At 45.4% G+C, this 288,358-nt stretch overlaps 1 protein-coding gene across 4 annotated transcripts; it reads right to left on the reverse strand.

Moving 5' to 3' along the window:
* Nucleotides 1–5,165: 5,165 nt before the first annotated feature.
* CFLAR (CASP8 and FADD like apoptosis regulator) lies at nt 5,166–229,836 on the reverse strand. Of its 4 annotated transcripts, XM_069226076.1 has the most exons (13): nt 229,736–229,836; nt 207,121–207,266; nt 158,075–158,216; nt 102,208–102,645; nt 99,141–99,246; nt 96,723–96,858; nt 94,468–94,545; nt 93,039–93,133; nt 89,620–89,671; nt 66,312–66,364; nt 42,006–42,084; nt 27,447–27,960; nt 5,166–9,151 (listed from the first exon to the last, which is right to left on the reverse strand). In XM_069226076.1, exons 4-13 carry the CDS (start codon nt 102,501–102,503, stop codon nt 9,013–9,015), a joined length of 1,548 nt encoding a protein of 515 aa, XP_069082177.1. In that variant the 5' UTR covers nt 102,504–102,645; nt 158,075–158,216; nt 207,121–207,266; nt 229,736–229,836; the 3' UTR covers nt 5,166–9,012. The 4 variants fall into 4 exon arrangements, with proteins under 4 accessions (XP_069082177.1, XP_069082180.1, XP_069082181.1 ...); XM_069226079.1 differs by lacking the exons at nt 207,121–207,266; nt 229,736–229,836 and adding an exon at nt 105,151–105,427; XM_069226080.1 differs by lacking the exons at nt 102,208–102,645; nt 229,736–229,836 and having other exon boundaries at nt 207,121–207,256.
* Nucleotides 229,837–288,358: the final 58,522 nt, after the last annotated feature.

Raw genomic sequence — 288,358 nt, forward strand, 5'->3', positions numbered from 1 at the left:
TCATCTCCCACAGTCTCGGTTTGCCCACTCACATCAGGGGCCTCAGCGCAAAGAGTGCAGCGAATGAAAGGAGGGTATCTCCCGTATCATCTAGGCCCCGCCTCATCCCGCCATCCTTGTCAAGGGGGGGCACGGCACAAGCAGGCCAGGGAGAAACAGGGTGCTCCAGTAAACTCTTAGAGTGTGGCTGGGAAAATTACAGGCCCTGCACAGGGAGACTGGGGGGAAGCTACCAGCAGCCAGTCACACTTCCGGAGGTACTGGGACGTAGTTTCAGAAGGGTCGCCTAGCAGTGTCCGAGCCCTAGGTGGGAAGTCAGTGGGCCATGGCACCTCATGATGGCAGAGGGGCCACTGAGCGTCCAATGCCCCGGGGATCAGGTAACTGGGGCCGCGCTTCTCAAATTTGGTACTAGCCTGTCCCCGGGGAGTTAGACACCGCGGGGCAAGCACAGCAGCCGCCAGCAGTCCACTTGGGCTGTCCAGGGGCAGGGGTCCTGTCAGCTTCACAAAGCTCCTGAGGGTTTCTCCGCTCACTCTGCTGCGACAAAGTCCCCGGGGAGCCCTGCCACACCTGGCCCCAGTACTGGGTCGCTCCAAGCCACAACAGTACACTGTGGCACACCACGCGAGCCAACTCGACTTGAGGGCGGCCACGCCCACGGCAGCGAAGCTCCCAGGACCGGCTCCCAGCTCAGGAGAACTTACCCTGCAGCTCCCGGCTCAGTCTCCAGGGTCTCAAAATGCATCGGCAAGGGGCGAAGCTCGCTACCACATGCCTCCTCTGCTGCCTCACTCCTGCGATGCCAGAGAGGCCACCGCTTAGGTTGTAAGTCGTCTGCAGCCAAGAGCTCGCCTCCGCAAAAAACAGGGTCCTCCATTAACTGCACCCATTAGGTGCAGCAGGAACTCCTTCATACCTGCACCATCCAGGCAGTAGCCAATGCGTCCAATTAAACAGTATAACTAGGGGATTATCTGCTCCGGTCGGCAGAGCCTCACAGAATGACGATCATCTTGAGACTAGACACTCTAGCACCGCCAGCTGCAGGCAAATATTAATGACACAAAAAGCTTAGCCTGATTATGGTTCGCAGGAGCCATAGGGCCCTTTGGCAGCTGTGCAGAGAATGTTCTAAAGAGCTGTCCTGGGGTGACTGCTATCTAGTGAGTCTGGAAGAAGGTGAAAATAACAGTGAAACATATCATTTAAAAAAACTTTAAACTACTTTCAGACACAATGAAAAATGTGTGCACATGAGAAAGCACTAAAAATACAGTATATAGAGAGATCATGAAATGATAAGTCAATAATAAAATGATACAGTGACAGTTCACATATAATCTTTAATCTAACACTAGCCTGTTTAGTACGTTATCACTTAACCCCAATTCTTTTAAAGCCAAACAAACTTTTATTAATTTCAAAGCAGTGACGTGCAAAAGAAATGTTATTATGAACTTCTGTATTAAATGCAAAATACAGCCATTAGCGCAAAGGATCGGTGGAAATAAAATATATAATATACATACATAATTTCATAATGCCATTTATTGTGTTTTATTGCGCAATGTGTGAATCAATAGCATTTCAAAAAGGTCAGTGGTTTGCTTCAGAGGATCATGCTGGCAGGCGAAGGAAGTCTGCCGGGTGCACATTTTAAGATCAACAGAATTAATTAAACAAGTGGTTAATAATACCACTATAATTTTACTTAGGATTCTCTAAACGTAATCCTGCCTTAATGCCTACATATTGTATTGAGCTTGTTTGATGTACTCTAACCATAGTGTTTTCAAATAGAAATAACTGGGAGTGGTGAAGAGCACAGATGCAACCGCAGATGCATGCAAGAGCTTGTGGACAGAGGAGAGGGACCAGAGTGTATTATGAGTTTGGAGACATGGCTACAGTGAGTCTAATTTATCAGGAACCGATTAAATTGGACCTGGAACGGTGATGTGGAAAGCCATAACAAGATCATGGAGAATTGAGCACATCTTCAGCAATATATTTTAGTAGTAAGAAAAGTAAAAGCATTAGCCTTTTTATTTCACCTGTATTTGATTATGTATAAACAGTATTAACACAATCTTAGACATATCCAATTATTATCTGAAAGTGTTACCAAGGATTTGTCTCTTTATTTGTGAGGTTGACAGAGCTAGCGCTGCAAGAGCCATTATTGCCTTGAAGTATATAAAATACATTGTGGGTGCAAGACACAAATGTGGAGTATACAGACCCTTCAAACTATATAAAAGATCTTTGCAAACACTGGAAAAAGTAGCACACAAGAGTGCCGCTAGACCAGCAGTCAAGGTGTCACACCGCAGTTAGTTCAAAATACAGCAGCAAGAGTGGGATCCATAATTCTTAAACACAAATAAATATCCAGGTGTAGACCGTGATGATTGCCACTTCATATTAGGTGTGAGCTCTTGAAAACATTCCAGGATGCTCTCTATAGTACTAGCACTGTCAAGGTATAAAATTCTTCTAGAAACTTACCCTTGAAGGACTCGCTTCTAACAGAGTCTGAGATGAAGGCAACTTTTCTTCCCAACTCATGCAGGCAAGGTGTGGATTTTGCTTCCAAACAACTTCCTCCCATTTAAGAAAAACAGCACTGGCATTTCTATTATAGTCTTATCACTTTTAAAATACCTCAAATGCATAATTATGCCAAAAGAAAAAAACGACAAAGATACAGACTTCTGAGAAGTCATTTTCCTAGACTTTTAGGGCATACCATTAAACTGTTAAGAGGAGGAGGAAGTGGAATATTTAATTATTTAGTATTACCGTACCACCAAAGGTGTGCAGCAGCTCAGCCTCTTCTTCACAATACAAATAATTCAGGAAAAAATAAATGATTCAGCCGGTGGGAAAGGAGTGCCCAAGAAACAATTTATAGATAGAAGTAAATATAAAATCAACATATTTAAAAAGAGACCTAGTAGGAAGCTGGCTATTTATGTGGTATATTAATAACCAGAAACACCATGTAAAGGGTCCAGGGGTTCCCGAATGAATGGACATGGCTTGTTATGCAATCACAAAGTGCTCTATTTGGAGGTAGTGTTGTCGAGCAGCCTTAGACTTAAGGCAGAGGTGTGCAAGACATCCACAAATAAATGAGACACGACTCAAAAAGGAGATCTCACACCAATTTACAGGAATAAAGTATCTTTATATATGTTTGGGTATTAGAGAAAAATCATTCGGGTAAGTACATTTTTGAATATAAAATATTTTCACTTTCAAAAGTGGACAATGTCTGAGTTCTGCAATGTTATCCTACAGGAGGAAGAACAAGTTCTGCAAACAGGTAGAGTGACATACAAGGCCAATCTCCAGGAGTTAAGATGAGTGGTGGGCAAGGTCCAAGGCAGCAGTAACAGTACACCACCAGCAGCATGAGGGCGGCCAGGTCCGCGGTGTAAAACAGCACTGGGTGCCCAGTGCGTTTCAATGGAGATCAGTCACTGTGAAAAGAGGCTGCAGGCTCTGGCCAGGAAGCAAGCAGGGCTGAACCAACAGCGGGGCTCACACCTCACGATGCTTGGGAACTGGTAGGCACCTTTGGTCCTTTGTCTTCAGGCATTGTTTTTTTTTTACTGGAGCGTTCACGGTAGAGGGGGGCTGAGTGCAGAGGCTCCAGGCGTTCGTCGGTGAGTCCAGGAGGAGTGAAACTACGATGGACTCAGACTCCCTTGTGAGGGAAGCCAGATCTGAATAATGAGGGCGATAGGCTTCTTTGAAGCTTCCCACCTTGGAATGTATATTTGCAGGTCATCCTGTTGGGTTGGGGTATGTAACACCCCTCTCAGAGCAGGCTTTGTGTTTGACCGCCTGAGAGCAGAGACTCTCCCCTTAGGGGGTCAGACTTGTGTCTTCTGGTGGCCAGCTGGCTCAAACTAGTCAGTGGGCACACCAGAGGCTGGTAGGTTTTCAGGGGGCACCTCTAAGGTGCCTTCTGGGTGCATGTATTGATAAATCCATCACTGGAATCAGTGTGGGCCTATCAATACGAGATGATTGAACTCAAAATCCCTATCTTCAATGAAGACATCATGTAGTTGGGAACATGTATCTACCAGTGTCCAATACATGTATTTAAAATGGCTTCCCTGTCCACGTACTATGTCTAAGAATCGACAAAGACATAGAATTACACGTAATATAATGCACTCTGCCTTATGGCTGTCATGTCTGCTGTAGGGGTGATTTACATATAGTGTATGCAGTTTGAGGGGACATGGCACACGAGGATGTGTGATGTGTTTTCACTTTTGTATGCACCAAGACACGCAGCCTGCATGTGTTTGGTGAGGGGTCCCTTTGGATGGCACAATTTGTGCTGCATCCTTTAGGGACTCTCTTTAGTATCTTAGGCCCCAGGTATGAGGGGTACCATTTACTAGGGACTTATAGAGGGTGCTAAAGGATTAGCCAATTTAGGGAAACAACTGTAAAGTTTTGGGAAAGATATCTGGCACTGGGGACCTGGTTAGCAGGAACCCAGTGCACTTTCAGTTCAAATCATATCAGTTACCAGGAAAAAGTGGGGGTAACCAGGTAAAAAGGAGGCACTTTCCTACAGGCCCTATCCCATCAATTTCACCAACATACAATGTAAATATACATGTTATGAGACAAGATTTCATAACAAACTGGGACCAAAGGAGAAAACAAAAGGAGGAGGGGAACAAAGAAGAATAACAAAATGAGATGAAAAAAGGACCACTGAATTAATTAGCAGCACCAAGTCCAGGTTTCATTTAATAGAGCTGAGTTATCCTTCGCAGTTTTACAAGGGGACTTAAAATAGTGGAAAACCTAAACATAATAGTGCTCAAAGATTTGTTATTTAATAAGGTAATCTTGGAGAGAATACCTATCCTGGAAAGGCTTACCCTTTCGTCAGATTTCAAAGAGGATGAAGAGTGCGATATTGCCAACGTTACTTTTTTATCTTGCATAGCAATCGTTTATAAAATACTACTGGTATTAACAAAGTACAGGTATATAAATACGGTATTAACTTCATGACCTTTAATAGTTTTACGATTAAATGAGAAGCTGTACAAACTCTAAAATGTGGCAGTTGCCCGCCTCCCACCCATTAATGAAAAGAATGAACTGTAAACAACATAAAGATAGCCAAATAATAAGTGCACAAATATCTTTTAATAGCTCATGCTTTGTTTGAATGGGTGCAAATGCATTCATTCTCCTTTGGGCAAGTGGCTTGATACCCAAGCCAAAATTATTAGTGAAAGGGAAAGCACTGCATAGTTGAAAAAGTAATGTAAAGGCATTTTGGTAGCTTCATATTGATCACCAAAGCTGCTTTAATCTCAGCTTTAGAATACACTTGAGATCCAATGCTTTTAAGCTTGGCGGAAAAGACTAAACTAAATGCTAGAAGCAGAAAGTAACTGAAAGGACACAGAAGGATTCCTGATTGCATCTAAATTCCAAGCCATCCTCTAAAAGATCTCCTCTCCCATTACCACTCCCCGCTGCGCATCAGGATCGGCTACCTCCATGTTCTTTGTTACTGGAACATCGAAATCTCGCTGGCCAACCCCATTACTCTGTCCAGGAGAAGACAATTCAAAAGCCTACCCTCCACCGATAACCTCATTCTCCATTCCAAACACCTCCCTTCACCAATATCACAGTAAAGGCTCAAAATCAATCTATTACATGTTTACAGACTGCAAAGTCTCAATCATGTCTGACAAGTCTGATAACATCATCAAGGTAGCAGATGCACTCACTCCACTATCGAACTGAATGAACCCAATCTACAAAATCACCTGCTAGGACAATTGGAAGGCACAAAAACTATTCAAGAAACCGTATACAAGTGCCCAAATCAACACAGAGTCACCTTATACATAAGCAAAGTCCAAACAAACAATGAAACAGTGTTCTCTTTGGCCACCAAAATCATTTTGTGGTGTACAAAATTTCAAGGTTTCATCAACTGGTTTCAATATACTTTCCGTATAACCATGAAATTTTTACACCTCCCTGGAAGCTTCCACCCCACAAACTAATCACTATATTTCAATACAAACAACTTCACTGAAAAAAATCAATCAGTCCAGAACATCAATCCTACTAACTAAAACTCTTTACCAGTAGTCTCTCGTATGCTTGTGGGCTATGCTATTTCAGCCATATACTCAACCATAACCTTCAAAATAGGCGTTGATATTAATGCTAACGCCCTTCTCCAAAGACTACAATCCCAATTCTATTTAAGAATTCCAGTCGCTGTCACCAGGATCCTTTTCTCACAATTTGCAGCTAGTAACCAGCTAGCATCCATGAAGCAGTTCCACCTTGGCCAATCACTACAAATCCCATCGGAGAGGAAGGTAAAAACAACCTCAAAGTCAGCAGTTAAAAAAAAAAAGATGTTTGCGCCTGAGGCCCAGGTCCACTCCTCTCACCCCCTCTCCTCATCCTCCAATCCCTTACTCCCTGACCTTCAATCACAGCAAAAGTTATGCAAACAGAATATAAAACAGGTTTGTTCTAGAGCACACATTCACTATGATCACCTAAATCAAGACATCAAATTAAGGTATGCTCCAGCTAAGACCACTTAGTATATAGCTCAGCACAACATGGTTACAGGAACCCTCAGGTAGTACAAAAAGAACCGCATCAATGCACTATATGCCAATGTGCAGGAGGGTCAAGTGGGCCCAAAAGCATGTGACATTTAATCTCTGGCCTCAAAGGAAAGAAGCAAACTAACACTTTCCAGAATACATTGATTAGCTCCTAGGAAAGGCAAGAGTCAGGTTTCATCATCTTCGACCAACCTCCATGTTCCAGCAACCTTGCCAAGGTAACAGTCTACCATCAGATCCACAGATAAAGGTTATGGTTATTTCTACACTAGGCTACCTATCTGAGAAAACAAAAAAATCAACACCCAAGCACTTAATACCACCCTAATGTTAATTTGTAGGGCCCTCCTTATATAATTCCTATTCAGACCTTCTCTTTCCTGTTAAACGTACCTTGCATAGGTACTATTAGTGTGGCACACACAGCTATAAATATGCTATAGGAGCAATGGGAGCCAATAATATGGTCCTAATGAATATTTCTGTTGATAAGCTCATTCCTTCAAAAGAACCTGATAAAATACACAAGTAGCTTTTAATTATTTCACAAAAGCATCACACTTGGCTGGTTGGGTATATATGTCCAACCCTCCTAAACATCTCAGCAATGGGCGGGCATTAAGTTTATATAGAGTGCTGCATACATGTAGTTACTGACATTACAAAACCACCTTTAAATAGCAAACATTGATGTAAGAAATAAAGATTTGATGCAACACACAGGATTATTCCATTATATAGCTTCCCACTTGCAATAGCTAACTAACATGAAACTACTACAAACACGTTAGTAAACAATATGTTGATAAAAATAAAATAAATAAATATTGATAACATATGCTAAATATTTCACAAAATAACTGTGGTGAGAAAATGGATTCTTCACTACACTGCCCATGCAATAATTAAAAATGTTCTTAATTACTTTTAATTACCTCGTTTAGTATACCTTCTTTGCCTCGTTTTGTAAGCTTTATGGCGCTAACTGACTCAGACAAGGGATGCCACTTCCTAGCTTCATTGCAGATGGCCAGGTCTGTAATGGTTACAGAAGGACACCATGACCTTGCAAAGGTTTGACAAGAAAATTCAGAAAGCTTGCAGTTTCTACTGAAAAGCCACGCCCTCAAACCTCCACACGATGGGCCAAGTGGCGACTTTCTGCAGACATTCTCTTGTTTTACAAGTCTTCCAATCGCTCATAAGATAGCTAGTACCCTCCTCCGTACTTACAATTTGTGGTTTGACTGACCACTTTTGTAACGTACCCCAATCTGCTAGTGTGTGCCATGAATGTGCGCAAGTGAGGTGATTAGAGCACCAAAGAAACAAATATTCTCAGGAAGTGCTAGCATGGACGCCATTAGGAGAAAAAAAAAAAACAGAACAGAAAAAGTAGGTAGTTGGTACTATGGATTGAACGCAAGACTACAGCATGGACTCAAAGGCAGAATGGCGTGTCATGGTCCAAATGGAGACATAAAGGTGTGACAAGCGTGGCCGCTGTAGATCTTTTGTCAGCCCCAACCAGAGGAGCATAAGAATAATAAATGGTCTTCCTGAGGCACTTACTTCGGTCTTTGTGGCCATTAAATCCCCGTATTTCTTTCAAATTCCTCCTCAGCTTCATTCTGCACCACAAAGTAACCGCTCATAGCCCATGAGCGTCCAGACCTTTGAGCCTAGCCTGCGACTGACCAGATGCGTCTTACTGGCCAGTTAGAGCCACGGACCCGCCCGGAATTTCCATGGTTTCCCTAAAGTCCATTCGGTCACCAACTGATGGATTCCATATAGCCACTGCTAGGTCGAGTGCTACCAGGGCTGGTGCAGCTCTTATTCCATACACAGGTTAAGGACTAAAACAAAAGAGATAATCTCTCGTGTTGTTACATAGTTCAGCTTCAAATGTGGGTGAATACAGGGTGAATAACCAAACTACAATCAAAATAGCCCTCATGTACAGAGCTGGTCCAGGGTAAGCATTAAGGTGTGTACCTTTGTATGGTGCTAGCCTCGAACTAGCTACCGCTGGTAGAAAGAGGAGCATGCCTAAAAATAAATTTGGTCAGTCTGTCTAACTGCTTTCCCAACCCTCCACCCCGGCCAGATGTGATGCTTGTATATTTCTCCACAAACAAGTACAAGTTAGGTGCTCTGCACAAACGAACGCAGATTGACTGTTTCTCCATTAGCTGAGAGTCAAAGAACTTCAGAGAGATATTGCTCCGAGACAAGCATCAATTGTGCCATTATGGCAAAATGGACCTGTGCATCCAAGGAATAAATTGTTGACCTCAACTTGTGGTGTAACTGGAATTCTCAGCCCTCTCTATACTGCATTTCTGCAGGTTCTTTAGTTGCAGGTAAGAAAAAGTTTCTTGCGTAGCGTGTGTTGCAACAGCAATGAGTAATGCTCCCTTGGGTCTGAATTGGTGTTTCTCTCATACACTCTGCGATTGAGCTCAGTGTGGATATCCAGCAGGTGCAGCCGCCTGTAGGAAAGGAAAGAAAAAGTAATGAATGCACAGCATAAATTCACTAATACTCGTTTAAAATGCAGACAACCTCTAAAAAAAAAAAAAAAAAAAAATGAAGCGTCGTCACTACACAATTATCATATGTGCACCCAATGTTAAATGAGTCACTAAATTCATTTCACCAAGACACAAAAAACAGCAATATAAAAACAACAGTGAGTCAATGATTAGCCCAGCTAGAACCTCAGCTTGAGACCTTTCGCACATGATCAGTCTCCCGGAGAAGGAGGCTCACCATTTGAACACCACAACAACCTTCTAACCAACATTCTACAGGGAACGAGCCCTTATTTCCATTGAACAAGCAGTGATGATGCCACAACATTAAATACTATGTAGAGTCTATTAAAAGAGGTGAGGTATTTATTAGCAGTAATGGCTGCCCGTGGATTTTTACCATTAACCGGTTTCGGGAAGAGCTAAGAACGTTGTCAATAGTGTAGAGATTTAAAGGGCCTCTGGAATCAAAAACAAAACTGTAGACTAGGGTGGGGGAGGGGTTTGGGGACAAAATCTGGTAGAACAGAAAAGATTTGTTGAGAGCCTTCTTCTTGAGGCACATGAAAATCCATCATTCACCTTACAGCACAGGACCTTGGAGGACACCAAAACTGTACAACTGCAAACTATGTGCATCTCTCACACAGCCTCTACAGCTTTGAGGCGGCTTTACAGAGAGCACCCATGACAGTTCAGTCATAGCCTCACACAGCCTACACTGCAGCTAAACCTATAGCTTTACAGATGACCTCTTCCACAGCTAAGTGGCCATGGATCCTACAGCCTATATGACTGCTTAAAAGTAGCTTCCACGACAGGCATTTCTTTTTAACAAAGGCTATGATTGAAAGCTAGGTGGTAAAAGAAAATCCCACAATTTGAGGAAAAAGTTTCAATCCGGAGGAGAACCGCTGGTCGAAATCACAAGCAGAATTATCCCTTTATAGGAGGAAATCCTGCAAACAGATTTTTCTTCCAGTTTTCCCACTGCACAAACCAGATCAGATAATTTTTTGTTACTGCTCAGCTCTGAATCGTAGTCTCTAAGGTTTCATTAAAAAAAGTAGGTCTTAAAATATATTTGTAAGTTTGCACAACAGGCTTCCCAACCTTTTCTACACCACTACTGGTTTATTTTCAATGAGAAAAGAGTACAAAGACAATTTATGCACAAAGCCTTAATAAGGGTGAATTCGCACTACATATAAAACCAGCAGTGGCAAAGTCAATAGGTCTGGTTTCTCAAGGTTGACGATTCATTTTTTTAAATGTATTTTTCAATAGAAGCATATGGCACTAAAAGGAAGAAAACAGAAAGACTTCTGCCGTGCAAATGTGGCGGCCATATGCTTGCCATAAATGTTTCAACTAAAAAACATAAATTGAATTAAATTATGGGCTCTTCCTATGAGGCAGGTGTACCTAGTATAGATAGAAAACCCTTTAAATGCGCATCATAGGAAAACAGGATTACCAATGCCATAAAGAATGGTGCTATTTGCTTTGTAATATGGTAACTTCGAGAGATAGTTTAAACTCAGACGGATGACTAACAAATAAAAAAGGACAAAAAACGAAAAGTAAAAGCACTGGCAAAGTGAAGTATTGCACCTATCCTCCCCAACCCAATAATTGGTACCGAAATGCACTTTTTGTAAGTGGATATGCACGTGGTCAAGCAAAATGCCACGGCTCACAGTGTACGGTACTGTTTCTTGTGTATAAGCACTTCTACAACTCCCTGGCATGCCGTTTAATTAGATGCAGGTTTCAATCTTCTACTTATTTGCCTACTTGTTGCATGCCCACCCAGCCATCCACTCTTGGTCATGGACAAGGCCTATTCTACTTTGCCACAGCGCAAGACAGTCAAGGGCTAAAATTAACTAAACCAATTCCCCATTATATATGTTGTGGAGACCAGAAACAAAATGTGAATAAAAGTTAAACAGGCCAATTGATAAAGACGTTTTTTTCTCGACATATTACTGTCGTAGCTAACGCTGTTGGCAGCCCACACCTGTAAATGACTCTGACCCTGTTTTAATGTTCTTTTCATAGATCAGAAAATACTTTCTGCTTGGAAAAAAGAGCCTGAAGCCTCCCTTTTAAGAGATCAATAAGAAACAGTTAACTGACAGCTGTAGAGAAGTCCGAGTTTCAAAGTGTGTTGCAAAAATTATGTAAGGGAAACATAAAATCAACTTTAAGATATTACTACTGAATAGGGAATCACTTGGTTGCTGTCACCCCCAAAAGTGTTTTATCGGTTAAAAAAAAAAGTTAACAGTATTTGTTTTCTTTGCTAAACAGTTGTAAGGTCAGGACATCTTCATGTTTGAGTGGCTGAAAAGGTCACACAAAGGGAGACATCTTTTTACAGACTTAAATTCTTTATCCTAGCGTTAGCAACAGCTTTGAGTCCATCATTACACCACAGTGACCAGCCTGTGTACCTGAACTTACTGAGGCTAGGGGAACTTTGATCCTTCCAGGGAATTTTTCTGGGTTCTGAAGAGTGGAAGAGGACTCTCTAACCTGGGTTTCCTGGTAAGATGCGAATGCGTCTTGGCTTCTCCCTGTATTGGCCAGACGCGACCATAGTATGCTTCATAAAAATGACTTATGTAAGCAAGATTAACAGATGTTGTACTAGGCTTATGGGCAACATTAGTTAAACAATGTGAATAAGAGGAAAACCTGGTGAGTTCTACGTGAAAGGACATATGTAAAAGAAATCAGTAAAGACATCCCTCTCACTTTTTGGGGGTTGGAGTAATCTTTCCATACACTACCAGGTGGAATAAAGTAGTCCAGCCTCACCTTCCGAGTTCCTCCATATCCAAAAATGAGATCATCACATACTATGCTGCCACACTAATCGAGATTTTGCACAACGATGAATTTACGCAAATAATGCAGCACTGTAGATTTGCGGGGTTTTTCGTTCAAAGTCAAGAGGAAGCCGGTCCGAATGCAATCAATCTCCCTTGTAGAGCCCTGACTAGAATTTATACAAAATGGAATACAGCTGTACAGACATAACTCCCATCTTCCACACATTGGTTAACAACAAGTGATTAGGACATGCTTGATTACACTGATAGTGGCAAATTATACATTAAAATTCCCAAACGTATGTGAAGCTGAGCCTGCCAACTGCAGTTACTGAATACAACAAGCAGTGGCAAATGCAATCGGTCTCGGTAACGTGAAAGCTATTGGCTTTGTCAATGTCTTTCAGCCATGTTGTATAACAATGTCATAGTGTGTCTTTACCTGACTTTCAGTCATGGTGAACAGCAACCAATGGCTATACAATATGGCTAAAGTCCATTGACAAAGCCAATTTCCCTCGTATTGCAGTTTTTTAAATCAGTTTTAGCCATACTGTAAAGCGTCTGAGCTGCTGTACAGCATGGCTACCAAAGACTGCCAAAGCCAATATCTCTCATAAGAACCAATGCTTGTTGAGGACAGCGGCTAAGTTATTTTTCATCATCAGACATTGACCCAGACTAGAGCAAGACAGACTAAAAAGGAAAAAAAGGATAAAGAGAAAGACAGAACAACAATAACAAAAAAGTGTGTATTTTCATAATTATTACTTCCTTTGTGCAGCAGTTTTCACAGCACTGTAAAGCCACTGTTATGGCAAAAATAGACGTGTCAAGATAACTCTGGTGACTAATGTACCTGCTGGAGATGGGAGTTTTATCTAGTGGCAGTTTTGGCTCATCTAAGTTTGGGCAAATGGTTAATATGCCTGCTGCAAAGAACGTGTATCATGCAAAGAACAGTATTTTATATGCATAGCAGAGTGGGTTACTGCTTTTGGTTTAGATATTTTTTTGTAACTGAGCAGTTCATAAGTTAGAATCTTAATCTAGCACAGTGAGCTATAAACTGCCATCAATGAGCTGCATGCGAATTGCATGGCGCAAATTATAAAGTTACATTTTTCCCCATCCTCATTATGCTGCTAAAAAGGGTTTGCTTGCATAGAAATACATTCTTATTATTAAAATCAGCTCTAACCACTATGTTATATTCTGAATCCTGAGTTTGTGCTTTTACAGACCAAGCACTCTTAGAAAATGCCTACCAGTGTGAATGACATGTGAATCCTACACCTTGTAGTCCCTGTGGTGTGCTGAGACACCCTACACTGGTAAGAGAGGTGCTATAAAGCAAATAAATTACATATGAGAAAGAAGTTATGGAGAGTAGAGAGGCCCTTATGGTTTTACTTGCTTGCCCCACCACTTGTTAATATAGAATCTGACCTGAGGATTAAGCTTTCCTAAATAAAACGAAACACTGAAAAGTTAGTCGCTGAGATGCAGCGCCAACCTTCCCATTATACATTTCTGATTTTTGCATATTTTTTCAATATAAAATACGTATATCTTTAGTAATTCAAGTATTTGTTTGGTGTGTATTTTTGTGAATTACTGTTTTAATGTTTGAAATTTAAATCATACAAAATTGCTTGGGGGTCCCCGGCTTCCAGTAATGATTCAGTGGTGGTCCTCAGGCATCAAAAGGTTGAGAACCACTGGTATCGACAACATGTCTCGAAGAGCCAGCCAAGCGCTGTGCAGCCGAGACCTAAAAGGTAGTTGTTCCAGTACGATTGGGATAATTACTTTGTTTAAAGTGTTAATACTGTGTAATTATTCTATGGACCACTTGATGGCACGCATGCACCACCGTCTACCCAGGAAACACACACAAATGTTTTTTCCTTGTTTGTCACAATAGTGTTTTAGCGTGATATAAGTAACAGTCATATGCCATCTGGTGCCTGGATCCACAAATATGTGCTTCAGGAAAAAATTGTTTAACACTGCAAAGGTGACAAAGTGAATTTTTAGTGCACTAGTGCTATATACATTATTATATACACATGACTGAAAGAGATAGTATAATGTTCATTGAGACACTCATATCCTGAATGTCAAGAACTCCACATTTCATTTAAAAACAGTCTGCATCCGAAAACTGTCAAAAGTTTCAACTCACAATGTCAAATTAATCAGAAACAGGTCATCATCAGGACAGAAGATTAGAACCATAAAATAAACAGAAACATCCTATGTCAGAATCTGGGGATTAATTGTCATGAATGGTAAACATCTGACTCCAGAGGATATGGCAGGAGTCTCATATCCTATGGGGTATTTTCCTTCAGAGCTTACGTCAATCCTTCAATCAATATTGAAAGGGGTATAAAAGAAGAACACTCACTTAAACGGTCCCAGGACGGATTAAAATAATCTGAGGTATCTGTTTCCGGTTGCAAGTACCCAAGTGAAAGTGTCCAAGAGAACTACATTAAGAAACCATTGCAACTTATTTAATGTTGGGAGTGGCGTCTGTAGATTTCCTAGACAGCCTAGAGATAGAGAAGATAAATGGTACTCTACAATCTGCCCAATAATAAAATGAATATGAATACATTTGTTAAGAAATAGTGGTTGCTATTTCAATTTTGAGACTGTTTTTGCTCTAATAAATATGCATTAAATGTATGAATTATCCCTAATTGTATGAAGGGTTCTTTTAAGAAAACTACTGTTTTGGAAGTCAAGGGCTACACTTCCCCCGTAGGAATCACCTGCGCCTTTAATCCCTAGCAATCAAGCTGGAGGCATTGTACAAGTGCACGGCTAGGCTGACTCGGGGCATCCTAAGAAGAGTGCTGGTCCAAGGATTCTAGTGTCATGGAAGTGCTGGGTGAGGGTGGAGTAGGAAACCGTAATGAAAGCAGCTAATAGGTCGAGTAGGATGAGTTCTACTGTGTCCCCCTTGTCCATTATTATAAGATGGATGTCCTCAGTGGCAGCAATAAGGGTGATCTCAGTGCTGAAGTTATGTCTGAATCCAGATTGGGAGGAGTCAAGAAGGTGGTTGGGCATGATGTGGTTGTCCAATCAGTTGTTGGTAAGCTTTTCTCATACTGTGGCTGGGAAGGGGAGGGTGAGGATGGAGATGGGTCTGTAGCTATCCAGGGTACTCTGGTTTACTGAGGGTATCTTCAAGAGTGGTAAGATGGCGGTGTGTTTCCAGGTGTCTGAGAAGATGGGGTGGTGAAGAGTTGTTGAGGACTGGTGAAAGGATTGTGCATATGTGGTTGGGTCCTTTGGTGAACACGTAGTGAAGGTAGGGTTCTGAAGAGGCTCCCGAGTAGCTGTTGGCATGGTGTTGGTGGTTTCCATAGGGGTGATGGCTGGCCAGCAGGTTAGGGCAGTTTCCAGAGTGTTCTAGCCACTGGACTGGAAAATAGCAAGAACGCTCTGGTTGGGGTCCAAAGTTGTTGTAGATGGTGACAATTTATTTTGCTGGTCAAGTAGTGGGAGATCTGTGTACAGAGTTCCTGTGAGAGGGTGGTGGTTGTGGATCTGGCAGCAGGGGATGTGAATACCTTCACTATGGCAAAGATTTATTTTCAGGAGTTGAATCTCTTCTAAATCTGTTCAGTGAGTGCTGAGCACTTGGTGGCTCTGACTCCCTGGTGGCAGATCCGGAGGAGTGATCTGTAGGTGTATTGCGTGAAACTCTTTAAAGCCTTGTCTTCCAAATTCCTGTCATAGCGAAGATAATTGTATTAACTGGTTCCAATCTGTGACCAGTGAATAATTTTATGAACCAATCTATGTCCTATGCACTAATTGGTCTGTTTGTAAAATTACAATTCGGAATGGGTACCTATTAATGAGGTAGGTCGCAAATTGTGACTCACAGGATTGGTGACCATCACAAGAAATGGTGGCCTTCAAGGGTCAGCAGACCACATATCTGTGATTGTTATTTAATAAAAGTAAAGTAAAGTTTGTTTGTTTAAATGCAGTCTATTTTCCTTAAAGGAAACAGTCCAGCAAAATATGTGTACTTTTTTAATGGTTTGCTTTAGATTTGATAGTGGTCCCTTTGACCACTGACTACTCCCAACAATTTTTTTTTCCACTTATCACCGCAACTCTGGAACACTGCCACATCTCATACAAGGTCATATTTAGATGGGGCACCTACAACATTGGCACCTAAATTACTGCAAGTACATGCCCAAATCATTTTTGTTGTCACAAAACGTGATGTGGTCTGTATGCAAGACTAAAAAGTTTAGTACATCTGGCCCTTGATTCTTAAGGCAGTGTACAAGTGCACGGTTAGGCTGACTGGGGGCATCCCAAGAGGAGTGCTGGTTCAAGAATTTTTACAGACTCACACTCTGTGCTTTGGATACCAATTAAACATAGGAACATTGAGAACTCGAGTGAAAACAACAGTGACAGAGAGCATTAATGTGCTGGTCCAAAGCCTCTGATTATTCCTCCATCTATCCTCTGAATATGTGGAATTTTGCAGGGGAGTCTGAATAGCTGAGGGTGTAGTCGAGAGGGAAGGCTTGACCCTCAAGTGCTAATTTTTGTTGACTGTTTCAAGGGGTGGCCATTGCACTTATTTTGGGGGACAAGGACTTATGATTGATTATAGTTCATATATACCTGCATACTAGATAGAAATGTGACCTCTCTTTTGCCTTAGCACATAGTTCTTTCACCAGTCTGTGCTTCGGAGGCAGGTTTCTTGATGTTTTGGTGAATTGACTGCTCTGCATATTGGATGTGGTCACTAGCACCCAATTGTAATGCTTGTTACAATTCAGTGTGACGGAAGGCAACATTGTAATGTCTCGTTATCTGAGTTAGTGAACCAGACACAAGGTTCAATGGTGCTGCATCCATTTTTTACCCAATGCTTCTGACATTATGCATTGCTTTTCTGGTGTTTGACCACTGGAAGTCCCTGCTTTCAAGGAGTATCTAGAAGAAGTTACAGTGACTGAAGCAGGTCTGAGTGACCATTTTAAAAGATAAAATCATGCAATGCTATTTTTTTCAGCCTTGGTGGAGCAGGCTGGATTGAGGATGGTTACAAAAATAAATATTTGAGCATATGTACAACATTAATAAGAACTGATTTGCAGTCTGCTCCTAGTGCCTGGAAGAGATATGAAGGTTTACCTGGCAGCAAAGTGGGTTGGCGGAAAGTTACAACTGAGTTTTTATGAAAACTGAATAGAAACATACTATGCACAAGAAGACAAAACTGGATTCATTGGCGAAAAGGAGACAGTAACAGAACTAATTTCAGGGGGTGAAAAAAGGCAACTTTCTTGGAATTTAAAAGCTGGCTTTGGAAGAGTGCCCCAAAAAGACGAGTTTGTTACAAAGAACAGTAACTGATTTACAGAGGTGTGCGGTGTCCTGAATATTCCATCTTCTAAATAAAGTGGTTGCGTTTAGAAACAGAGCTTCAGAGGGAATATATATGTTACAAGTGATTAGGAAATTGGAACTACCAGCCAGCATCCAAGATACCTCAGTAACAGGCTCATGTTTGAGGAGACCGACATTCAGGTTAAAATACTTACATCACATTGAGGTTCTTCTAATCAGAGGTCTGAAGCTTCCACAAAAGGAGGGAGAATGGCGAGGCACTCCGACTTGACAAGTGACTACTAGGAAAAACAACCCAAGCATAGCGGTCAAAGTATCCTGACCATTTATCGGTGGCCCAAAGGTCTGCATTCACAAGGGGTGACCTAAGTCCAATGCAGTAGCAATTTAACAGTCAATGTCTTTGGTGCATCTAAGGCATACCTGAGAGGTGAGGGAGTACACAGTGTTCACAGTTTAAAACTACACACTACTGTAATAAGCCACTGAAAGTGAACTAGCTTTTATCAGCATAAACAGAAGTTCACTCTTATGTGGTTAAACATTCGTCCTCTAATTCAGGGAGACAGGGCTGGTTTTGAAACATACCAAACTACTATCCGAAAAATAAGAGAGAAAATGTGTTATCACTGACTTCTCATTGAGTTGTTCCATGAAGGTGACTTGGTTACTGGGAGCAGCAGCAAAGAAGAACTGTTTGTGAGTAATCTGCTTGCAAAAGGAATAACACTAAGGGGGTCATTCTGACCCCGGCCGGCGGCGGAAGCCGCCGGCCTGGCTGGGACCGCCAGAATACCGCTGCGCGGTCAAAAGACCGCCGCAGGTATTCTGGGTTTCCCGCTGGGCTGGCGGGCGACCGCCAGAAGGCCGCCCGCCAGCCCAGCGGGAAAAACCCTTCCATGAGGATGCCGGCTCTGAATGGAGCCGGTGGAGTGGAAGGGGTGCGACGGGTGCAGTTGCACCCGTCGCGATTTTCAGTGTCTGCATGGCAGACACTGAAAATCTTGGTGGGGCCCTGTTACGGGGGCCCCTGCAGTGCACATGCCATTGGCATGGGCACTGCAGGGGCCCCCAGGGGCCCCACCACACCCCATACCGCCATCCTGTGCCTGGCGGCCAGAATGCCCAAGGGAGCACTGCCAGCCTGTTGGCGGTGCTCCCGCGGTCGTTGGCCCTGGAGGATTTTACCGCCAGGGTCAGAATGACCCCCTAAATGTTTTGTTTCTTTTTTTTTTGTTTCTCCTAACCTTCAAAGAGCTGAGGCATTTACAAGCACGAAATCACATTTGTTCAAACTGATGTCTTTATAGTTTAAGATCTGTTTTGTTAGTTTTAACAGGGTAACAGAAGTACAATAATAGACCACATACAACCACCGGCCGAAGGGAACTTATACTGTGAACAACCATGGGCTAAAAGAAGAGCCAGTTAAATTCACAACCAGAGACAGGGATTGGGCAAGGCAGGAAGAGTGAAGGGGTAGGGGAAAGAAGGTAAAAAGGAAGGGAGAGAGAATAAGGGGGATGTTAGACACCAGTCTCACTGTCGTGATGGCTGGAAAGTGTAGAGGTAGAGGAGGCCTTCAGTTGAAAGGCATAGGGGGCTCTTGGTCTGTGCAGGTCAGGCGGATGATCTGCGAGTATAGCAGGCACGACAATTCACGGAACCCATCCGAGAGACAGCGAATACAGGGACCCCAGGTCTTACACAAATGGGTAGGGTGTGAGTTACCACTGCAGTCATTTTTTTCATTCCCAGCAACCTCCAAAGCTTGGGCAGCCAGTCCAGAAGCGAGGGGATTTCGTCCAAACTCCACTTAGACAGAACAACCTGTTTAGTAGTGCCTAATGCTAAAGTGATCGCCCGGCCCCTAGGAGACTTTGGTGGGTATGTCAAGAGATTACGGAGTCCTAGTAACACATAGCTAGGGAATCTGGGAATGTCCGTGTCAAACATGTCATTCACCACAGCCAGCATCTCATTCCAAAACAAATAGAGTTTAGGGCGTCACCATAGTAGGTGAGTGAGGGTGCCATTTGTCCACAGTGGCACTAACATGCGCTGTCTTTGCTTGGATCCCATTGCGCAATTGTGGCTGGCATGAAATGCCAACAATGAATGATATTTAAAAACATCTCTTTCCTTGTGGTATTGTGAGCCGAGGTACCGGCGCGGTGAAGGATGTCATTACATTCTCTAACTGTAAAGGTGTGTTCACATTCCCCCTCCCAGCAGCGCCGCACGGGCGACTTCACAGGCTTTCGCAGGGCAGTAAGAAAAACGTATATATCGGACAGGAGTCGCTTGTCAGAGGAGTGAGTAAGAAGCCATGTTTAAAAGGTGATTAGGGGTCGGGCCAGCATGAGGGAGAAGCCAGGGTTGCGTCAGCCAGTGGTGAACAGGCAGATATTACCAGCGGGCTGTTGAGGGGATCCCAAAAGCTGACTGAAGCTGTAGGAAGTCCATGAGACCAGTCTTGTCAAACAGGTCACCTGCCTGCTTACAGTTGGCCTCCTACCAAGCCAGGAACGCAGAGTCAGGGGGTGCTGGGGGGAAGTTTGGGTTCCCTATTATCGGAGTCTGCAGGGATATAGGAGTGGAGAGCCCCTGTCGAAGCTGTACCTTATCCTACACTCCCACAGTGGCTCACACCACTGGAGAGATGTAGACACCCAGGGGGCGATGGGTTTCGGCAGCCAGGGCACCTTCCAAATCAGAATGCCCGCAACTGCCTGATCAATAAACCACCAGTACTTTTCAGTGGTAGGCCAGGACCATGCCACCATATAGTGCAACTGCGCGGCCTGGTAGTGGCAATGCAGATGAGGGACGCCCAGGCCTCCCTTGGCCTGTGAGATATGTGCTTGTGACTTAGACATCGGTGCCTTACCCTCCCAAACAAAATCCCAAATAAGGGACTGTAAGGTATCTAGCATGCGCAGTGGGCTTGAAGAGACACTGTCTCCATAAAGTATAAGATTTTTGGCAGAAGTGTCATTTCAACCGCCGGCAGGCGACCCAGCCAGGAGAGGGCATGACCTTTCCTTCGGGAGAGGTCCGTCAGTGAAATTTTCAGGAGGCTATCGTGATTACTGGTCACTATGAGGTCCGGAGTGGGGCATATTTGAAGGCCTAGATATGTGATCCCCTACGCAGCTCACTGAAAGGGTAAGTCAGATACTAGCTGTGTTTTTGTGTCCTCAAAGAGGGTCAGATTCAGGATGGAGGATTTCTGAAGATTAGTCTTAAAGCCAGAGGCTCTTCCAAAGGCCTCCAGCTCCCCTAGCACCTCAGTCAGAGACATACGGGGGTCAGAGTCAAGAAAACGTAATCTGCGTAGAACATGATTTTATGGTCTCTGCCTCCTATACTGAAATATGCCTGAAATATATGGGTGCTGATGTGTTCATTCTGCGAACGGCTCTATATAAAGGGCAAATAATAAAGGCAACAGGGGGCATCCCTATCGAGTTCCTCGGGCAATAGGATAGGGTTGGGACATGGTCCCACTGACCTGGACTCTAGCCTGCGGTGAAGTGTAACAAAACTGAATCCACGGACAATATCATGGACCCACCTGCTTCAAAACAGCACGAAGAAAGGGTCAATGGACCTGGTCAATGGCCTTCTCCGCGTCTATGAATAGGAGAAAAGCTGGCTCGCGGGAGCGTTGTGTTTTGTCCAAGAGATGGCACACTTGCTTTGTGCTCTCACTACATCCTCTTTCTCAGATGAATGCAGTTTGGTCGGGATCCGCCAGGCTCTGCATATACGGGGCCAGTCTGTGCACCAAGATGTCTGTACAAATTTGACATCACCGTTTAGTAAAGAAATGGGTCGGTATGAGGCACACCGTTTAGGATCCTTCCAGGCTTTGGGGGTGACTGTAACAGTGGTGAACTCCAAGGAGTCTGTCAGCAGATCACCAGCGCTAAAAGCGTTGTATGATCGCGCTATTAGAGGGGCTAACACTGTGGCAAAGGTTTTGTAAAACTCTGTACTTTAGCCATCATGCCCAGGGGCTTTGCCTGACTGTAGGCATTGTAAGGTCATTTGGAGTGACATACTTCTCCAGGGAAGGAGCAGCTGTCTTCGGGATGGTAGGCAAAAGGGCCGCAGACAGATATGCGGTTATAGATTCGGCCCCAAGATCTGCATAGAAATGTTCAAACTCGAGGGCGATCCCCTCGTCTTGACATAGCGGGGTGCCATTAGAACCCGCTAATGTGTGTACTCTGTGGTCCACCACCTCAGCAAGCAGGCAGTGAGCCAGCTGACGACATGCCTTGTTCCCTCCCGCATAATATCTTTGTTTAGTCCGTAGGAGCGCATTTTCTGCCTAATTCATATCCAATGCTTTCAGTTGTTTCCTGACTGCAGCTAGTTGGCGACGAGTCGCAAATGAGCCGGACTGATTGTGATAGTCCTACAGCACCTGCACTCTGGCCTCCAGTCGCCCATGTAGATCACGTCTGTCTTTATTAAAACAGCGGCAATGCGATGAACTGGCCCCACAATACTACCTTCAGTCTCCCACTGAAGGTAAATAGAGGTATCTGGCATGTCAGTTTCTAAAAAGGAGAAGATAGTGGTAGCGATTTCGGACCATAAGGAGTCGTATGTGAGACGTCGCATGCTGAGGCACGTTAAGTGGGGTGAAGCAAGTATAACATGGAGTGATCAGACAGGGCTGGGATGCCAATCTCCACCCCGTGGCTGACTTGGATTAAACGGGGTGAGGTGAGAAAAAAGTCAATGCGGGCATACGTCTGGTGTGCCACTGAGAAGAAAGTGTAACCCCAGTATGTCGGGTGGAAGTGCCTCCATACATCCGCCAGGCCCACGTCAGTCAGCCATTGCCGCGAAATGGATGTAAGTGCATCAGTGTATCCCAATCAATAGAGCAATCTGTCACTCTGGGAGTCCATGACTATACTGAAGTCCCTACGTAGGATGGTATCTATGTCAGGTGTGGACAGCACCTGCTGCAAGGCCTCACGGAGAAAGACACCCTGATGATCATTGGGAGTGTATATGTTCCAAACAGATGCTCCAGGAACGCCCTTGTAACTGGTGCCTCTTCCGAGTGGGTGTTCCTCTGCAGGTGGGCCATCAGCGGAAGATGAAGGCAAGGGAGTCTCCCTCACCTTTTCTGATTTTTTTCCCCAGCATCTTGTGGAATAGATCTTTCACTGTAGCATCTTTTTGATATTATGTTGGGAGGACATAGCGAAGCGCATGGCACCAGGCTGCACAGCACACTAAACTAGGTATCGTAGGACGTGGGCCAGTCCCGGTTGCAGTAGGGCAGTTATATCCTCCAAGCACCCATAGACTGCGAAAGGTCTAGGGCATCACTGGAGGCCTCAGTGGTCTGGCACAGGGGCAGGGCAGGGAACACTCAGTGGCTATGCGTGAGGGAATCAGAAGAGAAAATGTGAGGGGTCCAGTAGGTCCCCCAACCAAACTGCGGCCAGAAGACCAAGTTCTGCAGTAGCTGCCCGCTGTCTGCCCACAGCGCAGGCCAGGCCAGGCAAGCAAGGAAGCAGAACCAGAGATGCTGACGTTGCAGCAGGGAAAGCCACCTCTTGGCAGGCGTGGAAAGCAAACACAACGGGGGTAAACGCCATTTCAGCCCCAGTACATCTATCGGAGGCACTTGGTCGGTAGGTATAAAGATGACACTAGCCCGATCTCGGTGCTGGGTGAGCATGACAATGGCACTGAATAGGTGAGAAAGCACGTCAGGCATAGCAGCAAGTAATAGGACGGGTTGGTCCGACAGCAAGCCGGCTGCAGAAGGACACTTAGAGTGTGTCCCCTCGTCCCACCTCCCTCTCCAACTGTAGGGCAGCATGTGTGGTGGGGTGGTGTAGAAGAAACAGACACTACAATACTGGCACCAAGACTGAGGTGGGGTGGGCTAAAGTCGCCAGGTTGCAGGACAGACCAGCCAAGCCTCGCAAGAGCCGCAGAAGGTCTGCAGGAGCATAAACCCTCATCCTCCACCACCACCCACACACTACCCCAGATCTCCACCAAGTGAGATGACTAGGGGCTTGCCACTAGGCAGACCAAAGTGCAGCTGGATTAACAGGGGGTCCGCAATAGCGAGGCCCCACCGGCCGGTCACCAGTCCTCTCCCCACACGCGAGGCCACCCAAGGCGGCCTGCAGGACGAAGGAGAGGCCCAAGAGGCATGACGGCCCAGCACCCACCCAAAAAGGAAGAGAGGTGGGTGCAGCAGAAGGCCAGCGACAGGCGGGCCCTCATCCAACCCTCTGCCGGCCCCAGCTCAGGCTGCAAAAGAAAGGCAGAGTCTTCAAGCCACCGCGGCTTAGAGTGCCAAGGGGAGGACAGCCTGGGACCCCCAGATGTGGAGCACCGGCGGCCGCGAAATCTCCCCCCCCCCCAAACCTACCTACCTGGTATCCACCCATGCACAGCAGCACACCACAGGCCTACCGTGTCATGGTCCAGAGCACCTGCAATATGCTCCCCAGGCCTTCCTCTCTCCCCACCCCGAAGTCATCACCAGTCCGAGGGCCCGAAGGCAGCAAAGAGAGGCCTGGAGATGGTCTGCGACCCTCCCTAAAGATATGCGGATGGCGGAGCTCTGGCAAAGTAGACCTATTTGGTCACCATCTTGGACGCACACCCGATTTTTTTTTAAATTGACATGATAGAGGATTGGAGAGAAATAAAATGTATTAGATCTTTAGGGAGTGTTTTCATTTTAACACACATTTGCAAAATGAATTGTATGCAAGCATTTCATCTCAGATTCTATACCCATAGCAGGATACCTGCCAAACATCCATGCTTTTATCAAAGAGTGCATGAAGGAGTGACTGATACCTAATGGCAATGAGCAGGAAGTGTTCCAACTTGGCACAATGCTTTCCGCATAGATTCCAATGTAATGCTCATAATCATAGCTGCCAAGGGACCCAATGTAATGTGTGACACCTTCAGTCAATCCTGGCTGTTTCCCAAAAGCAAAACTACAAGGCTCAGAATACAATATGATATTGGTTAAACTGGCATGACTGGCTAAAAGTATCACAAGCCAAAACGTGTCCTCTCAGCAGCTCTGAACATCCATACAGTATTATCTCAATTTCCATGCAGGCAAGCCAAGGAAGAGCACAGAGAATCAGCAAGAATTAGGTTTGCGGTGCTGAAGAAAATATTGCCCAAGAAAGAGAACTCTTGGCAAGCTTGGCCACATCTATACATTTTCTAATATTTAATAAGGAAGCTCTGCATGTGCATACTCTTCTTAAACACTTTAAGGTAATCCAAGAATTACTCCCAGTATGCCAAGGTCAGCGGTAGACTCGCAACCGTGACATACACTCAATCATACTCCATGACATGCAATAACACCCACTTCCATACACCATGCCATACATTCGCACTCATTTATTCTCACTCTCAGTCACTCACATTCACTTCACTCTCATTTGATCACACGTGCACTCACGCTCACACATACAATATTTGAGTTGTTTTTTAACTTATCTTCGGTTTTCACCTCCCCTTCTTCAAAACTCGTCACATTGGGGGTGGGGTTGGTGAAGCTCTTGGCCTTACCCCACCCGGGGAGAGTAATCCGGCGAGGTGACAATCTGGATGACATGTATAGACTAAAGCCCCGGGGCTACCCTTACCTGTGACTCTGCAGAGTCAAAAATGGGGAGGCACTGAGGCGTATCAGGCCCGAGGCCCTGACTTTGTCTTTGTCGAGGACAATCTGTCTGATGGCTTGTGCCTCTAGGCGCTTACAACAGTCAACAGAAAGATTCAGTGCCTCACGCTGCTACTTGACCGTCACTCACAGATCGGATTTTATAGTGAATAACAGGTTAATACTGACTATTAGTAAAGTATACAAATGGCACAAAACAAGGAGCGAAGAACCCCAATGCCCATAAGGGCAAGACACCACTGCCAGGTTCCCAACGAAGAGCAGTGCCTACCACCTGCAGCCACCGGCACAAATTAAGCACTGGTGATCAGAGAAGGAGTTTCTCACCTGGAGTCTCACGCTTGTTTATAGGAGCTCATTATTCTTTTGGAATGAAAGGCCTCTATTTAGTGGGCTTATAAAACACTTTTAGGAGGAGGGAGGTCAAATGCTCTCTTCAAACTTCAATGTCAATGGAACTCGAGCAGCTAAGGAACTGCCTTTCCTTAAGCAATTTTGTGTAAATGTCTCGCAGACCGGAAGGGGTGTGGGAGGGTTCGGGGTTATGTGGATTTAGACATTTTTTCCTCTAAACTTTTCTCTATAATACACTGAAATAATTTGAGTGGAATGCTGATTATGAAATCAACCGCTCCGCAAATGACAACTGAGGTTATTTACTTCGTAGCTCAGTAATGCCCTCTTCTGGCCATCCATTGTAAAACAGTTCCAAGTGGGCTTTACACAGAAAGATGGTCTGACAGTTCTCAGTGATGAGCCTGGAGACATATTTTGTTGTGCCAATGGGGAAGGAGCCCTTGGGTCAACAGGCACGCCCTATGTAAACTGCCCCCTTTGTAATTGAGGATATGAAGGCCAGCAGGGTACATGAATTAAAATAATCTTTAGAATCGCTGAAACTCTTTAGTGAAGAGATCACACCAGTCAGTTCTCTGGAAGAATCTCACAGAGGTGGTGAATATACTGGATTTTACTCTGCAATGAACCTCTGGACTTTCGCATTAATTTTGAATTTTACTTGCAGGACACTGAGAACTTACACTAAGAGGCCCATGAATTACAAATTCAGTCCTCCTGGGAGGAAATTACTTTATGAAACCACATCTACTGACGTCTTTCTTTTAAAGAAAAGCCAAATAAATGCATGAGATACACCTTATTGTGGGGCTTTTAGGTCATAACAGGTATTACTGTAACTCCTGAGCTCATGAAAATGCCTCTTGTATACAAATATCCCTTAAGTGTTTACCGCGAGGAAGCTGTCAATCTTCAAAGAATAACAGGTTTTCGGTGAGCTTTTAAAAGGAGACTATGTGAGACACCTCTCCCACATCATGTCAGCTTCACTTTAATTTTAACCCATGTAACAAACTAATATTTCTTAATCTGACCTTTGTGATCCCATGTATAGGTGTCAATCCTGAAAGCATAATTTGTGTGGGAACACAACACACGATATTGCTTATTTATGCAAACTCTCTCGGATTTTGCCATGACTCATCCTTAATTGCATTTAGTCTAATTTAAAACTAGATTAAGACCTGTACGATTTAGCTAGAGTGATTAAAACATATGAATCCTCTTTTTTCAACAGCGTACTGAAAAGGTTGGATTTTAACTCTTGGGGAGGAAACCCAGAACCTGGGGTGGTGTGGACACTGACTGTGACCAATCCCTCCACCCCCTTTATTTTGGGTTCTTCACTTACTCGGCAGGGAATTTGTTTGGTGGATACAATTTTCCAAAGGTGGCGCCAACACCAGACGGGTGGGCAGCACATGCACTGATTTTTGGTGCATGTCCCATTATGGCTCACCTTTAAAAGAGACTGCTTGTCCGTTTTCAACACACATGTTTTGATGACTGAACTACAACAAGGATCATTTTGTACAAGCTGATAATAATTGTATGAATATGCTATAAGATCTGCTGAATTCCGCCTGATGGTTTATAACTTTTAACAGAACTACTTATTTTTGCTCATTATGGTATCTTGGTGAGTTAATTAATCTGCTATGCCGAGCTGTATGTAACCTGAACATTTTATGTTGAACCTAACTCAGCTCCTAACAAGAGTGGCATGGAGGGTGTCTGATTGGGGCTCCGCTACCTATTGTGAAGCGGTAAGACGCAGAAAAATGTTGTATGTCAAGTCAGTGCTGCTGTTATCGCTTTGATCAGGGCATTTTAGGTGCTTTTAGAGACTAAACCCCACTGCCCAGTTATCACCTGCCTTCCTACCTGAGAACTGTTCTCATTTAGTGCAACACTGCGAGGAGTTAGCATTGCTTACCGTGCCCGATGCTCCCGCAGAAGTTGAGATAAACACAGCAGGTAGAAGGAGGGTGCGCTGTGGGACGTCTCAAGCACTGACGAGTCCACCTTGCAGTGGCTCCAGAAGATGTCTGCCTCGTTAGGAATCCCAGAGCTGTGCCATCGCCCATCCTCGGCCAAGACTCCGTGCTCATTCCCGTCGACCTCCACCAGACTGTCCGAATACTCGGACCCCCCTACAACTAAATAGTTCTGAATGAAGAAAAGCTTTGGTTTCCCCAGGAGCCCGGGGCACAGTGCTCCTGTGAACATATTCCGTATGTTATTCAGCAGAAATCCGTGACTACTCTTGTCAGTGCCGAACACCTCCTGTGCGCTACCGCGGCTCACGATAACACACACAAAGCAGTCATAGTCTCTGTGACGGGGCGTGACTGCCATGTCCCGAACAGTCCGGATCAGATCATCCAAAGTTACGTACACGCAGAACTGAACTTCAAAGTGAAGGGCGGTGAAAGTCTGTCTCAGCACTTCTGCGGAAATAAAGCACACAGACAAATCTATGAGATAACAGCGGCTGTAGTCAGGGCAATAGCAGTCTTCAGTGAAGAGAGGTGGGCATGCAACCAGAACCACCCCCCCTTCCTATACCAGATAGAAAGGTTTAGTTTACTACAGATTGCAGTGGGCGCCTATTTTCCCACTTCTTTACTCGTTGTGAATGTGTTTGGACCCAACCAATATTAAATATCCTTACTCTCAAGTTAAACCTGCACCAAAAAAACAGCCCCAACCAAGACATAACACACCAATGATTCGTTTTTATTTGTTATGAAAAGATAGGAATTCATGAAGTATCATTGCCCAGCAACTGGGAATCCAACATGAAGATGACCCAGAAATCACTGAACCTGGGCGCTCTAGTGTCCGCAGCATTCATCACAGAAGGCCAGTGTTCAAGAAAAAAGGGGGAGCCTTACACGTGTCTGTCTTCGGGGCAACAGCTAGCATGTGATGCTCTTGAGTCCTGAAATTTTCAAGCGATCTCAGTTTTTCGCTGTCAATACTATATTTACAGTAGATCTACCTTACTATCTTCACACTATTGGGAACAAAGAAGCAGGTGTTGTGTGAAAACACAATTGTTCACAATTTATGCCTATGCTTTGGGAGGAGAGGAGAAATATGAACTACTGATGAGATGCAGCAACAGATCTGTGCTGTAAGCGAAAAGCTAAGATGAAGGAGTGTTTTCTATGACACTACAAAGGATTTATTTTTCAAGCTCATTTTCTATTGTAGTCAACCGTAGGCTGTCCAAACATAACGGGATGGCTTCAAGGCATTTCACTGGCCTGAACGGATATAACACATACTGTGTTGTGGGAACAGAAGTATCTTCAGCTGTTTCTTGAAGAGCCTATGTTTTTTCATTACCTCAGAGCACAAGGAGGATGGAATCCCAAAGGCGAGTCCCAAGCACAAAAAATGACTTACGGCCAAAAAAAAAATAAAAAAAAAAATATATATATATATATTTATATATATGGAAAATGTCACTTACCCAGTGTATATCTGTTCGTGGCATGAGACGCTGCAGATTCACATGCTGTGCATATCCCGCCATCTAGTGTTGGGCTCGGAGTATTACAAGGTGTTTTTCTTCGAAGAAGTCTTTTCGAGTCACAAGATCGAGGGACTCCTCCCCTTTCGGCTCCATTGCGCATGGGCGTCGACTCCATGTTAGATTGTTTTCCCCACAGAGGGTGAGGTAGGAGTTGTGTATATAGTAATAGTGCCCATGCAATGGAGTAAGTATGTATGTACATAATGTGTCTAAAAGTGATATTGAAAATGTCACTTACCCAGTGTACATCTGTTCGTGGCATCAGTCGCAGTAGATTCGCATTTTTTGCAATAGCTCGCCATCTGGTGTTGGGCCGGAGTGTTACAAGTTGTTTTTCTTCGAAGAAGTCTTTCGAGTCACGGGACCGAGTGACTCCTCCTTTTGTGTCCATTGCGCATGGGCGTCGACTCCATCTTCGATTGTTTTTCCCCGCAGAGGGTGAGGTAGGAGTTGAATTGTAGTAATAGTGCCCATGCAATGGAGTGACTAAGTATGCACCTATTTAAGGTTGAGATGATACATATATAAATAGTTGAAGGTAACTTCCAAACTGCTACAGGCTCCCGGGGAGGCGGGTGGGCACATGCGAATCTACTGCGACTGATGCCACGAACAGATGTACACTGGGTAAGTGACATTTTCAGTTCAATGGCATCTGTCGCTGTAGATACGCATGTTTTGCATAGACTAGTAAGCAGTTATGTCCCCAAAAGCGGTGGATCAGCCTGTAGGAGTGGAAGTAGTCTGAAATAATGTTCTTAATACGGCTTGACCTACTGTGGCTTGTTGTGCGGATAACACGTCTACACAGTAGTGCTTGGTGAATGTGTGAGGCGTAGACCATGTGGCTGCCTTACATATTTCTTGCATTGGGATGTTTCCTAGAAAGGCCATGGTAGCACCTTTCTTTCTGGTTGAGTGTGCCCTTGGTGTAATGGGCAGCTGTCGTTTAGCTTTAAGGTAGCAGATTTGGATGCATTTAACTATCCATCTGGCTATACCTTGTTTTGATATTGGGTTTCCTGCATGAGGTTTTTGAAATGCAATAAATAGTTGTTTAGTCTTTCTGATGTTTTTTGTTCTGTCAATGTAATACATTAATGCTCTTTTGACATCTAATGTATGTAGTGCCCTTTCAGCTACGGTATCTGGCTGTGGAAAGAACACTGGAAGTTCCACTGTTTGATTTAGATGGAACGGTGAAATAACCTTTGGCAAAAATTTTGGATTGGTCCTTAGGACGACCTTATTCTTGTGTAGTTGTATAAAAGGTTCCTGTATTGTAAACGCCTGAATCTCGCTTACTCTTCTTAGGGAAGTAATGGCGATGAGAAATGCCACCTTCCAGGTTAGGAACTGTATTTCGCAGGAGTGCATGGGTTCAAAAGGTGGACCCATAAGTCTAGTTAGGACAACATTTAGGTTCCATGAAGGAACAGGTGGTGTTCTTGGTGGTATAATTCTCCTAAGGCCCTCCATGAATGCTTTAATGACTGGTATCTTATATAGGGAAGTTGAATAGGTAGTCTGCAGGTATGCAGATATTGCTGCAAGGTGTATTTTAATGGAAGAGAAAGCCAGGTTAGATTTTTGTAAGTGAAGCAAGTAACCCACTACATGTTCTGGAGTTGTGTGTAATGGTTGTATTTGATTAATATGGCAGTAGCAAACAAACCTCTTCCATTTACTTGCATAGCAGTGCCTGGTGGATGGCCTTCTGGCTTGTTTTATGACTTCCATACATTCTTGGGTAAGTTGTAAGTGCCCGAATTCTAGGATTTCAGGAGCCAGATTGCTAGATTCAGCGATGCTGGATCTGGGTGTCTGATCTTTTGGTTGTGCTGTGTCAACAGATCTGGCCTGTTGGGCAATTTGATGCAGGGTACTACTGATAGGTCTAGCAGCGTTGTGTACCAGGGTTGCCTTGCCCAAGTTGGTGCTATTTATATGAGTTTGAGTTTGTTTTGACTGAGTTTGTTTACCAGGTAAGGAAGGAGAGGGAGAGGAGGAAAAGCGTAAGCAAATATCCCTGACCAGTTCATCCATAGGGCATTGCCTTGGGACTGTTTGTGTGGGTATCTGGATGCGAAGTTTTGGCATTTTGCGTTCTCCTTTGTCGCAAACAAGTCTATTTGAGGTGTTCCCCAGAGTTTGAAATAAGTGTTCAGAATTTGGGGGTGAATTTCCCATTCGTGGACCTGTTGGTGATCTCGAGAGAGATTGTCTGCGAGTTGATTTTGGATCCCTGGTATAAATTGTGCTATTAGGCGAATTTGGTTGTGAATTGCCCAACGCCAAATCTTTTGTGCTAGCAGGCTTAACTGCGTGGAGTGCGTCCCCCCTTGCTTGTTTAGATAATACATTGTTGTCATGTTGTCTGTTTTGACGAGAATGTATTTGTGAACTATTATTGGTTGGAAAGCTTTTAGTGCTTGAAAAACTGCTAGAAGTTCTAGGTGATTTATATGCAGTTTTGTTTGATGTACGTTCCATTGTCCTTGTATGCTGTGTTGATCGAGGTGTGCTCCCCACCCTGTCATGGAAGCATCTGTTGTTATTACGTATTGTGGCACTGGATCTTGGAAAGGCCGCCCTTTGGTTAAATTTATGTTGTTCCACCACAGAAGCGAGAGGTAAGTTTGACGGTCTATTAACACCAGATCTAGAAGGTGACCCTGTGCTTGTGACCATTGTGATGCTAGGCACTGTTGTAAGGGCCTCATGTGCAGTCTTGCGTTTGGGACAATGGCTATGCATGAAGACATCATGCCTAGGAGTTGTAATATCATCTTTGCTTGTATCTTTTGTGTTGGATACATGCGTTGTATGATGGTGTTGAAATTTTGAATTCTTTGTGGACTTGGAGTGGCTACTCCTTTTGATGTGTCTATTATGGCTCCCAGGTATTGTTGTACCTTGCGCGGCAGAATTTTGGATTTTGTGAAATTGACGGTGAACCCTAGTTTGAAGAGGGTTTGTATGATATGATTTGTGTGATTTGAGCACTCTATTAACGAATGGGCCTTGATTAGCCAGTCGTCTAGATATGGGAACACATGTATTTGCTGCCTTCTTATGTGTGCAGCGACTACCGCTAGACATTTGGTAAAGACTCTTGGTGCGGTTGTTAATCCGAAAGGCAGTACCTTGAATTGGTAATGTATTCCCTTGAATACAAACCTTAGGTATTTCCTGTGCGATGGGTGTATTGGTATATGGAAATAAGCATCCTTGAGGTCTAAAGTTGCCATGTAGTCGTGTAGTTTTAGCAATGGCAATACTTCTTGTAGTGTGACCATGTGAAAGTGGTCTGATTTGATGAAAGTGTTCACTACTCTGAGGTCTAGGATTGGTCTCAGCGCTTTGTCCTTCTTTGGTATCAGAAAGTACAGAGAGTAAACTCCGGTGTTTATTTGTGTGTTTGGCACTAATTCGATTGCATTCTTTTGCAATAGTGCCTGCACTTCTATCTCCAGGAGATTGGAATGGTGTGTTGTCAAATTTTGTGCTTTTGGTGGTATGTTTGGAGGGAATTGTAGAAATTCTATGCAATAACCATGTTGGATAATTGCTAGAACCCAAGTGTCTGTAGTGATTTCCTCCCATGCTTTGTAATAATGACTTATTCTTCCCCCCACTGGTGTTGTGTGGAGGGGGTGAGTGACATGTGAGTCACTGTTTAGTAGTAGGGGGTTTGGGGCTCTGAAATCTTCCTCTATTCCTAGGGAATTGCCCTCCTCTATATTGTCCCCGAAAACCTCCTCTATACTGTCCCTGGTAACTGGACGGTGTTGCTTGTGAGGTGCCGGCTTGTGTGCTCTGACCCCGAAACCCCCCTCGAAAGGGTGTTTTACGGAATGTGCTGTAATTGCCTCTGCTCTGCGGGGAGTAGAGTGCGCCCATGGCTTTGGCAGTGTCCGTATCTTTTTTGAGTTTCTCAATCGCTGTGTCCACTTCTGGACCGAACAGTTCTTTTTCGTTAAAAGGCATATTGAGAACTGCTCGTTGAATCTCTGGTTTAAATCCAGACGTTCGGAGCCATGCATGCCTTCTGATAGTTACAGATGTATTAATTGTCCGTGCAGCTGTATCTGCAGCGTCCATGGAGGAGCGGATCTGGTTGTTGGAAATGGTCTGTCCCTCCTCAACCACTTGTTTTGCCCTATTTTGTAAGTCCTTGGGCAGATGTTCAATGAGATGTTGCATCTCGTCCCAGTGGGCTCTGTCATAGCGCGCAAGTAGTGCCTGGGAGTTCGCGATGCGCCACTGGTTTGCAGCTTGTGCTGCGACTCTCTTACCAGCTGCATCGAACTTGCGGCTTTCTTTATCTGGGGGTGGTGCATCTCCAGATGTGTGGGAGTTGGCCCTTTTCCTAGCTGCTCCTACAACGACAGAGTCTGGTGGCAGCTGTGTAGTGATGAAAACCGGGTCTGTAGGAGGCGCCTTATACTTTTTTTCCACCCTTGGTGTGATTGCCCTACTTTTGACCGGCTCCTTAAAGATTTCTTTTGCGTGCCGGAGCATACCAGGGAGCATAGGCAGGCTTTGGTATGAGCTGTGGGTGGAGGAGAGTGTGTTGAATAAAAAATCATCCTCGACCTGTTCTGAGTGGAGGCTTACGTTGTGAAATTGTGCTGCTCTAGCCACCACTTGAGAATACGCGGTGCTGTCCTCTGGTGGAGATGGCTTTGTAGGGTATGCCTCCGGACTATTATCTGACACTGGGGCGTCGTATAGGTCCCATGCGTCTTGATCTTGGTCACCCTGGCTTATGGTGGTGTGAGCTGGGGAGTGTGATGGAGTTTGTGCTGGTGAGACGTTAATCACGGGCGGAGGAGAGGGTGGTGGGGTAACTCTTTTCACCACTTTAGGTTGTGGTGTCTGTTCAGTTTGGAACTCCAACCTTCTCTTTCTTCTAATGGGGGGAAGGGTGCTTATTTTTCCTGTCCCCTGCTGTATGAAAATACGCTTTTGCGTATGGTCTACATCAGTTGATTGTAGCTCTTCCCTCAAACCTATGCTTTTGCATTTGGGAGGTTAGCGAGTGCTCTTCTGTATAAGAGCCTGAAGCTGGGTCGCTTGCAGTTTGTTTCGGCACCGAAACCCTGTCTGCGTGTTTTTTCGGCTCCGAGATGACTTTTTTCTTTTTCGGGGCCGAAACCTCTCGGCGTCGATCTTCTTCGGTGCCGCTGTCTCGGCGTCGAGCCGTGTCCACACCGGCATCTCGGTGTCGAGGCTTGTCTCCAGCACTTTCTCGGTCCCGAGAAGGCTGCGTGCCGGTGTCTCGACCGGAGTCGGACGATCTCGGCACTGTTTGGGCCTTTTTCGGTGCCGACGGTCGGTCACCGAATTTATGGGTGGAGCCATGGCCTGAAGGCAGTGGCGTCCCCTGGGCCTTGTAAATCTTCCTCTGTGTGGTTTTCGACGTCTTACTCACGGTTTGTGTATCGTCGAATCCTTCGGAGTCCGATTCTTGGATCGAGAAGGTACCTTCCTCTTCTTGTTCCTCGAACTCTCGGTGGGCTGTCGGCGCGGACGCCATCTGAAGTCTTCTGGCTCGACGGTCTCGGAGTGTTTTTCGGGACCGGAACGCACGACAGGCCTCGCAGGTGTCTTCACTGTGCTCAGGTGACAGGCACAGGTTACAGACCAAGTGTTGGTCTGTATAGGGGTATTTATTGTGGCATTTGGGGCAGAAACGGAACGGGGTCCGTTCCATCGGCGTTCTTCAGCACGCGGTCGGGCCGACCAGGCCCCGACGGGGGATCGAAAAACTACCCCGAAGGGCACCGGAGCTCTTCGATCTTCGATGCGGTGTTGAATCTAACTACGCCGATCCCGAACGCAACAATACCGACGAAAATCTTCCGAAATTAGCTATCTTTCCGTTCCGAAACTCGGATCGACAGGAACACGTCCGAACCCGATGGCGGAAAAAAAACAATCGAAGATGGAGTCGACGCCCATGCGCAATGGACACAAAAGGAGGAGTCACTCGGTCCCGTGACTCGAAAGACTTCTTCGAAGAAAAACAACTTGTAACACTCCGGCCCAACACCAGATGGCGAGCTATTGCAAAACATGCGTATCTACAGCGACAGATGCCATCGAACATATATTTACAAATTTACAAGTTTATTTTTATCAACTTATAACGGCTACAGGCTCCCGGGGAGGTGGGAGGGCGCATGTGAATCTGCAGTGTCTCATGCCACGAACAGATGTACACTGGGTAAGTGACATTTTCCGTTCGATGGCATGTGTAGCTGCAGATACACATGCTGTGCATAGACTAGTAAGCAGTTGTCTCCCCAAAAGCGGTGGTTTAGCCTGTAGGAGTTGAAGTTGTTTGAAATAATGTTCGTAATACTGCCTGTCCTACTGTGGCTTGTTGTGTTGTTAACACATCCACACAGTAATGTTTAGTGAATGTATGAGGCGTAGACCATGTGGCTGCCTTACAGATTTCTGTCATTGGTATATTTCCTAGAAAGGCCATGGTGGCGCCTTTCTTTCTAGTGGAGTGTGCCTTTGGTGTAATAAGCAGTTCTCTCTTTGCTTTAACATAACAGGTTTGAATACACTTAACTATCCATCTGGCAATGCCTTGTTTGGATATTGGATTTCCTGCATGAGGTTTTTGAAAAGCTACAAACAATTGTTTAGTTTTGCGAAATTGTTTGGTTCTATCAATGTAATATATTAGTGCTCTTTTTATGTCTAATGTATGTAATCCTCTTTCAGCTACAGAGTCTGGTTGTGGAAAAATACTGGGAGTTCCACTGTTTGATTTAAGTGGAACAGTGATATAACTTTTGGTAAAAATTTGGGATTTGTGCGTAGAACCACTTTATGTTTGTGTATTTGTATAAAGGGTTCCTGTATGGTAAATGCTTGTATTTCACTTACTCTTCTTAGAGATGTGATAGCTATTAGGAAGGCTACTTTCCATGTTAAGTATTGCATCTCACAAGAGGGCATGGGTTCAAATGGTGGACCCATGAGTCGTGTTAATACAATATTGAGGTTCCACGATGGAACTGGTGGTGTTCTTGGGGGAATGATTCTTTTTAGACCCTCTTTAAATGCTTTTATGACTGGGATTCTAAATAGTGATGTTGCATGTGTTATTTGCAGATAGGCAGAAATTGCTGTGAGATGTATTTTAATGGATGAAAAAGCTAACTTAGACTTTTGTAAGTGTAGTAAGAAGCTTACAATGTTTTTTGTGGACGCGTGTAATGGTTGAATTTGATTATTATGACAGTAATAAACAAATCGTTTCCATTTATTTGCGTAGCAATGTCTTGTAGTAGGTTTCCTAGCCTGTTTGATGACCTCCATACATTCTTGTGTAAGGTCTAGATGTCCAAATTCTAAGACTTCAGGAGCCAGATTGCTAGATTGAGCGATGCTGGATTCGGGTGTCTGATCTGTTGTTTGTATTGAGTTAACAGATCTGGTCTGTTTGGTAGCTTGATATGAGGCACTACTGACAGGTTTAGTAGTGTTGTGTACTATGGTTGGCGTGCCCAAGTTGGTGCTACTAGTATTAATTTGAGTTTGTTTTGACTCAGTTTGTTTACTAGATACGGAAGGAGTGGGAGAGGGGGAAAAGCGTAAGCAAATATCCCTGACCAACTCATCCATAACTCATTGCCCTTGGAGTGAGGGTGTGGGTACCTGGATGCGAAATTTTGGCATTTTGTGCTAAGAGACACAGCTGTGAGGAGTGTGTCCCTCCCTGTTTGTTTAGATAATACATTGTTGTCATGTTGTTTGTTTTGACAAGAATGTGTTTGTGGGCTATTAGTGGTTGAAATGCTTTCAATGCTAGAAACACTGCTAGTAGTTCCAGTTGATTTATATGAAGTTGTTTTTGATGAGTGTCCCATTGTCCCTGGCTGCTGTGTTGGTTGAGGTGTGCTCCCCACCCTACCATGGAAGCATCTGTTGTGATCACGTATTGAGGCACTGGGTCTTGGAAAGGCCGCCCTTGGTTTAAATTTATAGGATTCCACCATTGAAGCGAGGTGTGTGTTTGGCGGTCTATCAACACTAGATCTTGAAGTTGACCCTGTGCTTGTGTCCAATGTGTCGCTAGGCACTGCTGTAAGGGCCGCATGTGTAATCTTGCGTTTGGGACAATGGCTATGCATGAAGACATCATGCCTAGAAGTTTCATCACTAATTTTACTTGATATTGTTGGTTTGGGTGCATGCTTTGTATTACGTTTTGGAATGCTTGTACCCTTTGTGGACTTGGAGTGGCAATCCCTATTTTTGTGTTGATTGTTGCTCCTAAGTATTGTATTTGACACGGTTGTAAGTGTGATTTTAGGTAGTTTATTGAGAACCCTAGTTTGTGAAGGGTTTCTATGATGTATTTTGTGTGTTGAAGACACTCTTTCTGAGTGCTGGTTTTTATTAACCAATCGTCTAGATACGGGAATACGTGTATGTGCTGTCTTCTGATATGTGCCGCTACTACTGCAAGGCATTTTGTAAATACCCTTGGTGCTGTTGTTATCCCGAATGGTAACACTTTGAATTGGTAATGTACTCCTTGGATTACAAACCTTAAGTATTTCCCGTGTGAAGGATGTATGGGTATATGGAAGTAAGCATCCTTGAGGTCTAATGTTGACATGTAGTCTTGTTGTTTGAGCAAGAGAATCACGTCTTGAAGTGTTACCATGTGAAAGTGATCTGATTTGATGTAAAGATTTAGTGTTCTGAGATCTAAGATGGGTCTCAGAGTTTTGTTCTTTTTTGGTATTAGAAAATACAGGGAATAAACACCTGTTCCTTTCTGATGGTTGGGTACCAGTTCTATTGCCTCTTTCTGTAACAACGCTTGGACTTCTAGTTGTAATAGATCCAAGTGCAGTTTGGACATGTTGTGTGTTTTTGGAGGCACATTTGGTGGTAATTGTAGGAATTCTATACAATAACCATGTTGGATAATGGCTAGGACCCACGAGTCTGTAGTTATTTCTTCCCAATTTTTGTAATAATCTGTGAGTCTACCCCCCACTGGTGTTAAGTGTTGGGGATTTGTGACATTGAAGTCACTGTTTAGTTTGTGGGGTTTTTGGGCTTTGGAATTTCCCTCTTGTTTTAGGGAACTGTCCTCCTCTTTATTGTCCCCGAAAGCCTCCTCTTTGATACTGGCCCGGGTATGTGGGTCTGGCCTGTGAGGTCAAAGGTTCTGTGCTTTAGGCTCGAAACCCCCCTCTAAAATGTGGCTTCGTAAAGGTGCCTCTGTTCTGTGGGGAGTAGAGCACGCCCATGGCTTTGGCCGTGTCAGTGTCCTTCTTTAGCTTCTCTATAGCTGTATCCACCTCCGGCCCAAACAACTGTTGTCCATTAAAAGGCATATTAAGCACATCCTGCTGGATCTCTGGCTTAAATCCGGAGGTGCGTAGCCATGCGTATCTCTGAATAGTGACCGCTGTGTTTACAGTTCTGGCGGCTGTGTCCACTGCGTCCATAGCCAATCGTATCTGGTTGTTGGAGATACTTTGGCCCTCCTCCACCACTTGCTGTGCACGCTTTTGAAACTCCTTGGGAAGATGTTGAATAAAATGCTGCATTTCATCCCAATGAGCCCTGTCATATCTTGCCAATAAAGCCTGTGAATTGGCAATGCGCCATTGATTGGCTGCCTGTGCTGCAACCCTTTTCCCCGCTGCATCAAACTTTCGACTTTCTTTGTTGGGTGGTGGTGCATCCCCAGAAATCTGTGAGTTTGCCCTTTTGCGGGCTGCGCCTACTACCACTGAGTCAGGTGTTAGTTGTTGCGTGATGTACACAGGGTCCGTAGGGGAGGCTTGTACTTCTTTTCCACCTAGGTGTAATGGCTCTGCATTTGACGGGGTCTTGAAACAGTTGTTTTGCGTGTTTTAACATCCCTGGTAACATCGGCAGACTCTGGTATTGGCTGTGTGTTGATGACAAAGTATTGAATAAAAAGTCATCCTCTATATGTTGAGCATGCAGTGCTACATTGTGAAAAGTAGCTGCTCTGGACACCACCTGCTTGTAAGCAGTACTGTCTTCTGGTGGTGACGGTCTTGCCGGGTAGCAATCCAGACTATTGTCAGATACTGGTGCATCGTATAGATCCCATGCATCTGGGTCATCCTGGCTCATCCCTGTGTGCGTTGGAGATTGCATCATTGGAGGTGTTGCAATTGGTGACAGTTGCGGTGAGTGCTGTGGCGATGGTTGTGGCGAAAAACGTGGTGGAGTTTTTTCTTTAGCCACTTTTGCTTTTGGCTGTTTTTCTGTTTCTTGGAAAGCAAGTTTCCTTTTCATTTTAATAGCGGGGAGAGTTCTTATTTTCCCTGTGTCTTTCTGAATATGGAGCCTTCTTTGTGTATAGTCTGGCTCTCCCAGCTCTAATTCTTGTCCAAATTTATGGCCTTGTAGTTGTGATGAAAGGCCTTGTTCTTCGGAATAGGAGCTCTGTTTCGGCTCCGATGCTGGGTGTTTCGGCACCGAAACTTTTTCCGCAGTCTTTTTCAGCTCCAAAGCCACCTTTTTCGGTTTCGGGGTGCCGATCTCTCGGTGCCGACTTTGCTCGGAGCCGGTATCTCGGCGTCGAGTATGGTCGGAGCCAGTATCTCGGTGGCGAGTATATTCTGTGCTGGTATCTCGAACGGAGTCGGATGTCTTCAACACGTGTGTGCCCTTTTTCGGTGCCGATGCTTGGTCACCGTGTTTACGGGTTAAGCCATGGCCTGCCGGCGGTGGCGTCCCCTGGGCTTTCATTATTTTGGTGTGAGTTTTAGCCGGGGCAGTTTTACTCACGGTTTTCGCCGGCTGCTCACTTTCGGCTTCGTCCGAGTCCGAATCAGGAATGGAGAAAGTCTCCTCTTCTTCGACGTCGTGGTGTCCTGACGGCGTCGATGCCATTTGAAGCCTTCGAGCTCTCCGGTCTCGTAGCGTCTTCTTCGACCGAAATGCCTGACAGGCCTCGCAGGTATCCTCTTTGTGTTCGGGGGACAAACACAAATTAGAGACCAAATGCTGGTCTGTATAAGGATACTTATTGTGGCATTCAGGGCAGAAGCGGAATGGGGTACGTTCCATGAGCCTTGAAGACGCACGCGGTCGGGCCGACCAGGCCCCGCCGGGGAATGGAAGCCCCGAAGGGCTACCGGAGCTCTTCTTTTATTCGGTGTCTATCTGCTATAACTAACCCGATACCGAACGCAAACAATACAGACGATTTTTCCGAGATTTAACTAACTTTCCGAACCGAAACACGGAGCGAAGAGGAACACGTCCGAACCCGATGGCGGAAAGAAAACAATCTAACATGGAGTCGACGCCCATGCGCAATGGAGTCGAAATGGGAGGAGTCCCTCGATCTCGTGACTCGAAAAGACTTCTTCGAAGAAAAACAACTTGTAACACTCCGAGCCCAACACTAGATGGCGGGATAAGCACAGCATGTGTATCTGCAGCTACACATGCCATCGAATGAATATATATATATATATATATATATATATATATACACACACACACACACACACACACACACACACACACCCCCCCCCCCCGCAGGCCTTTTTCACTGCATTTGCAGTCTGTATGCAGGACCTCAGGACTTGAAAAGACTTCTACAACTTGCACATGTCGAAGCCAAATGCTAAATGGAAGAAGTATGCACAGCATGTGTATCTTACAACTACATATGAACCAAATATAATTTAACTGTGTTCTGTGTAGTTATAATCTGAAATCATTGTTTGAACGTGTAAAAAAAAAGTAGAAATTCAGCCTATGCGTCAGTTAGGCACAACATTTTTTGGGAGGGACAATCTTAAAATTGAGTAAGTGTAAATATAAAAAAGGGGACAGTCTCACAAAAATGTAATATTTTATAGACTAAAATGATTATGTGGGAAAGCAGGAACTAAGAGTTGCACGCACTACTCTAGAATAGGGGTCTTCAAACTGGGGGGCCGGCCACCCTAAGGGGGCCTCAAGTGATCCTGGGGGTTGGGGGGGGGGGGTCCCAGACTCTGGCCAAAATAAGGACTTTGCAGATAATAGTGCTTTGTTTAAAGCCAAAAAATGTTTATTGCATTTGTGAAAAGGTAACTGAACTTAACTGGAATGTTTAAATAAGCTTAGACTTATTTAAACATTGCCAACTTAATAGAATAGTTATGAAAAAGTCTAAGGGGGGGCCCGGTGATTTATTTTTTTCCCACTTGGGGGTGGGGGGCGGCATTAACAAGTTTGAAAACCACTGCTCTAGAATCTCACAACAGAGTCAAAGGCATATGGCCATTTCAATGAAGGAGACTGACTTCTTAGCGTCCACGAGTCCACGTCCAAACTCGGATTAGCACGGCAACCTAATGCAGTTCCACTTTATTCTGGATTTACACAAAGAGAGACGAGTTTCAAAGGAGTTCAAGAAATATGTAAATCTTTCACTCTGTTAGGACACCTCAGAGTATTGCAATTGGCCTTTCTCTCTGACTAGAGCCTGGACACTTTCTGGGTGCAAACTCACAAGTACACATCCACGTTGTAATGTAGCCTTAAGGACATTTTAGCCCACTGTCTGATCTGCACAAGCTGTACCTATCTCCTGCAGTGTGATGTTCCATGGTAATTAGTCAATACATTTTAATAACATAAGATGCCCAGGTACAAGAGAAGGGAAAGGTTACTCACCCAAGACTATTCCCATTACATCCTCTTCTTACAAGCACCTCATACGATCCGTGTAACTGTGGCCATTAAGAAACACCTACACCTGCTTATTAATGCATAACCTATTCATTAAGGGGAGTTTTGTACCATATGAATTACAGCATGAACTTATTACCTAGGGCCCTTTTCTGTGTGACATGGGTGTCTCTGCAAAACATACAAGTAATATTCCCAGAGCAGTCAACCAGAGCACGCCCTGGCAAGACTTACCTGTATCATTGCCAATGCAGTCAATAATCAGACACATCCCCAAAGGGTGGCTCTGCATCGTGTAACAATCATCGAGACCCTAGAAAACACAAGCACCTCACATTAGTTTTTCTTCTCTGGCAGTCTTCCTTAACATCACCAGTGATCTGGTTTTCCACCTCTCTTGACTGCAACTGCCTTCTAATCTTGTTGGGGGCACCAACGGGGCCAATACTGGGAGAAAGAGCGAAAGCCAAAAGAGAAAAAAAAAATAAGAAATGTATGCAGAAATATCAGAGAGAAAAAGAGTGCAATATACAACTCTCCGGTGATGAGGAAAGTATGATATTTATTACACCTAACACAATTGTAGAGCTCTGAATTTATTGCACCATTTATGAATCTAGGCCTGAAAAATGGTGCGTAACATGCAAATTTTGGAGATTTCTACACCAAAATTTGTAGTACTCGTTATTTACCACCCCTCCACACACACACATTGTTTCCCCCCAATCCAAACCCCCAACAACCCAACTTGCTTTTCCTTTGCACACTCATCCTTGAGGTCCTTTAAATATCTTTTTCCATTTTATATTTTTTTTAATGCTTAGCAGCTTCCATTTCCTGTCAGGCCATGAGACATTTCAAAAAGGACTTTCCTGCTGAAAAGGTGCATTTTTCTATTTACTCATCTAACTGGTGTCAGCAATCTTGGATCCATAAATAAAAATAAATTAAAATGAGGGTCATGTCGTTCCGCTGGCACGCACATGCTTCCCCAGCAGAGTGATGCAAGAGCGGCTGCATCATTGCGCCTTTTTTTAGGGTCGAGCACACAAGCGCTCCGTCCCTGTTGTAATCTCTCTTTGGGCTTGTAACCACGCCCGTGTCAAGCCCACCACTTTCACTGGGTCGTGGGCTTGCCTTTTAAAATCCGCTTGCTTTTATTAGTGAAAGACATGCATACCTCATGCCTTTTCCGGTGTTTAGCCCTCCTTGAGCGCACCGGCCAACTACTGAAAACTTACGAGACTCGATGTTTTCAGCCTGGTTTCTGCACTACTTTACCTTTTTATTTTCCATGCAGTGCGACTGTGCTGAGTTTTACATAGCGCGATCGCGCTCGCTTTTTTTGTTTTCATTTTCAGCACAATCACGCTTGTTTTTTTCTTTTTTCTTTCAATTTGTGTGGCAAGAAAAGTCCGGTTAAAAGTTTACAACGCTAATAGCTTTAACTCGAGCAAATGTGAGACCTGCTGCATTGCAAATGTTTGTTCTTTTCTTGAAACTGCTGTATAGCATTGCCGAAAATTATTGGCAGGCAATAGAACAACAATGTGAGAACTATTGTCTTTGTCAATGTTTGCTACTGTGGTTTACTTGCTTCTGCACCATTGACTTCAAGATCAAAAGGCATGTTTACTACACGTGTATTGATAAAACCAAGGATATCCAAGGAACACTGGAGATCTGTGGTACTGCAAGTCGAATTTGAGAGTTAAGTAGGCAGTTATTAGAGACTAACGTGACCTCATTTGTAGCTGCCACTTCCTTTGGTCTGTGGTAGGAATGCAACATGTTTCTCCATTCATCAGTCTCTATCAGAGCATCTATCCTTTTACCATCCCTATCCGCAGATGCACATACTGTAGATCAGGGCCGGCATTAGGGCGGCGCGACCAGTGTAGCCGCACTGGGTACTGACTTGGGGGGGAGGGGCCGGGAGGAAGGGTGGGATTACTGATCTCAGAATGAGGGCGCGCTGTGTTTAGCATAACTTACGATTTTAAAAGCACCCGCTGGAGAGTTCTTTGTGCATCCAGCTTCCAGGCAGCAATGAAAATGTGAAGATAACTCTAGTGATTAATGTTCCTGCTAGAGCGAGAGATCAGAGCTTTGTCCAGTGGCAGTTTTGACTCGTTATGAAGTAGCACAGAGGGTTAATATGCCTGGTGCAAAGAACAGAGCTTTATTTTATGTGGAAAGCTGAGTGGATTAGTAAAGTCAGCCTTTACCGGAGCTTTGAAACAAATTATGTTTATATGAGAGAGCGACTTTGGAAAGATGAGGAGCACTTTTTTCGCGTGATAGTGATCAAATCTGAGCAGGAGGTCATGGGGGAAGGTGCCAAAAAGGACTGTTGCATAGGGAGCTACCAGCGCTAAAGTCGGTCCTGCTGTAGACAGAGGTTTCCTGGCTCTTTTCCTAGATGCAAGGACACTCACATAACAGACACTGAGCTGCTCAAGCACATATAGGATCTTGGGAGGGATGTCTCTATTTGTTTCACAAGTCTGGGGGTTATTGATCTCAGCAAGGCCCCAGTCAAAGCATTAACTCTTTGCTGGTTCTGAGAAACATGGAAGCCTTTGCAAAAACACACTAAATGTTGCAGATTAAAAAATTTCTACTACACAATAACTATTTCTCTGTAGGATGTGCAGTATCATAATCCTGGGCTGTGCTCTCAATGGAAGCATGAAAAGCCACCACATGTTGACCTGTACACCTCACCGAATCAATACCAAAATCAACCTTACATTTGCACGTTACATGGTGTGAAATAAACTGTTGTAAATAAAATCCTTTTAAGGGGTGGTCTCTTTATCAATCTTCTGTAAATGTCTGGAGTGTACATCCCACAGTGATCTTGAATTTGCAATTAAATATCATGTTCGCACTCAAAATCCATTTTGTGTTTCCAGGTTGTCTGCAGGTCAAAACCAAGTTTTGACTTAAAGGAAAGGAAAATGTTACTTACCCAGAGACATCTGTTTGTGGCATGTACTGCTGTAGATTCACATACTTAGCATAATCCTGCCATCTAGTGCTGGGCTCGGATGGGTGCAAGTTGTTTTTCTTCAAAGAAAGTCTTACGACTCACAAGGTTGAGGGACTCCTGCTTTTGCTGGCAATGCCCATGACCATCGATTCCACTGTTAGATTGTTTTCCAGCAAGGTGGGTGAGGATGGGACATGAAGTATAGTGTAGGATAATGCGATGTTCATGCTGAAACAATGGGATGCTGGGACTTTCAGGGAGGACTGCATGTCCCACCCTGCATCAGCCTCCTTTGGTAAGTGAAGGAGGGGCCGCTCTTGCACTTGTGTGAGCGGCTCCAAAAGCACCTTGCCCGACCCGTGGAGCAGGACACTTAGGGCCTGATTCTAACTTCGGCGGCGTCTAAAGACCGCTGAGGGTATTTTGGGATTTGCCCTGGGCTGGCGGGCGGCCGCCAAAAGGCCGCCCGCCAGCCCAGGGCAAATCAACCTTCCCACGAGGACGCCGGCTCAGAATTGAGCCGGCGTAGTGGGAAGGTGCGACGGGTGCAGTGGCACCCGTCGTGTATTTCAGTGTCTGCATAGCAGACACTGAAATACTTTGTGGGGCCCTCTTACGGGGGCCCCTGCAGTGCCCATGCCATGGGCATGGGCACTGCAGGGGCCCCCAGGGGCCCCGCCGCACCCCCTACCGCCATCCTGTTCCGCCAGGATCAGGATGGCAGTAGGGGGTGTCAGAATCCCCATGGCTGCGGAGCGCGCTCCGCAGCCATGGAGGATTCTGTAGGGCAGCGGAAAACCGGCGGGAGACCGCCGGTTTTCCTTGTCTGACCGCGGCCGAACCGCCGCGGTCAGAATGCCCTGCGGGGCACCGCCGGTCTGTCGGCGGTGCTCCCGCCGACCCTGGCCCCGGCGGTCTGAGACCGCCGGGGTCAGAATGACCCCCTTAGACTTTAAAGGGAATGCATGTCCCACACTGCCTCAGAATGCTTTGATCAGTGGCGGAGGGGCCGCCCGCACCTGTGTGAGCCGTGAGAGGCTCCAAAAGCAACTTGCCCAGTACACGCTCAGTCACGTGCCCGGGTGAATACTGAGCCAAGAGCGGGCCATCTGCAGCCGATTGAGGGCAGGTTGGGCCATCCGTCTGAGGTATTCAATTTAGCCACTGATGATCTGGGAGTCTCACCCCTAGTGCATATTCTGATTGAAAATCGGCAAACATAAATTAACGGGTTGTACTGGATCACTACGAAAAACTTTGCAAAAACCTACTAGAATTGATACCATGTTGGAGCGGCACTTGGGGTGGTCTCAAACGAAATTGCATTGACAGAGTGCAGATTATCACTTGGGCAGGGGAGCAGTCCAGAGGAGTGACTCAGTGGTTAAGAAGGCTTTAAGTGCACTACCAATAGCCAGTGTTAATACTGAGGAGATATGCAGCAGGTTGTCAGCTATTCTGGAAGCCAAATTAAAACCAATAATGGATGCCACAGAAAAATTATCAGCTTCAGTTAATTCTCCAGCATCAGTAGGTCTCGACCACCCGCCGAGTAGTGTACCCCAGGGTACTGGCGCACCTGGATGGGGGAGACCTCAGTTAGCGTAGTGGCTTCTTGCCCAGCTACTGCACCCCCTCTGTACACCTCAGTTATACAGCATGAGGATAAGAATGGTAGTACGAATGTGCTATTGGCCACGGCAGGCTGAGTAGAGAACACTGGTAACAACAATAGCAATATTATTGACAATGATCATTTTGTGCCTACAGCAAGCAATCAAGTCCATAGGGTTAATAATGTTGAAGGGAGTAGCTGTACGAGGGTAGAGTCTAGTCCAATGATCTTAAATTTGACTCCGGAAGCAAGCCCTTATGTTCTGAACCTGGTGGGTGTGCCGCCTTTGGAAAGCAGCTAAGAAGAGTCGTTGGTGGCGCTACGAAAAAAAGTGATTCATTGGTTAAGTATACACAGGAGTTTAAATCCCGAAAGAAGTAAAAAAACTTTAATAGTACGAAGGGTTGGCTGAATTGCCTATTCCAGGAAAAACATAGCTGGAGACTGTGTTGTCGTCAATTTTAGGCACCCATATATATAATGATAGATTTGTGGGGGCCGTGTGTATTGTAACCTACAGCCAGGTCTAAGATTGAGACTCTGCCACTGGTCCACTTTTATAAGCCATCTCGGTACCTGCGGCAATCATCTAATCACGATCCAGGGCTTAGATTCCTCTGGGGAGTACCTAGCAGTAACAGGTTTCCCAATGCTTGCAGATGTAAATGACATTGACTGAGTTCCAGCACCTAGGAGGCTTGTGGGGACTCCACTGTCAGTAGTTGCTCCTTCTGTTTGTGAAGTGGCCCCTAGTAAAATAACAGAGTTGGATTGCTATCGTACCATCCCTGTGCCTTGCAATTCAGTAACTGGTGTGTTTAACAACATTGTATCTGCTTCAAATTGCTCCAGTGTAACACCTGTTGCTCTGCTACCACCATCTAAAATGTCAACGTTAGAAATCCTGAAATGGAACACTGCTGGCCTTCGCTCCAAGCTCCTCATACCGGATTGGGTTTCGTTCATAAAATAATATGACACTGTGTTATTGCAAGGGACCTGGGAAATTAATCCAGTAACATTCGAGGGTTTTGCGTGTTAACAGCTCATCAGCATTACCTACACGTTTTGGCTGTGCATCGGAAGGGCTATCTATATGGGTTAATTTATTGCTCCGGGGACGTGATATTGCTCCGGGGACGTGTTGAACCTGTGAAAACCCATGCAAAAGATTTCCAGTCTGTTTGGTATAAGGGTGGGCTGCCTTTACTGTTAGTAAATTTTTATAATAATGATTTAATTAACGTACTCAATCGGAAGTTTCATGACATATTTGATTTTATAACAGGCTTGGTGGTGCAAAAATCTCAACAAGGTCAGCATTTGCATCTCTGCTTAGCAGGGGATTTTAATGCAAGCTTGTCCCTCATCAAAAGTAAGGAGGAAAGAACTGGAGGCACTAGTTGCTTGCTCAGATTTGCACAATGTGATGGAAAAAAGGGCACAGTATCCTGACCTATAGGGTCTGCCTCTACAACAATTTTTTTTTTTTTTATTGTTTTTATTAACATTTTGTTGGTGTACATAATCAATTCTGTTCATTGTATACACATACATTTATTTACGTCATCATACAAGCTGCAACAGTTTCCAGTGTTATTCTCAAACATATTGTTCGCTGGGTTCCCACTCAGCTCTGACGTTCAGTCCCTGTATGGTCTTGGTTCTGTGCGCGATTTGCATATTGGTTGTGTATGTTCCTGTGTCGTGCATTTCACTATCTTTTTCGTGATCCCGTGCCAGTTCTACGCCGAAAACCAAGGCAACTATGTACATGGTGGTGCGTCGCAGAGGGGGCGAGTGCTGTCTACTGGTTGTAAGAGGGCGGGCCCGGGCAGCGCACTGGGTCCAGTCGCTACCTCTGTGGTTTCCCTGATGGGGGGAGGAGTCATCAGGGGGAAACTGGGGTACTCCCTTTGCCTATTGCCTCTTACGGTACCTATATCCGCTGATGTTCTCTAGGTCTGTCCGCCTTCTCTTCTGTCTCTTTATTTCATAGCCCGTTTAGGGCGAGGTATTCCAGGGCATCCCCCTTGGTATTAAGATTCAGTGTGTCTATCCTATTCTGGATTCTCTCTCCTCCTGTTCCGTGTTTGCCCTGGACCCCCCGCCGGTGTTCCTGTTTCCCAGTCCCTGCTCTCCCACTTGGTCAGTGCCTCTTCCCAGGGGCGTTGGCGCACTCCCCGAGCCTCATCACATCATAGTACCTGCAATTCGGCCCTTGCCCACTTTGATAGGTCCAGTCTCCAGTCCCCTATGGGGTGGGGGGGGTGGGGGTGGGGACCGTGGCAATTTCCAGCCGAATGTGATCCGTCTCCCAAACAACACTAAGGCCAGGTCCAGGAATCGATTGCCTACCCTCCCAAGGGACGGTCCCGGGTACAAGCCCAGCAGGCACACAGAAGGGGTCAGACCCAGAGTGGCGCCCAAAAGGCTCTCCAGATCAGTCAATGCTGTCCTCCAGTTCCGCAGGAGTTCGGGGCAGTGCCACATCATGTGGTCCAGATCCGCATCCACTTCGCCGCATCTGGGGCACCCACTGAGTTCACCCTCGTATATGAGGTTCAGCCGGTGCGGGGTGAGGTATGTTCTGTGGGTGTAGTTATACTGTATGTATGGAAGTCGTGTATTTTGTGAGACTACCCGCGGGTATGCTAGGACCCTCCTCCATTCTGCCTCCGACATGTCCCTGCCTAGTGTCTTTTCCCATCTCTCCCTCAGCGTCTACAGTGGGTCAAGTGTGTCGTCAATTTGGGCCTTATACAGCCCAGACACCTGGTGACGGTAGACTCCGGAGGTTAGCAGGAGTTGCAAGACCCGGTGTGTAGTAGGTTCCGCATTAACCGTACCCCAATGTCCCTTTATGTGATGTAACAGGTGTTGGTGTAGTAGAAATTGCCCCGCTGGTATTCCCTTTTGATCAGTCATTTCTGTGAAGGACCTAAGTACCCCATCTCGGAAGAGTTCCCCTATATTTTCTACCCCTGCTTTGGCCAAACCCCCAGCCCCGAACCCAGCAATGTGCCCTCCTTAGTGCCCTGTGTTATCACCGATAGAGGTAGTGCTGGGGAGTAAGGGTGTCCCGCTCCCACGCGTCGCAAGCATCTCTTCCAGCACGATAGGGCTACCTTCGTCATGACACTCCCTTCCTGAGCTTCCGCTCATCGACCTATCAAAAACCATTTTTTGTGTACTTGTCTAGGCGGCCCTCCACAGAGAACTATCTGGAAATCCACTGTAGTTGACATGCCAGATAATAAAGTTCAAAATCCGGGACCCCCTATCCCCCTGCACTAGTCGGTTTGTCTGCGACCACCATCCCAAATAAGGTCCCTGAGAAGGCTGTTCAGCTCCCTAAACCACGGAAGGGGGAGTAACACCGGTAGGTTGGTAAAGTAATAAAGGAGGCGTGGCAGCATAATCATCTTGGATAGTGATATTCTGGCCATTATGGACAGTTTAAGAGATTGCCAGAATCCCACAGATGCCCGGAGCGATCGGAGTGCCCTCCCTATGTTACCTTCATGTAGGTCCCTGAGGTCATGGAACACCTGTATGCCCAAATATTTGAAAGTATGTGGTGCCTATACCATGTCCTCTGGACAGGATGGGGGGCGCGGACTTCCTGCTGTCAAGGGAAATACAAAGGTCTTGCCCCTATTAAGGCACAGGCCAGACTGGCCTCCAAAGTGGTCCAGATTATCAAGTGCCCACGGTAGCCCCGAGTCTCCCTCCCTTAGGTAGATCAGGATGTCATCAGCGTAGAGTGAGATAATAGGTTCATCCTGTCCCTATTCCACTCCCCTGCCCCTACCCTCCATCCGTAATCGGATCGCCAGAGGCTCAATGGCTAGAGCAAATAACAATGGGGATAATGGGCACCCCTGTCTGGTGCCCCTCTATATAGGGTAAGTTTCCGACACCGTCCTGCCCGTCCTTACTTTTGCCAGTGGAGCTTCGTATAGCAGGTCCACCCATCTCACCCATCCTTCCCCCAGTCCCATCCGGCGCATCACACTCCTCAGATAGTGAAGGCATTCGACTCGGTCAGGTGGGACTAAGTCGATCACAATGAGCGTCCCTGCGGGGGGCCTCTCCGCTTGCTGCATGTGCAAGATGGCAAAAAGGCATCTAAGATTTAATGATGTATTGCATGCAGGTACAAACCCGTTTTGGTCCTCGTGGATCAAATTGGATATATGTAGGAGCAGTCGGTTGGCCATAAGCTTACTAAGGATTTTGAAGTTACTGTTCAACATTGATAATGGGCGGAAGTTGGCCACAGACACATCACCCAAGTCCGACTTGGGGAGAGGGACCACCAAGGCCTCGCTCATTGTATCCGGCAGGCGGCCTCGCTGGAACGCCTCAGAGTACATTTCCACCAACTGGGGTGCCAGCAAGGCTGAGTACCTCTTATAGAAGTCCATCGGGAGCCCGTCTGTACCCGGGGTCTTCCCCCACGCTAACTGCGCAATGGCCTCCTGTACCTCCCCCAAAGTCACTGGTCCCCCCAGCCTGTCATTCTCCTCATGCTCCAGTCCATTCAGGGGTAATGAGTGCAGATAAGCGTCCAATGACTCTGTCTCGGGTGCTTCTGGGCTCCTGTAGAGGAAAGTGTAATACTCTCTAAAAGCATCATTTATGGCCCCCGGTGTGTTTCTGCTCTCGCCCCTCATATCCCGCACTCTTACGATGGGACTTCCCCCTCCCCCTCGGTCTCACCAGCCAGGCTAACATCTTGCCCGATCTGCCCTCCTCCTCCTGCACCGAGGCCAAGTGTTTCTGCATATTGTGGCATCTCAACTGCTCCTCGACCTGTGAGTGGGTCTTCTTTGCTTCCTTGTACCTGTCGAATTCAATCGCGTCTCTGCTCCCCCCTCCTTCTCCTTCATGTATGATCTTCTCTAACTTATTCAATTCCAGCTCCGATGTGCGTCTAATCCCGACTGTCTGCCCCAGGCAGTAACCCCTGGTCGGCACCTTAAGTGCCTCCCACGTCACGTCTAGTTGACGCGGATCCCTTATTGATAGCAATATGGCTAGCCAGGTAAAAGCGGAGCACTTCTCTGTACGCCTGGTCTTGCAGCGATGCCGGGGACAGTCTCCACATTGGTATGGGGGGGTCTATCAGTGACCGCCCTCCATGTGAGCATGAGGGGGTTATGATCAGAGAGGGTGCGCCCTAAGTATTCCGAGTGTGTCATTTCCTGTGCTATTGAGGACGAGCATACTATCCTATCTATCCTGGTGTGGACTCGGTGTAGACTGGAGTAGTAGAAGTGGTCCCTTTCCTCCGGGTGTTGATTGCGCCAGACATCTACCAGCTCCCAGGCCCTCATCCAGTCCATCAGGTTTTTAGCTATTTTGCGTGTTACTGCGCCTGCCAACGGGGGAGTGGGTCGATCAAGGTCAATGTCCATTATGCTGTTAAAGTCCCCCCCAATCAATAACTCCTCACTTTGTTGGCGGGTGATGTGACTCGAGAGGCGCTGCATGAGGGGAATCTGGTCTTGGTTAGGGGCATATACACCAGTCAAGGCGATCAGGGCTCCACGTAGCCTCCCCTGCACTATTACAAACCTGCCCTCTTGGTCTATGTCCGTCGAGGTAGCTTCAAAGGGGACTCCCGCTCTAACCAACACCAGGGCTCCCATGGCATACGCTGAGTATTTGGTGGCAAATACCTGCCCTCTCAATCTACGTCTTAATTTTTCAGTCTTGATCGCGGTGAGGTGTGTTTCCTGTAGCAAGGCCACATGGATACCCCGCCTTTTTAAGTAGGCTAACACTCTATGTCTTTTGGCAGGTGACCCCATCCCCCTTATATTCCATGTTAGTATATTATATTCTGTCATAGTAATATGTCTGTAGCGGACCACGCACCCCCCACCCTACCAGACCACGGGCCCGGCCCCCCACCTGCGTTTCGTGTTTATATATGACGCTCGTCTGCGACATCATCACCAAAACATGAAACTAACTCCCAGTCCCCAGGGCGCCTCTCCAACTGTAGGTGGCCCATAAAAGAGTGCAACTTAGTCATCAAGTTAGGTGTGGGTCTCGCCATCTTGAGTTGAGTGGCCGAGACACCTGTGGGGGGTGGCAGTTCCATGCCCGACAGAGCTTGCTGTTTGTACTATGCTCCTCACCTCTGGTCCAGGTTGTGGGCTCGTTCAGCCGAGTTCATCTGCCGATTGGGGGGGGGGGGGGGGGGGGGGGGTTACAACAATTGATTATATTTTTATTTCTAGGAATTTAGTGAGTCTGTTGAAACATAGCTCTATTATTAATTCTAATTTTGGGGACCACAACCCGATTTAAATAATACTTCTAACACCCTTCCGGGAGAGTCCCCGCAGCAGCCCTGGTCTTAGTGCCATCTGCAGATAATCTTAGAAAGCGCTGGAAAATGCCTGGCCCTTTGCTATTTTTGCCCAAAGTGGTGGCTGAGAATAGAGCTCTATTCATGGAGCGCTTAGCAGAGGATAACGGCATAGAATGTGGGATGCTCTGTGGGAAAAAATCGGCAGTCATTACTTGCACCTAATAAACAGGTTTGTCAGCCCTGCCGCTGGCTTGATCAGGAATGCTCCCGGGCAAATCGGCTGCTCCAGAGAGCATTAAATATGAGACCCGATGATCCAGCTTTGATGCTGTCCAACGCAAGTATTATAAAGTTGTTATGAAAAAGCATAGGGTAGTTGTAGTTAGACATCAATGGGAGGTACTAACTGATACAGCCCGTACCAAAGATAGTGTTTTTGGAGGGCAATGTCCTTCATACATTCTATAGATCGGGGGCCTCTTCTATTGTTTGCCAAATAAGCGGGTGGACTGGGTGTTGCATTTTGAAAGGATTTATGCTGCAGTGGTGTGTGAAGGTGAGGTATTTATACCAGAGCACACTCAACCTTTCCCCAAGTTTCATTGCAGGAAGTTACAGTGGCAATTCAGGGAAGTGCGGGGACAAGGCACCAGGACCGGATGGTGTCCCAATAGATCTAATCAAATTTGACATGAGCACTGGGGCACCTCTGTTGACAAACGTCTACAACAGCCTGTCTACCTCACTGATTCCTGATTCGTGGGTGACTTTCACTATCGTCCCAATTTTCAAAGAAGGGAACTGATTGGAGCCAAAGTGCTACCGTCCTCTTTGATTGATATTCCTGCTAAACTTCTTGGAAGAGTGTTATATAATAGAATAGTGGAATGGATTAATAATGATAATGTCTTAAATGCCTTAAATGCTTGCTAGTTTGGGTATCGCAAGGGAGTAGGCGCGGTAGAGCAGTGCCTAAACATCCATATGTTATTGGAAAATATATTGTGGTGAAGCAATCCTCACTCCAGTTAGCCTTCATGGATCTGTCCATGGCTTTTGACTGCGTAAATCGTTCAAATCTGTGGCAGTTTCCTATTAGACTGGGTTTGGATAATGCATTGGTACATCTATTGTTTTGTCTGCACACTGGCACAAAGGCACGGGACATGTTTGGGGACAGGGGAGAAATGTCTGATATTATTAACATTGAGCGTGGGGTATGCCAAGGTTGTGTGTTGGCTGAAAAGCTATTTATTTTATATATAAATGATTTAAGTTTGGATCTAACTAGGTGCACATACAATGTCCCAATGGTAAGCGGTGCTCCTATGCCCGTCTTGCTTTATGCAGACAATGCAGTGTTATTAGCATGTACTCCAAAAGCACTATGCACTTTAGTTCATTCATTTGATCAATTTATGGGAAAACTTGACCTGAAGACTAATTTTTTTGAGTCTTTTATTATGTCTTGTGGGGTGAAATGTGTAAGGGTGTCCTCAATTAAGCTGAATTTGAATACTTTATCCAGCACAAGCACTTTCCCCTACTTAGGGGTTACTTTTTATTCTAACGGTTCGTGGTCCCCTCATACAGCTCAGAATAGGGTCAAGTTTGCCAGGGCTGTAGGTTCTCTGCTTAGTCTGCCGTCTATAAAGGAAGGGAGGCTACTTGCACCGCAATTGCAGATATCCTCAGCCGAGTGCGTTCCTATTGTGATGTACGGGGCAGGAATTTGGGGTATAGGTGATCCAGTAACTCTACAGAAAGAAGAGAACCATTTTTGAGACGTGCACTATCTGTGCCGGTATCAACATCCCATTTTATATATCATAAAGAATTGGGCTTAACATATCTGAGTAACTATATTCGTATCTGCCCTCCTCTCTTGTGACTGTCTATTTTACGCACAGAAGAAGCATCCTTAACAAGGAGTATAGTGGCTGATTGTCTGGCGTGTGACAGAGGCCTCCCTATACCTTGGTTGGCCTTTGTGAAAAAGCCCTTATAAGAAACTGGTTTTACAAATGTCTTTTCTGTTATGGCATCTGGCCCTCTTCCTGGGAAAAAGCAAGTACAGGATCTATTGCTTGAGCATGCACATTTAGAAAGAATGAAGGAAAAGGAAAAGATAGTGACTGGTGCAAGCTATTTGCAACTTATTTCTGAGGATTCTATTACAAGTTGTCTTTGGCATACTACCAGGAGTTGGGACCGAGCACTGCTATTCCGTTTTTGGGCGGGCATCATCCAGTATTATTTATGCTTCCAGATGGGTTACCAGACCAAGTTTGATTCCAAAATAACTCCTAGTAACAATTCCGCCAAAAAGTCTGATTCACTTCCTTTTCTTTTGTGGAGATTATAAGTTGTACATAAAAAAAAGTTACAGGATGAGTAGACTTGCCATAGTGTAAGTTTCTGCATGTGGCAGTCCGCTCAAGAAAAACTATGTGCTTTGAGTAAATTAAAGTGTCCGTATGAGCTGCTTACCTGTCTGTGCTGAGTTGCATTAATGTTTTAATGTCTGTACGTTCCCTTTTTGAGTTATTTGGTTTTAGCAAAGTATTTCAATTTTAATGATGTGATGTTAATGTGTGATACTTTTAAGCTTTTTAATTTATTTCATTACATTTTATGATGGATTACATATGTGTTTGCTGATAGTTTTGTATTTATTGTTTTCTTTTATGGCTGTATGGCAGACGAATAAAGATGTTTTGTCTGTGTGTCTGAGTAATAACCTATAAAGGTAACTGTAACAACCACAGGAGTCTGGGGAGGAGAGTGGGCGCATGTGAATCTACAGCACTAAATGGCACAAACATGCTTACTGGGTAAGTAACATTTTCCAGTTCGAGACATGTGTGGCTGCAGACACACATGCTTAGCATAGACTGATAAGCGGCAACTAGCCTGTGGGGGTTGCAGTTGTTTGGAATAGGGTATGTAGAACTGCCTGGCTTGTTGACATGCTAGTACATCTATGCAATAATATTTTGTAAATATAAGTGGTGTAGACTAAGTAGCTGCATTACATATGTCAGCTATAGGTATATTTCCTAGGAAGGCCATAGAAGCTCCTTTTTGCAAGGTGGAGTGATCTTCAAGAGGGATAAAGATCTTTTAGCTTTGGAATAGCATGTTTGGATACATTTGACAATCCAACGTGCAATCCCCGATTTAGAACTGGCTCTTTCTTTGCGTGGGTTAGAGAAAGCGATAGATAGTTGCTGTGTGTTTCTAAATAATTTAGTCCTGCCAATATAATATATAAGACCTCGTTTTACGTCTAAGGTATGGAGAGCCCTTTCTGTAACTGAATCAAGGTGGGAAAAAAGACAGGTAGTTCAAAAGGCTGATTAAGATGGAATTGTGAAACCACCTTTGGAAGAAATTTAAGGTTGGTGTGAAGTACCACTCTATCGCTATGTATTTGGAAGAAGGGTTCTTCTAAAGTTAGTGCCTGAAGTTCACTGAGATGTCCAAGTGAAGTGAAAGCGACCAAGAATGCTACCCTCCATGATAAAAACTGGAGGGGAGAGGACTGGGGGGGCTTAAAAGGAGAGTCCATTAACCTTGTTAATACAATGTTGAGATTCCATGTGGCAGCTGGTGGCACTCTAGGAGGGATACCTCTTTTAAGACCTTCCAAGAAGGCTCTGAAGACTTGCATTCTAAATAAGGAAGTATGTTGCATATTTTGTATCTGGGATCTGGGGTACGGGTGTCTGATGTCTACATGATTCTGTGTGAGAAGGTCCTGCCTGTTCGGCAATACTTTGCGAGGAACTAGTGAGAGCTCAAGGTGTGTTTTGAACCATGGCTAGCATGCCCATGTGGGAGTCACTAGGATGAGGGTGAGAGATGTCTCCTGAAGTTTGGAAACCAGAATCTGAAGCAGTGGGGGAGGTGGAAAAGCGTAGTCAAATATTCCTGACCAAAACGTCTATAGTGCACTGCCCTTGGACTGTGGGTATGGAAGTCTGGAGGTGAAGTTTGGGCATTTGGCATTTTCTGCTGTGGCTAAAAGGTCTATCTGCAGTTGTCCCCGATGCTGGACATTTTAGAGAAAGACTTGCAGTGGAGCTCCCATTCGTGGATTTGTTGGTGCCTCCTGCTGAGGAGATCTACAAAGTCATTGTCTACTCCCAGTATGTACCCCACTAACAGGTGAATGTGATATTGTACATCCCACTTCCAAATGGTCTGGCTAAATGAGAAAGCTGTGGGGAATTGGTGCCCCTTTGCTTTTGGAGATACAATATGGATGTCATGTCGTCTGCCTTGATGAAGACTACCTTGCTAACTGGGTGAGAAAGGAAGGCTTTTAATGCTAGATAAACATCTAGTAACTCCAGGTGATTTATGTGGAGATGTTGCTGACTGGGTGTTCTGTGGCCCTGGACAGTTGGATCTTGTGAATGCGCTCCCAATCCCGTAAGAAAGGCATCCGTTGTTTCGGTCCTCTGTGAAACTGGGTCTTGGAAAGGCCGTTCCATTAACAGGTTGTTGGTGTTCCACCACTATAGAGAGAAGTAAGCATGACGGCCAACCGACACTAGATCTTTCAAATGATCCTCCACTTGAGTCCATTGATGCGCTAAGCACTCCTACAACTGACACATGTTTAGTCTCGCATGAGGTATTACGACTATACATAAAGCCATCCTGCCGAGGAGACGCATGACTGTCCTCACTGTTATTTGTTGATCTGTTTGAAATTGGGGAATGAGTGCCTGGAGTAATTGTATCCTGGCAGTATTCGGGTAAGCTATTCCTAATTCTGAGCTGAGAATTGCCCCCTAGGTAAGGTTGGATCTGTAGGGGTCTGAGGTGGGATTTCAAAGCGCTGATTGTATAGCCTTGTTTGTGGAGTGGGCTGGTGGTGACCTGAGTGTGTTGAAAGCACTTCTAACGAGTTGCACTTCTGATGAGCCTAGCCATCTAGGTATGGAAAGACATGTATACCTTCTTGTCTGCAGAGGTAAGCAGTTATTACCGAATGGCATTTGTTAAAGACCCCACATGCGGTGGTAGTGACCCAAAAGGGTAGCACTTTGAACTGGAAATGCTGATTGTTTATTACAAACCTTAGATACCGGCAATGTGCAAGGTGATTAGGAATATGGAAGTAAGCATCCTTGAGATCGAGTGTGGCCATGAAGTCACCTTGTTGTAAAAAAGGGATGACGCCTTGAAGAGTGCCCATGTGAAAGTGTTCTGAGAGAGTCTACCCATTTAGGGGTCTGATATCCAAAACTGGTCTGAGGGACCCGTCCTTTCTGAAATTAGGAAGTACAGTTAATAGACCCCTGTGACCTGTTGGTGGAGTGGAGAAGTGCTTGTACTTCTTCCCTGAGCAACTTTTGATGTTGTGGGGAATGTTTGTGTTTGCAAGGTGGAATGTTGGGGGGTGTGGAGGTGATCTCCAGACAACAACAATGTTGGATAATGTCCAACACCCACTGGTCGGAGGGGATGTTCCGCTAGGCGGGAAAGAACCCTTGTAGTCGACCCCTGACAGGTGTTGCGTGATCCATGGAATGAGTGAAAATTTGGGGTTTTGTGGTTGTGAATGATTGTTGGGTAAATCTGCCCTTACCTTTCCCTGTGGTCGCTGGTATGAGGTGGAGGTCTCAGGGGAGGTTGTCTTAGAGCCTCCACAATAAGATGAATGGCTAAAGGAACCATGGTGAGGGGGGCGTGGCCAAGTCAGCCAACAGGACAGACGCGCAACAGTAATGCTCAGTCACAGGCCTGCATGAGATCCTACAAATATCTATAGATGTGGCATCATCGACCCTCACAGTCAAATTACTCCGCCCTGAGGGTGACCGAGCATAATCTGGCTGGAGGAGCAGCGACTTAACTTATCCAACGCTCCCCTATCACTCGTGCTCAGCTCTTCTGGGACGGTGCGGCTGCCTGTGGTCTACGTGGAGGCAAGTCGTTTTGTGAGGAGATCTACCTCTACCCCCACTGTGAATAGAGGGGTGAGTGGGGGAGGGGTGGCTGCTGGGGCCTGAGTGAGGGGGCGCAGCAGCGGTTGGGGAGCCCACCCCCAGTTGGGATGACTAAGCAAAACCTTAAGAAGTCTCCAGCCAGAGGACTGCAGCAGCTGCAGCACCTTTGACCACCAGCAACGGAGGGGCTCCCATCTGGAGGCACCCACAGGCCCCTCCTATCGCCCAGACATTGAACAGTGAGTACATTTGCCTCCCCTGGGCCTCTCCTTAACGTACAGAGGCTGGGACCCCTCTCCATACCCTGGAGGCCCATGGGTAAGATGGGCGTCCCCCACCTTACGACCACTGCTGGTGTCAACATACGGCTGATGCCATTTTGAGACCTGAGGAATCCCACCCTGTGGTTGAGCGGGCGGTAAAGCCTTCTGCTGCCCACCCGGAGGCAGCAGGGTGCCCCGAGGGAGAGGGGGCCCTTTGCCCTGATGCCCAAAGAAGCACATAATAGACCAAGAGCACGTACTGACCAGTGACTATTCTGCGGCACACGCAGTCCCGGGCGCTATCCTGGGCGTCCTTTGATCCCTGAATTCACCAACGTGTAGTCTCATCTGGCTCCCCCCACCCATACCATGACTGGCCTGAACGGACAGCGGGAGACTTGTGTTACCCAGAGACAGCACTTCCGGGTTGTTGCGAGTGGTCAGTGCACAGGGGACTACTTCCTTGCCACCACTTCCATACTGCCACTCCACCCAGAGGACATGCTCATCACTCCCCGCCCCCTCCCCCCAGTATGCACCGCCAGGACAATGACCAGGAGGACCCCCTGAGATCCCAGTGAGAATCACTATGGGCAGACTGCAAACTCATCCACCAGCACTTCTCGACTGATCACGGGCATGACGATCCCGGCACAGGGCGGTGTTGACACATCCTCGATGTATGCCAAACTTGACCAGGTACTCGCCACAACTGAACAATCCAGACTGTCCATGGTGACACAACTGGGAACAATAACTACAGAGCTCAGTCTTCTGCGTGACAATCATCGCTAACTGGTGGGCAAGGTGTCCGAGGGGGAAAACACGTGGCCTCCCTATATGCGACAAACATGTTTGTTTATCTTAAAAATACATGACTTCCCCTCATCCCACTACACAACACGCTAGCAGGATTTGCAGTGGTCTCTGAATCAACTGGGCCAAATCCACAGCCCTCCCTTTACACCTGGAACTCCACGCCATGACATTGCGTTGAGCCACACGCATCTGCAATGGAGCCGGGAGGTGGTCCCTTACCTGGAAATCCGGCTTTACCACTTGACAACGGACCTATACGAGGGTAATCTTCGTAAAGTGCTTGCTGGCATCAGGGCACAGATGACATCTTTGCAGTCGCTCCCCCTTGCCCCTATTGGTAGGATAGCACTCATTAAGATGCTGATCCTCCCCAGGTTGTTATATTTCTTTGTGAATCTCCCACATGTCGTCTCCCCTCCAAACTCCCCCCAGCTCCTTCTTCAGAGGGCTAGACACACTGTTGCGCTCTCTGATCTGAGGCACAAGACAACACCAAGTAGCCCTTTTGAAACTGCAACTCCCAACGGACTGGGGTGGATTAGGAGCCCCCTCTTTTGAGGCCTACTTTTTAGCGGCACGCTTACAATGGCTGTCACGCTGGACAGCTGGTCGATATATGGATGAGGCCACAGGCCCAGGTGGCACCCTTGACGTGAACATATTGCGCAGTCTACTCTTTCTCAGGCTAACATCCGCCTCCCCCTGCCCCCTACAGGTGGAAACAGCACAGACCTGCATGCTAAGTATCTACCAATTCCCCTGAGACAGCCCATGTTATGCGCCTAACATTCCACTGGTGGGTCTTCCCTGCTTCCCTGGTTATTACACAACACATACACTAATGACATGGGGAGCAAATGTCCTTTGCACCGCAGGGGACCTTTATACTGACGGCCAATTTCTCACATTTGACCAGCTCACCACGGACAACACCCTGCCACCCGGACATTTTCTCACCTACCAACACCTGCGTAATTCCATGCGGACACTATGAGGACCTACTGACACTGAACCGCCACAACATCTTGCTGTATAGGCTTCATACACCATGAGCGCATGGTGACATCTTATAACCTGGCTCTATAGAGCAATAAGAGATATTTTGGACACTCTGACGCCGATGGGAGGTAGACCTTGGGAATTAAGAGACAGGGAATGGGTAATAGAGCTGTCCTACCCCAATAGACTCTCCAATAACCCCCGCTTTAAGCACATTCAATTCCACCTTCTCCACAGGGCATACCTCACTCCGGCCCAACTGATTAGGTACTATCCCACAGTGCAACTCACATTCCCACGTTGTCCCCACTTGGCGCGGATCTCCATCACATGCTGTGAGCCTGTCCACCCTGCATCAGTTCTGGACCACGATCCACAACACATTAAGGGAAGTGACAGAATTACCAGACCTCCAAATATGGAGCCCTAGGTATCTTCAAGCGAAAAAAAAACACATGGTTCGTTCCCGCCTTGCAGCGCTAGCACTCGTGGTAGCAGTCCACACTATTACCTGGCATTGGCGAGCAGCCTCCCTGCAGAGGCCTGGAGAGGAGCCCTGAACAAATGGGGGTCAGAAGAGTAGGAGGCGCTCCGCGTGAAGAAAAGTCCCATCTCCAAACACTGGGCAGTGATCATCACCCATTTTCAGCAGCACACCTGTGACAACACCTTGCCACCCTTAGACATGGCACTCAGAGCATCTAAATAGCTGCGACGCCATCCTGCGCTCACTGGCGCAGCTCCCTCCTGCCGCAATTAGGGACACACGAAATCCACCCATATGTGTGACCCATTTACCCCCCTGGATCCACTGTTCTGACAGCGAGATACTCCTCGACTGGGTGTCTCTCTCTCTCTCATACTCATTACTCAACATACGATACATCACACCATTCATTGTAGTGCGATAAGCCAAGGACACATTCCGTAGCCACCGAATCTTACCCTCACCCAGTTCTACCCAGTTTAAATTGTTGAAAGGCATATAGCGCAGCACTTCCTTGCTCTTGGCTTTCATTATCATTGGATGCTTTTTGATTTTGTCTAGGAGGGTATCTACTGGAGTACCACAAAGATGAGATGTCTCCATCAAATTGATGGGCTGGGAGATTCCTTTGGAACTCAAGTTTAAACCCTGAAACCTGGAGTCAGGCATGCCTTTGTAATAATATGCTAGAATTTATCCCTTTAGCTGCAATATCAACAGTGTTCAGAGCACAACACAACAAATAGTGTTGTTAGATATTAACTTGCCCTCTGAGGTAATCTGATATGCTCATTTTTTTAAGTTCATCTGGAAGGTATTAAAATATTTCCTCCATCTCATCCCAGTGAGCTCTATCATAACTGGGGAGGAGGACGAAAGAGTTTGTGATATGCCAGAGACTGGCTGATTGAGCAGCCACCCTCTTTCCTGCTGCGTCAATCTTTTTACTCTCCTTGTCTGGTGGAGGTTCTTCGGCATATGTTTGCGAATTTACTCTTTCACGTGCTATTTCCACTACCAAAGAGTCTGGTAGAAGTTGACCTCTAATGTATGCGGGGTCATTGATGCTTTATACTTCTTTTCATCGACTTTTAGGCGTTATGATCCTAGATTGTACCAGGTCATTAAAAATGTCAGTGGTGTGGCATAGCATGCCTTTGAACATAGGCAAGTAATGTGCGAAGTGCTTTGTGGTGGAGAGCGTTTCAAATAAGAAATTCTCTACAGACTCTGTATGTAATTGCACCTTATAGAAGGTGGAAGCTCTACCAATTAGGTCATGGTAAGTGGTAATGTCATCTGGGGGTGAGGGTTTCTCAGGGTATGGATCAGCTGGGGGGTCAGTATTGTACATGTCCCATAGGTCATCTTGTGGTGGAATATCTAAAGTGTCCCCATCATCCCCACCCCCTATGCAAGAGTGTAATGACCCCCTCTGGGGGATATGGTGCATTGGAAGCCATTGGTGAAAGTGTATGGTGTGTAGCTGGCTTAGGTGGTGGGCTGATGTGCACAGGACTTGTGGCCATGTTTTTTTCCTTCCTGTGCCTGGATGGAGTTGGCACATCTAAAGCTTCTTCAAAAGAAAGCGGTCTCTTAGAGGATTGAGCACCAGCGTGGGGGTGAGGTAACTGGTAATTTGATGTCCTTCTATCTAGAGTCTTTTTCCTCTTATAATGTCTGATGCAAGGGTTTGACAGACCCAGATCCATGGGTTGCTTTGCTTGGTGTAAAAATACTTTTAACTATGACGCCTATGGCTTGGGTCCCAAAGGATTTGGCTCGAAAGCAACTGGATTCAGTGCCGACAACGCCCGATGTTCGAGGCTGAAGATTTCACTCCCAAAACTCGACTTGGCTTCGAGGCAGGAGTGGTCGGCTCCGAAGCATGCAACTTCGATGATTTTTAGACGCTGAGCTGGGGATGGATAGGTCCGAAGAAGATGGGTAGAGTCGACCACAGCCCGAAGTCTGTGGTGGCCCGGCAATAGTTTTAGGCCTCTCAGGGATGGAGTGTCCAACCTTTGTGGTGGTCTGCTGGGGTAGATTTAGAGGTGGTTGGGGCACAGTACTCACGGCTGGTTTTGCATCTCAATGTCAGAGCTGGAGCTATCGGGAAAGAAGGTCCCGTCACCTGCAGCTGACATCTGAGCCTTTTGTTCTTCCTGGATGTCCTCAGGTCCAAACAGGTCTGGTGTTTCATCCACGCTTCTTCGAGACAGCTCCATACATTGATCCTGACTGTGGCGTATGGTCTTTTAGGGCCTGAAGAAGTAGCGGCAGGCATCGCTGCCAGCTTTGTCGCGCTCGGGAGAGAGGCACAGATTACATACCTGGTGGAGGTCGGTGCAGGGATATTTAGCTTGACACCGAGGACAAAATCTAGAAGGCGTCCATTTCATCACCAAGTGGACATGATGCGGGGGCGCTTAAGGATGGAAGCAGCACCCCAAAGGGCAAAGGCCCATATTCCTGCGGTCGATGCAAGTCACCTTGATGAAGTTAATGTCATAGAACAGGATAGAGAGAGTGATCGCGTTTGAGAACAATACTGACGGAAAGCAGGTATATACTGAAAAAACTGTATCACAATGGGGTCTAACCGGAGGAGAAGAGCACACGTCCAAACCTGACAGCAGAAGAAAACAATCTAACAATGGAGTTGATAACCATGTGCACTACCAGCAAGAAGAGGAGTCACACTACCTCGTTACTCGAAGGACTTTCTTTGAAGAAAAACAAATCTCACACATCCGAGCCCATCACTAGATGGCAGGATTATGCTAAGCATGTGTATCTAGAATCACAAATGCCTCAAACATATTTCCAATTTGCTCTCTGCGTGTTCATTTTAAGCTCTTATGGCTGAATGGCTGAAGCGGGGTTGACAGCTTTGCTTTTGCCTAGACCAAAGATGTCAAGTGTAACTTTGTTTTTTAATCCTATAACTGTTAATCAGGGGGGGTCTTTAGGTTATTTTGAATTCCAGTGTCAAATCTGATGTTCTTCATGGCAGGCTGGTCTTACCCATTTGAGTGTTGGAAACCCTGATTATCCTTTAATGGAAATTACATAATTTCACTCAAAATCCTCCTGCAGGTCCTCAAAGAATTCAGCGATAATGATTACCGTATTTCTGGCTGAATTGCCTTTGCTTGTCACTGGCATGTTTTTGGTTTTATCATTTGACAGAATGTAGACTTTCTCTCTGGGTTGAACAGGAAGACAACTGGTGCGTACTACATGCCTCCCGCCCCAGCAGAATTTTTGGAGCATAATGTTAAACCCATTCTTTGAAGGGGAAAAACACACTCTAATTTGGATTCTTGACATTCGTCCTCCTACCCACTTTCAAGAGTAGCCCGAGCAGCCCCCCAAAACGTCTGTTGACAAATGCACTGCTGACACCTTTATAAGAGTACAGGAAACAAGTATTCTCCAGGTACTGTACAGAAGATGCACTTTTTTTTTTTATTACTGTGGATGCACAATAATCTTAAAACGATGCACAATCAAGGGCTGTATGTGGTTATGACAAGATCATGCAAGCAGGCAGAGGAACATGCCATGGATTCAATACACTCAAAGTTAACTTTATTTAGGATAAAACTCTCTTGTAAATCGCTCATCCAATCACTACATAGTAGCTATATACAAAGCATTATCGTATATCATGAATTCATAATGCAAACCAAAATGTTAACTGTTCAAAGTAAAAGTAGAAGCCAAACTTAAGCTCTCCTAAGAAATAGGTAGCAGAATGCAGTGGCAATCAGCTGATGTTACATGAAACCAACAGTCCTTATGAAGGCTCAGATAATGTAAATAAGTGTCAGAAACATGAGGAGACACGCCTGTGCCCCCCTTCACAACACTTATCAACTTTATTTGCTCCACCAAAATCAAACACTGTTACTGGCGCGTAAATCTGCTAGGAAATTGCAGAAACAAAATTTTTTTTTTCAGAGGTAACACACAATGGGCTTCAAATCCCCTCCCAAAATACCTCACTTTCCTAGGGTATACCTACTTTGGGCCTCATTACAACCCTGGTGGTCAAGGACCGCCAGGGCTGTTTTGGCGATTGTACCGCCAACAGGCTGGTGGTACAATCTTGCAAATTACGACCGCAGCGGAAGCGCCGCGGTCGCACCACCGGGTCCGGCGGTTTACTGCCATGGTTGTCCCGGCGGTTTTAATCCTCCTGGGCAGCGCTGCAGGGATTACAAATCCCCTTCCCTCCAGCCTGTCCATGGCGGTAGGGACCGCTATGGAAAGGCTGGCGGGAAGGGGAGTCGCAGGGTCCCTGGGGACTTGCATGGGCAGTGCAGGGGCCCCCAGACACAGCCCCACCCTGCTTTAAGTGCGACGGGTGCGGCTGAACCCGTCGCACGGCCGCAACACCGCCGGCTCCATTAGGAGCTGGCTCCCATGTTGCAGCCCAGCGCCACTACTTATACTTTATGTATTGTTTTGTTTGTGAAGAATGCCAAACAGGGAAACTAACTTATGTTGGTTCCGTATAAATTGTGCTGATTCAGTTAGTTCATTCTCGGTGCGCTACATACCGCAACAATGTTCTGAGACTCATTCTCCTAAGAAAAGACTACAAGCAATAAAAGTTGCTGTCTTTGAAAATATAGCTTTGGTCAAAAAGAAATTCACTTTTAGTAACAGTGTTTTCTATGAAATTACTACCACAGTTCCTGTTCGGAGAAAGAGATACACTGTATTGAATATAGCCCTGTTTCTAAGACTGCAGGCAGTCTTTCACCCTTCTATTCAGTTGCTACTTTCTTAGGTTCAAAACCTGTCACTATTACTCCACTGAAATTTCAAAGCTCAACAAAGAGCAATTCGAAGGCATTAGTCACAAATACTCATACTTTAAAGTCCCACAAGCGTCTGTAAATTAACTTTGTCTGGCTGAATTCTCTGGTTAGTCTCCTTAGTATGGTACTGCACACCCTACATGTCTTTACCTCACGTCTGCATGGTTCACTATAAATACAAAGCATTACTTGTTTGCAAAAATGGAAAATGTTCCTTGGAGAGAGCTTTATTATTTTACCTGGTGCACAGAGGTTCCACTTTCCTGAACTGAGAGGTGGATTTTTTCAGCCCCTGTGGGAAAAATACACATCATCAGAGGTAGGTACAGAGTATGGGTCTGCATCTGAACCACCCGGCCTGTGGTGGCTACCGCAACACTTACATTTATCTAATTCAATCAAAGCATATACCTTTCCTAGTCTGACATCATATTAGATGTAAGCAATGCACAGATATGGTCCTGTGCCATCTTGAAAGCTCTTATTTATACCAAGAATGTAATGCTGATGTAGACATTAGTTAGGATGAGAATAGAAGAACACGTTACTTCATCGTCAACTTAATTCTATTTAACTGCAGATTCCTCCCCTTTAGAATATTCCCCAGGTACCGGACTAGATCTGGTCCCTTTTTTAGCAATACTTCAGAGTGCCACTAGGTAGCACCATGTGGCTCTGTACTGCCCCAGAAATACTGAATGGAGCAGGAGGTGAGAGGGCAATGAGAAAACTGCAGTTAACAATACCCACCAGAAAGAGCATTACCAAATGTAAGTAACTTGCTTTCTGATGGATACCTTTATAATAGATACTTACGCAGTACCTGTGGAGCGGACATAGTCAGAAGCAGCCTTTGCCACCGTAGATTGTGCTCTTAGTATTTCCAGAGCCTGCTTTTTGGCCAGTGCATAGCAGATCTTAATGCAGAGGACTATCCGCCTTGATAGAAACTTCTTCTACATAGCCTTCACTTTTGAGGTCTAACCGATGGAGTCTCTCCCCCTCTTCCGAGGTATGAGGAGGAGCAAAAAACACTGAGAGAAATGATAGATTGGCCAATGTGGAAAGCAGTCATGGAATTTGGCAAGAAGTCTGCCAGAGTTATCAGCACCAGTATAGTAGAGCAGTTGCACTGAGGCTCACTCATAAAGCAAGCTGAAGTGATCACAATGAGGAAAACAGTCTAAGGTCAGAGGATACAACAAGCAGCTGTGCATCTGCTCAAAGGGCATACACATGAGAAATGTCAATCCCACATTAAGGTCTCACTGACACATTAGAAACAGTCCAGGAGTGAGCGTGTCAAACCTTTAATAAAACACATCCCAACAAGTGATTGAAACAAAGACGGCTGGTCCAATAAATGCAAAAAAGACAAAAAGAGTAGACAATCTTTAATATTGCCCACTGCAAGGCCTTGCTGAGCCAAAGATGCAACAAGCGATTAAACATCAAGTGCAGTTAACCACTGCGATCAGTCTCTACGCATGTAGGTGTTGATTGCGCAGGTTGATGTGAAAGACTCTGCCCTTGTACGGCAACAGATCCATCTGAAGTCCATCGTGACCATCCTGAGTGGTCTGAGCCAGTGATGCTCTAAGGTTTTCTGAGACCATGATGGGGATCTCTCAGGCCATGTCCCAGAGGGCATGTATATATCAGACCAATAAACAAACCGCAATGACTAACCTTAATGCCAGGGTAGCTGGAGAGAACATGTGTTTTCCAAATATCTAAATTATCTTAGATGAAGGGAATAAATAGGGGTTATATTTGTTGGTTGAAGCCTGAACAATCAAACTGTCTGGAATAGGATGTTTAGTAAGGAAGGAAAATGTTACTTACCCTGTTTGTTGTTGTTTTTTTTTTTTATAACCACAAAAAGGAAAGGCTTTATCAAAACCAGGCACAGCCAAATGGATAGTGAAATGCATCCAAACCTGTTATGCAAATGCTAAAAGAGTTTTGCCTGTTCCTCCTAGGGCCCATTCCACCCGAAAGAAAGGCCGGGAGGTATTCCGCCATTAGGTGGAGCATGAGGTCGAGAGCCCAGTGCCAGATGGACTGAGCTAACAGAGAAAGCTGAAGGGAGCAGGTGCCCTCCTGCTTCTGAATGTAATACATGGTTGTCATGTCTGTCCAGACTAGGACTATCTTGCACACTATGTGGGGAACGAAGGACGTGGGGACTAGGTGGACAGCTAGTAGCTCCAGACAGTTGATGTAGAGATCCCTGTGAGTGTGACCCCACAGGTCTTGGACAGTCAGATTTTGTAAGTGCATCCCCACCCACTGAGAGATGCGTCCGTTATGATAGTGAGCTACAGAACTAGGCCGAGAAAAGGTCACCCGCCACTGCAGAGGGAGATGAGTGTGAGGGCTGATCCACACTGGATCTTCCTGATGACCATCCTTTTGAGGCCACTGACGCGTTAGGCATTCCTGCAGCAAACACATATGCAATTTTGCATGGGGTATTATGGTGATGCAGGAGGCCATCTTGCTTAGCAGAAGCATGACTGTCCTTACTGCAGCCTGTAGATTTGGCTGAAAAAAGAGGCACCAATGCTTAGGAAGACTGGAATCTTGCCAGACTAGGGAATGCTTTGCCTATCTCTACACTGAGGATGGCTTCCAGAGAGGGTTGTATTGGAAGGGGAGGGAAATCGGACTTTATAGTGTTGATGGTGAAGCCCAGTTTGTGCAGTAGGTCTATTGTGGCTTGAGGGTGTGCACAGCACTGCAGCTGCATTGCACTCTTTATCAGTCAATCATCCAAGCAGAGGAATACATAGATGCCCTCTCCTTGATGATGCACTGCTACTACTGCAAGGCATTTTTATAAGAACTCGGGGAGCAGTGGTAACCCCAAAGGGCAACACTTTGAATTGGTAATGCTGACCACTTACCACAAACTAGAGGTAGCGCTGATGTGCTCAATGAATTGGAATGTGAAACTAGGTGTCTGACATCGAGTGCCGCCATGAAGTCACCTTGCTGTAACAGAGGTTTGACCATGTGGAAGTATTCTGATGGGATGTACTTGTTTAGGAGTCTGAGGTCCAGAATAGGCCTGAGGGACCTGTCCTTTTTGGGCATAAGGAAGTAGATGAAATACACCCCTGAGGCCTTTAGATGTTGTGGCACAGTCTCTAATGCCCCCTTGAGAAGGAGCGCTTGGACCTCTTCCTGAAGCAGATGCTGATGTCCTGGGGGACAGGATCTGTCTACGGGGTGGTATGTTAGGCAGTGTGGAGGTGAGCTCTAGGAAGTAATCGCGTTGGATGAAGCCTAAAACCCACTGGTCTCAGATGGCATGTTGCCTAGCGGGGAACAACATCTGCAGCCATCTCCCGACAGATGATGTGTGATCGGGGGAAAGGCACGTCAAGTTGTTGCTTGGCTGGGATGGCTCCCTTGGGAGAGATACGTTTGCCTCTATCTTTGGCGCTATTTCCCTGATAGGCACCCCTGAAGCAGCCCCTGGTTGAAGTTGGTTGGGCTGGCTTGCATTGGAAAGATGTGGAGGCTTTAGGGGAGATGGTCTTGGAGCCTCCATGCTATGCGGAGCAACAAAAGTACCCCCCTGAAGAAGGCATCTGTAAGACACACATGGATTTTGTTCTTTCTGTATCTTTTTAGATTTTCTCCAGCATCTCATCAAGCTGAGGCTCATAAAGATGTTCCCCATCAAAGTACAGGTTGAAGTGATGCTGATAAATGTTTGACTTGCTGCCGGGCATATGGAGCCAGGCATGCCTGAGGAGGAACAGACTAGAATTAATCTCCCGAGCAGCAGTGTCAACAGCATCTAGGGCGCACTTGACGGTTGTGTTAGAAATCAGTTTGCCATCTGTGACCATTTCAAACCCCCTTTTTCAGTGCTCCTCTGGGAGGTGTTGGAGGAGCTCCTTCATTTCAACCCAATGGGCCCAGTCATATTTAGAGAGTAAACCAATGGAATTGGCAATGCTCCAGTGGTTGGCAGACTGTGCTGTGACTTGTTTACCCTCAGCATCTATCCTTTTACTCTCTTTCTCCAGCAGAGGAGCATCACCGGTGGCCTGAGCACTCGCCCTCTTATGAGTGGTATGAACCACTAAGGAAAAGGTGGCTTCTAATATAGATAAGGTCTGCATGGGAGAATTTGTATTTTTTAGCAACCCATGTGGTAATAACTTAGGCTTTGACTGGCTCCATGAAAATATCAGGGGCTGGCTTAAGCATCCCCTTCAGCAAAGGCAGGTTTTGCATGGAGTAACGTGCAGAGAAAGAGACACAAAACTTAAGTCCTCCTCAATGGGCTCTTTATACATCTCCACATTGTGATAAGTAGCAGCCCTACATAAAACCTCACCGTAAGAGAAGGTATTATTTTGTGGAGAAGGTCAGTCAGAGTAAAGGTTAGGATCAGTATGTTCAGGCAGATCTACATCATATGAGTCCCAACGGTCTCCCTGTAGGGGTACATCATGAGTGGAGTCTACAATAGTAGGTCAGGTGAAGAAGGGGAAGGTGATGGTGGGGGTCTGGGTAGAGTGTAAGAGGGTGGTGGCAGTACGGTGTCTAGAAGAGGACTGGTGACTTTATCCTGCTATTTTTCCACTGATTTGGAAGAGGAGGGAGTGCCAGAGCTTTTTCAAAACTAATCTGTCTCTTAAAAGGCCAAGGATCCGGCATCGGAGGTTGTGTTATTATGCGGCCTGCTTGGGGGTGGATAACAATTTGTTTCTGTTGGGCATCAAGCTGCTCTTGGAACTTCTGGAGGACTGGCTCAACTGGTTTGTGGGCTTGTCTTTAGGTTGGAGCTGAGTATTTTGGCACCAGCTCCGGATTGTGTTTCAACGCCAATGGTTCTAGATCAGGTGGGTGGGTTGGTGCTGAGCAAGGAGCAGGCTGCGCTGAAGGTATCGGTTGTAAGATTTTCTTCAGCGCCGAGCCAAAGCTAGACGCGGTGTCCGAAGTTGACTGTCAATGCCTGCCATGCCCCACAGGCGCTGGCGGCTAGAAGCCTGCTTCTGTGAGCCCAGAGTGGCTGAGTGCCCCTTATGGGGTAGAAGCTTGGAGTGGCATCAAGGGGGAGCTGTACCCGCAACCTGTTGAGTTGGCAGGAGGTCTCTAATCTCAAGGTTTGAACCAGATCTCTCTTCAGCGAGAAATCCTCCTTGTCAGCAGCCGAAGGCTCGGGATGATCTTCCCGTCGAAGTCCAGGGTGCCAAAGAGGTCTGGAGTATCTTCCACACTCCTCCGAGACTACTGACCTGTCGACGCGAGATGTCACGAAGAGGTCTTCTTCAACATATAGGAGTACAGAGATTGTAAACTTGGTGGAGATCAGCCCAACCATACTTCACACGACACGGAGGGCAGTATCGATAGGGCACCTGTTAAGATTTCCATGAGGACATTTGCCTTAAACTCAGTAGAGGGCAGTTGTAGGTCTCTGACCTCCCCTGCTCATCGAACTACCACTGCAAATGAAGCACTCTACTCTGTTTGCAATCTAAATAGCAGATTCAAACCAGGATCAGGGGAAGTATTAAGCCCAGTGGCCTCTTGTAAGTCCATGTAAAAATAGTCATAATCAGAATGAGGGAGTAAATCATCTCCATCCTCACCATCCTCATCTCAGGGTGGTAGCAAGCTTTGGTCACAATCTGAGCCAAAAAAGCCTCTGACTGCGCATCCACTCTAGTAGGGGCATGGGATTAGAATCAGGCTGAATGGTCACCAGTTGTTCGTTAGTAATTTTGCAGCAGAACATCGGTGGGCACTATGTTGAAGACAGTTTAAGGCCAGATATCGAAACCAGTACTATATCCTCCTCCTGTGCCGGCGGCATCAGTACCGTTATCAATGAGGGAAGGACTGACACAGGTCATTGAGCCTGAGTAGAAGTGATTCAGAGCTAGTATGGAACCCATGATCGGTGAATGGGGATCAGACAGTGCCAAGAACAGATCCGCCAGTGGTAATCAAACTGATGGCCCCTACAGATCATTGGGACCCAAATGTGCACCACAGGAAAGACATTAAGAGTGCCAAATATCTACAACATTTCCTCCCTAAAAGCTTCAATCTCCTGCAGTGTCACCAATGGCCCTGTAACTGGAAATGTGGAAGAAGACTGCCTTATACCGTGACACCTTCAAACCTTCTCTTTAAATAGAGAGTGGCGGAAAGAGGCTGAGTCAAGTTTCACTTCCTTGTTCTTACATTTAGACTTCAACGTAGCAGAGGACTTCAAGTGTCAAGTATAACTCTTGTGGGAGCACACCCAAGCCCTTGATCTGGAGTAGGACATACACAAGGTCAATGACCTCTTTTTGTGTTTGGCTTTGTATAGCTTTGTTTCTCGGTCCCAGATCACTTTCGGGGTGCATGAGTGTGACTAGTCGCACAACTTCGAGTTCGGCCCAAGCCCAAACACCAGAGACATACCTTGTGCTAGTCAATGACCAACATTTGTTTTCTACAGTCATGGCAAGGTTGAAGTGTGTAGTCTTAGGAAGGATTTTGCTGTCTTGCACGCTAGATTTTTCTTTGTTTTACGAGTCATCGTGAGGCCAACAAAATTGGAAACAGAGCTCCCGATCCATGTCAGAAGGCACAAACCTGATGTTGGTAGGCAGGGTTAGAACTTACTTATATGTGTCTCTGCTCTTTCATTTCTGGGGTGGTAAGGAGCCGGCATGGAGCTGTGCAGAGCCACAGAGTAGCAACTGAAAATACTGCTGAAAAAGCTTTCAAATCCAGTCTGGCGCATGTGAAATATTCTACATGTGAGGAATCTGCAGTTAGAAGTATCCATCAGAAGGGATACCATAAAAGACTGACATAATATGCTGTCAACTGATCACTCATGTGGTACCTTAATATTAAAAACCATATATTTATATCTGTAGTTATGCTTTTCCACGTATTCTGCTAAAACCCTGGGGTTTAATACTTCAATAAAGCTTTAAAAAATAATAGAGTGGATTTCCTATGTTTCTACACCTTTTGTTGAAAAGAGTGCCAACTCTTTTTTTTCTCTGATTGTTTACCCAAAACGCATTATCTCTATGTAAGTTATGGCAGATACATGGAGGACAGCTTGCCTGCTCCTTCCCTTCAAGCTGGTAAATTGGCACATACCTGTGCTTGCCTGAGGTTCTTCTCTCCAGTGTTTGACACAGTATCCCACCACACGCTGATCACCAAACTACACAACATCGGTATCCAAGGGACTGCTATCAATCAGTCGATCTGTATTTCCCTTCTAATCACCCGCGAGGGTATCCAGGGGCTGGCAGGTTGTGATAGGCTCAGTCGACAGGTCTTGAGTGTTTTTCAGAATTTAGGTAGGGATGGGGAGGTATGGAGCTGCAGAGGGAGGTCGTTCCAAACTTCTGCTGTGAGATAGGAGAAGAGCCCTCCGGTGGTGCTTCTGTAGAGGCAGAGTCTAGGCAAATGATAAGAAAATACCAGGGCCAGCTCTCCACATGCTGCTGCATCGGTCTTCTGCCTGTCTTTTTATTTTTTTTTGCTTTTCCCTCATTTTCACTGCTTTCTCCTTGCTTCCCCCCCCTTTTTTGTGCAACCACTCCACACAACTCCAGACCATCACCTCAGTTCTGGAATTCCAAAGGGCTCTCAAAACCTGTCTGTTCGAATGAGCCTCTGGGACCTGCAAGTGCCTGGATACCCACTCGGGTGATTAGCCATGCTTTACAAACCTTGACTGATTAATTGATAGATAGGAAGGCAGATCAGTGTAGTCCGGCTGGTTGGTTGAAGTTCAGGCGGTGGTTGATGTAAGCAGATCTCAGGCTGTGCAGGGCTCTGCACGCATGGGTCAGTAGTCTCAATCAGCATCTCTTCTTTACAGGGAGCCAATGGAGTTCCTTGGGGTGGGAGGAGATGGGGGTCCGGTGGGGGAGGTTGAGGATGATTCTGGCTGCAGCGTTCTGGATGGCCTAGAGTCTCTTGAGGAGGTGTAAAACGCCTGAGGTAAAGGGCGTAGATGTAGTCGAGTCTGCTCGTGATGAGGGTCTGTGGGACAGTATGTCTGATGTTGGTGGGGAGCCACTTGTAGCACACACAGAGTGAAGAAGCAGGCTGATTAGACTGCCTTAACCTGGGATTTCATGGTCAGTTTGTTGTTGAGGATTATACTGAGGTTCCTGGCATGGTCAGATGGAGAGGGTGTTGGTCCTAGTTCCGCAGGGCACCAGGAATAAGATCAGAGCTTCTGTTTTGTTGGTGTTGTTTCAGGCAGTTCTCTCTCATCCAGTTGGCATCACTCATCATGCAACTATGGAATCTGGTTCTGGTGGTGCTGGGATCCCTGCAGAGGAGGAGGATAAGTTGAGTGTTGTCTGCATATGAGATGTTGTTGAACCGTGGGATCAGACGATGTTGGTCCGGGGTGTTATGTAGATGTCGAAGAGTGTGGTGCTAAGGAATGAGTCCTGGGTGACCCCACAGATGATGTTCCGGGGTTTTGAAGTGAATGGGGGTAGGTGGGCTTTCTGAGTTCTTTCTGTGAGGACAGAGGCAATCTAATTGAGGGTGTTCCCTTGAATACGATGTTGTGTAGTCTGATGATCAGCGTATGGTGGGATACCATATCGAACACTGCAGAGGAGTCGAGGAGGATCAAAGCCGCAGTCTCACCTTGATCGAGAAGGGGTGGGATGTTGTCTGTAGCTGCAAAAAGAGCGGTCTCGGTGCTGTGGTTGCTGCGGAATTCGCACTGGGGGGAGTCGAGTAAGTGCTTGAGATGGGTGGTGAGTTGCTTGCTGATGTCTTTTTCCAGTACTTTGGCCGGGTAGGGAAGAAAGGAGATGCACCAGTAGTTCTTCAGTTCGTTGAGGATGTGATGTTTTTTTTTTTATTAACCCTCGATCACCTCGTCCTGCACACGGGAACTGGGGGGAGCGCTCCCCCCATGTGCTCCCCACCCAGCCCCCCAAGGCAGGGATGGAAGGGGAAGCCCTTCCCCTTCCACCCCCCGCCACCCACCCTGTGACGTCAGCACGCATCGTGCGCTGACAATCACAGAGGGCCTCCTCCCATCGCATTTCTATTTCGATCACGTGGGGGAGGCCCAGAGAGGCTTCAAAGGTAAGGAAAGGAATTTCTTTCCCTTTGAAGTCTCTCTGAGCGTTTCTAAAGCCGGATTGCTTGCAATCCGGCTTTTGAAACGCCCACTAGACACCAGGGATTTTTTTTAATTTTTTTTTATGGAACTAACATAAGGGAGTGACTGACCCCTTGGGCAATGTTCGCTCCCAGGCAGGGGTGGTGTGGGGGGATTAGGGGGTAACAGTCGTTGACATCGATCTGCTGGCCAGGGGCACTTTGGTCATTTAGGTCTTCTGGCCTACCAAACATATAGTCAAGGCACAACTGCAGCCGGCTGCGGGTCTTTGTTCTGGGAAGCGACACGGGTGGTGCGCAAAGGCACCCGGCGCAAGGCTGGGGGGGGGGGGGTGCAGAAACCTCTAGGCACCAGGGCTAATTTTTTTTTTTTTTTTTAAGGTGGGGAGCGACCCTTTAGGCAAGGGTCGCCCCCCTAGGGGGCGTAATTATTTTAGGCCATTTCTGCCCCCCTTGGGAGCAGATTGGCCTATTTTTATGAGGCCAATCTGCCCCCAAGGGGGACAGAAACCACTAGACACCAGGGAGTTTTGGTTTTTTTTACGTGAATTTCACGCAAGGGGAGCAACCCCTTAGGCAAGGGTCGCTCCCCTGGGGGAAAATTGTATTTTAGGCCATTTCTGCCCCCCCCTGCCCCTCCCTATTATCTGAAACCTCTAGGTGCCAGGGCAAATTTTATTTTTTGTGGGGTTGTTTTTTTTTTTAGAGATGGGGAGCGACCCATTAGGCAAGGGTTGCTCCCCTGGGGGGCAAATTATATTAGGCCGATCTGCCCACTAGGCACCGGGGATTTTTTTTATTGTTTTACAGATGGGGAGCGACCCCTTGGACAAGGGTCGCTCCCCTGGAGGGGAAAATTGTATTTTAGGCCATTTCTGCCCCCCCTGCCCCTCCCTATTATCAGAAACCTCTAGGCGCCAGGGCAAATTTTATTTTTGTGGGTTTTTTTTTTTTGGTTTTTTTAGAGATGGGGAGCGACCCATTAGACAAGGGTTGCTCTCCTGGGGGGCAAATTATATTTAGACCATTTCTGCCCCCCTTGGGGGCAGATCGGCCGATTTTAGGTCAATCTGCCCCCAAATGCGCAGAAACCACTAGGCAGCGGGGATTTTTTTTTTGGCGCCAATGTCACGCAGGGGGAGTGACCCCGTAGGCAAGGAAACCTCTAGGCGCCATGGCAAATGTTATTTTTGTGTTTTTGTTTGGTTTGTTTGTTTTTTTAGAGATGGGGAGCGACCCATTAGGCAAGGGTCGCTCCCGGGGAGGGGTTGCGGGGGCACATTTATTTTAGACCGTTGTGTGATCTATTCCTGTCGCGGGCACCAGGCCTACCCACACAAGTGAGGTACCATTCTTATCGGGAGACTTGGGGGAAGGCTAGGTGGAAGGAAATTTGTGGCTCCTCTCAGATTCCAGAACTTTCTGTTACCGAAATGAGAGGAAAAAGTGTTTTTTGGGCCACATTTTGATGTTTGCAAAGAATTCTGGGTAACAGAACCTGGTCAGAGCCCCACAAGTCACCCCATCTTGGATTCCCCTGGGTTTCTAGTTTTAAAAAATGCGCTGGTTTGCTAGGTTTCCCCAGGTGCCGGCTGAGCTAGAGGCCAAAATCCACAGGTAGGCACTGTTTTCTATGAAAAAATGTGATGTGTCCACGTTGTGTTTTGGGCCATTTCCTGTTGCGGGCGCTAGTTCTCCCCACACAAGTGAGGTATCATTTTTATAGGGAGACTTGGGGGAACATAGAATAGCAAAACAAGTGTTATTGCCCCTTGTCTTTCCCTACATTTTTTCCTTCCAAATATAAGAGAGTGTATAAAAAATACGTCTATTTGAGAAATGCCTTGTAATTCACATGCTAGTATGGTCACCCCGGAAATCAGAGATGTCCAAATAACCACTGCTCCTCAACACCTTATCTTGTGCCCATTTTGGAAATAGAAAGGTTTTCTTGATAGCTATTTTTCACTCTTTATATTTCAGCAAAGAATTGCTGTATACCCGGTATAGAATGAAAACGCACTGCAGGGTGCAGCTCATTTATTGGCTCTGGGTACCTAGGGTTCTTGATGAACCTACAAGCCCTATATATCCCCGCAACCAGAAGAGTCCAGCAGACGTAACAGTATATTGCTTTCAAAAGTCTGACATTGCAGTAAAAAGTTACAGAGTAAAACGTAGAGAAAAATTGCTGTTTTATTTTTAATCAATTTCAATATTTTTCTTTTTCAGTTATTATTTTCTGTAGGAAACCCTTGTAGGATCAACACAAATGACCCCTTGCTGAATTCAGAATTTTGTCTCCTTTTCAGAAATGTTTAGGTCTCTGGGATCCAGCATTGGTTTCACGCCCATTTCTGTCACTGACTGGAAGGAGGCTGAAAGCACAAAAAATCGTAAAAATGGGGTATGTCCTAGTAAAAAGCCAAATTTGTGTTGAAAAATGAAAATGTCACTTACCCAGTGTACATCTGTTCGTGGCATCAGTCGCAGTAGATTCGCATGTTCTGCAATAGCTCGCCATCTGGTGTTGGGCCGGAGTGTTACAAGTTGTTTTTCTTCGAAGAAGTCTTTCGAGTCACGGGACCGAGTGACTCCTCCTTTTGTCTCCATTGCGCATGGGCGTCGACTCCATCTTCGATTGTTTTTCCCCGCAGAGGGTGAGGTAGGAGTTGAATTGTAGTAATAGTGCCCATGCAATGGAGTGACTAAGTATGCACGTATTTAAGGTTGAGATGATACATATATAAATAATTGAAAGTAACTTCCAAACTGCTACAGGCTCCCGGGGAGGCGGGTGGGCACATGCGAATCTACTGCGACTGATGCCACGAACAGATGTACACTGGGTAAGTGACATTTTCAGTTCGATGGCATCTGTCGCTGTAGATACGCATGTTCTGCATAGACTAGTAAGCAGTTATTTCCCCAAAAGCGGTGGATCAGCCTGTAGGAGTGGAAGTAGTTTGAAATAATGTCCTTAATACGGCTTGACCTACTGTGGCTTGTTGTGCGGAAAACACGTCTACACAGTAGTGCTTGGTGAATGTGTGAGGCGTAGACCATGTGGCTGCCTTACATATTTCTTGCATTGGGATGTTTCCTAGAAAGGCCATGGTAGCACCTTTCTTTCTGGTTGAGTGTGCCCTTGGTGTAATGGGCAGCTGTCGTTTAGCTTTAAGGTAGCAGATTTGGATGCATTTAACTATCCATCTGGCTATACCTTGTTTTGAAATTGGGTTTCCTGCATGAGGTTTTTGAAATGCAATAAAGAGTTGTTTAGTCTTTCTGATGTTCTTTGTTCTGTCAATGTAATACATCAATGCTCTTTTGACATCTAATGTATGTAGTGCCCTTTCAGCTACGGTATCTGGCTGTGGAAAGAACACTGGAAGTTCCACTGTTTGATTTAGATGGAACGGTGAAATAACCTTTGGCAAAAATTTAGGATTGGTCCTTAGGACGACTTTATTTTTGTGTAGTTGTATAAAAGGTTCCTGTATAGTAAACGCCTGAATCTCGCTTACTCTTCTTAGGGAAGTAATGGCGATGAGAAATGCCACCTTCCAGGTTAAGAACTGTATGTCGCAGGAGTGCATGGGTTCAAAAGGTGGACCCATAAGTCTAGTTAGGACAACATTTAGGTTCCATGAAGGAACAGGTAGTGTTCTTGGTGGTATAATTCTTCTAAGGCCCTCCATGAATGCTTTAATGACTGGTATTTTATATAGGGAAGTTGAATAGGTAGTCTGCAGGTATGCAGATATTGCTGCAAGGTGAATCTTAATGGAAGAGAAAGCTAGGTTAGATTTTTGTAAGTGAAGCAAGTAACCCACTACATGTTCTGGAGTTGTGTGTAATGGTTGTATTTGATTAATATGGCAGTAGCAAACAAACCTCTTCCATTTACTTGCATAGCAGTGCCTGGTGGATGGCCTTCTTGCTTGTTTTATGACTTCCATACATTCTTGGGTAAGTTGTAAGTGCCCGAATTCTAGGATTTCAGGAGCCAGATTGCTAGATTCAGCGATGCTGGATCTGGGTGTCTGATCTTTTGGTTGTGCTGTGTCAACAGATCTGGCCTGTTGGGCAATTTGATGCAGGGTACCACTGATAGGTCTAGCAGCGTTGTGTACCAGGGTTGCCTTGCCCAAGTTGGTGCTATCAATATGAGTTTGAGTTTGCTTTGACTGAGTTTGTTTACCAGGTAAGGAAGGAGAGGGAGAGGAGGAAAAGCGTAAGCAAATATCCCTGACCAGTTCATCCATAGGGCATTGCCTCGGGATTGTTTGTGTGGGTACCTGGATGCGAAGTTTTGGCATTTTGCGTTCTCCCTTGTCGCAAACAAGTCTATCTGAGGTGTTCCCCAGAGTTTGAAATAAGTGTTCAGAATTTGGGGGTGAATTTCCCATTCGTGGACCTGTTGGTGATCTCGAGAGAGATTGTCTGCGAGTTGATTTTGTATCCCTGGTATAAACTGTGCAATTAGGCGAATTTGGTTGTGAATTGCCCAATGCCAAATTTTTTGTGCTAGCAGGCTTAACTGCGTGGAGTGCGTCCCTCCCTGCTTGTTTAGATAATACATTGTTGTCATGTTGTCTGTTTTGACGAGAATGTATTTGTGAACTATTATTGGTTGGAAAGCTTTTAGTGCTTGAAAAACTGCTAGAAGTTCTAGGTGATTGATATGCAGTTTTGTTTGATGTACGTTCCATTGTCCTTGTATGCTGTGTTGATCGAGGTGTGCTCCCCACCCTGTCATGGAAGCATCTGTTGTTATTACGTATTGTGGCACTGGGTCTTGGAAAGGCCGCCCCTTGTTTAAATTTATGTTGTTCCACCACAGAAGCGAGAGGTAAGTTTGGCGGTCTATTAACACCAGATCTAGAAGGTGACCCTGTGCTTGAGACCACTGTGATGCTAGGCATTGTTGTAAGGGCCTCATGTGCAGTCTTGCGTTTGGGACAATGGCTATGCATGATGACATCATGCCTAGGAGTTGTAATACCATCTTTGCCTGTATCTTTTGTGTTGGATACATGCGTTGTATGATGGTGTTGAAATTTTGAATTCTTTGTGGACTTGGAGTGGCTACTCCCTTTGATGTGTCTATTATGGCTCCTAGGTATTGTTGTACCTTGCGTGGCAGAATTTTGGATTTTGTGAAATTGACGGTGAACCCGAGTTTGAAGAGGGTTTGTATGATTTGATTTGTGTGATTTGAGCACTGTATGAACGAATGGGCCTTGATTAGCCAGTCGTCCAAATATGGGAACACATGTATTTGCTGCCTTCTTATGTGTGCAGCGACTACCGCTAGACATTTGGTAAAGACTCTTGGTGCGGTTGTTAATCCGAAAGGCAGTACCTTGAATTGGTAATGTATTCCTTTGAATACAAACCTTAGGTATTTCCTGTGCGATGGGTGTATTGGTATATGGAAATAAGCATCCTTGAGGTCTAAAGTTGCCATGTAGTCGTGTAGTTTTAGCAATGGCAATACTTCTTGTAGTGTGACCATGTGGAAGTGGTCTGATTTGATGAAAGTGTTCACTACTCTGAGGCCTAAGATTGGTCTCAGCGTTTTGTCCTTCTTTGGTATCAGAAAGTACAGTGAGTAAACTCCTGTGTTTATTTGTGTGTTTGGCACTAATTCGATTGCATTCTTTTGCAATAGTGCCTGCACTTCTATCTCCAGGAGATTGGAATGGTGTGTTGTTAAATTTTGTGCTTTTGGTGGTATGTTTGGAGGGAATTGTAGAAATTCTATGCAATAACCATGTCGGATAATTGCTAGAACCCAAGTGTCTGTAGTGATTTCCTCCCATGCTTTGTAATAATGACCTATTCTTCCCCCCACTGGTGTTGTGTGGAGGGGGTGAGTGACATGTGAGTCATTGTTTAGTAGTAGGGGTTTTGGGGCTTTGAAATCTCCCTCTATTTCTAGGGAATTGCCCTCCTCTATATTGTCCCCGAAAACCTCCTCTATACTGTCCTTGGTAAGTGGACGGTGTTGCTTGTGAGGTGCTGGCTTGTGTGCTTTGACCCCGAAACCCCCCTCGAAAGGGCGTTTTACGGAATGTGCTGTAATTCCCTCTGCTCTGCGGGGAGTAGAGTACGCCCATGGCTTTGGCAGTGTCCGTATCTTTTTTGAGCTTCTCAATCGCTGTGTCCACTTCTGGACCGAACAGTTCTTTTTCATTAAAAGGCATATTGAGAACTGCTTGTTGAATCTCTGGTTTAAATCCAGACGTTCGGAGCCATGCATGCCTTCTGATAGTTACAGATGTATTAATTGTCCGTGCAGCTGTATCTGCAGCGTCCATGGAGGAACGTATCTGGTTGTTGGAGATGGTCTGTCCCTCCTCAACCACTTGTTTTGCCCTATTTTGGAAGTCCTTGGGCAGATGTTCAATGAGATGTTGCATCTCGTCCCAGTGGGCTCTGTCATAGCGCGCAAGTAGTGCCTGGGAGTTCGCGATGCGCCACTGGTTTGCAGCTTGTGCTGCGACTCTCTTACCAGCTGCATCGAACTTGCGGCTTTCTTTATCTGGGGGTGGTGCATCTCCAGATGTGTGAGAGTTGGCCCTTTTCCTAGCTGCTCCTACAACAACAGAGTCTGGTGGCAGCTGTGTAGTGATGAAAACCGGGTCCGTAGGAGGCGGCTTATACTTTTTTTCCACCCTTGGTGTGATTGCCCTACTTTTGACCGGCTCCTTAAATATGTCTTTTGCGTGCCGGAGCATACCAGGGAGCATAGGCAGGCTTTGGTAGGAGCTGTGGGTGGAGGAGAGTGTGTTGAACAAGAAATCATCCTCGACCTGTTCTGAGTGGAGGCTTACGTTATGAAATTGTGCTGCTCTAGCCACCACCTGAGAGTACGCGGTGCTGTCTTCTGGTGGAGATGGCTTTGTAGGGTATGCCTCCGGGCTGTTATCTGACACTGGGGCGTCGTATAGGTCCCATGCGTCCTGATTTTGGTCACCCTGGCTCATGTGGTGTGAGCTGGGGAGTGAGATGGAGTTTGTGCTGGTGAAACGTTAATCACGGGCGGAGGAGAGGGTGGTGGCGTAACTCTTTTCACCACTTTTGGTTGTGGTGCTTGTTCCGTCTGGAACTCCAACCTTCTCTTTCTCCTAATGGGGGGAAGGGTGCTTATTTTTCCTGTCCCCTGCTGAATGAAGATACGCTTTTGCGTATGGTCCACATCAGTTGCTTGCAGCTCTTCCTCAAACCTATGCTTTTGCATTTGGGAGGTTAGCGAGTGCTCTTCTGTATAAGAGCCTGAAGCTGGGTCGCTTGCAGTTTGTTTCGGCGTCGAAACTTTGTCTGCGTGTTTTTTCGGCTCGAGCTGACTTTTTTCCTTTTCGGGGCCGAAACCTCTCGGCGTCGATCTGTTTCGGTGCCGCTGTCTCGGCGTCGAGCCGTGTCCACACCGGCATCTCGGTGTCGAGGCTTGTCTCCAGCACTTTCTCGGTCCCGAGAAGGCTGCGTGCCGGTGTCTCGACCGGAGTCGGACGATCTCGGCACTGTTTGGGCCTTTTTCGGTGCCGACGGTCGGTCACCGAATTTATGGGTCGAGCCATGGCCTGGTGGCAGTGGCGTCCCCTGAGCCTTGTAAATGTTTCTTTGTGTGGTTTTCGACGTCTTACTCACGGTTTGTGTGTCGTCGAATCCTTCGGAGTCTGAGTCTTGGATCGAGAAGGTACCTTCTTCTTCCTGTTCCTCGAACTCCCGTTGGGCTGTCGGTGCGGACGCCATTTGAAGTCTTCTGGCTCGACGGTCTCGGAGTGTTTTTCGGGACCGGAACGCACGACAGGCCTCGCAGGTGTCTTCGCTGTGCTCAGGTGACAGGCACAGGTTGCAGACCAAGTGTTGGTCTGTGTAAGGGTACTTATTGTGGCATTTGGGGCAGAAACGGAACGGGGTCCGTTCCATCGGCGTTCTTCAGCACGCGGTCGGGCCGACCAGGCCCCGACGGAGGATCGAAAAACTACCCCGAAGGGCACCGGAGCTCTTCGATCTTCGATGCGGTGTGGAATGTAAGTACGCCGATCCCGAACGCAACAATACCGACGAAAATCTTCCGAAATTAGCTAATTTTCCGTTCCGAAACTCGGAGCGACAGGAACACGTCCGAACCCGATGGCGGAAAAAAAACAATCGAAGATGGAGTCGACGCCCATGCGCAATGGAGACAAAAGGAGGAGTCACTCGGTCCCGTGACTCGAAAGACTTCTTCGAAGAAAAACAACTTGTAACACTCCGGCCCAACACCAGATGGCGAGCTATTGCAGAACATGCGTATCTACAGCGACAGATGCCATCGAACTTGGGTTTTCGGATTCAAGTCTGCCTGTTCCTGAAAGCTGGGAAGCTGGTGATTGTAGCGGGAGAAAAAAAAACACAAGCCTTCTTCTGCAGCCACTTTTTCCCATTTGTTTGAAAAAAAAGAGATTTTCACTGTATTTTGGCTAATGTCTTGGCCTCCTTCAGGGGAACCCACAAAGTCTGGGTACCTCTAGAATCCCTAGGATGTTGGAAAAAAAGGACGTAAATTTGGCTTGGCTAGCTTATGTGGACAAAAAGTTATGAGGGCCTAAGTGCGAACTGCCCCAAATAGCCAAAAAAAGGCCTGGCACAGGAGGGGGAAAGGCCTGGCAGCGAAGGGGTTAAAGGCTTAATCTCTATGTGCTTCACTCTATGTGCTTCAGAAATGTTTCACTGTAGAGCCAGCCATTAAGACCACTTCCCGACAATGCATCTGCAGACAAGAGAGGGGTTAAGAGGTCCATCCTTAAGGCCTTAAATAATTAGGGGGATAGTTTTATGGAAAATATGTACACCTTAATGGCCACATACCATATTTCTGAAGCCCAGGCAGACTACCAATATAGTTTCGACATACTGTTTTCTATATCAAACTACAATAAAACATACTGCCTTTACATCATCTAGACGTGGATATTCAGCGCCTACCTAAAGCTCAACCCAACTGTAACGATGTACAAAACGGCTTGCGCGGAGTCTCCATTTCAGATTTCACATTTAGGTTGACATCTTTTCTAATGGTGACTTTTTTACATTTTACATTCACACAACAATGTACTGAGAAGATATTGTACATGCAGCTCATTCCTAGTAAGTGCTGCTGCCATGTAGTCTGTACACTCTGTCCAAGACTGGGCACATAGAATGCTATGCCCTTGTGTTATGTTGTCTGTTGGAAACAGCTCTGAGGCTCCTGACAAACCACTGCATCAGCCCTGCACCTTTGACAGAGCGATATGAGCAGGTTTTTATTTTATAAACAGCCTCTGTGCTACATTCGGCAGTGGAGCACTTCTGCTGGTATTATCCTGGAACGAGGTGTGCTGTGACTGAGATGCAGCCCTGCTGACTCTGACCTCTATCCTGCAAAGGTCGATAGCCTGATCTACACCAGACCGGCTTCCTGGCACATCATACCCAGGTATGTGTTAGACTATCCCAATGGATCTGGCAGGGGGTACTCCTGCTATGCTCTCGATAGTGTAGGTAGTAGCAAATAGGAGTGCATCAACATAGTAACTTTACCAATGTTGAACTGTTTATCTTTTTCACTATTCTCATAATACTGGTTACAATGCTTTGTTTCATCTGCCTAATAATCGCAACTCACTCTTGCTGAACAAGAATACGATTGTTTCAATAAATCTTTGAAAAGCCATTTTCATGTCTACCTGTGCTTACCTTGCGCATGCAGGGAAACAACAAAAGGGTACACTTGTTTCCACAATTTCCTTGGGAATAAGAGTGGTTATGTTTGAGGCTGCTGATACCATCTGGTACCCTGGTAAGGTCAGAGGTTCAGATGGAGCACAATGAGCTAGCTAGGAAACAGGGTCGACATTTCCTGGTGGTATAGGTGACTACGTTCCTGTAGCCTGAAGGTAATGTTGGCATAATACACAGTCCTATTTAATTTCTAGGAAGCGAATAACATGGCACCACCGTCGTAGATCAGGCACTTACTTAATGGGCATCCTGAATAGTTCTTGCATGTGCCCAAGGTCCCTTTTTCAACTTTATATGAGATGTTCGTTGTGTTAGTGATGAATCCTCCTCAGCTTAATATGATACTCCTATTTTTGCCTGAAGAGTGTTCAACCTTGCACCTTTAAAAGGGTTACCCTACTATCGTATTTTCTTCATTGAATTCCATTAATTAAACTTGCAAACACAGTTAACATCCGTGTTAATTGTAGATATGCTATTACAGCACATTTAATGGCACAAGGGATCCCTATTGAGGGTGGAGATGTTACCTTTGTGGTTGAGGCACACGAAAAGTATAAGTACACAGTTTTTTATTCTTGGGTTAATTTTCCTGCAGCAGATGCCACGACACAGACATATCATACATACACCGAGGCCCGCAGTACCTAATCAATACAGGCCTTAACAACAACTAGAAATAGCACTGACTTTTTCAGGAACATCAAACTGTTTCCAAGGTGTTCCTCTCCCACATCCAATTCAACATGTAAGACTGGGTCCCCTCAGCAATGATAGAGCAACTGGGCCAGACTTAGGCGGCTATACACCATGCCCAAATTTAGGAGCATGAAATGCTTGAGAACTAACCACACTATATAATCACATTGTCAAACTAAACCGTCACCTAATGCAATACATTATGCACACACTGACCGTCGTCCCAGGACGGGCTGTTTAAGCTGGGCAGCCACAGATAACTGTGCCTGCAATTCGTCCTGTTACTATTAACGCAGTTACGGATAAGGTTCCCATCAAACAAGAGGAAATTACATTTTGGATTGCACAAAAAACAAAACTGCTTGAAGCAGTGTTTCCACACACGGGACCCCAAGAAAAACACAGAATTCTCACAATGTATCTACCACTTGGTACTGTTGTGTAGCCATTTTAGTTATAGCTTCATACGCGTTATTTTAGCGACCTAGGCCTGCAGCTGTGCACTTTAACCTAGATATATTTTATTCAGCTTCGTTTATTATTTTAACAAAAGCCACATTTGTGGAATTGTTTTATTTCTATCTATCTAGCTGTCCTTTGCCTAGGGCAGCACTGGGTTATAAAACAAGAAATTTATTTCACTCTGTGCTTTTCTCAAGGCTGCAGTAAGATAGGTTGCTGGTAACGCTTTGTCTCAAGCGTTCATAGAAACATACAGATCCTTCCATAGAGACAGTTTCTCAGAACTTCAACTGTTTTATTATAAAAACACTTCTCGGTCCCATACACGTTAGAGGGAGATTCCAGCTAGATGACCATGACTGTATGCGGATTGCTGAACGCTCTGCTACAACTGCTTATGTAGACTACAGGCTTCTTGCTCAGGTATGGGGGGTGATGTCTTCCCAATGGAACCTGAAGGGCAGAACTAGAGCTCAACATGCTGTGCTCTAATATAGCCTAGGTAGCAATTATTTTAATGATTCTAGTGACAATATGATAGTGTTATTTTTATGCTTTACTCTCCTTGTCACAATTTTAATCCCCTCAAGCTTTATTGTCCTGATTATTGCAGTACATGCTTTATTATCTAAGATGCAGTTGCTTCATTAAAACCTTATTGAAATGTATACTGCCTCTGATTGTTCTCCCTCTAGAAGACTGTGCCACCTAGGGCACAGTCCTTTGCTGCCATATAAACCATAACACATGGCACACCATCCATTGCTGTTTTGCCTGAAATGCTAAAGCAATTTCAAAATGAATACAGGGCTGTCCCTGCCCTGGATTTGGGGATGAAATTAACTGCCAACTTCCACAGTTTCCGCAATTATTTTAAGTAATATCAAAAAGATGGCAGCAGTACTGGCTGTTCGTCAATGGGTCATGCAGGTTACCGTTATGGACTAGGAGTGCAAATTACCAAAACAAAAATTTAAGAGCTAGGCCTAATAAACTACAGCTTAAAGGTAGATCTAGCTCAGATAATACCAAACACACATTCGAGTTTTAGAAAAAATGCTGGGACAAAAAAAAAAAGAAACAAAAAAACACAGGGTGGATCTCTGCAACCGGAGTCCACTGAAAAATGTTATTATTTGGTAACCGTGATACACTTAGACAGCCTGAGAGGTATCAGTATACTGATAAACATCTTCTCGTTCCTTTCAGGACTCATCCGAAAAACACTCAGAGAGAGGGGGACGAAGCAAATGAAGGCATGAAGAGTATGCGAAACCGAAAACGGACTTACAACGCTCATCTGACATCATCATAAAAAAGGAAGAGAAACTTCCCCAAAAAAAAAAAAATTTTTTAAAAAGTGGCAGGTATTTCCACCAAATATGTCAAACACATTGAGAACGCTCCTTAGACAGCGCAGCAGAGGCCACAATAGTTTGCCGGAATCTTCAATAGTTTCTGGTTTCAAAAGCAACTAATCAATATATTCAAGTTGAAGCACCAGATCAGCGGGTTAGCCCCCTGACAGACTTTATGATTTGGGCATGCAATTTGAGGGTGACATACTGCGTACTATTTATTTACATTTACGCACTTGTGTAAACACAACTAAGCTGGTAATCTGCATAATTGCGGGGTCCACTGGTTACACATATGTCACCTCTAATGAGTGATACTGTGTCAATTGCTTATGAATCGAATTTACACTCCAATGCTTAAATACGTTTTGCATCAACAGATGAAATGCTGACTGCAATTCAGACAGCTGTTAGAAAGGAAAGACTGTTGGCTGGGGGAAACGCATAATTGTGGTAACTCCCATTCAAGCCTTAGAGGCTGTTACCAAGGAAAGCGTTCCTAACGCGAAATCCTTACATCCACGATGGATACAATGGGCCACCTCCTTAAAAGCTACTGATGCTGACTATGTCTTTTACCCTACTTTGCAAACATAAGAATTGCTCCAGCACGAACCTGGCTACCCTGTGCCCAGTGACATTTTGTAGTATTCAAACTTACCTCATCCAATGGGCTCCAACCTGCAGCTGCTGCTTGGCTGGTCCTGAAAATCATGAATTGGCGCTTCCTGCTTTGAAGACCTGGAAGCTGACATCGTAGCTTCCGCTTTTTTAAATCATATGCTCGAGCCTCTGCCTGATTAGAAGCCAAGATAAGGTTGGAGGTTGACCCTCCTTCTCTAACCTGGCTTCTGATAGGCATTATCAGCGTATGATAGAGAAGCCCCACTAAAGCTCCATTAGCTGACATGCTGCACAGCTTGAGGTTGGTGAAGCACCATGGAGTCCCCTCTGGTACTAACATGTTGCAGCTCTTTACATAAAAAACAACAATCAGTAAACTGGTTTGTTATCCTGTAAAATTATTTAGCAAGTATTGAAAGAGGTGGGGGCACCACCCGGGCGCCCCCTATTGGTGAGCTGCCTTTGGTACCAGCTCTCTCTTTTACGGTGAGTGAAACCATTTCTTCCAGAAAGCAACATCAGAACTGCTGTTTAAGCCCTTGTCCTCTCACATCGGGATAGTGATATTGCCCTACTCCCTGAATGCCCAGACTCCATATTGGCGCCTCTTAACAGCATTTTCCATGCCACAGCACATCTCATCCTGGGGTTGAAGAAATATGATCCTATCAACAAGCATCCTGATAAAGCTCCTTTAGCTCCCCTTGCATACCCAAACCCACTTCAAAACAAGCTGCATCATTTACAAAGCCATTGCAACCAGCATCCCCATTTATCTTGCAGACAAGTAATAACCCCCAGTAATAAGTATAGCACACCATCTCTGTTGTTTTTTTCCCACACCTGCAGCCAGAACACCATCAAAGTGTAAACTAAGAAGTGTGAAAAAGAAAAAGCAAGGCAACAGGCCTTTTATATTATGCACCCAGGATCCAGAACAATAGCTCTGTATCCAGCTGTTACTCCACCTCCCACCGATACTGCCCCTACTTAGGAAAGAGTTTAAATCTCACCTCTTTAAACAACTCAATAACACAATGTATTAGTAGTCCACAATCCACCTAAATCTCCTATCTCTTGTTGACTTTATGTTGGACTTTGAGTACGTACAGTGCATCACTGCTTTCTGGTTACATTCGCACTATAGAAATGCCACATAGACACATAGTTATATGTACTCCTCTCTTCTGAGGGAGTTGTGTCATTTTATCCCATTACTAACAATGGCCAGCAATCACCCCTAGAAATCAGTACAGCACACTCAAAAATTAGATAAGACAATGCTTTCGCCAAATCTTAGCACCCTCCTTGCAGGGAGACAGCAAACACTAGTTCTACAATTACATTAAGACACAGAGCATTTCTTCATGGCTGTTTGTCCCTACATTATTTTGCTACATTGTCACTGACATGTGGCAATACACAAAATTGTAAATAACATCTGCAACACCTTAAGTAGTTTTTAATAGTTTAGCTTATCTACCTTGGCAGGGTATTGCTCCATTTGCCTGTTGTAGCATTTCTGAGCTTCTGATCTACACAAGGAAGTAAATTGGTATTAGTAAATGCTTGTGTCTACTGGAGAGGAACAAATATCAACATTACACCTTTGTAAAGCTATCAGTGCATTTTCGCCAGAGATTCACCCTATAGAACAGACATGACCCTAAAAGTCAGCTGAGGCTTGCAAAGGATATGGCTGAAAAATTCACACTTCTAAATGAAATAAACACAATAGTTTTCAAATTAAAGCTGTTTTGGAGGAGAAGTATTAAAATAAAGTTCATTCAATTGGAGGTTGGGACTGGACGCAACACTCTAAATAAAGTTTCACAAAAACAACACAATTTATTTAACAAGTGAACAACACCCAGATAACGTGATATCTCACATCCTCTACTGACGTGAGCCAATATAACCATTCCTACTTAAAGGCAAAGAAATGGTGAGACTGAGCAGGTGTTCAGGTTCTTATCTACTAATGGATTCCAGAGAAATCGCTATCAGGAAAGCAAGAGGATTAGAAAAATAACAGCAAATTTAACAAGTATAATCAACAAACAACAATGCAGTGAATGTAAGAAACTGGATTATTATTTTGTGAGAGGTCTAAGGGGGCTACCCACCTCTTGTTATAATCATAGCCCTTGAGCCTTCATATAACGCATTTTCCTTGTTTGCGCCCGGCGCATCTTTTAAAAGTTGCGCTCTGCACAAACAAGGAGAGTGCACCGTATTAGAATGAATGCAGCTGTGGGGTGAAATACAGAGCAACTTTGAAGCAGTCGCTGTGTTTCACTGTGCAGGCCGCAACCCAACTGTACTTTTAAGAGGGGTGAAAGATCCCCTTGTAGACAGGTGCACTGAGTGACTGCTCCCGCCTAAACGGATATCAGGGGGGGTGAGGGGGTCCATAGGACTGCCTTGATACACTCCAATAGGCTGCCATCAGGTGGTGCACTGACAGTACAGCAGCTTTTTGTGGCGCACTGTCCGTGTGCCTCCTGAGAGCTTCTTTGCCTTTGCACCCATGTCTATAATGTGGTGCGGACGCAAAGGGAAAGAGACTCTCTCATCTGAATTGGGCCGCACCCCCATACATATGAGGGAATTCCCTTCAAAGATAGCGCTGTTGCTTCATATGCGCCACCTCTACCTGCGCTGCAGAAGGGGCAGCAAAAGCATCTGAGGCCCCTTCTCTAAAACCAAAGTGTCCCAGGGGTACACAAAGTGCGCGCAAACGCCTGCTGTCCCCCCAGGGCACTTTGAGTACTACGGATCTACGTAGGTATGGCACAAAGCAGGCAGGGTTAACTTAGGGCAAATATAAAGTATTTATAGCATACACAAATGGTAATAAAGTCGAAATGCAAAATAATGGGAATACCCAAACAAATTAGAAAAACTAGAGTAAAAATTAATAAATGGCATCAAGATGACCACAATCCAATAAGGGGAACTAGTTGTATGATGTTTTTTAAGTTTTAAGTAAAACATAGCACTCAGAAGAAGAATGTGCCATAATAGGCAACGGCTGCAGTGGACTATGACCTAAGCACTATTTTACGCTGACTGCAATGGAGCAAGGGTCATATGCACCTACCAGGATCGTCAGGGTCGGCTTTAGCACTGGTGGCGCCCGGTGCAACAATCTTTTTTGGCGCCTCCCCGCCCACCACATGATCACCTCCCCAGATTCCCTCACTACCACCCAGTAAAAGTGCTCATCATCTCTCCATAGCCACTCTCACATACATTTCATTTGTTTTAAAGCGCTTTTAAAAGCTGGCTTCACTAATGCACCTAGCTATCCACATAAAATACAGATCTGTTCTTTGAAGCAGGCATATTAACCCCCTAAACTGCCACTGGACAAAAAGCTGATCTATCTCTCTCTAGCAGAAACATTATTCACACTTGTTATCTTGACATTTTAATTACTTCATGAAGGCTGGGCACACCAGGAACCTTTTAGCAAGTGCTTTTAAATTGCAAGTTTTGTAAGTTATTGCTAAACACAGCACCCCCGAGGTTAGTGTACCCTCATCCAGGTCAGCACCCAGTGCACCTGCACCAGTCGCACCGCCCTAAAGCCAGCCCTGAGGATCGTCCTGGTCAGAAGATTTTACCTTCTGACTTTAGTCCTTTAAATCGCAATCCACCACAGGAGTATAGTTCTAAAGCCACCTGGGACCTCCGGGGAGGCACGTAGAGACTCACAGGGAGTCAGGCAGCAGCCAAACAGCAGGGTCCAGTCCAGGTCCAGTTGTCACTAGTCAGCTGGGCAGTTGCAGGAAGGCCTCTAGTAGCTTTTTGTATCCCTATTGCTTAACCAGAAGGTCAGCCTTTTACATAGTGTCCTCCCATATCTCACACTAAAATCCAGTTTAAGGCAGTCATGGTAAACCCAATAAACCCAGAGACAAAAGACTGGTAAAACACAACAGGGTTTTCTAGCAATCAGACAGTGGATACACAAGAATTCTTTGGCATCCGGTTCTTGCCTTCTCAAGTGTTCCCCAAGAGTTATATGTAAAACCCCAGCACACCTGTCAGGCAGGATTTGACACAGAAATGTCAAAAAGAGGCCCACTGTCATTCGAATCAGCCTGAGTGGGTAGGAAAACAACAGAAGAGCCCTTCCCAGATGTCAGCTATCACCTGCCTGTGACAGAGGAGGCATATTTGAAGTGTACCCCAAGTGTTATATGTAAAATCACAGCAGACCTCTGGAGCAGGTTTTGACATCCAACCAGGATTTGAGACTGTAATGTCAAAAAGGATGCATACTCTGTCAGGGTCAGAGGGGTCATCTCTGCCCATTCAGATCAGCCTAATGTTTGCTTCTGACAGGCATTTCACAGCCATTCAAATGCTAATTAATGGCTGGCAGTAGTGGGAGAGTAAATCTAATGGGGATTCCAGAGGCTTTAGGCTGCAGAGAAAAGGTAATTTTCTAAAAGTACCTTTTCTTTAATATTCATTGTATATCTGACTTCAGCATTAATTTTAATACTATTAAAAAAAGTTGTTTAATTGCCCATCTAGCTGTTTCCTAACCAAATGCAACATTATTAAATACAATATTGTAACCCCATTGCTTTTGCAATGCAAGGAAATGTATAATATTAAATACTTACATGTCCTACTTTTAAATGTCATGCACCCTACCTTCCGGGGGACACTAAGGCCTAGTTGGGGGTGATTTATAAATATTTAGAAGGAAGGTTTTAGCTGGTCAAAAGGAGTTATTTTGACAGGTCGATTAGTAGTTAAAAACTGGAACAGCCAGGAAACAAATGGTAAGCCTGCAGTCATGTTTAGGCTATCACTTTAAAGAGTAGCACAATGGGTACTGCATATTTTGTATTTCTGTTTTTAAATTCATTTGTTTTCACTTACTTCAAAACTGTGTTTGGGGTCCACCAGGTTGAGGTTTGGAAAAGCCTTTAGCGCGTTGACGTAGACCCGTTGGGGGCTCTTTGATGTCCCTGTGACTTTAAATTAAACACAACACTCTGAAAGACCTGAGTCTGTTATTCACTGGCATACAGATCAGAAAAGACAACCATATAGGGTAAGCAGGTAAAAAACTGTTTTTTTTAACAGCTGTGGCACCCGAGCTCCCACATACAATACAAGGATCACAGTCTCCCAGGGTGAAGGAAATGCTGTTGGGTACCAGGTAGCATTAAAATGGATAGGTTTTTCAATCTTGGTCTATTCTCCCATCTCCAGCTTCAACTCTGTTTAGCATTTGGCCAGTACAGAGGGAGGCATGGGTGTGTGTATCACAATGATTCCTGGGAGTATAAACATTTGAACAAGACTGCAATGCCTTTCCTTTCCAATACTTCCCTGAGACCTCAGACCTTTGCACTTCTTTCTTGAAAATCACCCCATGCATTTCTGTCCCACAAACTGCTCTTCTCGGAGGGAAAGTGGACAAAGCTGGCTCACGCAGATAACTCTCACAGGAGCCCTCTGCTGGTCTAAAAGTGACCTAGCCTCCACAACACTACAGCCACAGTTGCTGGCCAGTCTAACATATAGCCAAGCAACCAAGCTCTGCAAATATCCCCAGACTGTGGTTATTCATTGGTATGTGTTTGTGGCAGGGCACAAGAACGAGAGCAGCCCGGCCCGAAGTTTGGGTCCCCCAGGACCCAAGACACATGCATGGAGGAGCGTGCATGCGTCATCTGTAAAGATGCATCGCCGGAGGAAGCAAGGAGAGGAGGATGAACAGCTGGACCAGAGGAGGAAGACAGGAGTGGAAGGAAAGCCAGAGAGGAAGGAGGCGACCGAAGAGGAGAAACTAGCGTGGACAGAGGCGTGAAGGAACATCACCAACCTGGCCCCGGACCAGCACAGAAGAGCCGAGGAGCCACTGAGAAGAGCAGGGAAAGCGGGAAAGCCAGCCATGTCCCTAGAGGGACAGGGCTACACCAGGTTTGTGACCGCTTGCGCAGCCAGTGTACGAGGCTGGTAGGGAAGGTCGGGAGGAAGCAGAAGGAACAAAAGGCGGGCGAAAACCTACAAATAACCCTGGGCATTAAACTTTAACCAGCACTAAGCAAGGGCACTAAACTTTAAACCGCACTACACAGGGGAACAATAATTAAAAGAAAAGAAAAAGACAATATACAGAAGAAAAGAGAAGAGAAACTAAAACCACACACCCCCATCAAACCATAGTTTCTACCACCTTATTACTTGTTTTTTTCTCTTTTTTTCACGTGTGTAGCACTTACTTGGGTGAATGCTTTATTCCTAATCCACAGAAGGACTCCCCTCACTGCCCCATCCCTAAGTGCAGGAAAACACTTACCTGACAAAGGCTTGTTCTTTTGTTCTCCACTTCTCTCGCTGGCTACCTGAGGGCTGGACAAGGAAGAAACCCGACGACCTTAGGAGACAAAGAAATAAAAGAAACTGTCAGGCCACGGAGAAGAGGAAAATTAGGATTACAGAGACATACCACAGACTATATTGACTGAGCAGAGAAAAATCAAATAAAAGCCGTTTTGATAATCCTCCCTAGTTTGACCCATTAGTCAGGGTAAAGGAGAAACCTTAGTGACCTCCCTGGAGAAGCCCTATCACAGTGTTTCAAGAGCTTTGGGAGTCAGGGAGCAGGCAGGTGTGGTAGTTTCTAAATATTCCAGAACACATGTCCTCAGATCATTTCAAATGCATAATCCAGTGCTTCCCAATCTCTGTGCCACAGCACCCCAGTGGGCTGTCAAAACTAGCGAAGGGGACCTGGCAGACGGTTTGGGACCACTGACGGATATTTGAGACGATTTACAAATTGTGTTATTACTTCACCATTTTTTTTTTGTTTTTACATATGACTGTATATTCTGTGTGTGCAGTGCGTATTATGACTATGCTGCCCGAAAGTAAGCCAGTTTATTGTGGTACATATAAATTCCATTCCACCTTTGATCAGAAAGTTAAAGAGCAATCCGGACAAGGATAATGCTTTGGAGCCATGTTATCTGAAGCCAATGAAAGCATTGAGCTTTGGCTATAAAAATAAAACTCCCAGCAGCCGCAGTCACCTCAATCAGTGGAAAAATGCAATCGGCTCTTAGCTGAGTGATGAGAAACCTAGTGGGGCCTACAGTACTGCAAAGCCTCTTCAATATGTTACTGCGCCTTTAAGAAAAAAAACACTAGCCCGTGAGCTTCAGGCTCAGCTGACTGTTCTACTCCGGTGAAGCTGCCTCATGTCCATGGCATTTTCAAATCACAGATGGGTGACCAGTATTACACTGTACTCAAAATAACTGAAAAAAAGGTTCAGAACTAAGTACCGTGAATGCTTGTTTGAAATGTGGGGTATCAACATATTGTACAACCCAAAATAAATATGGTAGCAATCATAATATCGGTAGTATTTAGGTATGCAAACAATGACTTATCAACATGCCTGTTTTGGTGCCGCATTATATGTGCAAAAATGGTAATTGCAGTTACAACCAGGGCACACAAAATTTGGTGCAAACTATCATGAGCTTGCTTGCACACTGAGCTGTCTTGTAGTTTAAGTCTGACTGTTTCATTTTGGAAATTCTGATAATAGTCACTTATCTTATTGTTTTCATGCCCTTTAGACACTTTATATGAATTTACCCCAGGCAAACATGTAGGTACAAGCTTCTAGCGCGTTGAAGTTAGTTGACATGAACATAAACTATTCTGAAATGAAACTATTTTATTAGCCAGTGCTGCTCATCAACAGAGCTCCTTTTTAAAATGTCAATGGTGGTTTATCTCGAACCAAGTGAAATCCGCCCACTCGGGCATGAAGAGAAACTACCACTAATTGTATACTTGGGGGGCACTGGTAATACTAATCTGAAATTACCAGATATTAAGAATTTACCACCTCCATCCCCAATGAAGGGTTAGTTTTAACAAGTGGTCTTGCCAACTAAAGTAAGAAACCCTGTGGGGATACCCAGCTCATCTAAATCCTTTTTTTTTTGTGTACCAGGGATGACATATAGAACACATACAGTGACCAATGACATCCCCAGTCCATTTAAACCAAGCACATTTAGCGATATTGTAGGATCCATGTCATACCTTCCCCTATTTTAGATCCTTGGTGGCCAACAAATGAGACTTCCTGCCAGGTAGAAGGGGTCATTTTATTAGCTCGACAAGTCCCAACATAACTCAGCCTTTCCACTGAAGCACACAACAATTAATTTATTGTGATGTGAAAAACTGGTGGTGGTGTTACGAGAGGGACACAAATACCACAGACACTGAGCTCCCACTGGGATCAACGCTGGGAACACCAAACTCATTTAGCATGAGACTATGAAAAATGGCTCTTTCAGAATATAGTTTGAACTTGGGTACCTATAGGTGAATTGCACAAAACACAAGGCCAATTTTGTGGTGAGATACATGTTACCTCTAAACATCTACATTGGTTACTTTTATTTCCTTGTGCATAGACAGATCCACGCATGCTTACTTGAAGATGCTAGTTTTAGGCATGCGTTAAAAAACTAGAATGCCTGATGACTTTACAAATTGCAGGGCTGAGTGACCACGCTTTCTTACCTGCCTCCTTGTATTTCTGGATCTTCTTTGTCAGGTCTACCCTGTGGATGTTCTTCAGGCACTTTTCCAGCAGATCCATTTTATGAGGTGCCAGTAAGTTCACTTTCTCCAGCTCAATGGCCACAGCAAGAAACGTCTACGGCGGAAACCACAGTCAGAGTCAAAGAAACAAGAGTGGGTAATTCGGTTCACTAACTAAAGGAAATTAGTTAAAACTCAAAGAAACAGGACTGGAACTTTATGTTCCCTAACTTTTTCCCCCAGATGAAACCAACTAAGGTTTACACTGAAAATATCCAGCACCAACTTCAGAGGTAGAGGGGGGCCTGTAGAGGCTTAGATAGCTAGACAGATGAGGTTCCTTTTCAATGTCACAGACAAAACAAGGGTGTGGTTCCCAGTAAGCTACAGTGAACATTTCTCCACCATCACCGTGAGGCTGATGACGGTATTGGTTGTCACTGGCATGTGAAAACCAATACCGGCCTCATTCTGGGTGTCCCAGTGGTTGAGGTAACACTGCACTTTGCAAATTCTGACATCACAGGGTGTGGTATACTGCAGGTGTATTACAGCCACATTACAAATTCTGCAGCGTTTAATGTTGATAATACTGTAATACCAAACTCCCTCTCAGCCCCATGGTGCAGGAAATCCGAATCCTGCGTTTTTCCACATACACATTTTGCCTGGTATTATCTGACCGAATTTATGCATTGAAAAAGACGGTGGGTGCAAAATGTGTACTCTCGGCCATCCAAGACATTTCTTCTACAGCAACCTGTAAGCACAAAACACCATGGAAGGTCCATGTGCAATAAAAAAAGGACCTGCCTTATCTCTGGTCGAGGTGTCTTCCCACCACTAAACATGCAGGAATGAATGTCTATTATGCAAAGTTAGGTAACACCAGCCATCACTTTGTAAAAAAGACAAATCTCTTCTAGTCTAGGAGGGAACCCAGCACATGCAACAGAATTAATAAAATTCTTCTGTGTGCTTCTCTGGAGAATGATACACCAATGCGGAGCGAAGGTTATGCCCATTGTCCATACATAGGGAAAATACCCAACCTGTGCCAGCTAGGATATCATATCCAGACGCCTGTGAAAAATCTCATGTGGCTTTCCCATGGAAGGAGGAGTTGGTAGTAAAATCTCCATTTTACACTTATGACTGGAGGATAGAATGTACACATAGATCGCCTAAAGAGAGAGTAAACATGATAAAAGTCTACACGCTTGTTTCAAGACCACAGAAACCCACTACATCTCGATTTTAGACTTATTGGAAGTCCTTCCTAGTTCTTTCACTTAAACATCTTTTTCAGTTTTACATGTTTTCTTTCAAGCTGCTAAAAGTAGCCCAGGTTACATAACACAACCCTAAGGACACTCTCACAATGCGTGTTCCAATATCATTTACTAGTTCATTTTTGTCATTTTGTATAGTACTACAATTTGAAAGCAAAAAATGTTTGTCATTTTTTAGGGATCTTTCAAAAGTTGGTCTGTGATGGTAAGCAACCATGACATTTTTTTGGGTAAAACGGAAAGGTTTTAAGTAGTCGCCTGAAATTAAAGCAGTCCTTTACACAGTAACTTCCGAAGTCCCCACATTGTACTAAAAGAGAACAGAACAGAACCTGGGCACTGAAAGTTGGGGTCTGTAGATCGTACTGGACATAAAGGGGGTTATTCTAACTTTGGAGGAGTGTTAATCCGTCCCAAAAGTGACGGTAAAGTGACGGATATACCACCAGCCGTATTACGAGTTCCATAGGATATAATGGACTCGTAATACGGCTGGTGGTAAATCCGTCACTTTTCCGTCACTTTTGGGACGGATTAACACCTCCTCCAAAGTTAGAATAACCCCCAAAGTCAGTCTTAGCAATGTTGTGTTCGTTAGGATTTTTGAGCCATCTCATTGACACATCTTTAGCTTATGTTACAAGGCTTTCTACTTCATTCTCAACCTAGCACGTGGCCAGAGTAGACTCATGAGAATGGTGATCTCCATAGGGGAAATTTGGCTCCCTGTAGGTGCCACCTTCTTCTACGGGAGCATCTATCCACATACAGATAGATGTAGCGCAAATGATTTCACGTTGACAGATCAAGCGCAGTTGTTTTGTGAAGGTTTCCCACTATGGTTGCTTACCTTTTGATAAAAGTTCTAACATGTGCAACACTTCACATCTCTGTCCGCTGCCTAGGAATCTGACTTTTCAGTAGCACCAAAAAATAATTAAAACTTGTAGAAAATTACAGGCAACATGTTTTATTTTTAAAAACTTCACACGTGAAAGGCACTCGAAAGAAAAGTGTGACCTTACAATTCCTTTTGAGGACAATGCAGTAGGAAGTTGTACAACTGTGAACTAGTTACTCGAGGGATAAAGTAATGCACACATACCTTGGTTTTAGCCAGCCGCCCATGTCCCACATAATCTCTTAACAGGAAAATTAGTGAATCTAACTCTTCACTGGTCATTTCATCACTGATGTTCAGCATCAGCACCCTGAAAACATACAACAGGAATATCAATGGCAACCGCAAAGCATAGAGGTCCAAAGTTGGGTGTCTCAACAGCTACACTCTAAAGACACCGCTAGATAGGCTGCATCTAAATGACTAAGGAGAGGAGCATCGGAATATTAAGTGTGCACCAAAAAGGTGATGCATCACTAACAAACGTTACAACCTTATGACCAGGATTTCAGCCAGCGTATACAGAAAGGCACTACACCAACAATCTATTACCAGGACAAGTAATATTCAGCATTGCATTGGAAGTATTGTGCTAAAGTTAAATAAATGTATCTATCTCACGAGGGGCACTTAAGGAGAGGTGTGACCAAATAAACCTTGTGTGCATATTCTAGCCTGTCCTAGCCTGGAGTGGAGTACTGGGAGTCATGTGGAATGTGTGAGGTCGTTACTGCATCTTCGATCCCTGTCAGATTACGTGTCAGTCTACATTTGGGGTGAGCTGGTTAAATCATAGCTCCGGGGACGGTTCCTATAACTCTAACTGGTTCCTGAATAAAATACCTGTGCAACATAAAAAGTGTCTTGGGAAGGGAGGGTACATCAGATCTGGAAAATGTGGAAAACAAACAGAGGACCATTACTAGACACAATATAGTAAGTCAAATCACGTTCACAGAATAACAAAATTGGCACTAAATAAAAGCATGTGAGCCCAATATGATGCAGAGGCATGAATGTCAGCCGAAACGATGAAGAGGTGTGACTCATAACTAACAGAGTTAATTAGGGGTTGTGTTTGTGTGGGTGGAACTGTAACATCCATAAAATCACAAAAATACTACAATTTCCCATCTAGGAAGTGTACTGCCTTTTACTTACAACCTCACTAGCAATAGCATGCTAGCGATCTTAACCAAAAGAACTCACAAATAAACTTTCACCTCTCTTCACATAAAAGGATCCTTGTCATGGAGCACAAAATCCACCTAGACCACCCAAACCAAAGCATACGGTCACAGTGAACCACCAAACTCATTCAGATAATGCACATCACTTGCAGGCCAGCCGAACAGAACATCACCAGTTTCCTACATTATTACTTTTATTGGTCCTCTCAAGCACCCTCTGACCTCTTCCCTGCAGTATCCCCTCACTAGGAGCTCAGACAGTCCTATGACCATTCAGTCCTTCGGAAGAGTAAGGCAGACATGCATGATCTGATGGACCACAAACCACTGGTTCAGGACTGGCCTAATGCCCCCCCTGTTCCACTCTTGCGATTAGCTTCAGGTCTTGCCCCATTTCTTGGGAGAATTTTATAAACAGGTCTCTCCCAGGGTTCTATAGACACTTGGAGGTGCAAAGCACTAGCTGACTAAGAGGCTGTCTTTTTTACCGTAGCGCTCTTCTGTCTGACTTAAACAGACGTTCTGGCCAGATAGGCTTCAGGCACGCCAACCGGTCTTCCTGGCCAATCACCTCTGTGCACGAAAGCCAGGCTCTGGTCATGCAGTACGAAGTTATTATGCTTCCACTACACCAAATGTAACATGGTCACCTAGGGAGTGACAGGATATGCACACGCAGCACTTTCTCTTCTGGCAGGGATATGTATACTAGTGAACCAGTCACCACACTCACATGTTCACTCAGTCTGTATAGACAAGACGCAGCATGAAGTCTTGCTCATAGATTTGGGAGCTATCGAGTCATTGTCAGGTAAAAAAAAAAAAAAAAAAAGACACCCTAATATAAGGAGCATCACAGCAGCTCAAAATGAGTGAATTATGTTTTTGCGTTGCATTGCATTGAATGCAAAGAGAATTGCCTGGATACGCCCGCCTGTTAGACTAACCAGTGATATATGAACCTGGTTGCAAAATGAATTGCCCAAGATTACCGAATTTAATGAAGTGAGGAAGCAGGAATATAAGCCTAAATGTCTACATTCTCAGCCACGCAACTCTACTACGTCTCTTCCAAGTTACTGTTGAAAGGAATCGCTGACACCAGTCCTCAGCCTTTAACTTCCAATGTATCATCAGTTGGGCATGGTTTGGAAATTGAAAGACTGGCAGCCACACAAGCTGCGTAAGTGCTTCTTGGTTAATATTCAAGATCTATAGAACACATTGCACTCACTAAGTTGCCAAGTTTCAATACTTCTCTAAAGAGGTTCCCCTATTTCATCACCAAATTAATGTTCATAGAATTAGACTCCACCCTACTGTACACAGCTGGTTTGTTGGTGCTTCTTCAGTTTAGGGTGTGCCTGTATTTTATTGGCTCGAACACAGAATTGCAGAAGTTCAATTGATTCATTTCAATGCTAAACTTCCTGGACCAGGGTTTAGTTTACTTGCTATTAAGTAAAATGTTTCTTACCCGGATGGAGATAACCTCCTATCTGCAAATGGTTTTCTATAACCTTCTTAGCAGTTAGTTTCCTAAAATATACTTTAATTGATTTTACTCTGAAAAGCAGACTTCCTGAAGGAAAACCTCAAACATAACTTAGCTAAGTTATTTACAGTTCCAATTGAATGTGGAGTGTTGTGTTGCATCACTGTGCACTAAGGACTCTGTGATTAGCTCGCACTTGTGAAATGGGCACTCCTGGCTGTCATGTAAAGTTTTCTAGACAAACTTATATCATGCTTTGATCACCACGTCCAGTAACCAAATGTACACACCCACAAATCCCCCTCACCCCCCAAAATACAGCTCAAGCCTCTCTGTCTGATCTTGGGCTATTATCTACAGCACTGGCCCGATGTTAGGATAGGCCCAGGTACAACTAGCTTGCCCCTGCACTTCTCTCTGATGACAGCACAGCCATCACTGTCTACATTCGGGCTACTGGGGTCTATGTGTGCATAGCAGGGTAGAATCTTCAACTGTGGTCATAGTGGCAATGTTTCCCACTAACTGTCACAGCCAATATAATTTGAACATTTTGCTTGCAGCTCAGAGATGCTGGGCATCTTACCTGTATTCTGAGACTATGGACTTGTTTACTAGGTGTGCTTCTACAGCCGTCTTCGTTGTCTTGAGGAACACCTTAAGAAGGTCGAACCTCTTCACTCTGTAGAGCAGCTCGGCCAGCCCAAGGGGACACAGCAGGCCGTTGTCATTGAGTGTGTCCAAGATGGCGCGCACATCCCGGGTGGGCAGGTCAAGGACCACATCGCGGCACGCAAAGCCAATGGACTCCTTTTCATCCTCGTCCAGCTCCTGCTCAATTTTGTAGAGGAGGCTGGACGGCAGTCGGCTGGGCACGGTCATTCCCAGCAGTCATGCGGTGGTGGCACTTGCTGTCAACCCTTCTGCAGGAAGACAGCCCGGTGCCACTGTACAGGACACAGAATGCGCCATTTTGGTCTTCTATTCTTTTTTCTCTACCAGATGCACCTGAGAGCAGGATGTTCTGCAGAAAAAGAAGAGGGATGGAAAACAATGTTTTCTGAGCGATACCACAAAATAACAGATTTTAAAAATTTCATAGGTTAATGGTTCTGCTGCAGAGGTAGGTGTGCAATATGCGGGTAAGCGACTATGCAGCCTTTAAGCATTCTGACTCGGCTAACGCAATAAATAAGTGTGCAATATTTACAGCAGTACGAAATCGTTGATGTAGTAGCACACGATCCATAACTGATAAATAGCATTACTAAATATGCTGGAAGACCAAGGTCAAATGAGTTGCATTTATTAATCGGGAGGTGTTGATGGAGAAGCTTGTTATAATGCGGAGGCAGTGAATTACTGCCCTGTTCATTTTAAGTACAAAGCACCTCTATGAAACACCACCACTTCTATCCATGTGCATGTATTGCTCCAATCTCATCTTGCAAGGTTATTGGCTGTGCAAGTTCTATACTACTGGTGATCAACTGGATATCTTAGCTTTAGGGACACCATTATATAGTAATGATTTAGGGTGTTTGGAAGTAACGTGCAGTCGGTACACCCAAAAAAATAAAACAAGATTTGCTCCATCCTCTCTTCGGCACAATAGCAGCCGTCACCCACAGAAGCTCCTTCAAAACACCTCCCATGTGCTTACAACAAAGAACGCAGGCCTCCTAAACCTAAAGGTTTCTCAGGCATCACTCTCCTCCCTCCATACAACAACATGTACAAAATCAAGAGAGACAGTAAAACTAAATTAGCCTGAAAAAAAGAAGGGAATACATTATATGAGCTAATGACAGCTGGGAACCCACAATGCGTCCACTATCACAAACATCTTTTTACCACCCACTCCACATATACCACTGAGTAATATGTGAGCAACAGCACAGAGAGCATTAATAAGAGTCGCCTGTTTTTATGGTATGTACCTACACACAAACAGAATTATCTTATCTGCATCACATACGTCACCTGTTCAAACATGGAGATGGTGTCATCTCTTCAGTATTTATTGAATTTACTTGAGGACAGAAATACAGTATCTCGGATTTCCCACCACTGCTCAGTCACCGGCTTTACCACAATACTAAAGAGAGTAAATTCCCACCATCCACACCTATCCCGAAAACACGCCCAGGATAACAGCACCCGCTAAAAACATCTCTCCCTTCCCCTCTGCCAGTCTCCCCGATTTCGTAGATGTCTCAACACTGCAAAGAAGACTGTGGTTTTGGGGGCTGGTGTTGCCATTTTATAGTTTGCACTTGGTGTGTACCTGCTTCCACTTTAATGTAATATGCAGTTCTTGGAACTGTCTGCTGTATCCAAATACATCTTTCATACATTTACTAATTGCTAAGGGAATCATTTGCCATGCCTTAAATGGGAAAAGAAAAGTGCAGGTACTCACCAAATTGAGCTATGGCCGAGGGGGCGTGGCGAGGAGGTGGGTTTAGAGGGGGAGGGGGGAGTGGAGGGGCAGAGCTAATGGGAAATATTGACTGGGAATCAAGATGTTCTTGATGTGAGTAATAACAGATACAATTCTGCAGTCTGTGGTTTGAGAAAAGCGGTTGTGGAATAATTTTCAGGGTGAAGGTGCTGCAATTAATGTTACATCTCCTAAATCATAGGGATTGTTTAAAATCCAAGCGTCAAATAAAAAAACAGGTTTATAGCAAGTGAGTAACGCCCAGTATGAAAGTAGTAACAATGTGGTATATAAAACTGGTCTTGCATGGTTTAGTAACAGACACAACATTTTCCACTGACATGACCACTACATTTGCACAGACATGCAGTTTTACTGATAAAGCTATACAGCACATGAGGGATAATGTGTGGAATCAGGTTCCCGCTAGTAGCCTAGCCAGTATGTCATGGTCCGGAGTGCAAAACAGACCCTTGCGCCTGTTTGTTCTGTGAAGTACAGCAATAATCTGGCCTCCTCTGCACCAATGAAAGATAGGCCCTTAGGTCCGCAAAATATTTATTTTTGTGCATTACCCAGTAAAGTATTATGCTTTGTCTTAATCCTAATAAATTATTCCATGGCACTTCAAAGTTACAGAAGTAATGCTTCATGTTTCCTTTCGTACTTCTAATTTTGAAATATTTCTACAGCTGACAGGTTTTTTCGTTTTGTCGTGTTAGCAAAAAATGATATCCAACAGTCTTTCGAAAATCATCTCACTCTGCAGTCATAAAAAAGTAAATATCAAACTCCATGTTTAAAGAATAAAGATTCATTTATCAGACGTTGCCTGATATTCGACCTCTGCGACAAGAGCAGGGAAAAATGTAATTCAAAGGCAATTTTTTGCTCTTTCACCTTCCTAAATCCAGCACGGTTATCTGGAGGATCACCCTGTACTTCTAGTGCCCGTGCCGCTTCCTGGGGGTTACCAGGGCGATACAAATATGAAAAAAAGTGAAAATCAACCTGACAACAAATACAAGAGATTGTGCTCAATGAGCATCACAATTTGCCTCGATGAAAGTAATCAGTCCAACTTACCTCTTCTATCCCCTGAAGATCTCTGCAGCAGGCGCTACATGGGTGGAGAGTCCAGCCACTGCAGGAATGGAGTCTTATGTCTTCATCCATGCTGCCTGGTTGAGGGGCCCAGCTACAGGATTCCGATGGCCTGGGTCCCTGGATGGCACTGTGGCGAAACCTGCTCAGTAGCTGCTGCTCTTGGATAGAGGAATCCGGGCCTGGGTCCCTGACTGGCACTAGAAACCTGCTCAGTAGCTGCTGCTCTTTGCAGGCCCCTCGATGACGATCTTCGCTGCTGTAAGGGAAAGCCATCGCAAACTGCATTTTCAAAGGGCTTCTCTTCCTTCCTGCCACACAGCCACCTGGGTGGCAATGACTAAAGTTGTTCTGAAGCCAACGTGCTTGTCACTGCCAGTGTGAAATGGTAATCACATGAGCGAGCACCCCAGAGTAACAACCATTTGCAATGCAATTGGTCTCGCGTTTGCTTGAGTTAGAACTATTAGCGTTGTAAATTCCTAACTGGACTTTTCTTGCCACACAAATTGAAAATGAAAAGTAAAACAGTTGACATAAGCAAGTCAATTCAAAGTGCCAGGGCTGCCATGAGCGCGAAGGAGAGACACAAAAGGAAAAAGAAGTTTCCTTGCAGTCAAACGTATCAGCAAACATGCAATTATCCATGTAACAGGTTCGATGGCCAAGGCAGTAACAAAACTGCCCCAATGAGGGACAAACGTAACACAATTACCAATGATAACAAAGGATTTTTGAGAGGCAAGCCCACAAACGAGTGATAGTGATGGGAGTGCAGTGGGCGTGGTTAAAAGCCCACCCATAGATTACAACATGTCAGAGCGCTTGCTGCTCGACCGAAAAATGCTGTGTATGCTCAAAATCATAATTTCTTTCGGAAATCCCGACATGGTACAAACAGTACTGCACTCTCCTTGGGCATGGAGAAGTTTGGGTACTGAATGAGGGAAAAACAGAAGTGCCATTACTCGGTACCTGTGAGTACCGGCCCATTTAAAGCACTGATTATTTGGTCATCACAACTCTTGCAATTTGCTCTTATTCAGTACTTTGTACTATTTTTGTGAACTACAATTTTTCACTATTTTGTACATTGGTGTGCACAGCTTTTGCAGCTGCAAATAAAATATGAATGACTCATGACTCACAAATGTTTACGTTACTGGGACCTTAATCTTAAACTGGTTAAAACGCCTCTTTGTGTCAGCTACCAGAGATAAACATTTATCCAGATCATTGATTTTAAAGGGCCCAAAAGTATCATTACTGCCTCAAACTCTTCCTCCCCGCAGGCCAGGTACAACTTAGGTGTGGCTATCTCCCTCGGACGCCATGTGATGTGAAATACAAGAAATTGCCTCACTTTTTTAAGCCTCGCTAGTCAACACATGTGCTGTCTCAAAGAGACATGTTGTTTTCCATCTGTGGCCTTCAGCCCACCCTTAAGTTCACCAATTGCTAGCTCCATCGTCGTTCTCATGTCCTTTGTCCCCGTTTGTCCATGGCATGCCTATGCCATGCCTGTTCTTGTGTTCTGCCCTCCACAGAGCAAGGACCAAATACTTGTGTCCATCCACTGCTTCCGTATTCTGCGCTACCTTTTTCATTGTGTTTGAGCATGCCACACGAGTGCTCACGTTTTCACTTACTCCATCTCCTGTTGCCTCTACGCCTCCCACCCGCCCCATCAAAACCCCAGCCAGATCGCCCTCACATCTGAATGCTGCTTTTTCTGGGTTGCTGCAAATGCATTTATGGGGATTCAAACTGATGCAGTTTCATCCAGCACTGTGGGTTAGGTGTTTGGTGTGATTTGATTTTTTTAAGTTACAAATTATTGCCTTATTTAAATGGATTAACATGCAGCATCTAACTTTCAGTGCAAACCTAAGCACTGAGTTTAATACGGAAGCCACGTCCTGTGGGTCTGCGTTGCGTTCAGTTGCTAAAATACCCATGAATAGGGTCATACATAGTATTGGGTTAGTGCTTAAGATTTATACAAGTCGTTACTTTACCTCAATAACTTTGTTTTTGCCATGTGTAGTAAGCATGTAGTGTTTAGCAACTAAATTGAAAGCAGATTTTAATTGGGGCATTGTTTACATTTCGTTAAAGACACAATCAGCTTCACTGCCGTCTTCATACCAGGTTTCTAGTGAAATTAGGAACTGCAGTGGTTGCTGCTGAATCAAATCATCCTCGGACGTTGCTGGTGAAGAATTAACACCTCTTTAGACTAACTCTCGGCTAGAAAAAGACACTTAATTCACCTGTCCTTTCTTACTGTTTCGCATTAGAGAGGCCAAGCATGTAAAATGCACAGAAGTGTATTGTACTGAACGGCTGAGGATTGCTGCCCTAAAAAAGACGTGCAGTATTTAGAACGGTTACAGTTTCCTGGTGTCAAGGAGGATTTCATTTCCTAACCGGTGTGCCTGTAAAATATTCTGCCTGAAAATTATCTGAACACTAGAGCTACGAGCTTACTTATCTGCCATGCCTTCTGAAGCAATTGGAAATGCTCAGTCCGTCAGGCTAAGGACCGCATGCCCATCTGAATGCCATCATTAAACAGTACCACATGTTTTTTTACAGCATCCTTCAGCTGCGTCCAAATGGACTGTAAAGATAAAATAAACGTGCTGGTTTAGCAGGAGCATGTCTGTTATTGTGGCAATTGGAAATAGCTTTCATATTAAACCTCTTGTATCAGCCATAATTTTTAATGCACCCTTTGGCTAAAAGACTGACGAAGACAAGATCTCTCCTGTAGGCGAGAACTATTGAGTATGCAAATGCTTGCTTTCTTCTCCTTTCTGCCTACTGGGGGCAAATGCCACAAAGGCAAGACGTTGACACAGCATCCAGTCCTTCCTTTCTGGGAATGTGCATGGCTTGCAGCTTTGATATATCCTCACAAGTGTCCTGTTTAGGAGTAAGGGTTTGAGGAGGTAATTTTCATTATTCCAATATACTTACTCATCCAAGAACTGAAATCCCCTCCCTCCTTCAAACACCCATCTCACAGCTGCAATTGGGTTTGACAAGGTATTTTGTAGGTCAACCTCAGCTTTAAGGCAGCTGTTTGTTAGTGTAGTGACCGGAGGCAACAAGCACTGGTGAAGCCAACAGGTCTCCCTTTGGGACTCAAGTCTTTGCCAATTGTTTTTATCCAAGTTTTACAGCATCCCCAATGTTTTGCAGTACCGGCTAAAGAATACAAACAAACAAAAGGGTGCTATGATGTGGCAGCTGCACCATTCTGTAAACATGTATGCCACTCACCAGAACCTACAAAATGATGGAAGTGCTTTAATGATTTTTTATTGATCTTGTTGGATAGGTAAACAAAATAAAAGGTAGTTCAAAAGTGTTTTTTTAAGCATGGGCACTGGGGAGTAACACAGAGGGCGCGGGTAGGGGAAGTAACAATGAGGGTGGGGGAAGGAAAAAACACGGAGGGCAGGGTTGGGGTCGAAGTAGCAGTCAAGACAACAATGTTAACCAGGCGGGGCAGAAGCAAATGGGCGAGTAAGCAACACAAGTAGAGAAGTACTCAAGGGCAAGTGCAGCATGGAGGGGGCATGTTAGAAGCAATCGAGCAACAGGTAGTACAACCGGGGAGACGTACAGGAGGGAAAGCTGGAAAACGCAAGCACTCTCACAGAGTGCTCAACACAAAAGAAAAAAAATCGTGTTTAAAAAGCAAGCAATGGAAGGACACAGGTAATGCATCAATTCTCCAGAGGCGGGATAAACACAAGAAGAAGGAAAGCCAACACAATCTAATGAATAAAAAGCAACTAAATAAGAGTGACAGTAAAGCCAACCAATGGTAAGCAACCGGTGGGCACTAAATCCACTGTAAGCTGACACTAGGGATTTTCATCAACAGACAGCTTGTGGTGTCTGTAAGGCAAGACCTATAAAGCAGAAGAGGGTGGGCATGGACCGTTTCTATCAGCTGAGGTCACATTATTTTTTGGGAAGGTGGTCATCTCATCTTGTACTTGGCCAAAATAATTTCCCCTTTCACTTCTATTGTTCACAGGGCCATTAGCGCGCAAAAACGCTACTTATAACAGCCCTGCACTGACCTGCCTCCAATGGTCACAGAATGAAGGTGAGTCAGGAGGCCCCCTACACCCTCTGCCCTTTTGTATGTCAAGTTTACAGCTGTGGGCATTAAGGGCACATGAGAACAAAGGAAGCAAGGAGGAGAAAAGAGTTTTTGATGATTGTGGTCTGCATCTTTGGCCCTACCCTCACCTGCACAGGACAATGAGGAAGATCTAAACAGGAAACAGAGTCCCACTCAGCCTGACACCTGCAGGCTAGAAAAGAGACTGTGAAACACAATATTTGTATTTGCCTAAGATCACACCAGTTGGTGCAACAGGGAAGTCGAGATTGAGCCCAGATTTGACCTTTTCACACTACACAATTTAGCTATTAGAAGGTATCTTTTTCTAACATTAATTCCTAATTGTTTTTAATCTAGGTAACGAAGGGTTTGATTACAGCATGGCTAACAGGGAGAAGCCATATTTCATTTTGGGCAGTTATGCCTATTGTTATTATTTATGTTGTTGTTATCGTTACATACTTAATCATATTGAAGTATATTATCATTTCACTATCTTTTCTTCACTCTACTCTGAAACAATCTAACCTATGCCACTGCACCCTATACTACTTTTCTCCACTCTGTGCTACTCTATGCCACTGCAGTCTATGCTGTACCACTTCACTCTACACCACACCACTGCAATCCATGCTATTCTACTCTAACTAATGTACACTACACCCCTGCACTCAACCACTTTACTCAAAACCAATGCACTCTATGCCAATCTACTCAGCACCAAAGCACTCTATGCCACTTTCTGCCACTGTACTCTTCACCACAGCACTCGATGCCAGTGCAGTCTATGGCACTCTACAATACACCACTGTACTCTACGACCCCCTAATCTGCAACATTGCACTCTCCGCCACTGAACTCCACGCCACTCTACTCTGCACCACTGCACTGAATGCCACTGTACTCTGCCCCACTACACTCTATTCTCCACCACTGCACTCAAATCTACTCTACACCACTCCACTCTAGGACACTTCACTCTACTTTAAAACATCTACTCTATGTCACTGCAATCTACACAACTCCACTCTATGCTATGCCCGTCTAATCTACCCTGCACCACTCCAATGTACCCTGCACCACTCCAATCTGCTCTGCACTACTCTATGCTACTGCACTCTACGTCACTATGCTCTACAGCAATCTACCCTATGCCACTACATTTTATGCCACTCTATTCTACTCTGCACCACTGTATTCTACACCACTCTTGTCTACTCTGCATCACTCTACTTCACTGCACTCTACGCCAATGCATTCTATGCCACTCTACACCACTGCCCTTTATGACACTCTACTCTGCAACACTGCACTCTGCCACTGAACTATACTCCTCTCTACGCTGCACCACGGCACCGCTCAACTTTATGCCACTCTACTGCACTCTACACTAATGTACTCTATACCACTACACTGTACTCTGCATCACTGCACTCCAACACCGCACTCTACACCAGTCTACTCTACCTTGCACCACTCCACTCTACCGTGCACTGCATCATTCTGACACAGCACTCTGCACCACTGCACTCTACACCACTGCAACCTATGCTGTGCCACTCCACTCTGCCCCCCTCTACTCTTCACCACTCTACGCTACTGCACTCTACTCTAAACCAGTGCACTCTACACCAATGGACTCTACACCACTTTACTCAAAACCAATGTATCCTACACCACCTCACTCTACGCCAATCTTCTTTGCACCACTGTACTCTATGCCACTTCACTCTAGACCACTCAACTCCACTCTGACATTACACTCCATGATACTAGACTCTGACAGTGTATTCCATTAAACTCTAAAACGTTCTCCGCTCTGTAACTCCCTACACAACTCCCTATATGCCACTCCATTCCACTTTACTCCACTCCACAACTCTCTATGCCACTCCACTATACAACAATGTACTATGCTCAACAACACTCTACCCAACTCTCTCTATGCCACTTCACTCTTCCTTATGCCTTTCCACTCTAGGGCTTTCTACTACACTCTGACACTAATCCACTCTACTACTACTTTATTGCATTGACACTTGATTGGAGATTCAGATCTCCATTGATTGCCTTCACTCTCATGTGAGACGCGAGTCAGATTTATCTTGGCCTTAATGGTTACAAGCACTCAGTAACCCTTTTATCTCAAGCTTAATTAATGCTGCGGATGATCCTGATACTTGTCTAGGGGATCGAAACGTCGTCGGCCAAAGTACCTTGACTTGAATTTGTGATATTGTATATAAGTTGGCATAAGCATAGGTACTATGAGCTAATGACTTCTTGAGTCACTATCTGAGTCAGTCATGTAAAAGCCGGTGTATGAAAGCTTGTAAATCATTTTGTGGATGCTAACCACTGTGCTATTTGTGTTACTTTTTACATTTTTCTTGTAATTGGTGACATTGGGTCATCCAGATAACTAATGTAATGTCTGAATACCAAAGTCTTTCTTGATTTCCCCTGTTGATGTTTTCCCACTACAGTTGATCTTTTATATTTTTATTGAATAAATGCATGATACCTTCCATTTGGATACTACTTTAATATCATTGTTTATTGGAGTGGTGTTGTATTTTACTCAAGGGAACCCTGTTCCTTTAGAGTTAGTTTACTACTCCATTCTAAAACACTCTACTTGCTCCATGACACTACGCCACACCAATCGATGACACAACTTTCTCCTTTACGCCATTAACTTTTAGACATGCTGAATAGTAGTCTTACTAGTCCACAGCATCGCTAAAACACATTGGCAAAAGCAATAGATCTTGCATAGGTGTGAACTATTGGCTTTGCCAATGTTTGTTTATAAGGTATGAACTTCGAGGTGACTTGCAATATCCTTATGTATGGAGGGGGTATTTCACCCCATATAATACGTGGTCACACCATCAACTTTCCCACAAACCACTTAAAACCTTAGTGCATGGCTTCTGTCATTACAAGGTATTAACATACAGCAGAAGAAAGAAAACCAACATTCCATTTTGTTGCTTTAAACAGCTGCATTAATTATGCTCTCTGACCTGATCTGCCTTTCACTTTAGTGCCTAGATCTGGCGGAAGGCATTGTGATGTCAGAACTCACCTGTAATAACTTTATCATAGTCATTTTCTGATGTCTTTTGTTTATAATCAGTGAATGTCTTTTTTCTAATACTCGGTGACTTGGTGCATCACAAATAGCTGATTCTAAACAAATTAGTGGCTGCTGTTTATACAGGGATTACGGAATCCCATGTTTATATAGCCTGTTGCTCCAACAGCTTCTTCAGCTGAAATGCTTCCAGTTATGACCGATGTGGAGCTGAGCTGCCCAAGATCACACACAGGAGTAGAAGTGTTCTTAGAACTATGGTTTCTGAGTACAGTTTACAACTGTTGTACCTAATGTTCTTCCTTGTTACCCTCCGAACTTTATTTGCTTGACTCACGAAGATGCAAGGTTAATCAACATTTTATTTTCACATTTGAGCTAATTACTTTGTGAATGTAAATAATAATAAAAGATACCTTTAGACTGTGACAACAAGCCTTGTTTTCTCCCTATTTCACTTCCAATATATCTGATTGTGTACATTTATACAGGGAGTGCAGAATTATTAGGCAAGTTGTATTTTTGAGGATTAATTTTATTATTGAACAACAACCATGTTATCAATGAACCCAAAAAACTCATTAATATCAAAGCTGAATATTTTTGGAAGTAGTTTTTAGTTTGTTTTTAGTTTTAGCTATGTTAGGGGGATATCTGTGTGTGCAGGTGACTATTACTGTGCATAATTATTAGGCAACTTAACAAAAAACAAATATATACCCATTTCAATTATTTATTATTACCAGTGAAACCAATATAACATCTCAACATTCACAAATATACATTTCTGACATTCAAAAACAAAACAAAAACAAATCAGTGACCAATATAGCCACCTTTCTTTGCAAGGACACTCAAAAGCCTGCCATCCATGGATTCTGTCAGTGTTTTGATCTGTTCACCATCAACATTGCGTGCAGCAGCAACCACAGCCTCCCAGACACTGTTCAGAGAGGTGTACTGTTTTCCCTCCTTGTAAATCTCACATTTGATGATGGACCACAGGTTCTCAATGGGGTTCAGATCAGGTGAACAAGGAGGCCATGTCATTAGATTTCCTTCTTTTATACCCTTTCTTGCCAGCCACGCTGTGGAGTACTTGGACGTGTGTGATGGAGCATTGTCCTGCATGAAAATCATGTTTTTCTTGAAGGATGCAGACTTCTTCCTGTACCACTGCTTGAAGAAGGTGTCTTCCAGGAACTGGCAGTAGGACTGGGAGTTGAGCTTGACTCCATCCTCAACCCGAAAAGGCCCCACAAGCTCATCTTTGATGATACCAGCCCAAACCAGTACTCCACCTCCACCTTGCTGGCGTCTGAGTCGGACTGGAGCTCTCTGCCCTTTACCAATCCAGCCACGGGCCCATCCATCTGGCCCATCAAGACTCACTCTCATTTCATCAGTCCATAAAACCTTGGAAAAATCAGTCTTGAGATATTTCTTGGCCCAGTCTTGACGTTTCAGCTTGTGTGTCTGTAGGAAAGTACCATCTTGCCTGGCATGTTACCCCCATTTTTCACTGTATATATGTTGTTTTAGTTGTATGTGTCACTGGGACCCTGGTAACCCAGGGCCCCAGTGCTCATAAGTGTGCCTGAATGTGTTACCTGTGTAGTGACTAACTGTCTCACTGAGGCTCTGCTAATCAGAACCTCAGTGGTTATGCTTTCTCATTTCTTTCCAAATTGTCACTAACAGGCTAGTGACCATTTTTACCAATTTACATTGGCTTACTGGAACACCCTTATAATTCCCTAGTATATGGTACTGAGGTACCCAGGGTATTGGGGTTCCAGGAGATCCCTATGGGCTGCAGCATTTCTTTTGCCACCCATAGGGAGCTCTGACAATTCTTACACAGGCCTGCCACTGCAGCCTGAGTGAAATAACGTCCACGTTATTTCACAGCCATTTTACACTGCACTTAAGTAACTTATAAGTCACCTATATGTCTAACCTTTACCTGGTAAAGGTTAGGTGCAAAGTTACTTAGTGTGAGGGCACCCTGGCACTAGCCAAGGTGCCCCCACATTGTTCAGAGCCAATTCCCTGAACTTTGTGAGTGCGGGGACACCATTACACGCGTGCACTACATATAGGTCACTACCTATATGTAGCTTCACCATGGTAACTCCGAATATGGCCATGTAACATGTCTATGATCATGGAATTGCCCCCTCTATACCATCCTGGCATAGTTGGCACAATCCCATGATCCCAGTGGTCTGTAGCACAAACTGCCCTTCCTGGGGTTTCACTGCAGCTGCTGCTGCTGCCAACCCCTCAGACAGGCATCTGCCCTCCTGGGGTCCAGCCAGGCCTGGCCCAGGATGGCAGAACAAAGAACTTCCTCTGAGAGAGGGTGTGACACCCTCTCCCTTTGGAAAATGGTGTGAAGGCAGGGGAGGAGTAGCCTCCCCCAGCCTCTGGAAATGCTTTCTTGGGCACAGATGTGCCCAATTCTGCATAAGCCAGTCTACACCGGTTCAGGGACCCCTTAGCCCCTGCTCTGGCGCGAAACTGGACAAAGGAAAGGGGAGTGACCACTCCCCTGACCTGCACCTCCCCTGGGAGGTGTCCAGAGCTCCTCCAGTGTGCTCCAGACCTCTGCCATCTTGGAAACAGAGGTGCTGCTGGCACACTGGACTGCTCTGAGTGGCCAGTGCCACCAGGTGACGTCAGAGACTCCTGCTGATAGGCTCCTTCAGGTGTTAGTAGCCTATCCTCTCTCCTAAGTAGCCAAACCCTCTTTTCTGGCTATTTAGGGTCTCTGTCTCTGGGGAAACTTTAGATAACGAATGCATGAGCTCAGCCGAGTTCCTCTGCATCTCTCTCTTCACCTTCTGATAAGGAAACGACCGCTGACCGCGCTGGAAGCCTGCAAACCTGCAACATAGTAGCAAAGACGACTACTGCAACTCTGTAACGCTGATCCTGCCGCCTTCTCGACTGTTTTCCTGCTTGTGCATGCTGTGGGGGTAGCCTGCCTCCTCTCTGCACCAGAAGCTCCGAAGAAATCTCCCGTGGGTCGACGGAATCTTCCCCCTGCAACCGCAGGCACCAAAAAGCTGCATCACCGGTCCCTTGGGTCTCCTCTCAGCACGACGAGCGAGGTCCCTCGAATCCAGCGACTCTGTCCAAGTGACCCCCACAGTCCAGTGACTCTTCAGCCCAAGTTTGGTGGAGGTAAGTCCTTGCCTCACCTCGCTGGGCTGCATTGCTGGGAACCGCGACTTTGCAGCTACTCCGGCCCCTGTGCACTTCCGGCGGAAATCCTTTGTGCACAGCCAAGCCTGGGTCCACGGCACTCTAACCTGCATTGCACGACTTTCTAAGTTGGTCTCCGGCGACGTGGGACTCCTTTGTGCAACTTCGGCGAGTACCGTTTCACGCATCCTCGTAGTGCCTGTTTCTGGCACTTCTCCGGGTGCTACCTGCTTCAGTGAGGGCTCTTTGTCTTGCTCGACGTCCCCTCTCTCTTCAGGTCCAATTTGCGACCTCCTGGTCCCTCCTGGGCCCCAGCAGCGTCCAAAAACGCCAAACGCACGATTTGCGCCTAGCAAGGCTTGTTGGCGTCCTTTCGGCGGGAAAACACTTCTGCACGACTCTCCAAGGCGAGAGGGATCCGTCCACCAAAGGGGAAGTCTCTAGCCCTTTTCGTTCCTGCAGAAACCTCAGCTTCTTCTGTCCAGTCGAAGCTTCTTTGCACCCGCAGCTGGCATTTCCTGGGCATCTGCCCATCTCCGACTTGCTTGTGACTTTTGGACTTGGTCCCCTTGTTCCACAGGTATCCTAGATTGGAAATCCACAGTTGTTGCATTGCTGGTTTGTGTCTTTCCTGCATTATTCCTCTAACACGACTATTTTGTCCTTAGGGGAACTTTAGTGCACTTTGCACTCACTTTTCAGGGTCTTGGGGAGGGTTATTTTTCTAACTCTCACTATTTTCTAATAGTCCCAGGGACCCTCTACAAGGTCACATAGGTTTGGGGTCCATTCGTGGTTCGCATTCCACTTTTGGAGTATATGGTTTGTGTTGCCCCTATCCCTATGTTTCCCCATTGCATCCTATTGTAACTATACATTGTTTGCACTGTTTTCTAAGACTATACTGCATATTTTTGCTATTGTGTATATATATATCTTGTGTATATTTCCTATCCTCTCACTGAGGGTACACTCTAAGATACTTTGGCATATTGTCATAAAAATAAAGTACCTTTATTTTTAGTATAACTGTGTATTGTGTTTTCTTATGATATTGTGCATATGACACTAAGTGGTACTGTAGTAGCTTCACACGTCTCCTAGTTCAGCCTAAGCTGCTCTGCTAAGCTACCATTATCTATCAGCCTAAGCTGCTAGACACCCTATACACTAATAAGGGATAACTGGGCCTGGTGCAAGGTGCAAGTACCCCTTGGTACTCACTACAAGCCAGTCCAGCCTCCTACATTGGTTGTGCAGTGGTGGGATAAGTGCTTGAGACTACTTACCACTCTTGTCATTGTACTTTTCATAAGAGAAAAATATACAAAACAAGGTCAGCGTATATACACATAGCCAAAAAGTTTTGCATTTCCTCTTTTCACTCTTTTCGAAGTGCTGAAAAGTACTCCTAAACTTTCAAAAAGTTCTTAAAAGTTTAAAAAGTTTTTTCTGTCTTTCCAAAAAGTTCTGAAAACTTTTGTCTCTTTCTCTATCACTTTAACTCTCTCTAAAAAATGTCTGGCACAGGCCAAAGTGTTGATCTGTCCAAACTTGCATATGACGACCTTAGCTGGAAAAGAGCAAGGAGTCTCTGTATAGAGAGAGGTTTGAGTGTAGGGAAGAATCCTGCCTTGGAACTGTTAATTAACATGCTTAGAGAACAGGATAAGGCCATAGGTGCCCCATCTGTTGAAAAAGTACCTAATAGTTCCCAATCTGATTCAGGGACTCCCCCAGGAAAAGATTCAGAAAAGAAACTTCCTAGCCTGCCCATTACTAGACAATCTAGCATAGATGGTAATGATGATGAGCCACACCAAATAAATAGTGTTGTCTCACATCATAGCAAAAGCATTTATTCTCACCATACTGGTAGTAATGTTTCTGTAAACCAAGCTGTTAAGTTGGCTTCTGTAAGGGACAGGTCTCCTTCTGTTCATTCCCATCATAGCTCTGTTTCTAGAAATGTCCCTCCCACCAACCCTGATGACAGAATGTTAGAGAGGGAACTCAATAAGTTGAGGGTGGAACAAACCAGACTGAAGCTTAAAAAGCAACAGCTGGATTTGGATAGACAGTCTTTTGAATTAGAGAAGGAAAGACAGAAGTTGGGTTTAGATACCCATGGTGGCAGCAGCAGTATTCCCCATAGTCATCCTGCAAAAGAGCATGATTCCAGGAATCTGCACAAGATAGTTCCCCCTTATAAGGAGGGGGATGACATTAACAAGTGGTTTGCTGCACTTGAGAGGGCCTGTGTTGTACAGGATGTCCCTCAAAGGCAGTGGGCTGCTATCCTATGGCTATCATTTAGTGGAAAAGGTAGGGATAGGCTCCTTACTGTGAAAGAAAATGATGCTAATAATTTCCAAGTTCTTAAGAATGCACTCCTGGATGGTTATGGCTTAACCACTGAACAGTACAGGATAAAGTTCAGAGAGACCAAAAAGGAGTCTTCACAAGACTGGGTTGATTTCATTGACCAGGCAGTGAAGGCCTTGGAGGGGTGGTTACATGGCAGTAAAGTTACTGATTATGACAGCCTGTATAACTTGATCCTGAGAGAGCATATTCTTAACAATTGTGTGTCTGATTTGTTGCACCAGTACTTGGTGGACTCTGATCTGACCTCTCCCCAAGAATTGGGAAAGAAGGCAGACAAATGGGTCAGAACAAGAGTGAACAAAAAAGTTCATACAGGGGGTGACAAAGATGGCAACAAAAAGAAGGATGGTAAGTCTTCTGACAAGGGTGGGGACAAATCTAAAAATGAGTCTTCATCAGGCCCACAAAAACACTCTGGTGGGGGTGGTGGGTCCAAATCCTCCTTTAATCAGAACAAGGAAAAGAAACCATGGTGCTATTTATGTAAAATAAAAGGCCATTGGACAACAGATCCCAGTTGTCCAAAGAAAGGCACCACAGCTCCTACCACTACAACCCCTACTGCTACACCTAGTGTCCCTACTAATAGCAGTGGTGGTGGGAGCAAACCTACTAATAGCCAATCCAAGGGAGTAGCTGGACTCACTTTTGGTAATTTAGTTGGGGTTGGTCTGATTAGGGAGACCACAGAGGCTACTTTAGTCTCTGAAGGGGCTATTGATTTAGCCACTTTGGTTGCTTGCCCCCATAACTTGAAGAAGTACAAGCAACTAACCCTAATAAATGGTGTTGAGGTCCAGGCCTACAGGGACACAGGTGCCAGTGTCACAATGGTGATTGAGAAACTGGTGCACCCTGAACAACACATACTTGGACACCAGTACCAAGTAACCGATGCTCACAACATAACACAAAGCCACCCCATGGCTGTTGTAAATCTCAACTGGGGGGGGGGGGGGGGGGGGGGGGGGGGTAACTGGTCCAAAGAAAGTTGTGGTAGCCACAGATATACCTGTAGACTGTCTACTAGGAAATGATTTGGAGACATCAGCTTGGTCAGATGTGGAGTTGGAGGCCCATGCAGCAATGCTGGGCATTCCAGGGCATATTTTTGCTTTGACAAGGGCTCAGGCCAAAAAGCAAAAAGGACAGGGAAGCTTGGATCCTGGAACAATGGACCAAGTGCTCCCTAAAGCTAGGGCTAGTAGAAGCAAACCACTTCCTACTATCCCTCCCTCTACAGTGGATTCTACTTCTGAGGAAGAAGAATTCCCTCCCTGTGCAGAACCTACACCAGAGGAGCTGGAAGCAGACACTGCTGAGCTTTTGGGTAAAGGGGGGCCTGCCAGAGAGGAGCTGAGTGTGGCACAGCAAACCTGTCCCACATTAGAGGGTCTCAGACAGCAAGCTGTCAAACAGGCTAATGGGGATGTCAGTGACTCTCACAGAGTTTACTGGGAGGACAACCTCTTGTACACTGAGCATAGGGATCCTAAACCTGGAGCTGCCAGGAGATTAGTGATTCCTCAGGAGTACAGAAAGTTCCTCCTAACACTGGCACATGACATTCCCTTAGCTGGGCATCTAGGACAAATGAAAACTTGGGACAGGCTTGTTCCCCTGTTTCATTGGCCTAGGATGTCTGAGGACACAAAGGAATTTTGTAAGTCCTGTGAAACCTGTCAAGCCAGTGGCAAGACAGGTGGCACTCCAAAGGCACCCCTTATCCCACTGCCTGTGGTTGGGGTTCCCTTTGAAAGGGTAGGGGTTGACATAGTTGGCCCCCTTGACCCTCCTACTGCTTCAGGCAATAGGTTTATCTTGGTGGTAGTGGACCATGCCACAAGATATCCTGAAGCTATTCCTTTAAGGACCACTACAGCACCTGCAGTGGCAAAGGCCCTCCTGGGAATATTTTCCAGGGTGGGCTTCCCAAAGGAAGTGGTATCAGACAGGGGAAGCAATTTCATGTCTGCATACTTAAAGGCCATGTGGAAGGAGTGTGGTGTAACGTACAAGTTCACAACACCCTATCATCCACAAACTAATGGACTGGTGGAGAGATTTAATAAAACTCTCAAAGGCATGATTATGGGTCTCCCTGAAAAACTCCGCAGGAGATGGGATATCCTTCTACCATGCCTCCTTTTTGCCTACAGGGAGGTACCCCAGAAAGGAGTGGGCTTCAGCCCCTTTGAACTTCTTTTTGGACACCCTGTTAGGGGTCCACTCACACTTGTAAAGGAGGGTTGGGAACAACCTTTAAAAGCTCCTAAGCAGGATATTGTGGATTATGTACTTGGCCTCAGATCAAGGATGGCTGAGTACATGAAAAAGGCCAGTAAAAACCTTCAGGCCAGCCAAGAGCTCCAGAAGCAATGGCATGATCAGAAGGCTGTTTTGGTTCAGTACCAACCAGGGCAGAAAGTGTGGGTCTTGGAGCCTGTGGCCCCAAGAGCACTCCAAGATAAATGGAGTGGACCCCACACAATTGTTGAAAAGAAGGGTGAAGTCACCTACTTGGTTGACTTAGGCACTGCCAGGAGTCCCCTTAGGGTGCTCCATGTCAACCGCCTGAAACCCTACTATGACAGGGCTGATCTCACCCTGCTCATGGCAACTGATGAGGGACAGGAAGAAGACAGTGATCCTCTACCTGATCTCTTCTCTTCCACAGAACAAGATGCTCTTGTGGAAGGTGTAGTTTTGGCTGATTGTCTTACTGCTGAGCAGAAAGACAATTGCATAAATCTCCTAGGACAATTTTCAGAACTCTTCTCTACTGTGCCAGGCACCACTTCTTGGTGTGAGCACACTATAGATACTGGAGACAGTTTACCTGTCAAAAGTAAGATCTATAGGCAGCCTGACCATGTCAGGGACTGCATAAAGCAAGAAGTTCAGAAAATGTTGGAAATAGGAGTGGTTGAGCACTCTGACAGTCCATGGGCTTCTCCTGTGGTACTGGTACCAAAACCCAATTCTAAAGATGGAAAGAAAGAAATGCGGTTTTGTGTAGACTATAGAGGTCTCAACTTGGTAACCAAAACTGATGCTCACCCTATACCCAGGGCAGATGAGCTTATAGATACACTGGCATCTGCCAAGTATCTAAGCACTTTTGATTTGACTGCAGGGTATTGGCAGATCAAATTATCAGAAGATGCTAAATCTAAGACTGCATTTTCTACCATTGGAGGACATTACCAGTTTACTGTAATGCCTTTTGGTTTGAAAAATGCACCTGCCACTTTTCAGAGGTTGGTGAACACAGTCCTGCAAGGGCTGGAAGCTTTCAGTGCAGCATATTTGGACGATATAGCTGTCTTTAGCTCCAGCTGGGATGATCACCTGGTCCACCTATGGAAAGTTTTGGAGGCCCTGCAAAAGGCAGGCCTCACTATCAAGGCTTCAAAGTGCCAGATAGGGCAGGGTAAGGTGGTTTATCTGGGACACCTTGTTGGTGGGGAACAGATTGCACCACTTCAGGGGAAAATCCAAACAATTATTGATTGGGTTCCCCCTACCACTCAGACTCAGGTGAGAGCCTTCCTAGGCCTCACTGGGTACTACAGGAGGCTCATTAAGAACTATGGCTCCATTGCAGCCCCTCTTAATGACCTCACATCCAAGAAAATGCCTAAAAAGGTATTATGGACAGCAAGCTGTCAGAAAGCTTTTGAGGAGCTGAAGCAGGCCATGTGCTCTGCACCTGTCCTGAAAAGCCCTTGTTACTCTAAAAAATTCTATGTCCAAACTGATGCATCTGAATTAGGAGTAGGGGCAGTCCTATCACAACTTAATTCTGAGGGCCAGGATCAACCTGTTGCTTTTATTAGTAGAAGGTTGACCCCTAGAGAAAAGCGTTGGTCTGCCATTGAGAGGGAGGCCTTTGCTGTGGTCTGGGCTCTGAAGAAGTTGAAGCCATACCTGTTTGGCACTCACTTCATTGTTCAGACAGACCACAAACCTCTACTTTGGCTAAAACAAATGAAAGGTGAAAATCCTAAATTGTTGAGGTGGTCCATATCCCTACAGGGAATGGACTATACAGTGGAACATAGACCTGGGAGTAGCCACTCCAATGCAGATGGACTCTCCAGATATTTCCACTTAGACAATGAAGACTCATCAGGTAATGGCTAGTCTTATTGTCCTTCGTTTGGGGGGGGGGGGGTTGTGTAGGAAAGTACCATCTTGCCTGGCATGTTACCCCCATTTTTCACTGTATATATGTTGTTTTAGTTGTATGTGTCACTGGGACCCTGGTAACCCAGGGCCCCAGTGCTCATAAGTGTGCCTGAATGTGTTACCTGTGTAGTGACTAACTGTCTCACTGAGGCTCTGCTAATCAGAACCTCAGTGGTTATGTAACTTATAAGTCACCTATATGTCTAACCTTTACCTGGTAAAGGTTAGGTGCAAAGTTACTTAGTGTGAGGGCACCCTGGCACTAGCCAAGGTGCCCCCACATTGTTCAGAGCCAATTCCCTGAACTTTGTGAGTGCGGGGACACCATTACACGCGTGCACTACATATAGGTCACTACCTATATGTAGCTTCACCATGGTAACTCCGAATATGGCCATGTAACATGTCTATGATCATGGAATTGCCCCCTCTATACCATCCTGGCATAGTTGGCACAATCCCATGATCCCAGTGGTCTGTAGCACAAACTGCCCTTCCTGGGGTTTCACTGCAGCTGCTGCTGCTGCCAACCCCTCAGACAGGCATCTGCCCTCCTGGGGTCCAGCCAGGCCTGGCCCAGGATGGCAGAACAAAGAACTTCCTCTGAGAGAGGGTGTGACACCCTCTCCCTTTGGAAAATGGTGTGAAGGCAGGGGAGGAGTAGCCTCCCCCAGCCTCTGGAAATGCTTTCTTGGGCACAGATGTGCCCAATTCTGCATAAGCCAGTCTACACCGGTTCAGGGACCCCTTAGCCCCTGCTCTGGCGCGAAACTGGACAAAGGAAAGGGGAGTGACCACTCCCCTGACCTGCACCTCCCCTGGGAGGTGTCCAGAGCTCCTCCAGTGTGCTCCAGACCTCTGCCATCTTGGAAACAGAGGTGCTGCTGGCACACTGGACTGCTCTGAGTGGCCAGTGCCACCAGGTGACGTCAGAGACTCCTGCTGATAGGCTCCTTCAGGTGTTAGTAGCCTATCCTCTCTCCTAAGTAGCCAAACCCTCTTTTCTGGCTATTTAGGGTCTCTGTCTCTGGGGAAACTTTAGATAACGAATGCATGAGCTCAGCCGAGTTCCTCTGCATCTCTCTCTTCACCTTCTGATAAGGAAACGACCGCTGACCGCGCTGGAAGCCTGCAAACCTGCAACATAGTAGCAAAGACGACTACTGCAACTCTGTAACGCTGATCCTGCCGCCTTCTCGACTGTTTTCCTGCTTGTGCATGCTGTGGGGGTAGCCTGCCTCCTCTCTGCACCAGAAGCTCCGAAGAAATCTCCCGTGGGTCGACGGAATCTTCCCCCTGCAACCGCAGGCACCAAAAAGCTGCATCACCGGTCCCTTGGGTCTCCTCTCAGCACGACGAGCGAGGTCCCTCGAATCCAGCGACTCTGTCCAAGTGACCCCCACAGTCCAGTGACTCTTCAGCCCAAGTTTGGTGGAGGTAAGTCCTTGCCTCACCTCGCTGGGCTGCATTGCTGGGAACCGCGACTTTGCAGCTACTCCGGCCCCTGTGCACTTCCGGCGGAAATCCTTTGTGCACAGCCAAGCCTGGGTCCACGGCACTCTAACCTGCATTGCACGACTTTCTAAGTTGGTCTCCGGCGACGTGGGACTCCTTTGTGCAACTTCGGCGAGCACCGTTTCACGCATCCTCGTAGTGCCTGTTTCTGGCACTTCTCCGGGTGCTACCTGCTTCAGTGAGGGCTCTTTGTCTTGCTCGACGTCCCCTCTCTCTTCAGGTCCAATTTGCGACCTCCTGGTCCCTCCTGGGCCCCAGCAGCGTCCAAAAACGCCAAACGCACGATTTGCGCCTAGCAAGGCTTGTTGGCGTCCTTTCAGCGGGAAAACACTTCTGCACGACTCTCCAAGGCGAGAGGGATCCGTCCACCAAAGGGGAAGTCTCTAGCCCTTTTCGTTCCTGCAGAAACCTCAGCTTCTTCTGTCCAGTCGAAGCTTCTTTGCACCCGCAGCTGGCATTTCCTGGGCATCTGCCCATCTCCGACTTGCTTGTGACTTTTGGACTTGGTCCCCTTGTTCCACAGGTATCCTAGATTGGAAATCCACAGTTGTTGCATTGCTGGTTTGTGTCTTTCCTGCATTATTCCTCTAACACGACTATTTTGTCCTTAGGGGAACTTTAGTGCACTTTGCACTCACTTTTCAGGGACTTGGGGAGGGTTATTTTTCTAACTCTCACTATTTTCTAATAGTCCCAGGGACCCTCTACAAGGTCACATAGGTTTGGGGTCCATTCGTGGTTCGCATTCCACTTTTGGAGTATATGGTTTGTGTTGCCCCTATCCCTATGTTTCCCCATTGCATCCTATTGTAACTATACATTGTTTGCACTGTTTTCTAAGACTATACTGCATATTTTTGCTATTGTGTATATATATATCTTGTGTATATTTCCTATCCTCTCACTGAGGGTACACTCTAAGATACTTTGGCATATTGTCATAAAAATAAAGTACCTTTATTTTTAGTATAACTGTGTATTGTGTTTTCTTATGATATTGTGCATATGACACTAAGTGGTACTGTCGTAGCTTCCCACGTCTCCTAGTTCAGCCTAAGCTGATCTGCTAAGCTACCATTATCTATCAGCCTAAGCTGCTAGACACCCTATACACTAATAAGGGATAACTGGGCCTGGTGCAAGGTGCAAGTACCCCTTGGTACTCACTACAAGCCAGTCCAGCCTCCTACAGTGTCTTGTTCAGTGGTGGTCGTCTTTCAGCCTTTCTTACCTTGGCCATGTCTCTGAGTATTGCACACCTTGTGCTTTTGGGCACTCCAGTGATGTTGCAGCTCTGAAATATGGCCAAACTGGTGGCAAGTGGCATCGTGGCAGCTGCACGCTTGACTTTTCTCAGTTCATGGGCAGTTATTTTGCGCCTTGGTTTTTCCACACGCTTCTTGCGACCCTGTTGACTATTTTGAATGAAACGCTTGATTGTTCGATGATCACGCTTCAGAAGCTTTGCAATTTTAAGAGTGCTGCATCCCTCTGCAAGATATCTCTCTATTTTTTACTTTTCTGAGCCTGTCAAGTCCTTCTTTTGACCCATTTTGCCAAAGGAAAGGAAGTTGCCTAATAATTATGCACACCTGATATAGGGTGTTGATGTCATTAGACCACACCCCTTCTCATTACAGAGATGCACATCACCTAATATGCTTAATTGGTAGTAGGCTTTCGAGCCTATACAGCTTGGAGTAAGACAACATGCATGAAGAGGATGATGTGGTCAAAATACTCATTTGCCTAATAATTCTGCAATCCCTGTAGGAGCCTGCAGTTCGCAAACAACGAGCGATTTGCAGTGCTTTAAATGGGCCGGTACTCTCTGGGACTGAGTACCGGCACTTTTTCATTTTGAGAGGGAGAGTACCGGCACATCTCAAGAAAAACATAATACTTTTAATTGGAGAGTACCGGCACTTCTCAGAAACAAGCAGGTACTCTGGTACAGAGTACCTGCACTTCTATTTTTCCATTTAAAGCACTGGCGATTTGTATAGGGTCGAGTGAAAAGTCCCCAAGGCTGTCCCTGTCACCCCCAGAAATGTATTGTCTCCTACGCCCCTGAGGGGATGTTCCTGGAGCGAGCCACAAAGAAAAAGAAGCATGTATATTCTGAAGCTTGAAGTTCGCTCTGCTGCGACTCTAGAAGTACTCTAACTGGGAGAAAGCCAGGGACTGAGCATAGAGAAACCTGTTCAGAAACCTTTTCACTCAGCCGCAGAGCCCAGAGACACGGGGTCTAATCCCAGCATGCTTCACTTCCACACACTGTGCTCCCCTGGGCAAATAAATGTACATACCTGTCATACTCTAAGTGCTTGACCGCAGTAAAAAAAAAAAAAAAAAATAAGCGTAATACAGAGAAAACGGACGGGGCTCTGTTCAGCCTTCTGTCCGGTGGAGTAACATTGACCCCACCGGGGGAGGGACGTGGGGAGTGGCTCCCTCAACACAGCTCCCAGTCCTCAGAACTCCATGTACTTTTCAGGGGGCGCCCCCCGCCCCCTACGTTTCGTTACGTCACTGCGTCTGTCTCGCTGCTTCTGTGTCGTTACACAGAGGCTCGTGAAACTGAAAGTGAAACCAATTCGGTGTAAATCCCCTGGGAAGATCCAATGATAACTTCCAAGTAATCTCTCCGGGGGAGTTCCAACGGAATGATTGCTCCGAAGCGTGGATGCTTGTGGCATTAGGATCTCTTGTGAAGCTTTAGGTCGAGAGGTTACCACGCAGCGCAGCACTGGCATTGTAAGAAGAACGGGCATGAATGAGGTCATGAACTGCATCTAACGTCCTGGCACAGGGGACAAGCGCTGTGGATATTGCACACCAGACCGCCCTGCGAGCGTGGTACACAGATCCCTTTCTATGCAAATTACTGCATAACAGGAAAGGCTTTCTCTGGCATTCTTGTGGCAGACGTACTCCCCAAACGTTAAAACAATCTACACGCAAATTACTTTTGTGAATGTAATATTATAAAAAATTAGGAGATTTGAAGAACAGATCTGGCTAAGCTTAGGTTAATAAAAAAAACAACTGGGGGAAGAGCGTTGCGAGGTCAACGAGTAAAGGCCACAAAACGAATTCCCATCAGATGATGCTGAAGGCTGTACATGACCGCTGCGTCTCTTACACCATGCTGATTTTTGTCACGAGAAGATGATTTGTTGGTCTAGTTCTTTTGCCTCTCTTTCTCAGTTGCACATTCTTTGCGGAAGTGAATATCTGTGAAATGTGCTAGACTGAGAGCCCCGGAGTTCATGCCACTCCCAATGCGACTTCCAGCCCTACGCATCAGGGGCAGCTTCCCACACTGCCCAAAACTCCGGCTGGTCATGCTGCCCATCACATCCTCCCCACATGGGCCAGCACCGCGTGCTCCAAACAATGCCCACAAGTTAGTCATTTTCACAAGGAAAGTTTCAACTCGTGAAACCGCCCACCGGTTCATGCCCTGAAACTCGCAACAGGAACCAACCCCTCTCACGTCTCACAAGAGTCAGCTGTTCATACAGCACGAGCACTTTCATGGACAAACCACGATTATTCATGGTGATTGGCAGATAATTCGCGAGTATGTAAGGTCTGACCATGTCCTCAAACATGCCTTCGATAAGGGACACCGCACAATGGCCACCAGTGTCTACTTCTCACACTGCCATCCGTGCCAGTTACATACAGTGCCAACAATGAATGCACTGCCCACATTGTGCACTTGGGAACCCAGGCTTCCAATATTCCTGATAATACTGGCAGGCTTACCCATGTGCTTGTGACTAAAGTTCTATAACAGAAGTCATAAAGCTGATAAGACCATGGCACCCTGCCTGAGAGCGAAAGTTGCATAAACCTGTGCCAGGACATTAAGAACAATCAGATTTTGAGGGGGTGGGGGGAGTGGCAACAAGCATTCAGGCCTTCACCTAAATGCTCTTGTGCATTCTTGCTCTCAGTGACCACTTTTGGAGGCGACAACAGCCTCCTCTATCCAAGCTATGTGTGAGCTTCTGAGGGTAGCTGCATGAGATACTAGTCAGGGAGAAAGGTATTTTTACCTCTGTCACTGGGGGAGAGGGACAGTGCCTCCCAGCGGCCCCAAGTAAAGTTCTGTTCCATTACCCCTAACTGGGGGACAGACTGTCATCTTAGGAAACGCCTGGGCAGCGCTTGCATCAACTGTGAAGAGGAGACAGAGAGTGTCGTAGGTCCATTTCAAGTTAGTCACTTTAGCACAGTGATAGCTTAGCTTAAGCTTGCAGCCCGTGCCCTTTTATTCAGTATTCATGCTTTGTATTTATGTATGCAATTTTATTCATTTTATTATTGCTTCTTTAGTGACATTGTTTTTATTCCATTATCAACTGCTATTCTGCGAAAGTGTAATCATCAGTGCTATTGATTACATACTTTGCACCATGTTCTTTCCTCGAAATTACAAGAACAGAATGCAAAGCACACAGAATAATATTTTGTATTGCGGGCCCTAAAACTGCGTAAACAGTCCAGCCATTAGGTACACATCTGCATCAGGCTTCTGTGCCTGAACGTGAACATGTCCCCTATAAAAACATCTTGTAGGACAAATGGGCATTACAGGGAGTTCCGCCCAGAATTTCCATCCATGCTGCATGCCTGTTTTTGGTAGACCTCACCCTTTGTGTCTCCACAGATCCTGATCTGGAGACTGGCAGCCTGGCCTTGTACCAAGGTAATGGGGGGTGCTTTTCATGGACACTTTATGGACAGATTTGACTTTCTTTCATCGCCATGCTCTAGCTCAGGGGCTAGAGATTAGGCTTTTAGGTAGGAATTGTATGCCTATGTCATGACTATATGTTGGGGGGGGGGTTATATTTACATCTATAATTTTCACAATCCTGATTTTGTTATCATTATTGTCCTAATCAATGCAGCTCATGCATTTTATCATACATTGCATCCTTTTCAATAAATCTATTGAAAACTGTCCTGCATCTCCTTTCTTGCCTATGTGTGTGTGTAGGAGACTTGTATGTAGAGAAAAAGGGATAAGGCTTGTTTCACCACAATTTTTCCTGAGGGGTTTTCAGAGTTTCATGCAAGGCTGACACAAATCACTTTTACCGGTTGGGGTTTGGTGAGGTGTTGCTAGTGAGCTGGGAGAATTGGGCCGACAGTTGCCAACTGGTGTGGGAGTGACTCAGTCGCCTACAACGCAGAGGCGCTGCCGCCCCAAATCCTGCAGTCTTGTGGCTATCTGATAGTCCTTATGACAAGAGAGAAACAGAAGAGAGAGAGCAAAAGGGAGAGAGAAGAGAGTGGGATAGACTGTGTGCACACATATGAAAGTGTGTATACACGTTTTTTCTCTGTGAATGGACCTATCAGTTGTGCAGTCAACTGGACTCCATATTTGTATTTTGCATAAAATGTCACCCCCCCCCCCGCCCCCAATGTGTTGGGCTGAGTGACAGGGTCCTGCCAGACATGCCTGACAGGTCCTGACTTGGTTATAGCCACCCAAACCTTGTTGTGAGGTCCCAGGGTAAGACCAGCAGTGTCCCTACTGGTTAGCATGGTATGTAGAGTCCAATGTCAAACAGAACAATAGCGTCAAGTGGTTGGGAGAAAAAAAAAATGGTTTGGGGTCCTAACTCTGGCACAGACAGCTCTACGCACCTCTAGTTTGCACCATCTTTGTTTGTTTAGTGTAGGACATATTCCTTACAGGTAAATTAAGTGCACACGCCTGCCCCAGGATCGTGGTGGTTTTACCATGTGTGGATCAACACTTGAATATCCGAGGGGTTTTTACCAAGCACGCAGTAATTTCAGCCAGTAACACCTGTTCACTTAGAAATCCCTTGGGAATAAAATGGGCGGTATTCCCCACCTGGGGATACCGCTCCAGTCGACTCATAATGGGGGCCAGAGTGTCTAATCTCATTCTACCTCCTGGAAACGTCGACCTCTCCACCCTGTGAAAGTCAAGTGCTAAAAAGGCACCCTTGGTCATTAATCTGAAATGAAACAGTATCGTGGATATCAGGGTTAAATCACATTATTGTTACGATGAATGCACACTAACCCCTGTCTGCACTGGAACTCCCAAGAAAAGGCCTGAAAGTGAGAGAACAGAAATTCAATCAGGCCAAAATCTAGACACTTCTCTTCTCCGAGAGCCCAGATAGTGAACTGGAGTGCCGATACCGCCTATCATTCACAATGACGTCAGTATTTCAATTAATACAAGCTAATAAAGCCCAGTCTGGAGCAGGAATACATCAGTGCTCCACAGAGTCATCAGGAAGACAGTGATCCACCAGATTACACGCCAGGACCAATCCGGATTCTATTTGACATGCAGGCCATTGACAAGAATGGGAAACTTGCACTTTTGGGGGAACGGCTAAAATTAGGAATTTGAGAAGGGCTGATCGCACTAGCCACTGGGAAAAACATTAACAGGATTAACAAGTTCTTCTGGGGGATGGGATGGCAAATCAACTAACTGGCTAAGAACAATCCTGATCAATAGGATAAAGCTCCCACAACTTGCATCCTGAATGATAGAAAAACAACTGTGACACATTGGAAATAGGACACCAAGAATGCCCACTATCTACAAAGGTTCTTACTATACAATCACATGCATTTAAAATAAGACAAAACATTGAATCTGGGGATAAACAGGATGCATACAATATTATGGCCAGGTTTGTGGCACTTTCCAGACACCCTTTCAACTTACAGAAGGTACCAGGCATCTGGGCAGACAGGTTGGGAGAGTTTTTTGTTGTTTTTTTGTGATTAGTGTGCACCTGAGGAAGCCATTCCATGCATTTACTCCAGAATCATTCTTATGTAATGCACCGCCAGGATCAAACTTTAAAAAAAATGTTTTTGGGTGGAAAAACCACCATCTCTATGGAAATAGAGGACCAAGACTGGCTGCTATAGTTACTTGCACCATACAAATTGGGGGCGTTATTTTTACCCTACCTGTTTTGAATGGGCTGTTGAAACTATTGGATCAGGTGGTGCACTAGCCCACTCTGGTCGCTAACCTGAATCTAATAAGGGCGGGAACAATATTCTTCTAATCTAAGCAATAAACTGCTGTTCCATGAAATAATTAAAACAGAAGAGAAAGATACAGCTGAACTTAGTGCAGGAAACCTTCAAGAATGTTTGTGCTTGGAAATTACAAATAAATGGAAAACTAATCAACACAATATACAACACAGAATGCACATGGCCAATGTTTAATTTGAGCCAGTGCTTGTCGGTGGGGGCCATCAACATTCATTTTTGGAGATTGGCACTTATATTTCCTCATTAGACATTTCCTGAGAGCAAGACAGGGAAAACATACAAATGGGAAAGACAGAGGAAGGGAAAGATGGAAAATCTGTCACCAAGGGAGAAAGCAGGAGCCGGCAAGAGTGGGGTATACTCTGCCTTGGTACTAGGCCTGCTGACATTTAAAAGAGCAATAGGCTTCTGGGCGCTGGCAATTCATATTTTACAAATTAAGCACTGCATATGCCCCTGTGAAGGACACAGCAGATGGCTTCAGAGCCCACTCCTTGCAAGGGTCACAGTCCCCGAGCTGTCTCTCTTGTTCTTGGTTTTGTGGAATCTATGTGCATGTCTCCTGTCTGTCTGTGTGCGTATCTCTCGATCTATCTGTATACAGTAGAAGTGGGTCATCCATAAAATTAATGAGGAGATGCAAGCTAAGAGTCTAGCTTAGCTCTAGGAGCCTGTGCACGAGCTGAGTTATGACAAAGGCTGCCTTGCAAACCATGTAACAAACCTAACAATACGACGAGGTCTCTTCAAAATCCCCGCCCCCCCACCCCCCAAAAAAATATATTTATAACATGCAGAGGCGTGTGATCTTACATCGGATTATATCACTGCACCAATCTTATAAACATTCCCCCACTCTAACTACGTCATTAGTGGATTAAGAGGTAAATCAGTTGTCCTGTGTACCCTATATGTCTCCTTTATTATTATTATATACGGGGCAACGTTATAGGTACCTAATTCAAACACGAGAGACGTTTTCGTACAGCATACATCGCATCGCCAACTCATGCATTTCAAGGCGCTCTAACATGCAATAAATGAAGGAAAGAGGAGGCACGTGAACTAAGATATCTGACCATGATCACACAATTTGTTCAAGGAAGTCAGAAATGACCTCAGGTTTTCAAGGGCCATGTGCACAAACACATTTTCCCATAGACAGAATGGATAAAAGCCTTTGGTACATCTGGCTCCTAGATCCTTACTGTGCAATTCAGCAATTGGATGAGCATCTCCTTCTCTCTCCCGTCCTTACATAAAGGTTAAAGTTTGTCTTTAAGTGCTGAGGCATGAGATTAGAGCATGAGTGGCAGGCAGAGATCACGATGGCTCGGTTCGTTCCGGGCTCGAAGGTTCAATGGGACCTCCATCTGAGCCGGAGCAAGGCATCTGGCTCAAGCTTTCACCCAACTCTAATGTGCAATCTCTCTCTCACAATGAAGTCCTGGAGGTACACGGATACTGTGAGGAACTTGTTTTATGCATGGAAGAATGTATCCTAACCCGCAATAAACCCGTCTTCTGCACCAAGCACTGAAGCCCACCCCTCTCCTCGGGGCTGCCCCACTCTCAAGACACGCTAAATGAAAAAACATACGTCTAAACGCCCTGGACTTGTTTCATTTTACACCCATTTACAAACGCTACAAAATTATAGAGGTTAATGTCCCGCGACAACCTGCAGTTCGCCCACTGCGAAAGTTTATAATTTGTCAATCCCAATAAAAAGTAGGATTTTGCACTCACTTTCACACTAAAATCGCTAGGACGCTACAATCCGGAAACAGCCACGAAGGGGAAGATGACACGGAAGGGCGCGGCCACGTGCTGGTCAGTTCGGATGCGCTTTAGAAATATCGCACAGATCTTTCCGGGGAACGAGACGTGCCAAAGCGGTGCCCCGCACCGCGTCAAGAGGCAGTACACCGGCAGGCGAAGCGTTCTACTGCACTGGAAACCCTCCTCTCACACGCCGCTCGGAAACACACGTGCTCAAAGAGCGGAGGAGGGGGGCCGCCTGGCGTGGGCAAGTCACTTAATCTCACCCTGCCGACCTAAAATGAATGTGTCCTTGTGTGATGCAACTGGTGCGCACGTAAAACGCTCCGATACGTTCGGGTCGAGTTCGCGCCATATAAATCTGTAAAAAAAATAATAATAAATAAACAAAAAACACAGTTGGGGTCAGCAAAGGTGAACTGTCGCTCATTCGTGTGTGTGTGTTTTTTTTTTTAACGAACTCGACCCGAAGGTATTGGAGTGCCTTACTTGAGCATAAATTATATGATACAAGAGCTCACTCATGTTTTGTAGGTATGGGGAGATAAGGTGATTTGCCTAAAATCACAGGATGTTCAGACTACGATGGGACTCTAACCTGACTCCCCAGCTCCAGAGTTGGCAGCTCTGGCAGGTACGCAACAGCAAGTGCTTTAAAAAGGTACAGTCAGGTACTGACTACCTGCATTTTTTTATTCTGAGAGAGAAAGTACCTGCACTTCTCAAAAGAGAAGTAAACCTTTTCATTGGAGAGTGCCACCACTTCTCAGGACCGAGGGGGCACTCTGCTACAGAGACCTGCTCATTTAGTTTTCCATTTCAAGCACTGGACACAGCCTATCCCAGGTCTAGTCCAGAGTTTCCCTTGGGGCTTTAAATATTCAACGTACTCACTTACAACCATTCACTCTTCGTTATCACGCATTTAACACACTTGGTGTTCTTGGAAGAATTTTTCAATTTTTGATACCACAGGAGTTGTTAGACTATAAAGACGTTTAATGTCACAAAGGGAAAAAATATACACTTTTTTTGTCAAAGATATGGTAACAGGCTTCTCTGCTATCAAACGGTATACTTTCCCATTAAATCTGCCCATAATTTAAAACATTAACAGCAATATATGGCACAAACACATAAAAACAAAAAGTTTAAAACATGCACAAAGTGAGACACATAAGACAATCCCCATCTGTCTTTGTGGCTACTAATTTGTCAGGATCACAGGACACATGACGTCTTCCAATTGTCATTTATTGTATCTCAGTGTCCATCAGATGTAGTCAACACCTATTCAAACTGTTATTAAGCCTCTCTGACAGTTTTACAGAGTTAAACTCCACCAGAGTAGTTTTTCAGGTTGCTCTATATAGTCCTGATGCAGACCCAGCTGTAAGGGATACTAGTGACCTCATCTATTTTGGGTCCACACATCAACAAGGCTGGGGGCGGGCTCTAAGCCCCTTTTAAGATTTTTTTGTAACACAAAAGATTTTGCCACAGCATAAGTGCTGTGCAGGCAAAACCTAAAAATATGGCTAGCAGACGTCTTGTAACTCCATTGAGTGCAGGCTCTTGACTGGTTCTGTTCTTTAAAAAAAAATAACGGACAGACATTCTATCTTTCATTTTTTTATTTTTTTAAGGTTTCCCCTGAACAGTGCATGCAGCACGCTCACTGTCCATGTAAAACCTCTTGTAAAAAAAAAAAAATTTTAAATGGGGCTTAGGGACAGTCCCTCACTTACCACTGGTTTATTGCACATCACTCTTGTTTCTTATTTGTCAGGGGTTTACTGCTTCCTACTGGGCTTCAAATGTCTGTCCCTGCTGTGGAGCATGGACCATCTACAGTGTCCAGTCTGTGGACAGTGTCCTTCCATTGGCCTCAAGCTTTGGCACTGGAACACTTTTGACTTTAAGGCAGAGTCGGAGTGGAACTCCTGAGTCTTGAACTACTAGTGGGGCTTACCCTGGATGTTGCCTACAGTGAATGGGGAATAACAACTATTGCTAAAGCAGGAAGGAATGGGGCATAGGAAGCTGCCTAACAAACACTACAGCCCTGAACTAAGGGGGGCAGTGGAAGTTGTTTGTGAATGTCATATTTCTACTTTGTGTTGATAGAGGTAAAAATAAATACTTCTTTTTTCATAAAAGTAAGTATTTGGTTGGACAATCATTTATTGCTGCTACACATATTTTGAGCCTGTGTTCACCCCCTGTACCTACCTCCCCACCTGCTCGAAGGGAGCCTTAGAATGCTCGACTCTACGCTATTACTTAGAGTCAAGTGCTGCAGAGGCACTTGACTCAATTGCTCGGGATCCATAATACATCGGCCTGGGACTTCAGGAGTAAAAGGCCTCATTGCCCACAGTTGGGCCCAGTAGTCCCTGCTTGCCCCATGGCTTCCGACTACTGGCAATAAGCAGTGGGGCAACTAATGTTAGGAGCCTTGGATACTACTCTCTCATAGTAAATGCACACTTATCTCTAGGCTTGCTCTTTGATTCCATTTCCCTATATCTTGATTCCATATTCTCCTGTTCTGATTAGTGTCAGTTTCTGTCTATCGTTGTCCTGCCTCTCAGTTGCTGCGATTACCAGTAGTTCTGGTTGTTTGTTACCACTGTTCCTAGTTCTGACTGCATACTTCCTGACATGTCTTAATATAATCAGACTCCTAGCCTTGTGCTCTGTGTTCCTGTTCTGCCTGCATAGTTGACTATCCTTCCCTTGTAAGTGTGTACTTCCAGTCATATACAGTGTTCAAAGTTCAGTGTCTTCCAGTCCTGTTCATGATCTTGATGCCAGTCATGTTTCCAACTGTGATTCTAATCCTGATTTTCTCTTAGCCCAGATGCTGTTTGGGTTCCTTGATCTGTTCTCAATTGTTCTTTCTTCTGTTTGTATTAATCTTGATTATCACTGTTCCCAAGGGTGCCAACGATATTCGAAGCTTTATGCCACTGGCACAGAGACTCTCCCTGTGCTCTTTTTCTGCAAGAGCTGCAAAGCATACATCTAGACTTCATATGAGTAACTGTTCCGTGCCTTTCAGTATGTTCTTTTCTTCTGAGAGAGGTCACTTTCCAAGGATGTACAAACTAAGATAGTTTGTCTATTGTTTCCCACTTGAACCTTCTTGTTATGTATTATCTTTCTAGTATCCTTTTGCAGTTTTTCCAGTTTGTAGGAAATCTGGCTTTTCTGTGTGGTCACCCGGTATTTTTAGCCTTTTGCTCGATTGTAGAGTTTTGCTGGCTGTAGAACTGTGCGCACTTTATTCATGCTAACCAGTGGTGAAGTGTCCATACTCCCCCTTTTAGCTTAGTTGAATTGCCATATTCTCAATTGATTTAACTTAACAAATAGACTCTATTATATGGTACATATCGTATCCAAGGCCTGTAAGTTAAATATCACTAGTGGACTGCAGCACCTATTTGACCATCCACTATAGAGACAGGGTAATAATGGCTTCAGGCCTACCATTGTAGGTTGGCTGTAGCAGTGTAAAAATATGTAATCTGACCTGTCAAAAATGAACCCTTTTGACAGGTCAAAACTTTGCTTTTAAATATTCAGAAGTCACCTCTACCTAGGCCTTGTTGGCCACAAAGCAGGCTGCAGTGTTTAAAAGTACATCATGTAACTTGTTCTAATTTGTTCACTGTGGCAGGCCTAGCTGTCCTATGTAGTAAACCAAAGTATAGATTAAAGTCCTAATATTATATCTCAGGAATAGGGCTAGCTTGAAAAATAATTAGGCAACCGTTTTTAATCGTTGTTAAACATCAAAATGAACAGTGAAGTCAGATTTTAATAAATATTAAGGAAAATTACATTTTAGTAAGTTACCTTTTCACTGTCTGAAGTTCCTGGAGGCTAATTTACATTTGCTCTCAAATATCTGCTAACCAAGGATTAATATTTGAACAGGTGTGAATAAGGTGTGAAATGCTTCCTAAGATCAAAGAAACAGGCTGCCCTGAATGGGCAGAAATGACTCCTCTGAACCTTACAGAATACACAAGATGGAGCAGTGAGTATCCATTCTACATTACAATGTCAAATCCTGCTTCAGTGTAAAATACTCTGACAGGTCTGCTGGGTTCACATAAAACATTTTGGGGTGCACTTGAAAGGCCAAAAACAGTATGGCAAGACAATTTTTGAGTATTTACTGTCTGGTTGCCGATGAACCGTGCTTTGTTCAGCCAGACTTCTCTCTCTGGGTTTTACATACAACACTGGGGATGCAATTGAAAGGAAGGGAAACAAGATGCTCAAACAATCCTTGTGCATCCACTGTCTGATAATTGGAAAAACCCTACTTTTGTTATTACAGACTTCTGTCGCTCAGTTTATTGGGCATGCAGTGGCTGCTTCAAACTGGATTTTAGCGTTAGATGGAAGATGATACTAGGATTGCAAAAGTACCCCCTCACATGCACACTCAGCCCTAAGAGCCCAAGTTGAATGTAGCCGAAGACTTTCACCATCCTGAAAATGTCCAAAGTGGGTAAAGTTGGCCACAGGAACGCTTGCTCTATTGGCAGACATAAATGCCCTGTCTTCAGGCACCCACTTCAAAACACTCCTGGACCTGAGGAAGAACATAAGAAGACTAGACCTGCCGTCTGGGACCTGAGAAAGACTGGACCCAGGACAAAGAAGTAGATTCTAAGAGCCATGAGGCTGACCTCCAGGTCAAGCTACAGACATTCAATGATCTACAACTGCCTACCATCAAATGAAGAGTAAGTACAAACTCAGACAGGCACTCATAAATATATTTCCACTGAAAAACACAAAGGGTAAAGTAACATTATAGTTAGGCAAAAACATCAGTTAAAATGTAACATTTTAAACTTTAAAACTCCACTGAATCTCACTAGTTATAGTTTACTGAGCTGACTAGAACTTATACCCCCGCCTTGGGGCACGATGTATTCAGCAAATGTATTTAACCAAAACCAGGATCAAGAAAAAATTGGAACATCAAGGTAAAATTACACTCAAGCAATGATATAACCATCAGTTGTCGTCTCCCTGTGCAAAGTCATTTGTACATGCTCTTTGTGACACAATAAAAAGTGCTTTTCTCATTTCAACTTTGCTGTACTTTGGCAATAAACTCGAATTTGACGTTTGGCCTGTAGCTCTAAGTAACGTGTTATTGGGTCATATTTTTTTTACTGGCACTGCACTGTGTATAAACTATACTGGACCGAGAGGCCCAATAAAAAATAACTGCAGCTGGAGCAGTCAGGCAGTCACCCTGGGAGCCGGCACTGCACTGGCTATACAGTGATCTAGTTGGGGAAGCCAGACACCCCAATACAAAAAGAAAGCTCCAGGAAGTGACAATCTATGGGAGTGCATGCTGCTAGGAACCCAGGGGCTTGATAACTTGGCGGTTGGCAGTAGGGGGCTCTTCAGGGAGTATCTGGCCTTCAGTTCAGTTTCCTTCCAGCATTCCCACAACACCACCCAGGAGAAACATACTGACATCCTGTCTCACTTTGAGAAGGTGGGTAGGAGATTGATCATCAAAGAGGACTGAAAAAACATGAAAGGCAGGATGAAAGGCAAAAAAGGTAAGGTGAGATGTAAGGAAAATGAAAGGCTGTATGTTAGGAAGAATGTACGGCATTATGTAAAGAGAACGTTAAAGGTGGCATGAAAGGTAAAACGAGAGGCAGGCTGAAAGAAAAATGATAGGTGGGAAGAAAGATGAAAAATGAAACACGGTATGAAAGGTAAGAGGTGCAGCCAAGGGAAACAAGACACCAAACGAAAACCAGTGGTTACGGAATCTAGCACTCCCAAGACGTTATCAATGTGTAAATTATACACAACAAAGCTTCTGAAGTGTAAGCAGGGCTAGTATGGGCAAGCCGTTCGGGTGTATAGACAAAGTCAACAAAAATGCTGGTAGATTTGGGGTGAGTCAACCACAGTGCAGATTACCAGGTGGTAGATCCTGCCAGAGCCTTTCTGGCCCATAGAGGAAGGCATCCGGGAATCTTCAATAATCAGTAGGGCAGTCCAAACCGGGACTGAATCTAACAACTGGCCTGATCATCCCAGTGTGTTTAGGAAACAAAGTTTCTCTAACTTGGCTAGAGTCACTATCACCGACCGAGCGACTACATGCCACGTGCATTACGGACACAGATTTTGGGTCAGCCCAAAGCGTCGTGAAGAAGGAATACATTCGAAACACCCGAGTAATTAATGAAGCAAAACTTCACATCTCTTATTTACGAAAACATATGTAGTAAACTGCAATGCTAAGCAAATGCACCTCGGCCACAATCACTAAGAGATTACACTCAGCCGAAAACAGGCAAGTGACATAAATGTTTTCAGGCAGTGACTGCCAGGTGACCTGCCTCGCCCACTGGAGGGGTGCTGGCGTGGGGAGATGGGCGAGCAGGATGGCAGGGTGAGTATTAATGTCAAACGTTTGGGAATAAGGATCGAAAGTGGCATGCAATGCCTTACTTGAAGCCCTCCGGTTCAGGGGCCCTGGTTCCGCATGCCTTTGTGGAGTGGGGCTAAAAGTGGACTCAGGTCCATTCAGAAGTCTAATAAACCGCACTCGGCGGTGGATCCCACGTACCCAGAGGACCTGGTGACGTTACTGACCGGCGTCACCACGCACTGACGGCGAGGGGGGATGCCACAGGCCCACTCAACCGAGCTCCTGGGAGTAAAACGCATCCTCTTCCCCTTAAAAGTTGGGAGCAAATTGTGTACCAAAGATAATTTAAAAATAAGATAAGGCGTCACTGTCTTCAAATTCAAAAACGTGTCTTTCTTAATATTCAGAAGGGTTTCACCTTAGTACGTCAAATTAGATGCAATGCATTTTATCAAAATCAATATTTTTATGCGTTAACTTCGAATCATTCATACCCCCACCCTGACGACAATGCACTCCATGAGCTAAAACACCGCCGTGTGTACTCTAGATTCTTGCACATGGAGATACAGCCTGTCTAATTAAACACACAAGTTTTTTGTACAGCGGGCACCCTGAGCCAGGTACTCCATATGTTACAATTGGCAGAAAGTGAAATAAAGTATTTGCCTAGGCGCACACGATTTGGTAAAGCAGGGATAAACTCAGTGCAATCCAGCCATTAGGCGGCCATCTTTCTCTGCTATCAAAGGTTTCTGCTTTCTCCTTAATGCCTGGAGGATGCGATGAGAGCCTGGGTGACGGGCGGAATCCGCGACTTTTTGGTCAGTTTTACATAGCGGGAGCCTAGCCCGTGAAGATAAAAGCCATCGCAACAGACACATACTTTCTTTTCGACTGAACGATTTGAAGGGATTGATAGAGGGCTAAACCGACGCAGTATTTAATCCTGTTTCCCTATTTTGATTGGTCGGCAGCTGCAGCCACGAGGCCACACTGCCACCTGTGAAAGCTCGGCTCGTTTTGGGCTCGAGGTTCCAAGAGGACGTTGAGCCAGAGCCGGTCCTCTGGATGGCGCTTTCCTGTGTTCACACATCTCTCATATGAACATGCAACGCACCTCCGGAACAGCCTTAATTGTGAAATACTCGTGTTTACTCCTCGCCCACGGAGTGGGCTCGCTCGTATCTCCGGCGCGGCTGGAGACGGCCTCACACGGTCTGAGGTCCGCCCAGTCCAGGTGTCTCTGTGGCGCAGTCACCAGGAACGGGCCCCCATCCGCAACAGAGGAGCAATGCACTAACTACCAGGAAAAGTGTGAAACTGGAACAGGCTGGTTCGACATGTTCGAGGGCAGAGGAAGTGTGAGGGCCTGTGGGTTGGGCGAGTGCAAGAGGAAGCTTGATTCAGTTCTCATTCACAGCTACCACCGTGGTGCACTGCAACACTGCCATTCAAGCTCCCTCTACACACTGGCAGTTTAGTATTACACAATATAAAACGCCTCTAAAAACCTAACAACATAGGCATCCGTTCTCATAAAAGCAGGCCAGAAAGCCATCATTTGATGGCTGTGCTTTCCAGGCCTCTGAATTGGGGCTTTCCTGCTAGAACTGCGCCTCTTGTTAAGAATTAAAGCACCGAGCTATTTCCCACGGGAAAGTTTTACTTGAATGAACCCTGTGCCGAAATACGCGCAGTATACAAATATAAGGTATTGCGAAAGAGAAAGGGGGAAGTCCATGTTGTAAGTGAAACACTTCTTTCAATTCTTATCCTAGCCCTGCACTAACAGAATCTGAATAAAGGGCCGACCCAACCGAAGAAAAGACAAGCATTAGCAAAGCCAATAGGTTTCGCCTAAGGGAGATCTATTGGCTTTAATAATGTTTCAAGCGGTCACCTACCATTTGATATTACAATCTAGGAATAGCGAGACACGTCTATTCAACTCAGAACAAGGGTAGTTCAGACAAGTCAAGAGCAGTTTAATGACATTTCAATTTTAGCAGGGCTTATTAGATTACCCATAGTAAGAGCCGTGTAGTAGGTTTTCACGTTTTTCAGTGGCCCACTTAATGCAAGTAGTTTAATTACGTTTCAGTCCTACTGGGCCACAGCTGAGTAGGCACAGGAAGAGTAATATCATAAATTATAATAGAGGGATCAACAGTTCAGGCAAGACCAAAAACAGATCAATTTAACTTCTTCTGGGTTTAGTAAAACAGACAAGGTAAGAGTAGACCAGTGAGCTATAGACTTGCCATTGTTCAGGTTTATGCAAGCACTTTAATGAAGATTTCACTTCTAGTTGGGCTTAAGCAAAGTAGGCATCATATGGGTGTACAATAATTGACAACTTTCCTCTGCAGCCAGGTTCATAGCGACAGACAGTTCAGCACATCTTTCCCAGTGGCCTGGTTTATGCAACACATAGAGAGTATATGCTCTTATTAGTTCACCATATCGGTCCAGGAGAACCCGATAGGAAAGGGCATTGTATTACCAGCAGCGGCATATGCGCTGGAGGCCTACCCACAAGTGACATAGCAACCTACAGCTTTCCTACATACAACAGCTGCAGTATATGCTGCAAGATAAGCACTCAGGAGTGACAGGGACCAGCCTTATTTAAACAACCTGAGGCAATAAGGAACAAGCCACCAGGATTCAGTAATACAACCAGCTATAGCAGCGTTTTTCAAGATGTGGGTTAAGACCCACTAGTGGGTCACAAGCTGATTTTTGGTGGGTCAGGAAAGTCCGAGCAATAAATAAAAATGTGTTAAAATTATGTGTTCATTTTGTCACATTTGCCAGTGCATAAAAGACAGAGGTCAAATGTCAGATTATGTCTTTTAACAAATGTCCACTTATTGGTGTTTACTTTTCTTTCTCTGACTGCATAGTGAGAGGAGTTTTTAACCTTTTTAGTGCGGGCGTCGGCCACTGGCCGACGCCCACACTCCCTCCCTGGTGTGGGTCACGATCAGTGGCCGACACCAGGAAGGGTATTAATAAATCCTCGAGTGCGTCGCACCCGAAGATTTTTTATTTTTTTTTCCTATTCCCGGGAGACACGGAAGCTTCCGTGTCTCCCCCCCACCCGCCCCTTTGTGACGTCAGTGCGCCACGAGGCGCGCTGACGTTACAAAGGTGTTTTCCCCATCAAAGCAGGAAGCAGCCTTGCGGCCGCTTCCTGCTTCGATAGGGAAAACGGCCTTCCCCACGTCCGGGAAGGCCTCCGAGGCCTTCCTGAAAGTGTTTCCTGGCCCCCGGTCGCAGCTGTGCTGCGATCTGGGGCCAGGAAACACTTTCAGGTTTCCTGGCCCCCCGATCGCAGCACAGCTGCGATCGGGGGGCCAGGAAAACTTTCAAAAGGCCTCGTAAGAAAGAGGAGACTCTCCCCTTTCTTACGAGGCCTTCTGAAACTGTTTCCTGGCCCCCGATCGCACCCCCCCCAGGTGAAATTTTATAAAAAAAAAAAATATATATGAATAAAATAAAAAGACAGGGGGTCGCCCGTGGGCAGGGTGACCCCCTGTGGGGGCAATATTTTTTTTTTAGATGTTGTAGGGTTTCCCTGGGGGCCATTTTGGCCCCCAAGGAACCATACAACAACTAAAAACAAGTATTTACAATGCATCGGGTCTCGCGTTTGCTCGTGTTAGAGCCGATCGCGTTGTAAACTCCTAACCCGACTTTTCACTTATCGGGCAAAAGTGCATTTATGCACGTAACCCGAAAAAGTGAAATCAAGTGGGTAGAGCGCTCGACTTCTGCCAAGCGAGATCGGGCTCGTAAATTAGTTTAAAAAAAAGTCCACGAGCCCGATGGAAAACAGCGAGCCTCGCATGTTTTCTGTACTTGGTCGCTGCGCTAGAGGAGGGCTAGCCACCGGAAAAGGCATGACGTATGCGTGCCTTCCACTAATGAAAGCAAGCCGATTTAATTAGGGAAGCCCACGAACCAATAAAAAGCACTGACGTGAAGTTGACAGGGCTGGGTGCCCTTTTCTAAATACAAAAGAGTCTCCCTGCTATACGCATGCGCGAGCGCATGCAAAGCAGGCTCGACTCTAAAAAATAGAACTATACGTAGATCTATATTGAAAATGTCACTTACCCAGTGTACATCTGTTCGTGGCATCAGTCGCAGTAGATTCGCATGTTCTGCAATAGCTCGCCATCTGGTGTTGGGCCGGAGTGTTACAAGTTGTTTTTCTTCGAAGAAGTCTTTCGAGTCACGGGACCGAGTGACTCCTCCTTTTGTCTCCATTGCGCATGGGCGTCGACTCCATCTTCGATTGTTTTTCCCCGCAGAGGGTGAGGTAGGAGTTGAATTGTAGTAATAGTGCCCATGCAATGGAGTGACTAAGTATGCACCTATTTAAGGTTGAGATGATACATATATAAATAATTGAAGGTAACTTCCAAACTGCTACAGGCTCCCGGGGAGGCGGGTGGGCACATGCGAATCTACTGCGACTGATGCCACGAACAGATGTACACTGGGTAAGTGACATTTTCAGTTCGATGGCATCTGTCGCTGTAGATACGCATGTTCTGCAATAGACTAGTAAGCAGTTATTTCCCCAAAAGCGGTGGATCAGCCTGTAGGAGTGGAAGTAGTCTGAAATAATGTCCTTAATACAGCTTGACCTACTGTGGCTTGTTGTGCGGATAACACGTCTACACAGTAGTGCTTGGTGAATGTGTGAGGCGTAGACCATGTGGCTGCCTTACATATTTCTTGCATTGGGATGTTTCCTAGAAAGGCCATGGTAGCACCTTTCTTTCTGGTTGAGTGTGCCCTTGGTGTAATGGGCAGCTGTCGTTTAGCTTTAAGGTAGCAGATTTGGATGCATTTAACTATCCATCTGGCTATACCTTGTTTTGAAATTGGGTTTCCTGCATGAGGTTTTTGAAATGCAATAAAGAGTTGTTTAGTCTTTCTGATGTTCTTTGTTCTGTCAATGTAATACATTAATGCTCTTTTGACATCTAATGTATGTAGTGCCCTTTCAGCTACGGTATCTGGCTGTGGAAAGAACACTGGAAGTTCCACTGTTTGATTTAGATGGAACGGTGAAATAACCTTTGGCAAAAATTTAGGATTGGTCCTTAGGACGACTTTATTTTTGTGTAGTTGTATAAAAGGTTCCTGTATAGTAAACGCCTGAATCTCGCTTACTCTTCTTAGGGAAGTAATGGCGATGAGAAATGCCACCTTCCAGGTTAGGAACTGTATGTCGCAGGAGTGCATGGGTTCAAAAGGTGGACCCATAAGTCTAGTTAGGACAACATTTAGGTTCCATGAAGGAACAGGTAGTGTTCTTGGTGGTATAATTCTCCTAAGGCCCTCCATGAATGCTTTAATGACTGGTATTTTATATAGGGAAGTTGAATAGGTAGTCTGCAGGTATGCAGATATTGCTGCAAGGTGAATCTTAATGGAAGAGAAAGCTAGGTTAGATTTTTGTAAGTGAAGCAAGTAACCCACTACATGTTCTGGAGTTGTGTGTAATGGTTGTATTTGATTAATATGGCAGTAGCAAACAAACCTCTTCCATTTACTTGCATAGCAGTGCCTGGTGGATGGCCTTCTTGCTTGTTTTATGACTTCCATACATTCTTGGGTAAGTTGTAAGTGCCCGAATTCTAGGATTTCAGGAGCCAGATTGCTAGATTCAGCGATGCTGGATCTGGGTGTCTGATCTTTTGGTTGTGCTGTGTTAACAGATCTGGCCTGTTGGGCAATTTGATGCAGGGTACCACTGATAGGTCTAGCAGCGTTGTGTACCAGGGTTGCCTTGCCCAAGTTGGTGCTATCAATATGAGTTTGAGTTTGCTTTGACTGAGTTTGTTTACCAGGTAAGGAAGGAGAGGGAGAGGAGGAAAAGCGTAAGCAAATATCCCTGACCAGTTCATCCATAGGGCATTGCCTTGGGATTGTTTGTGTGGGTATCTGGATGCGAAGTTTTGGCATTTTGCGTTCTCCCTTGTCGCAAACAAGTCTATCTGAGGTGTTCCCCAGAGTTTGAAATAAGTGTTCAGTATTTGGGGGTGAATTTCCCATTCGTGGACCTGTTGGTGATCTCGAGAGAGATTGTCTGCGAGTTGATTTTGTATCCCTGGTATAAACTGTGCAATTAGGCGAATTTGGTTGTGAATTGCCCAATGCCAAATTTTTTGTGCTAGCAGGCTTAACTGCGTGGAGTGCGTCCCTCCCTGCTTGTTTAGATAATACATTGTTGTCATGTTGTCTGTTTTGACGAGAATGTATTTGTGAACTATTATTGGTTGGAAAGCTTTTAGTGCTTGAAAAACTGCTAGAAGTTCTAGGTGATTGATATGCAGTTTTGTTTGATGTACGTTCCATTGTCCTTGTATGCTGTGTTGATTGAGGTGTGCTCCCCACCCTGTCATGGAAGCATCTGTTGTTATTACGTATTGTGGCACTGGGTCTTGGAAAGGCCGCCCCTTGTTTAAATTTATGTTGTTCCACCACAGAAGCGAGAGGTAAGTTTGGCGGTCTATTAACACCAGATCTAGAAGGTGACCCTGTGCTTGAGACCACTGTGATGCTAGGCATTGTTGTAAGGGCCTCATGTGCAGTCTTGCGTTTGGGACAATGGCTATGCATGATGACATCATGCCTAGGAGTTGTAATACCATCTTTGCCTGTATCTTTTGTGTTGGATACATGCGTTGTATGATGGTGTTGAAATTTTGAATTCTTTGTGGACTTGGAGTGGCTACTCCTTTTGATGTGTCTATTATGGCTCCCAGGTATTGTTGTACCTTGCGTGGCAGAATTTTGGATTTTGTGAAATTGACGGTGAACCCTAGTTTGAAGAGGGTTTGTATGATATGATTTGTGTGATTTGAGCACTCTATTAACGAATGGGCTTTGATTAGCCAGTCGTCTAGATATGGGAACACATGGATTTGCTGCCTTCTTATGTGTGCTGCGACCACTGCTAGACATTTGGTAAAGACTCTTGGTGCGGTTGTTAATCCGAAAGGCAGTACCTTGAATTGGTAATGTATTCCTTTGAATACAAACCTTAGGTATTTCCTGTGCGATGGGTGTATTGGTATATGGAAATAAGCATCCTTGAGGTCTAAAGTTGCCATGTAGTCGTGCAGTTTTAGTAATGGCAATACTTCTTGTAGTGTGACCATGTGGAAGTGGTCTGATTTGATGAAAGTGTTCACTACTCTGAGGTCTAGGATTGGTCTCAGCGTTTTGTCCTTCTTTGGTATCAGAAAGTACAGTGAGTAAACTCCTGTGTTTATTTCTGTGTTTGGCACTAATTCGATTGCATTCTTTTGCAATAGTGCCTGCACTTCTATCTCCAGGAGATTGGAATGGTGTGTTGTTAAATTTTGTGCTTTTGGTGGTATGTTTGGAGGGAATTGTAGAAATTCTATGCAATAACCATGTTGGATAATTGCTAGAACCCAAGTGTCTGTAGTGATTTCCTCCCATGCTTTGTAATGATGACCTATTCTTCCCCCCACTGGTGTTGTGTGGAGGGGGTGAGTGACATGTGAGTCATTGTTTAGTAGTAGGGGTTTTGGGGCTTTGAAATCTCCCTCTATTTCTAGGGAATTGCCCTCCTCTATATTGTCCCCGAAAACCTCCTCTATACTGTCCCTGGTAAGTGGACGGTGTTGCTTGTGAGGTGCTGGCTTGTGTGCTTTGACCCCGAAACCCCCCTCGAAAGGGCGTTTTACGGAATGTGCTGTAATTCCCTCTGCTCTGCGGGGAGTAGAGTGCGCCCATGGCTTTGGCAGTGTCTGTATCTTTTTTGAGTTTCTCAATCGCTGTGTCCACTTCTGGACCGAACAGTTCTTTTTCATTAAAAGGCATATTGAGAACTGCTTGTTGAATCTGTGGTTTAAATCCAGACGTTCGGAGCCATGCATGCCTTCTGATAGTTACAGATGTATTAATTGTCCGCGCAGCTGTATCTGCAGCGTCCATGGAGGAACGTATCTGGTTGTTGGAGATGGTCTGTCCCTCCTCAACCACTTGTTTTGCCCTATTTTGGAAGTCTTTGGGCAGATGTTCAATAAGATGTTGCATCTCGTCCCAGTGGGCTCTGTCATAGCGCGCAAGTAGTGCCTGGGAGTTCGCGATGCGCCACTGGTTTGCAGCTTGTGCTGCGACTCTCTTACCAGCTGCATCGAACTTGCGGCTTTCTTTATCTGGGGGTGGTGCATCTCCAGATGTGTGAGAGTTGGCCCTTTTCCTAGCTGCTCCTACAACAACAGAGTCTGGTGGCAGCTGTGTTGTGATGAAAACCGGGTCCGTAGGAGGCGGCTTATACTTTTTTTCCACCCTTGGTGTGATTGCCCTACTTTTGACCGGGTCCTTAAATATGTCTTTTGCGTGCCGGAGCATACCAGGGAGCATAGGCAGGCTTTGGTAGGAGCTGTGGGTGGAGGAGAGTGTGTTGAACAAGAAATCATCCTCGACCTGTTCTGAGTGGAGGCTTACGTTGTGAAATTGTGCTGCTCTAGCCACCACCTGAGAGTACGCAGTGCTGTCTTCTGGTGGAGATGGTTTTGTAGGGTATGCCTCTGGGCTGTTATCTGACACTGGGGCGTCGTATAGGTCCCATGCGTCCTGGTCTTGGTCACCCTGGCTCATGGTGGTGTGAGCTGGGGAGTGTGATGGCGTTTGTGCTGGTGAAACGTTAATCACGGGCGGAGGAGAGGGTGGTGGTGTAACCCTTTTCACCACTTTTGGTTGTGGTGCTTGTTCCGTCTGGAACTCCAACCTTCTCTTTCTCCTAATGGGGGGAAGGGTGCTAATTTTTCCTGTCCCCTGCTGAATGAAGATACGCTTTTGCGTATGGTCCAAATCAGTTGCTTGTAGCTCTTCCTCAAACCTATGCTTTTGCATTTGGGAGGTTAGCGAGTGCTCTTCTGTGTAAGAGCCCGAAGCTGGGTCGCTTGCAGTCTGTTTCGGCATCGAAACTTTGTCTGTGTGTTTTTTCGGCTCCGAGGTGACTTTTTTCCTTTTCGGGGCCGAAACCTCTCGGCGTCGATCTGTTTCGGTGCCGCTGTCTCGGCGTCGAGCCGTGTCCACACCGGCATCTCGGTGTCGAGGCTTGTCTCCAGCACTTTCTCGGTCCCGAGAAGGCTGCGTGCCGGTGTCTCGACCGGAGTCGGACGATCTCGGCACTGTTTGGGCCTTTTTCGGTGCCGACGGTCGGTCACCGAATTTATGGGTCGAGCCATGGCCTGGTGGCAGTGGCGTCCCCTGGGCCTTGTAAATGTTTCTTTGTGTGGTTTTCGACGTCTTACTCACGGTTTGTGTATCGTCGAATCCTTCGGAGTCTGAGTCTTGGATCGAGAAGGTACCTTCCTCTTCCTGTTCCTCGAACTCCCGTTGGGCTGTCGGTGCGGACGCCATTTGAAGTCTTCTGGCTCGACGGTCTCGGAGTGTTTTTCGGGACCGGAACGCACGACAGGCCTCGCAGGTGTCTTCGCTGTGCTCAGGTGACAGGCACAGGTTGCAGACCAAGTGTTGGTCTGTGTAGGGGTATTTATTGTGGCATTTGGGGCAGAAACGGAACGGGGTCCGTTCCATCGGCGTTCCTCAGCACGCGGTCGGGCCGACCAGGCCCCGACGGAGGATCGAAAAACTACCCCGAAGGGCACCGGAGCTCTTCGATCTTCGATGCGGTGTTGAATCTAAGTACGCCGATCCCGAACGCAACAATACCGACGAAAATCTTCCGAAATTAACTATTATTTTCCGTTCCGAAACTCGGAGCGACAGGGACACGTCCGAACCCGATGGCGGAAAAAAAACAATCGAAGATGGAGTCGACGCCCATGCGCAATGGAGACAAAAGGAGGAGTCACTCGGTCCCGTGACTCGAAAGACTTCTTAGAAGAAAAACAACTTGTAACACTCCGGCCCAACACCAGATGGCGAGCTATTGCAGAACATGCGTATCTACAGCGACAGATGCCATCGAACATATAGATATATCTATGTAGATATATCTATGTACATGGATATATCTATAGATATATCTATGTAGATATATATATATATATATATATATATATATATATAGATAGATATAGATAGATCTATATATATCAATCAATCAAAGAGATTTATAAAGCGCGCTACTCACCTGTGAGGGTCTCAAGGGGCTGGGGGTGGGGGTGGTGGGTAGGGGGAGGGAAAGAGGCTGGGAGGTTCACTGTTCGAAAAGCCAGGTTTTGAGGCCCTTCCTGAAAAGAAGTAGGTTTTGGGTCTTGCGAAGGTGGGTTGGGAGGGCGTTCCAGGTTTTGGGTGCAAGGTAGGAGAAGGATCTGCCCCCGGTGGTGGTGTGTTTGATGCGGGGGACAGAGGCGAGAGAGAGGTCAGCTGAGCAGAGGTTTCGTGTAGGGGTGTGGAAGGTGACTCTCGTTGAGGTAGGCAGGGCCTGTGTTGTGGAGTGATTTGTGTGCGAGGATGAGGATCTTGAAGGTGATCCTTTTGTCAATGGGGAGCCAGTGGAGGGATTTGAGGTGTGGAGAGATGTGTTAGTGTCCGGGGAGGTCGAGGATGAGTCGTGCTGCTGAGTTCTGGATGCGTGTCGTTTGTGCTTGAGTTTTAGAGTGGTGCCGGCGTAGAGGGCGTTTCCGTAATCAAGTCTGCTGCTGATGAGTGCGTGAGTGACAGTTTTTCTGGTCTCTGTGGGGATCTATTTGAATGTTTTTTTCAGTATACGGAGTGTGTTGAAGCATGAGGAGGTGAGAGCGTTGATTTGTTGGGTCATCGAGAGGGAGGAGTCTAGGATGATGCCGAGGTTGCTTGCGTGGTTGGTAGGGGTGGGTGCAGGGCCTAGCGTGGTGGGCCACCATGAGGGGTCCCAGGTGTTCTTGTGTGGGCCAAAGAGGATTATTTCGGTTTTGCTTGAGTTGAGTTTCAGGTGGTTGGCTGTCATATATATATCACTTTTGTCAATATGTGTGTGGTTTCCCTGGGGGGAAAAGGGTCCGACTTGTCTAGTGGCAGTTTTAGTGCCATAAAGAAGCGCAGAAGGTTTATATGCCTACTGCAAAGAGCAAATCTGTATTTTATGTAAATAGCTGAGTACATTAGTAAAGTCAGCCATTACCTGCGCTATAATACCAATGAAATGTATGTGCGGGGTGGAGGGCGGCTATGGAGAGATGAAGGGCACTTTTGCTGGGTGGTAATAAGGGAATCCTAGGAGGAGGGAGTGGGAGCACCAATAATAATTGTTGGACTGGGCGCAGGAGGTGCTAAAGACTGTGACGAATGGTATGTGACAAGGTGTTTTTTGAGTGTCTTGAAAGAACGTGCTGATTGAGGGAAGAAGCGCAGGTAAGGTGGCCTCTACTGTTGCACGTATCTCACACACACCATCGATTTTGTGACTGTCTACGTAGGCTAGTGTTTTAGAGCAACAGTTTAGCCAATAGCAGAGATGGCATCTTGATGGATGATTGCTGCCTGCACTCGGGTTATAGAGGACCGCTCTGAAATAGGATCAGAGACTGAGATATCAGATACTGAGACAGCATCTGAGGGATAGGACAATGGCGCAGACTCTGGGAGTGATTTTTCAGTCGGAGGAGTCCCATTCGATAACTCCTCTTCCAGTACATTATGAGGGAGGTGATGAGGACAGTCCTGCTGTCCCTTCGCAAGCTGTTTGTGCAACTGGGTAATAGTGGGTTAGCCCAACCCAGAGAGCAGGTGAATGCGGCGGCAAGCAGAGAGAGAGAGAGTGCTCTCTTGGGAGCTCCCTAATTTAGTTCAGCCCCAAATTCCACCACCCAAATCGTATTGTGGAGACATCAAAATTATCTATGGCAATACAAACTGGTTTTGTAAGGCAGGCACCTGTGTTTTTGGTCCTGGATTCGGCGGCCATATAGAGAAACACACTAAACCCAAACATTTCTGGAAACTAGACATTCGGGGGAGTCCACAGAGGTGTGACTTGTGTGGATTCCCCAAAGTTTTCTTACCCAGAATACCCTGCAAAGCTGAAAAGTTGAATAAAAACTCTATTTTTCTCATATTTCTGTCACACAAACTACAGGAATATGCTGGGATCCACAAAATTCCTACAACCCAGTGACTCCTCACCTGTCCTGATAAAAACACTACCCCACTTGAGTGCCTACACCTTATGCCTGCGTCAGGAATGGATCACCCCAGGGTCAACAGCTGCCTCACGTAAGGACCAACATTGACCGTTGTGTGATCTATTCCTGTCGCGGGCACCAGGCCTACCCACACAAGTGAGGTATCATATTTATCGGGAGACTTGGGGGAACACTGGGTGGAAGGAAATTTGTGGCTCCTCTCAGATTCCAGAACTTTCTGTCACCGAAAAGTGAGGAAAACATGTTATTTTAGCCACATTTTGAGGTTTGCAAAGGATTCTGGGTAACAGAACCTGGTCAGAGCCCCACAAGTCACCTCATCTTGGATTCCCCTGGGATTCTAGTTTTCAAAAATGCGCTGGTTTGCTAGGATTCCCCAGGTGCCGGCTGAGCTAGAGGCCAAAATCCACAGGTAGGCACTGTTTTCTATGAAAAAATGTGATGTGTCCACGTTTTGTTTTGGGGCATTTCCTGTAGCGGGCGCTAGGCCTACCCACACAAGTGAGGTATCATTTTTATCAGGAGAATTGGGGGAACTCTGGGTGGAAGGAAATTTGTGGCTCCTCTCAGATTCCAGAACTTTCTGTCACCATAATGTGAGGAAAACTTGTTTTATTAGCCACTTTTTGAGGTTTGCAAAGGATTCTGGGTAACAGAACCTGGTCAGAGCCCCACAAGTCACCCCATCTTGTATTCCCCTGGGTCTCTAGTTTTCATAAATGCACAGGTTTGGTAGGTTTCCCTATGTGCCGGCTGAGCTAGAGGCCAAAATCTACAGGTAGGCACTTTGCAAAAAACAGCTCTGTATTCTGTCAAAAAATGTGATGTGTTCACGTTGTGTTTTGGGGCATTTCCTGTCGCGGGCGCTAGGACTACCCATACAAGTGAGGTATCATTTTTATCAGGAGACTTGGGGGAACTCTGGGTGGAAGGAAATTTGTGGCTCCTCTCAGATTCCAGAACTTTCTGTCACCATAATGTGAGGAAAACTTGTTTATTTAGCCACTTTTTGAGGTTTGCAAAGGATTCTGGGTATTAGAACCTGGTCAGAGCCCCACAAGTCACCCCATCTTGGATTCCCCTAGGTCTCTAGTTTTAAAAAATGCATAGGGTTGGTAGGTTTCCTTAGGTGCCGGCTGAGCTAGAGGCCAAAATCTACAGGTAGGCACTTTGCAAAAAACAGCTCTGTTTTCTGTCAAAAAAATGGGATGTGTCCACGTTGTGTTTTGGGGCATTTCCTGTTGCGGGCGCTAGGCCTACCCACACAAGTGAGGTATCATTTTTATCGGGAGATTTGGGGGAACATAGACTAGCAAAACAAGTGTTATTGCCCCTTATCTTTCTCTACATTTTTTCCTTCCAAATATAAGAGAGTGTGTAAAAAAGACGTCTATTTGAGAAATGCCCTGCAATTCACATGCTAGTATGGGCACCCCGGAATTCAGAGATGTGCAAATAACTACTGCTCCTCAAATCCTTATCTTGAGCCCATTTTGGAAATGCAAAGGTTTTCTTGATACCTATTTTTCACTCTTCATATTTCAGCAAATGAATTGCTGGATACCCAGTATAGAATGAAAACCAACTGCAGGGTGCAGCTCATTTATTGGCTCTGGGTACCTAGGGTTCTTGATGAACCTACAAGCCCTTTATATCCCCGCAACCAGAAGAGTCCAGCAGACAAAACGGTATATTGCTTTTGGAAATCTGACATCGCAGGAAAAAGTTACAGAGTAAAACAAAGAAAAATGGCTGTTGTTTTCAGCTCAATTTCAATATTTTTTTATTTCAGCTGTTATTTTCCTTAGGAAAACCTTGTAGGATCTACACAAATGATCCCTTGCTGAATTCAGAATTTTGTCTAGTTTTCAGAAATGTTTAGCATTCCGGGATCCAGCATTGGTTTCACACCCATTCCTGTCACTAACTGGAAGGAGGCTGAAAGCACCAAAAATAGTAAAAATGGGGTATGTCCCAGTAAAATGCCAAATTTGTGTTGAAAAATGTGGTTTTCTGATTCAAGTCTGCCCGTTCCTGAAAGGTGGGAAGATAGTGATTTCAGCACCAGAAACCCTTTGTTGATGGCATTTTCAGGGAAAAAATCACAAGCCTTCTTCGGCAGCCCTTTTTTCCCATTTTTTGGGAAAAAACAAAATTTTCACTGTATTTTGGCTATTTTCTTAGTCTCCTCCAGGGGAAACCACAAGCTCTGGGTACCATTAGAATCCCTAGGATGTTGGAAAAAAAGGACGCAAATTTGGCGTGGTTAGCTTATGTGGACAAAAAGTTATGAAGGCCTAAGCGCGAACTACCCCAAATAGCCAAAAAAGGGCTCAGCACTGGGAGGGAAAAGGCCCAGCAGCTAAGGGGTTAAAGTGAATTATGAAACAATCTTGCTGGAGTACAGGGAGTGTGAAAGGAAAGAATGTAGAATGTTTTTTTTTTTCCAACACACAACAAAATGTAAATACCTGTAAATGAAGTAAGCTATCAGCGGGTAGGAAGGGAAACATTAAGCACATTTCATGTATTTTTGAAGTGTGCTGGAAGCAGACATTTTAACAGGATCAAAACAAACCAAGAAACTTTACTTGGTGATGCAGAAACGATAAGAATTCACAGATACCCGACTACCACAAACTGTCATTTGTATGTTATATAGTTTTATCATTTCAACTGTATGTCTGTACAAATTTTGTGTCCATTTCTATGGAAAATATGTAGTTTCTAAATAACAATGTGCTACCACATGATGCTTTAGTTACATTAAAAAAACGACCCATCTCATAGCCATTAAAGGTAGGTGGGTTACGAAAGGTTGTTGTTCTAAAAACTGGGTTATGGTGCTAAAAGGTTTGGGGACCACTGAGCTATAGCATATGTTCTGAGCATGGACCCATATGGGCATTATATAACCAGCCAGGGAATGTGGGCTAAAGAGCCCAGCCAGGATTGGCAGGAGTCACTCACAAGAAAGAACAATAAGAACAATGCGCATCTGGCCACCTATTATGGCTAAAAGTCCACCCCGGAGCAGCAGAGAGCAACCCCGCTGGTATAAACAATACTACCAGCAATGGTATGTGTACAAACAATCCGCAGTCTATTGTGTCTGGCATCTATGAGCAACAGAGCAGCATCCCACAGTGTGCAATCACAGTCCTGCTCTTTTTCAACAATACTTCTCTGGCGAGACATGGAGCTTAGTTTAATAAGTAATGTCAGGAAGACTCTAAGTGGCACCTCCCCAATAAAGTCTGGACTTCTCTTGACTTGGCGTATAAAGCATTAAAATGGGAGAACAGTCTCAGAAGCCAGAAAAAAGAGGTTTCACAAAAAGTTACCATATAGATCTACAGAAAGTATTTTCTAACACTGCTCTACGGGTGTCTACCAAACATGAACAGCCCAAACATAGTCTCAGAAACTTTTGCCACCTGATGGCAATTCACCTTCAAAAAGAATACTGCACCAAATTACACGGATAAGGCTACATGGAGCTCAAAGCACCTTAATACAATTAAATCTGTAATCTGGACTAAATCTGAAGACCTGAGATGACATCCGTAACTGCAATTTTCAAGTCTGATAGGATGGTTTTCTCTCTGTATTGTACTTAATTTCCACTGATACCGCAAAACAATGTTGGGATGGCAAAGTCCCCTACATAGTGTACAGGCGTAGTTCCCTGCCCTTGGTTGCCCAACTGTGTGTATTTGGTATCCTGACTTTTGGATGTTTGGCACTGGAGCCATGCACATCTACAGTGTATGCAAAGGCCTACGTCTGTTCTTGATATGAGTAGGTCCGGGACTTGCATGTCCAAGCATGCTCTCTTCTATTGACAGTGGACTACTGTCCCTGGTATAGGTTTAGCCTAAAGAGAGGTGGTGGCAGCATCAGTTTTGAGAATCCGTAGTTAGGCCATACCTCCTCATCTGAGTTACTGTAGTGGAGGCCTACTGAACCACTTGTGTAAAGTTCTGCTTCTATGCATTGGCCTAATCCTTTGCATTAACATCCAAAATGTGTTTTACACACTTTAATGTACGTAGCCTTCGTGATACACAGGTGGTATGTGTAAGCCAGACAGAATAACGGAGGCCAGAGCGATCCAGTATGGATTCCCCTATTCTGCAAGGGGAGGGAGGAGGAAGGGGGCAGAGGCTGAAGTGAAGGAAAGGAAAAAAGGCTCTTTTAGTACAGCAATGATGAGGCCCTTTGTTTAGAAAGGAGCTGCTGATCAGTCTCCCTAAGCACTACCATTTCGTTGATAGCAGCGATGAGGAGTGAGACTGCAGTCTCTTGTGTGGGGTGAGGAAACCTTTAGGCGAGGCCTGTCATTTTGTCTTTCCCTGATGACTTCTTGAGTTAAGGCTGTGTTTTATCGGTATTACCACCTCCTGAACACCAGAAGATCTGGAGCAAGAGCACTGATAAACACAGCTCAGGGCCTGAGATGGCAGACACTCAAGGACTGCTTAACAATGTGCCACCACTCAATGTGAGCAGAAATGTCCAGAGATGCAGGGCGGCCTGAGCGGAACCTGAAAGGACAGTAATCACACATAAGCATGTAAGACACACCAAAGACTGAGTGCATTCTATACTTGGGGATTCACACTACTAAAACCAGAGAGAGAGCGGGGACAGTGAGGAAGCAGTGTGGGTGCAGCACCTGCCAAGACAGCACCCAGTGACACTAAACTGTGTCAGCTGTCCGTGGTCCGCAGAATTAAGTACCCTTGTATACTAGAGTACTTTTATCTTGAAAAGACAAGCACCAGTCTCGACATTCACTTTAATGAACTGTTGACTGATTGTTGCGCTTGAGCACACCAACAATCTCTCTCTGAGAAGCCCGGCTGCTCGCCCTCACTACCAAAGAGAGTCAAGTGTGGAAAGGGTTGTACTTGTCCCGGTTTGCAAAGGCATAGCAGGAGGAACACCAGGACATCAGAGCCAAACTGCCTCAACACTCACAGTTGACAGCCAGTGGCCCTTGCTCCAGGTGGTGTCTCTAACTTCGTCTGATAGCTGTCATGGTGTCTAATTATGTTAAGTCGAACAAATATCACAGCTCCCTTTCTATATACCCTGTATTTATTAAACCATTAAGCTGCAACTGCAATCCTTGAATGAACACTACTTAATTCTAAACTAATGATGCACTGAAAAATAGTTCCAAAAATACTTCACTGGCTTTTCTGTTGACTTTTTTTTTAGCACAAACTCTAAGACCTAAACACGAAACAAAATATTAAGAGCTTAACCAAGAACCTTTGAATAACTGTTCCATTTAAAACAGATGAATGTAACTGTTTTTGCTCCATAATATTGCAACATGAAGTTCTCATGCTATAATAGAGGATTCACAGGCACCTGGTAGGTAGTGTCCACGCCAGCTGGCCAAAGATCTGAGGTCTTGAAAGACTGGATATAATTCAGGGGGGTCAGTTGAAGAAAAACAAAGGAAGACAGTCGGAAAAGTTATTTGCAACTTCGGGTGAGAAAAAAAACGTGTAGGGAAAAGGAGGGGAAATATGGAGGCAGATAGACAAAGAGATGGAACGATAGCGGAAGGGTAAGGGGGTGTCCGAAGACCAGATAGAGGAGAAAGACAATGTTACCAGCCGAAAGGGAGGCAGCGGTGCAATGGGAGAAACAAAAAGAAATAAAAAGAGAAGAGCTATGGCGGGAGAAAGGGGAAGAGGAACGCACAATGGCATCCAACAGAGGAAGATGGGCAGACGAAGGCAGGGAGAAGGAGGGTCTAAGTGAAAACAAGGAAAGGACTGGAGAGAGCGAAAGTTAGCGACAGTCGGAGGAAGGAAACGTGCGTCGAACAGGACAGAAGCAGCAAATTGAGGAAGAGCACGAAAGAGGCGCATTGAGAGAGAAACAACGTTAAATGAGGGAGAAGCGAGGGAGACTGGAGCTTACGCGTTCTCTTCTCAGTTTCGTCCTTAGCTGCTGGAAACTCCGCCTGGCTGCCCCGCGGCGGCGAGGCGTGAAGCTCTTTGTTGTGGTGACATCATGGAAGATTCCTGCCCGGACGCCGCCCCCGCGCACTCGTAGGTAGTTGCGAAAGAAATGGCAGTGTGCCACCCATAATAACACTGTTTTAGCGCGCCAAGAATCCCGGAACAGGTATAAAAGCCGGGTGCGATGTTTACCCGGTGTAGCATTACCTCCCATTACGAGTCATGCATCTCTTAATGGGGCTTATCCATATCGAAAGCAACGAAACTGGCAAATGTTTTTTCCCACACAGATTCTGCCAGTTATTTAGGAGGAGAAAACAGTGCAAACATTGTGCTTGATTCAGAATCCCGATTGCTGCGTAAACGCCAGACAATGAAATTAAGTTAACTGCGCCACACAGGAGCCAGCCCAATTTCTTGCCACATAGCCTCATATTCTCACAAGTTCCAGTGAAAAGAGTTATGGGACAGATGCAGTCAATCAATAGATAATGCACCAGTGAAATGGCACTGCCCCTACCCACAATATGGACTCAAGAGATTGACGCAGCAAGAATGATCCCGCTTTATAACTAAAAAAGCAGTGGATTTTAATGACCCGCGTTTAATTCATACTTAATACACTGCACCCAGATTGTTTTTCAAGCGCTCCAAAACGTGGCAGGCACTGCGCCTGAAATACATTCAGTAAAAGGTGCACAGCCCTACAAACATGGGGACTGTACATTTATATAAAAAGAAAACCATGAGGGATTAATAATCATAACCGCTATAAAAATGCAACAATAAATATCAGGCAAACCCTTCAATGAACGGCTGTAGCGTCCACATTCTTGAGGCTCATGTCGGACTCTGGATAGTCAGCATCATGCACCTGCTTCACCCCATGGCTTCTCGAGCCTAACCCACCTTTTACAGTCCAGTGTCGGTCCACTCCACCGAATCTGGAGGCCCACGGAGCTCGCGCAGGTAAGGCTATCCGAGGACCTTCCGCTCATTCATCTCCATGGCTGACGGCGCCCACCTCAGGCTGGTGTGGGGGGCTCTCCAGCTGTAAGAAGATGACCTCTGAATTATTCAATTAGCAATTTGGGAATATCTACCTCGAGGAACTCTCTGATGTTTCACTCAGCACGTTGTTTCTCTTGCAAATGCCTTCTTCCTACTGCCTGCGACACATATTCTCTTGGCATTCCATTCAACCCTCTCAGAAGTCCAGCAGAACACTCACACTGAAAACAGTACAAAGGGTGTCTCCACATGCCAAACCCAGATTGCAACACTGTACAACTGCAACACCCTGCCATCCAACCAGAATGTCCTGTAATACGGTGAGCTGCACAGGGAACAGCAGTTCCCCCGAACCACATTCATGACGGCCATCTCACATACACGTACCCTAAACCAAACTGGCAGATGGTCCACAGACGTATATACATAGTGAAGTGATTTCTGGGGGCAAAACAAACTAATTGTTATATGAAGGGGTGGAGTGAACCACAGGGCATGAGTTGGAGAGGGACACATTCCAGGTCCTGCTAAAGATGGCGGTTACTCTCCCTTTCACGTTACACATCTGAGAGAGCATAGCTTATATAATCTATACTAAAAGGAAATGTTTATGAAATAAGATGTGATAATGCCGCATAGAAATTGTAATAGTAATTTTGCTTAAACGTGCACCTGAAATGTGACCACAGGGAGTGGCCGCCAATGTATACGTGAACTAATAACGATGACTAAAATATTTTATGTATTGTCATATTGAATACGTTTTTACTAATTATTAATAACTGTATTATTGAATTTGTGCTGAAATCCTTATAGGCCTTAAGTTAGCATGAGCCGAAGCTTAGCTACTTGGCTCTCATATTAAATGTATTTTTCTATCTTGCAGTGTGCTGACTCACAAAAGGACACAAGCTTTTATTTTTCTTCAAACTAGAAGACGAATGTAACCATGCTAGATCCGTTCCCATGCAATTTTCCATTGCTTGCAGAATGATATTAAAACAAAATGAAACAGTGTAGATTAATGTAATGTACAAACTCATTCAAACCGGTGAAGACAATGGAGCTACTGACCAAAAGATGTGCAAAGAATTACAGAAAGATGAAATCATACTGGACGTGCCACCTCTGAAGACATCGAGTGGGAGAACCAATCAAAGGCTTGTAAAATAATATGGGGTGAAAGTTAGGTGACCTAATGTGTTTTCTGATAGGTTAAAGATAGTGGGGTATAGCAAATGTCCAATAGGATTTTGGGGGAGTGTACAACGAAAAAGGGATAAAAACCCATGACACGGGGGAGTCATTTAGGTGGGTTAGGGAATGCTATTGATTTTATCCAGAAACTTGTCACTCTGTTTGTTGATTTATTGGTTCACTTAGAACCATCCTCATCCTAAGATTGGCCCATTTTACACTTTGCCTCCTTATGAGAGAAGTCCCCCATTTTACCCCGGAGCTGAGTTCTGACCGTTGGCGATTTGACTGATGTACTGAAGACGAAGACTGAACCTGTGCGCTGACCTAAACTCTGGAGGGTAATTATGACAATGCATTTGTGATTTGTCTGTTTGCTTTTCCTTTCTAGGTACCAACTGCTTACTTTTGACAGGGACCATAGTTAGATGTTTTCCAAATTGGTGTTCTAAATTGTTTTGCATGAAGCCCAACATGCCAATGCTAATCAGTGGTTAGGACATGGGTTCACTAACTGACGCAAATAAACGACTGAATCTATGCTTTGTTGAACTGACGCGTTATTGACACTCTGCTAAACTGATCTATGTTCACGTTGTGTTATGCTTTGATGTTTGTGATCTTCGCCTTAATGAAATCTTACCAAAGTTGCCATATCGTGACAATGCTATTATGTTTCTTGGTTTTGAGATTAACGCATCTGCTCTTAGATTTGTAATCAATAGGGAATAAAACTTATAAAATTCTACTAAACTGGTGTGGTTATTCATGGCTGCAAGGCCATGGTAGAGTTTTGAATTGATTTAGGACTTTGAAATGTATTGTTATGATAAATATTGATGACATTATTGACGTATGATTGACATATTGATTAGCTATCTCGTCCTAAGGTGTCTCTCAACTGGGTCAAAAGATTCATTGGCCTAAAACGAGTCCTGATGTGTAATAAATTATCATAAAGGGACGCATTAGCAGTTCTGGTAGCAGAGCGACGGTTTGGCCCCTGGGGGCCCTAGGACAGAGAATTATTGTTTAAATTGTTTTTCTGAGAGAATGCAAACTGGAGGTATGATGCGTTTCTAAAATTCACCATAACTTTCCTGGGATCTCGGAGCATGCCTAAGTGAGTTGGGGATGTTCCCAGCGCCATAGCATTTGTGGTGTAGGATTTGCACTTGCTCAGCTTATGCATTTCGCGGGTGATTTGTGAAGTTTGTGTGTATTTAGGCCAGGTAATAGGAGTGGGCGTACTCCGCAGTATGAGAGTAGGGAAGTCGGCGTACTTCATACGAGTGTGGCGCTTTTTGCTCAAAATTATCCATGTGGTTGGTTGTTCATGGTCGGACCCGTTGTGGTCTAAGAGTCCGGAGTATATTGACAAGTGTGGGAGACACTTGGGTTTATGTTGTAATTTGTGCGGTTTATTAGGTCAATCGGGCGTGGTAGACAAGTCGAGTTTGAGTCAAATTGTATGTGTGAAACCTTCGATGGTGATTTGGCAAGTTCTAAAGTGCACTAGAACGAGTCATTGACAAGTCGAGAGTAGGATTTGCAGGTCGAATTTTGCTTGTGGGTGCGGGAACTGAGAAGGAGAGAGTAGCCGCCGAGGCTTCAAGTGAAATCTCTGTAAAGTTCTGAAGCAATTGTGTACCCTTCCTGTAGTAAACCGACAAATTTGTGTTGTTGTTGTTGTTAAGGTACTCGCCGTAAATTTTTGCATTAGTTTGGTGTGAATCCAGTGAGGAGCGGATGAGCCGCAAGACTTTTGTCAGCTGCAGTGTGTGAGTGTGATTTCAGTGGTGCCGCGCTGAGATAGGTCAGTTGTCGAGAGGGGTCGCGCACGGATTGGCTGCCGTCCGTGAGAGGCAATAGGTTGAGAAAGGTGGGTGAAGAGGGTCCTGGGAATTAAAGTCACTTCTTGATTAAATACAAACAAAAAGAAAAGACACAAAGATGAACTTTATCAAAGCTTTTAAGAGCGCTCTGAAAGGAGATGCATACATTATGGCGAGTGAAGGGGAGCCTACACCACCTGAGGGTACTCCAGCTTATATAGTCATGGAGGAAAAAGGTGTCGCACCTTGTTTATGGATGAAACAGTGGCACAAATTGACAGAAAAAGAGGGATGTTTGGCGTTCCCAGAACGCGGGACGTTCAATACGAGAGTTCTAGAGAATTTAAGGTGGATGTTAAGCGTACAGAAGCCGCCTCCGAGGCCAGCTCAGTACGAGGCTTTAGCAATTTGGGATTTAATGGCTATTAAACAAAGACAAGAAAAATTCCAAAGAAGACTAAAGAGGGCAGAAAAGACTTTGGCAGAAGCTTGGTGGGATAATGAGCGCAAAATGTGGAGACGGGGAATAGTTGACGGACTCAAATTATTCCCAGCAATAACACAGGGAGATGAGACTCAGGGGAAGAAAGCCACATGTAAAACACACAAAGACTCTAATAAGCCTAAAGAGACTAAGAGATCTTGGATAGAAGAAGACGATTCAGACGATGAAGAATTCCTAAATCAGATATTACATGATCGCCCGCCACCTTATGCGGTAAGCGACAATGTCCTGAGCACTAGTGCGGGTCCTGGGAACCAGACGCAGGAAAAGGGAGTTACTGATACAGCACGATACGGGTTCGATACAGAATGGTGTCAGTGTACCCACTGCGCCAGACATGCAGATACAGTTGCAACATCCACCGCAGATACAGAGAATCTATCCAGACGTCCCAGTACTAGAGACTACTACAAATCTGATAGTGCCACCAGACCCGATATATACAAAATCGAGGTTAGTGCAGATTGAGCCAATTCCACAATTGCTGCCCCAGCCGCAGCCACAACTATTACCAGGGTATAATCCAGCAGCAGGACCTCCATTAATACCTGACCCGGCTTCAGAGAATCAGACCTTTGGAGTCGCTGCTCCATGGAGTTTTGGACCAGGTCAGACACCTGCGGCCATATCATTGCCAATTACTGTTGGTCCACCTGTGCCACTGTATGCACAAGGTAAGCCTGGCATGTGTGATCAGGGGTTAATGACACAAGATGTAATAAGAGGAGGGTCCATAGGAACTTCCCAGTTAATGGCCCTAGGAGAGCAAGCGGTCGAGAGACCGAGGTCTTTGCTAGACCTTAACCCGGCTGAAGCAGCGTTGGAGGCAATGAGACAGGCAGGGCTAGGTGTGCTAACCCCACAGACAATAAGTACGAATGCTTCACAGTCGCCAATGATGCATGCAAGGAATATTTCACTGCAAGGTTTTACGGTACAACAGTTAAATGAGTGGTTAGAGAAAACCTATGCTTCACAAAAGACTACAGTAACTGCAGTAGAACCGGAAAAGTCGGAAAAAAATGACTACCTGAATTTTGTGAGACTGGGCGTGGAAGCTGCTGTACTAGTGGAAGGAACAATGGGGGTGAACAGATTAGAGTCATACACAGAAGCAGAATTGAGGTATCTGTGCCCTAAAATCACTAAAGAAGTAGGTAAGGTACATCAGAAGTTGGCGAACCTGGCAGACAAATACCATATCGATATTGAGAATACAAAACATTTGAAAAGAAGTTACAGATTAGGCTTTGACTCAAAGGACTTCGAACACATGAGGTCTGCCGGGATAAAAGCACATCTAAAAGAAATACTGCAAAGAGCTCATATCTGGGGAGCCTTAGAAAAGTGGGAAGGCAGATGGGCAAAGAAAAGAGATAAGGAGAAAAGTGACAGTCCGGGATCAAGTCAGGCTAAAGGTTTACCAGATACAGAATCAGTAAAGATGCTACCAATGAGAGAAACAGCTGGTGGGGTTTTAGTCCATGTACCGTGGCCCAGGAGAGACATTCTATCTTTCACAAATTATTATCCCAGGTTGAGGGAAAAACCGATCGAGTGGTACCAACAAACAGATAGGTTAATAAAGCTTGAGAAGTGTCTCTGGGAAGACTTGAATACCCTGTTTGAGATAATTGTTCCGCCTGACTTATGGCTTGAGTGCAAGAGAGGTGTAGACTAGCCGACACAGGAGCCAGCAAGGGATAAGGCAACCGGAGCACCCTCTGAGGAGGTGATGAAGTATCATCACAAAGTGATTGAGTTTTTGAAGCAGAAAGTGTCGCCGAAAGTGAATGATTGGCAGAAAATCGACCAGACCTCACAGGAGGTTAAAGAATCGATACATGCTTACTATGAGAGGTTGTTGAAGGCATTCAAACATTACAGTGATACTAAAACTATTGAGCCGAAAGACATGAACCATCTTGTGTTCAGATTTGTTGAAGGGCTGAGACCAGAGGTTAGCCAGATGATTAAGAATCATTTGATGTATTGGCAAGCGAAGCCGATTGATGAGGTGTTGCAGTACGCGAAATACTGTAGTGACGAGATTGAGCTAAAGCAGAGAAAACTGAAGGAGAAAGTGATGGTGATGCAAATAAAGGGCAGCACAGGCAGGTATGCAGGGAAATGGAATCCAGCAGATGATACAGCAGCAACCGCAAGGGAATGGTGTGTTTCATGCACAACCGAGAGGCCGAGGTCGAGGTTTTGTGAGTCGTGGTCCAGATTTGAATACTGTTGTGGTTCAAAATGGCATACAAGGGATCAAAAAGATGTCACCATGTCACACGTGTGGGGGCGTGGGGCATTGGAAGCAGGAATGTCCGAACATGGTACAGGATGGTGTCGTTCAACAAAGCACAAATGTCGGTACAATACAAAATGTGAGAGGTCCAAAAATGAGAAGTCAAAATCAAAACTTACAGAATAACATGGTTCAGATGCAAGGGCTAAAGCCCATGCAGCAAAAGCAAATGCCGCGTGTTCAACCAGCACAAATGCAGCAAGTACAACAGCAGGTTCCCATGGTACCTAGATAGCAAATGCAACTACCATTAGCTCCAATGGGACAGCTTCCTCAACAGGTCACAGGTCAAGTGATGAGCCAAAATAATACAGTACAACAATTCCCATTGCGTGGTGAAGATGGAATGAATGAGGAATGGTCCGATGACAGTTCAGACAGTAAAGAGTGCAGGCTTGCAGCGTCCCTAGAAGTAGATCAGAGGGGGCCCTATGTAGAGGGAAAGGTAATGGGTCACAAGGTTTCCTTTTTGGTTTACACTGGAGCTACACGCTCTACAGTCAGAAGTGCAGAAGTCCCAAAATTGCCACTTTCAGGGCATACTATAAGAGTGGTAGGGGTAGCAAACCAGTACTTGACAAACCCGATCACAGATCCGGTGCTAGTTGAGATTGGCAACTTCCAGGGACTGCATACGTTTGTAGTCTGCGATTCAAGTCCTGTGTCCCTACTGGGAAGAGATTTACTGTGCAAAACGAAATACCTGTTCCAATGATGGAATTGTGGTGCAGACAAACAGTGATGATGAAGGGGAAGATGGTCAGTTCTCAGAGTTAGAGACAGAAACCACAAATGAAGATTACCCTTTGATAACATTATTCCCGATACTTACAGTGACTGACTTACCAGCTGACTTACAGGGAACGGTGACGGAGAAGGTGTGGGATTTGACAGGAAAGTTAGTGGGACTGATAAAAGGAGTGGAACCAGTTAAAGTTCAAGTGAAGCCAAGTGCGGTGTTTCCCCAGGTGCCGCAGTACCACATGGCACAAGATATCCTTATTCAGGTGTCGCAAATAATTGCGGACTTTGTAAAACAAGGAGTCCTGAAGGACGTGTTTAGCAGCCCATGTAATTCACTGATAATGGGTCTGAAAAAGCCTTGTGGGAAGGTTCGAATTGTGCAGGACTTGAGGAAAATAAATTAGATTGTGGTAAAATGTTGCCCCATAGTGCCAAACCCAGCAGTGATCATGTTTCAGGTTCCGTGTGATGCTGAATGGTTCACTGTTGTAGACTTGTCACAAGCTTTCTTTTCGGTGCCTCTTCATGAGGACAGCCAGTTTTTATTCAGTTTAAAATTCCTGGACAAGGTGTACAGTTTGTGCAGAATCCCTCTAGGGTTTTCGGAGTCACCGTACATCTTCAATCAGATATTGAAAAAGGACTTAGAATCCTTAGTACTGCCTTTCAGTTCGACTCTAGTACAGTACATTGACGACTTGCTGATTGTGTCCAGGACAAAAGATGACTGTAAGTATGACGCAATTGCCTTACTGAATCATTTTGGAAAGAACGGACAAAGTGTCGCCAAAGAAGCTGCAGTATTGTCAGAAAGAGGTGAAGTACTTAGGACACTTGATTGAGAGAGGGTCCAGGAGAATATCAAAGGAGAGGGTGACAGCTATTTTGCAGATGAACCCCCAACAACAAAAAGAGATGTCAGGATGTTTTTGGGAATGGTGGGCTACTGTCGCCAGTAGATACCCAACTTTTCGATTATCTCTAAAGCTGACAGGTAAAGAAACTAAGGATGACCCGTACACCATAACTCTGTCCAAAGAACAGCTAGAGTCATTCATGGAATTGAGAGTGTGCATGTGCAGGGCACCAGCTTTGGGTATGCCTGATTACACTAAACCTTTTCTACTGTTTTGTCATGAACGTGATGCTTGTTCTTGGTCTGTCTTGACACAGGTCCATGGAGGTGCAAACCGCCCTATAGCATATTTTTCAGCTACCTTGGACCCTGTCGCAGCAGCCTTACCGGGTTGTTGCGCGCAGTTGCAGCAGTTGGTCAAAGCCTCACGCAGTGTGAAGGCATAGTGATGGGACATCCCTTGACAGTAATGGTTCCACATTCAGTTGAAATTCTGTTGACTCGAACCAAAACCCAGCACATGACAAATGCCCGACTCACACGATATGAGACAATTATTTTGGGATCGCCTAATGTTTCACTGAAGCGATGTACTGTATTAAACCCGGCAACTCTACTTCCTGTTGAAAGTACTGAGATTAATAATGAGGAGGAAGTGGAGCATGATTGTCTTGAGGTAACAGAACTATGTACCAAGCCCCGACCCGACATCCAAGATACGCTGTTAAAGGAAAATGACTGCATTATGTTTGTTGACGGATCCTGTTTGACAGACTCAGACGGAATGCTGAGAGCTGGTTATGCTGTGTGTACCATAGCAGGTATCATTGAAGCTTCCTGGCTTGAGAGAGTGTATTCCGCACAAGTGGCAGAACTAACTGCCCTTACTAAGGCATGCCATGCAGCTGAAAATCTGAGAGTCACTATCTATACTGACAGCAGATACGGATTCGGAATTGTACATGCTTTTGGTCAATTGTGGTCACTGAGAGGTTTCATGACCTCTTCTGGTTCACCAGTGAAAAATGGCGAACAGATTAAGGATTTGTTACATGCGATTCAGTTACCTCTTGAAATTGCCGTGGTGAAATGCTCATGTTAAGTCACAAGACTTTGTATCCATGGGAAACGGCTAGGCAAATCAAGTCGCAAGGTTTTGTGCATTGAACTGTATATCGTTCAAGGATCAGTGGTAATTGTTACCGCAAACTGAAAATGAAACATGCTTGAACTTTGCATTAAGGGTGGTTGATACACTAGATGAGCTAAAAACATTACAGGGTCCTGCTAGCAGAGAGAAGAAACGTTCCTGGCAGAGAATGCAATGTGTACAAAGAGCTGATGACTTATGGGTCTCAGAGGAGGGGAAACTGGTTTTGCCAAACAGTCTTTTGTCACAATTTGCAAGGCTTTATCATGGACAAGCACATCTTGGGAGGGATGCAATGATCAGGTCATTCAAGATTGACTGGTTTAACCTGAAATTCAGACAAGCTGCAGAGGTTACTTGTCACAGGTGCATCATCTGTCAAAAGATGAATGCAGGAAAAGGGACTGTGGTAACTTTGAGCCACATGGGGAGAGCTGGCGGTCCATTTAGCAGGATGCAAATGGATTTCATTGAGATGCCTGTTTGTGGAGGATTGAAATATGTGTGGGTGATTGTGTGTGTTTTCAGCTACTGGATTGAAGCTTACCCTACACATAGAAATGACAGTCTCACAGTTGCAAAGCTACTGCTTAGAGAACTAATACCCAGGTTCGGGTTTCCGGTCTCTTTAGAATCAGATAGGGGCAGACACTTTGACAATGAGGTGATTAAGCTCTTGTGTGCTGCGTTAGACATTGAACAGAAGCTGCATTGTAGTTACCGCCCTGAAGCATCAGGACTATTAGAGCAAATGAATGGTACCTTGAAGTCGAAAATGGCAAAGATGTGCGCAACTACCAATATGAAATGGCCAGATGCATTGCCCTTAGCGCTGATGTCGATGAGGAACACCCCTGATAAAAAGACAGGTCTATCACCCCATGAGATCCTTATGGGCAGAGCTATGAGGCTGCCCGCAGTACATGTAAATGCTTTTGTCAATATCACAGATGATATGGTGTTGGACTACTGCAAAGGTTTGGCTGATGTGGTTCGCTCTTTTTCTCACCAGGTGGAAGCCAACACATTGCAACCGATCAGTGATCCAGGTCACACCTTGCAAACCGGTGACTGGGTGGTTGTCAAGAAGCACGTGAGAAAGTCGTGTTTGGAGCCGCGTTGGAAGGGGCCATATCAAGTAATACTGACAACAACCACTGCTGTGAAATGTGCAGGCGTTCCAAACTGGATACATGCCAGTCACACAAAGAAGGTAACTTGTCCGACTGATGAGGAACTTGAGGCCTCCGACTCAGCAAGTCCAGAGAAGGAAGTCTCAGGGTCAGACAATAGCGAAGGGGGAACTGAGACTGTAGGAGAGCCAACTGAGAACAGCCTAGTCCCTCAAACAGTAAACAAGTTCGAGAGGGATGACAATGTGCCTATCTCAGTAGAGGCAGCAGGAGAACTTAATCAAGGAGAGGTTCTCCCAGAAGTAGACGGATACGGGTTAGAGCTTGAACCTGTTACAGATCCAGAAGAAGAAGGGGAAATAGTAGAGAGAGATATCAAAGCACAACGACATCCCCTGAGCCAGTTGCAGGTCCATCAAGAGAAAACACCATAGCACAAGAGGAGGGTGCTGTTCAGCGTCCTGAAAGTACAAGCGGGAAAAAGACGCATAAGGGAGATAACTGGCCAGAGAAGCAGGCTGCGAAAGAAAAGGTTGTGCCAGGTGAAACAATAACAGAAGAAACCGATACCACAAGAACAGAAGATCTGAGTGAAGGAGAATTACAAAGTGAACGCAGGTTGAAAAGAAAGAGAACCGCAAATAGAAGGTACGCAGGTCCTGAATGGGCGTATGCAATGACATCTGAATGGCAACAAGAATTTTTAGCATTCTGTTTTGATCGAGAAGTACCAGGCCAATACTACGGTACCTGAAATCAATCAGAGAAAAAGGCTGTGTTAAACTGGAATTGAAAAGGAAAAATTGAAAGCTGAAAAGCTAAGAAAGAGACTTATAAATTACCGGATGTGACATTGATAACCTGAATTATGACTGCTAACTTGATTGACAAAAGGGTCCTGGAGTGAGTGAAACGCTATAAATACACGCAGAGAGAGAGAGAGACTTTACCTCAAGAGGAAAAAAAAAAGTTTATAAATCGTCCTCAAGTCGGTTGTTATTCTGCTATCTGATTCTTTACAGACATGGCTTATAATAGAGGTAGTAATAAAAAGGGTAAGGTGTGTGGTTGGTTAAGTCTTATATTATGTGTTGTGTGTGCAATCATAATTGTAGGTGTGATTGTGGGAATGCCGTGGTTGGATAAGAAAGTGACTAGCAATGCTTCAAAACCTGAGACTACAACATTAACAGGGTGGGAAAAGTTTGAGCAGGATACAAAACACTTGCATGAGGGAACTAACTCAAAAGGGGAACTTTCCACTAACGTCTTCTATCGCTTGCTGAATGAGTATGTTGAAACCATGGATGCAAAGAACTGTTATGTGTGCACAAAAATCCTTCATCAGTACAGGAAGGATTCACCTATCATACCTTGCCATTAACCTATGGAATAAGTTGTAGTTTGCTACTAACAAGATTCTATAATCAAGAGCATGTGCAATATTTTTATTCAAATTTGGACGTGGTGTTTTCTTTTGTGCCAGTGATTGAGTTTCTGAATAAGTTAGCTAAGGAGCATAGTATAAAATTATTTAGAGGTTTCTTTGAACCGACGCTTACATTTGGGACAGCTTATGCACACCGCAATAATCTGACTTGCTTATTGACACCTGTAGAGAAAAGCTTTTTAGATCATACTGATGATAGGCGCAAAGCATTGAAGGAAAGATTAGAAAAGGGGTTAGAAAAACGCACATATGCAAATGATTATGCTTACACTGCAATAAAGACGCAAGGCAAACTAGCTATAGATGCATTACATGTAGGAAGGCTTTGTATATATAGGCCGAAATCTGAACATGACACTATTTGTGGGAACGAGTGAATGCAGGCATGTGTTTTTGTTTCAGAGTAAATGGACATTCATGTTAAATGGACAGGACCCAGCGATCCCTGGGATCTATTATATCTGTGGACTTAATGCTTATTACCGTCTCCCTAACGGATGGTATGGGACATGTTATTTGGGAATAGTTTTCCCAAAGATTTACCACATTGATGACTTAAAACAAATATCTAAAACGTCTGAATTACAACATGCTAGACAAAAACGAGAGACAGCGGCTGCTGTCGGTGACATATTTGGAGCCATAATTCCTTCAGTAGGGGTTATCATAAACTCCATAACGATTCTTCGAAAGTTCTCTACTATTGTGGATAATATGTTGACAAACTTTACAGGGGCTATAATCCTGATGGATACTGAACTTGCTGCAGAAAGACCTATGACTCTTCAAAATCGGCTTGCTTTAGACATTCTTTTAGCAAAGAGCGGCAGAGTCTGCAAGATGGTCAACGAGCGTCATTGTTGCTCTTATATACCTGATAATAGTAAAAAGATTAGAGGTATGCTTGCTAACCTAACTAAAGATAGTGCAGATTTGAAGGAACCTGGAGTGTGGGAGAAAGTGGGAAAAGGAATTGCCAGAGTAGGGAGCTGGTTTAGCAACATTTGGAATGGGGTTCTTGCAAAAATACTAGGGGGTCTATTAATTGTTCTGGCCTGTTTATTAGGTTTATGGGGAGTATGTAAAATTAATGATAAAATTAAAAGAAATTGGACAAAGAGGAATAAGAATAACAAAGAAAGTGAAAGGGAGAAAATGTTTAATGACATTTTGGGAAAGTTCACACAAGGGACAAGATGCTGAAATGCGCATTATGCGCAAGGTGAAAAATGAAGTGAAAGGTTACAGGGAAATATTTGTGTGATGACGGAGGAGGGACTGAGACAGCATAGCTTATATAATCTATACTAACATGAAATGTTTACGAAATAATGTGTGATAATGCCGCATAGAAATTTTAATACTAATTTTGCTTAAACGTGCACCTGAAATGTGACCACGGGGAGTGGCCGTCAATGTATACGTGGACTAATAATGATGACTAAAATGTTTATGTATTATTATATTGAATACGTTTATGTTAATTATTAATAATTGTATTATTGAATTTGTGCTGAAATCCTTATAGGCCTTAAGTTAGCATGAGCCGAAGCTTAGCTACTTGGCTCTCATATTAAATGTATTTTTCCTATCTTGCAGTGTGCTGACCCACAAAAGGACATGACCTTTTATTTTTCTTCAAACTAGAAGACTAATATAACCATGCTAGACCGGTTCCCATGCAATTTTCCATTGCTTGTAGAATGATATTAAAACAAAATGAAACAGTGTAGATTAATGTAATGTACAAACTCATTCAAACCGGTGAAGACAATGGAGCTACTGACCAAAAGATGTGCAAAGAATTACAGAAAGATGAAATCATACCGGACGTGCCACCTCTGAAGACATCGAATGGGAGAACCAATCAAAGGCTTGTAAAATAATATGGGGTGAAAGTTATGTGACCTAATGTGTTTTCTGATAGGTTAAAGATAGTGGGGTATGGCAAATGTCCAATAGGATTTTGGGGGAATGTACAACGAAAAAGGGATAAAAAACCCATGACACGGGGAGACATTTAGGTGGGTTAGGGAATGCTATTGATTTTATCCAGAAACTTTGTCACTCTGTTTGGTTATTTATTGGTTCGCTTAGAACCATCCCCATCCCCATCCCCATCCTTAGATTTGCCCATTTTACACTTTGCCTCCTTATGAGAGAAGTGCCCCATTTTACCCCGGAGCTGAGTTCTGACCGACTGCGATTTGACTGATGTCCTGAAGACGAAGACTGAACCTGTGCGCTGACCTAAACTTTGGAGGGTAATTATGACAATGCATTTGTGATTTGTCGGTTTGCTTTTCCTTTCTAGGTACCAACTGCTTACTTTTGACAGGGACCATAGTTAGATGTTTTCCAAATTGGTGTTCTAAATTGTTTTGCATGAAGCCCAACATGCCAATGCTAATCAGTGGTTAGGACAGGGGTTCACTAACTGACGCAAATAGACAAACGACTGAATCTATGCTTTGTTGAACTGACGCGTTATTGACACTCTACTAAACTGATCTATGTTCACGTCGTGTTATGCTCTGATGTTTGTGATCCTCGCCTTAATGAAATCTTACCAAAGTTGCCAAATCGTGACTATGCTATTATGTTTCTTGGTTTTGAGATTAACGCATCTGCACTTAGATTTGTAATCAATAGGGAATAAAACTTATAAAATTCAACTAAACTGGTGTGGTTATTCATGGCTGCAAGGTCATGGTAGAGTTTTGAATTGATTTATGACTTTGAAATGTATTGTTATGATAAATATTGATGAAATTCTTGATGTATTGATTGACATATTGATTAGCTATCTCGTCCTAAGGTGTCTCTCAACTGGGTCAAAAGATTCATTGGCCTAAAACGAGTCCTGATGTGTAATAAATTATCATAAAGGGACGTGTTAGCACACCTCTTGCCATTTTGTATTCACTGCAATGCAGGAATGTTTGCCTCTGCTTCTGGCCCATTCCTTCATAAAGATCATTTGTGGATTGCACTTTCTGGTTCTGCTCTCTCAAGCATATCATGGTGTGACCAGCATGAGTCAGGTCTGGTGTGTGGTGCGGAATGAGTATTCTCTAGATAAGTATATCTCGCAAAGGGGGAATTCAGCCATATCAAGGACCCATATTACGCCTCCATCCAAGACTCTTCATCCTCTGGCTTGTTGTTTCATTGCCTATATACCGCACAATCTAAGCTTCAGAAGGGCCTCATCCCCACCCCCCATATACAATACAACCTGGGCACTTCATGGCACAAGCTGCACCACACCAGAGTCCACCTCTGCCCCACTTGTGCGAAATCCATCCTACACGAAGGAGGTTTCAAGTCAATAGACTACCTTTGGTTACCTGGTGGACAGTGCTTTAAATGGGCCGGTACTCACCGGTACTGAGTACCAGCACTTTTTAATTTTCTCCTGTTGAGTACCGGCATTTTCCTCAAACAAGGTGAGTACCAGTACTCACGAGGCCCTGAAATGTACACATCGCCCTCCATTCAGCAATCACCTCCTACTGCAGCAGCACCTTCAACACAATCACGATGTAAGCCTGGGCAGAGCTGCACAAGAGAACAGCTGCTCTTGTTACCAGTACACCTGGCGCAGCTGCCAGGAGGGAAAAAAGTGCGGGCGGCACATGGCGGGGAGGGTGGGGTTTAACCCAAAAAAATAATAATAAAAATAAAACTTACCTTTTCCCTGTGCCATGCCACTCCATCCGCTCTGCTCCATCACTGCATGCACAGGCTCCCACCCTGCCCTGTGGCCAATCCTGACGCTGCGCATAGCAGGGTCAGGATTGGCTGGGAGCGCCGAGCCAGGGTGCTCCCAGACAGACTGGGAGCCCGTGCCTGCTTTCTCCAGCCAGGCAACTGTGTTGCTGGGCTGGAGAAAGCCTACTGCACGTGTCTTTAGCTGGCCCGAAACAGCCGTCCAAAAATAAATGCGCACTGAGGAGGAGTGCTGTGCACTCCCCCTCCGTCCCAGTCACACCCTTGGCCCCGCCCACTTCCATAGTAAAAACATAATAAACTGAGTTTAATATGTTTTTACTATAAAAGTTTTTAGCTCCTGCAGCTGGCGGTGGGGCGATGCTCCTCCTCCCTAGTGGAGGAGCCGCCCCTGCAGTACACAGTGATCTGCATGGGCTGCACGGGAAGTCATCAGAGGAGGGGTGTAGCTGCAGGAAGTTTATTGCATCCTTTGATCTTACACAGCAGGTGCAGAGAGGTGGCTGTAAAACCTGATGGACAAGAGCGTGGGAGGCAATGGTCACGGTATTCCAGTGCTGCAATGACTCTTCTGAAGCAGAAACCGTTATATGTAACCTGCTGCCATTAGACTTTTTAACACATTATCGCCAGTACATGTGTTGGAAGACAAGTTGTTGAGCACTGTGCAAAAGTCAAATACTTGATATTGTAAATCTACAAAACAAAAACAAGCATTTTTTCCAGTAAAAAAACACTTTTGCCTATGCAGGTATTTTTAATATGCCGTGGACAGAACGAGAGAAAGCTGTGCTTGCTTTCACCATCACTAAACATCGCTCCACAACTGAATTGCCTATTTGCTTGTGTAAATAATATGGGATTTCGTTACCAAACTCGCTGATCCCTAGTGTATCGACCTTGAACAGAAGAGAAATGCAGTGAAAAATGTGATATGCTTTTTCAACAGAGATGCTTGCAGCCCGCACTAAACTAGCTGGGCTTACACGTCACAAGGAAGTATAAGGCTGTATTTGTAACAAAGGTCAATAAATGTAATGCATTACTAGGTATGTGTGTGTAATTCACACTCACGGTTGCAATTTATTGAACACTGTAAGCGCATGCCAATAGCAGGACATTTTTCATCTATTTTGCACCCCTCGGTGGTCATTGGTACATGCAAAGAAAACATACTCAATTTGTAAGAAGCCCCATTTGCTGACCGGGACTTCATGTCACTAGTCATATTTCGAATCAGAAAGACGCACTTGCCATTTGTAACATGATGTGAATGTCTGTTCCTTTTCTTTTTCATATTTATTTCATCAATAATTGAAAATGCAAGAATACATTTGCCGTTTCCTGTAGTAAGTTTATGAGGCATATAATGTAAATTATTATAACAAATTAACACACATGGGATCACCGAAAATACTGCAAAGTAATGTCAACAAAACATTATAAACCAATTTGAATAATCCAACTGAGACAAAAGTAATTTCAAGGCACCGTAAGTAGCAATAAAGTGAATAACTCTGGTGGGTAAAACATTTGCTAGAAAGATCTGTGTGCATTCTAATCAAAGGTTCAACTTACCATAAAACTGCATAGAGGAGCAATGTGCCTCCTGGAGAGCACAACATACAACATGTAGATCACATATTTGTTTTTTTTAATGTAGATAGTTCAGTTGGCTACTGTTTTTGTTGCATAGATCCCTGTGTTACTTGTAGGTCACAAATTAACATCCTTGCAACATAGCTTAGTGAGTTATGAACCTGCATCAAGGACCTGTTTCCAAACAAAAAGGCATATATTTAGAACCTTATTTCTCAATCTTTTCATATTTTAAGGTTGCTAAAAAAGGTTACTTTGGGTAGTGATAAACACTTATTAGTAAGTGATATATAAATGGTTATTAGCATTAAAAAACTAATGGACAAATACACCCGATATTCTAGCAATGCTTGCAGATTTCTTGCATGCAAAGCTTGGAAAGTCAAAAACATAGCCCGCCCCTTTGTTCTGCCTTTAGCACTGCCCTTATGCCCGCCCCCAAACTCCACCCCCAGTCTACCTCTACTTTTGATGAGTACCTGCACTTATTTTTTTCTATTTAAAGCACTGCTGATAGATGTTTTTCCGCTTCAGAGGCATATAAATTCTGCCATCAGTCAGAGACCTCATGGATTCACTTCGTTTCACCCAAACCCACATGATCACCCCCAAAAGAGAAACACAAAAGCCAGTGCTCCTTTACACGATGAACCATTCCGAAGCAGGCAGGGCAGACTCCGCGATCTCAGGGGGAGGGAAGAATGCTCCTCTGCATCACAGGCTCAGTATGTCTTTGAGGCCAGTGCTCCTCCTAATTGGAACTGCAGGTAACACCAACTCTTTCTGCTTTCAATAACAGGTTTTTGGGCTGTTCCAGTAAAAAGTAATTCACCAATCAGGGCACTGGAGGCCAGTGCCCTGATCCAAGAATCTACAAGTAAATAAATAGAGGCCACTAACAATTCAAATAGTTACACATCAAGAAAATATCTAGCATCTGAACTCCATGCTGAATGGAGTGGAGGAAAAGGGGGCAATAAGTGGTAAAAACATTAGTTGTAGCTTCCTTGATGGTATTTCAGCCACTTTAACAAGTAAGGCCAAAGCCAGTAAGCCTTTGTTTCATGTCCTAATGCATGCATGCAGTGTAAGCAGTAAATCCAGTCAAATTTAAGAAATATAACGTTGGCTATAACCAAGGCTCTCAATGCAGTGCAGTCCTCTTTTTGGTTCTATGACAAAAAAAAGAGGTCGGGTGACTAGGGAGTTTTCATTACCCCTATGAACTCTCCATGACATACAAAGAAAGGAAGGACTACAACTAAGGCCCCCTTACTGATCGACCTTTATTGACAAAGAAACAAAAAGAACATAGTATTGAAGGCAACAAAGCTTCAGTAGAGAAACAAGCAAAGCGTTTATTAGACAAACGCACTATCCAGATGTAAAATTGTATTTGTACCCAAAACAATGGAGGGAAAGTGAATATAACAAGGAGCACTGGGCATTCATTTTTATCTCATATGTGCACCTGCCTTCTTACTTGTGCATTTCTTCTATGTTAATGAAAAGAGGTGGAATCACTGCCATTCAGTATTGATGCTGAATTTTACATCTGGTGCTCTGTGACACCTTACTGGCAGGATACAAAGAAACCAACTAAAAACACTGTGCTTCATTACAAAGGGCTCTTGGGTACGCCATATGGAAGTGCCTTGAAGTTTACAAAGAATTACAGGACTTTTATATTGACTACAACTACTGACAATTTTAATGAAAGTTTATTTGCTTCTTTAACACTCACTCACAGCCTCAATTCCACTAGGTGAAAGTTCACAAATTTTGCATTGGATGTTAAATACTATGTGCTCATGTAAAAACGGACAGAATGCCACTGTAAATGTATCTGAAGTGGATACAATTCTCATAGATAGCACATTATAATGTTGACGTGGTTTATTAAGTTGTCAGGTGAATTGTTCTAACTTAAATGTTCTAGTTTCCAAAAATGTTGAGGTAACGTAGGTCGCAGGCAAAGGAAAAACCGATAAAGATGCACCCTCCCTGAATACATAATAAATAAACCAGTGGGATCCCCTTCAAAGTGTTATGCCAATATTTACTGGCTTATCACCGCCATTTCAAAAACACATTTATCCCGTAAATCCATAAAGCTAGATTAGGTCGAAACCATTTGTAACTGGAAGTGCCACCTGGGATACCTTGAAACAGTTTTACCTATTCACAGAGATCAGGTTCACAAAATCCTTTGCAATTTCATCATGTGCCGTTTGCAGGGGCACTCTCCCATGTGGTCTGAAAGGGGTAGGGGCACAAACATTAACACCTGGTCTACACTGGGAAACTCTCCCCTTTGGCCACCGGCTTTTGCCTTGTTCCTGGCTATCTTCATTTTTCAAGAAAATAATCCTGGCCTGCACTTCAATGTTATAATTGTTTTCAATGTATACAATGGCACTGCAAACCCCCGAAAAACAACTTTAAAGCCTGGAGCTATGGTGTATATAGGCTGTGGACTGTGGAATCAGGACACTGAAGGTCTAACACTGCACTACTTGATCACATTGGAGCATCCTGAGCAAATCCCTTTACTGGAGCCTCCGTTGTATCTACCAAAACCAAAAGTGGGTAGAAACACGCAGCCCTCAATAATGAGATCAATGTTGAAACATGTATATTTACTAAAGTCCAGCTTCCCCCGTCCGAAAATGGTCTAGCAATCAATCTTCTCCTAGTTTCATTGCAATGACTTCACTGCAGAAGTGGGAGGAGATGCACTTTTGATGGGCTTATACTGTATTGTATTTAGTTGAATTAATATAAGGCATCCTACCTCTAATAAGCTGACAAAGTGTTCTGCGGACCGAGAGCTAGCTACTTTGTTGGACTTACTTGGTTGGGAGAGTGACGTATGGAGGGAGGTGTGTCCGCGATGATCAAGCTTTTGCGTTTGCTTTTCTCGTGTTAGGTGTTGCAGCAGTGTAACAAAAATGAATGACTTATACAAGGCTTATGCTTATAAGGGATTGATGTGTTTGGACGGAATGATTATAGGAAGTAGAAAGGCCTGGGGTGTATACTGATAGCGTGCATGATTGGAAGGGGCTGCTTGTACTGTGGCACTGCGAAGGTATAGCTGCATTAATGCGTTGCACAAAAAGGAGAGTGAGCAACTGCCTGCTCAAGGGAGACTTGGTTCAAGTTCTATGGTGAAACAATATATTTGTAAATTATATTTAGGCCTCTATGTTTTTGTCAGACAGTAGACAACAACATTTGATATGCAACCACTCCATGCGAAGCCTCTGTATCGCCATTTTATCTAGGTTTCGCAAGGAACCTTCAGGCCACCTTCAGTCATGGGTACTATCTAGAACCTCCCCGAATGAGATCCAGTAAGCTTTACATTGTTCATAGGCTAGGCAGAGCTCCAATCCACCTTCATGCCAACTCACTTTCTTACCTTCAGAGGGGGAGGTCGGTACATCCGAGGTCCCAGAAACCAGAGCAGTGCAGTCCCTGCTCATGCGTAGCCACAGCCGGGGGCAGTTACACCAACATATTCTTCAGAAGTGTTAACACAGATTTAACAGGTTTGGAGGAGGTAGAGAAGCATTGGCCGGGGTTGGTTAGAATGGGAGGACACAAAAGAGGAGTTAGAAGGTGTGGAGTGACAAGGACCGGGATGCAACAAGGAGAACGATAAGTCATGGGACGCATTAAGTTCAGAGATGTTGGGGAAGCGTGGGAAACAGTATGGATGGAATCATACAACTGGCTGGGTTTGGGATGGTGGGTTGAGCGGTCTGGAGAGGCTAAAAGGTCGTTAAATGTGAGGCGCAAGGGGAGCGCTAGAGGTGTACTTGTGGGGGGTGGGAGAAGGAGGAAGATGAAGAGGGTCGAACTGGGACAGAAAATAGACCCGGGTTCCGAAATAAAAGTGCTACTCTATTAGCAAATCAAATAGCTAAAAAGTGACTCACATTCTCCAAATCGGGCAGTTTTCAATTTGTAAATACACACTATATAGGTAAGTGGTTCACAAATTTTAGACTTCTTAGGACCCCCCACTGAACCATTACTGGAAGCCAGGGACCCCCAAGCAATTTGTATGATTTAAATTTCAAACATTTGTCTTCACAAAAAATACTCAAACAAGTACACACCACACAAATACTCGAACTACAAGATATAATTATTTTATATTGAAAAAAACATGCAAAAATCGAAAATGTTTAATGGGAAGGTTGGCGCTGCATCTTGGCGAATAACTTTTCAATGTTTCATTTTATTTAGTAAAGATGAATCCTATAGTCAGATTCTATTATTTCCCAACTTTTTATTTTTTTAGGTACATAAGATCTGAGAAAACTTTTTCACCTAATTATGTGGTGGGGGAAAGAAAGTAAAACCATAAGGGCCTCTCTACTCTCCATAACTTCTTTGTAACATGTAATTCATTTGTTTTATAGCACCTCTTATACCAGTGTAGGATGTCTGAGCACTTTACAGGGACTACAAGATGTAGGATTCACATGTCATCCACAGTGGTCGGCATTTTCTAAGAGTGCATGGTCTGGAGAAGCACAAACACAGGATTCAGAACATAACACAGTGGTTAGCGCTGACTTTAATAATAAGTATGTATTTCTACACAAGCAACCCTTTTTATTAGCAGCATAAGGAAAATGAAAGACGGGGGGAAAACATAACTTTCTAATTTGTGCCATGCAGTTTGCATGCAGCTCTTTGATGGCGGTTTATAGCTCACTGTGCTAGATTAAGATTGTAATTTATGAAATGCTCAGTAACAAAAAAATCTCTAACAAAGCAGTAACCCACTGTACTATGCACATAAAATACTGCTCTTTGCATGATACAAGTTCTTTGCAGCAGGCATATTAACCGTCTGAACTACCTTAGATGAGTCAAAACTGCCACTAGACAAAACTCCTATCTCTCTAATGTACCTGCTGTAATCACCAGAGTTACCTTGACGCTTTTATTTTTGCCAGAAGGATGGCTTTGCAGTGCTATGAAAACTGCACAAAGGAATTAATACATATAAAAACACACACTTTTCTGTCAGAGGCCCCAACTGGAGAAGGGTTTTTCTGACAGACCAGGCCTACGGACCCCAGGCTAGGAACCTCTGATATAGGTGTCCACAAGGTATGGGAGAGTAATTTGTGCTTGCTGCAAGCATGTTTGTGGTAACAGTAGGAAAACTAACAGTATGAACCAGCCCATAAAAGAGCCAGCAGCCAGCCAGCTCACTGACCCATCAGACCAGGCCTTCTTACACTGCTAGATTGCCCTCTAAACCAGTCGAAGGGGTAGGGTGAGCAGAAAGAGGGAGTATATCTCCCAACCTCAGGATGATGGGTAGAGTGCAAGGAAATTGGGTGATGTGGTGCATTAAGACAAATGAAGAGTCAAGGTTAGAGTTAGCCCAGAATGCATCCATCCAGTTGGTAGCAGCTCTCCACAAACAGGACCATAGTACTGAAACCAGGGGAGCCCTACACTGTTCTCTAGTCAAAACTAGATTTTGTTTAAAATCTCCCGCCTTGCCTTCATACTCGATCATATAGTAGTGGCTGCTTACCTTCTCTTACACTTTTCAGCTGGACAGTAGAGCCTGGAATCCACTCCCACTTGATTTCCACAGCTCTTCTTCTCGGGTGAGGTTTAAACGAACATTCTAGTCTTTGTTACTGTAACTACGTGCACTTGACAAGATGATCACTGCCTACTGCACATCAATGCCTTCAAACCTGGCCATGTAGAGTGAGGTCAAAATGATACCTTCACCTTTATAGCTCAACAGCAGCTGTGTGATGAAAGCTCCTCCTTAGCTATATTCAGCTTAAAGATCCAAGTAGAAATTCTGGGGCTTTCCAGAAGTTCCGGCTGCTCACTGAATAATCTATGTTAGACAGTTGCCATTAGTTCCTCAGACAAGAGGAGTATCTTTTCTGTCAGTAGATGAAGGGATCTGTTAGTAACTTAACAAGTAGGAAATTAGACTACTCGATAACCTGATAGATTTTGCCTTCGCTATAAGAAAGTTAATTTGATGTTGGAAGAAGGGATCTATGAAAAATGTGCTTTAGTGTGTTTTTTTCTTTGGGTGCTCGTCGGTAACCATGTGCAAATATTGCAGCTGGATGGTAAAGAGAAAGTAAACATCGAAACAAGGATATGCTAGAGAGAGCAGACAGGATACATGGGAATGGCTGACACAGGGATGTGGTTCATATTTATAAAACATTATTTTATTTTTCATTTGAAGATATCTAAAAAGAGACAGGTAGCATACGCTGAACTTCAACCAGCTTCAGTAAAAGTGTGAAAGATAAAGGATGTGCCAGCACTACACTAACGGGAGGCAGGACATCAGAGTCCCACGGAATGAAGGCAGGGAGCAAAGACGTATAAATTGCACACTCACAGGCTGCCTCTCCTGCAAGGCAAGTAGATATGTCTAATATCATTAGTCTCTTAAAATGCTAAACGCTGGGAGAGATTTGCAAAGCATATGGAAAGGGTAAAGAGAGTCATACATAACAGGGCAAATGAAAGTATGCAATTCCATAGGGTTATTAGCACATTTACGGACATGATTCATTTGCCACTTGATCCATCATTTGCTAGAATTTAACACAAGAAATGTGTTTATAGTCAAATGGATCCAAAGTTACTACAACTTCTGCATATGAAATGCAATGCAGCTGGAGGCACTTTGCTCAAGTTAACTGGCCTCCCGTCTATTCAGGGTTTGAAGATGTGAGGATTTGGCACAAAAATGGTGCAAATCCACAAAGGGATGGAATGGAAGAGCAAGTGCTTTTGTCCACAACAAATAACATAACTAAATCGTACATATTTATATCAAACACACAGGCTAATGTAATGATCCTTTAGTCTAGAATATTTTGTAACAATGTCATTTCATATCTACATTGCACTCACAATTTAGAAACATTCTAAACATTATGCATCCATTAAGGTTCGATGTGTTGAATCTTAAAAGTGCCTTGTAGCGATCTATAGATTTAAATATATCTAAAGAACAGCAGTATTTTGCTGGGCTAGCTGTTGTGGGAAATGGGTGTTTATATCAGCCCAATTGTGTAAGCACAGATTAAACCGGGCACTCTGCTCCATAACATAGTTTTAAAAATACAATTCAATTGTGATGTGCAGTATATACTAGGATGATCTTTAAGCTATAACAATATGTAAGAAGTTTTTTTCTAGCAGAAACACTGCACATGTTTTACATAATCTAATTTACTCCAAGGGGTAAAGGACAACGTTAATGAAATCATATTCAGGCAAGTGCACGCAAGACAAAACAAATGTTTGCTGTTGAATCTTTATATAGTATTCTAGTTCATGTCTACAGTTGTCTCTCATTTATTGTTTATTTAGCAAATCACAGACTTGATAATAAACGTATTCAAATAAAAAACTAATTCAATTATCCACATATCAAAAATTCTATTTTTATAAACTCCAATTTTGCATTATAAATCATAAATGCATAAACCTCCAAACATCCAACCTTGCAATGGATAAAGCACATACACATTAAAACCACCGCAAAGTGTTTGCCTTTTCTACTGAGAACGAATGAGTTAAAAAAATGTATACACTCCATCCCGTTTGGTACCCCGAGAAATTAGGAGATATTGGATACTTCTAGCAATGAGTGATAGTGAATCATGTGCTAAACAAGATATTCTTGTGATTATTAGACTGATTAAACCACACAATAATAAGATAATTAACCTCTAGACTCCAACCTAAAACGCAGGCAGCCATAAAAGTGTTGCAAAGGGGAGTGATGCGAATTTGCACAGTCAGCCGGCAAGTGACTGCTACAAGGAGTCAGTCAGTAACAAAGCGACAAGCACCTCCCTTCCACTTGAAATCTGCCAGAGAATAGCACGGAGCTTTCAAAGGATGAAGTTGGCAAAAAAGTGACAGAAATTACATTAAAAAAAATAATTGTCTGGTTGTTTCTATGAATCTATATTCTAAGGCCATTCAATGCCCAAAATGGTGTGCTGACAAGACCTTCCCATTTGAAGTGCAAAATCCCTTGAAGCAGCTGAACCATTTGCCTTAAAATGTTATGTATAAATATACCTCTATTACCACTGAGCCCACACTGCTCTCCAGCAGGCTTCAGCACAACAAGGTTAAATTACACTCACATTATCAACCCATTAGTACTTGGTAAAATTCATAATCAAACCAGGATGTTGGGAAGTACCAGGCAAGACACATCATTATCCCGGCCGGGGAAATTTGCGTTTCACGTCCCCTCGGATGTAAAAGACAGAACTTCAGGGGAGTTTGTTGATATCTTTTCACCCATCAGAGCTAAGAGAAGGGAGGTGGACCTGAAGGATAAGGAGGGGAAGGGCTCTTCATCCAATGACAAAAAAACCAAAGTGGAACAGAATATTTTGCAGGGGGTCTGCAGTGGACCGATGTACGTATGTGCTCAGGTTGCTTAATGATTTGGTTACAAAGGTCCAAGACAGATCAAGAGGGGAGAGGGTCTGCCATTAAACTTAAAGCGGCGCATGGGTCCCCCTTGTGCCCGTTGGAATGCTTGGGGTCTTACCTAGCGGTTCGCCCAGCTACGGGGGCCCCAGCACTGTTCCTTCATAAGAGCGGAGAGTGCTTATCTCGGTATCAATTCTCAACGATAATGGCTGCGGCATTAGAGCCAGCTGGGGTAGGTCTAAAGGGTTACTCACCACATTAATTTCGGATAGTGGCAGCTACTGTAGCGGCAAGCGTAGGGATGTCATCTGAGGATGTGAAGACGATTGGCATATGATTTTCCAACTGCTATAAACATTACAGTCGGTCTGAGTTACAATGAGAAATGTTACAACTGCCTGATTATGATTCTTTGTGTGCAAGATACTCATGCTGGTTTCTTTCGTTTCAGTAGTATGCCGTCTCGTGTGGTTTGGGTGCTCAGTCACTCCTTTGTCTGGCGGGCGGCCCACAGGTTGCAACTGCTCCATAAGCCTAAGCCGGCATCACTTCGTGACGTATCCTTTCGGTGGTGTGGGATCAGTGGTCTAAGAGTCAATCAGCTGCAGCAACTGGTTAAGGCGGCGAAAGGATGTGAGGGACTCCAGATCCCGGACCTCATCGTCATACATATAGGAGGAAATGACCTGGTTCGACTGGGGCACAAATCGTTCAGAGAAGCTGTATGGAAATGCCTTCCTTGGCATGGTTACCCTAACTTTTTGCCTTTTGTTGATGCCAGTTATGCTTGAAAGTGTGCTAGGACCCTGCTACCCAAGCCCCAGCACCAGTGTTCTTTCCTTAAACTGCACCTTTGTTCCCACACTTGGCACAGCCCTGGCACACAGATAAGTCCCTTGTAAATGGTACCCCTGGTAACAAGGGCCCTGTGGCCAGGGAAGGTCTCTAAGGGCTGCAGCATGTCTTATACCACCCTGGGGACCCCTCACTCTGCACATGCACACTGCCTCACAGCTTGTGTGTGCTGGTGGGGAGAAAATGACTAAGTCGGCATGGTACTCCCCTCAGGGTGCCATGCCCACCTCTCACTGCCTGTGGCATAGGTAAGTCCCCCTCTAGCAGGCCTTACAGCCCCACGGCAGGGTGCACTATACCACAGATGAGGGCATAAGTGCATACGCACTATGCCCCTACAGTGCGTAAGCAAAACCTTAGACATTGTAGGTGCAGGGTAGCCATAAAGAGTATATGGTCTGGGAGTCTGTCAATTACGAACTCCACAGTTCCATAATGGCTTCACTGAAATCTGGGAAGGTTGGTATCAAACTTCTCAGCACAATCAATGCACACTGATGCCAGTGTGGGATTTATTGTAAAATACACTCAGAGGGCATCTTAGAGATGCCCCCTGAATACCAGTCGCACTCCTAGTGCTAGGCTGACCAGTTTCTGCCAGCCTGCCACAACCAGACGAGTTTCTGGCCACATGGGGTGAATGCCTTTGTCACTCCGTGGCCAGGAATAAAGCCTGTACTGGGTGGAGGTGCTTCTCACCTCCCCCTGCAAGAACTGTAACACCTGGTGGTGAGCCTCAAAGGCTCATGCCTTTTGTTACAGCACCCCAGGGCATCCCAACTAGTGGAGATGCTTGCCCCCCCGGCCACTGTCCCCACTTTTGGCGGCAAGGCTGGAGGAGATAATGAGAAAAACAAGGAGGAGTCACCTACCAGTCAGCACAGCCCCTAAGGTGCACTGAGCTGAGGTGACCCCTGCCTTTAGAAATCCTCCATCTTGAGTTTGGAGGATTCCCTCAATAGGAATAGGGATGTGCCCCCCTCCCCTTAGGGAGGAGGCACAAAGAGGGTGTAGCCACCCTCCAGGACAGTAGCCATTGGCTACTGCCCCCCAGATCTAAACACACCCCTAAATTTAGTATTTAGGGTCGACCCTGAACCCAGGAAATCAGATTCCTACAACCTACAACAAGAAGGACTGCTGACCTGAAAGCCCCGCAGAGACGACAGACGACAACTGACTTGGCTCCAGCCCTACCGGCCTGTCTCCAGACTCAAAGAACCTGCACCACAGTGACGCATCCGACAGGGACCAGCGACCTCTGAAGACTCAGAGGACTGCCCTGAACCCGAAGGACCAAGAAACTCCTGAGAACAGCAGCACTGTTCAAAAACTGCAACAACTTTGCAACTTTAACGCAACTTTCAAAGAACTCTCTCTTCCCGCCGGAAGCGTGAGATTTCACACTCTGCACCCAACACCCCCGGCTCGAGTTCAGGAGAGCCAACACCGCAGAGATGACTCCCAGGCGACTACGATGACGTGGGTACCCTGAGTCGACCCCCCTGCACCCCATAGCGACACCTGCAGAGAGGATCCAGAGGCTCCCCCTGACTGCGACCACTTTTAAAATAGCTAATTGCCATTTTAACCTAAACTGTGTGTACTACTATTTTAAATCAAAGTTCTACACTTACCTGTGTGAAGTACCTTGCATTTTATGTACTTACCTCAAATCTTGAATGTTGTGGTTCTAAAATAAATTAAAAAAAAATATTTTTCTACATAAAAACTATTGGCCTGGAGTTGCGTCTTTCAGTGTGTGTCCCTCATTTATTGCCTGTGTGTGTACAACAAATGCTTAACACTACCCTCTGATAAGCCGAACGGCTCGACCACACTACCACAATATAAAGCATTAGTATTATCTAATTTTGCCACTATCAACCTCTAAGTGGAACCCTTGGACTCTGTGCACACTAACTAATAGTATGTACAGAGCCAACTTCCTACAAAAGCAATTTAAGCAGTAATAGCCCTGTTATCCAAGGAATTCCCGAACACTGTCATCGCATGATGTCACATGGTACCCCGTTGCAACCGGGGTCTGGGCGCTAAATCTAGGACTATGACTCGGAAATGGCAAGGTTGTGTCCTAGTCCAGGCCGCTTGTGGAATATCCCACACAGACTGCTAACATGTGCAGAAATGTTTCACAAAGATGGGGTGCATTTATCTGAGGCAGGCACAAACCGTTTCATTGAAGATATTTGGGCCTTTTCCCACAGTTTGTTTGAGGGTGGGGAGGGCGTAGGACCACTGGGCCCCTGGTCAACCCTTGTGGCGGGAGAGGAGATCCTGAATTCATCCTAGGCGGGAGAGGAGATACTGAATTCACCCTAAGCAACAGAGGGGTCCCCAAGGCAGGGTCCCGTGGATAACACTGAAGGTAGGATCCTGCAGTCCTGAACCAACCGGCTGATGTACACACCAGCTTGGGGGTGATGGAGCTTAGATTGCTGGGGTGGGCATGGTGTTCCCACTCCTGGCTACCCCGTTGCACCCCCACTGCAGATTGGTGTTAGTGGGGGGGGATTTCGGAGCTCAAGGACAAGGGACAGTGAGGTGTGGGGAACCCCCATGGATACAAGTGAGGTACAGTTCACCTGCGTGGTCCAATGGAAGTTCGGACATGGAAGGATCCTTTGGATATCTGGGTGTTATCAAGATTTATGACCTGATTGAATTTTTGATTGACATGATATGATTTTTATGTTATGTTTTTAATTAATTGTGTGTTTTTTAATGCTATTTGTAAATAACTTCTTCCAATGCCAAAGACACTCAGACTTTGTTGGTTAACGTGTGGCGGGTGTTGGGGCTGGAGCCGACTGGAGGCATCTGAGTTCTATAGCCTTGAGAGGGTTGTGGTGGTACCAAAGCAACTAATTCATATGGCAGGAAATAGTGGCCCCTTCAACTGAGTTCCTAAAGACCATGACACCATTAATGCATACCTGGAACATTATGCACCGCGGAATGGTCTCTCCATTCCAAACAAATTGAGAAGAAAATGCCACAAATGGAGATGAATTCTTGTATGGCAAAGATTCATTTATTCAATTGTGACTGCCCCCATTGTAAATGGGTTGCCCTATCCAATCCAGCCATCTGAAAAACACTACAACTCATTGGCAGTCCTCAACATTTGGAATAGATGTCTTAGATTGTGCAGCGCCTGGTGAGAGCACACATTCACACCTTTTCAAAGAAGGTGATCCCTGTGGGTCTGCATAGAGCATAGTAACTTAGACTGTGGCCGGACTGCTCCAAATAACACTTGCATACTATTTAACAGCTACCTCCCAGTACACAAAACACCAAAGAATCAATACAAATAGCAGGTCTCCAACTGACGGCTGTAGCACTGTAAGTATTGCTGTCTTGGAATAGCACCTAAACAAGAATAGTGGCAGAAGTTGCATATTCACAAATACATCCCACTATACAGTCATCTCACTTACTTAACCAACCACTTCAGAAATCTGCCTGTATTCTACACGTCACTCATACCTCAACTGTTCATGTTTGGTGAGAGAGGAAAGCTTGCTTTGTTACTGCCATGATTTCCCGGTTCAGTGAGACAGTAAAGCTTGCACTGCTGCTACCAGATTTGTAACTATTTCTTGATGGGAAAGGTTTGTGCTGATGGAGAGGTCTGAATTGGGCTGAAGGGGAGAAATAAAGAACCCTTACAGGAAATTTTGACTCAATGTGATGAAAATTACTAGTAAGTAAGCAAGAAATACCACCTCACCCTTCTTTGTCACACTTCCCATGGGCATATTGAGGCAGTGACATGCACAGAAACCACAGCCAGGGCAAATATAAATGAAAAAACCATCAGTGTTAGGTTGTCTCTGTTATTTAATTGAGCGAAAAAGAAACGAAAGAGAGAGGCAAAGCTAGAACCATGCCTTGCTGTTGCTGATGTGCCCACTTTATGTCGATTAATGAATTGTGAGCAGCTGCTTGTGCAGTTTCTCTACCATATGTGGAAGAAATATTGTACTATTGCCCATTCTGCAACTGCTTTTTGTGAGTGAAGCTTACACTCCTGCAATTCGTATCTGTTAGCCCTGACACACTAAGGTAGTGTTTCCCCAAACTTTTTTGCTTTCTTCCCTAGGTTTTGCTGATTCTCCTTTAAAGGCCTTAGGAACCTGGGCACTTTCCCACTGTAAATACAGAGGGAAAGCGAGTGCACCCTTCCTAAATATGTTAGGATGTGGCGCTAACCAGGGTGCGCTCGTATGCCCAATGATGTTTTAATAGGTACTGAGCTTGTCACAGCAGACCTATGTGGGCACACTTGCACCTTTGGGTGTTCTTAAACTTGTGTCCAGCCTGTGCGCCAGAGCACAAGTGCCCCGGAAGTGAAGCCTACCTATGTGAATTTTCACTTCCAAAGAGGATTGCTCTGCCCACAGGTTAACATGGGGAAAGTTGATCATTATTCCTAGCTGCAGTAGTGGATTGCAGTGGAGCAGCCTCATTATGTTTCCTCTCACTGAAATCGTCCTGACACACCCCTTCCTATGGTAAAGGTGGTTTTGTCCATGATCACTGAGAAACGGCACTTCTAGAAAGTGGGCATTTCTCTGCTCTAAAGTGCTTTGTGTGCCTTTTTAAATTCGACTCTATTCCACACTGGAGGCTGGGGAACAGATCTGTGCATTCCCCAGCAACAGTTATAACATTTGGAACACAAATGGAATGACAGACCTCTGCCATTCCAGGGCCTGTGAGATAGATTGGAGGGAGATGTTTTGACACCTGGCTTCTCGAGGCTTAAGCATGGCCCCACTAAAGATTAAGATCTGCATTCCATGGCCCCACGGCAGACCGGTCTAAAGTTTAGAAGATACATCTGTGGTTCAAAGAGGAAACCTCTGAACCACCCCCAACTTCATAGGCACACCAGAGTATAACTACTGGTGCACCACTGCAGCAAACTAGAGATACACTTCAAGGGACGTGGGACAGGAGAACCCGGTTCACATTGTGCAGAATGCCGAAGGAATCTGCTGTGCACAGGAGTATTTACTGCACTTGGAAGGGACCGCACACCCTCTCTGCATCGTGGCTGGCCTGGGAAGACTGCCTGCTGCTGTCTGGCACTCTGAAGTGTACTCTCCAGGGCTTGTTGGCTAGCCCCCTGTTCTCTGTGGAGGTCTAACGAACATCAAAGACCTCCAGTGAAGGACCTACACTATCTACCTGTGTCATCTGGAGAGCGGTGCCGCCTTAATCGCCTACATCATCTTCTGGATTCCACCTGGTAGCAGCGGTGTGAGCATGGAACTAAGTATTTTGCCTGGAGACCGGATTGCTTGGTGTGGAGCTTCAAAGTACTGCCTGCATTCAAGGATTGTGGTCCTTCTTCGAGGGGCCACGACACGCATAAGAGTCTTGTTGGTTGTGAGCAGCTTCAATGGTTTTAGGACCCCCGCGTGGCCTGCTTTGTCGACTGCGCCGCATTTCTCTTGTGCGACATGCTGACTGCACGCTCATTGCGTGCAGTGTCCAATTCACAGGGTGCAATCGGAGCAGTGCCTCATTCTACCTCATGTGGAACCAGTGAACTTGCATCTTTTGTGTGGGTGGTTGGAATTGTCTGGTACGGCTCAAGTCATCGCACACCAGATGCTGTGCCTCATTCCAGGGAGGTGCGGAAATGGTAACTATTTGTGTACTGGAGTGCCAGGCCTGGTTGGGCACTATTGTGATCAGAGTGTGTCCTACGGTGACCCTCCTCCCGTGCTTCGCAGACCTGGGCCCGCACCAGAAGGCATGGTGAAGAGACCTTTGAGTGAACTTCCAGAGTGGTTGCCAAACCTCAAGCTGTTGACTGTTGCCTGATCAGCCTGTTCTTTACCCCCAGGACCCTGAATAAGTGTGACTCTGGCCACGATCGGCCTAGTATCCGGGGGAAGGTTGCTTTCATCTCCAGCTTGTGAGGGTCGGGTAGAAGTGATTGGTTGAAGGGTAGAGGGAGGTTTGGACCCACAGAGTCTGCAAGTACAGTGACAACTGACCTGCCAGATCTCAGTGCACTACATTAGGGTGCTGAGAGCGAGTGTGTGTGCGTGCATGCTATTCGATTCTGCCCGATATCTGTGGCATCGCGTAGAGGAGTGAGTGAATATGTGGGAGTGACTACCTGTAATCGACTACACTGCACTGTGGGGTTGGCGTACATGTTGTTTTCTTGCCAAAAGACTTATCACGGTTGACATTGTTTTTTACCGATATGGCCTAGGCTGCAAAGCTATTTAAAAGTGTTGGAATTATTTGTGTGTACACATTGCTGCCGACGTTGTGAACCAGAGTGCACCCTAGAACTGTGCGGTACTGTATTGGAATGCTTGTTGGGGTGGGTCTCGTGCTGACAACGTTTTGCACCGCATGAGGTGCTGTGAGGGAACGTAGGAATTTTACCAAGTGTACATATTGCCAATACTGTCTTCTAATACGGCTGGGCCCAGTACTGCTAGTGATATTTCTGAATGCGATTTATGCCCAGATTCACATGATGTTCATGTTGTGTTAACTAATGTGTTTGTTGAATACAACACCACCTCATGTGAAGTCTCTTTTGTGACATTCAGTGTATTTTTTGAGTGGTGTGCCAATGCTTTACACATTGCCACTGTGAGAAGTCTGACTCAATGCCAAGCTACCCAAGGGTCAGCGCAGGTAATACAGTGAGTGTCATCATCTACCCCTGACAGGAGTGGTAGGTTCTGCCTGGCTAGGGTCCAGCCCCACCCAACCAGAACATGCCACCTCCAATAGTATCCTACCCAATGAGTGCAAAAACTGTCCACAAGTGCCTCCTATCTTACACGCTGGTTGGTACACAATGGGCATCAGCACTGCTGCTGCCCATACCTTAACTTTAACTGATGGTTATTTAAGCCAGAAAAAAATGTTTTTTCAAAAGTTTAAACTACTGAATATATCAGTGCACGTTTCTAAAAATTCAGATGTTCTGGGAAGGATCTCTTCATCTTGCAAAATACTCCCTGCTTGCAGCTTGTACTGGCAATTTCAGATGATAGTAATGAACGCTCTACTCTTGCATTAACAGAAAAGTGACATGGTTGATTGTGAAGGGGTTGGTATACTGGATAGGTGTAAGCTTGCGGAAAATGGCAGCACCTGTGGTGAAACATTTTGAAATCTAAATCTCTTCTCCCTGTGGCTTCCAAAAAACCCTAGAAACTACACCACGTCGGCAATCAACCCAAATTTTGGATTTTTGTTTAGAATCAGACCACTTTCAAACACATTGCTCTATTGAGCAGAACTCAACATTCAGCTTTTCAGTGCATTTCCTCTTCTTGTCAGACTAAAATACAACACTTCCTGATGTGATCTCTGCTTAAGAAGAATCATTTAATGAGCACCTTTGAATTTTTAATAAATTCTAATCCTTCATATGAAAAGGCAAGGCTTAGCTGTGTGTTAATACTTAATCAGTTGTAACATTTTCAAAGATCCGGTGCAGTTGTGAGTGACATTCCGTGACCAAATGAGTGACACTTCCTCACAAGCAAAATTAAGCAATGAAGTCCAGTGAAACAGATAACTATCAGAAATTACATACATTTGAGCAAGGAGAAACTCTTAACAAGATTTTGAAACTGCTGCAAAGCACCGGAAACAGAAGTAACCTGATCATACTGTAAAAGTAATCTGTAGCCATGATATTAAACTTGAATTCCGACCTTAGCAGGAACATTTATAATGTCAGTAGCATTCTCTCACTAAGTCTCTGAGTCACAGTGCTGCTGCTGGGAATATGAAGCATACTGGCCATGGGTCTCTGTAGTCTCTTGGAGTCTGCCACACTCCTTGCCTGCAGGCGGCTGCTCGGAATTGTGATAAATTCTCACATAGTGCTAACAGTGAGAAGAGCTACTAAGTGCTGTGGCACCACTGTCTTGAGAGCCGTGCTTGTGCCTCTCAGAGATACTCAGCACATGCTCTCAGACTCACGTTGGGTACAACCCCCCAGAACCTCCCACGATAGGGGCTGGGCAAGCAGCAAGTGTGAAAGTCAGGAAATTACAGGTCAAACAACAGTGTTATTTAACTCGGCCTTGGGGCGTCAGCAGAAATTAAATGTGAGGTGCCCAGCCAGGCAAGAAATTGGATTAAAAACATCACTCAGATTTTTAGGTTTCGCCTGCACACCCGCTTGCGCGCATGCTTGCAAAATCTTTTGTTGATAAAAAAAAAAACAGGGGTGGGGGGGCTTGGATCCAGCCCCTTATTTACCGGAATTTACCATTGGCTAACTCCAACATCGCTCTTCTTCACATGCTTAGGATTGGCCAGCACGTCGTCTTCACGTCACTTCCTGTTGTCATCTACATTTTCTTAGCCGATCTTGCAGTCGAGTTGCCTGTGGACCAAGTACTCCTTCTGGTCACTTCCTATTGGACACTGGCCATTGTCCTTCCTCTGGCTGCGATGCTGAAGATTTCTTTTTGCACGCCTTCGTCTTTCTTCATTGACGTTTTCTCTGTCTTCTTTCTTTGTTGCTGTCTTCTTTTTCCCTCCAGCATGCCGTCTTCTTACTTCGCTGACGTCTTCTTTCTTCTATGTCTTCTTCTCTGTCTTCTTTCTTCACTACCGTCTGTCTTCTTTTTTTTTCTGTATCACCGTCTTCTTTAATGCAGGCCAGATTCTGACGTCTGCACTCTTCTCACATCTTCTGCCGTCTTCTGTCTTCTACCGTCTTCTCTCTTCTTCCGCCTTCTGACGTCTTCTGTCTTTTGGTCTTCTTCTGCCTTATGTCTTCTACCGCCTTCTGTCTTCTTTCTTCTAACACACATGCCAATACATTTCGCCTATGTCTTTTTTTTCTATGTAACTGGCTTACAAATATTAGAAAAATGTTATAACAATGTTTGTTTTTAATTAAATAAAACAAACATTATAACATTCCTCTAATATTTGTAAGCCGGTTACATAGTAAAAAAAGACAAAGGCATTTTTTTGTAGTGCCTGCATGGACCTTGGCTTCATGGTATCTTTTTGGGTTGTACTAGTAGTTAGTACCGCTAGTGACCTTGCAGCACGGTCTGCACACACAGCAATGAGACTTACAGTGTTAATGAGTGCAGCGGAGTGGCAGGCTATATAGCGCGCCTGCTTCTTCAGCACAAAGCCATTCACACCTCTGGTCCCCTCTGCTCCTCTGATTTAATTATCCTAGAAATCACCCTGCCACTCTCCGGTTTGCAGCTGGTGGGGATGTGGGGCAGCAGTGCAGTGGAAGGCTGGAAGTGCCAGACTCCGCGGAGACAGTGATGGGAGAACAGACCATGGCTCCGGGGGCCGACTCCGTGCTCTGCGCCTGCCATTCCAGAGGCGCGCTGTGCAGGAGCCAGCGGCGCACCTGGCCACAGTCCTCATTGATTACTCGGATGCCGCACTGCTGTAAATGCAGCTCCGACGGTCACGGCCAATTACCTGCCTCACCCTCCGCGTACAGGTGGTCAAAATGCGAGATTAATGCCTTTTAATGTGGTGATGCGGACTACCACATTAAAATGCGTTAGAATAAATTTTCGGCAAAACATCTGGTCTAGCTCTGAATACCTCAAAACCGGTAATTTGCCCCTCACTCGATATGCCAGGCCTACTGCTTGGGCAATGGGTATACAACTAGTAGAGAGAGGCTTTAGATACCTGGAAGTGTACATATCATCAGATACGGAGTGGTCCTGGTCACAGAATATAGAACCAGTGCTACCTCTGATGAAGGAGGAGGTGAGGGCGTGGTGCTTCTTCTGCTGTCCTTGACAGGTAGTATGATATAAACCACAGAGGGTAACCCTGCAAACCCAAGAGGGGCTGGGTATAAATTAATGTCAATAAACTACAATGCCCACTCTTGGACCAACCATAACATAACATATACATGCAGCATTCTCAAATACTATTGAAAAAACTTTTATTATTTACACACAAAATGAAATTCATATATTCACATACAAATACCCCTATCACAAATTATACAAAGACAGAAAAAAGAAGTGTCAAAAGAATAAGTGCTCGTGTTAGAAAAAAGAAAATAAATCAATTCAACACCTAATCTTTAAAATCTAAATGTTTAAGGCAGCCTGTTGGTTCAACTTTTAACATATTGAATCTTCCAATATAGTTCAAGGAGTATTAAATCCCCAATAAAGTCCTTCTTTCATCCTAAAACAAAAACAAAAACCCATCCAGTCTCAAAAAACATCGTCGATGTTTCGACCCAAGCTGTTGGGTCGGGGTGTAGAAGGAGAGCCGTCTGTTGAGGTATTCTGGTCGGTGTTGTGCAGTGCCTTGTGAGGGTGGGTCAGGAGTTTGAAGGTGATTCTCTTGTTGACCGGGAGCCAATGCAGGTCTCTCAGGTGGGCGGTGATGTGGCAGTGGCGGGGGATGTCCAGGATGAGGCATGCTGAGGCGTTCTGGATGCGTTGCAGTCTTTTCTGGAGTTTGGCCGTGGTTCCTGCGTAGAGGGCATTGCCTTAGTCCAGTTTCCTGCTTATGAGGGCTTGGGTGACTGTCCTTCTGGTTTCAGTGGGGATCCATTTGTATATCTTCCGAAGCATGCGGAGGGTGTTGAAGCAGGAGGAGGAGATGGCGTTGACTTGCTGGGTCACAGATAGTGAGGAGTCCATGATGAATCCCAGGTTGCATGCATGGTCGGTGGGTGTCGGTGCGGTTCCCAGTGTGGCAGGCCACCAGGAGTCATCCCATGCAGAAGGGGTGGAGCCGAAGATTAGGACCTCAGTCTTGTCGGAGTTCAGTTTAAGGCAGCTGTTCTTCATGTATTCGGCGATGGCCTTCATTCCTTCATGGAGGTTGGTCTTGGCGGTGTCCTTGGTGAGAGAAGAGGATCAGCTGGGTGTCATCAGCGTATATGAGATGATGTTGAGGTTGTGAAATCGGGAGATGTTACAGAGCGGAGTCATGTAGATGTTGAAGAGGATCGGGCTGAGGGATGAACCCTGGAGAACGGGCAGATGATTGTGGTGGCTTCAGAGCAGAATGGAGGGAGGCGGACTCTAGGAGTTCTGCAGGTGAGAAAGGAGGTGATCCAGTCCAGGGCTCTGTCGCGGATTCCTGCATTGCTGAGGCATGTGCTTAGGGTGTGGTGGCAGACGGTGCTGAATGCAGCTGAGAGGTCCAGGAGGATGAGGGCTGTGGTTTCGCCGTTGTCCAGTATGTTTCTGATGTCGTCGGTGGCAGCGATTACGGCAGTTTCAGTGCTGTGGTTGCTGCGGAATCTGGATTGGGATGGGTCCAGAGTGCTGTTCTCAAGGAAACGGGTCGGTTGTTTGGTGACAATTTTCTCTATGACTTTTGCCGGGAAGGGGAGCAGGGAGATGGGCCGGAAGTTCTTGAGGTCCTTTGGGTCCGCCTTAGGTTTTTTGAGGAGGGCGTTGATCTCAGCATGTTTCCAGCTCTCCGGGAAGGTGGCGGACACGAAGGAACTGTTGATGATCTGCCAGAGTTGGGGTGCGATAACAGAGCTTGCTTTATTGAAGATGTGGTGAGGGCAGGGGTCGGATGGTGAGCCGGAGTGGATGGTGTTCATGATTTAGATGGTGTTGTCGTGGGTCCAGGAGAGGTGCTTCTTCTGCTGTCCTTGACAGGTAGTATGATATAAACCACAGAGGGTAACCCTGCAAACCCAGGAGAGCAGGAGGCTGGTGGGTGGGGAGTCTGTGGTGTCGGTGGTTGACGGCGGGGTCTGAGTGCTGAAGCTGTTATGGATGTCTGCGATATTGCAGTGGAAGAAGGTGGCTAGGGAGTCGCAGAGGTCTTGTGATTGCGGGATGTTGTTGACTTTGGAGCCGGGGTTGGAGAGCTCCTTCACCATGTTGAAGAGCTCCTTGTGGCTGTGTGCGTTGTTGTTGATGAGTTCTTTGAAGGCTGTTCTCTTTGGCGGTTCGGATGAGTTGGTGGTGTCTGCGGATGGCGTTTTTGAATGCTGTGTGGTTGTCCAGTGTCTGATCTTGGCATCACTTCTTTTCGAGTCTTTGGCATGTTTACTTAGATTCTTGGAGGTCGGCGGTGAACCAGAAGGCCTTTCTGTCGGTGCGTCAGTTGGAAGGATTTTTGATCGGGCAAGAGTGTTGGCACAGTCGTCGATCCATTGCCTGAGGTTGCGGGCAGCTGTGTCAGTGTCGGTGGTGTCGATGGCTGGGTTCTGGGAGAGGGTAGTGATTAGTTGGTCTTCGGTGACCTTGTTCCATCTGCGGTTAGGAATCCGTTGCGGGTTTCTCGAAGGAGAACTGGATGCAGCGGTGGTCTGTCCAGTGGAATTCGGTGGTGTGGCTGAAGGAGACGTGTTTGCTGGCGGAGGAAATGGGGTCCAGTGTGTGTCCTGCAGAGGGCATGGGTGTTGTGACGAGCTGTTTGAGGCTGAAGTTGGAGAGGTTGACGAGCAGGGTGGTAGAGTTGTTATCATTGGTGTTCTCAAGGTGGAAGTTCAAGTCTCCAAGGAGTATGTAGTCTGTGGATGTGAGAGCATGCATGCTGATGACGTCAGTGATGGGGGTCGCTGAACTGCTGTCAGGGGTTAGGGTGTCTGTACACGAGGGTCCCTCAGAGGGTGGCATTTGGGTCGATGTGGATCTGGAAGTGCAAGTGTTCGGCGGTGCTGAGGGTGTCTGCGGTGGTGGTTGTGATCCTGAGGGTGTTATTGTGGACGATGGTGAGGCCTCCTCCTGGTTTGTTGGAGCGGTCCCTTCGGATGATCTTGGAGCCGTCCGGGATGGCTATGGCGATGTCTGGCGCTGAAGAGGGGTTCATCCAGATCTCGGTCAGGAAGGAGACGTCTAGGGAAGCTGAGTCGAGTAGATTCCAAAGTTCAATGGCATGTTTGTGGACGGAGCGGGTGTTGAGTAGGATACATCTGAGATGGTTGCGTCCTGCCTTGGTGGGTGGGTCGTTGGCATGGAGGCTGGTGAAGGTGCAGTCCCGGTGGGAGAAGGGTCCGTGGGTGAGCTGCGGGGTGGCTTTAATGGCAGGCGGGTGATCGGCCGGTGTTGAGGGCGTGGAGGGAGGTGGCGTCGTACCGAAGATGGGTGTAGCAGCGGTGGGGGAGCGACAGCCAGGGGTTCCGGTGCTTGGCACGGTCCCGGTGCAGATGAGCTTGCCTTTGGCGCGCCAGCGGCCACCATTAAGAGGGGGGGGGGTAGGGGGGGGACAGGACAGCTGGGAGGTAGGAGCAAAAACTGCATGAAAACAGGGGGCGGGATGTGGGGCAGCAGCGGCGGGAGAGAGAGAGGAACGAGAGCTAGAGTGAGAGAGAAGGTGGAGGGAAAAGCGCAGAAGTTAAGCAAAAGTCAAATGAGCACATAAGAGAGCGAACAGCAAAAGGGGCACAGGGGGCAGACACGGAAGAGAGAGCACAGAGAGAGAGAAGCAGAGAAAAGGAGGAGAGGGGCAGCCTAGTAGGAAAGCAGAGCTCTCCCACTAGATACCAGGGATGAGGCGCAGGCAGAAGCCTGCGGGTGGAGGAGGGCCTCGAACTCAATCCAGGGGTCAGGAGTTCAGAGGAACGAGGGCTCTACTTAGCAGGTGGAGCTACAGGAGGCAGAGCAGTTCACTGATCACCACCAAGTCTCAGCATATATGGCCGAAAAATGGGCAATGAGTAATACCAACATTTTGGATTACCTCTAAGAGAAGGCAGAGATAGCCTCTTTCACCCCAACAACGTGTGGTTCTTTGGTTGTCGCACACCACCTTGCGTCGCATTGGATGGTGGTGTTGACTGACAGAGGGGACGCCACTGTGGCACAGCATGAGGTAGCCCGTCTGGAGGGTTTTAGACAATAGGACCTCATAAGCATTTCAACCCTGGGCGACACCAGTGCTGAACTCTTTCTAAGACTTACAGAACAACTTTCAGCTGCACCACAGCCGGTTCCACCACTACCTACAACTCAGGCACACCATTACCCCTACATAAGATACACAGACACACTTCGGGACTACAATCCATTGGAGGGAAAACTCCTTTCTGATGCCCTAGGGCCCCACAAATTTTCCCAGATATATCACTCCCTAGAGGGGTACATAGCACTGGGTGACGGATTTAGATGCACTAGATGATGACAACTGGTCAGATGCGCTGCACGCCCCCGTGAAGCAGCCATTTCGACCAGTCTTCGCCTTATGCAACTAAAATATCTCCATAGAGCATACTACACATCACTGTTTATGTCATATGGGCCTAGTGACCTCCCGGCTATGTTTACGGCGTCAATCTGAGGATTGCACCTTTCTTCATATGGCCTGGAGCTGCATCATGTTAGATGGCTTCTGGAAGACAGCCACCTCCTTCCTTGCGCGAGGTGCTAGCCTCGACAGTCCTAGATCCCAGGTTGACCCTTCTCCCTATCATGGACGGGCATAAGAGAGCTCTATTATTCCTGGGACTGACTATCGCTAAATGGGATAGAGGACAGGCATGGAAGGCAGAAGACAACCCCTCCCTAACAGTATGGAAAAGGCGTTTGGATCATTGCATGGGGCTGGAGATCGCTGTGTTTCAGGTAAGGAGATGCCACCAGAAGCCCCCCAAGATCTGGCAAAGATGGGCAGATTACAGAGGCATCACCCTTGAGCTCATCCGCACCACCACATCTAGTTTGGATGATGAGATTAAAACATGTGGGACATGCTAACCCTAATATAGCACACAACCCTACGCTCTTCAACACCTCAACATCAGGATCTGGACGTGGGGACAGGGAGGGTTGATTTATGCATGCCGGTTTTATGTTATTGTTTACTGCTTTCATTTTGTATCATGTTATTGGTATCCTTCTGGTCGCTGTGGCCAGGTTATCCTGGAAAAATTCAATAAAATTTGTCATTTATTAAAGAAAACATGTTAGTCTAACGCCTGATGCATGGTACTTAGCAGGGCGGCATGCAGTCAGTTCACGCATGAGAGTGGTAGCAGCAGGTGAACTTTAAACCTGGCTGGCATAAACATTTTCCCTGATATGCATCAAGCCAATTGAGTGACAGAGTTCTTCCACCCACACGCCAGGGAGAGAGAATATATTTGAATAACCAGGACCAAATGGTTAATTCTGAAGCACATTTACAAGTAAATTGGCTTAATAAAGATACATTTTACATACAATTTTGGGTGCCAATTATGAAATTCTCATAATTAAATTTTGAAAAATATGGGGGTAGCGCTGCAATCGTCCAAAGATCTGCACGTTTTACCGAAGTCTGGGTATGCAGTCTAACACTAGTATTGTACCACTTTTACTCAGAATACAAAGCATCTCCATTCATTTTTTTCTGGTCCTGGCTCTTTACTGTAGATTCACAATCACATAACAGGACTTAGAATCTTATGGAAGGGGTAGGGTTCTAAAATTAACAGTTATACAAATTGCACGCACTGACCTTTCGCAGCAGACGTACCCCCCCTCAGGTTTGACAGATCTTACAGTTTCACAAAGCAGAGCCACCTCTAAAGATAAGTGCAGACAGAAAACATATCCCGTAAGTGACACTGATTTTACAAGGCCAAGTCTCAGGAGAAAGTTAAGTATAATGATAACAATGTAGTAAAAAGCTAACAATGGCGATCATAAATGGGTTTCACACTACTTATAAAATGCCCATCATAGTGGTAAATAAGAACCACCTTGTCCAACGAAAATATTTCAGCAACATCATTAATGTGTTCCAAGCTCAGAATGTTGGCTTCACATCCATTTTGGAAATGTACGCATTTAATCTGCAAACATCATCTTCATGTCTCTGAAAAAATTAATTTTTAATTTTCTTTATATAAAATAAAAATTAAGGGCCTGATTTAGATATTGGCAGAGGGATATCCCATCCACCCTATTACGATCTCCATAGGATATAATGGGATCGTAATAAGGCGGACAGGATATCCGTCACGTTTGTGACAGAGTATAACCCCCGCCAAGAGCTAAATCAGGCCCATAGTGTGCAAAACAAGACATGCATCATCATATCATATTCCCCATCACTACACGCATGCAGAAAGCAAGAGGCCAAGGGATCAAACACTGGATAAGAGATACCTAAAACATGAACAGGGCTGATCTTTCCTCTCTTTTACAGAGGAACCACAAACGCTCAAGTGAATTATGGGGCGTACAAAATCTGATGACTACAACCCAAAAATGACATATTATGGAAAGCCCCCCTTCGCCTCAAAAGGCAAACAAAAACACATTTTACTACCACCTTTTTAACCAAAACTTCAACAAAGCAAGGAGGAAACATATTTATAGACAGCTTAAGTAGGCAAGAACCCTCCTCAAAGCATCTAAACAACTATGGGAGCTAAGAAACACATACAAAAATAACATATGAAATGCTAAAGCATGATTCTTCAGATCCCAACTAAATATTAGTCAAAAACCAGTCAGGGAAAGTCTTTGAAATTGTCAAATAACGAACCCGCTGTCATAATGAACACATCCATAAAGAACTGTGAAGCTTTCGCTGCTTTTTTTGAGACAGTTTTAACGAAAATTTTAAAACCAATCACTGCCAATAGTGATATGATACATGATTTTAATATCAACATTCACCCCTCCTAATAGAAATTACAACCACTGACAAGACTCAAACTTTCAACCATCCCAGTAAGACCCAAAATGATGCCACCGTGTATAAATTCAAATCCCTCAATGAAGAGGAGATCCACAAGACAATTTCACTTATGAAACTAACTTTCCTTTTCAATGACCCAATCCCCTCTACAATCATAAAGAATCTGTCAATCCGTCTCCGTTGTAGACGAAGATCATAAACTCATGACTAGCCCAAGGTACTATCCCAGACTGCTTGATTATTGGGAAAGTGGCACATCCCCTGAAAAAAAAATACAGATGCTGATCCGACATATGTAAACAATTTTCATGCAGTGCCAAACATACCTTTCTTTGCAAAACTTTTGGAAAAATGCGTCCACAACAAATTCTGTCAGTACATTGAATGGGTCAGCTTGCGGCACAAGTTCCAATCGGCTTATAGATCAGACACTGCACAAAAACAGCCATCCCACACATCATGGATGACACTCACAAACATGGACTGAATGGCTCCTTCCTATTCATCCTCTTTGACCTGTCGTCAGCGCTTGACATGGTCAATTACTTCAGTCTTTTAGAGTTACTTAAATGCAGATCTGGAAATGTGCTCAAATGGCTCATCGCCTTTCAACAAAATTGCTCACAGCGAATCAAACTAGATGGCTCACTATTAAATGCTTCCCCAGTGAGACTTGAGTCCCTCAAGGGTTCACCATCCTCCCCGACACTTTTCAACCTATATATGGAACCAATGACAGATTTTTAAACAAGTGAATCTTGTGTACCACATGTAAGCAGATGACACTCAGCTATACTTAAAGATTTCCTCCTGGAAAGATATCACCCAACTCAACAAAACTCTGGCAAAAACCCAAACCTGGCTGTCGCAAAACCACCTCAAACTAAACTCCATGAAAACTGAATTCCTACTTTTCTCCCCACCCCACAGCTCAGCAATAAAGAATTAACCACTTAGTCGCCATAGATTGCAAGCCCATCATCATCAAAACAACCAAATCCCTTGGGATAAAACTAGATAAAAACCTTATCATGCAAGAACACCTGAGTTTATTCACCCAGTGCGTTTCTCCAACTCACCCTACTCAAGATGGTGAAGCCATTCATTCTACCACAAGACTTCAAGATTGCAGGTCAATCCCTGGTCATATCCAGGTTACTGGGCAATAATCTAGCATTGATAGTTGCTTATGTGACAACAGAAGACACAGGGATTATGGCTGCTCAAACGTATTAAAGGCTCCTAGATGAGCCTTGACTCTCTTTCGGTACTAAGGGTAAGCTGTCAAGATTGACTTTCAGATATGGTCAGGGTACAATATTTCAGGTACACATGGAGCATAAAATGTTACATCTAAAAGCGGATATGAAGCTGGTGCTATCGTTTTTGACAGTATACGTCTATTTGTATTGAGAAGAAAAACAGATTGGACATTAAAATCAGAAGTCGTCAATGAAAATCCAGAGAGGCTGCAACTTCTGCAGCAGAGATACGTTTCAAAACATTAATCTAGTGCTTGCAAGTCTATCTGCTTCAGATACTAGAACATTAAGTTAGGTGGTCAATGATCTAAGAAAATAGTTATTGTGAATAACTCTCTCTTTACAGTGCCGACAGGCAGCAAAAGAGTTCATTCAAGAACAAATGGGCAGTCCATAAGTGTGCTCTAAACATTAATGACCTGTAGGTAAAAAGTTCTAAAAAAAGTTCCCTTTGATCTGAGTGTACAACTAGGGTCAGGTTCCTAGGCTCAGGTTGCTTCTTGACATAAATGGAAAAAGGGAATTGCTGAAATAACTTGACAGAGAGCTCCCAGATAAAACGTAGGTAGGTATCCCTGCAGCCATGGTCAATGTCACATAGCCTCAGGTTTGTGAACACTTTAAACCTTTTCAGCAAACTCAACAACACTTAACAACTGGGCCAGTGCATTATTGTTTCTAATGGACTAAAGGGATTTGGGCAATGTCACGATGGAAACAAAAGCAACTTCCAATGTCTATGAACTGTACTAACCCATAGCTCAGGATCAGCGGTCAGGATTTTGGTATCTCGGCCAATCCAGGAGTCAGCCCCAGTCACTGGACATTGAGCTACTGAGAATAAATGTATTTGGCTGGGATTAGGAACAGTGACTGTACAAAACTGACCACAATGTTGTTGTGGAGATGCTAAGGCGGAAGAGATAAAATCAATGGTCCTGAAAACTGAACACATGAGCCAATGTAAAGGAAATTACTGAAAAGGGCTCAGCTGAAGCGTGGATTAACTCAGTGTTCATCTGGGGCATATTATAGGAGATGAAGGGAGCTGGGAAAACTTGAAAGGTTCTCCTCCAACAAGGAGGACAGAGATGAGGCACAGGACGAGATCCTACCCTAGTATTGTAAATCACGTATGACACCCAACTTGCCAATTGCTAGACTGCAAGAGGTGGGTTTACAAGCAAACTGAGGAGAAGTGCCAAGGAGCTTGTTCAACAAGTGCTCTTCACCTTCTGGGGTTCCTCCAAATGCTCTTCTCATGGAATTGAACATGCCTGCTAGTATGTCACATTAGGCATCCAGGTAGACCAAACTCACTTTGAACTGGCTTTTTCTCACGGAACACCACATCACAGTGGGTCTTTGGAAGCCAGGAGTAGGTGCTTTCTACTCTGGAAATACCAACTTCTCAATCTGCTCACAGGGTGGAACAACAGGGTGGTGCTACAGTCTGAGGTTTAAACAAATTGTGAGATTCACAGCAGATGTGGTGGTGGTGGTGGTGGCGGTGGCAGTGATGGTGGTGTGTGTGTATGGCGCCACAGAGTTTCTTTCCTGCTGCAGGAAGCTTTGAACCGCCACTGACTGTGATTTCAATGGAGGCCTCTGGGGGGGTGCCCCTGGCCTGGGAAAGCTGTTGCATTTGAAGCTACCACCCTACTCCAAACTACAGGGGAAGATCCCACAGCCCAGTGTCCAGGAGCTGCTGAGAAGCCTGACTGCCTGGATGGGCTGAAGTACGAGGATCTCGCCGACAGGGTCTGTGTCTACCTAGTATTAGCTTGGAAAACAATTGCCTCTCTTCTTTGTCTTCTTCATTAACACTGTGACATTGAGACTGTGCCAATACAACAACTGACTACTTACTTTAGATAACCCAATATGATCTTTTCCAAATGGTGAGAAATTGACAATAATTTGTTCTCTTCTAATCTGTCCTTTTGCTCCATATTTTACAAGTCTTGCTGTATATGACTTGAGATGCTTTACCCGAGAATGTTACTGTAATTGAGAATTTGTGAACTACAGGAGCTTGACCAAACCTTCTAATATTTGCAGCACTATATGCATTGTGCATGGATTCATAATTTACCTTATGTGATGTAATAACCACCCTCCACTGTAGTCTTGGATTTTATCCTTCATCTATTTAGGTTATACACTTTTTTATGGAATGCATCACATTAACTGGTGGTTTATATAGCAAGACGTAAATGGATTCTAATTGTACAACTCATTTTGGCATATGTTGCTCTATTATAGCCCTGATGAAGTAACTGGTTACATCAATATGACGAAATATGTGTTGGCTTGATCCTGATCAAAAAATCAGAAACATACACCCATAAAGAAGATCCACATTTATCCTCTTGGAATTTGATGATTTCTTCGGAGTGCGTGTATCTCAAGTTACATATGATCAAATGCTCTTAAGTAAATGACCACTGAAAACCTAATGTCTAAATCAACATGCAACATCAGCAAACTAGGTCATATTTTGGGTACCTGCTTACAAATGAAGATCGTATATCCCAGCCATAAAGATAACTTTGTGGCCAGAAAATGTAAAGATATTCCTTAAATACTATAGCTGTTTCCCAAGAAAACGAATTAATCCATGTCTACTCCTGCTCAGGAAGCAAGAACTCTATTCCTAAGAATACAGGCTTCCTAGGTATCTCTACAAGTTGCAGAGACTATCTTGATACTCCTACCACAACAGGAGAAATGGTTAGGTAGTTCACATGCTATGTACTCAGAAGGTTACCTGCCCTCCACGTATATTCTCATGGATGCAAAATGCCATTGGTAATTTTTCCTTCCTTGGAGAGATAAAGAACACCACTGCTGGAGCAATTTTATTGACAATTCCAGTTTAGGACAACAGGCAACAACCTGCAGCAGCAGTACAATTAGGGTAATCCTAAAGGATATACATTCTAGCGACAATACTGCACATTTTGAAACATAGTCAAGAGCACTAGTTTTGTTGGTTTCACACTTAGGAGTAGTATAGCTTGGAACTGAAAAAGCTGACTCTTGGCAATTGTTATAGATACTTCTGAATACATTTCAGCCAGGAAAGGACTGTAATGAATGGGGGCACTGATGGTGAGCTGTACTGAGGTCTTTTCTGCAATTATTAAGTCCTTTGCTGGACGTCTCGCAGCAGAGGGGCTGCACTGTCTCGGTGACATATGGATTTTGCTCTATACAAGAAAAGCATCATCTGGTCTGGGTCCTCTAAGCATCTCGCCTGGAGGTATTGAGCCTGAAGTCTGAGTAAGAGCTTGTCATTGCTGGATCTCTCAGCAATGGAGGGTGTGGGTCTATCCAGGAGATCTCTTTATATATTATATGTTGATGGTACCTTGAAGAAGGGGGTTTCATGTAGCACATCTTATCTCCAGAGGGAGTTGTGCGGGCAATATGTCTCCAGGAAGAACTTGTATTATGGGTCTCGGGTGGAGGGGGCGTGTAGTGGCAACAGAGTTGGCCCCCTCTTCTGAGAGAGTTGTGCCTGGTACCCTCTTGACAGAAGATCAAACACTGCTGCCCCATTCTGACTGTTTCTGATGCATTACTCTGAGTGTGTACCTTCCCTGCTAATCCTACCCAGAGATCCATTATCTACACAGATGCCACACTGTACACTTTGAGCTCTACTCAGCCCACCCTTCCTCTCAGCCCTCGTGCATATGTCCCTTGCTTCCGAAAACGTTGTCACCAGTATGCAAAACAGCTTGAGACTCATGTGTTTCACTCCTGCACTAAATCCACGGACACACAAGCTTTCGATGTTAGTCCACTTTCAGCCTTACTCTATGATTGCTGTGCCCAAGGCAAATAAAGATGTGGGCTTGCAAAGTGGCGCTCTTACACCGAAAGTGCTCCCAGTTACAATAGTATGGAAGGACAGGTAGGCGCACCCTGCACATCGGCATGAAACACTGGAAGCTTTCATTTTGTCAGAGGCAGGACATGTTGTACCGTTTGCTATGGCTTATTTGGAAAGTGCACTGCTACTCTAAAGGGTGTCCTAGTACTAATGGATCCAGTTAACGTAAGAAAGGGGGAGTAGATGTCTTGAAGAACAGTTTTTCAGGTGTTTCCAAAATATAAGGTGAAACTGGATTGTGTGTACACTACGGAGAAGTGAACTCTACTGCCTGACAAACAAAAATGTGAAAGAACACAAGCCAATGCGAGACTTCCTACTGCATGAGACAAAAAATAAGAAGGCTTGATAAGTGCAAAGGGGGCGATTGGGATATTATTTATGAAATTTCATCCTGAGATAGTTAGGGCCAGAATTGTTGAAATCAAAATGACATAAGGAACGCAGCTTAAAATGGAGCACTTAGTGACAGGAAGCCAATTTAGTTTCTAGACATAAGCAGAAAGGAAGGTGGGGGAAGGAAGTCATAGGGTGAGGGGAGATGCTACAGTTCTCGACCACCTGGAGTCTGTGAGGCAGATAAGCAGGAATGCCTGCCTGTAGGGAATTCCAGTGGTCCAGGCGCAAAGTGATGAGGGGTTCTTCTTGGGGGAGATGGGAAGCAAATGGATAATTTTGCTTGGGGTTCGAAAGTAGTAAAACCAGAAGGCAGCAACTAGACCAAATTGAGAACATTAAAAAAGGTTAGGTGTCACAAAAGACTCCCAGGTTTCTGACAACAGTGACTATAACAGGAGTTCTCTGGGCCGCCACATAGAGGACCAGATGGATGTTCCAAGAATTAGAGCCTCAGTCCTCTCAAAGTTACATTAAAGGCAGCTGACCGCTACCACTTGCACACAATCACAAAACCTATCTTGGGAGTTTTTACTAGTGCGGATGGACACAATAATTTGTGTATCATGAGCATATAAACTCAAAGCTCGCTCGCTACGTGAACGGAAGAAGACTTTTTTCAGCTCACATAACAATATGTTCTTCAATAGGCCAGGCGACATGCTGAATACCTAGTTTTTCTGTTCGTCCACAATAGATTTCTCCTCAGTTTAGTACTACATGGTGACTGTGATGCATAACCTAAACATGAGAGGAAAATCATATTTTCCCACCTGGAAAGACAAGTTCTGAGACATCCAATATGGTTCCCCGTCTTTATCTTTTCCAAACATGGGGTCTCTGCCTTCAAGTGAAGCCTCCTTAAATGATTTGCAAACATTTTCTATTTTTCTTACCTGGCGAGACTGTGTAGTACCTCTCTTCTTCAAAGAAGAAACTTTATGTTGAGAAAATCTCGAACCCCAGATTCTTGACTCTGGACACCAGCGTATTGGGTTGCATAGGTTAGCTTCACTGGTGGCAATTATTCTATGTCCTGAGCCTAAGAGAAGTGAAAGCAGTTTATACATGACATCAAAACGCCACAAAAAGCAGATCCTTAAAAAAAATGCAGTTGTTAGTATTCATGTCATCTTGCTGCATTCTCTACACGGCACATATTAGAAAACGGAATTACACAATTCAAGAAATTCTCTGTATGTTTTTGCTTCATTTCTCAGAAATCTAGCGATACCAGCCAGAAAGATTGAGCAAGACATGACTGATCAGGAACAAGCGTGGGTTATTATCAAGTGTTTGCATATATAGTTGGTCTTCGGCTCCCAACCGTCAGCCTAGATTTTATAAATGATTCAACACAACAGTCCCGAATAACGTACCAAAATACTTTGTCCTAGATACTTGGGCTTATTGAACTAAGCCATTGTACTAATTTATGACTTTTCAACTATTTTGTCTTTTGGGTTAAATATGGTGCTAAATGGCAGCTTCATACCTTTTTTTTTAATTTATGCTATTGTTTTAAAGCATGCACGACCACTTCAATCACATGACTTATCAGCAGCTGTTTTTTGCCTTACGTATTAAACTGCCACATAATTCAATATATGCTGCACAATTTTCAGATTCTGACAAAACTATTGTTTTTAGATAATTGTGGCATGAATGAAAGACCATGCTCGATACAAATCTAATTGTTCACCTTTCAGCTGTTGTCAGCTGCATTGAGGCATATAAATATCTGACAGCTGACCAGAAGATGCACACATCCTCCAATGAAGTAGTGGGTGGGACGAAAGGGAGAGCTTTAGTCTGCAGCAAAAACAATAACCTTAAATAAAGTTCAGACAAGATGGAAAGAACTGCTTCAATATTCCAGTAAATTCTTATCTAAAACAGACACTCTAAAACAGCAACAGTTTCAAGAAAACACACATGGTTTTGAAGAATCCCAAACATGTTTCCAAGACCTGATGTCTTTAATCCTCAACTGCCTCCCAATGAAACATACATAATAGATACGGAACGTACTAATCTACTCATTTTTTTTTAAAGGAATGAGCTAATTTGAGGGGATCTGCTTGCAGAAAACTTGGTAAACGATAAACTGGATAAGAGTGTTAGATCATAACTGTAAAGCAAATAAATGTGTTACACTTTTTATTACAAGATGGATGTACATTTAGACTAGTTCTCTGCTAAATGTAAGATGCATGTACATTTAGGCTTGTTCTCTGCTAAGTGCGAGGTATGAGTGCATTGTACACTTTTTTACACAAACTATTTTACTCAAACTAGATTACTGTTACTGAATGAATTATTGAGTTTTCTATCGTATGAAGCATGTACGTTTATGTATTTTTAAGGTACCGAGACCCAATTTTGTTGTTTCAATCTGTGCTAAAATAATGTCAAAGAATGTACCTTGAATTGTATTGCATGCTACATAATTCCATTTTCTTTAGGCAAAATGTGTCTTTCATTGCTGAATAATTTTTCAACCTGGTTACATAACTGGCCCTTCACTACCATATTTTACCGATGACTACAATCATAGCAAATTTAATAACAAACCCAGCACCTGAGAGATTAATCCCGTTCTTAATGTTCTCTTCAGATCTTGTCTGGGCTTGCTAAATTCATTAAGTTATTTTCCGTTGTACCCTGGATTGTGAAATGCTTTGAGTCTACTAATCATGCCTATCTTGAATATTAACTTGGTCCCTACGACGTAAGCAAAGGTAAGGTTAACAGTTCATTAGTACACTTTTGAGGACACCCTATTTTTCTATACTATCGTCCGAACATTTAATAGAGTCAGAAAAGCAAGGACATTTTCACATTAAAGGAATACAAATCCAAACAATTAAATGAAGCAGCCACCCTCATCATAGCAGCACACTTGAATTGACTCCAGTCACTCCGCAAAGGGGCCACAGCCTTGGCGTAGTGAATGTGGTTCAATGGATTCACTGGCGACAGTGGCAACAGCAAATTAAATCAATCCGTTCTATCCACCTGCCACTGGTCACAACTCAGGCTTTACCCTGGTAACATGTAGGTCTTTTAGGCCCGTCATGCACTGTTAGACAAACAACATCAAGTACAAATGGGGCCACCTATTCCACATTACCCTTCTCTGGAAGGTTAAACAATGCACCTTTGCCTTCCTGGAAGATGCTTACTCTTTTCTGAGACTGAATGAACAGAGCAAATCCCAAACTCGGGCGGGCATACCAGACATGAAGGAAACCAAGGAATCCTGGAAAACTGTAACAAACAAGAGGAGGGATTCGAAATCCAGAAAGGAGAAAATTGCAGCCAGCAAAGAAAGTGTGCTTATCCATCTGCAACATGTCTCGGAGGGGAATCTGGAGTCTTTTCAGCTCAGCGATGACTCATGCAACCTACAACACTCAACAACTGATACATGGTTTGGATGATCCTTGCAGCACCCAACAAGAGGAGCATTTTGATTATGGGGCAGATTGGGGGGTGGGACCTTGACGGTAACAGTTGATAGGGCTGATCACCCCCTTTCTACTAACCCACGCAAACCCACTGCCAGAAGAAATGGACGAAGATGGGAACATTAACCCATGGGAGTTGGTATTTCCCATCTTATCCTACATACTTGTCTGCTCTAAGACACATAGTTGAGCAAGCTCAATTATTTTGTTAAATCCTTTTAGTTCTTGTTCCGCTTTGGATGAGGGATGAACTGACACCATCATTATCACTAAACACATATACTTCAAGACATAAGCACAGGCCTGGCTTGGCCCAGCACCCTCTCCCAAGGGCACTATCTTTAGCACTAGGAAATGTGATGGACAGACCCCACTTTTGACAAGTCAACATACAAAGTCAGGAGTCTGAACAGACCCAAAAACACCTAAGTGTTCTGGTGGTACGGGTGAGATCAATAGCCAATATCTATCATTTACATGAGACACACCTGTTAAAAAAAAACCTACAAAGACCAAGATGAAGCCATTTCCCCAAACGATACACGGTTGCCACTCCAACCAAGACAACAGTTATAGCAATCCTAATTCATAATAACCACAAATATGTGGGCCAGTGAAAGCCAACAAGGAAGGTGTTGTGGGTTCTCATTAGTGCCTGGGGTGGGCACACTCATTTTAGCATTAGGCCCATGGCATGTGCCTTGAACACGTAGACATGTTTTTATTCATTTCGTATTCTTAAGCACAGGCAGCATTTAGCTTCTCATTTTTATATTTTAATGAGCTGCTTCTTTCTGAGAAGACATAGTTGTTCAAGGTCCACATTTTATAAGCACTTTGCACGTAGTTCACTTGGTGCCTTGTTCAAGGCTGTCATGTTCAGTACATGATAGTCTAACTCGTATTGCCGCTCCAGGAGCTCAGGGGTCAGCCCCTACATCCTATACATATTAGCACATCAGACCTGTTCTTAGAACACTGCAGGATTTAATACATAAACACCACATAGGCTTAAGGGGCGCAGAGGGCATTCCAGTCATGACCGTCCTCCGGCACACATCATTCCATTGACAGCTTTGCTGATCCTGCTGCTGACTGTTCAGCCACCCAAGAGGATTGCCATCCAGACAACAGGCAGACCCTTGCCAACCTTTCTGTTATGGGGTCGGGGATCTTCCCTTAAACCGGGATAGACAGAAGGGTTACCACCACAATGCTCTCAGATTTTAGACCTAGGGTGTAGGTAGGATTCTCTAGGCTTTTAGGACAATCCAAAGATGGTGGGGTTGTTTATCTCTTTTGCACTGATGTTAACAATGATCACTGTATTACGTTTTATCTGCCTAATTAGCTCAGCCCATGATTTTTATAATAGGATACAATTGCTTTAATAAATGCATTGAAATCCATTTTGCATCACTTATTCTGCCTTGGCATTGTGAGGTTCTGAGTAACTGAGTGAAAGGGGTATGATCTGCCCACCAAGACTTCCCTGAGGAGTCACAGTGTCATGTTTAGGTTGCCACAAGTCCCTTTTCCTTTTTAGGGTTGAGTGAGGCCGTGTGGGCTAGCTGCGAATCAGGCAGAGAGCTTCCAGTCGCTGTGGGACCGACTCAGTCACCCACATGCTTCCACCCTAAAACATGCCGTCATTACCAACATAGGAGCCGCACAACAAAGGTCACTGGATGTCTATAATGTGCAAATGTGATAGCCTACCAAATACCATAACATATATAGGTGCAAGAAACAGGTTAGGAGAAAGTGCTCACCCCAGTAATACACTATATAGCTCACATATCACACCACCCTGACAAAACTGTGAGGGAATTAAATTGCATGATGCACCCCATACAAAACAAATCGCATCATCAGTCGGGGCAGACTACAGCCTTATCAACCACTGGCAAAGTCCTGGGCTTAGGACACTCATGACTCAACAAGTACCCCTTGAAGATAGACTATTGCCACTAATCTATGGCACATAGGATCTACAAACGTATCAATCATATACTAAATCAGAGAAGATTACCAAAATATTAGAAAAGGGATTGCAAACCGTGTCAGATCACAGCCTAATACAATCCTCTAGGAAAACTGTGAGACAGTTGACCTCTATCAAAGGACAGCTCTGCACCTTTGAATATGATACAGTGAGTTATATACTTACCAGAGTCAGAGTTCACTTCCAAGAAAAGGGAAAGAACGTGGGAGCCCTATTAGCAAACAAGCTCTGAGGAAAAACAAGCTCAGAGATATCTTGCGGAAATTAAACACACAAAGGGAAGTATCAACATGACACAATGGGCAAATTCCTCCTATGAACTGATTTATGCCACCTCCCTGAGAGACCCAGCTGAAATAAATGCCTATTTACGATCAGTGTCCTTGCCCACCATACCCCCATCCGAGGCTAAACAATTGGACACGCCTATCTCGATGGCTGAGGTAAATGGAAATTTGAAGGTGGGCAAGCCTCCGGGCATCAATGGCTTTATGTTACCAATTTATAATCGATTTGCTCCCTTAATAGCCCTACTCCTCTCAGAGGTCTTCAATCACCTCACTTGATCCCAGGGACTGTCTCAAGCGATAGCCAAGGCTATGATCACCCTGATCATGAAACCAAAGAAAGATCCCTGCATGTGCTCATCATAGCAACTGATCTCCCTGTTGTACATAGATGCAAATTTCTTCGCCAAGGTTTTAGCAAACAGAGTGGGTGTGGTATTATCACTATTGATACAAGCCAATAAAACAGGTTTTATTCCAACCACATCCACCAGTGACAACGTAAAAAATTACCTCCATCTAATCAATTTATCACAAACACCATAAAGAGGTGATCCTGTTGTACCAACATGTGGAAAAGGCATTTGGAAGGGTCGGCTGGGGCTTGATGAAGGCTACACTTGTCAGATTTGGGACAGATTTAGGGAATGGAGCAAAGCACTCTAAGCTGGACCTTGAGCTAGAACTTAAGTGAATGGAAACATCTCTCAGAGAGTGGAAATCAGGAGAGGCAACAGGCAAGGTTGCCCTCTTTCTCGAATGCTATTCCAATTAAATTTGGAACTCCTTCTGTAAAACATAATGGACCATCAGCAAATTCACAGCCTCTGGTATCAGACAAATTTAAGGTATCAGATTTTTTGGGTGATATCTTGCTAAGCCTCACCACATCTAGATATTCCATGAGGGAACTGATTCCTCTGCAAAAGGGATAAATACACATTTGCAGCCCTTCAAATTAATCTTCATAATTCTGATACTTTCAGGGGCTGGGACGTGGGCAGGGGAGACTGGCCACCTCCTTACAAGCTGAGTTGACCCTCAAAGTACTCAATTATCTGGGGATCCTTTTAACCCCAGACCTACATGAATGAGCCACAAGCAACTTTAAGTTATACAACCCTTCACTACATTTATTGTACTTCCTATCTGTAAGTTTTTTAAACCTGCCATCGTCACAAGCACTGGGAAATATCTAGCTGGTGTCACAGCATATGAGACTCATGTAATTCTTGTTATGGAATTCAGTAGTGTCTTGATGAAGGTTACAATATGTTCTAGATTCTTTGCGAGTGTTTAACCCAAAATTAAATCACACCAAGTATTTATTTACTAGGGATTCGGCTCCAAGAAGTATGCATGTGCTGGATGTGCCTACAAAGGTAGAGACAGGAATACAACTGTGTTGGTTGTGCAAATATGTGTGTGTTTGTGCCATTTTTTATGTCTGCAGTCCCACTAACTCCCTGTTCAACACCCTTGTGATGCAAAGGAGTGTGCCAGGCCTGCTTCTTTTCCACCAATAAGCGTGTCCTTGGTGCCAGAATGTTTAAGAAATGCCCCCAACTGTGCCACTCATGTTAGAGGATCCAAGCATGCAAATATGGTGCAGCAGCAAAGTAAACCTATCAGTGAGGTAGCTTGTGTCGGGCTTACCAGTTTCCAAGGGGCTAAGTATCATGGACCCTGCAAAAGGAAATCCCAACAGCAAACTTCTGCAAGGGACGCTGTGCATGCACTGCTAAATAAACAAAGTGCATACAAACAGCTTGCAGAGTAGCACCTGAGCAAATTTACAAACCAGGGAACTTCTCAAAGGGGTTCTTGCTAGACAACAGAGCTGAGCATGTAAATATGAAGATGGCCCACCTGTCCATGAAACATAGTAAATGACCAGATATTATTACTATAAACGTTCTTATTAACAAGCAGTCAGATCTTCTCCACAAGTTTTCATCCATTCAACCATACTTTATGGTTTTGCTACATATCAAGTGTTTTACCTCTACTCCTTCCTTGAACCCTGTTTTCTCTCTGACTATCCAGGAGCCGCATGCTGGACTGCCTTCTACTATTGAACTCCTCTCTAACTGCCTTCCAATGGCCACCTAACCTGCCTTCCGCTTGACCTTACTTGCCTCACGACGTGCAGTTGTGATGGCCCCTGTTCACAAGTAATATATTTCTGCATTGCTGTCACTATTTAGTGTCTTCTTGCATCTTACAATGGAAATACTTTGTGAAGTATCTGCAACCATTCATTTATTTGTGAAGTGCACATATACAATATTCCTCAATGGATAGAAAGTAAATATATAGTGACCAAAGCAAACAATCAAAATAGACAATAACAAAACAATGGCTGTTAGCAGAGTTTCTAAAAACTAAACGGATTAGAAACATTCTCAATTTGAAGGGCAGACTGTTCCACGCGTTCAGCACTAAGAAGCAAAAGGAATGCCCATCTGTCCGGGCCCTTCTGCGCAAAAAAAACAACTTGCCAGAGTGAAATGCTTCTATAGGGTGGTGCGACTGAAGAACAGTGCCCAGCTTTAATGTTTCAATGCCATAAAAAAATCCAATGAGTGATATAGTTGCATGAATTGGATGCACTGTTCCAAGGCCAACCAGTTTAGATATTTTACAGCCTCAAAGGCATGCTTGAATTTTCAAAGACCATGCAGTGTTATGAATCCATACCGAAATAAAAACTGTTTCAGCAGTCTATTATGGACATCACACAAGTACGGACCACATGGTGTTGGCAGCACTTTTCTGAAGGTGTGGCGCATACTAAACAAGATGTCAGTCAACTATAAGTCTGCAGCTTGTACAAGGGCTTCAGGTCTTATGCTACCCACAGAGATTTAACTTTGTCCACAGCTCCTGGGGGAGGACCCGCTGAGTCTGGCCAGACAGCACTGTCCCACCAGGCGATGGAAGTGCCCAGTATTAGCTGTTCTAGGTTTAGACTCATTCAAAAATAAATGGCCACTAGATTTTCTCCAACCCTTGCTGGCGGATGCCTGCATATCCAACATAATGCATGTCATGTCTGTAACAGATAGATCTGCAGCTAAAGGACCCGATTAGATTTGCACACTCATGTTCAGTCAGTATATCCCTGCAGACAGTTCTTTATTACTAAAAAGCTAATCGCCCACAAGAATACTCAAACAACAACTTTGAAAACAGGTGGCTCCTGAGGTTATCACAAAATGTCATGACATCTCCATCCACTGCCATGCACATCCAGCAGCAACAACACAGCTGCAACCCAGCCTGGGAAGTGCAGAAAGATCTACCCACTCTCCAATGCTCAAGGTACCCCACTACTCTGATCGCCGCGCCATCCACCCCAAAAAAAAGAAAATCACTGCGGAGGCACAGACACTAACGAATTGCACTGAAACAACAAAGGTACAACTCTCAAACTTCAGTTGAGCAAGATCTCCAGTAGTGACTGGTGAGTCAACCCTGTGTTTCCACAGAGTGGGACAATAGTGTGCACTCAACTATGGGCCGTGAGAAACACCAACTTTGCTACATTCAAACCTACTAACAAAGTACCTTTTGCCAACTGGGCCCACATCCTCCTTTAAGGTAATGATAGAAAAAAATCAAGAAGAGCCTTATTCAGTGAAATGATTACATATGGTCCACATCTTAAATTTACTACACGTTTCGTTACTATAAATAAAATCTTATATCTTTTCTACAATTCCACTCTGCCTTCACTGTCCAGATCTGTTGCATTGTCTTTGCCAAACTGCTCATGGACTCCTACCATTTATATGCACTTTGGATATTTATTTGAAAGAAATGTTCACTATCGAGGTCAGTCTGTGCTGACATTACCATTTCCAGTATAGCACCATTTTCAAGTAGCCCATGTCCATCTTAGCCTTTTTTATTGCTATTCTCCTGCTCCTGGAAACATCGTTCCCACACCTCTGGAATTTATTCCATAAGACACTTTGATCTGTTCTAAGGGTTTTATTTTTCCTTGGCTTGTACCAAGTTTCTCTTTTTTTGAATCAGGATATACTTTGATACTGTTCCTAATTCTCACATCTTCCTTGGCTGATGGAAACGGTCGCTCAAGTCTCCTGGAGAAGAAGAAACGACCTACGACTCTGAGAAAACCTGTCTAAGACTGTTCTCTAGAAATCAGTATCTACTTTGTAAATCAACAAGTTGGTGTTCTAAATAGGGATAAACATTAAAGTAATAATAGCTACATTTTAGTCTGTGGCTACAATCTCCTTGTCAGAGTCAGCTTTTTGTGTGAATGTGCCAGCTTTTATTTATTTTTAGTTTTTTTTTTACGGCTTGGGAGTGCATCAAACATGTTATCAAATTTCCTTTAAAATGTATCATGCTCTATATCGTGCTGTTGAGTCAGTTGTAGGAGAAATACCCCAGTTAGGAGAATGAGAATCTTTTGGTATGCTAGAGATACGTGAATCCCTGTAAAGGTCAATGAAAGTGAACTTAAGGAAGGGAAGAATTGCCATTATGGGTGTTCCTGGCCATATTCAGCAATTGTGAAGAGGAGGGGGTTGGGGGATTAGTGGAATAAGAAAACAGGTAAGAGTAGCAAAAGTGGCCACATATGTTAAAATCACTTGCGGCATACTGAACAGTCAGAATAAGTCTACTTCAACGAAGCAACCCACCATTATATACGACAAAACTATGAGAAACAGAGAGCACTTCTGAAACCATAAAAAGCTTTTAACCCCGAAGTGCTTCATTCACTGAGGTTCCAGAAGCCTAAACATCAGTCTCAGATAATTTATCAGATGTGTGAGCTGAATACCGGCATGTTTCTAGAATGGCTGTAGTCAATGCAAGGAAGTAGCTAATATGGCGAAGAACCAAAAAATAAATATACTTATCACAAATAATTTAACTGATAACTTAGCTGGATTAGATAGGACACGTAATGTTTTGTGGTGTGTTAGCACAGATATAGATATTTAAATGCTTAAAAGCTAAGGTTTTTATATATTTATTGTACAACATTGTGAGGACTCTCTATTTTTAAGTTTTTTAATGAGCTGATGAATGTACTCACTTCTTTTGGATCAATGTAGCTACACTGGTATATTACAGCATATCTAAATTGTCAAATTTTTCTTGGAGGTTAAAAATAAAAGAGGTGTGTGTGTGATCACTTGTGTCAGCATTTGAAGAATTTTAAAAAAACATTCAAGACCATTATAAATCATCAGAATGTGGGGTCTCCATGGACTTTGAAGTGTGTGAAATATTGAGGTGAGGTGAATGTCATTATTTGCAAAGGTAAATGTTAGGTGCTGATGTCAAAATCAAAGTTGGCGAATATGTCCAAAGCTAATTTGCAATTAATTTAAGAATCAAGTCACACTCTCATAACATCATAAGTCTGGCCTCTAGAAATATGGAACAGTTCAGCATGGGGATGTGGGGGATGATGAAAAAAAATGAATACAAATATGAAACTTGACTTGCCTTCTAAACAAATACATTTAGTTTAGCAATGAGGATACTGCAGTCTAGTAGCAAGTTATAAAGGAAGACAAAAGACTAGCTATGAGGTTGGTTCTGATTGATTTTCCTGCAGAAAGCTATTGAATAATGCTATCTTTGCATGTAAACTAAAGCCTAGTATCTTATTGTCACCACCAACACTAGAGAACCATGATCCACAAAAAAGGTGAAGAGTCACTGTGAGAGTAGGCAGTGTTGCAGTACTATTTTTTTCCAGCAACAAAGAAAAACAAAGGACTTAAAACCCAGATGACAGGAAAAGGGAAAACAAATAGTGCATTTTCAGACCATTATTCCACACACAGGGACATCAACACCCTGTAACCAGTCCATGGCTAGTGCACCCATTAAGGACCATGTCCTACTGAAACTCCTCTTTTGCTTTGCTATTCTGTAGCATATAAGTACTATGTACCACATTATGCATTAAAATAACTTTTCGTTGCATTTCGTTATTAATTCATTGAGTATTTTTCTGTGATATATTTTACCATAATGTGAAATTTGTATTTCATATACAGTGGATGTGGTGCTCTGTGGACTGTTCTGTTCAGGTGAGGCTGCAGGCGACCGAATTTTATTTGATTTTTCTGCCACCTTTTTCAGAGAGTTAGCAGTAGAGCAGGTGGTGAATGGCACACCCACACAGGAGGGAGCTGATAGGCGGTGTTTCCTGTATTTCCTACCTCAGATCTCAGCTAACAGTAACATGGGTGTAACAGTGCACACATACGTCTGCGCTCGTGTCTGGAGAGCAGCCAAGTGTTCATCTAACTAACTCCTGCAACTGGTATATACTGGAGTCAGGGAGATATATCAGATGTGTATGGCCTGGCCACCGTTTATTTCTGTGGATACTTTGAGGCAATGGAGCTGTAACGTCTAGTGTCAACTCTTCCAACTGCATGTACTTAGAGTTACTCTAGTAGGGTGGGCCTTGGCTGACCTGAGACTGAGTTTTCTCAGTTACTAAAATATATTTATTTATTTAGCACTTTACATGGAACATTTCCACAATGTTTCCAAAGGCTTACGTTGGGCTGCTTGACTCTTTTGGAAAAGGTCTTATACATTTACCTCCTTGCTGTAAGAGTGGCCTCTTGTGTTAAAAAAAAAAGGTTTTACTCTTTATTCAGAGGAAGATTTAAGCGGTGACCATCTACTATACTGTGTAAAAAGAAATATTTGCAGAAAGCTGAGGTATTTCAGTCTTCCCACACCAAATCAATGTTAGATTAAAGGTGTGGCCAGAGAATAGCACTTTGTGGATGATTTGAGGGACATGCCTCACAGGATTATTTAACTGGGAAAAGGGCTTTTAAAGAGGTTGGATCACAACTTTCACATAAGCATGAGAGTTTCCAATTTAATAATACCAGCTGGTGCTCCTATTGCCTCTTTCAGTGACTGTGGATGAGGCACAAGATTCTGAGGTCATATCATAATTGCAGCTGTAGCAGATTTCTAGATTTAACTGGACTACCAACTTGGGTTCGGGTGTACTGTCCTCTCCAAAGTCTCATCGAGGGTAGCATGTGCTATACATATGCAATAAAGTCATTTTAGATGATTTAGGAGTGCTTAATGTTGAGCTGAAGGTGTTTAAACATCCTAGATAGGCCGAGTAGCAGCCTTCTCCGGCTACTGGAGTTTGTAGGTCAGTTGATCCATGCACTCATGAAGAGGGAAAGTAGGAAAAAGTAGATACTTAAGTTACTCTGTTGACAGAGACCCATCTATGGTACCTAAAGAGGGAGATCATTTAACATCGGACATTTAACATTTGAAACTTTGTGAATATAAACTACTGGATATTTTTGAGGCCTTTGACTTTAGAACCTAGTGCTATGAAAGCAGCTTCTTCAGGTCAGACTTTGAATCGCCCTGTTTTGAAGTGGCCAGATAGTAAACTTTCTTTTGAGTAGCATCAATGATGCTGTACTGAATGAGCGGTATAACCTCGTTGCTGAAAACGGACTCTCAACTGGCAGTTACAGCTAAACATAAATTTGGTTCTGAGGCATAGGATTTTTCACAATACATTTATTAAAGAGTTTCCGTCTTATATTCAGACATTAGCTACCCTACATAAAGACCAACAGAACCTCAAAGGGGTCTTTATCCTAAAGGTTTTCCCAAAGGCCAGTCAAGGTCAAGCTCATGTTTTAACAGAACTCCTTTTAGGCTTTCTCTCTAATCTACAGGAGCATGATTTCTCTCTAATCATTATCCTGAGCAAAATAAAAGCATGGGTGCAGAAGGTTGTACTGCTCAATGGAGCGTATGGACAATCTCATCCCACTAATTTTACGTACTTCAGTTAAATCTTTGTTTCTAAAGAATGACGGGTGGCAAACTCGCCATCTTTCTCAATCAGTGGGCGCTGTTCACATCAGATCCATGAGGGCTCCAAAATGTTCAAGCTTACAGTACAAAGATGGTTCCTTGTCATGTAGGTTCCTAAAACCAAAAGCAGGTATCTAATTGCAAGAGAGAATCTTATAGCTGCTACTCAAAGGGCCAATACAAGCCTTTCCAAGGGACACAAAGAGTTTGGTCCAGTATCAAATTTGAGATTGTTGAATGATTTCATCCTTTAAAATCTGCAGAATTTCCCTTATAAAAATGGAATAGATGGGGTTGAAGGACACACAACTTTCTGTTCAGATTTTATCTGCAGTTCCTTCAATTCATTTGGGGAAAAGAAAGGTTTGAGTTAAATATTAATATATCAGTAGTGATAACTAAATGAATTACTTTTGAATGAGGTACTTTTGATTAGATGTGTCACAAATCAGGTGGGTGTTACTTATCTTATTTAATTCACTAATTTTATGATTATTAGTGGATGGAAAGATATGTTGAGAATTATTTATACTTTAATCACTCCACTGATTACATTAATATTGTGGGATTTGGTTGCTCTTTATTTACCTGTACTTAGGGTTTCCTTGAATGCTATTTATTGAGTATTGACCTTTTTTCTCCAATATGCACTCAGTTGCATGCACTTGTTTGTATTTTTGAATGGTGGTGGGATGATTATATTTGATGTATTAGTAGTACATTAGTTTTATGTTCAAATTTAATTGTAGCCCTGATGAAGTCGGAGGCTTATTTGCCATAATGACTAAATGTGTGTTGGCTTCATATGTTTATGGAACTGTGACAGCTTGCAAAACTGAAGAAGCTCTTGTGAATTTATTCTGGAGAATGAAATAAAGAAGATGGAATCTTGATTAGATTTGACTTTGAACTTTCTATAACGTGGATGCTCAAGTGGGTTCCGTAAATAAATAATGCATATATACGTAAAAAAGCCAAATGTAAAACCGACAATTTTAAACACTCTATAAATGTGAAGGAAATTGAAAAAGGAAGCTAATCCTTAGGTCCTATCCTTAGCTTCATTTATGGGAGCAACATATGTAGAGCAAACAGGCTATAGTACAGATAATCGGAGGACATAAATGAATCACTGGTATGCACCAACAAAAAAGAGCATGCAATGCAAGCAAAAAAGACGAAGTAATATTTTAGAGTCCAGAATATTGCTTTATCTTTTAGAAACAAAACCATTTTTTAAAAGATCTATCCTTCCCTTTAAAATAAAAATGTTGATGTTTGTATTTTATTTTGTTTGTTAACTAACCAAAATCTTTAATAATGTGTGTGTGTGTTTGATGTGCACATTTTTAGTATAGTTTGAGGTTTAAGTGGTAGACATTGCATAGGAAAGGGTCGTCGGCTTAGTTGGGTAAAGATTCAGTGCGGGTTAACAAAAGGTTAAGCACCAAGGACCTAAAATCGTAATACTACAGGACTCTTTGAAAGCTCAAGGCTCTTCAATCAAGAAAGAGACTCCCTTACTTGATATCTGTTTTCCTTTCCCAAGGCATGGGAGGAGTTAAATTGCTACCTCTCCCAGATGGACGCCTGAAGTGAAATATCAATTTTTCCAGGTATCCACTATTAAATTAGTAAGACACCAGAAAGTTGAGTTAGGGAGCAAGGTAAGGAGATAATGCTATAAAAGAAAATGGTCACAGGAAGAAAAAAAGTGGCATATAAATTGCCTAGAACTGCTCATCGGCTCTTTTGCCTTATAGAGTGCTGTGCAAGGAAAATCAAGTGTGTTCTGTTTGCAAACTGAAAACAATTCTGTAGTCAGACTCTTAAACAAACCTTGAGTTCCCAGGTAGAAGGGTCTGGCAGATTTAACCAAAGACTTTTGGCACTTTTGTCAGGACCACGTAATCACAGTTCAGGCAGAGTAACTCCTGGATCTGGGCAACGTGGTCAGAGACTGGGATTTCATATTCCTTCACAACAGCAGTAATTTGACCTTGGATCCAACAGTGAGCCCAGCAGTGTTCACGGACTCCATCGAATTCTGCAGTACTGTTAGATTTGTTTGCTTCTCGACTCAATCAACAGCTCCAAAGTTACTTCAGCTGGAGATGAGATCCACTGGGAGAGGCTTTCAATGCCTTTTTTCATGGTTAGTGTAACCTCTGTTTTCCATGATCCTGAGGAACGTTAGTGCACATTAGGAGGGGAAAAGCTTTGTTAATGCTAGTGACTATCTTTAAGCTAGCGCTGGTGTGGTATGTATGGTTCATTCATTTGAGAATTACTGTGTCTCCTCTGGCTGCTAGAGAAAGCCCGTAACAGGTCAGTGAGGGAGATTGTCTATGGTAGCACGCCAGCCAAAGAATGAGGTGCACAGATTTAATCGATTCAGCCAACTTGCTACTCTTTAATGGACTTTCAGCAGACATATGGCATATGTTGCTTGCAAAAGGAGAGAAGACACAAAGCCAGGTACATGTGCTCAGTTATAAATGCACCCTCTCTACAACATGTGTTCCTTTACTCTAGGGGGAAATGGCCTCCACCCATGCTGTCCCTGGTGGAATGATCTGCTCCTCCCCATGCTTCATGCCCAAGTCCTAGGGCAGGATGCAGTGTTCAGTGCATGGTAAACTCTCTCTTGCAGGATCCTTGTGTCCTTAACACTAGGGCATTTTATCCTTCATTAGAGAAAATGAAGACATCTCAATCATGACATCTTTCAGTCTTAAGAAGGGGCGTAACAACATTAAACTCGGTTTGTTACATCAGTCGGGATGCCCTTGCTGCTGGAGGGGGGTGATGTGATGTTCATGTTTTCATTTGGATTCAACTAAGTTACAATCTGGAGGCCTGTAGGTAGTAGTTGAATTGAGTTGTCACAATATCATGTGCTGTTTGCAGAAAGTAAGAGGTTCCCTCAGTTAGATGTGATTTTCAGTGACTCTCTGCCAGGGTGTTTCTTAACATGGGTGTTTCTTAACATTGGTGTTTGGTTGCAGGGATATTCTCTCAGAATTTATGCGACTGACGATTGCACAGACCCCCTAGACTGTGTGAAAATGCTCACAGAGGCTGGTTTTGTCAGTTAAGCAGACCTTAATGAAGTAGTCTTTGAGTAGTTTTGTGGCTGGAACTACTTCTGTTGTATGCTCTTTCATTCAGTGCAATACTCAAGGTTGCTAAAGTTTCCTTGGATTTGACATGCTCACATTCTTTATCATACTAATGACTGTTGATGTGTATTTCTTCCTCCATCTCTTCCAGTTGTGAGAGTCATATCTGCATTCCTCTTATGTGACACTGACTGGGGCCCCTCAACACTCTATCTTCTGTTCTGTCTTTCTTGGGTGGATTTGTGTGCCAGTTTCTCAGATATGGTTGTTTTAACAGATTTTATGTCACTTGCTTCTTTCTTGCTCCTCAAGGGATGACTGTTCTCCATATCACTTCCAAGTAATGGACCACGGCTCTACACTTCCTGAGGGATGTCACGTAACATACAACTTCTTGGAATTTCTGTGATTGTATTGGCCTGCTCCATGAACAACCAAGACTACCTTGCTTTTCTCTTCTTGTGTATCCCTTTTTTTCTTGTCCTCATCTTTAGCAGTGAGGAGTGATGCTTTGTCTTTGCCCTGCTTGTCAGCTCTTGCTCATGTGAGGATTTCTTTTGATGGGAGTGTTTTTTCAAGAAGATTGCATTGCGTGGTTGACGACAGGCAACTTCAATGATCCTCTGTCAAACGGCATACTTGTCAGTGTGTTGAAGGCAGTGTTCTGGCAGAATTTTTTACCTTGTAACAAAAATCACTTGTAATTTATTCAGCTCTTGACATGTCGAGGTGAAATTGTATTTTTGGTCCACATTCTTTTTAAGGTTAGCCTTTACACAGTGCTGCCTTGAGCTGGACGCACGTCTGTCTCTTCAGCACAAAACGTTATGATTAAAAGTCTGTCATCATACCCTGCTTAATCAACCAGAACCTTTAGCTTCTTTATGACCCTTGATTTACCAGCTGCTTAGAGACATTCTTCTATCAATTCTAGTCACTTCTTTCACCTTGGTTTGTTGTCCACACCAACTGGGAGCAGCAGTTCAGAGTAAGGATTTAAATTTTGCACCCCTCTTTCTTCAGGCATGATGGTGCTTTCTGCAGAACTACTTATTGACATCTTGCACCATTACTTCTGTGTACAGCAGTTTATTTTGTCCATGATGCTAAATTTTATGTTGTTTCCTTGTTTAAGACCACTTACTAATAACTGCTGTGTTTACCCCAAAAGATTAACTGTTTGAGTTGGTTTTGCTAGTATTCAAATTTGAAACCTGAGGATTGCAGCATATTGTTGGCAAATATCAATTTCGGTCGCTCTCAATGGATTTGCTTAATTATGTCCATTCTCTGGCACCCCGTCACTTTACTGTTCCCTTTGCACTAATTTCTCTCTTTGTTTATTTCAGGGTTGCAAGCCCTGTGGACTTCCCACTTTTATTTGCAGAAATGTATTATTTACATGTTTCCTTCATTTACAGCAGTGTATTGTGTATATTGATTTTTTGTTTCTTCTTTAATTGTAGTCCCTTTTATAAAACAATTCTGAGCAGTGTCATGCTTTTTTGAAACAGCTTGTATTAGGCACTAATGTGCTTTTTATTGTAAGCCAGTGTCACACATTCAGGGAATTTCATAACATTGCATTTGTCAATGTCTCTACATAATGTCATATCAAAGAAACAGTGTTGTTTTGTTTAGCCACCCTAGTGTTCATTTATTTGGTAACTTTATAATTAGTGTGGTTTGTATCTTTTTTACCGCACTCTCCCAAGGTGAAAAAAGAGCCTCGCCGGATGTGGTCTATAAATCTGTTAGTACCTCACAACAGTAATGCAGTTCCCAAGACTCGCGAATTGGCCAGGATCATAGTCTTTTGTTCTACAGCCAGATGCAAAGCTGAAACTTCTCTGTCTTCCGCCCCTCACTACCGGGAGTGGCTACTGGGCTGGGGCAGGATGTGACACTCAGTACTAGTCCAGGGTGTCACATCCTCTCTAGCCCAGTAGCATGCATAAGAACACAACACACACTGAGCTCAGAATTACCCTCTTTACTCTTCAGCGAACAATATGTAACTAACTCATGAGATCCCTATAACCGGTAGGACCACACCCTAACACCTCCCATAATGATTACATAATTTCCTTCATAAGTCTGCACCAAGCTATCAGGCCCTAACACATACAGTTCTAATACATTACATATCCACCTCATTAAACGAAAAGACAAACAAGATAGGAACAAATAGCAGCAATATATTTCTTCGATCACCAGTCTAGGTGGTCGCACAGTTTGGCCAGACCAGTGGTATGAGGTAGTTGAGCTGTACCAGAGGTGGACCCCAGGAGTACAGGCTTGAATGCTTCATCAATCTTCAGATGGGACAGTTTCCTCTGAATCAGTAAGGAATGATAATCAACAAGACAGGTGTCTGAAGTGAGAGGAGTCCCTTGAGGTGGCCTTGCCGGGAAGATGCGCTATTATCATATATCCCTTTCATGTCACAACTTTTAGAAATTCAACGTCAAATGGGGGATCTGTCTTTCGCTTTTGTTTGATGAAGACCAAATCACCCTCATTAACACAACATCTCGAGCTTGATGACATCAATCAGTATACATCTTCACCCTCACGATTCTGAGCAGGGTCAGAAGTATGAGTCACATCATCGTGTAAAGTTCATTCAGGTGCCCAGTGTGGTAACTTGGTTTTCATGGCTCTCCCGAACATTAGAGTGGCAGGATTCTCACCTGTAGTGGAATGACTGGTTGACCTATAAGCAAGGAGGGCTTGGCACAACATATGACTCAGATCAAGTCCTTCTATTGATGCACGCTAAATCACCTGTTTCAGGGTCCCCATAAATCTTTCCACAACAACATTTGCTTGAGGTCACAAAGGGGTGCCTTTTGGATGTCTGACAATAAGATTGACTAGAAACTCCTTGCTGTGGAATGGTGACCCCTGTCATACTTGAGAATGTCTGGTATGTCCCCCACTGCAAACATTTTATCCACCCATTTAATGACTTTGTTGTGGATGACATGTCTTCTACAAAAGGAAACCGGAAATGTTCATCAATGATCACCATATGGTGATGGCAATTGGCCAGGGGCCCAAAGAAGTCAACAATTCTTTCCCATGCATATGCAGGGAGATCGGACATTGTCAGGGGATGCTGGGTCACCTTGGGAGGCAGGCAGTTGCATAAATAGCACTCCTTTAATTCGCTCTCCATTTTCTCACCCAAGCGTGAGAACCACATGCTATCACTCAATGCCCTTTTGAAGTCCCTTGCTATCTCAAGCCCACAGGTATGACAATCCGGGATCCCCTTACCACAACCTCTTCTTTAATAAAAGACAGTTCATCTTGGACATCATCACTTAATTGTCGAACACTCATTCAGTCTCCACAACTGGGTTGCAATAATGTGTTAAAGGGCACACATATCCTTATCAGCACTGTCAGAGTCAATGATCTGCTCACTAGACAGAACTGCAGGCGAGCTGGACTTTACAATGAAGTTGATGTACTCCTTAGCAGTTTTTGACGTTGAACTGTGCTGCTGTAAAGGTGCTTGTGAGAAATAATCAGCAGGGTTTTGATTCTAGCCTCGCACAACTGTATAGTCGTACTCTTGTGGACACACCCCTCACATCTCGATTTGAGGCATCTTGGCCTTCGGATTGCCAAAAATGGTAAGGCCTGATGAAAAGCGACGATTGCAAAATGCTTTCCATACAGAAGTACAATGAACATTTTCACAGGCCTGTACGACCGCCGGACTATGAATGATCCTTGACTCTGCAATGGTTTGGAAGCAGCACATGTGTACATCCTGTACTTGATGTTTTGAGTCGTGCTGCGGGTGACAGACTGTGAAATTATTCAACTGGCATGACGTTGATCAATGCACGACTGTCATTTACAAAATTTACCGGGTAATCAGTGACTTTCAATTAGATTTTGAGGCAATGCCCATATGAGTTATTTTGCTTTCTCAGCTGACTTGTTTCTGCCCTTCTTTCGTCTTCCTTGCAAGCAGCAAGGCCCACTCGTGCATGTCGTTCCCCTTTATCTATGATTGCATATTCACCTTCTTCACTGTCGCTCGATGGTGACATCATGGAGCTCTTGCAGGATGAACTTGGTGGCGATCGCCTTCGTTTAGTTTTGACCTGCTGCAGTTGAGGTTGTTTTTTTTGTCTTTGTGGGAGTAGCGTGACTGCTTCTGGAACATTCTGGAGTCCATCTTCTCCTCCTGCCATGATGCACTTTGTTTTTTCTTCAACTTACAGACAGCTGTAGAGTGGTCTACCTTTCTGCACTCTTTGCACGTTTGTCTGCTGGTTGGATATTTATTCTTGTGTAGAAATGAAAATACACATCAGAAACACAGTCTTCTTCATTTGAGGATGACAACTTTCTGGCAACTGCGTGGTGCCGGTGTCTACTCTTCATGTCTAGTGCCTATTCATCTTTTGCTGTTCCCACTTCCATGTCGGTGACTTGTCGAGTGGTTTGTTCCTCAGCTCAAGCAGCTATCAATAAGTTTTCTAGATTGAGGGCCCCTCGCAACTTGCATCGTCTGAACAAGCCTGACAAACAACCACCAATGACTCTGAGGCAGATGGCTTCTTCATTATTAAATTCACTGAATTTGCAATGTTTGATAAGCATGTCAAGTTTTTCAACTTTTTGAAAATGTATCTTCTGTATTCGACCTTTGGCATCGGGTTGTCCTACTGCTTCTTTGATTTGATGGTACAACATTGTCTCAGTCTGTAAGAGTTACTTTATCTCTTCTTTCACTCCTTCACCAGCAAGATTCCTTAAGTATTTATTGATTTTCTCATCATTTGCTTCTTCCAGAGCATCTACAAAATCATCGAAAGTCTTGATCCACATGGTTCATCTAGTGCCAATTTTCTGTTTTGTGGCAGTTTTGAATGGCGGCGGAGGTCTTAGAAAAGAAGCAGCATTGTACTCCATGTTTCCTGTGGCAACTGCGAGGAGCCTTCACTGCCTTGAAGACTTTTTGTGTTTTACTGAAGGCCACCAGCTGTCGACTTCCTCAGTTTTTGGCAGCTTCTCCAGGGACCAACACCCTTGCGAGTACAACCCCTGTGTTTACTTGAGTCACCTTGCCTGGTGTTGGGGTTGTATGACCCGTGAGTTAACTTCTTGTACCTGGTTATCACTGCCTTCTAGCGTGATATCTGGCTTTTCCTGCCTTTGACATTGTACATGGATGTCACTGTCTTCTAGTATTATCTCTGACTGTTGCAGTAATTTCTGTTATACCTGGTAGTCACTGACTTTCTTTGTATGATAGATGGCTAAATTTTGTGGCTTAGCACCTTCTTGTTTTCTCAGCCTGGACGGCAAGTCGTGATGGGCATTTCCGCCGATGCTACCTTGATGAGCCTTCAATGTCTCCATGAGGCCTCATACAGGCTTGGAGCTGCACTTGCACTCCAGGTTTCTTCTTTTCGGTTTGGGCGCATGCCACATGCCAACTCTAAGGAATAGCACTTCTATTTATTAGGGGCAAGTATCCCACCTTTGTCACCAGCTGTTGTGTGCCCCCAGCAGCATGTAAGAACACACCACATACAGAACTTGGAATGAACATCTTTACTCTGCGTACAACATGTAACTAACTCATGATATCCCCCATAACCGTTAGGACCACACCCTGACAACTCCCATATAGATTACCTAATTTCCTTCATGAGTCTGCCCCTAGGTGTGGGGTTCTAACGCGTACATTTTTATGACACTACACTGCTGTAGGATGTGGAGTCCAGGCTGTGAACCTGGAAGGACTCTTTCTTGAAGGGCACCAGTGTCCTTTCACCCTGGCAATCTGCATGTGGTAAATACATATCATGAGAATTCTTTCTTAAATCAGTCCCAATTCCAGGGGTTATCCATGCCTAGGATATAGAGTGCCATCAAATCAAAAGATACATGTACTATGCACTATATAAACAGTCAATATTTTCAATGTCATGGTATAAAATAACAAGCTACGTGAAAGTGTGCAATAATTACATTAACACCCTGGTCTTGGTTAACTAAATTTAATTTAACTAAATGGGCTCGTAATGTGGACAGAGCAGAAGATTTGTTTTTGGATCGGAGGTGGAACTGGGCGTCAACTTAATGGTCAGAAAAATAATGTGCTGTGGATCTTTTCAATCACAAAAATAAGTGATGCTCAAGAGCGAATTGAGGTGCATCGAATAATTGTCCGTATATATATTTTAAAACATGCTCTGTGGTGCTTTTCCGTGCGAAAGCAGTTTGAAGGATTCCTCTGCGTACAAGAATGGATTAAAATATTTAAAAACAGAGATGTCAACGTATTTCAGTCAGCGTTAAACAGACTAAAGAAACATAGGGGGAATGAATAGGGCCCATTGGCAGGCAACACCATTTTAGTACTATCACATTTCTGCGCAATTCCCAGATAGTTATTTCTACGAATGATTACATGAGAGTGAAACAGAACAAGCAGTCTCTGTGGTCTGGCTAAAGATGGCATTTCTTCATTTCTGAAAGTGAAACTTAAATATACAAAGTGAACAGCATCCCAAGATCATTTAAAATTTTCCAAAGTATTCCTACATTACAACCAAAGCGAACTGACGCATAATTGCCCACGCAAACACAAATACAGAAAACTCTGAAAGAAAACGTGTTTTTTTAAAAGTATGGAGTCCTCTGCTTCCTTCCTGACGGCCAAGCATTTACCCTCCCTCAAGCTGATATGATCTGGTAAGCCCGAGCCCTACCTGAAAATGTCGAACTCTGGTACGCAGGTAAGTCTGCAGGACCAGGACAGTGGCACAGCCCACCGGAAATCAAAGAAGGAAACGAAACTAAAAGGGAGGGCGTGACAAAGAGGAAGGCCGTGGGAGTGGGAGCTCGAGGGGGAGGGACTGCAAACGTCATCTATGACTACATACATCTTCTATTGGAAACAGTTCAAAGGGGAATGTCTTTCAGCCAGTACCACTCTGAACCAACAAAACAAGCATTTGCAATGCAACGGGTCTCGCGTTTGCTCGTGTTAGAGCTATTAGTTTTAAACTCCGAACCGAGCTTTTCTTGCCACATAAACTAACAATTAAAAGTAAAACAGTTTCACATATGCGAGCCCTGAGCGTGAAGGAGACACAGAAAAGGAAACAAGAGTTCACTCGCAGTGAAACTTATTGGCAAAAGTGCAATGTAACAGGGTCGATGTCGTGCAAAGCACTCGACTTCTGGCAGCGAGATAGCGCTGCACAGGAAATGAAAAGGTAAAGTAGTCCAGAAACCAGCTGAAAAAACAGAGTCTCTATGAGGGATAAGGAAAAGGCATGACATATGCATGCCTTTCACAAATGGAATCTAGTGCTTTTTTAAAGGCAAGCCCACAAACTAATGAAAGTGAGGGGCCTGGCATGGGCGTGGTTAGAAGCCCACAGAGACATTACAACATGGTGCAGAGCACTTGCATGCGCTCAACCCTAAAAAAGTAATTATGTGCTACAAACGTCACACATACAACCTCGAAGATGAGTATACTGCGACCCGGCACTCAACCAACTAACGCCTGTGGCTCCTTTCTCAGGATCCAGAATAACTAAAAGGAACTATGGCATCAATACAGAAATATCTTTTTGAAGCAGCCAATATGGAAAAAAGAGGGTGGAGGGTAGGGGCTGGACAGCAAGGAGATGGAGACTTAACTGTGAATGAAGATAAGTTTCCCCAGCATTGGTGTTTTAAACCAACAGCAGTAAGAGTGAAAGAACTGGCCGTGTCCCATCCGGGGCATGGATCTGTATGTGTAAAGCTTTTCGGTGACAAACTTATCAATGAACAATGCTTTATATGGTCAGGTTCTGTCAGGTACCAAGTACACGCACTTCTTTAATTTGAAATAGAGTACCAGCACTTTTCAGCACAGGAGGTGCAATACGTTTCATAGGAGAGAACCTGCACATTTTCAGTAATAAACAGATACTCTGGAATAGGGAGTGCATGCACGTCTACATTTCTTTTAAACAGTGGTCAAAGTGCATTAAAAAAAGTATGGGAAATTCCAGCCCAGCTAAGAACCACGCATCAGGGCTTAGACTAATGCATTTTAGTGCTGGTATCTCGAGTGTGGCAGGTATGCCGCCACCCTTAGCCCTCAAGCTCGCAGCAATAGCACAGGAGGCAGAGTGTGCAGTTTAACTTGCATTGCACTAACCATGCACGACTGGGCTCTCCCCTCTTTGTATACTCGCCCGACCCCTAACCTATTATCAGTGCATGCGTGTTGTGGTGTCGTTATGTACCCCGCGCCATACTATGTTCCTCCCAAACTATCAAATTAAAACAAAACAAACCGGAAGTGTCAGGATTACTGGAGCTATACCCCCCTTCATTCAAAAACATAGTCTTCATGTTTCTTAGGCCTTGTAATGGCTGATCTTCAGTGGTAGGGGTGACCTCGAGTTGTCAAGGGCGTGCCAGGGTTTCCAAGTTCCTTTGATGGTCTTGTTACTTCCAGGCTGAGTGGTGTCGCCACTCAGGGCTGGGGGGTGGACCTGGGAGTGCTCCCTACCGGGGTTGGGTTTGAGTCACCCACTTCGTCTCCTTCTTGTGCTGTCAGTGTGATTTGTCCGTTCAGCCCTGCAACGTCGGGTGATCGCCACTTGGTAAAGGCGGGCACGTTTCTCATGACTCAGTCAGAGTCGTTCCTGGCTTTTATCATGGTACCTTTCCTGGAAACAACTTGGAGGGGTTGTGTTTCAAAAGGGAGCAGGACCTTTCCTCTAGGGCGACGGTCTTGGACCGCTACACAATCCCCGACAACGTCTGACTCTTTGGCTTTAAATGCTTGGCTGACACTGTTGTTATTCTTTATGCTTCTCTGCTGTGTGGCCACAATGCCTCTGGGTCTAGATGCCGTCCCGGGAAATGTCTCTCTCAGCTCTCCCAAACAGCACATTTGCCGGTGTTCTTTATGTGTGTGCCTGTATGCACCCAGAGTTCTACGAAGGGCTTCCTTAATGTCTTATTGTTGTTCGAATGGGATCCGGATGGTCTTGTTGGGAGTTCGCAATCAATCTCTTGACCTCACTGTTGGCTTGAGGCCAGCATGGCATGATTCTCTGATGGGTGATCGCAAGGGACTGCAGATACTGCTTGAATTCCTGGCCTTGAAAGGGGGTCCAGTGTCGCTCTTGAGGGTGTTCGGGACTCCAAATGTTGTGAATATTTTGTCACAGCACCTTTTTGGTGTGCTTAAACATGGTAGGCTGAAGTACTTTCGCTATAAGAAATTCAGAGAAAGCGTCTGAGACCACAAGTATGCGGCGCCCATCAGGCAACGTGCCAAAATCAATGTTGATGTCACACCAGGGGTCGTTGCTGAGGCAGTCTGTTGTGACTGGGGATGGTCGGTCAGGCAACTTGCTCACTTGATACCATTGGCGCATGGCCACCATGTCATCAACCTTAGCGTCAAATTTGGGGAAGCAGACTTTCCATCTGAGATTGGCCTTTGTCTTGGTGGCACCTTGGTGACCCGTGTGCACCAGGGACAATTTAGGCAAGTTTAGTGGGTGAGGAATGAGAAACCAGTGGCCGCGCAGGAGGAGACGGCTTGGTGCTGAGTTCATGACGAATGTTCCAGAGGGTAGAAAGGTCATGCTTGGAGATGTCATCCTATTTTGCTAGGTCTCTGGGAAAATCCTTACACTTCCCTGATCCAAGCACCTCCCAGGACCTGGGGCAGCTTAGTTCCATGACCCATTGAATCTAGTCATCTCTCAGACGAGGGGCTTGGGAGGCCATCCACTGGAGAGCAGAGTGGCCAGGGGATATAGTTGGCTAGATTATCACAGCTTGGTTTGTACTCCACTGTCATCTGATACTTTTGTAATTGCAGGGCCAACTTTTTGATGGAAGGTAGCAGGTGAGGAGCGGTGCCTGCGTAAAGGGGTAATAATGGTTTGTGATCTGTGATGACTCGGAAGGGGTGTCCATAGAGATAAAGATGACAGCGGTTATATCCCTACTTGATGGCAATGGCCTCCTTCTCAATGTGGGTATAGCTTTTTTTCAGTGTCTGTGAGGGCTGCCACTTGGTTGTTGGTATACGGACGCTGCGTGGTCTAAGACTCCAGAGTATTGTATAAGTGTATGAGACTCTTGGTTTATGTTGTAATTTGTCTGTTTAATAGGTCAATCGGGCGTGGTTGACAAACTCAGCGAGTGTGTTAAAAGTGAGTGATAGTTTTTGACGGAGATTTGGTGAGTCCTATGTGCACCAGGAGGATCCAGTGATAAGTTGAGAGTAAGATTTGCTGGTCGAATTTTGCTTGCCAGTCAGGGAAACTGAGATAGAAGGAGTATCTGTCAGAGATAAAAGCCGCAGTTGAAAATTCAGTAAGGTTTCTGAAATGATTGTATCACCTACCTGTATTAAATAGACAAGTTGTGTGTTGATTTTTATTTAGTGCTCGCAATATTTGGTTTTAGTTTGGTGCGGATCTGAATGAAGGAAGACAAGCTGGAGGGCTTTGTCATCCAAAGTATATGTGAGTGTGACGTCCGTAGAGCCGTGCTGGGATAGGTTGGTTGGTGGGAAAGGCTCCGAACGGATTGGTGGACAACCCTGAAGCGTGATTGGTTGAGAAGGTAGACGAAAAGGATTTTGGGATTGAAATTTACCTCCTGATTTGATTGAAGTGTAGCGTAAAATACAGAAAATATAATTTTTCAAAGCCTTAAAAGGTGCCCTAAGGGGAGATGCGTTCATTCCAGTTAGAATAGGGGACGTTACACTGCCAGAAGGTACTCCCGCATATATAGTATTCAAAGAACAAGGTGCTGCACCATGTCTTTTGCTAAAACAATGGGCAATGAAACAGAGAAAGAAGGGAGCTTAGCGTTTCCTGCCCATGGAACATTTAATTTGAGAATTTTAGAGGATCTGAAGAGAGTACTGTATGATTCAAAACCTGCTCCGAGACCTACACAATTTGGAGCATTAGCTATTTGGGAGTTAGTGTCCAGAAAGCAACAGAAATTTGAGAGGAGAATGAGAAAAGCTGAGAAAAGTTTAGCTGAAGCGAAATGGGATTTTTGAGAAGAAATTTTGGAGAACTGAGACTTTACAGGGAATTAAGATGTTTCCTGCAATTACACAAGAGAATGAGAGAAAGACCAGAAAGAGTACCAAGAAGAGGGATTCCTATCATTCTGATGACAAAGAGCAGAGATCTACAGAGTTATAAAAGTCTTTGACTTTTGATGAAGACTCAGATGATGGCTAGTTTACTTTACAATTATTCAGGAATCGTCCCCCACCGTATGCAGCACATGAGTCGGGTCCAAGTACTAGTGAGGACCCTACAGTTCCGGTACCTATCGAAACTGCACAGACACAGATACAGGTTAGCCATAATGTTCCTACCATTTCTGTGTCCCAGATACCTATGCCCCACGTTGACATACTGAGCATTTATCCAGATGTACTTATTGTAGATACTGTCACAAGTTTAATGGTGCAGACAGGACAAACAGCCCATAGGAAACAAGTTTAGCAGAAGCCGACACTGATCCAGATGGAGTCTACCCCAGATTTGATGTCTACAATACAAACACATACAGTCCCAAGATACACCCTTATACCAGGGTTACAAATAGAGATGCCCGCATTTACAAGTCAGGGAACAGGGGTAATGTACACTAGAGATCAAAATGTCCAACCGAGTCCAGACCCTTTATCAGTACCCGTTACTAATGGTCCAGTTATACCATTGTTTGCTCAGGGAAACAATAAGAGCAGTGAACAGAAAATTCTGAATCCGGGTGTAGAAATGGAAAACTTTCATGAAAATGTCTCCATGGAGACCGACATTTGATGGGACAGGTCCGTTAATCGATTTGAGTTATTGTAGGACTCCTCCGAAAAATCAGGGAATATCAGACATAGGTCCTAACCCAAGCATGGTGACACCAGAGACCCTGTGTCTAATGTTACAGCAAGTGCCCAGCGTAAGTAATAACAATATTTCATTATAAGGTTTGACAGCTCAACAATTAACTGAATAGCTGGTGAAGCTGAGTAGCACACAAGGAGATTCAAGCAGAGGAAGTTCACTGAATCTGACCAGGCTTAGACTCAAAGCAGAGGAATCAATTGAGGGAACAATAGGGTTAGACAGAATTGACTCATACCGTGAAGTGGAGTTGCATTATTTGTGCAAACTGATTACCCACAAAGCAAGAGTAGTACAACAGAAATTAGCAGATGTGGCAGAGAAATATGACATAGAAATTTAGAAAATTAAACATTTGAAAAGGAGACACAGATTAGAGGTTGACTCAAAGGGAGAATACCGGGAATGAAAATTCACATTAGGAAATTAATCATTCAAACATGGGGAGCATTAGATAAATGGGAAGGCAGATGGGTAAAGAAAAGAGACAAAAAGAAAAAGGACTTTGCGATTCTTACTGCAAATGTGCAGCAGGCTGATGGCCCAGTGAAAATATTACCAATGAGAGAAGTTCCGGGAGGGAATTTTGTTCATGTCCCTTGGAGATGAAGTGACACATTGTCATTCACAACTGATAACTCCAGGTTAAGAGAGAAACCAGTGGAATGGTACCAGCAAACTGATAGGCTTGTGAAGCTTGCAAAGTGCCTGTGGGAGGATTTGAACACCCTATTAGAAATAAAAGTCCCAGCAAATTTGTGGGTCGAGTGTAAAAGGAGTGTAGATTGGCCAACCAGAGAACCTCTGAGAGATCTGCCTACAGGTGCACCATCTCCCGATGTAATGAAATATTACTATAAGGTAACTGAATTTTTGAAAACGAGAATGTCTCCCAAGAACATTGATTGGCAGAATAGACAGGACCGCTCAAGAAGGGAAGGAGTCAGTACATGCATATTATGAGAGATTGTTGCAGTAATTTAAACATTACAATGGTACAGAGACAATTGAGTCAAAAGACATGATTTATTTTGTGTTAAGATTTGTTGAAGGATTGAGACCTGAAAGTAGCCAGATGTTTAAGAGTCATTTTATTTGTTGGCAAACGAAGCCGATTGATGAAGTATTGCAGTATCCCAAGTACTGTAGTGACGAGATTGAGTTGAAACAGTGAAAATTGAAAGAGAAGGCAGTGGTGATGCAGATTAAAGTGGCACAATCAGGAATGCAAGGACATTTTCTGCAGCAACAGCAGGGAAACGTGCGGTTGCAGAACCAGGCGAAATTTAAAAGTCGTGGTGGAATTGGAAATGTGAATCGTGTTCCCCAATTTGAAGACTGAAGTTACTCAGAATGATGTGCAGGGAATGAAAAGGATATTACCTTGTCACCATTGGACATTGGAAGCGGGAGTGTCCGATGTTAGGATACAATGGTGTTGTTTTGCAGACAAACAAAATAAATTATTTTCTAAATATGAAAGGACCAAGAATGAGAGGTCAAAATCCTAATTTTCAAAATAATGTGAGCCAGGTACAAGGTCTTCAGCCTATGCAACCAATGCAAATACCATGTCTGCAGTTGCTTCATTCACAGCAAATGCAACCCCAAGTCCAAGTGGTACCTAGACAACAAATTCAGATACCTCAAGCCCCAATGGAATAGCAGCAGGTGATGCTTCCTCACCAGGTCAAAGGTCAAAAGTTCAACACAAGTAATAACACAGTACACCAATACCCATTACACAGTAGGGTTGAATCGAATGATGACTGGGTGAGTGAGAGTTCAGATGAGGGGGAATGTGTGTTGGCAGCTTCATTAGAAGTAGATCAGAAGGGTCCATACGTGAAGGGAAAAGTAATAGGTCACAAAGTCTCACTCTTAGTTGACACAGGAGCTACGCGCTCTACAGTGAGAACTGCAGAACTTGCCCCTTTCAGGGAAAACAGTACAGATTGTAGGAGTTGCAAAACAGTATTTGACAAACCTGATTACAGAGCCAGTTACAGTTAGTAGGAAACTTCAAAGGTTTACACAAAATTGTAGTTTGTGACTCAAGTCCGGTTCCCTTACTAGGAAGAGACTTGCTGTGCAAAATGAGACGTTCATTTACCTGTTCAAATTATGGCAGTGTCATTCAGACAATTAGTGATGATGAAGACCCGCCTGAAGTAACTGATTGTGACTCAGTGAATGAAGAGTACCCCTTGATCAGTTTCTTTCCAGTTTCTATGCAAGATCTTCCTTCTGACTTACAGGGAACTGTTAAGATGAAGGGATGGGATTTTACAGGGAAAGACATTGGCCTAATCAAAGGAGTTGAGCCAGTTAAGGTCCCAGTCAAGCCAACTGCAATTTCCCTCAGTTTACCCAATACCACATGACACAGGATAATATTGGAGGGATTGCACATATAATTGCGGAATTTGTAAACCAAAGTGTTCTAAAAGAAGTACTGAGCAGCCCAGGTAACTCACCTATTATGGGTTTACGAAAACCCTGTGGAAAATTTCAAATTTTTAAGGATTTGAGGAGAATTAATGATAGTGTGATTAAATGTTGCCCAATGGTGCCAAATCCAGCAGTGATATTGTTCCAGATCCCATGAGATGCTGAATGATTCACCGTAGTGGACCTATTACAAGCATTCTTTTCTGTACCTCTTCATGAGGATAGCCAGTTTCTTTTCTGTTTTAAGTTCCTGGATCGAGTCTATTGTTGGTGCACAATTCCACAAAGATTTTCAGAATCACCACCCATTTTCAATCAGATACTGAAGAAGAATCTGGAGTCATTAGAAATGCCTTTCCAATCTACTTTAGTACAGTATATTGATCATTTGTTGGTTGCTTCAAAGACAAGAGAAGCATACAGGCATGATACTATTGCTTTGCTAAATCATTTGGGAAAGAATGGACATAAAGTGTCCCTAGCAAAATTACAGTGTTTTCAGAAAGAAGTGAAATATTTGGGATACCAAATTGAAAAAGGAGCTAGAAACATTTCCAGAGAGAGGGTCACAGCTATATTGCAGATGAATCCACCTGTCACGCAGAGAGATGTCAGAATATTCCTGGGAATGGTGAGCTATGGTTGCCAGTGGATTCCCAGTTTTTCAATCATTTCAAAACCATTGCAGAAGCTGATTCACAAATAAGTTACTGATTCCAAAATGTTAGACCAAGCTTGCATGAAAGCCTTTACTGAGTTGAGAAAGCTTCGGCCTTGGGAATGCCTAACTACACAAAACCATTCATGTTGTTTTGTCATGAGCGTGATGTATGTTCTTTGTCTGTCTTGACTTAAGTCCATGGTGGTGTACACCACCAACTAGCATATTTTTCAGCTACTTTGGACCCAGTTGCAGCAGCATTGGCTGTTTGCACACAGTAGCAGCAGTTGGATTGAGCCTCACTCAGAGTGAGAGCATTGTGATGGGACACCCTTTTACTGTTATGGTCTCTCACTCCATTGAAGTTTTGCTTACCAAGACCCAACATCTTTCCAACGCAAGGCTTATCAGATATGAGACTATGATTCTGGGTTCTCCAAATGTTACTCTGAAAAGGTGTACAGTGCTTAACCCAGCAACTTTGCTCCCAAAAGAAAATGTTGAAACTGATAAACTGATAAATTGAAAGAGGTTGGCCATGCCTGTCTGGAAGTTACCGATTTGTTCACAAAACCAAGACCCTATATTCGAGATCCGCGATTGGAAGAAAATTACCAATTTTTTTTTTTTGTCGATGGTTTGTGTTTAAGAGATAATATTGGAATATTGAGAACAGGACATGCTGTGTGCACAATTTCTAGTATACTCAAAGCGTCCTGGCTTCGAGGAGTGTATTCCTCACAAGTGGCTGAATTAGTGGCTTTTACTAGAGCATTCCATGTCTCTGCACAACTTAAAGTTACCATTTATACTGACAGTCAGTATGGACTTGGAATAGTCCACAAATCTGTTCAACTGTGGTCACAGAGAAGTTTCCTGACCTCTTCTGGTTCACTAGTTATAAATGGTGAAAGAATCCATGACTTGTGACAAGCTTTAAAGATTGCTGTGGAGAAATGCAGTGCACACCTGAAATCACAAGATTTTGTATCAATGGGAAATGCATATGCGAATCAAGTCGCAAGGTTCTGTATATTGAATTGTATATCCTTCAAAGACAAATGGGAACTGTTACCTGAGGAATAAATATGTACAAATTATGCTTTAAATGTGATTCATACTTGGGAAGAGCTGAAAGCACTTCAAGAAAATGTTGCAAAGGAGAAAAGAAAATGTGTGCAAAGGGATGATGATGTGTGGGTATCCGGGGAAAGCCAAATAGTACTACCAAACAACTTGTTGACTCAAATGGCTAGGTATTATCATGCTCAAACACATGTTGGGAGGGATGCCATGATTTGAACGTTTAAACAGTTTTGGTTCAATCCAAAGTTTAGACAGGTTGCCAAAGCAGTTTGCCACCGTTGCATCATCTGACAACAGATGAATGTGGGGAAGAGGACTGTGGTCAATATGAGCCACATTGGAAGAGCAGGAGGTCCATTTAGGAGAATGCAGATGGATTTTATTGAGATGCCTGTGTTTGGAGGATTGAGATATGTACATGTAACTGTGTGCATTTTTAGTCACTGGATCAAAATCTACCCCACATGAAGAAATTAGTCTTACTGTGGCAAACCTGCTGCTTAGGGAACTGATACCTCGTTTTGGGTTTCCGGTCTCTTTAGAAACAGATAGAGGAAGTCACTTCAACAATGAAGTAATTCAATTGCTACGTTCATCCTTAAACATTGAGCAGAAGTTGCAGTGTATTTACTGCCCTGAAGCATCAGGACTTGTTGAGCAATTGAATGTTACCTTGAAGTCAAGACTTGCAAAAATGTGTGCGTCCATGAATCTGAAATGGCCAGATGCACTACCGGTAGTTCTGATGAGTATGCGAAACACACCCGACACGAAGACTGGACTGTCACCGCATGAAATCCTCATGGGCAGAGCAATGAGGTTGCCAGAGGTTCCTGCCAATGCTCTTGTTAACATAAAAGATGATATGGTGTTGGACTACCGCAAGGGTCTGGCTGATGTGGTTTGCTCTTTCTCTCATCAGGTGGAAGCCATCACTGTACCACCATCCCAAAATCAGAGCCACAACCTGAGAGCTGGAGACTGGGTTGTGATCAGAAAACACATAAGAAAGATTTGTTTGAAGCCTCGGTGGAAAGGCCGGTATCAAGTAGTACTGATTACTACTACTGCTGTGAAGTGTGCAGGAGTTCCGAACTGAATTAATGGCAGCCATACTTGGAAAGTACACTGTCCTTTGGACAATGAAGACTAGTTGTTGAGAGTACCAACAATTTCCGGCCAATCGCCAGAAAAGGAGAAGGAAACGGGAGAATCAGAGACTGACTCTGAGCAGACCGAAGATAACCCAAATACTCCTGTGAGAGTGATGAAACGGAGGACATACAGGAGAGTGACAGCAAACCACCCTCAACCAAGTTAGCAGGAGAGTCTAGTCAGAGGAGGGCTCTCCCAGAAGCAGACGGTCTTGAAGGACAAACAGGGCAAGCCACAGACCCTGAGGTGGAGAGAGCTGAGGCGGATCAAAGTAAAAACGATCTGACTCCTCCAAGAGAAATGGCAGGTACATTGAGCCAAAATCCTGCTGAACCTGAGGAAGCTGAAAGTCCAACCTTGAAAAGAGCATTAATAAAGGGTCCACTAAAAGGAGATAAGTGGCCGAAATCACAAGTTAAGAGAAAAGAAACAATTACAGTGTTAACAACTGAAGAAGAAGTAGACTCCACAAGAAAAGAAGACTTGAGTGATGGAGAGTTAAATGGAGATCGAAGACTGTTAAGGAAGCAAATTGCAAGTAGAAGGTACGCAGGTCCTAAATGGGTGTATGCAACAACTAGTGATTGGTAAAGTGAATATTTGTCCATTTGTTTTGATCATGAAATTCCAGGTCAATACTTTGGCATGTGAAGTAGATCAATGAACTGAACTTTGGAAAGTGTTTGAAACTGAGAAAAGGAGAAAAAGACAATTGAAAGTAAACGGAAGAGACATTTTTGAATAAACCGATTTGACAAGCTGCTAGACTAATTTTGACAACAGTTACTGATTTTTGACAAAAATCCTGTAAAATAGACTGAAAGCTGTAAATATTTGCAAAGAAGATTTTTGTTTTGCTGCATAGCTTTATTTTTGTTTTCCTTCTACTTACTGATTCTTTATAGATCATGAGAAATCCTAATGAGCAAGTTAGAAAGAGCAGGCGCTGTAAATACATAGGTATTGGCTTAACAATTGTGTGCATGATAGTATGTTTGATACTGATTGTGAGTATGACTCTTATTGAGATTACTGTAGTTAATAATACTTCTGCTTTAGAAACGACTACCACATTTACAGAATTAGAGAAGTTTGGGAGAGATGAGATATATTAACATGCAAATAATGCACAAGGAGATCTTTCTTCTAATGTCTTCTATCGCTTATTAAATGAGTATGTTGGGACAATGAATGCAGTAAAGGAAGGGGTTTACCTATCACAGCTTGCCATTAACATATGGAATTAGTTGCAGTCTTTTACTAACAAGGTTCTATAACCAGAATATATTCAGTATTTCTATTCAAATCATGATGTAATGTTTCCATTTGTTCCAATAATTAAATACTTGAGTAGAGTGGCTAAAGAAAATAATATAAAATGAATGAGAGGTTTCTTTGAGTCTACATTAAAATTTGGCACTGCTTACGCTCATAGGAATAATTTGACATGCCTGCTTACACCAGAGAGATTCAAGATCAAACTGATGACAGGAGAAAGGCATTAAAGGAGAGATTAGACAAGGGCTTAGAGAAAAGGACACTTAGAAATGACTATGTATTTAGTGAAATCAAATCACAAGGGAAGTTAGCTTTAAATGCACAACACGCCGGGAAACTTTGTGTATATAGGCCGATGTATAGAACTGACACATTATTTGTGGGAACGAGTAAATGCAAGCATGGTGTTTCTTTTCCACAGTAAATGGACTTTCATGTTAAATGGACAATACACAGCAATTCCACTGGTTTATTACATCTGTGGACCAAATGCTTATTACCGTATTCCAAGAGGATGGTATGGCACATGTTACTTGGGGATAGTCTTCCCAAAGATCTATCACCTTGAGAACCTGAAAGGGTTACACCGTGCTAGACCAAAGAGAGAATCTTACTCTGGCACAATTGGAGATATATTTGGAGCAATGATTCCTTTTTCTGAACTCAGTAAAAATTTGAACGTTGTCTACTATTGTGGATCACATGCTGACTAGTTTTTCAGGAGCCATGATCCTAATGGTACAGAAATGGCTGCGGTAAGATCTATGACTCTTCAGAACCCTCTTGCATTAAACATCTGTAGGAAGTTGGCTCTGTATACACTATCTCAAAGTGAGAGATAGTGTGCACAGAATCCAAAGGTTCCCCTTAGAGGCTGATAGTAGCAAAATTAGATAATACTAATGCTCTATTTTGTGTCAGTGTGGTTGAACAGTAGGCTTATCAGAGGGTAGTGTTAAGCATTTGTTGTACAAACACAGGCAATAAATGAGGAACACACAGTGAAAGACTTAACTTCAGGCCAATAGTTTTTATGTAGAAAAATATATTTTCTTAATTTATTTTAGAACCACAAGATTCAAGATTTGAGATAAGTAAATAAAATGCAAGGTACTTCACACAGGTAAGTATAGAACTGTGATTTAACAGTAGTACACACAGTTTAGGTTAAAATGGCAATAAGCTATTTTAAAAGTGGACTCAGTGCAAAAATCAACAGTTCCTTGGGGAGGTAAGTTTGGTTAAGTTTCTCAGGTAAGTAAAGCACTTACAAAGTCAGTCTCCTGGGCTGCCAACAGTTGGGGGTTGAAGGTAACACCAAAGCCATAGCCAGGGTCGGTCAGGTGCAGAGGTCAAAGGAGGGCCCAAAACACATAGGTGCCTATGGAGAACAGGTGTGCTCCTGTTCCAGCCTGCTAGCAGGTAAGTATCTTCTTCCTCGGGGAGCAGACCAGGGAGGTTTTGTAGAACACTGGAGGGGACACAAACTGGCGCACAAAGCACACCCTCAGCGGCACAGGGGCGGCGGGGTACAGTGTGAAAAGTACGCGTCGGGTTTGCAATTGAAAGCAATGGAGGGACCCGGGGTCACTTAGGCGATGCAGGCAGGGCACGGGGCACTTCTCGGGCCAGACACCGACTGGGCTAGGAAGAGGGCTGCCTGCTGGTCACTCCTGCACTGGAAGGTGGTTCCTCTCGGTCCTGGGGGCTACGGGTGCAGTGCTTGGTCCAGCTGTCGGTTACTTTGTTACCAGGCAGTCGCGGTCAAGGGGAGCTTCTGGATCTTCTCTGCAGGCGTCGCTGTGGGGGTGCAGGGAGGTCGACTCAGGGTACCCACGTCGTCGTAGTCGCCTGGGAGTCCCCTCTGCGGTGTTGGTTCTCTGGAGCTCGAGCCGGGGGCGTTGGGTGCAGAGTGTGAAGTCTCATGCTTCCGGCGGAAAGAGAGAGTTCTTTGAAAGTTGCTTCTTTGTTGCAAAGTTGTTGCAGGTTTTGAACAGTCCCGCTGTTCTCAGGAGTTTCTTGGTCCTTCGGGTTCAGGGCAGTCCTCTGAGTCCTCAGAGGTCTCTGGTCCCTGTCGGATGCGTCGCTGTGCAGGTTCTTTGAGTCTGGAGACAGGCCGGTAGGGATGGGGCCAAGTCATTTGTCATCTCCGTTGTCTCTGCAGGGCTTTCAGGTCAGCAGTCTTTCTTATTGTTGTAGGTTGCAGGAATATGATTTCCTGGGCTCAGGGTCACCCCTAAATACTAAATGTAGGGGTGTGTTTAGGTCTGGGGGTGGTAACCAATGGCTACTGTCCTTGATGGTGGCTACACCCCCCTTGTGCCTCCTCCCAGAGGGGAGGAGGGCACATCCCTATTCCTATTGGGGGAATCCTCCAAAACCAATATGGAAGATTTCTAAAGGCAGGGGTCACCTCAGCTCAGGGCACCTTAGGGGCTGTCCTGACTGGTAGCTGACTCCTCCTTGTTTTTCTTATTATCTCCCCTGGACTTGCCGCCAAAAGTGGGGGCTGGGTCCAGGGAGCAGGCATCTCCACTAGCTGGAGTGCCCTGGGGCATTGTAACATGAAGCCTGAGCCTTTGAGGCTCACTGCTCGGTGTTACAGTTCCTGCAAGGGGGGGGAGGGGTCTGTTAAGCACCTCCACCCAGTGCAGGCTTTGTTTCTGGCCTCAGAGAGCACAAGGGCTCTCACCACAGGGAAACTCATGTCAGTGGCAGGCTGGCACAGACTAGTCTGTCCTGCACTGAAGGATTGGGTAACATTTTGTAATAAATCCAACACTGACATCAGTGAGGGTTTATTAGTCTGAGAAGTTTGATATCAAACTTCCCAGTATTCAGTGTAGCCATTATGGAGCTGTGGAGTTCGTTTTGACACCCTCCCAGAAAATGGCACTCATTATGAACACGGCAGTCGAAACCGCACCGCCGGCGGTAAAAACCGCCAACAGAGGAGCAGTCCGGACCACCAAATAATGAACCAACTGAAACACAGGCACCCTGAAAACCACCCACCGCCAGTAGAGTAGTGCCGACGACGACGGCAGAGTCTGCCCACAGGCCGACGGAAAGGCCCAACCCGCCCATCAAATAATGAACCACTAGACCGCCATCAGTTCCGGGGCAGGAACCACTGCCACGCAAAGCCAGGTGGAAACTAACCTAAAATAAGGAAACACTCACCTGAGGCCCACACAACGCGAGCTGCAGCACATGCCAGCCCTGCTCCTTGCCATATACCTCCACGACCGAGACGCCAACGAAGACGACAACGGTAAGTACCGCAACCTACGACACAAGGGAGGAAAGGGCACAGTTTCATAAGTTACATATCCACCCACTCCACCCACCCTGCAACACTCCCACAACCCTTCACAGCAGCACAACCCATACACCCCACAGCAAGAGGTACTTACCCGACAAAAGGCAAATCCAACCTGACCATAGTACATACAAATGCCCGACACCCACAAACAATGAAACGAGAGACCAGAGTTCAAGAGTGTGCTGCCAAAACACAGGCCACACATAAATATTTATTGCAGCTCACAGAGCTAACTATTCACAACAAGGCCAATGGCCAGTCCATAGTGCAAGACGTGTTTGGGCTACAATGGCCCCAACCTGACTCCCAAAAGTGCACGGTACTCCACCTAATGGGGCAACAATGGGGCATCCAGGCACCTCAGGGAACCGGGGCAGGGGGGGGTGGGGGTGGGGATTTGCGACGGGGTGGGGCTTGGACTTGCGTTTGGAAGGTGGAGGGGGTTTGGCCTTGGAAGGTGGGGGTGTGTGCTTCGACCGGGTGGAGCCAGATGGACTTGATCTCTGCACGGGGCTTCTTCTTCTCTGGGGAAGGGGCACGGGAATGTGAAGGGCGGACAGGAGCGGGCTGTGAGGTGGAAGGAGTGGAAAGGGCAAGGAGGTGCGCACGCTTAGGGACAAGACGGGGTGGGCCAGTGGGTTGGAAGAGGTCATTACGGGAGAGGAAAAGTTTTTTGGGAACAATTGGGTTGGGCCTGGAGGAGGGCGTGGGAGTGGAGGCAGAGGGTGTGGACGTCAGTGGTGTAGGGGTGCGTGTTGTGGGTTCAGGTAACTGGACAGTATGCTGAGGTGTGGTGGATGTATGATGGGTGGGTGTCTTGGTGCGTTTGTGTGTTTTTGGAGGAGTGGGGTGGACACAGTGGAAGAAGATGCCAGCTTGGATGTATGTTGTGTGGGTGTCTGCAAGTCTGGTGAGTGTGCTGCATGTGTCAACTACAGTAGTTGTGGTGAGTGCAGGTGTGGTATCTGGGGTGCATGTATGGATGTCTGCTACCGGGGTGAGTGCAGGAATAGGCTCAGCAACAGTGACTGAAGGTGCAGTGCCTGGGGGTGTGCATGTAGAGGGGACAGACAGGGTGGTGGAAGAGGTGGGCACACTAGGGGAAGGCACCCCTTCCACGTTGGGAGGACTTCCCCAGCTGGGCCTCACAGATTTTTCACGCCCGGTGCTGCAGGTCCTCCCACCTCTTCCTGCAGTGGGTGCTCCCTCACTCCAGGGTCCGCACCTCCTTGGCGTTGGCATGCTCCGCACCTTCTTGGCGTTGGCATGCTAAAGTGCCCTCTTCTGGTGGGCGCTGACCTAAAAGGGAAACACAGAGATGTAACACAGAGGTCAGGCACATGGAAATTATGTACAGCTGGCTATACGTCCACTATGGGACGGACAGTACTAACAGACTTACAGGACATACGCATGCAGCATGGCATGAACCATGGCCCATGCAGGGTCAGAGGTGCCACACATACGTACTTCCAACACCATCCATTACACACAACCATTGCCCCCAAACCCCCGACTCACCTGTACCTCTGGCCGTCCGTAGAGCTTGACGTACAGGGGCAGGACCCTGTCCACTAGCCTCTCCAATTCCTCCTTAGTGAAGGCTGGGGCCCTTTCCCCCGCAACATGAGCCACTTCCATGACCAGAGGCAGGACACAGCAGTACACTCAGTGGAGTACCTGCTCGCACGAGATCAGGGAGTCAAGTGAAGTTGTGGTGACAAATTTGCGTACGTACCTTGGCGGTGTGCACCGTCACCGCCGGTGGCGATCATGATACACCAGGATTCCCCATTGGCATCCATGTTAACCAATGACTGTGCGAACGGTGGTAAACACCGCCTTACGCTGTTACGTCAACCGCTAATGGCATGAGGTCACTTCCACAATGACAGTTCTGGATTGCAGGGGGCAGGCATTTTGGCCTTAACTACGCATTGATAAAAATTATATCTGCACAATGCAGGCCCTATAGTTCACCTAACACACCTATGCATGTGACCGTTAACAATACCACACATAACAAACCATGTTCACTCATTATGGTCTAGATGAAATTCTTTCAAACAGATTTTAAATTGAGTCCCTACATTAAGTCAGCAGTGCACAATGAATGACAATGTGTGCCTATTTATGTGTGTTCCTCACACATGTTTCAAATCCCTCCTAGGTACCGACCCATGTGGCGAGGAAGGGCCCCATCGGTGTACAGACCACTTGTTGATTTGCGGACCATGGTGGAGCGTCACATCATAATCAATGACAGACTCACCCGTGCAACTATTGTCAAACTTTGTGCATTACTGGATCCTGCACTGACTCCGGCAAATCTTAATCAGCATGCCATCCCTACTGAAGTGCAGGTGCTCTCTGCACTCCATTTCCTGGCCACAGGCTCCTTTCAAGTGACAGTGGGCATGGGTGCAGGATTTTCACACCCAATGTTCAGCATGATACTGACAAGATTTCTAAATGCATTTGTACGACACCTGCAGTCCTATGTGAGGTTTCCCCAAAGTACTGACCTCCCTGCCATCAACTATGCGTTTGCAAACATACCCCATGTGATAGGTGCCATCGATGGCACCCACATACCTATAATACCCCCAAGAGTCAGTGAACATGTGTACAGAACCAGAAAGAACTTTGACTCCATGAACATCCAATTGGTATGTACTGCAGAACAGTACATCTCGCATGTGAATGCCATGTTCCCCGGTTCAGTCCATGATTCCTTTGTGCTGAGGAACAGTAGTGTGCCACACAAGATGAAACAACTACAAGAGGAAAGAGGGTGGATCATAGGTAGGTGTTTCTGTCAGTAACTGCCACGTAGCAGACAGCCAGGCTGTCTGACTCAGAGGCTTGACAATGAATGACTGCTGTGTTTTGCACATTTTTCTAGGTGGTTCTGGCCATCCCAACTTGTGTTGGCTCCTGACACCAGTGAGGATTCTTGGAACAGATGCAGAGAGGAATTACAATGGGGCCCAATGGTATGTACTAGGAGGGTGATAGAGCCCACAGTAGGTCTCCTGAAGACTAGATTTCGTTGTCTACATATCTCTGGGGGGTTCCCTGGCCTATGGGCCCGAAAAGGTGTGTAGAATAGTGGTGGCCTGCTGCATGCTGCACAACGTGGCAGTGAGAAATTCTATCCCCTCTTGGAGGTGGATGGTGCTGTATATCCTGACCAGCTTCCTCAGAGAGGGTCGGAGAGTGATGGTGATGATGAGGAAGGGAAAGATGTCAATTCCAGGACCCAACTGATATAACTCTACTTCCAGTAACTATGAGGGCTGACATTGGTGTTTGTGAAACATACTGTCAGTGTGGTTTGTCATCTAGGGGGGATTTGAATCTACTATTTGCAACTGGGTCCAGGTCTGCTTTGTAACAAATACAATTTAGTGGTTCATTTTTTGACAACATTTAGACACACAGGTGTACTTTCATGCTACGCATTACAAATAAAGTAGTTATCAGCCCGTTGCATCCATACTTCACTTTGTTCACACATTATGACAGGGGACAGTGTTACAGGTGTGATATGTGTTTTATCTGGGGCAGGGATTGAATAATGCAAATTACAGTGATGGCAGTTGGTCATGGGTGGTTGTCCTCAATGCCAACATGGTGGCAGCCTTGTTGTAAGTATTGATGGGTCCATCAATGCTTACATGAGTTCTTCTTGATTATTAGCACTGTTTGGTGGTTGATTGTGTGGGATGGTTGGTGGGCAGATTGTTGTAGAGTCACTTCTTTGAGGGAGCCTTGTTTTTGGCAGGGGTTCCAGTCCCATATCTTGGCCTGAGGGTCCGTTTGGGTGCCTGCTGTTGCCCTAGAGTGGATGACATGCTTGTTCCTTGTGTTTCCTCTGAGGGTAGTTTGTGGAATGTTGCTGCTGATGCTGTCATTGTCCAGTCTGTTTCCTGTGCTGTAGTGGGGGACTCCTGTCCTGTGTGGGTCTCAGACTGGGTTTGTACCATCTGCAGCAGTGCTCCTGCTATGCTGGCCATTGTGGTGTTGTGCAGTTTCACTGCTCCATGGCCTCTTGGTGGTGTTCCTGCTGCATCCTCTGACTATGCTCCATGGTGGATACTATCTGGGCCAATCTGTCATGGGTATGCTGGTAGGCCCCCAGAACCTCAGAGATCACGTCCTGGGCTGCAGCATCCATCTTGTGGCCTCCCCCCTGGGCCAGTGATGCCCTCCCACTGGGCCTACCCCCCTGTGCCTGTGTCCCCTGCACAGGTCTGGCAGTCCCACTTGTATTGGGGCCATCATCTTCCTGCCTGTTGGTAGGGGGTGACTGTGACCTCTGTACCTGTGTTCCACCAGTCTGTGGCCTGGATACACAGGTGTGGGGACGGTGGCCCTAGGCTGATGTTCTTGCTTGGGTGGTAGGGGTGTCAGTGGTATCCTGGGTGGGGACGCTCAATGGTGACAGTCCAGGATTGTGTGAGGGGGCCAGCCTGCTCATCAGTGTCCAGGGATCCATCCCCAGTGTCCTGTGAGGTGCCTCTGTCTCCCATGGGGGACACTGCCACTCCTTGTCCTGTCCGTCAGGGTGGCATGGGTGGTGGTGCCTGTTGGAGGAAATGGTCATGTCTGTTACAAATGCATGATTGGATGGGATGCACAGGGATGGGCTGTTTTGTGCAGGTGTTATATTTTTTGGCCATGCAGGGTGCCTTTGTGAGGTTTGAACTGCATTTTGCTTAGGATGTGGAGTTGCATTGTGGGTGGTGTCGTGCCATTTTGAATCCTTGCAGGGGTAGGTGGCTGTGCACAGGGGGAGGGATGTTGCCCTGTTAGTGAGTTTGTGGGCATGCAGGGGGACTGTATGTGGTGATTACGGCCTGGGTGGGGTAGTGGTCCTGGTGGGTGTTGGAGGGGTGGGGTGGTGCATGCATTCCAGGTGTGATGTATATGAGGTAAATGTAGACGACTTACCCAAGTCCATTCCTCAAGTGAGTCCAGTGAGTCCCTCACGGTGCAGGATGGCCAGTACCTTTTCCTCCCAGTCAGAGTATTTGGGTGGTGTTGGTGGTGGTTCTCCCCCAGTCTTCTGGACTGCAATGTGGTGCCCGGATTCCAGGGCCCTGACCTTCCCCCGCAGGCCATTCCATCTCTTGCAGATGTCGTCCCTGGTGCGTGGATGGTGTCCCACTGCATTGACCCTGTTGACAATGGTCTGCCATAGCTCCATCTTCCTGGCGATGGGTGTGTGCTGCACTTGAGCCCCGAATATTTGTGGCTCCACCTTCAGTATCTCATCCACCATGGTCCTTAGCTCCCTTTCTGTGAAGCGTGGATGTTTGGGGGGTGACATGGTGGGTGTGGTGAATGGTGTCGGGGCTGGACTCACGGTGAGGGTGCTCTTCTGTGGGTCAGTGTGAGTCTCGTGTATAGTGGCGTTCGGTGTCTGCTTCTGGTGCTCTCTGTCTTCGTTGGCCTAGTTTTGTTGCAAAGGATTGTGGGGTGTGTCTGTGAGTGTTTTATGGTGTTGTGGATGTGTGTCAGGATGTGGGTTTCCACCTTATCCAATGTGTGCACTTCTTGCTGCTGGGTCCACTTGCTGCTTGTGGCGGTCGGCTCCGCCAATGGTCATTCAACTTCCACTGACCGCCAAGGTGATTTGTGCATCATTATTTGGAGGGCGGGATGTGGGTGTGCTCGGCAGTGGCAGGGTGGAAGGTCCAGCATTTCTGCTGACAGGGTCCTGGCGGTGACTGGTGATTTTTGGCAGGTTAGGGATTTTGGTTAATTATATGGCGGGTTTCTATTCACCACCAACGGCGGTCTTCTGTTCACCGCCGCTACGGCAGTTGGCGGTGTTTACCGCCTTGTTCATAATGGCCGCCCATATACTTAATATGGCCACACTGTACTTAGATTATCTAAGAATAGACTTAGACACTGTAGGGGCATATTGCTCATGCAGCTATGCCCTCACCTGTGGTATAGTGCACCCTGCCTCAGGGCTGTAAGGCCTGCTAGAGGGGTGACTTACCTATGCCACAGGCAGTATTTTGTGTGCATGGCATCCTGATGGGGATGCCATGTCGACTTTGCCTTTTTCTCCCCACCAACACACACAATCTGCAATGGCAGTGTGCATGTGTTAGGTGAGGGGTCCCATAGGGTGGCACAATACATGCTGCAGCCCTCAGGGACTTTCCCTGGTCACAGGGCCCTTGGTAACACTGGTACCCTTTACAAGGGAATTATCTGTGTGCCAGGGGTGTGCCAATTGTGGAAACAATGGTAATTTTTTAGTGAAAGAACACTGGTGCTGGGGCCTGGTTAGCAGGATCCCAGCACACTTCTCAGTCAAGTCAGCATCAATATCAGGCAAAAGGTGGGGGGTAACTGCAACAGGGAGCCATTTTCCTATGACATCCTTTTAGGAAAGGAGGGTGGAGTTTGTACAACATTGTTGTACTTTTGTCCCGGATAATAGTAAGAACGTTAGAAGCTTTATCAACAATCTGACTAATATCAGGTCTGATTTCAAAGATTTGAAAGAACCTGGAGTTCGGGAAGAGGTTGGCAAAGGTTTTGCTTCTGTGGGAAACTGGCTGGGCAACATAGGGAAAGGTATAATTTTGAAAATGATACAGATAATATTGATTATTGTGATTTGTATAATTGGATCATGGGGAATTTATAAATTGTATAATGTCATTAGAATGAAGAAGTTAAAAAAGGGTCAGGGAAGGGAAGAAATTAAATTTGAAAGATACTTTAGAGAAAATTTGAGAAAGGCAAGAAGAATAAAAGGTTATAGCGAGACAAAATTTTAGGTAAACAAAAATTTGTGTTAGGGGATATAAAGTGTGATGACATATGTAGTCATCAAAGGAGGGCCTGTGAAAGCTGAATCAATCACTGACAAATTTGCATTTATTATTTAGTTAATGATTTACATGAATTAGACTAACATAGAAAATTATGTGTGTCTTGGAAAATGTGCCCACTTGAGTGGCCATCATGACGCATGTAATAATTAGTAATGAATTTACATTTATAGTTAAATAAATTGTACATGTAGAATAAAATGTATTAGTGGATAATATTAAGGAATTAAAGCTATGTATTTGCTTTAATGACATTAGGCATTGATTAATTTAGAGGTTTGGGCCTAGTTGACCTCATGTTAAGCTGCGTTGTTTTAATAAATGTTCATGAATGTTTTGTGAATGTAGAGAATTAATATAGTTCACTATTCACACTGTGTTGACCAAGCGATTTGTAAATGTCTTAAACTTTCTCATGAGAACTGCTTGTGGAGATGCTTTGCGCAAGAAAATGTTACTAGGTTAACATGATGCGTGAGAGGGAAATGTTCCCAGGAGCTAACAAAGGATGCACTGACTGAAGCAAGGATTGCAACAAAAGAGTTACCTGACGAAACTGACGATGGGAACAGGAGGAGAGGAGCCAATTATCGAAGTGTGAAAGACTGTTTAGTTATATCTTAGATTTAGGTTTTAGTTTTTACTAATACTGTGAATGTACGATATTCTGACCAATGACAGCATGAGAAAACGCTCTAGGGAGTTTGATATATCCAGACTACACTTTGTGGAAACAGCCCACTTCCACTTCATCTTTCTTCCATTCTTTGATGCCATCTTTACCCTGTAGCGGTTCTGTTTGAGGAGCTGAGCAGATCCTGATGTTCCTTTGTCCCTTCTAACTATCCTCATAGCTAAGTTGCATTAATGATGGTTCCTTACCTACGTAACCATCCTCATAGAGAATTTGTGCAAATTCTTAGTTTGATGTCCCTTTTGTGTTTCAGTTAACTTAGAGCCCACCCATGGCTGAGCCATTACCTTTCACTGCCCATTGCTGATGCTGACCAATGGATGCCCAACTGACGAAGAGAAATCGCAGTCTGCTGATCCATTTGAGGAGAGGTATAACAAAATGTTATTGTTTCTATTTTAGGTTTTTGTTCTTTTATTTTAGGTACCAACCGCTATTTTGATAGAGCCCTAGTTAGATGTTTTCCAAATTAGCTTTTAACTAAATTGTCTATGCATGAAGTCCAAGCATGCTTTTCTAATTGGAGGGTTAGTTAGTAAGCCTAAATGTTGACAAATGCTATTACTCAAGGATTGATTTTGCTCAATTGTTGAATCTAGATGTATGCCATTTCTGTTGCTCAGTTATTGTTGTTGTTAATTTGTACCGTGACTCTTGAATGCTTAATTGCCAATGGTTTAGTTAAATTGAGATTCTTTCAATGCTTTGGTCAGCCTTTCTTATTCATATATATGTATCATTTGGTATTGAGACTAAGTTACGTTATTTTATCTTGGTTAAGATAGAGAAATAAACTTTCTAACTTTTAACAAAGGTTTGGTTATTCATGGCCACATAGTCATGGTGCGTAAAGCTTACTGACTGAACGTTTCTGATAAATGATTGTTGCATGTGATATTGCGGTTGATTAGATTATGAGTATTGGGGACAAATATGGTGGAATCACTCTAAGCACAGTCAAAAGGTCCATCGAACCTCTAACGCGTCCCCTTATAAATAAATTATAAAAGTCCAAATAAGGTCAGACGCGCTCACAGTTCTACCTTGCCTCCTTTTTCTTCACTATCATATGAGAACACCTAGAAGTACACGAATTTAGGATGTGCACAGTAAAAAACGTATTTTGTGTTTAATTTAATAAATTATAATGTTCCATGTATAATAACCTTGGGGCCAGATGTAGCAAGGCATTAGCGCCTCGCAAACGGCAAAAAACGCCGTTTGCGAGGTGCTAATGCCCGCACGCGATGCAGAAACACATTTTGCGAGTCGGAACCGACTCGCAAAGTGCGTTTCCGACTCGCAAATAGGAAGGGGTGTTCCCTTCCTATTTGCGACTCGCACCGCGATATAAGTTGATTTGCGACCGTGAAAGTGGTTGCAAATCAACTCGCAGTTACCATCCACTTGAAGTGGATGGTAACTCATTCGCAAACGGGAAGGGGTCTCCATGGGACCCCTTCCCCTTTGTGAATGATCACAAAATTATTTTTTCAGAGCAGGCAGTGGTCCTATGGACCACTGCCTACTCTGAAAAAAACCGAAACAAAAGGTTTCGGTATTTTTTTCTATGTGCAGCCCGTTTTCCTTTAAGGAAAACGGGCTGCAGATAGAAAAAAAAAACTGCTTTATTGAAAAGCAGTCACGGACATGGTGGTCTGCTGTCTCCAGCAGGCCACCATCCCCGTGAGTGCCCAGACTCGCTATGGGGTCGCAAACTGCGACCCACCTCATTAATATTAATGAGGTGGGTCTTTGCGACCCCATAGCAAGTCGCAGAAGGTGTCTGAGACACATTTCTGCATAGCAAATTGCGAGTTGCAATTTGCGAGTCGCTCTGACTCGCAAATTGCAAGTCGCAATTTGCTGTCTACCTACATCTGGCCCCTAGATCAGTAAGAGTGTGCACGTGATCACGGACTTTCTTCCTGGTTCACTATTGGCTTTGTCTAGGGCTGGGGTGAGGCATAAATGATTCTAAGTTCATGTTTGAAAACATCACTTTAAATAAACGCTCCTCAGTGCAGTGATATAAACTGATGTGCTTCTGCATATTAATTACATACACTTTTGAATTTTGAAGAGACTATCATATTTTTACATGCTGCCTGATGTTTTTAAAGACTGTGCTTTCTAAAGGCAAGTGGCCAGGGTACCTCTGATGCTTTTCCTATGCTCGAGTTAAAGTGTAAATAACTGCTTGCCCGTTTACCAGGTTTCTAATTGTTAGAGTTCAGTGACTTCAGTTGAGTAAAGAGAAGTCTAGCCCCGCTGTTTAACAGGAGGCGAGTGTAAAGTTCAGGCTGCCGCGGGACCCCCTTTGCGTATCCCTATCCCTGCTATGTAGCTCGCATTGCCTGTGGAGTGCAGAAATGAACAGAACAATGAGCGTCGTTTGTGTGGCCCTGGCTGCCTGCACGTGCAGGGCGCCGCAGGGCGTCCCCTCTCAGCCACCTCCATTTGAAAGCCAAATCTTCTGGCCCAGGGGATTCAGATCGGGGTTGAAGACCAACGCAAGTACCTGCTGTTGGTATACAGGCAAAATCTGCCTGCAGCTGGGTTACTGCTGCCTGTTAGCCTGTCTAAAGCATGGCAGAAGCTCACACCTGCTGCAGGCGTGTCCACTCTAGTGGGAAAGTTATCAAGCCCACTTCCTCCATACTGCCTGGCGTCAGGCTACAGGTACGCAAGACGATTGCAGACTCCTGGGAGGACTGCTGCAATAACAGTTCAGAATTTTATGAAGCCCATCTGATTCACTTGTGCCGTATGTCCATTACTTGTGTGTAAATGCACCAGTACTATTCGAACTAACGAGGGCAATGGATGGTAGGCAGAAGAACGTGTAGGATTGGCACTCAGAGGAAAAGGCCAGTATGGCCTGCTCAAAGAAGTGGCAAATATATTGTCAAGACAATACATTCCCGTATTGTGTGTGGGGTAAACTTATGTTTTGAGGAAGGTGTCGGAACTATGGTGTTTTGGGGTACATGGAAGGAATACTTTTTGTTTCCATGAGTGCTCTCCATCTGCATAAATTTATATTTGCCTTGTTGTTGAAACTAAACTTTGTAAAAAATCTTGGGGAACCTTCTGTCTGCATTAGATACTGCGTAAGACGAGGTAGCAACTCCCTATTGCAGAGTAGAAACCCAAATGCACTTAAATGCACTTCGTTAGATGGGGAGATGTGGGTGCTCCTTCTTTTGGAAAGTCCAAATAGCTAAAAACAGGGACCTTTCCTTCTTGCGTAAATATGGCCAGAACTCTCGTCCTGGTCAGATTTAAACGCTTACATGTACAGCAGGTTACCTATTCTTTGTCATTCATTTCTGGTTGTTGTAAACTATTAAACGTGACCTGAATATCGATGGAATCTTCTGGCGATTTAAACTGAGGCGTGCATTTATTCATTCTGGTGTTGGTTCTAACTGAAACGTTGTTGCACCCAGGAGCCTGTCTTGGGTGGCATAGTATAGTCTGGCACGCTTGGGCGTGTGAAACCGCCCTGACATAAAATGCCTTTGCATAACACGAGATATGATGGTAAGCTCGGATACACTGGACTTTGTCCTACCAACCTTTTTTAGACTTGGATTTGTATATTCCATTCACTACTCATTGCATTGTGTGCATTAATTAGTTGCATTAGGGCGCTCTTCAAAATGCCACCACGCTCGGTTTAAAATTACTTTATCAAATGCACTCAGGATTTAATGTACTGACTTTGCCGATTTGTATTGCACGTTTTACATTCCTTGCCATAATATCAAAAAAGCCACGTTGCAATAATACCAAACAAGCTGTGTGCAAATTGACTTCTATTCCATAGTTGGCGAGGCATCAGATTGTTCCAGTCCTTGTTGACTGCTGGCTGTAATAGGTTTACTCTGTGGAGTAGTCTACAGCAGTCGACATATGCTTGTCACGTGAACTTTGCAAATACTGATGATGCTTTCTGTAAACTATAATCGAGGCATCTGAATGGTTTAAAGCCAAATAATCGGTCATGTTTATTGTCTTGACAGATGACAGTGATTTTCACATCAAAAACTATAGAGATCCTTAAGTGCTTCTTCTCTGACCCTGGGAAGCTTTGTGCTTCTTCTCTGACCCTGGGAAGCTTTGTGCTTCTTCTCTGACCCTGGGAAGCTTTGTGCTTCTTCTCTGACCATGGGAAGCTTTGTGCTTCTTCTCTGACCATGGGAAGCTTTGTGCTTCTTCTCTGACCATGGGAAGCTTTGTGCTTCTTCTCTGACCATGGGAAGCTTTGTGCTTCTTCTCTGACCATGGGAAGCTTTGTGCTTCTTCTCTGACCATGGGAAGCTTTGTGCTTCTTCTCTGACCATGGGAAGCTTTGTGCTTCTTCCCTGACCCTGGGAAGCTTTGTGCTTCTTCCCTGACCCTGGGAAGCTTTGTGCTTCTTCCCTGACCCTGGGAAGCTTTGTGCTTCTTCTCTGACCATGGGAAGCTTTGTGCTTCTTCTCTGACCATGGAAAGCTTTGTTGTCCTTTGGGCTCGGGGGTTGGGCTTCTTATGGAGTTCATAAAGGCAAAGTCTGCTTTGAGAGGAAGGTTAGTTTTATTTATTTATTGGGTGGGGATGATATTTGACTTGTGTTCCACGCAGCGATTGAATTAGTGGCCGGAGTGGTCTGCTGCATTATTGTAGAAGCACTTTTTCTTGCATTTTGCGGCAGTGCACAACACATACTGGAGTAGTTACAACAGGTTTGTTTTATCCACCTTTTTGTGTTTGGGAAATAATGCCATCACTGGGTGCCGCTACTGCACTCTTACATTACTTGCCATTTATAGTAGGTAAAATTGCCTAGTGTTTTGGAAACAAAGGTCATGGTATAGAGACCCGACAGATATTAAAAAAACTTCTTGTGTGTTAAGGAAGTGGCGTAGCAATGTTTGCTTTGGCTGAGTGTGGCCTGCACTTGTGTGATTATTTAAGTCGTATTGCTCCCTGATGCCTGAGGATTTGACTTTGTAGAGTAGTGTTGATTAGATCTATAGTTCACAATCATGCACGTTTTCTGCATTTCCTTAAAGCCCCTCCGTGCCTGACGCACGGCCTGACTGTCCAGCAGTTTTGACCAGGTGACTCAGGAGATCCCAGTTATACACTTCTATAGTAAAGACATAAATATACATGAAGTGCTTCATTAACGTGTATAAAAGCACTTCCGCATATATAAGTTTAGACTGCCAGTTGTACAAAAAAGCCCACTTTAATTAAGTACTTCTTAATGCAGTGCTATAATGTGCCTATTAGTGCAAAAGCTTAAATACACTTTTTTGAATTTTGAAGAGACTTTATCATATTTTCATTAAATAGTATGGAAGACCTTTCTTGGAGGTGTGTGACCATTCAACAGTGGCATGGGAAGTCGAAGATGCTGTAGCACCCATGATAATGTGCTGCATGGCTAAATAGTTAGAAGTTCCCAAAGGTGAGATCCATTGGCTATGCCAATGCTTGTTTGATCTGGTGCTGCCTGCCACATGCAGTATTAGGAAGCAGTCAGACCTGGGCTCTTGGCAATGTCAACAGTATAACTCCAAGTTATGTTTTAAGGTGATTGATACTTAGGCCGAGATTTACAAGAACCTGGCACATCAATACTGATGCACCAGATTTCCTGCGCCCCCCACAGCCCCTGACGCACCATGGGTGCGCCGTATTTACAATACGGTGTACCATGGCGCATGTTAGGTCAATAGCATAAATTTTTTACGCTAGTCGAGAAAAGTACAAAGAGACCCAATGAGTTCAATGGCCGCATCCTTTTAACGCCTGCTTTGGGCAGTCATTAAAACTGGCGCCAAAAATGGCGCAATGAAATCTTGTAGATTTCATTGTGCCATTTTTGTGGGCCCCTTAACGCCGGAAAGCCCCCTTTGCATACATTATGACTGCCGCAGGCATAATGTGGTGCAAGGGGTTGCAAAGTGGTGCAATGCATGCATTATTGTGCCCGGTCCAGCTTTAGGGCTTTGCGAGCGGTGTGGCCGCACCAGGTGCAGACATGGATGGGGGTGGTGCTGACCTCAGGGGGGTTCTGTCTTTAACAATAACTTACGAAACATGCAATTTAAAAGCACCTGCTAAAAAGTTCCTTGTGCATCCAGCCGTCAGGAAGCAATTAAAATGCCTAGATAACTCTTGTGATTAAAGTTCTTGCTAGAGAGAGAGAGCAGAGTTTTGTCCAGTGGCAGTTTTGACGTGATATAAAGTAGCGCAGAGGGTTAATATGCCTGCTGTAAAGAACAGAACTAGGTTTTAGGGGGATAGCTGAGTGGATTAGTAAAGCCAGCCTTTACAAGCCCTTTAAAACAAATGAAATGTATGTGAGAGGGGCTATGGAGAGATGAGGGGCACTTTTGCAGGGTGCTAGTGAGGGAATCTGAGGAGGTGGTCATGGGGTGGACGGGGCACTCAAAAAGATTATTGCACCAGGCACCACCAGCGCCAAAGCCGGCCCTTTATTGTGCCACTTTGTAAATATGGCGTGGTGATTGTTGCCTCATTGAGCCACAAGAGCGTTAAAAAAATGCCGCTATTGTGGAGCAAGGAAGCGCTAAGGGCTTGTGAATCTGGCCCTTAGTTTATTTGGTTTCCCCAGTCCCAGGCTCCGCACAGTAAAAACACCTTGAGAGCTGGGCTCAGGCATCTCTGGGTCACGTGGATCCAGGCACTCTTTACTCAAAAATTGCCTGTGTGCCAGACTTAGGGCCAGATGTAGCAAACGTTTGCGACTCGCAAACGGGCAGAATCGCAATTTGCGACAGTGCAAAATCGGAAATGGGATGCAAAAAGCCCATTTCCGACTCGTAAAAAGCAATGGGACCCGTTTGCGAGTCGCATCTGTTGCGACCCCAGTGTGCGACCCGCAAATTGCGAGTCGCAATTTGCGAGTCGCAACCCATATGAAATTGCAACTCGCAAATTGCGACTAGTCGCAAAAAGCCCAGTTTGCATGTCCCATTTACCACTAACTCAGAGCAGGTGGTAACCATTACCAAAGTATAAAAGGAGACCCAGAAGCCATCTGGGTTACTCAAGATGGCGGAGATATACCTGATAGCAGTGAGGAGGAGAGTCTACGCAGCCCAGCAGAGGAGGAGGAGGGGCCACAGACAGGAGAAGATATATAGAACAAGGCAGACCCTTTTCCAGCAAACTGAAGAGGAGATCTATGATAAATACCGCCTTAGCAGCGCAGCCATTCTAGAATTAATAGATTTACTAAAGCCACAGCTAGAACACAAGACCCTACGTGGCTGCGCCATCCCTACGCATGTGCAAGTACTATACGCACTGCACCTCTTGGCCTCAGGGAGCTATCAGGGGGTCATTGCCGTGGCAGGTGGGGTATCCCAAAGTGCAGTGTCAAGGTTCCTCAGGGCATTCCTAGATGCCTTAGTCACGCACAGGTCTCACTTCATATACTTACCAAGGAATGGGGCAGAAATTAACAGCACCAAGCTGGACTTTTACCGCATTGCCCACTTTCCCCATGTCATTGGATGTGTAGATGGGACACACATTCAAATATGCCCCCCTGCTAATCTGGAACACATTTTCCGCAACAGAAAGTGTACCCACTCACTCAACATACAGGTTGTTTGTGATGCCCATTACGTCATCACGGACATCGTAGCTAAGTTTCCAGGCAGTACCCATGACTCATACATTTTTAGGCATAGTGGGATACATCAACGCCTGGAACGTGGGGAATTTGGAGACGGATAACTCCTAGGTAGAGCCACAGACACTTGCAGACATACACACAGGTCACTGTGCACGACTATCTGGACTTCCTAACAGTGTACTTTTGTGCCCAACAGGTGACAGTGCATATGCTCTAAGGCCATGGATCATGACTCCGTTTTTAACACCAAGAAATGAATCTGAGAGGCAATACAACAGTGCGCATAAGAGGACCAGGAACCTGATCGAGCGCACCTTCGGACTCCTGAAGGCAAGATTCAGATGCCTCCACGACAGTGGAGGCGCCCTCCAATACACCCCCCTTACCGCATTCACAATTGTGGTCGCATGCGCCATCCTCCACAATATAGCCACCCGACGTGGGCTACCTCTCACCCCTGCAGACCCAGATCCTGATGATGAAGAGCAAGAACAACCACATCGCCATCATGGGGATAGGAGTCTAGCTAATCAAGGCAGACTGAGACGGGACCACATTGCAATGCAATATTTTGGACGGTACGTGTAAACTCCCACCATACTCACCCATTAACCAAACACTCCTTTTGTTAAGTGGAAGTAAAATAACTGTTTTAATAATGTAATGAATGAACTATATACAAGATGAAATTGTCCATGGGCAGGGAAATGCCAACCAGTCATGTGGCACATTAACGGCATGTGCCACATTTATTTCTCCTGGCTGTTCTCTAAGATCTCCTGCCAGCCTGGCTGGTCTCTGCTGCGTCCATGGTGCTCTGCCTACCACTCCTTAGCACCCTACTGTCAGTGGCAGATACACTGCTCGCTGTGGAGCCCTCTTCACTGTCTTGGGGTGTTTCCCCGGTGGCCCTCGACATCTCCCGTGTCTCCATTAGTTCTATTATGTGTGTGAGACGTCCCAGGCCCCTGGCAACATCCCCAGCAAAATGGCCCATCTCTATTTGCAGGCCAACTGTCCTCCTCGACAGGCCTGTTGTGTTGATGGCTAGCCTGCCGATCGATGTGGCCATCCTGTCCAGTCTTAGCATTATCTGGCGATCTCTGCGCCGCCCAGCCTCTGCCTGGCCCAGCAGTCCGCCCGCCAGTTCCCTGATGGCAAAGGCAATGTCCCCAGTGTTCTGGCACATCAGGTCCATGCGTCTGTTAAGGTGCTGCATGCTTGCATGGTTGTGTCTTACAAAGCGGTGCAGCACCCCACTAATCCTGCCCAATATTCTGTTCTGCAGGCGCTGACCCCGCAGCAGATGTGCCTCACTGCTGGTTGGAGGAAGTATCCGGGATCCAGATGCTCTTGCCCTGCGACGCCTGCGCAGTGGTGGCTGCCCTGTGCTCCCACCTGTATCCTCCCTGGCTGTTGCTGGGGCAGCTCCTGGCGTTGTTGTTGCAGCAGGCGTTACCACTGCAGGAATGCTGCTGACTGTGCAGGTGGGGGTGCTGGAGGGTCCTGGGGTGTCCTCCTGGGCCTGGGTGCTTGGGGTGTTGGGGGTGTCTTGCTGGAGACCTGTGGGACATGGGGAACACACTGTCAGTGTCTAGTATCTATTGCACAATTCCTAATAAACATTTGCCTATGAACTGCCTATTTGACTACATTTCCCATAATGCATCATTCTGGCTTTTTCTACCCTGAAATGGAGCTAATTTGGTTGTGCATGCACCTGTGTACATGGTGGGTGGGGTATGACATTGATAGGGGTACAGGCTTATCACATGGTACTCACCGGTTGATGTGCTGGGCTCTGAGGTGTCCAGGTCCCCAAATCCACACACTGCCTCCGGCTCAAATGTTTCCTCAATCCTTTCTTCAAGGGGTGTGGGTGGTGGCACAGATGATGGTCCCCCTCCAGTGCCTCTCATCTCCCGGAGCCTTTCTGCCACCCTCTCCTTGGTCCGGGAGCGGAGGTCATACCACCTCTTCCTTATGTCCTCAATTGTCCTGTGGCTCACCCCCAGGGAATTAATTTTTTCTTGCATTTCCTGCCAGATTTTCTTTTTGGTGGCCTCAGGAACAGTGAGGGCTGCTCTCCCAAAGAGCTCATCATGGTGCTGACAACATTCCTCGGTCAGCACCTCAAGCTCCCTCTCAGAAAATTTGATTTTCCTTTTTCGTGGGGTTCCCTCCATGGCTGCTGCTGCTTGTTCAGTGTGAAGACTGGCAGTTATAAAAGGGTGCGGTCCAGCCTCCTCCCAGGTGTATTAGTAAACTTCCTGGCTGTGATGTCATCATCATGTGCCAGGAAGTGTTTCCAGAGTGTTCTGGTGTGCTTTCTGGAGTGTTCTGCTGCACCTGCAAGCAATTTTGAAGGTACTCGCAATTTGCGACACCCACTCGCTAATTGCGAGTTCGTTTTTTGCACACTCGCAAACAGCGACCTCGCAATCTGCGGACTCGCACACAGCGTTGCGAGTCCGGCTGCGAGTCGCTAAATCGGACCGGTTTATTTCCTGGCATACCAAATTGCGACTCGCATTTTGCGAGTCGCATCGACTCGCAAAATCCGAGTCGCAATTTTTATTTTTGCTACATCTGGCCCTTAGCCTTTTCTTAAATTTTTCAGGCACAGATTGTTCCTGCTCGAGACAAGGCGGCGTGACCCCCATGCAGAGGTATTCCAGCGGGCAACGTGTAGCAAGATGATTTGGGTAAACCTCTGTGCGATGGCTCGCCCATCTCTCCAGCTGCAATAAGGAAGGCGGTGGGGGGCACCTCCATCTCATTGAGAAAGCGGCAGGCGCAGAATACGCAAATGGGAGCAATCATTAAAAGAAGGAGCACCAGGAATGGAACATTCACTTCAAGGGAGCACTGTTTGTATTCAGCATGACGTTTTCCACTAGCTGTGAGCTGAGAGGCAAGTCAGTTCTCATGTGTACCCTACATGTAAACTAGATGCCTGTTACACCTGGAGTAACATTGTAGGCCATTGAATCAAGCACAAAAAGTAAAATAGTGTGCAGCATTATGGCCACCAGAGCTGCAAACTTTGGAGCTGGGGATTCGGGTTCGAGTCTCGAATCTGCGCAAATCACTTTTTCCCGTTCTAAAAGAAATGAATATGATATGACTGATCCTCATGCAAAGCCTGCAATGCGCGCTAGATAAAAATGCATCAGATTTCAACTTGCACCTCACGGACCTATTGATTGATACGTATTTTGTGCAGCGGTCATTTGCTCACAACATTTAGGCATGGTTTTTTTTACAGTACCAAAAATGGTAGTCTCAGAATGCTTGTTTTTTCTCTGATTCTTTTGCACAATGTTGCAATTCATAAAAATATTGTCCATGCTCAATGCACATTCTTATATGTGATTATGAACATAAAAAGACTTGGTGAAATAAATTGTTTGCCTAGGATCACCCATTTTGGTGAAACAGTGAAGCTGGGGTTGGTCTCAGCTTTCCTAGATTCACACTGTACAATTCAATCACTAGATGGACATCTCTTTCTGACATCAGATGCTAATGCTTTGCTTCCAATTCTTGGATGGTGAGATTAGGGCATAGATAACACAGCCTGCTGCTCTACCATGCCGGGTTGCTGTCATGACCAGTTTTGTACTGCTCAGTTTGAGCACAATGCCTTTGTGGGGTTACAGGGGCTCAGCAGTGTTCATCCACTAGGCACTATGTTCACCTTCTTAGTGCTACTTTGGGCTCTCTCCTTCTACTCCTCCTGCCCATGATTAAGTTGTGTGTCTGGGTCTCAACCTGCCTTCAGGTGTGCGCCAAGTCAGCCTTTCCAAGTGAGGCAGTGGGGGTAGCAATAATGACAAAGAACTGCTTGATCCCTAAGGTTAATCAGGGCTTTGTATTTTGGGGGGCAGTTGAAGCACTTTCATCTTTGTCTACTACTCATGACTTTTCTTTCTGCCATTGTGCATAACATGGCTGAGTCCAGTGTTAACTTTGTTCACTGAAGCAATTTATGTTGCATCTTTCTTTATGGATATTAATGCAGCCATACTTTCTCTTAGCAGGTAGGAGGAATGGCATTGGTGCATATCCGTCTAATTTAGGGGAAGGTGACTTTTTGTTGCTGGCTGCAAACTTGCTTATTTTTTCTGTGGTATGCTAAAGTTGGTTTTGGTGCTGCAGGATTGCCCCTGCTTTGGTTATTCACTAACCCTGGTGTAGTTTTGAATGGCTTCGAACCTGTAACACTGATCATGCTTTGTTTTCATTGTATTTTTATGACTTTCGATGACCTTGCCTCAACTGATATGTTATCTTTTAATACGTTTTATAATGAGCCTGGTCATCTGCAGAGAACAAAGATCACATTGATTGATATGTTTTTTTTCTTCAAATCTGTTTTATTGAACATATTGAGGTTCTGCAAAACAATCGGCCACAAAGCGGTCGGACATGTATATACATATATATTTACTTATATGGAAAGATGATAAAATAAACATGGGAATATAGTGTATTATTGTATCATAATAACTGTGCCACATCAATAGCGAACATTGTAGTTATATTTCGTGTGGGGTAATAAGATTTAACCCTTCTTTGGTTAAGGAGCATATAAATGTATTTATGTATGTGTACACCTATCTTCATACATTGGGTATTCATTGGTGCCTCATTACCCATCTCTTAACCTATGGTGTGGAAATGTGACAGTTGGGGTGTGCCCCGTTCTCTGCCTGGTCTACGCCTCTTACCCGGGAGCCCTTGCATAAATAGTGACCCGCACACACGGTGGCTTCCCACGCCCTTAACAGCGTAGCAAGCAAGATATGTGGATAAGTTCTATCAGGGTACAGACAACCTGTGAGTAGGAGGAAGTCCTTTGACTGCCCAATACAATGTGGTGTATACACAATTCAAGGTGGGTGGGTATCATTTTTGGCCTCCATGGTGACAATAAAGGCGTCCCAAATTTCAAACCCTCTCTGGGCCAATCCCCAGTGTTGGAGCTGACGTGGTGTGTACGCTTCTGCGTAAGAGCATTGTATCAGGTCGCGCAACCAGTTATTATATCCCAGAGTATGTGGAGCTTTCCAGTGAGGCGCTATTAAGCTTTTAAACACCATGAAGGCCAAATCAATAAACCTGTGTACTTGCTTACCCCCTTTGGTGCGCCGGCCTGTGCTGGGTCTGTACCCAGCAAGCATGATTCTGGTTCCATATGTAGCGTATAGTCTGTAATATGGACTATGGTGTCTGTAATGCGCTGCCATGCAATAACCAGAGGAGGACATGCCCATACCATGTGATAGAATCTGCTGATGGTTGTGCACACCTAGGGCACACTGGGTCCGAACCTGGATATATTCGTTTTATGCAGGCTGGGGCCAGATAGGAGTAATGTACATACTTGAACTGAGTGTATCAAAGTCTGGTATTGCGAGAGACACTTTTGACAGCGGATAGCACCGCCGTCCAGGCGTTTTGGGACAAGGGTGAGGGAAGTACCTCGTCCCATCTGGCTTTGGCGCGCGTCATTTCAGGGCATACCTGATCTAACAATGACGAGTATAGTCTGGAAATTGTGCCCCTTGTGTTACCAATCGATAGAATTAATGTGGGCAATTGTGATTCTTGTGGTTCAGCGCTACCCCGTTCCAATGTGGCTCACAACAAGTGTTTGATCGCGCAGTATGTGATGAAGGCGGCGCTTGAATCCCCACCGTCGCCATGAGTTTGTTGAAGGACCTTAGTATAGAGTCCTCATAAAGCTCACCTGAAGTTGCTAGGCCCGCTTCGCGCCACAGGGACGCGTCGTGATGCCTTATTAGAATTTGGGCCCTAGGCAACAGAGTCCATGGGAGCATGGGGGAGTATGGCACTGGGGCGCCCCTACTGTGGACATATCGCTGCCAACACGACTTTGCAGCTACTAGTAAAACGGAGCCATGTGGTGGATGGTGAGAACCGTCTAGCAGCCAAGTGAGCACCGGAATCGGTGCCAGCAACTCCATTATCGCCGTACGCTCCGCCGAAGGGGTTTCACTGAGCCATAAGGCCGGCCATTGTAATTGGGCCGCTGCATAATATAATTCGAAATTGGGCATGCCCAGGCCTCCCTTCAGCTGTGGGTATTGCGTTGTGGACAGCGCCACTTTGCGTCTGTCCCTGCCCCATAGTAAATCGGTCATTATGGAGTGTAAGGTCCTGAAAAAAGAGCGAGGGAGGATAATCGGGAGCGCTGTAAAATAATATAAAAATCTCAGGAGGATGAGCATTTTTGCGATAGCTATCCGCCGCATAGGCGACAGAGGGAGAGCCATCCAGAATGGTAAAGAACCTCGCACTGAGCGAAGAACCTTATCTACGTTGCCCTCCCTGAGGTCATCCACAGAGTGATAGATCTGTATGCCCAAATACTTAAAAGTGGTATGGCACCATGGTAATTGATAATTTGGGAGAGCCGAGCGGAGCTCAGATGGTACAGGGAAGAGAGGAAAAATGCAAGATTTAGACCAGTTGACCCGTAGGCCAGATATGGTTGCAAAGGTGTCGAGTGTTTCCATAACACCGACCATGGAGATAGTATGATCACGCAAATATATCAAAACGTCATCCGCATACAAAGAAATGATATGATGTGTATTAAGTTCCGGGATGCCCCAGATAGACGCTCACGTGTGCAGCTTGGCCGCCAGTGGCTCCAAGGCGATTGCAAAGAGAAGGGGAGACAGCGGACACCCCTGTCTGGTGCCTCTACATATTGGAAAGGACTCAGAGATAACTTGCCCCGTTTTCACGCGGGCCATGGGCTTAGCATACAACGTCTTAATCCATTGAACGTATCTAGCCCCAAATCCCATCGTTTCTAATGTGTCAATAAGAAAGTCCCAACTCAATGTATCAAACTCCTTTTCTATATCCAGGGACAGGGCCACCGCACTGGTAGGGGATTCAGATTTGGCGCTGTGTAGTATACGAAGCAATCTTCTGATATTGAGGAAGGTGCTTCTGCCAGGTATAAACCCTGATTGATCCTCATGGATCAGATACGGCAGAAATGAAAGGCTAAAATGTTTCCAAGCAACTTACAGTCGGTATTAAGCAAGGAAAGGGGGCGATATGATCGGACGTCCAGGGGGTCGCGGCCAGGCTTTGGCAGTACAACTATAAGAGCTTAATTAATCGAATCAGGTAATTGCGCCCTATCATATGCCTCATTAAACACCCGGAGCAGTGGTTGTAGAAGATGAGTAGTTTGAGATGTCAGATATTCCACTGGCAGGCCGTCCGAACCCGGTGCCTTGTTCGGGCCATCTGTGATAGTGCCAGGCGGATTTCTTCTATGCTAATTGGACTATCTAACGCGTCAGTCTGCTCAGGCTGTAAGCGTCTCTGAGGAGTGGACGCCAAGAAATCAGCCATCTGCATTGCAGGTGGAGAGGGACTGGACGAGTACAGTGACCGATAGTACTTGTAAAAGGCCTCATTCATTTCTACCTGTGAATTTACCATCCGCCCTGAACCCAACCTGATTGCTCCTATAGGTGAGGGTTGAGAGGGTTGTCGAACTCGCCAGGCCAGTAGACAGCCTGCTCTATCTCCCTCTGCATATTTACGTGTCATATAATGTTTATAATCATGTTTGCTTAGTCTGGTGTCCGCTGACCTGTAACTCGCCCTCAGTGATTGTAGCTCCTCTATTGTCATCTCAGTGCCCGACACTGTGGTCTCCGCCTCACGCAACCGGGACTCCAGATCTGAAATCTCCCTTATCGACACCCGCCTGACCCCCAACGAGGCAGCCATACAGTGGCCCCGTACCACTACCTTATGGGTGTTCCATTCAATTGCTTGGCTAGACGCGGTGTTGTCATTTATAGAGAAGTAGGTGCATAAACACTGAGCAAGTTCAGCACAAAAGGGGGGGTCCGACAGTGCTTCTACCTGCAGGTGCCATGTAGGGATTTGTGTGCGCGGCTTTCCCCAACCCAATATCACATGAAGAGGGCTATGATCAGATAAAGTTCGAGCCAGGTAATCTGCCGCATGGATTTTATGTATTACAGCCAGCGATGTGAGAATCATATCTATCCTGGTATGTACAGCGTGGACGGGGGAGTAAAAGGCATAGTCGCGCTGTGCCGGATAGTGCAGTCGCCAGATATCACACAGCCCGTTTGTCGACTTCCAAGCAGTCAGCTCGCGTGAGATGCGACCGCTTGGGGCAGTCGGAAGTGACGGGAAGGACCTATCTATGTGGACATCTATGACACAGTTAAAGTTCCCGTCCCAGATGCTATCTACTGTTGGATCACGGAACAGGCACGCTGATAATGTGTGCAGAAAACCAGGCTGATTAATGTTGGGAGCATACAGCGCAACCAGTGCCAGTGGTGTACCATCCAGGCTTCCCTGAACTACTACATATCTGCCTCCAGGATCAAACTGCGTGTAGGCAACCACATATGGTACCCCCAGAGCGATCCAGATTGCTACCCCGCGGGCAAAGGATGAGGACCCCGTACCCAACAGTTGTCCCCTCCAATTCGTCCGAGTTCTACCCAGGGTGGTGTCCGACAAGTGTGTTTCCTGGAGCAGGGCAAAATGTATCTGGTGATGTTTCAAGTAGGCATGTATACGCTGCCGCCTGCGTGGGTTCGCCATCCCCCTTACATTCCATGTAAGCACTTTATATCTTGGTGTATGCGATTGACCTTGTATAGTCATGGGAATGCGGGAAAGTAGAAAGGTGGGGAGGTGCAGAGGTCCCACCCTCTGACGACCATGAGGAATATCCGGATCATCCTATCCCAGACACGCCTGCCCCTAAAAGCTCATAATGTACTCACCACCCTCCAGGATAAGTGTATTGTGTGGCAATGATATACTTGTCCCATGTAAAAACAAAAAAAGAACCCCATTGAGGAAAAACAAACACAACAACAATACTGATAAACAATAGCACTAAGTGTGCAAAAAACAAAACAGTTCCTGCAAGCAGGTGTAGGGTCGAACCGGTCCATATGGAACAGGGCGTGGGTGATGTAGATCAGTTTTAGAGGCGTCCATTCCTAGCCCAAAGGATGGACTTGCTCAACCCGCCTCGTAGCTTGCCGACGGGGGAGGCCCCAGATTGTGTGCCACTCCACACCTCAGTACGATCTCCAATGGCAGCTTGGCTAATCGCGCGGAGGCCGCAGGTGCTCAGTACCTAGACAGTCAGCCATATCCAAATACAAATCAAATGTCGTCTGCCGACCGCGGGGTAAGAAGCGGACCCGAGAGGGAGTCTGCAGAGTCAGAATGGGTTTCATGCTCCGGGTCAGTGTTACCATGTTCCAATGTCTCCACTAGAGGGTCCACCACAAATCGCGTCGTCTCTCGTAGTAGTCGAGAGCGCTCCTCCACCACCCGTTCCACAGTTGGTTTGATCCTTCAGCGCGGTCGGCGTTTACGTTTCTCCTTGGCGGATTACCATCCCTCCACTGAGTTTTCCGGGCGCACAGATCGGGCAAGAACCTTGGTGTGGAGCCAGGTCCATGGATCATCTGGGGAGGTGAAGATATGCACTTTGGGCCCGTCTTGATCCCGCAGTTTGGCGGGGAACAAGAGCGGGTATTTAAAATTATGATCACGAAGGTGCTCTTTTATCTGGTAGAAGGAGCTACGTTTTTTCTGGACTTCTGCAGTGAAGTCTGGATAAGCCATGATTGATGCATTCTCAAAGTGCTGCGGACCCATCTTGCGAAACATCTGACGTATGAGGTCTCTGTCCCGATAATTAAGTAACCTGGCTATTATGGGGCAAGGATGCGCTCCGGCGGTGGTGATTGGCCCGGGACTCTGTGAGCACGTTCAATCGAAAAGCACATTGATTGATATGTTAATGTTGAGCTACAATGGAAGAAAAAACAAATCCTAGTTACTGCTTCTATTTATTCGTGAGAAGCTGTCACTCAAAGTGTCACACATTTGGCAGTACAATGTCACTCATAGGCACACTGAATCCACAGATGTCACACATAAGCAATCTGAAAACTTGGCAGCTATGGAGAACTGTGATGTGCGCAATGGGGGTGGGGTGAGTGAGTGTGGGGCCAGTGGCATAACGAAACTTGAGGAGGCCCCCCCTTTGGACTCACTCACGGTGCTGTGCTGAGGGGGCACCCTGGACCTTCTCCCTCCCAGCACCACGGGGGCTGCAGAGGCCTTTGTTACACTACTGTGTAGGGCTGGGTCACAGGCATTGCTAAAAAAACAAAATATTCTGTAACTTTTTCCAGTCTTTCATCTTCAGGTAGCATTATATAAAATAAGTCACAGTTTAAATGAAAATTTAATGCAAGTAATCAGTGTGAAATGCACTGTTGTACATTATAAAACCTCTATTAGTTAATGAGCTGAAGAGGTCTGTGTGTGTAACCAGAGAGCCATAGAACTGAATCCTGGTTGGTGCAGTGGAAAATAGTGAGTTGAGTAGGTTTAGTGCTACGAGGTCCCCATCTGTGACAGACAGCACTGTGAATAGGTCAGTCATTAATTTAAATTTGTATTCCACACAGTAAAAGATGGACTGCTACAAAATCTGCAAAAAGATTTAAGATGAAAAAGGACTTCTAAAGTACATATTTTAGTAAAACCCAGACTGTACATAGTGTATTTTCTATAACTTATAACTGTCCTTTAAAAGCACACACTTCACAGCTGGTAACTTCCCTGCAGTACCACTCAAAAAGAATAAACATGTACCATTGTGAAGCGTCAAGTGAGTCCATCAATTACAGCCAAAACCGGCTTTTAAGCACCCTTTACAATTGCAGATTAACCAGTTACCCACATTTACATTTCTTTCAGGCAAATAGGCACTGTGCCAGGAAGGCCTGTTTCTTGTTTAACTGTCTGCCCTTCCTAAGTTTCACTCAAAGGAAACTCCCTGCCTTACCAGCTGAAGCATTGCAACTGTCGGAATTATTCGTCCTGGGCCAGTTGTCTTTGCACAAAAAGTAGGGGGAGGTTTTTTTTTTCAAAATAAAATGTATCGGCACGTTGTGTTCCTCAGATCTCACCCACTTTGACCACTGCATTTAAAGCACTGTAAATGAGGCACATTGGGAGAGCGTCCAGTGTGACCCCCTTGTGTTGGTTAGTCAAAGCCACAGCAAGGGCCAGTGCTGCAGCCCAAGTAGGTTTGAGCCAGCCCAGCATGCATCACTGTCCAGGCCCATTGGTGCAAAACAGCACAGTCCATCAAAGATGACACTGCTCTGTACATATTGCACGAGTACCCCTAGTATTGAATTGTCCAGGGAATACCTTCCTTCTGTCATATGTGTTCCACAACTACCATCCAAGCCTTGGTCTTTACCCATCTGGACAGCAGTAACTACTCATTCACTGGCATGCGAAGAACCCACAATCTCCTGTGAAGTATGTCTTACAGCCACTTACTGTGATCCTAAAATTGCTACAAAAACGACTCCAGCAACCTTTAATTTGTCTTCAAAATCTGCATCAACTACAAGGCAGTACCTATCAAAATGTTTGGTACTTAACTGAAAATATTCCATCTACGGTGGTTAATGCAACACATGTGGAGTCCCAATGCTAGGTGGCAAGAAATTGTCCATGGGAGGACGCAGGAGTGCAGCTGCGTTTCTACCCATAATACTGAATAACAAAAGGGCATATAGCTGCATTGAAGTATGACATTAGTGGAATAGATCATCAAGCATTAGCATAGCCAATATGTCTGGTGTTGGCTGCCAATATAATGACTTTGCCAGCATTAGTTTCATTTAAAAAATGTTTTGATAAGTCTTTGCTACAAAAACATTAATAATGGTGCTTGTTGCTGGGAAACATATATATTCATATTTATGTAATACATGACGAACTCCAACTCTCACATACACTGTCTTAAACCCACTCAGCTGCTGACCACTTCTCTCTGCAAGAGCTGACAGCCAGCTCCTCCGCAGTGGTCTCTGAGAGGCGTCCTCCTCCTTTACAAATCTAGTCCAGCTCTGAACTTAGGCTCACACACTGACCTCTTCGACACCTCCAACAGCTGTGCACAAACCACTCCAGGACCCCGGGCCTTCCTGTCTCTAACTTTCCACAAGCAAAGTCATAGCTTCCTTTAGCTAGGTACACTGTACACCTGTTTCATATTATTTTGCTTGTACAACATTTCTATATATTATATTTGGCTATGTGCCTTGTGCTCATTTTGCTTCACCTACAAATTCTATGGTGGTCATTACAACCCTGGCGGACGATGTTAAAGCGGCGGTAAGACCGCCAACAGGCCGGCAGACAAAAGAAGAGAATTATGACCCTGGCGGGAGCCGCCAACAGAGACAGCCACTTTAACACACCGCCCGCCACGGCGGTACAGACAAGCAGCGCGGCGGTCACCGCCAACAGACAGGCGGAACACAATGTACTGCCCATAGTATCACAACCCGCCAATCCGCCGCCTTTTCCGGGGCGGATTCACTGTGGATAAAAACACGGCGGAAACAGCTTTGGCAATGGGAAAACGCTCACCTGAACACATCCCACGACGAACGAGGACTCTATGGACCCGGAACTCCAAATACTCCCTGCCCTTGTGTTTCTGCTCCTCTACGACCATCATCTACGTAGGCGCCAAAGACAACGGTGAGTACTGCACCTACGACATGGGGGGGGGGAGGCAAAAGTTAGGGGGACACCCACCAAACACCCCCACCCCCAACCTCGCATTATACAACATACACACCAATGCATTCACAAAAATCACAGTAACAACCTACAATCCCCCCGGAAGAATGAAAAGACAAAGCGAAATTCGGTCAAACATTGTAATGTGGCAATATACATGTCATACAAAAATATACAGATATATATGAAAATCAGTCATAATTATATACAGTACGAGAAGTAGTGCAGATATGTACACAACAATGTCCATGCACCAACAGTCCAAAAATGCATGGGCGAGGCCCACAAAGGATACCTGACCACAATCAGAGAGAACACTGCCGGGGCATCAGATAGAAATACTACAGGCACCTCAGGGGGAAGGGAAGGGGGGGCACCTCAGCCGGATGACTGCAAAGCCCGATCCAATACGGGGCTCCATGCCCATTTATGTATCCTGGGGAGTGCAAAGCCACAGTCTTTCAAGTCTCTACAGTGGGTGGGGTGCCCACTGTGCCATCCTGGGGAGTGCAAAGCCACAGTCTCTCAAGTCTCTACAGTGGGTGGCTTGCCCACTGTGCCATCCAGGGGAGTGCAAAGCCACAGTCTCTCAAGTCTCTACAGTGGGTGGCTTGCCCACTGTGCCATCCTGGGGAGTGCAAAGCCACAGTCTCTCAAGTCTCTACAGTGGGTGGGGTGCCCACTGTGCCATCCTGGGGAGTGCAAAGCCACAGTCTCTCAAGTCTCTACAGTAGATGGCTTGCCCACTGTGCCACCCTGGGGAGTGCAAAGCCACAGTCTCTCAAGTCTCTACAGTGGGTGTGGTGCCCACTGTGCCACCCTGGGGAGTGCAAAGCCACAGTCTCTCAAGTCTCTACAGTGGGTGGCTTGCCCACTGTGCCACCCTGGGGAGTGCAAAACCACAGTCTCTCAAGTCTCTACAGTGGGTGGGGGGCCCACTGTGCCACCCTGGGGAGTGCAAAGCCACAGTCTCTCAAGTCTCTACAGTGGGTGGCTTGCCCACTGTGCCACCCTGGGGAGTGCAAAGCCACAGTCTCTCAAGTCTCTACAGTGGGTGGGGTGCCCACTGTGCCATCCTGGGGAGTGCAAAGCCACAGTCTCTCAAGTCTCTACAGTGGGTGGCTTGCCCACTGTGCCATCCTGGGGAGTGCAAAGCCACAGTCTCTCAAGTCTCTACAGTGGGTGGCTTGCCCACTGTGCCATCCTGGGGAGTGCAAAGCCACAGTCTCTCAAGTCTCTACAGTGGGTGGGGTGCCCACTGTGCCATCCTGGGGAGTGCCAAGCCACAGTCTCTCAAGTAGATGCAGGTCTCCACTGGTACTGGGGGGGACTGGTGCCCAGAGTGCTTCATCCTGTGCAGGACAGACAGAGTGGATGCAGGTCTCCACTGGTTCTGGAGGGGGACTGGTGCCCAGACTGGATGAGTCTCCCCGTGAAAGTTCCTGTCCTGTCACTGTCCCAGCTGCACATGGGATAAGGATGCCTGATGTGGCGGTCTATTCATTCCTACCCGGTGCTTGCCCTGTTCAGCAGTGCTTCAACATGGCGGTTCAAGACTGTTCAGCGGTGCTTTGCCATGGCGGTCTTTGCCCTGTTCAGCGGTGCTTTGCCATGGCGGTCTTTGCCCTGTTCAGCGGTGCTTCGACATGGCGGTTCAGGACTGTTCAGTGGTGCTTTGCCATGGCGGTCTTTGCCCTGTTCAGCGGTGCTTTGCCATGGCGGTCTTTGCCCTGTTCAGCGGTGCTTCGACATGGCGATTCAGGACTGTTCAGCGGTGCTTTGCCATGGCGGTTCTGGTACGGACATTGGTGTGTGGCATGACGTTCCCTACACTGGGCATTGGTGTGTGGCATGATGTTCCCTACACTGGGCATTGATGTGTGGCATGACGTTCCATCATAGCCCTCCTGGGCTGTGACTCCGGCGGTGGCGGTGGTCTCCTGACCAGTGACGATACTTGTGCCCTCCTGGGCTGTGACTCCGGCGGTGGTCTCCTGACCAGTGACGATACTTGTGCCCTCCTGGGCTGTGACTCCGGCGGTGGTCTCCTGACCAGTGATGATACTTGTGCCCTCCTGGGCTGTGACTCCGGCGGTGGTCTCTGGACCAGTGACGATACTTGTGCCCTCCTGGGCAATGACTCTGGCGGTGGTCTCCTGACCAGTGACGATACTTGTGCCCTCCTGGGCTGTGACTCTGGCAGTGGTCTCTGGACCAGTGACAATACTTGGGCCCTCCTGGGCTGTGACTCCGGCGGTGGTCTCCTGACCAGTGACGATACTTATGCCCTCCTGGGCTGTGACTCCGGCGGTGGTCTCATGACCACTGACGATACTTGGGCCCTCCTGGGCTGTGACTCCGGCGGTGGTCTCTGGACCAGTGACGATACTTGTGCCCTCCTGGGCAATGACTCTGGCGGTGGTCTCCTGACCAGTGACAATACTTGTGCCCTCCTGGGCTGTGACTCCGGTGGTGGTCTCCTGACCACTGACGATACTTGGGCCCTCCTGGGCTGTGACTCCGGCGGTGGTCTCCTGACCACTGACGATACTTGGGCCCTCCTGGGCAATGACTCTGGCGGTGGTCTCTGGACCAGTGACGACGGTGCTGGCGGTTGTGTCTCGACCGCCGGAAATGATGGCGCACTTCTCCGCCGTGACACTCACAACAGGCTGGGCAGACTTCCTCTGGCCCTTCCCCACCTTTGGTGGAGTCACAGCTGACTCTCCAATCCCCTTGGAACCCATGTGAGTTGTTTTCCCACCAGGAGTCTTCACACGGTCCCGTCGTCCACTCTCCAATTTTAGAGCCTTTACAGGGGGTGGGCTGCCAGTGCCTTGGCTCCGGGTCATACTGCCTGCCCTGGTGGCCGGTGCAATCCACAAACCTTGAACAGGCACCACTGGTATTGGAGGCTTTTTGGCTGAGGCGCTACGATGGGACTGATGAATTGGAGGGGGTGGGTGGGGGCAAAAAGGTCAACTTTACAGAGGGACAGTTTCTGACGAACACTGGGATGGGTAGTTGGAGGGGGCCTGTGAGTGGAGGAAGAGGAGGTGGTTGTCGGAGGTGTCACTTTAGGTGTTTTGGGTGCAGGTGCAGGTACTGGAGGCTGTCGTGAGGTGGATGGATGTTGGGTGAGTGATTGCCGGCGTTTGTGTACTTTGGGAGGGGGCGTCACGGACACACTGGGAGAGGACACGGGATGGGAGGTGGTGAGTGCAGGTGAGCGGCTTGTGGTGCTGGGTCTCCTTGTGCGATTCATGGTGCCTGTAGATGTGGTGCATGCAGGTGTGTGTGTAGACGAGACTGGGAGGGAGGAGGGAGAAGAGGAGGAGGGGACACAGTGGAGGCAGTGGATGTTGCTGTGTCTGTACGTGGGTGAGGCTTGCGTGAGTGCCTGTGGGTTGTGTGGTGCCTATGTTTGCTTGAGCTACCTGTGTGTGCTGACTTGTGTGCATGCTGGTCTGTAGATGTGCTTGGGATGGGTTGGGGTACAGGAGATTGGGTCTGGGTGGAGGAGGTTGGAGGGGGGAGGCTAGACACAGGGACAATGGCTGCCATCAGTGCTGAGGCCAGAGATTGCAGGGTTCGCTGAAGGACAGCCTGGCCAGAATGAATGCCCTCCAGGAATGCATTACCGTGTTGCAACTCTCGTTCTACACCCTGGATGGCATTCACAATGGTAGACTGTCCAACAGTGAGTGACCTGAGGAGGTCAATGGCCTCCTCACTGAGGGCAGCAGGGGTGACTGGGGCAGGGCCTGAGGTACCTGGGGCGAAGGTGATGCCCACCCTCCTGGGTGAGGGGGCACTGGGCGAACGCTGATGGGCTGCTGGGAGGGCGCTGCTGGTAGGGGAGGTGGCGGCTGTACCTGTAGAAGTGGGGCGCACAGATGGTGCCGCCACCACAAGGGAGCTCCCATTGGCGGACGAGTCCGTGTCGCTGCATGGTGATCCAGTGGCCGACGTGAAGCTCCCCTCGCCCTCCGTCCCACTGGTGCATTCAGAGTCCGTGGTGTGGCCCTCCATGGCCATGTGGGATGCAGCTCCCTCGTGCTCTGGTGCCACTGTACCTCCGCCTGATGATGCTGATGTACAAAAGGACAGGGAGAGCAGAAAAAGGGGGGGAGACAGAAGAAAGAGAGTTTTAGTGCATGGCTTACCGCTACCGTTGGTGGACAAGACAGACACAGCAGCCCCCTGCATTATGCCGTGCTCCTGCCCTCTTCACATGCAATTCCTGGGATATGGCCTACATGGCAATGGTGGACATCTGCGCACATGGATGCCACAGGGGCAACTATACCTCGACTTGGCACTCTGCTGAGGTGGGGTAGAGTGCCACATGGCCTACATTACGGAGGGGCCTTGTCTACCGAACTCGCCCTGGCCTAGGGACACCCACAGCCCACCTCCCCCACCCAGACATCTCCACTGTGCGCAAAGTCCGCAGAATGAGAGTGTACTCACCCCCTTGTGTCTGCTGTGATGCCCTCAAGCGCCCATCCAACTCCGGGTAGGCCACCGCCAGGATCCGGAACATCAGTGGGGTCATGGTGCGACGGGCACCCCTCCCACGTTGGGAGGCCATCCCCAGCTGAGCCTCCGCCGTCTTCTTGCTGCAGCGGCGAATGTCCTCCCATCTCTCACGGCAGTGGGTGCCCCGTCTCTGGGGGGCCCCCAGGGTCCGGACCTCCTTGGCGATGTCACGCCAAATGTCCCTCTTCTGGTGGCCGCTGACCTACATGACATGCACAAGGAAAGAGGAACAGTCATTAACAACTGCACCATCGTTGTGAGTGGTCCCCTCCCTACTCTGGCCATGTGGCCCATTCATTCCCATGCATTAATGTACTATGAACCCTGCCCCCTTCCCTCTTCCAACCAGCCCTCTCCACCCAGGCCTAACCCATACCACGTGCTCCCTGTGTACTAACCTGTTGGCCCCAGGACACCCCTTACCGCCAGCCTCTTCCTGGCAGTGTAAACCGCCAGAAACAGGCTGGCGGTAAGGGGGTCATAATCCCCAGGGCAGCGCTGGGCGGATTATCACCGCCGGGGGAAAATTGGTGGGACACCGCCGGCCCCGGCGGTGCGACCGCAGCTTTACCGCCGTGGTCAGAATGGGAGATGAAGCACCGCCAGCCTGTTGGCGGTGCTTCCGTCATTCTTGCCCTGGCGGTCCAAAACCGCCAGGGTCAGAATGACCCCCACAACAGTGTTCCAAAGGGAGCACAAGCTCAACCCGAAGACAATGCAGTGCTTTTCGTGAACCAACAGCATGCCCAAAGGCGCACTCAGTGTAAGTAATTTGCCCTGCTTCAAATCCACAAGTTTATACTTTACACTGTTTCCTTCAGGTCAGCCGGGCCCTTAAGATATAAGAGAGTTGCTTTGAGTCCCAGGGTGGGATATGAACCATTGCCCGCAATGGCATCTGAGGATACGAGCAAGGATCGCTACCACTAAGCTACCGCTATCAGCTTAAAGGCCATGAAGAAGGTGAAAGTGATAACTTTGGAAATGCGGGCATAGATTCTGCTACCTCTTGGATTCCTAACGAACACTATAACATTAGCAACATACACAACAGATAAAACTACATTCCATCTATTTTCATTTATTTCCTTTTTTGGTGAAGGGCAAATTGCTACGGTACACAGGATGGCAGTCCCAGGCTGGGATACAAAACCCTGTTCCTCATGAAGCATGTTTGGCAGCAGAAGCCATTAGGTGGCGGGCCACATCACATCCACCATGCATGCAAACCCCCTGAGCCACACCATGCTACTCCCGCCACCTCATGCAGAGCGAATTGCGGCTGACCCTGAGACTTACCAACTCCCAGCGGCCAACCCCAAAATGTGTAACAGACTGTGGGTACTCACCAACACCCAGCCGCGCGACTGAAACACCATAACAAGCACCACAACCTACTCACCAATCCCCCATACGTGCTCCAAAACCATGCAACGAGACTGACATGAAAACAGGCGTGCAACAACCACAGTCAAGAAATTTGCATGGAAAGCAAGACCAAACTACCCTAACAACGCTATGCAGGTGAACCTGGCCCCCCGCGCCTGACTGCCCAGTCCTTGACCCAAGCTACAACATACCTGCTGAAGGAATCCGCTGGAGCTGCTGCAGGGGGATACAATCCTCCATACCTATCCTGGGCGAAGTAAGGAGACAAAGAGGTCTGGTCCAGGGGAGTGCCGGTTTAAATGGCCACTGAGCCCTTCCCCGTACCATTCAATGAAGTCACTGTCATCAGCCCAACGCTTGCATCGGGTTCCCCCAGCAACGGGGTGGGGCTCCTGCTCGTGGCACAACTAATGGCGCCCTTCCACGATACATAGGGGGGCACCTGCATACTGTTAACATTGCTTCTCACACCGATATAACAGATCCCATTAAAGGAGGCCAACCGTGCATGTGCAGGCACATGCACAGGTGGACTTTTTTGAATTTCTATACAATTATATTACAGAAACATTGAGAGATATCTTCCTGTGCATACATGCACATACACTGGCACCCATCTCTGAATATTTCTGTAAAACTTTAATACAGTAATATTCAAACACATCCACCTTATTGTGAGCCTACATTCTCAGGCAGAAGAATTAGGGAAAACATTTACAACCCTTCCCCAAAGAGATGAAGAAAAACACCAGACACAGCGGCCACATGGGAACAGACAAAATGTATTTGCAGGTGTCAACGCTTACTGGCCAGCAAGGGAGAAGGCAGTGGGCACATCAGTGCTCTCAGACTCCTTCTCCCCAAGCTGCCAGAGAGCAGCCTTATTATGCTTGTACAAAAAGCATCAGCATCAGAAACGAAAAGAGGCTCAGTGCCAAACATCAGCAAACATATGGGGGGTCATTACAACATTGGCGGTAAAAGGCGCTTACCGCCGTGCAGAAGACCACCAATACACCGCCGCGGCTGCGGAATTCCGCCACAGCTATTATGACACACAGCACGGAATCTGCCGAAATTCAGACACCCACACAACTCCGCCACACCAAAGGTCAGTGATAAACTGGCGAAAACAAAACCTCCACCTCCACGCCAACAGAAACACACCCATGATATTACGACCCACAAATCCACGCACCGGTCTTTCAACCGCAGTATTCCATTGGCGGTACACAACGCCGAGCTCAAAATACACACACATCTCCAAAACACCGCCACATTGGACAATTCAAAATACACACACCTGATACACATACACACACCACTCCCACACACCCAATACTATATAAAACACACACCCACATCACCCGCAAACCCCTACGACCGAAAAATCACGAACGAAGGCCAGAGAGAGAGCACAGAATAGACAACCCCATCACACAGAGGCACACAACACCATCACCCACACAACATCCACGCACCAAACACCACACACCACTACACATCACCACACTCATCACCACATACACCACCCCACACATCACACACACCACCCCATGTCACGCCAAAGACACCCCCGCTTCTCCGAGGAGGAGCTCAGGGTCACGGTGGAGGAAATCATCCCGGTAGAGCCACAGCTATTTGGCTCACAGGTACAGCACACATCAATAGCCAGGAAGATGGAGCTATGGCGCAGAATAGTGGACAGGGTCAACGCCGTGGGACAGCACCCAAGAAATAGGGAGGACATCAGGAAGAGGTGGAACGACCTACGGGGAAGGTGCGTTCAACGGTCTCCAGGCACAACATCGCGGTGCAGAGGACTGGCGGCAGACCCCCACCTCCTCCCCCACAACTAACAACATGGGAGGAGCAAGTCTTGACCATCATGCATCCAGAGGGCCTCGGAGGAGTCGGTGGAGGATGGGACACTGGTAAGTCAAATCTTAACTATCATATCCCCCACCCTACCTGCATGCTCTCACACACCCCCACCCTCACCCCCTCCCCTATCACTCCAACTCCTCACTAATGTACTAATAACACAAACCACACATCCTAACACCAAGCCCTGCATGACACAACTAAGCATGGTCACCCCTCACTAAAGCATGCTCACTGCACATACCCAGAACAACCCCCTAACCATCATCACACAAGCCCCCACACAGGAATGCTTGCACTGGGGTACACAGACACCCACCCATTGCACACCATCACACACTCATGCAATAATCATGCTCTTATGCCCCTGCAGGAACCCGAAGGACCGTCACCACACCAGAGGGTCCAGACAACACCACTCCACCCCCAGAAGAGGCCCACAGTGAGGATAGCAGCTCTGCCCTACTGGATCCTGATGACCAGCCCGGACCATTGTGGGCCTCGGGACAGTCGGTTCCCCTTGCACAGGCACAGCCCAACACTGACCTTCCACCCTCTGGTAACACCAGCACAGCACCCACCCAGCGGGCCCAAACCTCCCTACCCAGGACAGGTCAATCAGCGGTGTGTCCACCACTACAGGGAACCCAGGATAACCCACCACCCCAACAACAACAGGGACCTGGGGGCAGTGTTAGTGGGCACACGGTCCAGGGGACGGAGGCACAGGAACACAGGGGAACTGGGAGGGCTGCTGTGCGACAGGGGGTGGACAGGCCAAGGGAACCCACTCTCCACGAGGCCCTCTCCTCCATCATGGGAGCCTACCACTACTCCCAGGAGACGATGGCGACGGTCCTGGCCAAGTTTCAGGAGACCCTGCGCCTGCAGGAGGAACAGTATTTGGGGTTCAGGGAGGAGCTCAGGACCATCAGCTCCGCCTCGGGCACCATCGTAGGGGTGCTGAAGGACATACAGAACACCATGAGGGACACCGTGGCACTCCAAGGGGCCCCTGACACTAGCCAGGACGATGAACTGCCCACCACCTCTGCCGGCGCTAGTGGACAGGACGCCCCGCCACAGGACCAACACACCAGCACCCCACCCCCTGCGGACGGACAACCACCACGCAAGCGGTCCCTGAGATCCAGAAACAGGACAGAGCAAGATGGCAAGACCCCCACCAGAATCTTGAGTCAGTCTGTGATTTACTAATTATGTATTATCAATGACAGTGTCATAATGCGTTTCCCATTGTAAGGCTAACATACCTATGTCACACATCACAAGTCCTTGAAGGATGCAAGCAGATGACACGTTGGTAACCACACCTGTGAAACCGTAATGGAAAGGTACAACTCAGTTACCAAATAGTGTTTGAAATCGACAAACCGGATAGAGGTAGACGTGTGAAAGTTAATGTAATGTTAAACATGAAAATGTTCTCACCTGTGTGTCACTGGAAATATTGCTGTATGACTGACTCCCTGTTGTCGTTGTCTTCTTCCTCAGCTTCCTCCTCATCACTGTCCACAGGCTCCACAGGCTCCACAGCTGCAACAACACCGTCATCTGGATCTTCCTCCTGATCTTCCTCCTGCAGAAAAGGCACCTGGCGTCGCAAAGCCAAATTATGGAGCATGGAGCAGGCGATGATGATCTCGCACACCTTCTTCGGTGAGTAGAATAGGGATCCACCTGTCATATGGAGGCACCTGAACCTGGCCTTCAGGAGGCCGAAGGTGCGTTTGATCACCCTCCTAGTCCGCCCATGGGCCTCATTGTAGCGTTCCTCTGCCCTGGTCCTGGGATTCCTCACTGGGGTCAATAGCCAGGAAAGGTTGGGGTAACCAGAGTCCCCCAATAGCCATACACGGTGCCTCTGGAGTTGACCCATCATATCAGGGATGCTGCTATTTCGCAGGATGTAGGCGTCATGCACTGAGCCAGGGAACATAGCATTTACCTGCGAGATGTACTGGTCTGCCAAACATACCATCTGGACATTCATTGAATGATAACTCTTCCTGTTCCTATACACCTGTTCACTCCTGTGGGGGGGGACCAGAGCTACATGGGTCCCATCAATGGCACCTATGACGTTGGGGATATGTCCAAGGGCATAGAAGTCACCTTTCACTGTAGGCAAATCTGCCACCTCAGGGAAAATGATGTATCTCCGTACGTGTTTCAGCAGGGCAGACAGCACTCTGGACAACACGTTGGAAAACATAGGCTGGGACATCCCTGATGCCATGGCCACTGTTGTCTGAAAAGACCCACTTGCAAGGAAATGGAGCACTGACAGCACCTGCATGTCAGGGGGGATTCCAGTCGGATGGCGGATTGGTGACATCAGGTCTGGCTCCAACTGGGTACATAGTTCCTGGATTGTGGCACGGTCAAACCGGTAGGTGACGATGACATGTCGCTCTTTCATTGTCAACAGGTCCACCAGCGGTCGGTACACCGGAGGATTCCGCCATCTTCTCAACTGTCCCAGCTGACGGTGCCTACGAAGGACAACAGCGAAGAATCAGTCATTATTCCTCCAGGTATGTACCCACAGTTACACACAAGACTACACCACTCACAGAACCCTTCCTGTATGTGTGTTGAGTGTAGGCCTAGCTATGTGTGACGCAGAGGTAAATTAAGCCATGTGGGCCCCTGAAATGGCGGCTGCCTGACCTCTAAACTGGGACAATGGGATTGTGGGGTAACTGCGCTGGCGTTGCACACCGTCGCGGTATGCGGTCGTAGACCACGGCGCAATGCTGCATTGGTTAACTTTGGACCCTATTGGTCCCAGGAGCCAATGAACAGGTGCGCCGGCGGTGATGATGCGCACCGCCGCGGACGTCACCGCCACTGGCATGGGCAGTGCAGGGGCCCCCTAACAGGGCCCCGGCCTGCTTTTCACTGTCTGCATGGCAGACAGTGAAAAGCGCGACGGGTGCAACTGCACCCGTCGCACGGCCGCAACACCGCCGGCTCCATTTGGAGCCGGCTCCTGTGTTGCGGCCTCATTCCCGCTGGGCCGGCGGGCGCTACCATGGTAAGCGCCCGCCGGCCCAGCGGGAATGTTGGAATGTGGGCCGCGTTATTGTCGCCGCATGGCGCCCGCTTGGCGGTTCCCGCCTGGCAGGCGGCGGTAGCCGCCCGCCAAGGTCAGAATGACCACCTGCGAGTACTGCATGCTTCTTCTGGTTCTCGGAATCGGTAGCCACGCCGGGGTTGTGACTTCAAGCCTTGCCCGGAACAGCTGCATTCATTTGGCAATAATTATATAAAATCACAGGCAAATGCAAAATGTACTCAATGTTAAGCTGGAATTTATTCCAACAGCACCACGTGGGGCCACTTGCCACACACTGAGTAAGGGTGGGGCCAATTAGCTTGGTTTGTCAGAGCGTGATTCTAATGACGCCAAGGGTATTTATTTAATAGGGTTGGTTGAGTTATAATAAAAAAAGTTGTATTTATATAGATAAAAGTAAGGTTTAGCGCAGGTACAGACAGAACTGGTGGTGGCGCAATTTTGCTGCAACAGGGTCACGCTTGTGCAATCAGCAGTTGGATGGAGGAGCATCGCGATGAGAAGCCGCTCCCCCTCTTTTTCTGCACTGTGCTCCTTGGTTTGCTAAGATCTGTATTAATATGTTGAACCTTCCTTCTATTTTGCTTAGTGTGCTGGAATTTACCCCACTGCTGTTCTTGTGTCTCGTCGTCCAGGTAAGGCTAGGGCAAGGGCGGTAGCGTCTGTGCTGGCACTGGCATGAAGTATCAGGATTGCTAATTCATAACTTGGGGGGGTGGGGGGTGGAGCTCGCCGCTCTGTATGTAATACTTTCTTGAGTCTGGTACCATGGTGCTGCTGGTGTGGACCCTAATGCTCTTCATGTTCTTTCACCTAGCATGGCCCCAAAGCATGCACACTCTTCTTCAGAGGCTCCCTCTACCAAGGCAGATTTTTGCTACCTCAGTGAACTGTGGAAGATGGCATAGACCCATGGCGTCAACTGGGCACTCCAGAAGCTGGCAGAAGGGCGAACAGTTGCCCGTCCCCCTACCGAAGCGGCAGAAAAAAGTTCCTGCGCTACAGAGTCACCCTACCTGAACTGCAAAGGGCCAAGACCAGCACACAACCACAGCCCGCCCCCTCTGGCCAGGGTATGTCAGCAGGTCAGCCCCCTGCTCCCCGCCTCACAGGCGAATCTCCCAGCAGCACGCTTTCAGCTCAAGTGGGGGGGAGGGCCTCAACCACATATCAGGGTGAGGGTACCCTGCAGGCAAGCATGGATCCCGCCGCTGCACAACCACTTGAGAGTATGGCCACCCAGTTGACCTTATCGCTGTCCCTTAGCTCGGCCACGGCTCCTTTGGGGGTCTTCACAGTCCAGGTAGGGGAGGCGGATAGGGAATAGTCTGCTAACCAGGTAAATCCAGTGGAGGGACACGGTGGTCTTGCCGCAGAGGTCTGTACCCAACCGTCAGCAGCACCCTCCCACTTGTCAATAATCTCAGCGCAAGCTCCTCTATTGGTCAGTCCAGTATTTTTCAGCTCCACATCTCTAGCTCTAGCTCCATATCCACCTGCAATTATCGCTTGCCATGTGCTGGCTGATATGAAAGAAAAGATCCACAAAGGCAAGTATGTTGATGTCTTCGCCTTAATTAATGCCGGCGTAGACCCAGCAAAGTCTAGGGGAGGGAAGCGAGGCAAGCATAAGCCAAAGAAGGTCTGGGTGGAGTGGTCCTTTAAGAAAAGGGGGACCAGGTTTTTGATTTACACTGCAATTTTGACAGAGAAGCACCCGAATATAGCTTCCCAATTGCATATATGTCTCTAATTCATAGTGCACGACTCCAGTACGATATCAAGTTCAGGCGGATGAAAGCGGATAGGCCAGAAATGGCATGGGACCAACGGGAGATAAATATTTGGCACTCAGAATTTACCATGGCCCCTTCAGTATCGAAATCGTCACAGTCCTTGCGGTCAGACAAAGGTCCTGTCCAGTGGCGGCTCCTCCGCTATGGTGGAGGAGCGTCACCCCTCCGCCAGCAGCAAGCACTGCAAATCCTTTAACAATGAAAGGATAATAAATTATGTTTATTATCCTTTCATCCTTAAAGGGGTGGGGCATTGGGGATGACGAGCACTGAGGGGAATGCACTGTGCACTCCCCTCAGAGCGCATGTGTGTTTGGCTGGCCGTCTCACGCTGGCCAAACACACATGCGCAGTGTGCTCTATGCAGCCCAGCACTGTGTTGCCAGCCTGGATAGAGCAGGCACAGGCTCCCAGCCAATCCTGACACTGGTCTGAGCAGCGCCAGGATTGGCCGCAGGGCAGGCTGGGAGCCTGTGCCTGCAGCCTGAGGAGACTGCGGAGCGGTGGCGCGGAAGCAGAGGTAAGTTTTTTTAACAATTAATTAATTTTATTTTATTAATCTCCCTCCTCCACCCCCCGCTCGCCGCCCTGCCCCCTGTTGCACTGTGAGCCGCAACTGGTCGTGTCCTGGGGACAAAACACTTGCTTGCTGGCAGTATAATAAGAAAAAAATTACTAGGGGCTGTCTGCAGGTTTAAACACCTTTGCTCCTTCACAGGACCCAAGGAAACCCTGAGAACAAATGGTTTAGAAATGTATGGAAAGCCTAAGAAGCAACAGCCTCCCAAAAGCTGCTAACCCTGTCTAGCCTAGCAGGCTTTGCTTCCCTATCCGTATGCATGTCCTAACCCACCTCCTAAGCAAATATAAAAATGGTCTGGGCGCTCACCTGTTGTATAATGGTTTCAAAGATGGGTTCCGCATCCTTTCAGATGTCCCTCCCACTCCAGTACAGCCCCCAGAATCAGCTGTCAGTTCTGCAGCAATCTGGGATTGATAAGGAGAAGATCATGAAGAAGATTTGGGTGGGGAGGGTCTCTGGCCCCTTCCTGTCTCCCCCTTTCCCAGCCTTGGTCTGCTCACCACTCAGTTTGGTCCTTAAAAAGAAGCTGGGCAAATTCCACCTCATTCACAACTTGCCCTTGCTACTGGGGTTCTCAGTCAATGGTGGTCTAGCTCAAGATATCATGCACTACACCACATTCGATGAGGCACTAAGCAAACTGCAGAGGCTGGGGAAGGGGGCTTTGATGGCCAAGTCCAACATTGAGTCTGTTTTCCGCCTTCTGCCTGTGCACTCGGAGGACATTCGTTTGGTGAGTTTCACCTTTGAGGGGCAATTCTTTGTTGATCTCTGCATGCCCATGGGGAATTCCATTGCCTGCTCCTTTTTTGAGGCTTTTAGTGTGTTCTTAGAATGGGCAGTGAAGGATTTGGTGGCAACAGTCGGACTAATCCACTATTTGGAGCCTTCCTGTTCATGGGTCCCCTGGGTTCCGCTGTGCACAGGAAGGCCCTGCTAGGCTTCCAACAGTTGGCGTGGGCCTTGGTGGTACTTTTAGCAAAAGACAAGACATGTTGAGACCCCCTCAACATGTATAACTTTCCTGGGCATTGAAAAATACTCTGTAGCAGGCAGGGGTTTACCACAGACTACACACACACAGTCAGGAGAGGAAGAAGTGTTTCTTACGTTTTGGGGCAGAACAATGTAGGTTTCTCAGCACAGGATCGGGCGCTGCACTCATCTCAATCACTCTGACATCTTTGTGCCTGTGGTCACCTGGAGAAGTGTCTTACGAACTGGCTGGAGAAACAGCCATAAAGGGCGGCAAAGGAACTGCAGAACTGAGCGCATGGATTCAGTGCATGGAACTGGCTTAACAAAAGCCCCTGCGTCCCACGTGATGTGGCGGGGCCCAGAGCAGTACATTGTGCAAAGGCCGCGGGCCCCTGGCCTGAAAGGGCAATCATGTACTCTGCAGTGGGGCCCCCTCAAGTTTCGTTACGCCACTAGCGCTTGGCAAAGTATGTCAAACTTGGCCTTCTTCATTTGCCATTCGAATGCCAGGAGTTTCCAGAAAGGAGCGTGAAGGAACCTTACAAACAGCTGTTTCCAAGGGGGTGGTAGACTCTTTCCCAATGATGTTATTTTCTATTAAAACGGATATAAGGAAGCATTTTCAAAAGATAGAAGCATTGCATTGCATTTCTTCCCTTACTTTTCATTGTGTTCTTCACTCCCTACTATATTTGTTCCAGATGTTTACATTTAGCAGCTGGAAATTCTTCTGAATAGTACTCTTGGATATTCTTGCCTGGCACTGATATCAGGGGGAGTTTGGAGCCTTGCTCATAGTTTTCTATTAATCGAGATTAAATCCAGAGACATACAGGATTGCCAAGGAGATTTGTTTATCCTTTGTGGTTTTTTTTACTCCTTACTGGAAACTTCTCAAGAAAACCTGACACTTTTCACGTGTACTATTCTGTACAGTGTGGCACTGTGACAACTGAGAGGAGTCTCCCTTTCCTTGTGCAGAAAAGAAAGGGGTCTCCACAGACCTCTTCTTAGCATCCAGTCCCTGACAGAATGAAACTAACTAAAATATATATGTCACTACCAGTGCTCATGCGGGACAATGGATACTGCATGCAGTCGTGAGGGGCTGGTTCCAGTGTCTGGCAAGCTACCAGGCCTTCCCAAAAGTTTAAAAAAAGTAAAAATAATTTTTTTATTATTATTTAGAAAAAAACACATCAAACATCCCTGGCACTTACGGGGACTACTTTCTCTGTGGGTGATGAGATTGTGTTTCAGCAGGCTGCTCACAGAAAAAGGAACCAATG

This window comes from Pleurodeles waltl, chromosome 3_1 (genome assembly GCF_031143425.1).
Source record: "Pleurodeles waltl isolate 20211129_DDA chromosome 3_1, aPleWal1.hap1.20221129, whole genome shotgun sequence".
Lineage (NCBI taxonomy): Eukaryota > Metazoa > Chordata > Amphibia > Caudata > Salamandridae > Pleurodeles > Pleurodeles waltl.

Coding starts and splice junctions, on each gene's coding strand:
- CFLAR (XM_069226076.1), bottom strand. CDS start 102,503: ATGACCGTGCCCAGCCGACTGCCGTCCAGCCTCCTCTACAAAATTGAG. Junction 99,247..102,207: donor TCCATAGTCTCAGAATACAG/GTAAGATGCCCA, acceptor GTATGTTTTCAG/GGTGCTGATGCTGAACATCA. Junction 27,961..42,005: donor CTGCATTGGCAATGATACAG/GTAAGTCTTGCC, acceptor TTATTTCCGCAG/AAGTGCTGAGACAGACTTTC.